General features: G+C 43.7%; 3 protein-coding genes and 1 non-coding gene across 8 annotated transcripts; 2 read left to right on the top strand and 2 right to left on the bottom strand.

Moving 5' to 3' along the window:
• Window positions 1-63778: 63778 nt before the first annotated feature.
• Window positions 63779-195935, bottom strand: LOC121443231 (E3 ubiquitin-protein ligase RNF144B-like). Of its 4 annotated transcripts, none has more exons than XM_041644908.1 (8): window positions 195776-195935; window positions 109926-110116; window positions 92299-92403; window positions 82545-82605; window positions 73247-73442; window positions 71481-71625; window positions 68702-68791; window positions 63779-67345 (listed from the first exon to the last, which is right to left on the bottom strand). In XM_041644908.1, exons 2-8 carry the CDS (start codon window positions 110088-110090, stop codon window positions 67205-67207), a joined length of 903 nt encoding a protein of 300 aa, XP_041500842.1. In that variant the 5' UTR covers window positions 110091-110116; window positions 195776-195935; the 3' UTR covers window positions 63779-67204. The 4 variants fall into 4 exon arrangements, with proteins under 4 accessions (XP_041500842.1, XP_041500843.1, XP_041500841.1 ...); XM_041644909.1 differs by lacking the exon at window positions 195776-195935 and adding an exon at window positions 132698-132762; XM_041644907.1 differs by lacking the exon at window positions 195776-195935 and adding an exon at window positions 123427-123667.
• Window positions 75577-75696, top strand: LOC121443278. Its single transcript, XR_005973646.1, has one exon. It is a non-coding gene; the product is annotated as a small nucleolar RNA SNORA26 (small nucleolar RNA).
• Window positions 195936-212175: 16240 nt separating the features above from the next.
• Dek (DEK proto-oncogene) lies at window positions 212176-240353 on the top strand. Of its 2 annotated transcripts, XM_041644971.1 has the most exons (11): window positions 212176-212303; window positions 212687-212849; window positions 217326-217427; window positions 217663-217772; window positions 222067-222161; window positions 222891-223011; window positions 224285-224473; window positions 235058-235196; window positions 235482-235630; window positions 238471-238539; window positions 238960-240353. In XM_041644971.1, the coding sequence occupies exons 2-11, from the start codon at window positions 212699-212701 to the stop codon at window positions 238969-238971; spliced, it is 1137 nt and encodes a 378-aa protein (XP_041500905.1). In that variant the 5' UTR covers window positions 212176-212303; window positions 212687-212698; the 3' UTR covers window positions 238972-240353. The 2 variants fall into 2 exon arrangements, with proteins under 2 accessions (XP_041500905.1, XP_041500904.1); XM_041644970.1 differs by lacking the exon at window positions 212176-212303 and having other exon boundaries at window positions 212513-212849.
• A 152-nt stretch (window positions 240354-240505) lies between these two features.
• On the bottom strand, window positions 240506-282437 carry Kdm1b (lysine demethylase 1B). Its single transcript, XM_041644985.1, has 21 exons — window positions 282326-282437; window positions 277290-277387; window positions 276135-276262; window positions 274667-274756; window positions 273513-273624; window positions 271598-271714; window positions 266880-266918; window positions 265814-266030; window positions 263985-264169; window positions 262291-262467; window positions 261900-261974; window positions 257725-257862; window positions 256681-256852; window positions 253069-253196; window positions 250769-250900; window positions 250347-250421; window positions 247749-247865; window positions 246576-246701; window positions 245568-245684; window positions 244139-244291; window positions 240506-242326 (listed from the first exon to the last, which is right to left on the bottom strand). The coding sequence occupies exons 2-21, from the start codon at window positions 277371-277373 to the stop codon at window positions 242243-242245; spliced, it is 2466 nt and encodes an 821-aa protein (XP_041500919.1). The 5' UTR covers window positions 277374-277387; window positions 282326-282437; the 3' UTR covers window positions 240506-242242.
• Window positions 282438-288358: the final 5921 nt, after the last annotated feature.

The following is a 288358-nucleotide window of genomic DNA, read 5'->3' as shown; positions in this document are numbered from 1 at the left end:
TCACAGTCCATACTTTTCTATATTTGAATTAAATAGCATGGCACATTGAAAAGTGGGTTCTTCTCCCACACAGGATGCTCGTTCTTTTGTTTTTATTTTTAATTGTTCTAGACTCTCTCTGAGTTGAAGACCAACTTAAGTGAAAATCTAAGGTCTTCTCGGGCCTTTTCTGATCCTTCATTCTTTCCCAGGAATGTGGGGTAAGTGTGTAATTTTATAAATTCTTCTACACATGTAGCTTTTAAAGAGAGAGCGGAAAGGTGATTATGCTCCTTAAAATCCCCTGGGAGTCATTTCAGTGAGGGGTTAGAGACCTGCAACAGTGTGGGTAGACACTGATTCCCACCATGATTCCTACCCTGATTCCCAGTGTGATTCCCACCATGATTCCCACCATGATTCCCACCATGATTCCCACCATGATTCCCACCGTGATTCTCATAAGAAGACTGAGCTGTCCCAGGAACAGTACACAACTGCCTATTAGAAGGTCACTGTGCCGAGAGCCGAAACTGAATAGAATTAACCACAATTTGCCTTATAAGCCTTTCACCGGATGCTGCAAGCCTGGGGTAGACATTAGCGCTCAAAACGGTTACATCAGAAAAATTCTGCCAGAGCAGAATCTCTGCGGCTTGGGTAGAAAGACAGATGACCAGTGCTCTCTACTCTGCCATCTTCTGATAATTCTCTCTGCCAAGTTATCTCTTTGTGTTAATATTGGTATGTTTTCCCAATATGAAAACTTTTTTTTTAAAGCTTTACCTTCAAAATATAGGCCCTATACAGGACAAAAAATGAACTGAAAGATTAAATCTTTTTTTAAAAAAATTTCTCAAGTTTAATTCACAATATTAAAAAGAAAACAAACAAGACAGTAGTTTGATACTTATGTTCCTAAAAGATTATGATAAATGGTTAAGCACAATAAGTGGAAAGCATTTTATAAAAGGGGGAGGTGGAAATTCCTGTCCAGACTTTAGAAATTAAAATTTGCTTCAGGGAGAAAACAGGTGCATAATGAGGGGCCACTGTTCCCGAAAGGTCTCTGGGATCTGGGTGCTGAGAAGACTTATCAGATCCATAAAACCACCAGACCAAGTCAGAGTGGCGAGTGCACTCAAGAAGGTTTGGAATAAAACCAAGAGATTCACTAGGATGCTAATGCCTTGCCCCACGCTAACTCTAATCTGTTGGTCAGCAAGACGAGCCAAAAGATCCAGAGGCTGATGCCAGCGAAGGCCTCGCAGTCATTGCTCTGCTTTACCCAATGAGATCAGCCATCGTAGTCTGGAGAACTGGGCTAAAATATTTTAGGTATTGAAGTACCATGTCAAACGGTAACTTGGCTGCTCCCAATGCATTTCCTTCTAGCCCACTGCCAACTGACTGAAAAGACTCAAGATTCAAAACTCTAATGTGCCCGACACCCCAGGGTGGGTAAGTCACTCTAAACAAAGAACATGCCAGTTCATCTTCGCCTAGCGCCAGGCACAGCTGGAGGGAAGAAAAGGAAACCCATTTTAAAGCATTTTAAATCTACTCTCTATTCCAGACTGTGAAGCCGCTCGGTTTAGGATCTGAAATATGCTTACTTTAACCCATCTTTGTTGACACAGCCACAAACTTCAGCAAATACTGAAGCCAGACTCAACCAGAGTTCTTATAAACTTTCATATGTGAGCAAAATCCCCCCTTCATTTTGCCTAATGTTCATCTGCTGTAATTTTTGCCAAGTTCTAAAAAGGAAATCTTCAAGCATTTTCTATTCTATATTTTACAGTTAAAAAAAAAGCCAATTGGACAGCACTCTCCCATTTCAAGCACTAGTAAATGTTGCCTCTTCCTTTTCTCAAAAGGCTTTTTTTCCAACAGTCATCATTTGTATTATATTTCACAGGCCTCCTCACCCACGGGACCTTCTCTGGCTACCAAAGTATTCATAATTATAGGACCTGCACCTGCAGAGGAAAAACAAACAGAAGCCAAAGCTTTAGGTTGTGGGACAAGGAAGATCATGTTTTTCAAAGAGCCCTATGTGTGTGCACACTCGGCTGTCCTTATATCAGGAGTCGCGCTCTTTGCTAGTATTCTAAGCCTTTTATTCCTCATACTATAATTGACCACATTTGGCTGATTTCTGGGAAATTCTTTGCATGTCAGCATCCTTGTCAGTCAATCTAGGTATTACCTCTCTCTACTGGAAAGCTTAGTAGTTGGCTCTTCCCTTCTTAGATGCAGCCTCCCTAACCATGTATTCAACACCCTACACAGCCTGGTCTCATGAGCCTAAGACCTATTCCCTCTCCACTCTCCTCTCCTAGTAGGGATATGGTCCTGACTGTTTATCCTCAAATATGCCCTCCTGTACTATATCAAATCTAACTCTCTCTCTCTCTCTCTCCCTCTGAGTCTGTCTGTCTGTCTGTCTATCTCTGTCTCTCTGTCTCTCTCTCACACACACACACATGTGTATACATATGATCATGTGAATATATGTGCATACACATGTGGAGGCCTGAGGTCAACACTGAGTGTCTTCAGCTGCTCTCTACCTTACATTTTGAGGCAGGATCTCTCACCAAACCTGGAGATTGCTGAATCTTCTATACTGGTTGTCCAATAAGCCTTAGGATTTTTCTTGTCTCCATCTCCCCAGAGCAGCAAACTCTACCATCTGAGCTACCTGCCCCACTCAAATCTAGCTTCTCTTTCTGGATCAATTTCTTTCCACCTGTAAAAGTCCTATCTAATGCCTGTGGTACCCAATCCATCAAGACTTCCCTGTGTGCTCCAGCACTAAATTCCTTCTTCTTCCTGTCTATGCCTTCCTCTTGGAACTTTTCACAACTCTGCAGTGTTAGAGCTACGATAATTATACACTGGAACCTTCTCTGTCAGATACAGAGAGAAATCTCAGGTGACTCGTATTTCTGTCTCTCCATCATCTCTACTCCCAGAGTCTCTGTTTTCAAAAGATGTTCATTATGCATTTCTTAGGTTAATAATAAAGGATATAAAAGTAACTCTGTTATGCTAATCTCTTTTCATATAAAAATGGCCATAGATAGGGTAGACATATTTACCAGCCAGTTTGAGATCATCTAAGGAAAAGAAGAAAGCAAATACTCATTGAGAAACTAGCAAGGCTACAGAGAAGTGTCTCTTCACACTGTGAGGCCGGATGAACCCTTCTTCCTTCCTTCCTAAGTGCTTTTGTAAGATATTTTTCACAGTGGTGAATGACACACTGTCAGCCCTCCTGGATAACTCGGAACACCTCTGCCTCCCTCTCCCTCTTCCGTGACCCTCTGCCTGGCATCATTTATTATTACAAGTGTTAATGAAAAAGTAAGAAGCCTAAGACCTCAGATGAAATGTCAGCTTTGAAGTCAGATAAAAAAAATAAATAAATGTACTTTCATTAGTCTCTTACAAGATTACCCTCCTACATAATAACAATGGTTGCTAGGGATATTCTCTGCCTTGTCAGAAAACAAACGCTTTTCATCTTAAAAACTCATGATGGCTTCTCAAGTTTCACAAACCAGTTTCCTTCCACATATGTAATAAAGCATCCAAGAAAGGGATCTGATTGGAGAAGCTGAATTTAATGTGCAGAGGACCATGGCACTCTCATGATCCCAGCCTGGGTCTCCCAGCCCACAGGGCCTTCTGTAACCTGGTCCTCAATACCCTCACATCTTTGGGAACCTGACACATGGGAACACTCAGCCACCTCTCAACACACTGGACATCTTTTCTGGACACATTTCTCAGGTCTGACCCTCTTCCCCCTTCTCTGTTAAATAAAGCCATTCAACATGGCGCTTCAGCAGTGTCCCCTCTGAGTCGTGACCAGAAGAGTCCTACATCTGCTCTCAGGGTACTTGGGTATCACATTGAACCTCTAGGACAAGTAGCACCCCTGACGAAGATTTATCCATCGCCTCTCCCTTGAAATTAACAGGGTACCCAACACATCCTTATTAGACTCAAGTCTGTCTTCTGGCCTCTGTGGTCTAGGATTGGCACCTTGAGGTGTCTATTCTAGCCAGAGATAAGAATTTCCAAAGCTCGCTTTCATGTAGGTGGGTTCATTGAGGCAGCTTTACCTACAATGTGTGAGCAGAAATGCTGTTTACCACTTTGAGCCCAGTTGCTTGAGAAATGGCTACGGTTTCTCGCCCTCTCCCTAATTTTGCACCGACTGGAAGCAGATGACTCTCAAGCCTGACCGCAGGATGCAAAAAGACTGAGTCCTTGAGCCGCTGTGTGGAAGAACACATCCCAGCAGCTGACTGTTGCCAGGGAAAGAGGAAAACTTCTGCTGGGTTACAGCGCTTTTTCATAGAAATTTTATCACAAATAATACATATTACCAGTATGCATCTTATTTAATTCTGAGTAGCAAACATGTTTTCATTTTGTCCCTCTAAGTTCTGGTCATAATGTGCGGACCATAGAGGAGAAAGAAAATAGACTAGGAAGGAAAATTAAAAGGAGAGGAAGGGATTAAGACACAGGCAATGAAGACATCTTGGGTATACTCTGCTCAGCCTCCCTGACAGCCCAGCATACTGTGACCAAGTCACTTCCCCATTTTGTCACCATGTCCATCATACCCTACAGCAGACATTCAGCAAATCTGGCTAACTTTCAGCAAATGGAATCATGGATAGTAGACCTTTGATTCCCCATAAAATAATCCTAAAACGTAACATTCCCTACACCTGGTATTTCAGTAAGTGGAAAACAATCTCTTTTTAGAAAGCAAGTTGGCTGAGTAAGACACAGGGTTGAACCATGTCTACCAGAATGCTTAGAAGAATGCTTGCTTTAAGTTAAGAGTGCAAAGAATAGAGCTCTTCGCTTGTTATTAAAGATCTGAGGTTTAATGGTCGGCTCTGTATGCTGTAAAAGGTGGCATTTTCCCCACTTATTATCTTAATCTTTGAAACTAGCCACTAGTTACAGCAAGAATATTTAGAAAAACCTTCGGAAAATAGTTTTAAAGAAGAAGGGAAGGAAGAATAAAGAAATATCTTTTTAAAAAATTAAACTTTCCAACCAAGCGAGGGGAGAGAAGACCACATGGAATACAGGGGCCAATTTAAGCCATAGCCAATAGTCCAATGGCCCAATTATCACAGTATATATATAATGCTAAATTTCTCCCGGTCCTGCTGATCAGACTGTCAGGGACCAGCCTCAACAGCAGCTCACTGCTTCTGTTTATCTCTAAGCCATTACCCAGTTGTACAGTAAATCTGCATTTCCAAGATGGTCCAAAATAGCAACCCATGCCGGCTAAATTTGTTTTGGGACATATCAGGCAACAGCTAGAAATTTTTAAATGACCAACTTGCATTCCACCAAGGCAGGCACTGAATGAATTGATTAGGAAAAAGCTAAAAATTGAGCAGCATTTTTTTTGGAGTAGGCTAAGGTTAGTGCTGCCAAGGAAAAATATGTAACTACCAAGAGAACGGCCATCAATTGCAGCTGATTTTCAAATGGAACAGTGGCACAAAAAAAAATGGTATTCAATGAGGAGTGATGACTTTATTTTTCCCCTCTAGATGCCCCCTTCTAGCCAGGCCAGTGGCAAAATTGAGGCATCAGCCACATACTCAAACATATGGCAGCAAAACTGCACTAGGGAATGGCGGCGTGTGCCACCAGCAGGGAGTTCCTTCTCCGTCCGGACCACCTTTGATTGGGAGGCCAGCATGGCACATGTACTGTGCAGAGGGCTCACATTCAGCGGACTGATAGTCGTGATTGATTGGTGTACAACTGTGTGTGTGGCTGCCTGTGTGAAGAGGGCTCTCCGGAGAGACAAGCCCAGCTATTGTTTGGCTGCTCTCATGTTAGCGGGTGCCCTGCGGTAACCCTCGTGCTCTGAAATACTCATATTGGTTATTTCAAAGTTGGGTGCAGAATTGTGCTTTCCCGTGTCTGTCACTAATGACTTGCAGCTGTTGCTAATCTGTGCCTCTGATTTCCTTTGATTACTATGTGTATTGATGCCTGTGGTAAATAGGCATCTGCCAGGTGCCAGCACAATCAGGGGAAAAATATAAAAAGTTCCCTGTTTCAAATTCAATGTGACATTGTGCAAGTTGAGAGGCAGCCATTTAACTATTCAGAGGAAACAGCTTCCTGGGGCACCTCCGGCCTCCTGGCCAGGGACATTCCTCCCATTCTCCCCCTCCACCCTCCTCTCCCAATGATGTTTTCTTCAGGATTTTTTTTTTCTTCAGTCATGAGAAGAGGGTTTCCATACCATGTGACATCAGCAGAGAGACATATCTAGCCGGGCAATTGTGATCAACCTAGAGAGAAAGTTTTTTTTGTTTTGTTTTGTTTTTTACCTCTATCAGTAGATTTAGGCTTTGGAAACTTCACCTGTCCCAAGGTTGCGAATGTCTTCCCACGACGGCAGCCATTTTATCTCTAGGGAATGCTCTCTGGACTGGCTATATGTCACATCGCTGAGACAAAAAAAAAAAACCTGGCAAAGACAATGTAAGGAAGGAAGGGATCATGTGGGGCTCCCAGTGCCATGTCTATCATAGCATCGAAGGGATGGGGGCAGGGCAGTGAGGTAATGGCACTGTGTCAACAGTCAAGAAGAGGGGAGACATGAATGCTGGCGCTCAGCTCATGCTCCCTTTTTGACTCAGTCTGGGACCCCAACCTGATACTGCTGCACTTCAAGTGGGTCTTCCCATCTCAGGTAACCTAATCGATATAATCCCTCACAGATATGAGCAGAACTATCTTCTACTTATAAACCCATCGTGTTGACAACCGAGGTTAACCATCAGGTTCAGGAGGCGCCCCTGAGCAGCATCACCTGCAGAAAAGTCAGGAGGGAGCCTGCAAGGAAACAAAGCAAGATGGAGACATTCCAGAAAAGATGCAAAGAGAAGCGGCAAACTCCGGCACCTGCAGGTGGGATGGAAAGACTGCTTCCCAGAGGTGTGTCTAAGAAAGCCAGAGGAAGCAGACTTGAACCATTTCCTACTCTTACGCAGCAATCAGAGTGCATTGGGGAAAGAGCTTCTGGTGTCCCCAGACAAGGTTCTTCTATTGCATGGGCATCTTATTCTTCTACCGTACCTTATGGAGACAACTCTGAATCCAAGCTTCAGCAGGCTCACTTCTGTTTCTTGCTTTAAACAGAAAGATCTTCAGAAGATGTACGCTCAATATCTTATCACTACTCATAAGTACCTCAAGAGGCAGATCAACTTTGGGAAGAATTGTTGGAGTGAAAGACTAAGCACCCCAAAGCATAGACTAAGCGCTGGTATGCTAAAAATCTAGAAAATCAGTACAGTACCCATGGTCTCCATATGTGGTCACGTTAAACAGACATTTGACTCTTACAGAAATTCTAAAAGGAAAATAAGAATCTGTTTGGTATTTTTTTAAAGCCCATCAAGGGCAATCTAAAATCTCACACCACTTGCAAGGGGAAAAAGTCACCACCACCGAGCCCAGGAAGAGTTTGTCATTTTGTATCAAGTCAGAAGAAAATGTCCACTCTGGACATGTAGTGCCTAAGACTTAAAAAAGTCACCCAGCAAGACGGCCCGCCCCAGCACCAGATGAGTCAGTGAAAACATAAATTTAAAAGACTTGCATGGGCCGGGCGGTGGTGGCGCACGCCTTTAATCCCAGCACTCGGGAGGCAGAGGCAGGAGGATCTCTGTGAGTTCGAGACCAGCCTGGTCTACAAGAGCTAGTTCCAGGACAGGCTCCAAAACCACAGAGAAACCCTGTCTCGAAAAACCAAAAAAAGAAAAAAAAAAAAAAGACTTGCATGTCTAGGTCCGAAGACAGGGTAGGAAGACATGAGTTCCGAAGCCCACTGCTCAAGGCATGGTTCCATCCTAATAGTCATCAGGGTCTTGAGGTGTGTCGACGGGGAAGCTCTGAGTGTGGTGAAACATGAGGTTAAGATTGGAACGATGCAGAGTGTGTATCAGTATCTCAGAAAGAGAACACAAGCTGAGCATTCCTTATCTGGAATGTTCAAAACTACAAGTGCTTTGGCTTTTAGATTTTTTTTGAAGATTTTGAAATATTTACATATACATGATATAGCTCCATTTATGAAAGAAAAAATCACTTCTGTTTCATCAACACGCCATACATCTACCTGAAGGCAGCTTCATCCAACGTTTCTAGTGAACCTGTCTTTTGACAGTGACCTGTCCCATGAGGTCAAGTGTGAAATTTTCTACTTGTGCTATCAAGGTTCAAAAAGTGCTGAATTCTGGGGCACTCCGAAGTTTGGATTTTCAAATGAAAGTGACTCATTCCTGGTTCCTCAGCCAACAAATAGGTCGGAACTGTTTCACGACATTACATTTTACTTAAACAGTAAAACAAACTTCCCAGGGCTCAACTAAAAACAAGGAACATCTGAGACAATGATGCTGATTTGATGAGATACAGACAATCCTGCCAATGGTCCTGGCTAAAGATAGAGACATCAAAGATACTTGACTCTACCTTCATGGAGTATACAGAAACACTGCTCTGCTCACTGATAACAGTAAAGAGGCGGGGTGGTACAGAAAGCACATAGGAAAAAGAATAGCTACATACTCAACCTGCTGAACCATCTCCTCCCATGCAAGAAGACACCTGGGGAAGGGGCTGGGCATGGGGTAAGCTCCTTTAAATCCATCACTCAAGAGGCTGAGGCAGAAGCAGATGGATCTCTGTGAGCTTGAGACTGCTCTACATACAGAGCTCCCAGCCAGCCAGGGTTATGCAGTCAGACCTTGTCTCAATTAAAACAACAAAATTAAAAAGCAGAGAAATCTTATCCTCCCATGTGATGTGGCTTTTTATAATAACGAGTAATCTAGCATCTACCTTTAAATTGTTGTCAGTGCATCTGAACACAGTGTATTCCAGAAGGGTTCAAAAGGGGACTGTCATCCTGGAGCTCTGTGTCAAGGGTCTGTATCAGGCTAAGGCCATGACATCACACAGAATCCTGCACTGGCAACAAGCACTAAGATCAGCCAAAGGAAGTACCCAGCTGGGTCTTTGGTCCAGCAGCATCCCTGGCCCATTCTCAACCAGACTCTTGCCCAATAATGGAGAAATCACTAAGGAAATCTTAAAATGAGGCCTTGGCGTGGTCAATCCTGGATGAAGCCTGGGTAATAAAAACTCAGAGACAGAAATCGGGTTTCAACCTGAAGGTCAGAAAAGCAAAACAGCCAGCCACTGTTTTGGTTGATCCTGCCAAAATGGTGATCCTGCCTTCAGGAATCTCAGAATGAGACTGAGACTGAGAGCTGTCTCCTCCCATTTTATAATCCTCTCAAATTCTGGGATTAAGGGTGTGCACCATGACCACCTGGTTTCTATGGCAAGCTAGTGTGATTACTGGGATTAAAGGTGCATGTCATTGCTGCCTGGTCTTTAAGGCTGGTCAGTGTAGCTGTTTTACTTTTCTGATTCTCATACAAACTTTATTTATTAAAATACAAACAAAATGTCACTACACCAGATTGTCCCTTCTATCACTGTGTGGTAGAATGTACATCCATATCTAATGCTTAGTGTGCCCAGTGCACAGTTTCTGTAGGTCACTGCAATGTTAAATGCTAAAACACGCACACACACACACACACACACACACACACACACACAATTTCATGCTGTACTTCCCAGAGTGGAGTTACTATGATATCATCTATAAAATGAAATACTTAGAAGTCAAGGACTTTGAAAATTGCTAAGTATTGTATATCACCTTTAAAGATTACTAAAGTATGTTAGGGAGTCCTACAAATCATTACGACTCAACATATTTCAATATAGAATTTTCTAAATATATTTGATGTAAAATCCATGTGTTAATATTTCAAACAGTAGAGACTTGGAAATCACTTTATTATATTTATTCATTTCTTTTCTATAGAAAACAGAACATGTGATTGTCTGAAAATTGTCAAATTTAGGGAGAACTTCAATGATAAATTGTCATCTATATAATTGGGTCATGATATTTAACTAGTAAACCTTGGTAATAACCGAGATGAGACAGGGGTACAATTTTGTTGAAATCCTATCCTATGGGGTCATTCGGGATCTTTATGTCTTCATTGCCAATTTAATGTTTTGTGAACTATTTCATTTGTGTTAATGAAACTGAGCACTGTTGTGGTTTTTAGGCAAAGAATGCTAGCTCAGGAAATTTCCACAAGTGTTCATAACGGCATCTGGATTCTCTGCTCCCAGCGCTCAAATCACTCTAAGTAGCCAGCTACTCGGCAGGCTTAAAGCTAACTCTCCAAATGGGCTGGAGACCTGCCTCAGTGGATAACAGCACACGTGCCGTTCTTCCCGAAGACACGAGTTTGGTTCCCAGCACTCATGCTGGGCAGTTCACACACGCCTATCACTCTAGCTCCAGGGACTAGGATGCCGTCTTCTTGCCTCCTCGGGTCCCTGTACTCACATGGACACAACCCAAATAAGCTTCAAAGTCAGATTTTGGAGAGATGACTTTCCTCCTGTAATGTAAGCCATGGAGCCTGAGGTCTCAGCTTGAGTATGTTGAATATGCTGATGAGGACAAGCACTGTGCTGTCCACACTGTAAGAGAAGAGGGCTAGCTAGCTGTTTTCAGAGCTGGGAACTGAAGTGTCTGCCTTCTAAGTCCTGATCAGTGTGTTGATCACCAGTTATATATATGAGGGAGGGAGAGAAAAGAGTATGGTGTGACTGGGAAACCATGAAATGAACTGGGAAATGATAAAGACAATCAATCACCTTTAGATTACTCACAGTTCTAGGAAATACCTCTGACTGCAAAACCAGTCTGCTAAGGAAGGGCCAGTGGAGACTTTTGAGAGAAGTACCCTGAAGAAGCTACACCCTGGGAGCAAGGAACTCTGGTAAGAGGCACGGTTGAGAGCGGTTGCCCTCGAGTGCAGTCCCCCACCGAGCAGCATCTGCAGCACCTGGAACACCTCAGAAATGAACCTTCGCAACCCCACCCCAGACTTACTGAACCAGAACCTCTGGAAAGGGCACTTTAGAATTGCTTGCTTCACCATGCCCTCCCAGGAATGCAGACACAGGCTGCTCTGAAGACAAGGAAATTGATTGCCTGATCGTTTTAATCACCGTGGTGGCTGATAACAAAAAGTTAATCCAGGTAAAATAATCATTGGAAAGAAAAGGAGCAACCTGGGGAGGGAACCAGCTGATTTTATCAGAAGATCAATGATCTGGGGAATAGGGATGTTCCGTTCTTTTCAAATTCTGACTCCAGGTTTTCCAGGCGGCTGACTAACATTCCCTGTACCTTGCCTTCCCTTCTTGTTTGTAAGGGAGCTAATGGGAGCACAGCTGAACAAGTTGTCAGGACTAACTAGATACAGGGATGAACAACAACAGAGGATTATTTTCTAAATTCAGGCTTTAAGTCTCAGAGGAGGGCAATTTAAAGACAACTTTAGCAAAGAAACAAATAAGTAAGAGGTGATGTGGTTAGAAAACACAGAGGGGCCACCTACTAGCATTTAACCACCTCATATATACGTGTGTGTGTGTGTGTGTGTGTGTGTGTGTGCACATTTCAGACTACAGATACTGTTTACTTACATACACCACAGATTATAGAAGATAGGGATTTGTAGAAACTTCAAAATTTTACTTTTTAGCATAAAAGTAAAAGTCTAATAAAAGTACAATTATATAGTAAGATAAAATAATAATTTTTTTAAAGAAAAGGAATGAGGGAGAGGAGAAAAGGAAGAAGGAAGTGGGAAGGGAGGGAGAGAAAGCAACAAGGTCCAAAAGCATAAGATGAAGCCATGGGTGAGCCAGAGGAGGCCATCATTTCAACTTAAAGCTTTCTATAATCACGACTAGGTCCACAAGAGTAGAATGAATCAGTGACTCAGAAAACAACAACAATGACATTCCTTCTTGACCCTGAGTCCAGGGAGAAATGGCCACCCAGGACCACTGTTTTACTGAGCATCCTTTTCGGTGTTGTCCTTTGAGACACCGATTTGGTTGCTGAAAGTCTCCTAAGCTGAGCCTGCTCTCAGGACAACGCAGTGACAATTTCCCGCAGCAACTGGAGGGTGGGATTTGAAGCTCAGAAAGCCAGGAATAAAACCTGTAGATGAGGAGCTGGAAAGAGGGCTCAACAGTTAAAAGACCTAGCGCCACCCCCAGAGGACCCGAGTTCAGTTCCCAGCATCCACAGTGGGCTGAGCCCTCTAGCATGGATCATTAATCAAGAAAATGCCCCTCCCCACAGACTTGCCTAACGCCCATCTTGTGGGATCATTCTCTCAATTGAAGTTTCCTATTCCCAGATGACCCTAGCTTGTGTCAAGCTGACAGAAGACAAACCAGCACAACTGACCACTGATCAACTTGCCACACAAATACTTCACTATTAAACCATAGCCTAGTCTCCTAAGTCTCATGTTTACTTCATAATATAAGGCATAATCCACTTTTAAATGTTCTTTAAATCCTTTAAAATACCGATGGTTTAAAAGTCTCAGATATTTCGAGTTTAAGTTCATATGAATACCAAAACAAGTCACATACATTCAACCTAGCAGTCCAAGAAGATGATCTTACTCCAAAAGAGAACGAACAAGGGACCAGCAGTGAATATTCACACCCCAGCGAAATCAAATCCAGCAAAGAAAACACTGAGTTTTACAATTCCAATGACCCCAGCACCTGAGACCTGGGATATACTATTCTGAGTGCCAAACCTGCCACATGGTACCAAGTCTCAGCTGCTCTCCGGGACCCTTTCATGCATTCAAAACCACCTGAGACACTCTTACACATTACCAAGTTGAACTTGCAACTTGAGAACAGCCTTGCCCCTCTGGGCACAGCCTAAAATCTGTGTGCTGACCTTAAGGAACCTCTGCCCACAATAGTCACCTCGATGGTGCTCATCTCCCATCCGCACCAGCTGAGTCTTTCACCCCGGCTGGTCAGAAACTATAAATTCTTAAGTCAAACATGTCACAGGAACAGCCATGGTGTGGTCGTCACAGGAACAGCCATGACATGGGTCTTTGAGAGACTCTCCAGCTTTCTTCTGAAATTTCACAAGCCAGGCCCTCACTACCTGCATTTGCTCTCAACATTCTCCCCCGGCTCCCCACGGAGCAGCGCCTGAAGTTCCAAGCATTCAACGGCCTCTCTAGCCCAAAGTTCCCAACACATTGTACAATTCTCCCAAAAACAACATGACCGAATCTGTCACAGCAATTACCTCTTGATCCTGCCCTTGTTTGCTTTCCTACTGCTGTGATAAACACCATGGCCAAAAGTAGCGTGAGGAGGAAGGGGTTGATTTGGCTCACAGTTCCACATGGCAGTCCATCCTTGAGAGAAGTCAGATAGGAACTGGAAGCAGGAACCTGGAGGCAGGAACCAAAGCAGAGACTATGGAGGGATGGCTTATTCTCCATGGCTTGCTCAGCTTGCTTGCTTACATAATCCAGGACCACCTGCCCAGGGGTGGTATCATCCTCAGTGGGCTGGGTCCTCCTACATCCTAAGGGTGGTATCACCCTCAGTGGGCTGGGTCCTCCTACATCCTAAGGGTGGTATCACCCTCAGTGGGCTGGGTCCTCCTACAACCATCATTAATCAAGAAAATACCCCATAGGCTTGCCTACAGGCCAATCTAATTGAAGACATTTTCTCATTGGACATTCCCTCTTCCCAGATGACCCTAGGCTTGTGTAAAATTGGCAAACACCAGGCAGCATAGAAAGTCTCCTCCTAGGTCATGATCCACTTGTTTCTATCAGAAATATACCAGGATCACTCTCCCCTCATTTTGTATTTCATGAACATTAAGATAAAAAGTATAGTGAATAAAGGATATTGTTAATCTTATGCTTGAAAGAAGTCCACACTGTTTTAAAATATTAATGCACCCCTAAACAATGTCAGTGTCAACAAAAAAAATAAATAAAACACAAAGGACAGGATGTACATAGTCTTCCTGTTCACATATAACACTGCTAAATCCCAAGCGCGATCAATGCGCTTAGGAACTAGGCTACACACAAAGTGCAATGTCTTAGGAACTATGCTATGCCCAGGGACCCTACGACTCTGGTGTAGTCAGAAAGAAAAATGGGACGACTCAAAGCACATGGAGTACATTATAACCAGTTACCCACATGTGGCCAGTAATCTGTAGGTGTGTGTATTAAGCAATGACATAGGTTCTTTACTGGTGGTGGTGGTTCGGGTGGAGGTTTTGTAAGACAGTGTTTCGGTGTATAAACAAAAGCAGCTGGAGCTCACTAGTAGCCCAGGCTGGTCTCTGTCTTGCAGCCATCCTCCCACACTAAAAAATACCGTAAGTGCCAGTGGAAGAAAGAGACAACACGGACTTGATCGGGGTTTGTTTTGTTTTGAGGTGCTGTGGGAGCCAGGGGTGCATGCCCACCGCTTCACACTGTTGCAGGAAATTGGGTTTTTCTTACCAAAGAAAGAATTTGCTAGGAACTAGACACAGTAAGGGGAAAGCTACTAATAAATACTAATAAAGTCAGACTGGAAATATCCAGAATGGGGGATATGAATATCAATTGAGATCCTGCGGGGCGACTTCTTTATTTAGATGCTGGACTACAAAGCCCTTCCAAAGGCAAACATCTATGGCGTTCAGCTGTGTGTAATGATAATGTACCACTGCCCTCTAGTGTGGAACCTGAGAAGATAGCGTCTCTGAGACGGAAAAAGAAAATGGCAAGCAGTGGACCAGATGATGGTTTTGCTTTGTTTTCTGAGTCAGGGTTTCACATAACCTAGGCTGGACCTGAACCCCCCAATCATTCTACCTCCTCACCTAGAGAAGGTTCTGGGATTTCAGCCCTGTGTCACCATGCCTAACCAAAAGTATTTTTATCTGCAAATTCTACCACTAACCACTCTCTCTCCAGGTGAATGAAAGGGGCCTAAAGAGAATAAAGTAGCCTGAAGTCACAGGACTCCAGAGCTGCAGGACTGGGGCCGGACCTTAGGCCACGGGAGAGCTAGCTCTCTGGATGAGGGTCCTTCCTAACACTGCGTTCTTGGTCCATGTCCTCATTTGGCAGCCCCCTTTGTTGCCTGGGTCTCTGCTTCTCTCCCTATAACTCCCTGCTCAAGTCCCTTTATCACTAGGAGTCCAGGGCATCCTCAATCACAAGTTCAAATCCTTACAATAGTTTAGCTGAAAAGAACAATGGTTAATGAGGCCTCATTGTCAAGAATAGGCTGCCATCAGCAAGCTAATGACCACTTAGGCCTGGCAGGGATGCCAGCCTACAATTAGGTCTACAGTGATGTACAAACAGAAAGGGACTCTGTGATCGTTAAACATGATCCTTTAGTCCAATTGTTCGTAGGAGGAAAAAAAAAATAAAACAAACCTTAAATCCCGCCCAAGAAAACCTAAAATTCATACCTTGGAATGCCAGCCCGTGGCCCTACTAACCCACACATCTAAACGTTTCTGAGCAAGCATGTGAGCATGTATTCTCTCAAAAATACTCTGCACTGAAGGGAGATTTCTCTTTCATGACACAAAGTACAGTGAATGGCTTTTTACTTCACTTCACTTATTGCTAGTTTCTAAACGAAGGGCCCACGTACTGTGTGGTGCTCCCCTCTGAACCCCGGATTAGGCACAGAACACACCCAAACACCGATTTCCTAACACAAATCGAAGACAAAGAGAGCTTCTAATAAGCAAGGCAGAGAAACAAGGTGGCTGAATCTGAACGGGGCGAGAAAACAGCAGCAAATAGCTTCGCAAGAGTTCATTTTAAGAGGGAAAAGGGAGGAATCCTGTGTTAGAATGAGCTAAGATGAGTTGCTAAGTTCTGGTTGGCTATGTTAATTAGGTTAGTAATGAATTTTGATTGCTGGGCCTTGATAGTTGGACCTTGGTGATCAGTCTCAGGAATGAGTCAATAACCAAACAAGGGAATGGACCTTAGTGACTAGCTTTAGGGGTGTGATCTAATAGTTTAGCAAAGGGGAGAAAAGTAAAAGGCAAAACCTCTTTGCCATGTCCAGCCTGTGCCTACCAAGGTCTGGCCTGCTGGAGCCCTTCACCAAAACCTTTTCCTCTAAACGTGGATTATCTGTGTCAGCATTAAAGTGTATTAGATCAGATTGAAAAGTATCTGAGTATTAAGTATTGGAATACAAAGAAGCATGAAGTTTTTACAAGTAAATGGCAGTGGTGTGCTCTATTGAGAAACAGTGTGGTGTTAAAGAGAGGATGGCTCACTGGGGATGAGGTAGAGTATTTGCTTTCCATGAACCAGGCCCTGGGTTAAAAAAAAAAAAAAAAAAGATAAGCCTAGGTTATAGGTTCTAGACCCACATGGACCAGAGTTAGCCTGGTCCCTGCTACACTTAAGCCTTTGAGACACCTTGCTGAGAGCAAAGTGCTATAGCTAAGTACTGAATGTCTTTAAGAAAGGGGTATCAGTTAGCTTGCTCATTGCTGGGACAAAAGGCCACATAAAAGCAACTCGAGGAAGGTTGAACTCCCACTTAGAGGCTGCAGTCCGTCATAGCAAGAAACCATGGCAGCAGGAGCTGGGGGTCGGTCACAGAGAGCCTCAGTCAGAAAGCAGAGAGCCGTGAGAACCAGGGCTCAGCTTCCACCTTAATTAAGGCAAGCGAGAAACTACTTCAGAGATGTGTCCCAGGATGATCTCTGAGGTGTTCTCCATCCTGTCAATCTGACAACTGATATTAACCTTCCCAGAAGTCGAACAATTTCATTTACTCAAAGGCCCTAGCAGATGAGGGGACAAGATGCAGACCTGATCTGCATGCTCCTCTCCCCACACTTGCCAGCATTGCGGGTTCCTTCTCCTCAGTGCCAAGAGAGCTGTCCTACTGAGAAAGGGATACCTGCTAAGAGCCTGGGGCTGCTGGGCAAAGGAGAAAGAATCCAGTCAAGAATATGAAGTGATAAAAAGGGGGAGCAGCACCTCCTAACCCTACCCACTCACCTTGGGTTCCAACTGCCCTTGCTCTGGAGTAAGCCTGACACACACGCCCCTCTACTGCTGCACGTTTGAAACATTTATTTATTTTAAGCGACCTCCAAAGTCTCTGACCATCAGACAAGGTGACAATAGGCTCCACAATTTTTCCCTTTTCATTAATCTTAATAAAGCTTGTGCTTTTGCAATAGGACAGATGATATTGTCTGCCTTAGGTGAACACTTTTTTTTTGTTTTTTAGACTTACTTGTCTTTGGTATATGTATTTTAATCATACATGTCCATGTCTTAGGCTCCTGGGAGGAAAAAGGATCAAATCTGTCTTTGACTGTCAACATCTGTAAGCAAAGGGGTTAAGGGAGAAAGTACCTCTGGGCTCTGTGTCGCTGAGCCACTTTTGTTGTAAAGAGAATTTATTTGTAATTAGATAATGTTTTGTGAAAATACGTGTTCCTAAGGCTACAATCTATTAATTAAAGGAATTTAGTATCACCAGGGTTGGAAATGCCCTTTTAAATTGGTCTAGAGTGTTTTTTAACAATTTTTAGCTGTATCAAATTTTAAATTTCTTAGCAAAGATGTCAAATCTAAGCATTTATAAGAAATGTCAAAGTTTTTAACATCTTACAGTGAACTAAAGCAGTTACAAACATTAACGAGTTAACACCATAATTTTAGAGTGGAAATTAACAATAAACAAACAATTTGTCAAATCACAACTTTCTTAAATCCATAGGGGTACATGCCACATTTCACATATATGCCTGTCGGAGGACAACTGCCCAAGTGAGTTCTCTCCGCTTTGTGGATCCTGTAGACCAAACTCCAGGCCACAGGCTTTAGCTGCAAGCACCTTTACCTGCTGAGCCATCTCCCTGGGCCCCTCCTGTACTTGTGAGTCACAGTCACTATTGTGCCCAAATCCACGAAGTCCCTGCAAAAGCCAACAAGGAGACCGAGTTCTGTATATAAAAACAAAGAGCCTTCATTTTAATCAAGTTTGAAAACTCCATCTCTCTGCATGTCCAAAGTATTGGAATAATCAGAGAGCCCCAGGCTCAGTTAGAATTGGGTTTTTATAGTAGTAAAGATGTGGGGGTGAGGGGTTTCTGAGGTTCAGGACTCCTGATTGGCTGACATTTGTCTAGGAGTGTCCTGGTGAGTGTGTTCTGGCAGGTGTTTCTATCTACAGCAGTTGCAATGCCAGGCATTTCCTTTAAATGTTTTGGGGTGGTGCTGGGTAATCTCAGTTTGTGATTCTTCCTGCCTCTATTAATTTTATCCATAGCTGAGTCCTACTCTGGCAGGTGATAATGGTTGGAAGAAAAGAACTTCCTTTGGGTGATCTGCCCATACTTAGCTTATCATGGCTGGCCCCCACAGTCACCAGCATCCTCTGGATGTACATGCCATGTTCTTACCTGTCCTTTCTATATGTCCATCTGTCTAAACACATTCTTGAATTTTTCTTTATACTTAAAATTCAATACTGCAAGCCATTATATTGTCATGTTCTCCTCTCTGGGTCATAGAAAGATAAAGCAGTGTGGAGAATCCGTAATTTACGAAAAGAAAACAACAATAACCGTGCTGGAAGGGCGTATAATTTCGTAGTGAAAGAATGACTAGTCCTCCACTGAAAACCATGGTGATCCATAAAAGACTGGGTGCAATTAAATCCTGAGCTGTATTGTCAGACTCTGAGCTCCCATAGCTGAGGGGAGGCAGGACTGGGAATCCCCAGTGGCATGATAGTTTAAGATGATGCTTTGCTGTGGAGACAGCACACAAACTCATGCAGGAGATTGATCCTCAACATCCTACGGTATGAAGAGGGCAGACACTGGGGCTGGGGAGATGGCTCACTTAGGAAAACGCTCAGTATGAGGACCCGAGTTCAGACCCTCAGGAGTCATACAAAAGCCAGGTACCACAGTACAAACCTGTAATATCCAAGCTGGAAGGGGAAACAGGAGGATACCTGGGGCTTTCAGACATGGTGAGCATCAGGGACAGTGAGAGGCCTGTTTCAAAAAAAGAAGGTAGAGTGTGATCAAGCAAGAAATCCAACACTAGCCTTTGACTTCCACATGTAGGTACACACAGGGACATATGTGTGCGCACACACCCGAAAGCATGTACCTAAACTGTTATGATCAGCTGCTCTGGTCTGTCACCTGGTACACTATCCCTTTAAGAGACAAGTCCCACCCTCTCCCAACCCCTCCCTTTCTGCCCAGGGAAGCGAATATCCCACCTCCTCCAGCCTGTGCTCTCTCTTCCTGTCTCTCTTTTGAAGAGGTAACTACTGACTCTCCTTCTCTCCCCCCCCCCACTTTTTTTTACCTCTCTCCCTCTTTCTGTTTCTCTTTCTCTCTCCCTCTCCCCTTTACCCTTCCCTTCATAACCCAATAAATAAACTATACCCACTTTCTCTGCATGGCGAGCCTATCAGTCTCTCACCCGCCATGGCTCCTCCTAGGACCAACTGCCCCGCCAGACGCCCCAAGGTCTCTCACTGCCTCCCACCCACCTGGGACCCACAGAGGCCTCAAGGTAGTAGGACTGGCTGCCCCTTGTGGCCCACTGCTTCCCCTTGGGGAAGGGCATCGTTTATCTAAACCATGACATAAACACACATATACTGACACACAAAAAATTACATTACAATTCAATTTTTAAAGAGGATAGAAACTTTAAGCAATCTTAAAATGGTGACTTTGTGAACAGGGACTTTTGGGTTAAATTCCACTCTCAGTATGGAGCCTCAATAGCTAACTCCTGTGGCTTTACCAAGAGGAGAGTCAGGTGTGGTGGGAAATGCCTACAATCCCACCCTCAAGAACTTGAAGTAAAAGGATCAGGAGTTCAAGGCCAGTCTAAGATATATAGAGAATTTAAAGTCAGCCTAAGCTACAGGAAACGGCCTCAAAAGAAAAGAAAAGGACAAAAGAAAGAAAAGAAAAAGTTATGAGAGAGGTCACGCAGAAATACATACTCCTCCATAACATGATGCAGCGAAGTGGGGCTCTCATCCAACATTTAAAACCTGAACTAAATAAAGTTTGATTTATTATGGAGCTTGCCTGAGGCATTTCTTTATGGTACTGGATGAAAAGTTGGTTGATGCACATGACTGTGGTCGACCAGTACATAGAAGGTGATAATCACTCAGTAAATGTTTATGATTTAAGGTGAAGTGTTTATCGTACACATTATCATAAGATCAACAGTCATCCCACCCAACTGACAACAACTCTTACTCGGTGGTTTTAAGCATATACTGTATGCTGGGTGTGGTGATACCTATCTGGAATACCAGTTCTCTGCAAGCAGAGGCAGAAGGATTGTGAGTTCAAGGCTATTCTCAACTGTGCAGTGAGTCAGAGACTAGCCTGGGCTACATGAGACCCTGTGTTGGAGGAGGGAGGCTGCTTGTTTTTCCCAGCTGCCCAGAACTGAAATAACCACACAGAAACTATATTAATTAAATCACTGCTTGGTCCATTAGCTCTAGCTTCCCATTGGCTAGCTCTTACATATTAATTTAACCCATCTCCATTTATTATCACTAATGTGGAAGTAGTTTACCAGGTAAAGTTCTGGCATCTGTCTCCAGTGGGGCTACATGACTTCTTCTCACTCCGCCTCCTTTCTCCCAGCATTCAGTTTAGTTTTCCTGGCCTAGCTCTGTTCCCCTATAGGCCCAAAGCAGTTCCTTTATTAACCAATGGTATTTACAGTATACAGAGGGGAATACCACATCAATCCTGTCTCAAAAAATCATGTTGTATTGTTTATTGTTTTATCAACCCTGAAACTAGGTATAACTTTTCATCTAGAATATCTCAGGGTATGTCACACACTAACCAGCGGTGCTTAATCTTTCCTGGTGGTCTACAAAATGACCATTACAAACTGGAGGTAATGTTACATGGGGAACTGCTTGCCCCTCAAACATGAGAACCTGAGATCAGATCCTTGGAATCCATGGGAAACCAGCACACGTGGTAGCACAAGTGTGTAATCCCAGAACTCCTGTGATGAGAGAAGACCTAGAGAGAGGAAAATCCCTAGGAGCTCAAGAACCAGGGAGCCTGGGGTAAACAGCAGCAAACTGCAACAGACTACACCTTAAATTGGATGGAAGGCAGAGACCGAATCCCCAAGCATTCCTATGACCTCCACGTGTGTGCTGTGGTGTTAGTACACAGGCACACACATACACACAATACACACACATAAACCCATACCCACACAAAAGAAGAGCTATCGATCCACACCTATACACTACATTCATATGATCCTGAAACTGCCGGAAGGATATAAAAATACATAAACCAAAGAAATACAGGCAGGATGTTTCTCGTGCATAGTGAGCAGAAATAACCCATCTATCAATGTCAGCTCAGTGACTCGAATTTGCAGCTCACCCCAACACACCCTAGTCCTTCAGACAGACTTGAGGACCCCTGCACTGTGATGAATAAACCTCTTTACAGCCACAGGTGGGGGGTGAGCAGGTGATTAGCGAGGCCTGTATACTCAGCCCTGGCTTGTTCCACTGGGGTCAATTACACAGCTGGTTACAAGCATGTGTTTGCACCTGTTCGAGCCTTCAAACGTGCTGATCCCATATTAATTAAACTACTCCTTAAAAGCAGGTTAGAAATGCATTAGACCCTGCCATCCCGGCTGCTCCCAGCCTTCCCTGGGTGGCTCTTCATCTGTAAGAGATCATCTATGGGGGAAGGAAGCAGTGTTTGTGATTGGGGAGGGGTGAGTCATGCCCCATCAATTATCGCCACCGCCACTTAGTGAAACAGTTGTTAGTACGGAGCACGTTAGTGATTAATTAATAAGGGTTGATTATTGATTAGCTAAGCTCCTTGCTTAAGAGGTAAAGCCCACAGCCACCACCTAGCGCACGGCCACTGAGTGGCAGTAATATCGACAGTGTAAAATGGAAGGCAGTCACTGTGAGCCTAAATCTTTTGTTGTTTGTTTGGTTTTTGGTTTTCGGTTTTTCGAGACAGGGTTTCTCTGTAACTTTGGCGCCTGTCCTGGAACTAACTCTTGTAGACCAGGCTGGACTCGAACTCACAGAGCTCCACCTCCCTCTGCCTCCCAAGTGCTGGGATTAAAGGCGTGCACCACCTCCGCCGGGCCAACATCTTTCCCAGTGGGCTAAGGGACAGCAGTGTGTAGGTATCCATACCATTTCCAAATGACTTGAGTTGTCAGGGAGGTCCAGTCCGTCACACTCAAAATCTTTGAAAAGGGGAGAAAACCATCCTAACATGGGAGTTTGCCGGGTTGGATGGGTAGAAAATTTGGTACCACATACATGTAGGATTCACCAAGCTCTTAGAGAACACATGACATGAATATTTACTTTCCATGCTTAAATCTCACTGTTGCTGCTCCAGTATCAGTCATCATCTCTTCATGAACCATCAAGTTTCGCAGGCTTGGAGGCACTCACCCCCGAACCTCATCACAGTCAAAAACACAGAGTTTGATGGATTGGGATCTAAACACCATGGACATCCAGCCTCCTGCTTCCACTGAGGATTTCTGAACTTTCAGGAGGCATGCCCAAACGAATTCCCAAATCTAAGCCTGGCATCACCAAGTCAATAGCCATGTGAACACCTAGGCGGGTAACACAGCCCACACCGACAATTTAGACAAAAACAAAGCTGTTAATTAACCAATAACAACACTAAGAGAGTGTGATGGTTCGTTTTAACTATCATTTTGACACAATCTAGAATCACCCAGGAAGAGACTCTCAGCAAGGGAGTGGCCAGATCAGGTTGGTTTGTGAACATGTCTGTGGGGAATTGCCTTGATTACTAATGCTACTTGATGTGGGGAAGATACAGCCCACTGCAGGTGGCACCATCCCCTAGGCAGAGGGTCCAGAACTGTTTAAGTGAGGAGAAACTGAGCTAAGCACAAGCAAACAGGCAAGTGAAAATTCTCTTGAACGTAAATGTGATATGATTTGTTGCTTCAAGCTTCTGCCCTGTTACTCCCCTACAGTGATAGGTTATAACCTGGGATTATGAGCTGAAATAAACCCTTTCTTCCCTAGGGTTCTCTATATCGGGACATTTTCTCACAGCAACAGAAATAAAACTGGGACAGTAATGAATGTACCCATTGAGTAGAGAGACGTGCTCGCATACGGTGGAGCACGGATACCCGCAGCAGTAAACCAAGGCCAAACAGCAAGAAAGTACGGGTCAGAGTGACCAACAGGAAGTTTCTCATTGAGTGCTAGCTATCCTCAAGGAGGGAGAACAGGAAACCAAGCCAGTGTCAGAGTTTCCAAACTGACTTTCTGAAGAGTGTGGGCTAAGCCAACTGGAAGAAACTGCCGGCCAGGATCTCAGCCACACCTCTCTGTGAGTCCTCCTGGACGTTCTTGAGCACCTCTGGAAGCCGCTTGAAGAATAAACAGGAGAAAACATCCAGACGCAAAATAGAATGAAGTTCTGTCTGTGTTGGCCACAGCGTGGTTAGAACCAAAGGATATTAGGTTAGGTGAAATAACCACAGTGCCAGAGTTTCCCTCATAGGCAGACGCTGAAATTTGGTCTCAGGAGAGCAGAGGACAGAATAGTGGGTCCTGGAGCCTGGAAGTGTCCAGAGAGGAAGTTGGGGAGCAGATGGCTAATGAGAGCAGGGGTGAAGTAGGGTGTGAGGAATCAGGCCTGTCTTATAGCACAGGGGATGGCAATAATTGGCAAGCAATAGAAGGTTTTAAACCCACTAATAGTAAGAATGTTCCTGCTGGGCAGTAGTGGTACACGCCTTTAATCTCAGCACTTGGGAGGCAGAGGCAGGTGGATCTCTGTGAGTTCCAGGCCAGTCCGGTCTACAAAGTAAGTTCCAGAACAGCCTGTTACACAGAGACCTGTTACATAGAAAAAGTCTGTCTCAAGAAACCAAAAACAGAACCAAAAAAAAGGAATGTTCCCACCCCAAGAGAACTTATACATGTTTAAGCATTATAAAGGACAAATATCTAATGCCATCTCTATGCAATACATACACATACTTAAATGTCACCCTGTACCACATAAATACGTGCAGTTGCTGTGTTTTCATTCAAAATCAAGGCACATTTTTATAAATTCAATTTTTAAATGGAAGAGGTTCATTAGACACCTTCCATACCTGAGAAAACCAATTTAAGGAGGGGAAATATACTTATTTAGGCTCCTGGTTTTAGGAGTTTTAGTCTGTGGCCTGCTAGTTCCTCTGTCTTCAGCCTGGGATTAGGCAGAAAGATGAGGCTGTTCCCCTCATGGCAGACCCTAAGCAAAGAGAAAGAAGGATGGTGAGAAGCTAATACATTCCCTTCAAGGATGAGACATGCCTTAAGTCTTGTCCTTGTTTTGTCCACGAGGTAGACCCCACCTTCTACTAACCCAGGAGGTGCAAACTCATGATGGACTAACGAAGTCAGTGTCCTCCTGATTGTTAATAGAGACATCTAGGGACAAGGTTCTTCTAAGGCATACTTCTTTTTATTATTTTATTTTTATGAATGTGCAACCTGGACCAGCGAGTCGTTCTTCAGCGGCAGGGTCCTGAGAAGGAGGACCAGGGAATGAGAACATACAGAAGACCAGAAAGCTTGAGCTCGGGAGGTCTGGCACGGCTGACGGCTCCCTTTAAACGAGCATGTCTCCTTCTAGGAATGGAACATTCAAAGCATTTCCATTCAGAGCATTAGTGGGACGATATAAATAGCATGCCGTTAAACTAATATTATTCTGTTTTAGTTTTTGCTACCTCTTCTTAATTTTCTGCAATGATTGTGTGATCAAAACAACACATTGTTCTGCAAACAAATTTGTGGTTAAGAGAATACTTTAAAAGGTCTTGAGGATATAGTGTCTTAAGTGTCAAATGCTTAACAAGAGTTGAATACAGAGAACAAATCCATGCCTGGATTTTTTTTAAGATGTATTCATTTAGTATGTATACAGTGTTCTGCCTGCATATGTCCCTGCAGGCCAGAAGAGAGCACCAGATCTCACTGCAGATGGTTGTGAGCCACCATGTGGTTGCTGGGAATTGAACTCAGGACCTCTGGAAGAAGCAATTGGTGCTCCTAACCTCTGAGCCATCTCTCCAGTCCCCCATGCCTGGATATTAAAATGAATATGTGGAAAGGGGGTCAGATAATCTTTGCTAGCAGAGAAAAAAAGAATGAAGGAGAGACAAAACATTCTTTGTCTGAAATAATGGTCTCAATTCAGTTGGATTTCATCTACAGTCTGTACCACAAGTCCCTGCAACAGAGAAGCCCCAAGCATCTGTGCAAGTGGAAGCACAGACCCTGCTGCGGTTTTTGTTATTTCCATACTAACCAGATGTCACTGCGGAGTGGAAAGGACAGTCTGACCTGAGCAGCAGTGACAGGAAGACTCTAAAAGCCAGCGCACCGATGCTGACAGCTCCGTGATGCATGTGAGCCCCGTTACTGACCTTTTAGAACAGCAGTCCCCTTTGGAGACAGCGCTGTCTTGTCTTGTACAATCTCACCACTGTTGCCTGCACAAGCTACAAACGTAATGACTCGGAATGCACTCACCTTTCAAGTAAGTTCTGATTCTGAGAGATGCCACAGGCCTACCACAGAGAGAAGACACTGTACAAAGGGTGTGTGACTGCCAGCTCTGGATAGATCCTACAGCAGCAGGGGTGTGGTGAGCTCTTCACAGTCCGGTGACTCCAAGGTTCACTCTCATTCAGACCTGTGTATTCCTGTTCTATCGCCATGCCAACGTGCTGGGTAGACATGGGGCGCTGTGGAATGATGAAGGTAGGAGATACAGGATTCTTTTCTTTTCCAAAGAAACACCCATGTTCAAATTAACCTCGCCCTCAACAAATCACTTCATTTTGTTTCTCTTATTTGTGTGTTTGTCTGTGCGTGCATGTGTGTATTCACATGATGGAACTAGGTACGGAGGTCAGAGGACAGCTTGTGGGAGTCAGGCCTTGCCTTCCATCACTTCTCTGCTGAGAATTACCCTCTGTTTCCTGGCTGCCCAGATCTGAATAATCACACAGGTACTATAATAATTACAGCACTGTTTGGCCAATAACTTAGGCATATTCCTAGTTAACTCTTCTATCTTAAATTAACCCATTTCTATTACTCTGCATACCGGCATCTCTCTCCTGCAGCAGCTACATGGTGTCTCCTTGACTCCACCTACTCTCTCTCTCTATCTCTATTTGGATTTCCCCCCTGGCTTTACTCTGCCAGTAACAGCTTTTTTTTTAATAACCAATGGCAATAAAACATATTCACAGCATACAGAGGGGAATCCCACATCGCACTCCGGCAGTCAGGAGTGGTGGCAAGCACCTTTACCCAGCGAGCCATCGCAGAGCCTCTCAGTACATTGCTTCTTCAAACCATTATTTGTCTCATGACTCCTCAAATTCCAGGGGCAAAATGACCACTTCAGAATATTAATTATCAGAGGGTCATATGCCCTCATAACTCACCATTTAAAACTATCAAAAATACTAACAAAATCCACAAACCTAGGCAAAAATAAGAATTTTCATTGATAGGAATTTCATTGATATGACTTCCATTCTGAGGGGAAGTGGCCTCTGGCTCATCTGGCAACAGAATTCTGCCTGTCTGGGGAGGTATTGTCTGGATGTGGGAATGGCTCTGGATAATTCTATAACTGCGAAAGCTAGCATGCATTAGCTACACCCGCCGGCTATCATCCTCTGCCTAGTGGACCTTTTCCACTCCCAATGGCGCCATCTTGTTTTATTTTCCAGAGAAATGGCCATCATCCAGGGCACTCAGCTGACAGCTGTGACACGGCCTGCCCATGTGCTTGCCCCAACAGGTATCTTGAGACCTAAGAAAAACAGAATACAGGAGACTTGGTCTTTCTTTAAAGTATCTCTAGGGACTGGAGAGCTGGCTCAGCAGTTGAGAACACTGACTGAGGACCTAGGTCCAACTCCCAGCACTCACATAGCAGCTCACAACCATATAGTTCCAAGGGATCTGACATCATCTTCTGACTTCCACAGGCACCAGGCACACACATCCATACATGCGGTTCACATCCATACATGCAGGCAAAATAGTCATATGCATAAAATAAATAATCTTCTAAAAAGTTAGCTCCATCTTGTAGGATGAGCAGAAGTCAATTCAGGCCAACTTGCTTCAAAAACACCAACTTTGGAGCCAGCAAGGTGGCCCAGAGGATAGGTATGCATGCTAACAAGCCAAACCCAACAACCTGAGTCCCAGTCCCTGGGAACCGTGTGCTATAAGGAGAGAACCGGCTCCTCCATGTTGTTCTCTAACCTCCACGTATGTACAATGGCTTGTGCGCACAGTACACAGGCACACGTGCGTGCGCGCACACACACACACACACAATTAACAAACACAATAATCCAACCTTAAAGGGCTGAGGATATGACTCATACATGACCAGGTGCTTCTCAGATTTGACCTTGCATGACAATCGTCCACCCAGAGGATGTGTTAAAGCTGTGATTACAACCTAACTCCCAGGACCTGATTCAAAGTTTCTGAAGGGTAGAGAGACAGGATCTGCATTTCTACCTCCCCAAGGGCCGCTGGCGCTGCTCAAGAGTCCACAGTAAGGGACCCGCAGCGTCCTTGGTGGCGCTCCTCTGTCCTACCCTGAGATGAAGAATCCGATACTCAGCAGCATTTCATCTCCAAGAAGCCCGTCCCCCAGGTGACCCCAGCGTCTGTGTGATGACTCACAGCTGCCTGCCAGCTGGGTACTGATTATGAAAAGCTCAGTTGCCATGGAATTTTATGGGATGGCACGCCAAGAAGCTCAGGTTAGGCCCTTCACTGGTATAAACATTTAAAAATGGAAACCTTTATGGTAAAGGTACTTGCGGCCAAGCCTGAGGCCCTCAGCTGCGTCACCAGGACCCACGTGGTAAAAAGAGAACCAACTCCTTTGAGTGCTCCACATAAAAACACAAATTAATAGTCTTGATTTAATTCGACTTTTACCTGGGACAAGAAAAGGAGCTGGATTTTTATTTTAAATACAATTTCTGAATTAAAATTCCTTTCCCAAACCACATATCACGTATGGGGATGGGAAACACATTACAAATGATTCTTCAAAAGGGACTAGATATTTAATGCTGGTCTTCATGTAATGTATCCAACTGTCAGTCAACACGACGACCCTATCATTCGTTTGTCTCCCCACAGGCCGATAATCCATTTATAAACTGGGCAATCTCTTTTCCACATGTATATTGCCCCCCAACCCCATTCCTCTACCTCATCTTGTAAATCTTCCCTGATAGACTACTATACCCACCCAGGAAAGTCTCTCTTCTTTTTTTTTTTTTTTTTCGCTCCCATCTGATGGGACTGATGGATCACCCTGATTCCATCTTATGTTTAGAAGCTATCTTTTTTTTTTTTTTTTTTTTTTTTGGTTTTTCGAGACAGGGTTTCTCTGTGGTTTTGGAGCCTGTCCTGGAACTGGCTCTTGTAGACCAGGCTGGTCTCGAACTCACAGAGATCCGCCTGCCTCTGCCTCCCGAGTGCTGGGATTAAAGGCGTGCGCCACCACCACCCGGCTAGAAGCTATCTTAATACAAATAAAATAAGCTCATTTCTGTCTTCTATGAAACTTAAATGTGACTAGGGGCTGGAGAGATGGCTCAGCGGTTAAGAGCATTGCGTGCTCTTCCAAAGGACCCGAGTTCGATTCCCAGAAACCACATGGTGGCTCACAACCATCTGTAATGAGGTCTGGTGTCCTCTTCTAGCAGGCATATATGCAAACAGAATATTGTATCCATAATAAATAAATAAAAATTTTAAAAAAAGAAACTTAAATGTGACTATATCTTGACCTGCTTTCTGGAATTTGATATGTTCCATATCCTACACCCTGACCTTCACCCTGATAAGATGTTCTGCCAAATAATTTTGAAATGTTCAGCAAATTCCTACATAGCCAAAAAAAAAAAAAAAAATACCACAATCCTCGGAAAACCCCAAGTCCTGCAGGGTTTTGGCAGGAGGGTTGTTTTGTTTTTTGAGACAGGGTTTCTGTAACAGTCCTGGCTGTCCTGGAACTCTGTAGACCAGGCTGTCCTCCAACTCCCTGAGACCCATCTGCCTCTACGGCCCAAGTGCTGGGATTAAAGGCGTGCACCACCACTGTCTCACTGCCCAGCAGGCTAAATATAATTTAAGATTCAATCCCTTTCACTTTTCCCTTTCTGGCCCAGAGAATTTAAACAGTACCTTCTTTTTAGTAAGATGTTCAAAATCACATTTCAGGTTGTCAGGTTCAACGGCGGTGCCTAAAAGAATTTTTTCCTCCTGGCAATGAATTCATTTTATCTGCTTGGTTGCTTTGGGGTGTTAAGATAGGGTCTCAAATATCACAGTATGAACTAAAGGGGACAGCCCTCCTTCAGAATTAACTGTAGCCCTTGTAACATGCAGCCCATTCATAGAGCATCGATAACACACCATACTGTGAGCCTATGCACCATTTTATTTCCAAGGTTGAGGAATTTGTGGGAGAGGATAATCTGTGAAGTGAAACATTTTTAGAGACTCCTCCCAATCACCACAGCTCCCCCACAGACTGCTGTTTGTGAAAATCTCAACACTTTCCCTCAGAAACTCACTAGGCCGCCTGATGGCCGCCAGGACTCCAATCAACCAGGAGGTGGCACCAAAAAACCATCCTATAAGAATCACCGCACAGGACCGCTTGCAGTCTGTCTGGGGGGGGGGGGGGGGAGTATTTCATAGACAGGGCCTCAGAAATACAGAGTGACTGGAAATAAAATGATAACCTAACGACATAATCACTGTCAAACATCTGATTCAACTCCAGGCAAAAGCCATGTCGCTTCAAGGCAACTTCCACAACTTCTCAAGTCTTTGACCTTAAGCAACTCATTTTCTCTAGGCTGCTAATGAGAGAATTTCATTTAGCTCCCCACCGCCACCCACCCCCAGGGGAACGTGTGGGAGCCAAATGCCATCCTGCATTCAAAAGGCTTGGGTAAGCTGTGGCAGGATGTTTGTTAATTGCCATTAGGACGTGTTTCCCCCTGCCATCAGAGAGCACGGGGAAGGAAGCCCTGTTCAGAGACACAAGATGCTGCCTGAGACTCTGCACTCCAACTCACTTTCCACCCCCAACAGCACAAGTGAAGGTCAGCTGTGCTCAGTCCAGATTCCAAGAATTCATCCTTCAGGCTCCCTGATTAGCTGACCAAGCCTGACTAGGTTGCAACCTCCTCCGGCAGATGTCCCAAGGGACACTTTCCCTTTCCCCTCAGGAATTCCCAGTGAAACAAACCAAAACAAGACGATGGAGAGTCTCCCGGCAGCCCAGACTTCTAACACTGAGTGCCTTGTAGGACCTAAAGAACAGAGCGATCTCGCCATGGAAATGCCTGCAGGGACACGGGGAAGTTGCGGGTGCTGTCAGCCCTGATGACGTGTTGAAGGACACAGGAAGGGAGATGGAATGGTTGTCTCCGTTCCTCAGTACTCGCTACTGGATGCTTTGAGAGGCACAACACAAGGGGCCCACATGCTGACTAAGACCCATTCTAACTTACCTCGGATCGAACCGTGGACCTTAAACAGCTGAAAAACCCTGAACAGAGGAAAGAAAGGAAGCTCTAGGGCGTGAAGAAATCTAGAGATCGACCCATGTTGTGTTTGTCTTTGTGTCTGGATTTTTGACACTGTCTTATTCTGGGGCTCAGGCTAGACTGAACTCACTATAGAGTCTGTGCTGCCTTCAAACTTAGAATAAGCCTCCTACTTTAGCTTCCAAAGTCTAAGTCACCACAGCCATCTCGAAACCTTGGTTTTCATGCCAGATGACTTAGCCCCCCGTCTGTGTAGCAGGTATAAAGTTGCTCTCCGTCCTCTTTTGTGGCTTACCACGCTTGTCCATGCTGGTTCCTCCACTTGGACTGCTCTTTGCCTCCCTCAAAGTACACCCGTCTCCCACAGTATGATCACAAGGCTAAAGGCGGTAGTCGGTGAGCAGTGCCTAGACAAGTCAGAGCTTCTTTCTGTGTCCGGAAGTTTTGGAACACAGCTCAGATCCCTGAACATAACACAACCCGAGTTTTGTTGACTTAAGAGGTTTTGATCCTATCCTGTTATCTAGGCTTTGTTTGTTATCTCCAGGTCTGCTACTGTATCTGTTAAAGATGGGAAGCCAAAGCCAACCCTACCTGTGGAACCATGAGCTTATCCAGTTCCCGGCACTTGATAAAATACTGGGTAATCTTCAAAAATAAAATAAAGTATGGTACACGTTTTAAAGACTTTCCACTTTCGAGTGGGGACAGTCAACAGCCCTCACTGGACCATGTAAGAAGCCCTGAACTACACCCGGGATTTCAGGCCACTGCCAAGAGACAGTGGGCCTTGCCTTCCTTATACAGGTATGGGATCACGAAGGTTGAACTAGACAATTACTGACATCCTTCCTGTAATTCCATTTGGCCATGCGGATATTCTCATAGACAGCCATATTGATATGACTTAGGTTGCTTCCACCCAGGCAGGTGCTTATGAAAGACTGTCCTGGAAAACAAACCACTGTAAGAAACTCAGTGTTGCCAAAAGAGCTTATCCTTGCTGTAGTTTTCCCAGTAGCTGTTTTACATGGAGGAAGGGCCTTGGAAGGCCAGTGGCCACCAGCTATTGCGGAAGCTGTGGGATTCTTTCTTTGCAGCCCAGGTAGCGTCTTGAGAGCAAGCACCCCAAGGAAGCACAGCTCCAAAGCTGACTCAGAAGGTACTCACCCTGTTTAAACTCCTACATTGTTTCCCTTGAAACATTATCTACAAAGCTTTAACCACAGCCCAGCCCTGCTTATCTTAGATGTCCGTTCCAAATCTTGTTTTTCCTGGTACAGAGGTGGAAAAATAAAGAAACCACTCACCGCTGCTGCTGCTGTGTGTCTTCCTGAGCAAGGGGAAAAAAATGACAGAGACAAGGGATGAAATAGGAGATGACATGATCAGCTTCCCATCCGCATAGCAAATACCCGGATAATTACAGAGACAGTGTTTGTTCCTGCTCATGAATCTGAAGGTTTCGGTCTGGGATCAGTAGGCTCTGCTCACTCTGGATTTGGGGATCTTAAGAGGTAGGGCATAGTGGGAGGTATTTTATGAGATGTGATCTCTTTTCTCTCATTCACTTCCCTGCCACCAAGTAAAGAGTGTTTCCCTGCAGGCCATTCTGCTTCATCCTAAGTCTATCAGCTCCCAATAGTGCCAAGCCAAGGATCGAACTGTTACCATAGGATCCACTGGGGAATGCTTAAAATTCAAATTATAACACATAAATAGATAGAAGACAATGGGGCGGGGGAACATCAACAAAGCGGTAGGTTGGATGGGAATTGAGACATGATCTCTCCACATCCCATGTTAGACTAGTTACAGTAGCCAATGGATCAGTCATGTGGTTTGCATAGCCTCCTATGCGCTCCTCAAACGTGTCCAAGAGGTTTTAAGCATGAACTCATAATGAGTGCACCCCAATTTTAAATTCAGAGCTTTTCTTTTAAGCAAGATGAAGATGTTGAAGTCAGCATGGCCTTAGAAGAGCTGAAAGACCAAACAATGAACTAGAGAGCCTGGGATATCATCTCCCCACAGAAAAGCTGAGGGAACGAATGCTGACGTGGCCTTGCCCTTTCATGACAGAATTAAAACCTTCCAAATGTTACAGGACCAGCCTTTGTGTCCCATCCCACCCCTCACCCCTATTCATATCTTAGAGTTCACATCCTGAGCCCCTAGTGTGATCGTGTTAGAAGTGGGGTCCTTTGGGCATGTTTGTGTGAGATCACGAAAACGCAACTGGTGTTCCTCTACTAGAAGAGTCCAAGCTCTCTTAGGCAGGTCATGTGAGCCCACAGTGAGAGAGCACTTATCTATATGTCTAGAGAAGAGGCCTGAAATGAAGCCTCCATTGTGGACCCCTTGAATTTGGATTTCCCAGACTCCAGAGGCAGAAGTAATAGCTTCCATTGTTTTAGCCATTTCATGAAGGCAGACTGAGAAAATCATGACGCCAGCAGAGATCACAGTCCGTCAGTGAAGATCTGTATGAGGCTCTTAGGTGGGTGCTAGAGCCTCTTAAGTGGATGCTAGAGCCTCTTGGGTGGATGCTAGCATCCCTTAGGTGGGTGCTAGAGACTCTTAGGTGGATGCTTTAGTGTAGAGAACATTGTGAGCTCCAGATTTAATCAGCCCCTGTTGTGCTCCTGGGGAAACATGAACTAACAACTATTTGCCCCAGAGAAGGCACTGACAATAGACCAAAGAAATGATCCCATCCTAGCTGGATAAACCAGTGAGTTTATTGAGGTCACTTAAAGCAGCATGGACAACTGTGTCACTGGGGTGAGTGCGTACAAGAGCTACATCCTTGGGGCTCTCTGACCAACTTGCCAGTAGCTGCACCAGGGCTTCCCCTCTCACCGCACCTGCATTGCTCACGTGGGAAGGGATCTGTGAGTCTCATACAGCAGCTTCCTGAACCCTGTATATTTGATTTACTTTCTGAGCCTTCTAGGTTTCATTTGCTTCATGAATCTTAAGACCTTCCCTCCTTTCTTCAAGGAAGAAGGCTTCAGTTCATTAGGAGGAAGTAGCTACTTGAGAGCACCACAAAGAAGTTAACTAAATCCCAAGACTTGTTATTAAATTGGATTTTCAAGATAAGCAGATCTCCACCGTTCTTCAAATGTTCTACATGGGCAGTCCCTCACAGATGACATCATGGTGAAGGAGAAAGGAAAAGTAAACCTTAAAATCAAATGTGACTACAAATTTATTTGGGAGATATTAGGTTACACAGGAATAAGAAACTCCACCTCTGCCCTGAGACAACAGAGCCAAAACTGTACTGGCTTCTGCTTTTGTAAATTTGTTTGCCCCTCCCTCTTTTCTGGAAAAGGGCATGGCTGACAGGTCTGTTTGATGAAGACAAAATTGTCTTAACCAGAAAGCGCAAATATCAGCCTCTGTAGAACTTGCTCAGCTTCAGAAAAAGCCTCTTTGGGGTGACCTTAAGAAGACCAGGGGTCACATAGACAGGGTTATGACAGTGCCTATTCCTATATAAACCATGAAACATTTCTGACTGGGGCTGGAACTCTTGAAGCAAGGGCTAGAGGCTGCAGCTCTGTGATGGTCAAAGAGATTTTCTCTCATCTCCGAAAGCTCAGAAGTTTTGTTGGAGAAGGGTCTAAGTCTCTCTGACTTTTGCAGCCATTTGATCCCACCCACCCCTGGTGGCACTAATCCACACATTGGCATAGATTTTCACCTGCTATTTCACCTCTGTTCTCCCCAGGGATCTGTTTTAAGCATGCCCCATTTGTTTTCAACCTGCACACATGCCTAGCATCGTATTTTATACAGTAGGGAATCCATAAACATTTGATTTGTTGGCCAATAAAGATCACCAAGCTTTGTGGACACGCAAGAGCGTTGACTTGCTGGTGATCACTTGTGTCGTGGGCAGAGTTCTAGGGGAAAATCTCTACACCCAACCTCACAAAACAGACATGATCCACTTCTTCATATTCATCCCTTCTCTCCATGGGCCAGAGCTAGGCTGAAGGCTTCTGTGGGTGGGAAGGTTCCAGAAGCAGAATATACTGTGGGTGTAACCTTATACTGCATCAGAGCTTGAGGCTCTAGGAGACTCATCCAGTTTTGCCCTTCATTGAGGAATAATAGAACTGAAAATCTTCAGTGTGGGACTCAAGGGAGACACTGAGACTAACTGTTCTTTCTACAAGAGATTTATGAGGGGAAATGTCAATGCCTAGGCAGGCAGACAACCATATGGGAAGCTGGGCACTGAGGAGAGACTAGACCTATGAGACAGAGTTGGGGGAGGTGTTCCTTCTATTGTTTTAACAGCAGGGAGGGGGATGGGAAGGAATTTGAAAAGTTTCTCTCTCTCTCTCTCTCTCTCTCTCTCTCTCTCTCTCTCTCAAGTCCTCTGTTGCTAGGGTAACCAACAAGTACTCAGTTAAAGAATGTCAGGTGACCAATCTTTCCTAACTGGCCATGACATGACATGGGGTTCACAGGTAAGGGAAAGATGGGAACCTAGAGAAACATGTTACTTTTTTCTTTCTAGGATCCAAATGACTGTAGTTTGGGGAATTGTCACAGTTCAACCAAAAATGGAGGAGCTTTACAAAATGCCATAGACGCTGGCTAGCAAGAACCAGGCAGTTTTTATGAAAAAAACAAACAAAAGGGCAATGTTAAGCCAAACCTCTCCCCTGACACAAATAATCCCAATCAAGCCAAATTAAAAGACACCCATGTTTAATAGATTACCTTACTCTCAGGTGGCCCCAGGGAAAGCACAGTGAGGGGAAGAGAGGGAAAAGGAGACCACGCAAAACTTGGAGACCACGTAAAACTTGGAGACCACGTGTTCATTCTCTCGGGGGCAGCTTAAATAGCCTGTGGGAGTGGTCCCGACCTTCCTTAGGGAGGGATTATCGTTTGGCAGACTTTCTTGACCCTTGCTGGGGAGGGGTCACCATTTGGTGGGTTTTCTCGGAGGCGGAGTTTGGATTAAGGCAACTCCCAGGGGAGGGGGCTTATGCTAGGAGCTGGGGTGAAGCCACCCCAGCCAAACAGGTAGCATAGTGTCTTTTGCCAGAGTGGGAGCATGGGGTAAGAATTTGACAGAAATCATTTGTCCAAAGCTCTAAGAACATTTCCACCTTGTTACTAAGAGTGCTAGCACTGCACATCCTACCCCAACCTGCAAGGTCTGCCCAGTTTCATAAAAACTAAACTAACAAAAGAAAATCATAGCGCTTATCTCTTCGGCAATGCAAGTACTGCTTCATGACGCCAGGACTTTATGTGTAGCACTGTGCTAGGTCTTCCTGTAAAACGTACCTGTTACTATAGGAATAAAGTTTTTAAAGTTTGGTCTTAGCAGCTGTTGGCCCTTTCTCCCTTGCTAGAATCGGTGCTTTGATAAAAACAGCAGCATTTGCGCTGCTCGCGCGGCTGTACAGGAGGGATTCTGGCCTGGGAATCATGGCTACCACAGGGTGGAGATCAGCCTCAGGGAGGGGCTAACCTCTCACAGTCTGGGTTCCGTCGCCGTCGCCGTGGTGCAGGAATCCTGCCCACGTCCTTAAGGACATCTCTAAGACTGCTAGTGTGGCAGGGAAATGGAGACTAGTGGAGAAAGCTCCATTAAGGTGAACATATGAAAGAAGCCAGCAGGAAAAAAAAAACAAAAACAAAAAAACTTGGTCCAGCAGCAGCTGGGATCTGTGTTGATGTCTGTGACCCATGTCACCATGTCACCTCAGGGGCCCATAAGAACCATGCATGATGAAATCAGCTAAGCAGACCCCACCATTCACTGGTCAGGGAAAGCTGACCCTGCCTTCCACTGGACCCCGCAGCAAGATTGCTTGAAGAGGTACATGTCAGAGGGGAAAATGTGAATAAAGGGAACCCACGCTAGCTCTTAATATGGTAAAATAATGGGTTCTTTATTAAAAGAGAACTCACAGATCACAACGAGGAACAGGGACAAGATGCAACATCCAGGTGTGGCAAGCAGAGAGCAAGAGGGGCCGTCCTGTGGGATTTTTGGTACCTAAAGCCACACCCAACCTGGTCCAGCGTCTCAAAGGCCATTGGCTGAAGGAGGTTCCCCACCAATTGCTGACCCGACCCTCACAGAAGAGTTGCCCCCCCCCCCCCCGCACTGGGGAGAGATGGTCCCAACCCTTATCACAGGCAAGTGTGAACTGACCCTGAGGGCATGGGCATAGGGGAGCGGACTCTGCCCCCTCAAATGAGGTGGGAAGCTCCAGTGTCCACACTGACCCAGTGTTAGGAAAAATCCTAAGACAGCCGCTCTGCAGGCACAAAGAAATCCAATCAGGTCAAATCAAACCAAATCAAAATACCCATGTTTTAATAAATACAGCACTCTCAAGTGGCCAAGAGCATGGCAGGGGAGACGGAAAACCCCGGGACCACATGTTCCTCCTCTGGGCACCCACTTAAATACCCTGTGGGAGGGGTCAGGACCTGGCATGCTGGGATTTGGAGTCCAGACCAATCCAACTCCCAGGCCAGGGCACCAGGATGGATGATGCCAGGGGCTGGGGTGACGCTCCCAACTTAACATCACAACCAGCTCAGCTACCAACCAGGCCCACAGCCTGGCCTTGCTTGGGCTGGCCCACCCTAACATCTACCCCATCTAGGCCCTACATCTTGCAGAGAATAGAAAGTTGACTGTCACACAGAGAGAAGCTTGAGGAAAGAGTTCTCAAAAACCTCCCCACAATGACACACTTCCTCCAACAAGGCCACACCAACTCCAACAAAGCCACACCCTCTAATAGTGCCACTCCTTTTGGGGGCCATTTTCTTTCAAACCACCACAATGGTGTACCAGAAACCAGAAGCCTTGAACCAGACCAGTGATTCATTGCAATGAATGAATATTTGTTATAACACAACAAGGCTCCCAATGCCACCAGGATGAAGAGGCAGGAAAGGAGAAATGAAACGAGGTTTTTCTGCAGGTGGCCTGGGATCCAAACCTGTGCCTAAAATACTAAGACATCACCAACACCATTCCTAGTACGATGCCTGAGGGATGATATTACCCCCCACCCCGCAAAAAAAAATCTACCTTTCTACCCTAGGCACACACTCTACCCAAGAACATCACCTTCAATGCAACTCACAGGATCTCACCTCTGCATTTCTTCATTTTGCTTAGGTGGGTTTTGTTGAACCGGAGTTTGCAAAGTGATACTCTAGCCAAGACAGATGAGTAAATCAAAGTCACCATTCAGAAATGCTGATCTCCAAAACCACAAGAAACAGAGGCCTACCAAAGCATTCTTCCCCATGGCTTGCACACTAAGAAAGGTAATTGGATAGGTGAATGTTTTCAGGGCTTTCAAGGTCTCTGAAAAACATCAAAGTGGAGGGAAGACCATAACTTAAAATATCATAAAAAGGACAGATACCCATTCAAGTCAAGTCCCTAAATCATCCCCAAAACAGAAAATCTACCACCTTTCTCCACCCACACTGCAGAATGGCATAGCCCAGCAGAATCAGTCACAACCCAGTATCATACATCTGCTTTCATTTGCATGATGAGAAATAGCAAGCACAGTGACTTGCCCGTCTGAACCGAACATCAGCCAATCAGGACAGCCCTTGCTTACATGGCAGAAATTGCACTACCAAAAATTGTTCCCGCTGTGCCTCATCCTTGTGGCTTATCACCATAGGCAAGTGGTTCTCCTGTTACTTCACAGAGTAAAGAATAATGTTGGTGTCACACAATGGAACATGAACAAAGAGAAAGTACTTCTGTAGGGCAGTTATTTTTGCAAAAAGGGTGCCCAAGACCCAAGCCCGGCAAGCCAGGATGCGAGGCCAAGACTTTCTTTTATCCCAGATGTCGGGGGTAACTGTCTCATCCCACAGGTGGGAGCACTTATCTGACACAGTTGACTAATCAGTGCAAAGGGGAAGGGGAAGGTTCTGGAAATGAGTGCTTGCCAGGCTAAATGCATTTGATATAAAAACAAAACCATCTCTCACACTTCCATGGCCCTGCTCTGTGTGTGTGTGCTAACTAAACTGTTTTCTTTTTCTTTTCTTTCTTTCTTTTTTTTTTTTTTTTGATTTTTTGAGACAGGGTTTCTCTGTAGCTTTTGGTTCTTGTCCTGGAACTAGCTCTTGTAGACCAGGCTGGCCTCGAACTCACAGAGATCCACCTGCCTCTGCCTCCCAAGTGCTGGGATTAAAGGCGTGCGCCACCACCGCCCGGTTAACTAAACTGTTTTCTTTCTACTCTGGCCTAAAGAGTGAATTCTTTCACCACCCAGATAACATCCCTGAGGACCATTTATTTCTTAACTGAACCAACAAAAACAACTCCTGTGCCTGCCCCGGCTGATGGCACATTCCTGCAATCGGGGGATTTCCAGGGTGCCTCATGAATACTGAGGAAGGAGCCCGGTAAACATCTTCTGCTCTTTCTGCTACTTAAGAGGCAAAGGTCAGGCCTTGGTGTTCAGTGCATTCCCGAGGAAATGATCCTCTCATCCTCTCTTCCACCTCCCAGGGAGGAACAGCCTGCTTCCTGCTTCATACTGGCCAGGTGCTACACTAGGAAAGATGCCTGTTCACTTAGAAACCCCAGAGGAGCAAGCCAGTCCTCAGTGAGTAACCTGGAAGACCTTGTGTGGGGCCATTTTTTCTAAGACTATCCAGACCTTTGCTGTGCCCCCATCACCACCTGCCGCTCTCTGACCAGATCAGGTCTTTCCTGGCCCCTCCCCACCTCTCCAGGCAGATATTTTTATTAGACTCCGTGTTTTATCTTTAACTTTGCTGCTCCTTGGGTAACCGATTTCTATAAGAATTAATTACTTTAGAAGCCGTTCATCTTCCCCTGTAGAATTCGAGCTGTGTCCTGTTAGGAAATGCCCTTCACGTGGCTGTCATCCATGCCAGGATGCCTGGCCCATAGGTAACATTCCACACAGACTATTAGAAAGGAATTCCCCCTGGCTAAGGGAGTTAGCTCAGTCTATAAGAGTTCAATCCTCGGAATTCATGATTTAAAAAGAAACAAACAAGAAGAAGGAGAAGGAGGAGAACGAGGAGAAGAAGAAGAAGAAGAAGAAGAAGAAGAAGAAGAAGAAGAAGAAGAAGAAGAAGAAGAAGGGGAAGGGAGGGAGGGAGGGAGGGAGGGAGGGAGGGAGGGAGGGAGGAAGGGAAAAAGGAAAAAAAGCAAGTGTGTTGGTACGCATTTGTCACTCACGCGTGCTACAGAGGAAGAGGTCCAAGGCTCCCTGGAGCATCACAGCCTGACCTACTCAGCCCAGGGTCCCAGTAAAGAACCCTGTAATCAAAAAACAGGGTGAGGGCTGGAAAGATGGCTCAGCAGTTACATCCACTAGCTGCTCTTGCCAAGGACACAGATTCTGCTCCCAGCACACCCAGCAGCTCACAGCCGTCTACAGCTCCAGTTGCAGGGAATCTGACCTCTACTGACCTGCCCTAAACAGCAGAAGGCAAGCACAGTCCTGATGCCCCTGCCCTCTATGTCCGTGGAGGACACTGAGGAGTGGCTCTAGGTAGCCAATGGAGGAAGTTCTCTGTCATTTTTTAAATCAATAACTCAAGTAAAATTTTATCCTTCTCAAAGGACTCTGATGCAGTTTGACAGCAGAGAGGTTTTGTCAGTTTAAAAGGACAACCTTACCAAACAAATTTCAGGATAACTTCTTAACATGTTCTAAATAAAAGGTGTTTTAAGATATACACCTGCAAGTTATTAAGGTGTGTACCTGCAAGTTATAAAAGTGTGAGGACAAACGCAAGTTATCAATTTTTTTCTCTCATGCTGCCTTTCATAGCCTTAACATTAACAATAAAATGCCGATTAGCTATTAATCCAACTCTGGCAGAGTACTACCATGACTCTCTTTGGTGGTTCTCTATAGATACTCTTCATTGTGCAAAAACATCTGTCACAGCCATTCTGACATAAATATGCAGCTGCTACTTATATAATGTATGTGTCTAAAACTTACGTTTTCACAAACTCAAAAAATTCTGTGAGTTCCAGGGAGCCAAATTGAAGGAGTCACCATAAACAGATCAGATCAGATACACCCCTCTCAATTCCCTGGTCCTGAAATTTTTTTTTCTTCCTAAACTTAACTTTGTCCTCTGCACTGTCAACACCTTGCCAGGTCCAAGAGACACTGAACAGTTCCATACTACAAATCCTGAACAGGAGTAAAGTGACCACCTACCCCAGGATGTGACCAACACCCAGCTTTCTCAAGTCCACCCCCAAAGAAGACTTTGATACCCACAAATAAGCAGGAAGCAGTCTTAAAAATCTGCCATCCCTGCCGGGCGATGGTGGCGCACGTCTTTAATCCCAGCACTCGGGAGGCAGAGACAGGCGGATCTCTGTGAGTTCGAGACCAGCCTGGTATACAGAGCTAGTTCCAGGACAGGCTCCAAAGCCACAGAGAAACCCTGTCTTGAAAAACCAAAAAAAAAAAAAAAAAAAAAAAAAATCTGCCATCCCAATACCCTCAGCCTGTCATGCCTAACTCCTTGCCTTTTTATGAAAAAGATAGGAATGTTGCAGTCTGCTGGCCTGGCCTGACACCCAGGTACCCTGCTTTTTTAAGAGACAAGCCCCATCCACTCTCAATCTTCTGCTGCTGAGGCAAGTGGATCTCCCACCTCCTCACCAGCCCACTCTCTCTCTCTCTCCATCCTTCTTCTTGAGAGGCAGCTTCTGCCTCTATCCTCTCTCCCTTCCCCTTCTCCCTTCCCCCACTTTCTCTTCTTTTCTTCCCCCTCCACAACCCACGAATAAACTCTGTACCCAAGCTCTGTCTGCATAATGTATCTGCCTGTCTCCCAGCTTCAGGCCACCTGCCAGGGGATCTGCCACCGCCAGTGGTGGGACTGGCCTCAGGTCACGCTGTATCATGGATGATAACAATCAGGGCTACACAGAAAAAACCCTGTCTCAAAACACCAAAATAAATAAATAAATAAATCTTTTTTTAATTAAAAAATTAAAACAAGGTGGAGATCTGGGAAACAGCTGGGTAGGTAAAGTGCTTCCTTATTCAAGCATGGGGACTCGCATTCAAATCCTCTGAATTCACTTAAAAACCCAGAGTCACAGATGTGCCTACGACCCTAATATTATACAGGGTGGAGACCGAGAGATCACAAGGGCATGACAGTCACCAGCCTAGCTCCAGGTTCTGTGAGAGATCCTGACTCAAGGGAATAAGGCCAAGAGTGATAGAGCCAGAGACTGGCTGTTCTCCTCCGGCCTCTGTGTGCAGGCTGGCGTGTGCTCCTGTTCGTGTGTCCATATTCCACACGTTCCTACACACAGAGAGAGGGAGAGAGCGTGCACATGGCTTCCAAGGAACAATACTTGAGGCTGACATTTGACTAACACACACGTGTGTGTACACACGCACACATGTGCACACTCACAGATGTACACACAAATACACAAGAATAATTTTCAATGTTTCACACAACACTGGGTATGAGATTGTAGATTGCACAATAATCCGTTAAATAGTTTATAAATAACCGGAGAAAGTAGCTTCCAAATAAAAATTTTAAGGACATGCAAGTGTCAATTTTCCTGATTTTATTGATACATATTGCATATGCATGTTGAAATATCACACTGTGCCCCTAAAAGTATGTATACTAATTAATGAACAAATTATCTTAATGAAAAAACTTGCGGTGTTTGATATGGAAAGATTAACTACATTAGTTGAGTATTACATACTGTATATATGTGCCGCCATATGGAACTGTGTAAATGTGTACAACTAAAATTATAATTTCATATACACAGAATAACCAATCTTCATTAAATCCTATGTTGGACTCAATTCCCAGTCACAATTCTCTCCCTTCAGGCCTGGAAAGTGCACTGAGCTGAGACCCTGCAGAGGGGGACAGTGTCCTACAAACCCATCAGTCCTGTGGCCCTTGGCAGGTCTCACCAGCTTCGTGTGTGATTCTAAGCAATGTTGGAGCCCCTTTTGCAGTGGCTGGGACAATACCCCTGGCTCTGCTTGTTCCCATGGTCAGAACAACAGCAAAGCTCCTCATGCCCCCACCCCTGGATTTGAAGAAGGTCCTTTGAGAGCTCTGAGACACAGAGGGACCTGAGGTGCTCAGTAACCTCACAGCAGAATGTGTGAAACATTTGCACATGGGGACAACCCTTTCTGACTCCACCCACAGAAGGGAGGCGTTCTTTATTCTCTTTCCGGCTCACTGTGGCTTTAATGCTTCAGGATTCTTGACCTTAGTGAGAAGAGCCAAAGAAGACTGCCCAAAGGGGCCGGTGTCTCTGCATGTGGGTTCTACCCAGTGAATCTGGGGTTGCTGAGCAGCCCAGGAGATCCAAGGCAGGAGCTAAGTCCCCTCCCCTCCCCCCAGGGCTCTTCTCACACACAGTCAGACCACCAGAGTAAATGGGTTAAAGATATTTACATAGATCCACCCTGACTAGAGCAACCAAGAGAGGGTCTGGGGTCTATCACCTCTACGTGGGCTCTCCTTATCCACATAGTTGGAAAGTGTGCACTAGGTAGCCTAGACTCCATGTACGTTCCCTGGAAAGCAAATACAGGGGTCAAGGTTTGTGAACCCAGCATGTGCTCCCTAGTGAAGCCCTTGAGTCACTCAAGCAGCAGGCTTTCCTCTGCCGGTGACTCATCCTAGCTGAGCGCCTCTTGCTCTTTTCCTCTTCACCCTCCATCTGTCTGTATAAGGCTCACTGCGTCCTGCCCTGCATCTCCCTCCACAAACCTACGGACGTAATTTTCTTCTCAGTTTTAAATCTCATCCCCACAGTGTTCAAACTTCTGCAGTGTTGCTCAGTTCAGCCAAGAAATAAAAATCAGACTCCCTGGGTGACTTCAGGACCTGTCTGTCCACCTTGACTCCCCCTTTGCCGCAATGCCAACTTGAACTGAAACACAAAACAAAACCAAACAAAAAAGTTGCCATGTGCTTGTGTCAGCTGGAACCGACTCACCTCTGTGCTGTCTCCCAAAGCAGCCTGAAGAGTTTCCTTAAACTTTCAAGGACATCAACTCAGTAATACTGGATCCATCACTTCAACAACACAGGAAAGAATTTCAAAGGAAAGATAGTATGAATCAGAGTTGGGGCTTATGAAAGAGAGAGAGAGAGAGAGAGAGAGAGAGAGAGAGAGAGAGAGTGATTTTATGGGAATCCCAGGACTTAAACTAGAGTTACCAAGCTTGCAAGTCAAGTGTCTACCCACTGAGCCATCGCAACGACTTTGTGTTAGAAGTCTTTTTTTTTTTTAAGATTTTTATTTACTTGTTTACAGTGTTCTGTCTGCATGTATGTCTGCAGGCCAGAAGGGGGCACCAGATCTCATTACAGATGGTTGTGAGCCACCATGTGGTTGCTGGGAATTGAACTCAGGACCTCTGGAAGAACAATCAGTGCTCTTAACCTCTGAGCCATCTCTCCAGCCCTGTGTTAGAAGTCTTAAGGATCGTGTGAGCAAGAAGCTTCCGCCAGTCTCTTGGGTGAGGCGCTCCTTTTCTTTCTCATGTCTGTGATACCCATGTTTTCCGAACCAGACTCATTGCTTGTCTGCAAAGATGTTCCTGTGGAGACCCAAAAATGTGAGCCTATTTCCAAGTTGATCAAAGGTCAGAGTTGGAACTTACCTCTATTCCTTCAAGGTTATCGTGTTTCTACCTCAAACAAAAGCCCCACCTAGATTTAGATAAGAGAGTTCTGCCTTCTCAAGGTTAAGTCAACAGGTGTGGCTAATAGCCAGCCCTTGTATTTCAGGAATAGAGAAATAGATATGTTCCTACTTCAAATAAAAGTCTAAGGATCCAACTAAGGTTCCCGTTCCTTTAAGGAGATAACATTGGATTCCACCCAGGGCAGAATGTTTTGGTCTAGGTGTGAGAGTGACTTGTTTTGTTCTAGCAACAGAATGTTTAACTATGGAAGTAGCCCCTGACCTTCAACTGTTCTGTTCATTTCTTTGTATCATGTTAATGTAATTTTTGTCTTACTCCTACCTTTTTGGGTCAGGGGTATTTTAAACAATTGAAAATTAAATGCAGGTGATTTCAGTATTCATTGGAATCTTCCTGATACTATTCTATGTTTTTCTGTCTTACTATTTTCGTGTCTTCCTATTCTTTATTAATATTTCTAAATCCCAATGCTCCTACCCTGGTAAGAGGTATTTTTGTCGAGGCTGATCCCCAGCATGTTCCTTTCTCTGTAATGTGCCCCTAGTTAAGAGGTTGAAATACTTGATTGACTGCTCTGATTTCACCTTGATCCTCCATCTCCACTAGGAGATGCCCATCATTCTCGTGTTCCCTACCCTACCACTCAAAAGCAAGAATACTTTATCGTGAGTTAGTTGCACAGGGTGGAGTCTGATAATGAAGGTAACTAAACAGTGTGCCAGCATAGAGGAAGTGGGGACAGAGTAACTTCAGGTGACTGAGTCAAACCTGCCCAAGGTCTATTTCAGATGCAGAGCTTCTAGCAGCCTGGATTTCAACCCTGTTTGAATTGATGTTTTCTTTTATTTTTAATTATGTGTGTGTGTGTTTCCTGCAGAGGTCAGGAAAAAGTGTTGGATCCCCTGGAGCTAATGTCACAGGCAGTTGTGAGTCACCTGACATAGATGCTGAGAATGGTGAACTCCAGTCCTCTGGAAGAGCAGCAGCTACTTTTAACCACAGAGTCAGCTCTCCAGAACTAAACTGGGTTTTCTGATACAACAGCAAACCTTATCAACACAGCAGAGATTAAGATTATTCTCTTTGAGCCAGGTGGTGGTGGTGCATGCCTCAATCCCAGCATTTGGGAGGCAGAGACAGGTGGATCTCTGTGAGTTTGAGGCCAACCTGGTCTGCAAAATGAGTTCCAGGACAACCCAAGACTGTTACACAGAGAAAACCTATCTCAACAAAACAACAAAAAAAATTCTCTTTGAAAGATACAGCTTCCCTTAGGACAAATGATTAAGTAGTATACATTTGTATGGACTTAAGGAGCTCAGAAAATAGCACACAAAGAAGTTAGGAAGCTTGACTTCTATGTGAAAATTTCCCTTCAGCCTCCTGGGATTCTTATTTCTTATGTGTGGTGGTTTGAATGAGAATGGCCCCCATAGGCTCATAGATTTGAATGTTTGGTCCCCAGTTGGTAGAACTGTTTCAGAAGGATTAGGAGGTGTGGCTTTATTGGAGCCTATTTCTCTCCTCCCCTCCCCCACCAATGCCTCAGTGCCATGTTTGTCTGCCTACTGCCTTGGTCCCTGCCATGGTAGTCATGGATTCTAATCCTCTGAATCTGTAAGCCTGAAATTAAACAATTTCATTTACAAGTTCCTTTGCCATGTGCTGGATCCTGTGTGTGGCTTGAGTCTCAGAATCACGAGGAGGGGCAGCAGCAGCAGCAAGGGAATGAAAAAAAGGACAGATGGACAGATTCACAGACAGTAAAGCTGGGATCGGGTGGATTCCTCTAATGCTATGCTGCAGTCTGGAACCTCATCATGTTTATTATGTACAGCACAGGAGAAGGGGGTAGTTGATATTGGTAGGAAGCCTCTGTCAGCAAGCAGAGTCAGATTGTAAAATCCAGCAGAAGAAAGCCTCGGCAATTAGTATTTGCACACACTAGCCAATGTTCATAAATATCCATGCTCGGGTCCCCAAGGAGAGCTTTGTCACCTGCCCCATTTAGTCTGGCCCATATGGGTAATGACTTTGCCAAGTTGTCCCATGGATCACTTGGCCTCGAGTCCTCGACAGGCCATATCCCTGTCAAAACACACATTCACTTGCTTGCTCTGTGTTTCTATAGTCATGGTGTCTTATCACAGTAATAGAAAAATAACTGAGACATTGTTTTATTCTTCTATGTACAAACTGAGAGTTTACACCTATCAGATCCTTTATTCATTTATGACACAATTGATAATAGTTGGGAAAGAATCTTTCTGCTTCTTTATATATGCATTTAGTCATTTAAAAATTAACAAGCACTTACTCTATGTTCAGCTATTGATAGCATATACATAGAAAACGCTGAGACATCCAGGCTAAGGTTTGCCAAACTACATGTACCAGCAATCTGGCCCCCTCCTGTTTATATAAATAAAGTTTTATTGGAACACAGCCATGCCCACTCATTTGCATACCATCTACATGTACTTTCACACTATGGTAACAGCCGTGTTGATTACTTTTCACCGAGACCATACGGCCCTAAGAGACTAAAATATTTATTATTTGACACTTCACAGAAAAACTTCACCAACTTCTGCTGCAGGCAGCTCTACACAGCTAGAAGTTCTGGTTATAATAAACATCCTCCCTCTTCCCTGAAGGGGTGGTTCAGAAGGGCACTTAACCCGTCTAGGTGGATATTGTCCCCACATGGCATAACACTCCCAGAAGACAAGCATGGGGATGAAGAAAAAAAATATAACACAGATGCAAATGCATTTCAAGTTTCTAGGATTAACTGATACCACAGTTGAGATTCAGGCCCCTTAAGCGCTGTTAGGGACTACGCTGAGAGATGTACATAACTCACTCAGCTGGTGCCAATGAAAGCCCACGCGGGACAAAGGGATGAATGCTCTTGTCTTCAATCCTGTTCTGGGGTGCAACGTGCTTCTTAGAGTACAACCCTTATTTCAAGAAGTAATATCCCCTGGGTACATTAAAACCAACAACAATTCCATTCTGAGGCAATTCATGCACAAGTTGAAATATAGACATTAGATTCCCTATCATAAGTTTTCATTATTCATCGATGCTACCTTGCAGGTAAGCTCCTAGTCCGAATAAAATACGATTTATTCCAATGCCACAGTGTGCTGGTAGTCCCCACAAATCTCCTTTATGATACTGGCGGAGTTAATTATTGTGTTATGCAATGGTAACGGTCCCGACTGCTGAACACAACAGATGCTGGCTTGAATTTGTGCCTTTAGAGCATGCTCAGTAGGGAAACATGCCTTTTTCTTCCAGAAACTGGACTATCCTCAGCAGTGCCCTACATCTAAGTCTCTGTTTTCCAGAGTTGGTAGAGAATTTACAGAAATTTTTGTTCTTTGAAATTATAATTACATAATTTCCCCCTTTCTTTTCCTATTTCTGACCCCTCCAATGCATCCTTCTTGCTCTCTCTCAAATTCATGATCTCTTTTTTTAAAATTATTGTTCTATGTGTGCATGCATGCATGCATGTATGTGCATAAATAGATAGCACCTGTTCAGTCCACATAATGTTTTCTGGATGTCTGTGATCTCAGGGCTGACCACTGGGTATTGAATAACCAGGGGTGGGGGGACTTTCCCTGGAGGAAAACCAATTTTTCTGCAAGAGACCGAATTTCTGTAGAAGGCAATGTCCTCTCCACTAGCTCAATGCCCAAGCCCAAGATTAAAGGTTACTAAAGTCTTCTGCTTCATGATGGACAGGCAGCTACAGGCAGTAGTAACTGTTTGTGGAAAGTTGGCCACCAGACCTGCTCTGGGTGTGTCTGATACATTTGCATCTAATTGGCAAGGCAGCTTTAGAACATCCAGAAAATATAGTGTCATACATGGCCCAGATCAAAGCCAAAGTAAGCTTCGCTGGCAGCCGTGGGTCCTGGACTGCCAAAACTAGGCATGTAGCCCTGGGTACTGTCTTAGACGCGGGCATACACCCATGAGGTTATTTAGGGAAAAACCTCTAAAAACAAAGCTTGATTTAACTACTTTGAATCCTAAACCTGAAGGAAAAATTGGAAACATTCAGAGTCGCTACAGTCTGGACCATTTATGTTCATCCTGTCTCTGAGTAAATAAGAAATTAGTAACTACTCTCTTAGTCTTCCATGAAGTGAGAGGACTCAGCTTTTCAGTAAGGTTTGGAAGTGTCAACTGTACCTGAAAACACAGTCTTAGGAGTAAATAAAATACATCCTTCTACTCAAAAGCAGCAAAAGCGATGGTTCGTTCTGATCCCAACCTCATACAAAAGTAAATGAGAAGTAATTTCATTAAACACTTAATCTTGAGACTAGCTTCTTAAAAATTATGTCTTTCCAGAAAAATACACATAATACTCTTCTGCATGCAGTTTTAGTTAATAGCTTTCGCAAAGGAAAAAGCTTTCCTATAGGCCTGTGTATGTATGGACTGTGTGCATGTGTTTCCTAGGATAAAGATTCCCTTATTAAATCTGTTAAATGAAGGGATAAAACTAGTCACTAAAAGGTGGTTTTCTATATAGGTCTGTCATCACTACTATATAATTCCAGCCAGGCAGAGCCAGTGACCCATGCTGCAGGACATCCCCACCGCCACTACCACCACCCATCCTCCCCCCATGCTCCCCTCACCAAAAATTGCTACTTGCACTTTGTATGTTTCCACTCTCAAAAATTCCTTAGAATGCTTTCTGTACAGAACTAGGAATGTACAGGCCAAACTCTTAAGGAATCCTAATATGAAAAAAAAATTTATTGAGGAGACCAGTGGAAGCGTCCAGACTTGGGCATCATTCCTTCTCTTGAGCATTTATTGAGCATCTCTTATGCTATGTCAAATGTGAGAAGCAACATGTTAACAAGGGACTTACAGAGCCACACCAAGGTTCAAAAGTCAGCTGTTTACCATGCCTTCATCAAAACTCATCAGAAAAAAAGATAATGATACTTACATGTTGGGGACTGTGAACCCCAGACCCTGAATTTCCTGTGACCCCCTGCCTGCCGGAGAGAGCAGCTTGTTTTCCTATGCTTGCAGCTGCTCTGAGCAAACAACTTGTTTTCCTGTGTTTAGCATGAGACCCTCAGGAGTTCCTGATGGCAGGGGAGTGGTTTCTGGTGGGCTTGCAGCTGAGAGCTAGGGATGGCCATTGGTCAAGGAGACCCTATATAAGCTGCCCTGGAACACAATAAAGTTGGCAGTCTTGTTTCGAGGATAACCCGTGTCTGTCTCTCTCTCTCTCTCTCTCTCTCTCTCTCTCTCTCTCTCTCTCGTGTGTGTGTGTGTGTGTGTGTTTCAATCTCCAGCCCCTTGCCTGACTCATGAATTGTACCGTAGTGCATAGAGCAGGCGTTGGGTTATACTTACACCTTATGAGTGAATGCAAAAATTGCTCTAAAAGCTGACACCGAAGTACCATAAACAATATCTAAATGTCACCTCTTACTATCCTATGATTGCTGCTGTGGGAAAATGCGATTGGTGACGCTGGAATCAGAACGGAGCATCCCTGTTGCTATTTTTAAGGAAAAGGGTGCAATTCATTTGCTACTCAGACTGTATTTTCGGGTACAGTTGGCATTTCCACACTCAGGGCTGGAACACAAACCTCTTGCTAGACACATCACCAGTGGAGTCTACTACAGTAGGCGACCTGAGAGCCAAGAGGGAGAAATAACAAGAACAAAGCCACAGGCTGTGAGCATCCTCGAATGTACCTGACTCTCTGTCACATTTTTTCTGCAGCCCCATTCTTTTTCCCCTCCCCATCTTAATATTACTGCCTAGTCATTCAAAATACCCAATCAAATCCTACATTATCAAATATGGGAGACAAAGAAGCCAAAAGTGTATAAAAGCTTCATCCCTGTAGTGTTTGGGGACCTAGCATTTAGATAGCATTTGGGGGACTAGCCTATAGATACTGTTTGAGGGGTCTAGCCTTTGGGATACCAATCCACGTGGAGCTTAGGCACATCATCAAGGAAAGCCTGGATGTCCTGTTCTCTGAGTGACCACAATCATACAAGCACCGGAAGAAACCCCAGAGGAGGTCTTGGTTCACGACTGCTGCAGTTCTGCCGGTCTGAGCTGAGGACCATTCTCAGAATGCGTGTCCATCACTGATCACCTAGCATCACGCTTCTCAGTTGGCACAGGCCTTGCAGTGTATATGTTACTGCTGCTATCTTCCCATTACCCCCAAAGCATCAAGGACTTGTCCTTTATATTCCTTTTTTTTTTTTTTTTTTTTTTTTTTTTTTTGAGGCAGGGTTTCTCCTGTTCCTGTCCTGGAACTAGCTCTGTAGACCTGGCTGGCCTCGAACTCACAGAGATCTGCCTGCCTCTGCCTCCCGAGTGCTAGGATTAAAGGCGTGCGCCACCACTGCCTGGCCCTTATATTCCTTGAATGTCCCTTTTTGGTCAAATTGCCAATCACAGATTCTGAATTTTGCCTTTTTATTTTTATTTTTTAAGCGGCTGTCAAAGGCATCAGGCTGGCACTAAATTTGCTGTTTAGCTGAGGGGAATGTTAACCTTCTGGTCCTCCTGCCTCCACCTCTCTCCTGCTGGGACTATAGTCTTCAAATACGCTTTGTCTGTGGCAGCAGTGACCACATCCAGGCTGTCATATATGTTAATTAAGTAAGCACTCTCTTGTTGATCTATGTTCTAAACCCCTGGACTGTCATCTTTGACTAACTGTGATCGTCATAAGGTAGCTGTCAACACTCAGTGACTCCATGTGATCCATGGTACCCGCTAAAGTTGCTAAAATCAAGAGTCAGAAAGCTTGTAGAACCACAAGGCCTGCGATCCAACAGGAATTATAAGCTATCACAATTATGGGACCTTTGTCTAAAGTCGTTATCATGCCAGGCATCTCACTGAGAACGTACTCCAGTCTATAACCTATATCTAAAGAATTACAACCAGTCTGCAGGGTTAAAAAGAAAAAAAAGAAATAACTACAGCTCCCACTAAGGAAGAATCTTGTTGAATTGGTAAGATTACTAAGGTTCAGTTGGCAAGATAGCTCAATCTGCGTGTGTAACCCTCCACTCCCTCACCTCACACAGTTTTGGCTCTGCCTCAAGGACCTGCCTGCTGGAAGGAGCCAATAGACTCCGGCAAGTTTACCTCCAAGACCTCTGATAGATTTAATATATAAAGAAGAAGAAGAAGAGGAGGAGGAGGAGGAGGAGGAGCCAGGTGGTGGGGGTGCATGCCATTAATCCCAATACTCTGGAGTGTTCTGGTGGAAGCTTCACCACAGCCCCTGGCATCCATATATCCAAAGAGTCTGGAATGTTAGGGTGGACACTCCATTCCAAGTACCTTCCCCACCTCTCTCCAAACCCCGCTGCCTCTCAGAAAGTCCACCAAATGATGACCCATCCTCTAGAGATGCTCAAGACCACGCCCACAGGGTATTTAAACTGACTCCCAGAAAACTTTCATTTGGTTTTCTGGTCTTCCTTTCCAGCCTCCTGTCTGGGGGACTGAGAAATCATCCAGGAGTATTGCATCCATTAAACCTGGCTTTTTTCTAATTCGGTTTGATTTGGTCTGATTTAGATTATTGCATTGGTGGAGAGGCTATTCAGGGTATAGAAACTTTTCAAGGACACAGAAACAGACAGATCTCTGTGAGTTTGAGACCAGCCTGGTCTACAGAGCTAGTTCCAACCAGGGCTACACAGAGAAACCCTGTCTCAAAAACCAACCAAACAAAAAAAACAAAAAAACTGGGGTGGGGAAAAAAGAAAAGAAAAAAAGAAGAAGACAAAACACTTATTGAGAACAAAGGGACCGGAGCTAAGGAGAAGGACCCACTGAGAGTTGACAAGCCAGCCAGGGCACCCTGAGCCATCCATTTTGTAACTAGAAAACTACGAATGCTTACTAATCTATTAAAGCAGAGACACAGCACTGAAAAGCCCAGCCCTGTTTCTGAATTTTACTCCTCGGGTGAAACATTGAAATGGAAATATTGAAAGTTTTCTGAGCAAATATTGAGAAACAGAAATCCAATAGACTGAGTGTAACCGAAGAGATGAACGTCACGGCAAAGCACTTGAGAGAAAAATGTCACTGGGACGTCCATAGGAGAACCTTTGACTTTGGGAGGGCAAAGGAAATAAAGGTGTAGAAATACCATCGGAGGGGTTGCTGTGAGAAAGAGGATCAACTTGACAGACTCTGAAGCCTGAACAACAGAGAACAAGAGCTGGATCTGAAATTGGGGATTTGATGAAGTTCCACAGAAGGGACAACCAAGCACAATCACCTGTCTCTCTTCCCCCATCCCATTTCCACCAGCAGAAGCTGGAAACAAGCATTTACTTAGCCCTAGACCAATGGTTCTCAACCTGTGGGTCGTGACCCCTTTAGGGGTCATATATCCTGTATATCTGGTGTTTAAATTAAGATTCATAACAGTAGTAAAATTTCAGTTATGCACTTGCAAACAAACCAAACAGTTGTGTGGCTGGGGGTCACCACAGCATGAGGAACTGTATTAAAGAATGCCGGCATTAGGAAGGTCGGGGACCACTGCTCTAGACAGACATAAGCCAATATTCTTGGGCTGGAGAGATGGCTCAGCTCCTAAGAACACTTGCTGTTCTCCAAAAGGACTTCAGTTCAGTTCCCGGTACCTATGCTGGTGGCTCACAACAAATCACCTTTAATTCTAGTTCAAGGAATTCAACACCCTCTTCTGGACTTTTTGGGTACCTGCACCCAATTGCACATACACACAAACATATACACATACATACAAATTAATTTAAAATAAAAAAATAAACCGATGGCCTTTAAATGGAAGTCAGTTGGATGTCTAAGGAAAACAGGGACAATGAGCATGAATGTTGTCACCTTGTAGAAAATCTTCCCTAATTGTGGCTCACAGGGTTGCATCGTAAGGATCCATCCATGTAGGGTCCATCAGAAACACATCAGTTATCAAGACTTAGTCTACTGCACACAGCCCTCAATCTTCCACTGCTTTGCCCTGAACAGATGTTTGAGAGAAGCTGGAATAGAACAAAATCAAACCACGAAGATCACTTTAAAAGTAAAAGTCTGGCCATTAGCCTTATAAAGATGAACACAGAAAGGAGAATCAGAAAACAGCAAAACGCTTCTCAAGGCTCAGAACACGATCACAACAACAGTCACACAGAAGGCTGAAAGGTGACAGCAGAGGAGAACTGAGGAAGACATGAAAAATATGGGAGACACCAGGCGGAGTGGCCATGCCCAGAAGCACAAGCTCTAGGGAAGCAGAAGCAGGAGAGGCAGCGTGTGTCATGCGTCAGCGTGGGTTACAGGGTGAGACCTTGTCTTGTAACAAATGACTTAAGCAGTGTTTAGTGAAAATTTAGGAAAAGAAATGCAGGCAAAGAAATAATAGAGAATCTCCAGGACTTAACAGAAGATTCCTTCAAACGGAAAAATTTACCAGCTACTGAAGATGCCAAGGGGCTGGGATGTGGTTCAGTTGGTGGAATACTTGTCTACCATTCACAAACCCTGGGTTCCGGCTCCTAGACATCATAAGCCAGGTGTGATGGTACAAGTCTGTAGCGCTCAGCAAGTAGAGGCAGGAGGATCAGAAGTTCAAGGTCATCCTTGGCTGAGTAGAGAATCTGAGGCCAGCCTGGGCCCTATGAGACCCCGTCTTTAAAAAAACAAATAAATAAAAATAGCCTAATTTCCCAAGCTTGTTATTGAGATGTACAGAGGCACCTCCTGGATAAGTCAAAACCCAAATGGAGAAAAACAGGCTGTCTGGGAGTCACAACTTGGGGAGGAAAGGGTTATTTGGCTTATGTACCCCGAATCACACAGTCCGTTGAGGGAAGCCAAGGCAGGAACTCAAACCTGGCAGGAACCTGCAGGCAGGAGTTGATGCAGTCCATAGACGAGTGCTTACTTACTGTCTTGGTCCTCACAACCTCGACAGCCTCCTTTATTTCTCATAGAAGCCAGGACTGTCAGCTCTGTGTCCCTGCCCACGACAGGCTGGGCCTCCCCCATCAATCATAAATTAAGAGAATGCCCTACAGGCTTGCCTACAGCCGGATCTTATGGAAGCATTTCTCAAATGAGATTCCCTCCTCTCAGATGATTTTAGCTTGTTGTGAGTTGCTATAAAACTATCCCGGTCACCATGCAGGAGTGAGGACCTGCATTTGGCTCCCCAGAACTCATGTGAGGCCTGACCAGTCATGCCTGTCTGTAATCCCAGTGCTCTTGGGGTACAATATGAGGAGGAGAGAGGAGACACCCCAGATGCTTGTCAACTAGTTAGCCTGCTGTACCCAGAATCAAACGAGAAGCCAGCAAAGAGGAAGGCAAGGTTGACCTATGACCTCTACCTCTCCTTCCCAATCCCCCTTCAGAGCGGTGTGTGTGTGTGTGTGTGTGTGTGTGTGTATGTGTGTGTGTGTGTGTGTGTTTAAAGATTAAAATTAAATGAATGAGTGGAGTAACGTATATTTCTAATCACAGGCTGAAGCAGAACCACAGCTTTGAGACTACCGGGGCTATGTACAGTCCTTATCTGAAAAATAATAAATAAAATACATAAAGTAAAATGTTTTTAAATCTAAGAGCTCATTGTTTGAAAAGACAAGCATTGAAATACAGAGGTAGACAAGTATCTGGCTATTAGGAAATGACTTCCAGGAAACCAGATAAAACAGGCTGAAATTCACAGATTTTTTTTTTCCAGAACAAAATACATGACTCAATTCTTTAAAACTTCACCTTAGATTCACCAGACTATTGGCAGAACAATGAAGAAACAGTTGCTGATAACAACATCTACAGAACAGCTCAGGAGAACAGCCTGTATCAAAGGGAGGGCATGACCTCTACCAGGTGTGGTTAAGGGGAACAGTTTTTACTGTAGGTCGGAGGGAGAGTACAGTGGAGGCATCTGGAAGACTCCAGAGCAGGGAGAGAAGGCAATAGACAGACCTAGCCTGGCCAGTAGACTGGACTTGATTGGGAGAAGGATGTGGGGTAGGAGTGGGGGGAACAGAGTGTGGGCAAAAGAGACCAAGAGAGACAGGCAAGAGAGAGGGGGCCAAGCGGGAAAGACAAAAGAGAGAGCGCATAGCCGACATGGTAGGGTTACAAAGGAATGAGAAGCCAGGGGAGGGAAGTCCATGAGCCTGAGAAGCCTGGGGTAGGGCAGGGTGAGAAGAGCTGAGAGAGCCAAGATGCCCCCTGGACTCTGTAACAGGGACTTGTGACGTGGGGGGGGGGGGGGGTATGCGTTAGGCACCACAGATGGCCTTTGTTCCTCTACAGTGACAAGGAAATGGCACCAGGTGTGGGGAGCATGGAGTTTCCTTTGGACCCAACATTGCCTGCACAGTCCTTGAAGCTTTTCTTCCCCCCCCACCCCCCAAGGCCGGCCTTGTAGCTTTCCTTCCTGCAGGGTCATACTGAGAGTCCTGTAAATTCCTGGTCCTAGCTAGCAGCTTTTCCTTTCTTGCCCCCACCTCCTAAAGTGACAATTGATAAACACGAAGCACATGTGGACCCAGTACTGCAGTGTCCTGCTCGCTCCTTCCTGATCCTGCTAAGCGGGGTGCCGACAGCTGCTGTCATGCACACAAATGGGCTCCATGGGCAGAGGGGCTGAAGAAGGTTCTTAAGGGCTAATCTGGGCAACTGGATCGTTAAGGTTACGTGGCTTCATTACATGCTTTAGTTCCCTGTGAAGATGGAAGAATGCTGCAGCCGTTTGTCTCACGAGCAGACAGACAGGCAGCCGCGGGGAAACACATTTTCAAAAGAAATTCCTTTCCAAGTAAATGAAAACAACACAGCCAATTAACTTCCTCAAAGCGTTTCCAGAATACAGCCCCATTTCCGGCGTTTGTTACGCTGGTTCTGTATCTCAGCACGCAGGGCTTTCTCCCCCAAGAGAAGGTGGATGGGTGGAAACCATTTCTTAAGACAAATTAATTCGTAAATAGGAGAGTCTCTCCTCTACTTTCCGAAGACTGAACTAAAACTATCAAACCAAGTAGGGACCCAGCTCCCACTCCGCTTGCTTGCATGTAGCGGGGCTGTTCCTCTGTCAGGAACAGTGTGGGTAATTTTATTTATTTTCTGCTTTGTTCCAGGGATGGTTTCAGGTTGAGTCCCATAAGGCTCAACTACAAAGCCTGCTCTAAACTGGCTCTGGAGAAGATGGATAGCAATCGCATGGAAGCTTTAAGAATGGAAACCGTAAAGGGACCAAGGCAGAAAGCAGTATAATGGGGCTGGGGAGGCAGCTCAGAGGGTAAGGGGCTTGCTGTGGAAGCAGCGAGAACAGAGCTCAGATCCCAGCATCACATAAAAGCTGGGATTGACGGAACGCAACTGTAACCCCAGCGCTGACTAGGGGAGGGGACGAGGACAGACAGGACTCTGGGATTCACTGGACAGCAAGTCTAGCCAAGACGGTGAGCGGGATATGTCACTAGAGATAAGGGGGAAAGGCAAAATCAGACAAGTGTACCCACACATGGTGTGCTCCTGTATATTCCTACCACACACACACACACACACACACACACACACACACACACACGAGAGGGGGAGGGAAAAGAGAAGAGAAGAGAAAAATACAATGAGAGACTTTTTTTTTTCTTAGACAGGGTTTCTCTGTGTAGGTTTGGCTGTCCTGGAACTCACTCTGTAGACCAGGCTAGTCTTGAACTCAGAGGTCCACCTGCCTCTGCTTCCCGAATGCTGGGATTAAAGCCATGTGCCACCACTGCCTGGTTTTAATGAAAAAGTTTTAAAGCACTGGTTCTGTTGATGACATAGTCACCCAAATGTTAAAATGTTTTTTCTTTGTCTTACACAGTTTTCCCCAGTCTATCTACTACTCTGGGCCAAGTCTTCATTGACAGTTGCCTGGGAAATGCAGTAGTACCCTAATGTTGGATGTATATGCTCTTTTGGGGAGCCCGCTACTCAGTTCCCAAATAAATCACACAGGAGCTTACTCTTACTTATAAATGCCCGATCTTGGCTTGGCTTGGCTCTTGCCAGCTTTTCCTTAACTTTAAATCATCCCACCTACCTTTTGTCTCTGGGCTTTTCCCATTCTCTTCTGCAAATCTTACTCGTTGGATTGCTGTGAGACTGGGTAGCTGGCACCTGATGTTCTCCTTCTTCTCTGGCTACTTCTCCCAGATTCTGCCTGCTAACCCTGCCTATCCTTGCTCCTGCCTCACTATTGGCCATGCAGAGCTTTATTAGACCACGAGGTGTTTTAGGCAGGCAAAGAATCACAGCTTCACAGAGTTAAACAAATGCAGCATTAAACAAAAGCAACACACCTTAAAACAATACTCCCCAATACCCTAACCTATGCTATTCCCAGCTTCCTTCCTTACAATGTAGGCGCACACTTTTGGCGATTCTGACACACTGTTGTAGGAATAACCTGCTAAAATGTGGCTTTCACACTATCCCCCTTCAACCTTAAACCCTCAGCCGATACAAATCATCAGTGCTCCGACATCCAAACGTCTCTCTCTTCTCATTCTTCTCTGCCCTATAATTGTTTTGTTTCAGTGTCTCTGCACTCAATGGCATCTCGTCCCGAGCCACCGTGTTTCCTCATGGCCACTCTGTAGTACGGCTGCTGTGCACAGTGCTAATGATCTTTCAGGTTGATCCAGCAGCACATCTGCCCAGCTGTAATGGGAACACTTCAGCTAGGTCCCCATCCTCGTCCACGGCACCTACCTTTGCATTCACATGATGTGAGCCTGCCTGGTTATTCCAGCTCTCTTTAGATCAGTGTATTGTTTCTGCTCTACCAACCTAAGTCACTTGAGAGTACTAAGTAACTTGTTTCTTTTACTAGAGAGAGTGCACTCAACTCAGGCTGAGTAACTTGAGTGGCGACCTAATAGACTTGCCTTCAGTGAGCTTAGCTTCTCTTGAGGTGCCTATACACCCCAGGGGTACACTGGGAATGCTGGAAATAAAAGATAAAGATGACAATGCATCTTTAAGAAGTTAATTTTACTTTAGGAACTCTAGACATTACCTTAAAAATAAAGTCAAAATAATGTGGAGTAGATTTGCATTTACAAGTGAATTTTTAAAATGATAAAATTCAAGCCAGGTTTAGTGATACACATTTGTAATCCCATCACTTGTGAGGCAGAGGCAGGAGGATGTGATGCTTACACACATTGGAGGATAACCTGGTTTTCAAAGTGAATCCTAGGCCAGGTGGGGCTGCATGGTAAAACTCTTGTTTCAAATGACCTCGAAGAAATAACAGAGGCTAGCAAGATGGCTCAGATGCAGTGGTTCTCAACCTTCCAATTCTGCGACCCTTTAATACAGTTCCTCTGTTGCAGTGACCCCCTAACCATAAATTAGTTCATTGCTACTTCATAACTATAATTTTGATACTATTATGAGCTATAATATAAATATCTGATATGCAGGATGTTCAACCCCTGCGAAAGGGTCATTCGACCCCAGAGGAGTCACAATCCACACATCAAGAACTGCTGGCTCAGAGGCTGTTTGCTGCATAAGCCTAAGGAACTGAATTCGAGTCCTAGAACCCATATCACTTTGGGAAAGAGAATGGATCTGCACAGCTGTCCCCTCACCTCCACACGCAGGTTATGGTGCAGGCGACCACACACCCACACCCCCCCCACACACACACCCCATACAAGCATCCATACAATAGTGAGAAACTACAGCAGCAAGGGAAAGAAGAGAGGGAGAAGGAGATCTAAGCAAACAAACCAGTACAATTTTAAAATTAAACGGGACTTATCAAATACATGTCTAGCTCTCAAAAGTTATTTTGAACACTTCCAGGTCATCTGTTCCTTCTAGAGATAAGTTTGAATTATTAAAAAAAAAAAACAACTTTATTTTATGTGCATTGGTGTGAAGGTGTCAGAGGCCCTGGAACTGAAGTTACAGACAGTCGTGAGATGCTGTGTGGGGGCTGGGAACTGAGCCCATGCCCTCTGGAAGAGCAGTCAGTGCTCTTAACCACTGAGCCATCTCTCCAGCCCCCGAGTTTAAACTTTTGTACCAGTGGTGAACATTTGCATAGCAATGTCTAAGAATTACTCCTGTGGATCCCAAATGAGAAATGGGTGGAAAGCGCAACTATCTCCTCCTTCATCTTTATTGATGCAATTGACAGCTCTTTCTGTTTCCATCATCACAGATTGCAGAAATTAACTCTGAAGCTTTTCTTCCAGGTCTTTGGCACCCTTTGCTATTGGATGTTTGTGGCATCAGCTGTAAACGCTGGCCATGAAGTTTAGTGTAAGCAGTCTCAAAATTACTCCGATATTTAGAAGCTTAAATGGAGATTTAAGCTCCCCAAAACGAGAGCCACCCTCAGCAAGGACAGCTTATTATGCTTTCAAACAATGTAAGGAGTAAAAATTAAAATAAATCTTAAAGCTTTAAATAATGCGGATTGGTGGTACACACCTTTAATCTCAGCCCTCGGGAGTCAGGCAGATCTTTATGAGTTCCAAAACAGTAGAGACTACACAGAGAAACCCTGTCTCAAACAAAAACAAAACAAAACAAAAAACATCTTTTCTGTGGAATGTGAACTGAGGTTTTGGCTTTTCCACTTACTTGCTAAATACCCTTGTGCTATGCCACTTCCCCTAAAGTCCCATCTCCATTCTGTAAAGTTGGGCAAGTTAATAACTACTTTCTGAAATAATAAATAATATAAAGAGTAAAAGAAAATGTTTTGAAGGCACCGTGTAGGGCTGGGGATGTGTCTTAGTTACTGCTCTATTGCTGTGAAGAGACATCACGACCAGGGCATCTCTTATAAAAGAAAACATTTAATTGAGGTGGCCTCAAGCATGGGAGGTTATGACATTGGGATATATGACTTCTGCTAAAGGAGCTCCCCTTGCAGGATGGACTGTTTCAATCTCAGAGGGAACTGTTACACAACACCAGCTCAGCACACACCCTCACCATACAGTGACATGTGCAGAGGCCATTGTGGCTTCTCACTCCTTTTGCCTCCCTGACAAACACCACTTAGAAGCACCTTGACACTGAGGATTCCACCCAGTCTTCCCAACCTGACTACATGACATGTACAATGAATAGTTGTCCCCAGACCACACCAGCAGTCCAGAGTGGAGCCAGAAACTGAAACCTTCTCGTTTCAAGTAGATTTATCAGTCCCAATCCGACATCTCTTGCGTTGGCAGAGGGCAGGGAAGACAAATATACTATGACATCATATTGCCCAGCCCTCTCCCAGTACTTGTTCACACGTCCCTGGTATGCCAAAGTCCTAGCGCCAAGCTGGAACTCAGAACGAACCAATCTGAAGCTAGCTAGGGCTCTGGGTGAACTTTAAAAATTTGTTTGCTCTTAAACAAATTGACTTAAGTCCATGCTAATCAATGATGGGTTTTATAACTCACCTCAAGGAAACCTAATGTTTATTCAAATGTGTGTGGTAGTATTAATGTCAGCCACCATTCACTCCCATCACCAAAGGAGGCGTGTACCCTTGAATCATGCCAGGCCAATACAGAGAAGGAAGATGGACTTAGTTTCTTCATCAAGGGCCTGGTATGACTTTAATTTTTTTTAATTATTAAACAAACAAAAAGGGGCACAGAGCGGTTTCATGGCTCTTGGGAAAGTATTATCCTTGTTTCTTTGGGTAAAAAGAAATAGCTGGAACTAATCAGACTGCCCCTAAGATCAATAATAGGAAAGTTGAACAAGAGAAGTGTCCCCTCTGCAAGGGGGCTGAAGAATTTCACCATGACAGGCCTGTGGCCATGACCACTGAGAGAATAATCAGCAATACAACAAGCTCATCCCAAAGCTGCCTTCCAGAGCTTAGCGAGAGAGATCACCAGGCAAGCAGAGGGTGGCCACTGGAGAGTATCTGGCATGTTTGTTTGACAACAGTCATCTGTGTGCCATGCGTGCCAAGACAGCCACCATTATGCCCAAGCTATCAGCTGGTTACCGGGCACGGAGAGAGAGTGCGCTTACGTGAAGGCATTCTTATGGCGTTTGGTAGCAGGTTCTATAAAATGCCCTTTTAATTCATAGCTTTTAGGGTAAGAAATTTCTTTATAGTAGGATGTGTTGAATTTAATTAAGTCCAATTTCCATTCAGGATGGATGTGAAAAGAGATTGCCCACAGTGATGTCGCGCTGGCTCAGGAGTGACAAGTTGCTGTACTCAGAAGGGATGAAGAATAGTTCTTGCTCCTTCCAATTCATGACTGTGTATGCTAATGACTTGTTGGGTAGATGTTAAGAATTGATAAACAAGGTAAACTGGTAAACAATTTATTGCAAGATCCTATTGCAGTAAAACTGGTAATAGCCTGGGTAATAAAAGCAAAGAATAAGAACCAGTACAGCACTGTTAAAATCGAAAGGCACCAGGGCAGAAAATGGAATACCAAGGACAATTTCACACACATCAGAAAACCGTTCTGTGGGTTCATTAGAACGTTTCTAGTATCTGAAACTGTTAGCTGGTTTGTCTGATAACCAGCCACGCATATTCATTGAAACACAAATTGGTAATGCTTCCAGGAGAGGATTTGGGTCTGCGTTAACCATCTGTCTGAGTCTGGCATATAAATATGGAAAAGGAACTATGGAAATGTGTTTGCAGGAGAGTGTATGTGGTCTTGGCGGGTGCTGCATTCTGTCATTTGCTAGTCAGATGCACGTGACCTTGTTATTTCTCTAACAAATCACCCTCCATCTCCTGATCTTCTCCAGGTGAGGCTCAGGGGTGATGGGATGGGGGATGGGCTTGATTTCATAGGCACTACTCTGAGAATGTTGTCACATAACAGAAACTTTGACTATACCTTCATATGTGTGTGTACATATATATAAATACATATATAAAATCATACCTCCATTGATAGTGTGTGAGCATATATATATTTGTGTATGTATGTGTGTGTGCGTATGTATACACACACAAAAAAAATCAGGCATGGAAAAAGTACTATAATCCTTTCAGGAGGGTCTGTACTATTTTTCTGGTTGTCATTCAATATCCGACCCTTGGGTTAACAAGAACACCAGCCCATTGCTTTCTCTAAGAAATGGGTATGGATCATCTCGTGGGATGATTCCTCAAGTTCTTTAAATAAGTCATGTAAAAAAAATATAAAAGATTGTAAATCTTTAAAGTTATAGATTGTAAGAAACACATTTTTAATCTAATCTAATCTAATCTAGAGTTGGGCGTGACTAGTGTTGGGCGTGATCTTTAGGGTTTAAAGCTAAAATAAATTCATTACCTTCCAAGTGGAAATGATTGAATTGCAGGAAACCCTCATCATAATTCTTCTCCAGACTCACTAGAAGCACAGTTTACACTGCGGCGAGTTTGCTGCTGAGGGCACTGATTAAACTCGTGGTTTATAAAATGGTTCTTTCAATATTTCCTTGGGAATGCAAACTGAAACTTAGAAAATAGCAAGCTTTGGAAATTCAATAAGGTTGGCATTCTAGGAGATGATTAAGAAAATTAAACAACTATAACCCCAAATGTTTTTACATGGTCTTACTGCTTTTTCCCCCACACACTGAATTCTTTACAAAATGAAATTTAAATAATCAGTTTATTGCAAATATTCGGGTATTACTGTAAGGGGAATATAACACCTAGCAAACAGGCAACATCAGTTCAAGAAAGTGAGTCTTCAGCCCTGTAGAGACACAAGGCCAAGTTGTTAACCAACTTCCGGACTCAACCTTAAGAGAATCATGCCCTGAATACTAATCAAATGGAAATGACCATGACCATAAGCTAACACTCTCATGTAATCCCTTTCTTTAAATTCATAGCTAGGAAAGCCATCCTCCTAAGAGGCTTTAAGAAGGTCAGAACTGATCTTGGCGTTTAGTCTAACCTCGTTTTGACTGAACTCCACGTTGACACAAAGCCATGGTTTTGTGGTGTGGCTGTTTAGTATGGCTAAAGATGGGATCTTGCTGATGTCTTCGCTGGTTGGAGACGACCCCTGTGTGCCGCTGATGTGAACCTGCCCACGCAACATGAAGTCCGCATGGAGTGATGGCGTCGCCCTGCCCCTGTTTCTTCAAGAAACACAACACCAAGCATCACCTAGACAGAAATTCTGGATGGTTTTTTTGTAAATTCTGAGTCTGGGATTCCATAGTGATCTAGTCAGTTCCTAGAGACCAGGACTGAAAGTTGGGCAGAACAAAGGCTCACACGCTTGGTTTCCCACTCATGTTTATTGAGGCTAAAGAGACCAAAACAGTTCATTTTCTTCCCAAAGAATTGAAAAAAATATATACAATACAACGGCAATTTAAGTAAGCACATGACGAAACTTTCCTGGCCCATGAACCAACATGAGATGCGATAGCCTGTAGATATCAATTGAGACAGCTTCACACAATGTCATTCTTCTCAGGCATTTCCGAACTGCTTCGCACAGCCGCACGTGTGTACACAGTTCCACATACATAAAGGCGTCTATCCGTGGACAGGGAGACATGTTATTAGGAGCACGGGGCACAGAAGGAGAAAGCAGCACACACTTGGTTATCGACTAATTCTGAAGAGGGTACTGGGCTTCCGAGAAAGAGTTTTGCACATCCAAAAATCAATGAGGAGTTTCCACTTGAATGAAGAGAATTGTTCGGTGATGCTGACTACGAGAAAACTCACATGGAATTATTTGCTTTCCAAAGGCCACTTTCAAAGTACAGATTTCAAATCCAGAGCAAATACCCATGGCACGAACAAATAGCATGGCTAAGAGTCTAACACTTGCTCCCAGGCTCCTGTCTTCTCTAACAGATTCTAACGAGGGAAACCCCAGAAGTGGCAAGGTCTGGATCATGGACGGTTGGATCCAGTGAGATTTCTGGAAGGTGCAGACCTGGTGGGCTTCTAAATCTGTTTCAAATGAACTAGACAATTTTTGGACAGTCAAACACTTCTTTTAAGAATCTTCTAAATCAGAAGGAGGAAGCTGAGGGGCAGAGGAAGTAAACTCCCCAGAGGCCAACAACTCAAAGTGAAAACACCAGCTGCCCCCATGACAGTTGCCACCTCGTGTCTCTGTAAACAAAGTTGAGTTAGGCTGGCGTTGTGCCCTGGGATATGCCAGAGATATATACACTCGGAGGTCTAGTTACCAAATTCTCGAGTGGATTCGGACACACTCTTTCTCACACGTCTCGCCCCATAAGGAAGAAGACACCATTATTCAGGCACTTCACAACACGGAAGAAAAAAAAATCCAGTTTGACAAACAATCCCCCTCCCAGCCGAAAAAATGAAACTAAAATAAAGTCAAAACTAAGGCTTTCATAAAACATTCTGGAAGGCAGTTTCCTTCAATTTTGCCAGGGAATTAGCACAGACATTCTTTTCCACCGCTACTCCAAACCTGCCAGCTCTTATTTCTGAGATAACAGCATTTCAGGTTACGTGAAATCTGCCCCAGTTAGAACCAAGCAAGCTCAGAGAATTAGCTAATGGTGGCTAGTGTTGTCACTGCTGATATTCTTGCTACAAAAATACAATTTCAGCTGAGTTCCTGTAATCCCCTGAGCTGTAACAAAAGCCCCTCACCTCAAGGGAGGCAGCTGTCTCTGTCTGTGCAAGTTAACCACTCAGATAGATGTGCATTTATATTTGCACTAATATGAAATACCCTTTCAGAAGAGAAGTTTTTCTGCTTTCTGAAGTGCTTAGACATTCAATGGAGAACCAAACAGGTTTATACAGAGAAATTTCTAATAAATGATCCAAATGATTTGGGCTTGTTGCCACTCCTAAGTTTTCCAGAGATCTATGTTTTATACAAACGGGAGAATAAAAAAGTACACAGCCAATGAACGTACTGTACATACATCAGATATTAATATATGTGCATGAACTAAAGATCCCTGAACATACACATCCCCCTTAGGATACATTCCACGGCAGAGGCAAGGCATCAGTCTTTGATAACAGATCCAAGATAGCAGCAATTTAACAATCTAGTCACCAAGTTAGTGTGGGAAACAGCCTAGGCCCTGACTAGTCTACTTGCTCTCAGAAATCTCCGTCAACACAGAACACACAGCGTTCTTAGGAAGCACCGGGCTGCATTGCTCAGGGCAGCTGTAAAATCCTGCCACTGGAGAGTATATGTTTGTCTTTTAAAAACCTATTTGCCGACGAATGGTATAATGGGCAGCATGAGTCACGGTGAGGTGACACAAACCCAAATGACTGAAGACACGTGAACAACTTCCATTTGGTTTCGTGTGGTCATTTTATCAGTTTCTCGAGGACACGGAAAGTACTCGGACTGTCTAAACAGCTCCCAGGAGAGCGATGCTAAATTAGGCCCGGCAAAGAGCTGCTCTCACTGGGTCTGAGGGTATGGGAATGACCTGATCATCACTTTACAGACAGCACAAGGTCACACGAGGCGTTGTTTTCAAAGATTTGTTTCTGAGTCTACCCTCCCGGGTAAGTTATGAACCTAACAACAAAAATTCACATGTGTACTAAGCAAAAGAAATATTACCTTTATTCTGACAGCTAAATACATTAGTCATAGAAGGAACAAGGTCTTTGAGCTAATCTTGCTTTGTGTCATCTGTTGGATACCCCCATGCATGCCTAGGGGGAGTCACGTGGATTCTATGTGGGTGGATGGATGGGGTGTAGAGTGTACTGCTGATGGGCACTTTCTGGTCCAACTCCTAATCTAGTGGGAATATGACCACAGAGCCCAAGAAAGGACCCTGCTGTCTCCGACAAAGGCTTTGAAACTTCCCCCCCCCACATCCCATATAAAATACTTTTATAGACCACAGCTGCGGACTGTGAGCGGCGAACTGGTTCCTTTAGAAGAAGAGTATCTGAATAACAGACACTAAATTAGGCCATGTTGTTTTACAGGTTACAACCTTTTCCCGGGAAGGGACAACTCCCTCTGAACAGCAGTTTCTCCTGCCTGAAGATGAGATCACACACAGAGAGAGCTATTATGTTTCTGCCAAGTCACTGTGGGAACACTGGAGAAGGGCTCGCAGTAGCCGGCACGGGCATGCCAGGCAGTGCGTCGACTCCTGAGATAAGCGGCCGGCCCTACTGCTCAGAACTTCTTCACCGTGCAGTCTCAACCTTCCCCTCTGACTCTGGGCGTCTGCCATGTGTCTCACGGCAGTGGAATCAACACAGACTTTTGCTCAGCTTGCAATGCCGCCAAACATAGCAATGCCATTACTACACTGGATATTCACCCAGGCTCCTTAGGTCTGGATGGAGGATGAGCAGCTTGGTGGGATCCTTTAGACAAGACGGTGATGTGTTCGAGTCTCCCAGGCAACAGCATGCTCCCAGCCTGCTCCACAGACACAGTCTGGACTGCGGGGCTGCTTCTCACTACACAGGAACACTTGCACCCGGGACTTGGCCTTTTCCAATACCAAATGTTAGCAGGCAAGTTCAGAGTCTGGACACAGAGGCACTTCCAAAGTTTGGCAAGGAGAAGGAGGCAAGGTCGCTAAGTGGGCTTTATCGCTGCACTGTCTCACATAACCCTGATGTCTGTGCAGGTAGCTTTAGGTTGTGGATGGATCGTGCTTTTTCTTCTTGCCTCGACAGGACTTGCAGACACAGCAGATAATGCATGGAGAGGCCAGGAGTAGCAGGGGTGAGGTCACCAAGGCAATGACGCCTAAGCCCACAAGGATGCCCACTACCTGGAAATGGAAGAGAAAACCCTATTTCAGCAGTTACATCATCTTAAATGTGTACCTGCCCCCAGGTGTAATGAATGGCCTTTGTGGTGTGAATGCTTGTATCCCCCTTCCAAATGCCCATATTGGAATTCTAATACTCGGTGTGACGGCATTCCGAGAGGGGAGCCCATAGCTGAGACAGAGCCTGGGTGATACTAGGGAGCTCAAGAGCTCACCTTCATTCTCAGCTTTCTCCCATGGGAGAACCCAGCAAGGAAACTATCATCTATGAGCCAGAAGGCATGCTGTGGAAGTATCTCCTCATTGCCAACATGTCTAGACTTAAAATCATCTAAGAGACACACTTATGGACAAGATTAACTGAGGAGGGAAGATATGTGACATCATCCCATGGGCTGGGCACTGGACTGAATAACAAAAAGGAAAAAAAGAAGAGAGCCTGACGCGTGCTAGTGCCCTCCTCTCCCTGATTCCTGCGCACATCATGGGGAGAGATGGAGTCCCAGCCTCAAGCTTCTTACCGCCATGAACTCTGCCGTGTCCTCCCCACCATGATGGACTATGTCCCCTCCAACCGTGAGCCAAACTGAACTCTTGCTCCTTTAAGTCCTGAGACAAAAATCTAATACAAGGACCCTCAGCAGAACCTGCCCGTGTTGATACCTGAACCTCAGATTTCCAGCATCCAGAAACAGGAAGAAGCAGTCTACAATCACCTGTTAGGTGAATGACTAGGACACTGTCTCAGACATGTTCGGCGACGTTCTAAACTGGACACAAACTACAAAGCTACAAAGGACTAAACTGAGGTTGAGAACAAACAAGGCTAACTCGGCTTAGCCGTTAACTCCAAACCCTGTACTGTGGGTGTTGGTTTGTTCTCTATCGGGGCTTCCCCACACATTAATAATGATCGTTAGGATATAAGCATTGGTTTCCTCAAAGGGACCATAGCCTTTGATAAATACAAAACACTATTAAAAAACAAAGCCCAGTTCCCTTTGAAGTGCCACATAAACACACAATGGCATGTACAGAGGGATCTGAGGCCTGGCAGGGGCCCACAGTATTGGAGAACTCTCTTCTGATGGCTGATATGTTCTAAGTGTGTGTAGGAAACTCCTCCCACGTTTTTGCAAGAGCAGAGAACACGGGTGTTCACGCGGCTGGTTGCTCTAACGCTCGGCTCTCTGGTGCCTCTGTCCCTCAATAATCATGCCCTTGAATTAACTGCAGGCAGCTGCTCCGTCGTTCTCGCTCTCTTTCCTTGTACCAGAACCTCCCAGGAGGGCATGAGAAAGCAAGGAAGCCACATTAATTCCAATGCATCTCATGTTTCCTTAAGGAGGAGGGTACCTGTGTTCGGTTCCACATTACCGATGCTCTCGAGTGGCCGAGCTTATTCCTGCATGGTCCTTTGTCATAATGCCTAAGGAATATGTCATTCTGAAAAGAAAAAAAGAAAAAGAGGAGTTTCAGTAATCACACAACATGAAGCTGAGAGGTAGATATGAAGTGCTATGAATGACTTCCTCTAGGAATGCCGAGCCCACCCTTTTCAGCAAGGCTTGCAGTTCTGTAACTCACCAAGGAGACAAATCATAATGAACTCCTAGCTGAAGCAACAGAAAAAGGGATGGCCCTGATCGACCATCTCCGACAGGTGACTGACAGCGAGCTCTAGCAGAGGTGTGCCATGGAGCACGAGAGCCATAAACCAGCAGCGTGCCTGCTGTGAGAAATGCCACCATCTGACAGATGACGGGGAAGGGAAGCCGGCCACAAGAGCCTGAGAAAGTAATGAGCTACATGATGAAGCAGGGAAACAGGATCCTGAATGAGGAGAAAGAAAACATGGCTTTGCCCAGAGAGAGAACTCTGAGATGGATTTGGGGGGTAAAGATGGACTATAGTTTGGACATACTGAACTTGACATCCAGGCAATACATCCAAAGGCAGCCCATTACTTATACCCTGGTCGTTGAAGGAGAGACATGGATGCTAATATACATAAAATAGGGGCCCCAGATAACAGAACTCAATGAGATTATCTAGAAGAGAAGCAGACTGAGAAGCAAGTTTGTTTAGAGAAAACACCCACAAATAGGTAAGGAGTCTAGAAAGGAAACTGAGGTACAGTCAGAGAGGCAAGGCCAAAAGAAATAGAAGAGGATCCGGGCAGTGGTGGCGCATGCCTTTAATCCCAGCACTTGGGAGGCAGAGGCAGGCGGAACTCTGTGAGTTCGAGACCAGCCTGGTCTACAAGAGCTAGTTTCAGGACAGGCTCCAAAACCACAGAGAAACCCTGTCTCGAAAAAAAAAAAAAAAAGAAAGAAATAAAAGAGGTGGCAACTTGCCAAGATGTCAAATCCAGCAGAGACCCTGGGAAAGCCAAGGATGTTGGATTTTACCAGTGAGAAATGTAAAACCTTGGAAAGAATGCAGTCATGATATGGCCACATGACCACATGGCCACTTGCGTGTCTTGGGCTGACTGGAGAAAGGTGGATGTCAGCTGCAAGACACGATTGGGCACTCTGGAAGTTTGGCTTCTGAACAGAGAGAAGACACAGTCAGCTTGAGGAGCTGGCTCATCTCTAAATAGCACACACAGACAGACTGAAATGGTATAGGAGTAGACGTTGAGGTCACAAGAAAGAGGAAAGAGAACTGAAGGGAACAGATTTGTGCAGCTCTGCCTCAGCCTCTGACATGGACCACATGAAGATGAAGGCAAAAGAAAACTTGGTGCCCAGCATGCACAGTGTCTGTTTGGTGGCTGTCTCAGACTTGGGCTTTAGAAAATCCTCCTTTGTCCCAGGTTTTCAACCTACCCACAAACACACCAACACTGTGCGGCATAACATACTGCCCTGCAGAAAAGCATGTCTACCACAAGCCAAGGCCCTCATCTAAAACAGAGAAAGCAAGATCCTGAGACACGGCGGCAGAAAAGCATGCTTTAACATCTGACGCCCATGTGTGCAGACATCTAACATCCGTCCCATGTCATCTCGGGGGCCACACAGCACAAGTGTCTGAAAACAGTGTTCTCCACAACGCCATCCCTCGCACACACTCTGGCCAAAGGATGGAGGTCTGCTGCACACACTGAGTCCCTTACATTCCTACTCAGCTCCTTGTGGATAGAAACCCAGTTTATGGACTGGGGACACCGAGGAGAGACCCCCTAGGATCTGTTTTTCGTGTGAAAACCATGTTAAATACCACACACACTTGTTATCTACAGGACTACGCAGAAGTGAAGTTACTCACAGTGGAAGGCACTTGTGAGCTGTTTAAAGTCTTTCATCTACCGCATCCACCCTCAAGGCTGCAATCTAATGCACTTCCTTAAAAAAGACAAAGCTCACTGGGGTGCTGGTGGCACATGCCATTAATCCCAGCACTCCGGAGGCAGAGACAGGTGGATCTCAGGGAGTTCGAGATCAGCCTGGTCTACAGAGTGAGTTCCAGGACAGCCAGGACAGGGCTACAGAGAAAAATCTTGTCTTGAACAACCAAAAAAAGAAAAAAGAAAGGAAAGAAGAAGAAAGGAAGGAAGGAAAAGAAAGAAAGAAAGAAAGAAAGAAAGAAAGGAAAAAAAAAGAGAAAAGAAGATCACAGAGATGTTTCCTCACAATGTCCCAAACAGCTTACCTAATTGTCAACTGAAGTGCCAGTAGGCATTCCATTAATGACACCTTCATTTCTGGTGCTGCTTAGGGACACCACAACACTGAATAAACAAACCACTAGCTGAATAAAACCCAACTGCAGAGCAAAACCAAGGACTGAGGAAAAGACACCAGCATACGTGTGTGCTGTTTTATGTCGCTTGATGCAAGCTACTCATCAGAGGAGGGAGTCCCAGTTGAGAAAAAAGCCTTCATAAGATCCAGCTATAAGCAAGCCTGTGGGGGGCACTTCCTTAATCAGTGATTGATAGGGGAAGGATCAATCCATTGTGCGTGGTGCCATCCCTGGGCTGGTGGTCCTGGGGTATATAAGCAAGCAGGCTGAACAAGCCATGAGGAGCAAGTCAGTAAGCAGCCCCCCTCCATGGCCTCTGCATCAGCTCCTGCATCCAGGTCCAGCAAAGGGAAATGCTCAGCCTCTTCCGAGGAGAACTTACATCCAGGTTCTGCAGACAGTACCAGCAAAATGTGTGCTTGCAGTTCTTGCACATCATCTGAGCGCAGCCCTCATTGCGTTCGATGTAAATACGGCAAACTGGGCATTGCTTAATAGGGGCATCTGCCTCCGTCCCAAAGAGCACCCTAAAACAAAACAGATGAGACGTGTTCAGTCAGTGGTCACCCACCCGATTTTCAGACTGTTAGAAGGATGGTTAATACATTCTGCTTGCTGTGTTTAATTCACTTCCAAAGAAAGGGGTGAGGGGGGGAAATGGGAGACATGTATTATTAGTTGTTCAGATAGCTCAATAAGAAAGAATTTATGCCAACCATTATTGAAAAGACCTCCTCCAAGTTGACAAAGAGGCCAGTGTGTGACCACAGCAGAAAGGGACACAGGACTTCAGTGGTTCAGGTTGAGCTATGAGGGTCAGAGTGTGGCATTACACTCCATTGACTGTGTATCAAAACCAACACCCAGCACCCAGAGACATCACAGTTTACAAAGTGTTGTCAAACCTATGGTGGACACAGTATCTCTATTTTAATATTCTCCTTTGGGCTGGTGAGACAGTTCTACGGGGAAAGGCACTTGCTGCTAAGCCTGATGACCTGAGTTCAATCCCTGGTACCCACATGGTAAAAGGGAAACTCTCACAAGTTGTCCTCTGACCTTCACACATGATGGCACAGGTCCACACATGTACACACACACACACACACACACACACACACACACACACACACACGGTAAATAAATGTAACAAAAAATTTAATGTCCCCTTTTCTTAATGGGGATACAGACTCATAAGAGACTGAGTGTCTTATATGAGGCCACCTGGATGCCACGAACAGTGTCAGAACTCAAGTCACTCTCCCCTCCTCTGAGCCCTTCAAGCTTACTCGGGGAGCTAACTACTATGGAAGGCACTGCTTTAAATCTGTTAGGGATGGCACACAGCAGTGCATGTATCAGAGTTCTCTTTCTTCTCTGCTTGATCTGCTATCCAAGCACAGCACCACAGCCAGGCAGCGTGACTCTTCCTGAAGACCGGTTCTGCACAGTCTGAGGGCACTGGGTGACTAAGCCAACTGGCTGGGAACACTGGTGTTTTGTTCTTGCTCGTGCAGAACAGCCATAGCCTCGAGCAGAGCATGGGATCCAACACAAAGGTCTCTCACTTGCGCCCGGCTGCTGCCATAAAAAACCCGCCATACAAAAAGGCACCCGCTGCTTGAATTGCTTCTCAACATAAAATCTGAGTCCTGACACCACCTTTATAGCATAAAGCATTAGGAACAAATTCTCTTCCTGTATTTTCTAAGCACTTAGGAAGACAGTCTATCTGTCTATGTGCTCTGTATGATCAGCGTACCCCATGAGATGGCCATTTAATCAGGTAAGATCATATCTCTCTCATTTGTAAACAGGAAGAATGGGCTACACCAGTGATGGATAAACATGGTTTTGTACAAAGCCCCAACTTTCTGCTGAAACCTACAGAGTGAGGAACCTCTCTACCCAAAGGGAGTGAACTCAAACAAATTTAACATGCCTGGAAGGTCCCCTTAGGCTAACAAGCTAGAATCCCTTTTAGACATACTGTTCCGGGTAGTGTCTGTTACCGCCTTACTAATTCTTCTCAGGATATTTCTTCAGTGAGTGTCTAAAAGCCATTGGGCTCAAATTCTTTCCCAAAGCCATTGATGTGGAGTTTGAAAAGAACACCAGGAATTATCCTGAAGATACTTCATCCCTTACCCATGCTCCGGCACAATAGGCTGATCTCTACAGGAGGACTCCCCGTGCCAAGCATCCTTGCAACATGAGCAGAATTTCAGGTGGCAAGAAGGACACTCCACCATCACAGGCTTCCCTGGGTCTCCTGCTGCAATGTGGCACACTGTCTGGCAGTCTGTAACAGGACACCATGTTCGGAGGGGGTCCATGTGAACCTCTGAAACATAAAGGAGGAAATTGTGATGGGCTAGCTCTGGTTCAAGCATTAAACTTTCTCCCCTTCACTTATCTTTTTAAATGAGCAGGATATATAGCATAGTATCAGCAAGGGAGTGGCCATGTCCATGACTGACAATCTTTATAATGGATCCAAGTCCACCACCCACCATCCAGAGCGCAGAGTCATCGCTGCCACATCCTCAAGGTAGGAATTAACAGAGCAAGTCACCATTTCCTTTATTAATAGTAATAGGTACACTATGGCCTTTAACCAAAAACTACAGCTCGCCTTTAAGCACTTAAAATGCACAAAACCTCAAGTCTCTTTTGGTGTGAAAAGTCCTTCTGTATATGTGTTGCTTTTATTGGTTAATAAAGAAGCTGCTTTTGGCCAACGACTTAACAGAATATACCAGGCTGGAAGAGATATATCTAGAGAGAGAGTAGGCGGAGTCAGAGAGAAGCCATGGAGCCACCCACAGGAGACAGACGCACCAATAGAAATGGGCTAATTTAAGATATAAGAGTTAGCTAGCAATATGTTTAAGTGATTGACCAAGTAGTGATTTAAATATAATATAGTTTCTGTGTGATTATTTCTAGTCAGGGCCATCAGGAAATGAACTAGTGGCCTCTATCAACACTTTCCTATAATGAACTAGGTACCAACCTTGAAGGAAAAGATGATGTGCAGAGCATCAGAGCAAGAGAACAAAGGTATTCTACATAAAAGAACGGTGTTTGGGGCTCTGAGATACAGCTCATACAGGAGGGAATTGGAACACAGGATTCAAATAGTTTAGGATCAAACAGTATCCAGTGTGGCTTAGCTCGGAAGTCAGATTTAAGCAGCTTGCTGTCTTACCAGTGGACAAATTAGGGACTATTTATGAAGTTCCCACAGGCTCTTAAAACAAACAGGACTTTCTCAGACTATAAAATGATAGTCAGTTATATGACAGTGGTTAGATCCATGAGACACACAGGAGAAAGGGTAAGAGTGGTGAGTGGATAGCCTGCATCTATTTAAGTATTTATAATTCTCTTTTGTTTTCCCATTTCTCGCTCATTAACAGAATCCATTTCTCTTCATGTAATATGTCTTATGACGAGACATATGAGGCTACTCGGAGGGAGCAGTAGCCTTTCTTTCTCTGAATGGATGTACTTTACAAATTTATTATTAATCATAATTCTCTCTTGAACCTCTGAGGTTAACTCTGCCCCATTATAATTACTTCAATCAGCGGTAACAATTGGAGAAGTCATGACATGTTCCTGTCAACTTACTGTTCCAGGCATCCAAAGTGGTACAATGAAAGCAGAAATGATAAATGAGAGATCAGTTACAGATTCTGATAAATTGCTACAAAGTAGCTTGGAACCCAGGGCCACTGCTGCCCCTGGTCCAACACAAACACCAGAAAAGTATCTGAGCCACAGAAAACAGAGATCTGGCTTTTCCACCATCATGACAGAACAAGAGGACCAGGTACAAAAGCATGGGAGTGGGGCAAGGATGGAGGCATTATGGCTCTCTCCAGGGATGCGTAGGAGATGCAGCCTTAGGTGAGTCTGCTGTATTAATACCATGGTGAACTCAGACCAGTAAAATGGCAAGACAATACTAGGTGGTACAACCTTCATGGGCCACCGTCATAGAGAAGTCCATTAGTGGCTGAGATGCTACCTGTGGTCATGTTTGTACTTCCTCCACTAGAAGTCCTGCTTGGGCATGTCTGGGTTGAATGACTTACTTGTTGGTTAGTCATGGGGATGAGACATACACTGAGCAGCAGCCAGCACTAAGCTATACCCCAGTCGTCTTAAGGATGCCTTAAAGAGCTTAACTATGACCAAAGGCAGATATCCGGAGATGGATCTCTAGCCAGTTCTCCCAGCTAACTCTCACAATCCCCTTGCAGCTTACAGAAACACCTGTCTGCCCAAATTCTTCTTATTTATGCCATAACTGAGGCTCAACCTTCTCCTTCATTTGACTTTGAGTCATCATCCCTCATCATTAAAAGACCTAAAGTTAGGCATGTTGAACTCACACTTAGTTCAACAAACGACTGATTTCAAGTACTTGTTAGGGACTGGGGCATATGAAATACAAAAATAAAGATTTCTTGCCCCTTTAAGGTTGCCGCGGTACTTTAAAAGGCTAACACAGAAGAGTAAAGGAACTCTCCATGAAACCCAGAGGAAAATGCACACTTCCTCTTTGGATACTATTTGGAGTCACAGATGAACAAAAAGAAAAATAAAGACTCCTGTGCTCAGAAATCTCACAGCATGAAGATCACTGTATGTAAGGAAAGAGATATTTAAAACAATATCGCATCTAAGAGCAAAAGGCTAGCAATGCAAACAATTGGGAGTACATCTCACAAGACAACAAAAATGAAATTGTTAATAAACACCTGGAGCAGGAGGGAGCATAGGGAACTTAGCAGCTACTTCCAGAGAGCCCTTTATGCTTTCTTTCTATATATCCAGACTATATTTCCACACATCCCTAATACAATTTCCTGTTTAATCAAGTCTAACATCAGAAGGCAAAACTGGTTTCTTTTAATCACAGACCAAGCAGATAGCACACGCTGAGATGAAACATGAGGAGATTAAGCCAGAAAGGGCAAGGGCACTATAGAAATACAGGGTTTTGAAAAAGAAGTCCCTTAGATAGGAAGGTGCAGCCAACCTGCGTGTGGAGACACAGGGGGGGATGTCTCTATCCAGATGTTAGGACTAAGCTTCTGTACTTAAAGGAAACACAGCCTCATGGGCTCTGGTAGCTCGCAAGCCAACGGCATCTCTCCGGAGGCAGATCCAGGGTGAGTGGTACCACACTGGCAGCTTGAAATCAACCATTGCACCTTGAAGCTGGCAAGCATGACCAGCTAGAGGGGCACAGAACGGAAGATAGGCTGAGATAAACACAGCGGCGCACAAAACCTGCGTCATTCAGCACAAAGTCGTGGAGCATTGAGCAGGAAGGTGAGGAGCAGAATTTGCATAGCATAAAAGGAAGAGAAGCCCGAAGCGCAACAGTGACGGGGCTCTTCAGCGCATCTTGTGGCCAATGGTTTCTACTTCCTGATCATCCTTGATACAGACAGACACGTTCACCTGTAATAAAATCCATACGTGCACACACCTCTCAGGTGGTGCTTGGTACATCTTCCTCGGCTCCTCAACCTCAGGGAAGCACTGGGTCCCCTGCCCTGCAGTCCAGACTGTTTCTTCCATTTAGGATGGAAGTACACCAAAAGGAGATGCTTCTGGAACCCCCTGAAGGGCTTCAAGCCCTCTCCTGCTCTCAGTCAGAGGGGTACACTCTGTGCACTCTGGTCGACCTCAGTAATCCAAGGCCTTTCCTCCACTACACACAGGTGGTCAGAAGAAAAGGGCAGAGATGAGACACCTGCAAATTCAGTCACTCCTGTGAGTCCCCACCTACCCCTCAGCACCCCTAACTAGGTGACATGACTAAAACCTAGAGGAATGTCCATCCACATAGCAGGGCACCTGAGGAACAAGACTGCACCATTTGTGCATAAGAGGACTGCTTCAAGGGACACTTTTCCCACACAGACACTTGAACAGGACCTAAGAGGCTTGTAAGCACCGCCCCGGCCATTCACTCTGCTTGCTAAAGAAGTGGTGGGGTCATCATCTTTCTAAACCATTGAAGGTCACATTAAAGAGTAATCTGGTAGAGAAAGAGCAATCTAGTCAGACTCCTGAAAGTCCTCCCACTTTTACTTCTGTGTTAAAGTAAAGTAGGGGTTAAGGAAGAGCGGAGCATCCAAGATAGGAAGTGGCTCCGGAACACAGAAATGGGACTAGACAGAGTTTTGTCTCTAGCAACCCAACAGCCATGCCCAGGACTTCTACAGGTGCACATGGAAGACATTTTGGAAGGACAAGAAAAAGCGGTTTGGTGTCTCTGGGTTGGGAAACCACAAAGGCCAGTTAAGCACGAGGTTTTTCTCCCCAGTCTCCAGTTTTAGTTCAGGGAAAGGCCCCGCAGCATGAGAGCCCATTTTCTGCTCTTTTAATGGGATAATTACTAGTTTGGTTAGAATTACTAGAGGGAAACTTTTGAGACTGCTACACTTGTAAGAACCATATGATATTGTCCACATTATTAGTCCTGCCTTCATCGTTATTTTTAACTGTACATTTTTAATAATCACATTTGAGCCCTTCTGGTTGGAATCATGAACAAGCCGCAAAACGGCAAGTGGTTTTGATCCACTTCTAAAGTTTACCTAAATGATGCGTATGAGAAGGTTTACCCACCCGAGGAATCAGCAGCCACACTCTACAAAACCAGAAGCCAGTCAGAATGGAAGGCGACTGAAGTTGGCTGGGGGGATCCAGAGGCACAAGAACACAGGGTCCCACCACTTAGGAAAGCAACTGTTTAACCCGACACTTCTCTTCCTTTACCATGAGATGGTCATGATTAACATCACTCTCCATAGCACAGTAAGCACACTGACTGCGCACAGCACGCTCTCCACAGCCAAAGTCAGATTCTTCAGTCACACCTCCCCTCTTCTGGATTTTGAGTAACACTGAATTCTTTGATGTGTACTTTTTACTGTGATGTTTTTCATGTAAGGGACTGAGATAGCCATTTAATGAGTTGTAAGCGTGCATGCGTGTGCATGAATACAAGCATTCCTCCAGGCACAGGTACCCAAACCATAAGAGGTTCAAGTTCTTTACATAAAATGGCATGGTATTTGCATGCTTTCAATCATCCTCAGCTTCCTTAAAACACTGACTGCTATGTAAATGCTATATGGATAATTGTTATATTACTTTGGGAATAATGAAAAATGGGTATACATATTTAGTGCAGAAGCAATTTTTAAAAAAATATTTTTGATCCAAAGTTAGTTAAATCTGTGGCTGGTTGTAAGATGTATTTCTTATTCTGGGTTACTGATAACTGGAAAAGTACAGTAACCTCCACAAGGCAGCTCCGCCATCATGTAAGTGATTTGCACCCATGTGAAACTGGAAGTCTATTTTGTAAGACTCACGTACAATATTCGCAAGGACACTTCACATGACATGAACTCCCTCCCTTGGCTTCTTCCCATCTGAGGTCCCTATCTCCCTGCTCAAGTTCAGCTGTGTGCCTTTCTTCTCCTTTCCCCTGTAAGAAAAGAGCATGTAGAAGAAACGGCCATGCATGTCAGTCAGCAAGCCTGCGTGTATCCTGTCTGAGCCTGCCTCTGGCAACCCGGGATAAGAAATAGATTTTAGAGTCAGCCCTCCATAGCTGCAGGCTCTGCGTGCATAGATTCAGCTACCCAGCATCCTGCAGTGAGCACTACTGCTCATATTCCCGAGGATTTCATGCGTACAATTGTGGCCTTCTCCTACATCAGCCCTCTCTCTTCAAACTTAAGACCACAGGAAAGATGGTTCATTGGGCAAACTTGCTATGCAGTGCCTGATGTCCTGAATCTAATCCCTGGAACCCACGGACGGGAGAAGGCGTTTACCTCTGACTTCCAAGGCATGTATGTTTTTCCCCTCATACCATACATATACAACACAATAAATACATGAATTGAAAAGACATGCAAATAGGAGGGAGGTTGGTGGGGAAAGGGGGCCCAGTGGAGAAATGAGTGGTTAAGAGAGGACAATGGGGACATTATCAAATTCTGTTATATAAATTATGGAATTGTAAACAAATAATCTTTTAAGTTTATAAACCTAGAATATAACAATTTAGACAAAAGCAGCCCAGCCCAATGGTGACCTTGAAACACCCTGGAGAGCAAGACCTCAGATTTAAAAGGGTTTAATTACGACATACTTCATCGGAGAGGCAAATTTACAGACTCTGAACTTCAATTTACTTCCTCATAAGAGAGCTGGTGACTGAAGTAAAGACCCATGGCTATTTATCTGAAGACTGCTTGTCCCTACAGTTGTCCAAAGCAAGAAATGCTACTTCAAACTTCTCTGCTTCTGTATTCGGACAATTATTAGGAAATCGAAACAGCCTGGGAAGTGAAAACTGCCACGAGATCTAAGAACCGTATGTATCTGACCCGGACGACTATTTTCAGTTCTCAAAACCCAAACCCAATCAAGCTCAGCGCTGGGGGAGGAAGTGAAAGGGGAAGAGAAAAAAACAAAACAAAACAAAACTGAATCTTCAACCCTTGTTTCTCCTCCATGACAACCAGTGGCACTTCACAGGTGGCGTATACAATTTGCTTTTATTCTGCTATCACTTGCTCAACCAACAAGAGTGGTTTTCCTGTCATCCTCTGCCACAGAGTCTACTCTAAAAGAGACAGCACAGGAATTATTATTATTGTGGGAAACACCACGCACCCAATTTAATTTAATAATCAGTTGGAATAAATCAAGCCATATTAATTTCAGTGACCCGATGCATTTTTAATTATGCTGAAGTTAATTTGTCTGTGATATCCTAAAGAAGAGGAGTCTTCTGCAGGTAGTTAAAATGCCATTAAACTAAAGTAATCAGAATTAGCATCTGCTATAGTCAATAATGGTCCACATAGAAAGAGTAGCCACCATCAAACTGACTGCTCTCAAGAGAGTTGGAAGGACTCAAAGATTTTCAAATTTGGAATAACATCGAAAGTCATTTATTCTAACACTACTATAAGACCCACAAAGTTTGCATAACTCAAGTTTGGTGAGTTTCAGATGAGCCCCTAAGTTACAGCTGGCTAGCCAAAAGAAATCACAATATTAGATATATGTAATTGCTGCTTGTCTCTTTAATATGACCATGTTGGACACCCTACCACAGTGAGCCATGATCCCCTGGGACATGGTTAGAGAAAGCAGGATTCATACCTGGAATAAGGGGACCATGTATTATAAGAGATGGTTAGAGTGTGTTGTATGAATTTGCACAGAGTGCCACGTTCCTAAATGGCACCATAGAACCCAGGGAACTAAGGGTGGAACCCTTTAGTAAAGGATGCAGTTTAAGATGAAGGGGTGATGTTGTGGTGACGTAACAGGCAAGGCAGGAGGGAAGTCTGCCTGTCCAGAATGTTGGGAAGGATACAGCAGGTAATCATTGTCCAAAAAGATGGACTCAGGCTAGAAGAAGTGCCCGGAACTGTAAAACATTATATAATTCAAGGGTTTTTTTTTTATAGGAAAACCTCAATTTCCTGAGTTTGTCCTATAGTAGGACACCTACCTAGACTTTGTAAGTACAGAAAAATAAATTGCATGTAAAAATGAAACTATTTGATTGACTTATCATGGATGAAAGCAGAGACATGTACCAGACAATGGTAGTACACGCCTTTAATCCCAGAACTTGGGAGGCAGAGGCAGGTGGATCTCTCTGAGTTCGAGACCAGCCTGGTCTACAAGAGCTAGCTCTAGGATAGGCTCCAAAGCTACACAGAGAAACCCTGTCTTGAAAACAACCGCCCCTCAAAAAATACTCTGTTTGCAAAGCCTGCCTAAATTTTTTAAAGTAGACAGACCACAGTACCACATGTCATGAAGGTGTAAGCCAATCATAAAAAACATTGAACACTGACTCAAAAGTCCCACAAAGCAAGACACCATTTTGGGAAAGAGCATGAAGATGTCTGTTGAGGTTTTCTTTCCCCCATGTGCACCTCACTCACAAGATTAATAACCCCACTTGGATGCAAAGACTTATTTGGCCTGCTAACTAAAAACTGCTCTGTTTCCATTAACAATGTGTCAATCATTACACCCACGGTAATATGAAGAAGTTCCCTAAAGACTGTTATGATGCTCTCGATTAGGGAAAGGAGACACAGGAGGAAGAGTGTGGAATGTAAAGGTGGTTAGTTCTTATTATCAACAACTGTTGATATTTCGAACAACAAGACATAGGCAACAGTCATAGGACATGGTGTATGGGTATTAATATCAACCTTGTTACACTCGAGGTCTCGGCCACCATGTTTAACATCAACCAAAACCTTATGTTCATCCATGAGAACCACAGAAAGTTTTAACTTTGGGAGCCATTAGCACTTGTCTAAGGTTATTATTCCCCATATGTAAGCAATAAGACGTCAGCCTGCTGCTGAGGGCTAGGTAGTGAGGATGATTCAAGAGAGAGGGAATGTTATTGTGTAGGCCACAAGAAAAAACAATCGGCTCGAAATATCAGCCTTGGGTTTAACTGGGTGATCCGCCCGTGATGGAAGAACAAAGCAGCCCAGAGCTCATAGACCACAGGGTCAAGCGAGACTTCAGCTGAAGAAAGAGAATGGCATCCTGACAGTTCCAGACCAAGCCGCTGACCCTCAGAAACTTTGCTCATACTGTATGAGGGTTGGTGATCGACTTAGTGAGACAATACTGAAGCCTATGCAGGAAACATCTTCCTCCGACTTCTCAAATACTAAAAAGAGGGACCATCCAGTTCAAGACTGGCTTAAGGGTGGTAGGAGGGATTGAGCTCCTTCAAAAGATCTGTTCGAACCAACGGTTATAAAAACACACACCCTACAGACAAATGTAAGGAAAAAGGCTGTGAAAATTGCTCCAAGGCCAAAGTTAGAACACATCAGCCTAGCACTTTGTAAATGCTATTAGAATAACACACACCCACATTCTTAGGTATCGCCATGACTGCAAAAGTAGTACCAAAAGGATGGACAAAGGCCACTTTCTCATGAGGACCAATAACAATGTTTCAACTGGTTATTGTCCTAAGATGATCTTCAAGAGTGAGAAAAACAGTGAGAAGACTATTTTAAGAGAAATTTTCCTTCGTGTTGTTATTATGAAACCATTTTACTTTTGCAATACCTTTCTGGACACAGCCCAAATCAAAAACACAAAATAACCAACACAACGAAAATTCCATTTCCTGCTAGTCTGAATTTTTGTTGGCTTTTTTTTTTCTCCTGGCTGTGAGAGTTGAAATTGCATGTGGCGATTACTGCTTTACACCTTTTGTAGCCTGTTGTGGTTCTGTTGACAGACCACAGGTGCTTTAATCTTGCAGGCAAGCTCCTATAAAGAAGATCTGGGTAAAAACCACATCCCCCACTAGGATAAGCAGAAGAATATGTACCTCGTTCAAACTTTAACCTCTGGTAAAGTTGATACTCGGCCACGGGCACCAAACAGGCAATCTGAAATCAGAGACGTTGGAGAGAGATGAGATTTCAGTCAGTGGAGGGTCCTACATCCCCAGCCCTTTCTGATACATTTCTCTGACTTTGCCTCTATACCCCCTCTCCCAGCTGCCTGGAAACCATTTTCCCTACTTGTTCATCAGGAAGTAACACAAGCAGCAATTCACAAACCATCCCCATCCTCTTGCCAAGGTTAGGCGCCACCGCTCAAGCCGTGAGGAATAAAACTCCCTGGATGCCTCCATTCCTTGCCTTGGTTGGCAGCTACCAACCAAGGTTTGTTATCTGGGGCTTTCTCGTTGTTTGTGGACAGATATGAAAGAAGCTCTTTCCTTCTTTACATTTACTGTAAAAGAGACTTTCCAAAGACCATAGATGTATCTTTGGATCTTTAAACACTAAGGTTAAGTAGACAGCACCTCAGTAAATACGCAAACTTTGTACATAGAAATGATATGCTCTGAATGATACAAGCTTTTCTACTGGCAAAATTCCCTTCGCTTATACCACACTGACATATTGTGCAATGGCAACAAGGCAATGTCTTATGACATTGCTTGTGACTAGACTCCCATTTCTACTTTGGACAGTAGAATGAACCAAGGACTTCCTAGTAAACAACGATGATTCATACTGACAGCGACACTGTTAAACACATTAAACATCTTAAAATTACATTCCAAAGTCAGGAAAAGCTAACTGCTCATATAAACTGGAATCCTAAAAATATTAGCTATATTGATGGCAATGTATAACCATGTTGATGTTGCCAAATTACAAATGAGAAACAGAAGGATTTGAGATCAGCCTCCCAGGAATTTAACAAGTTAATCATGGGCCCCTACTCTTAGCTTGATAACTCTAGCATTAAACTATGAAGCTACTATATGTATGAATTATTATATATACATCATGCATATATGAACTATAGCTATGATTTTGTTACAAAATACACTTAAAACATTTTTACAATTGACAAAACAAAGGGCCTGCTTCGAGAAAACTACAATAAGATGATGATGCAAATATAATTGTATTTAATAATACAATATATTTTAAAAGTACATTTATAATAAAATTATGTACCTCAAAAGTAGTCTCGGTCTGTTTATTTCACAATCAGACCAAATTAACAGAAATGAATTAAAGATCACAAAATAAACAAGTTCAGTCTTCAGCATACCTAACTCAGTACAATAAAATTGGTCCATTCTGAAAAACATTTCCCTTCAAACTTTCTTTTACCAAATTTGGGGGGGATGAGTTTTCACCTGGTACCTTAAAGAAAAGTCCCTTAACAAACCTTGTGAGAAAAAAATAGGTCCAATTTCATGATATATGCATTTTGCTATAGTTCTGTTAAAAGTATAATTGGACTTTAGTAATATGGAAAGTTAGATTTGTTAATTTGCTATAGTACCACCCAAAAAAACTCCCCTAAAAGTCAAAGGCATCATGAATAAATTCAGAGTTGAAGAAAGAAAGTCCAGGCATCAGGCATTAGAAGATGGAGCTCATTGCTTGACTTTGTTACTGGTCGCCATAAGTGGAGGGCAAATGATCTAAGGCTACTTCCACCTTGGACTCAAGCTGACTTGGGGTAGGCCTCATCTGGGTTTGTATTCCATAATCCTATTTTTACCTTCCTCTTCTCAAATGCTGCCGAGATCACTGATTCTATGCAAAAGTCATCACCCTCAACTAAAATGATTTGCATCAGATTGATACAGACCTTCTTTGAATCCATCAAAGAAGCTCCAAATAATATTATTTTTCCAGTGATGAACAAGTCATATAATAGTTAATCCACATAATATTTATGGGAGACAAGAAAATAGGAGAGAAAGTGTTTTTAGAGACAGATTCTATGTTAATGAGAAAAAAGACAGAGAGTGGCACGGTAAAAGCTACTAACAATAGGGCTGGGTGTTTATTTTAAATTAGAAAGGCAGATTCCATCAGACCAATACTTTAAGGCCAAGAGGAACGGCATAAATCTCTAACATTTTATGTGTTGACCTAGTTTGATTTTCCCACTTACTATTTCATAAAGTCAAATATTTATTTAGAATTCGGCTTTAGCAAAGTAAGTTAACTTGTGCCCTGAAGTTTGTAGTCACCAAGAGTCACCAGTGCTCAGTCTGATCCTTGCAGAATACAGATAAGGCCTAGAGCACACTCATCTCCCTACCAGCTCTGCGCTTCGGGAGCACACCTTCTCAGTACGCTTGCTGACAGCCTACCACAGGACATCTGGGCAAGACATCTGGGCTACGTTCAAGATGTGCTCACAGAATGAAATCACTCAGAACAACACACACACTTAAGAGTCAAAATGAAGCCAGGTGGTGGTGGTGGCACATGCCTTTAATCCCAGCACTCAGGAGGAAGAGACAGGAGGATCTCTGTGAGTTTGAGGCCAGCCTGGTCTACAAGAGCTAGTTCCCGGACACGCTCCAAAGCTACAGAGAAACCCTGTCTCGAAAAGCCAAGAAAAAAAAAAGAGTCAAAATGAAGCTTCTCCCTGATTTTGCCACCTCTTATATTTTGTCGTTTAAAACTCATGTCCTCTCACAGTGTAAGTTTTAGATGAGAGAGAGCTGGACCTGGTTTAAAACACACATACACATATGCATGGATGCGCGCGCGCACACACACATACACACACACACACCCACACACACACAGTATCCAAAGTATTAATTCTTGGTTTCACTGTCATTTTAGAGCTAAGTTAGAGCTGTTTAAGGCTTCCATTTGTACAATTATAAAATTTAAGTAACTGTTACGATGAGTTCTGGAAGGGTCTGTAAGGCTGCAGGTGAAAGGGCTGCAGCAGGTGTTTGCAGATGCTCACGAGAGCCCAAAAACTGCCAGGCAGCCAAACTGGCAATGCCAGGAGAAGATCAATGAGATTCTACAGAGCTATTTTACATCTACCTTTATCCTCTTATTTTTAAAAAACCGGCAGAGATATTCAAAATGGTCCAAAATCACACTGTAATGCTCTTTTGAAACTTTTCATTCCCAAATAAATTTCAGACTCACAACATGTCATAAAGGTTGAATAAAAAGACTTCCCAAGTGTTACCCTCTCAACTTCTCCTAAAGAGAACCTTAGGTAAAAACTGCCGTTAAGCCAGGCAGTGGTGGCACACGCCTTTAATCCCAGCACTCGGGAGACACAGGCAGGCCGATCACTGTGAGTTCAAGGCCAGCCTGGTCTACAAGAGCTAGTTCCAGGACAGGAACCAAAAGCTACGGAGAAACCCTGTCTCGAAAAATCCAAAAAAAAAAAAAACAACAAAAAAAAACTGCCGTTAATTATTAAAAGAATACAATTCAAATTGGTATGATACAACTAAATGATTGCCAGGACTTATTAAAATTTCACACATTCTCCCACTAATGTCCTTTTCCAGTCTGGTACGCACTCCAAGCTACAGCCCTGTATCTAGCTGCAGCGTCTCCTGGGCCTTCTGTGGCCCTTTTTAGTTTATCTTTTCCTCTCCTGCTCTCCACATGTTTGAAACATACAGGCCAGCTGTCTGCATGCTGCTCTTCAACTGTGGTTGCCCTGATGCCTTCTCGTGATCATATGTGACTTGGGGACCGTCAGGAGGCACGTGGGGACCACAGTATTAGCGATATTAGCCGGAAAGGGGGTGCAGCGGTTAACTGTTCTTGCAGAGGACCTAGTTGTGGTTCCCAGCATGCTCGTGTCAGCTCACAACCATCGATGACTCCAGTTCCAGGGTATCCAACACCCTCTTCTAACTCCCATGGATACCAGGCAGGCACGAGGTACACATACATACATGCAGACACAACACACATATATAAAATAAATCTTAAAAGAATTTTCTAAGAGGCCACGGCCTGGATCAACCACTAAAACTCCTCAGTTTAGTTATTGCTTTTCCGCATCTCCTTTAAAATTTGTGTTAATTCACTCCGACCCAAGCATAAAATATACTTTTCTTCTTCGTCTTCCCAGACATTCTTTTGAAAAATTAAAGAAAAAGAAATAACCTGAAAAGAATGTGAGAAAAGATATCAGACATTAAAAACAAAGAGCTTTGCTCTGATCTCTTGTTATCTGGTAGGAATGAACCCAGGGATGCTTACTAGCTACCCAGGTGCAATTGTGCTAAGTCTTCTCTATTCTATCCGCAGCACAGCAGAACCAGGAAGTCAGTGTTCACCTGCACATGGGAGCCCAGATAGCTACACACATGGGAGCTGGGACAGCTACACACACGGGAGCCGGGACAGCTACACACACGAGAGCCGGGACAGCTACACACACGGGAGCCGGGACAGCTACACACACGGGAGCTGGGACAGCTACACACGGGAGCCAGGACAGCTACACACAACAGCTGACTGGGTATCTCAGCTGACTGAGAAGAAGCTTTGAAAAGTGAGGCACAGCTTTGAGTTTGAACCACTGTTTGCTGGAACCATCATATGGAAGCAAGCCGCCACCCATATTAACACTAACCCACGAAAAAGAAAAAAGAAAGGGAGGAGAGAGACGAAGAGGGGAGAGTGGAGCCTGCCCATCACAAATATTGATGCCGAAAGTGATAGGTGGCCCCGGAAGAAATGTGGATCTTGCTGCAAACACTCTTTCGAAAGAGAACACTAAAATGAAGTGTTCTCATTAAGTGTTCTAAATTAAGGACAGGCTTTAGGACGTACAGCCTATTGGTTTATAAAACCAAACCAATAGGAAAGAGAAGTCAAGGTTTTATTCAGGTTTGACCCTTTAAATCAGCTGCTTAAAGGAAAAAAAGTAAAGAAACAGGTTGAATGGTGAACTGCGACGGATGAGTGCAATTGGCCATGAAGAGATTGTTATGACCCGCCAAGCAAGGTCTGGGCATTTCCGAGGTGCCATGACTTGCAAAAATGGAAGCAGGAAAAACCACTTGTATGAAGTTAATGCAGAAACTTAGCAATATCTTCTGTCTCATCCCAACACACAGGCAGCCCCGTCCAGCAGAGCAGAAAGGAGTGCATCCACCCATAGTCTAAGTACAACACCTAGATCCTGAATGGAAAGAGCCAGAGGGCATCACAGCCGGAGGGGGCGGGGCTGAGTGGGGGCATCCTGGAACGAGGATCCAGATCACGTCACAGGTTCTTTCCTCCCGTTGCAAATCTAGGAGTTAAAAGAACACACCCGTGTGTGTAACAGTGGAGGCAGATTCAACTAAACGGCTGCTTAGCTTTCCAGCACAGCTTCAAAGAATCTCAGATATTTTATTTCCCACTTACATGAGGCTTTAAATACATCTCAAAATGAAAATCTAAACACGTTCAAAAAATAAATTTCAGCTGGAAACCTCAAAAATATCTCTTCACTCTGGTTTGGCAGATCCCTTTGTCCTCTCTCACCTCCAAAATTTAGCTTTTCTCCAGCTGGCACCCATCACAATGGATGGTCATTAGAGACACAGTCAGTCCCTTTCCATCTGTACCCTGACGTCACAAGCAGGGAAAGAGGCTCACTAGCTAGGGCATCTTCATCTTTCTGCCCCCACTGCCCACCACGGGAATGGGACGGAATGTTGTTAACAGAGAGATGCCAAGGGCAGCTGTGAAGAATATCTGGTTCCTATAGCTCCAGCTGCCTCCCCCAAAGCCACCTTAAATAAACACATCGGAGGAAAAACTGTATTTTGCACATGTAAACCTCAGATTTCCTTAGCCCTTCTTCTCCTTCTCTTCCCCTGGGCCTCTGAGCACTACACTCTAAATCCTTTCCTACAGAAATTCTGAGCTCCTCTTCCTGGCAAGGACAACTGTACCCACCCTTCCTCTGGTGCATCCTGGGAGTAAAAGGCAGGCTGGCCCCAGGACTTGAAAAGAGGCCTGGTGTGTGAGAGGCTGGTGAGAGGTGGTGCATTCCTGCCTCCCCTACCAGCTGCCAGTCAGGAAAAGTCCAGTTCCGCTGGCCATGCAGTGACAGGCACTGTTCAAATGGCTTTATGTGCCTGTCACGTTAATGTCACATGGCACAGGCTCTCCCGGCAGGGGCAGGCCATTTCTCCAACACTGCAGGGAACTGCTGAGATTAAACATCACCTTTCAATACAGGGCTTTATTTAAAGTAAAGCGGACAGAAATAGCAATCTGTGTGTCCTGTGTTCATAATTCCAGGTTGGACAGGTTCCTGGGTTCCAGTACATGGGAAAACCCTGTGGTGCACTAGGCGAAAGTACCAGATGATGCAATGGAGGAAAACTTGACTTTCCCCTGGCTCCCAGAAAGGTCACCTCTAAGCCACGAGTCACTGTCGATCACCAGCTTCTGGGGCACTGAGGGGGACGCCGCCACATTCTCCTGTCTCCCGCATAAGCAAACAGGGCTTGAACCAGCATTCGAATGCTTTACTAATGAGGTTATTCTTGACAGATAAACATGAAGAGGCAGAGCCACAGCTGAGCCAATTTAGAGGATTCAGGAAGACAGACAGGGAGCCCAGCCAAGTGAGCAAGCTGGACCCAGGGAGGAAAGCACACACACGAAGAGCTTAGCCGGCTGTACCCAGAACCATTTCCAGCAAGGATATTTATGTGTTACCTGCACGATTAAATCTGTTTCTCAAGTGTAAGGAGGAAAATCGTCATGGTGGAATTCAGTTAAGTGTCACACGAATGGGCCCCACTGTGATACAGTAACAACAGCAGAGACTACAGGCGTAGAGTAGCATAAGGATTATACATAATGAAGTCCGTAGGTTAGGAAGGGGGGGTGGCACAGCCCCCCAGTTCATCTGTGTGCAGCACTACTTTGAAAGGAAGAGTCCCGAATAAACAGATAAAGCTAATCAGATCTCCAATATAATCTCAGTTCAATTCAAACTTCTGAATGAGAACAAGCCCCACCGCCATTACACGGTTTTACCACGGTGACTGCAAGTCGTAGCAGGTTGGTTAAGTACTGGGGCTGGAGAGATGGCTCAGAGGTTAAGAGCACTGACTGCTCTTCCAGAGGTCCTGAGTTCAATTCCCAGCAACCACATAGTGGCTCACAACCATCTGTAATGAGATCTGGTGCCCTCTTCTGGCCAGCAAGCAGACAGACAGAACATTGTATATGTAATAAATAAATAAATAAATAAATCTTAAAAAAAAAAAAAAGAACTTGACTACTGTATCTGAATGCGCCTCATGAGTTGGGCTCTCTGTAAAGCCAGTGAGAACAGAAATGGTCCACGGATGCCCTAGAGAGTCTTTCTGTCCATCTAATGAGAAAAAGATGTGGCAAATGTTAAATTAGCTTAGTATGGCATAGTCTTGTTCTGTTTCCCCAAATATACTTTGAAATTTTTATGAATTTTGAGAAGTATTATGGGATTGTTTGGTTTTAATATAGCCTTAAAGTAAAATTGCGTTGGGCAGAGAAACATAATACAGCTAATAGCAGCTAGGAAGGAGAGACTGTGTAGCATTGGGAAAGAATGGGCAGAATGCTACCAGGAAATGGGTATGCAAGGACAACCAGAAGACCTCTGGGAGAGGCCTGGGCTAAACTCCCCATGTGTTCAAACACACTGGCCTGGCAATCAACTTCCAAGATGTTGCATAAATAGGGTAGTGCTTCCGTGTGAAGTCCAGGATAACTGGGCCACTAGGCTCTCCGCAGTGACAGAGATTCTCTGCTCTGAGCTGTCAATCTGGTAGCCATTAGCCATGAATGGCTATGAACAATTCAAAGCAATTATCAAGCGGCACATCAGAAGAGCTAAGTTTCTTTATAGAGTTTTAATAAAACTACAACTAAATATCCACACCTGAATGGCAGTTGCCAGACTGGGTCTAGATTAATTTCATAAGCTTTGTCTTGAAACCTCACCAAACTGTTCCTTTATGTTTAATAGATTTTCCATATAGGAATTAAATACGATTTCACCCAATTTACAGACTACTCCATGTCTCATGTATTTCACTGTTTTTGTTTTGTTTTGTTCGAGTCTGGATTAATCTGTAGCTTTGGAACTCTGTAGACCAGGCTGGCCTCGAACTCACAGAGATCCATCTGTCTCTGCCTCCTGAGTGCTGGGAGTAAAGGAATGAGTCCCCACCAGCATTTCACTGTTACGATTCTCTGGCTCATTCTACGTTTATGGCCCCTCTGCCAGGTCAGATGCTCCTCCAGGATGGTGTGGGGCTGCCTTGGCCTCCACTTGGTCCCTACACGCAGGGTGGTACTTGCACCTTGTGCTCTCTGTTTAATCCCTGGACTAGGTAACACATCAGAGAAACAAGCTGGAAAGGCCAGCGCCAAGACCAATACTCTGGGATATTCGGGCCTCGCTCCTTCATAGTGAGCAGTATGGCGGGCAGCTAGTTTCTCTCCTTCAGTCTCCCCGTCCCATTACTCAAGGCAAAAGCAAGCAGTGATCTTTGCGGGCAGGATGTAAGCTTTCAATCCTTTTTACAAAACTTTGGCTTCATTATTTTCTTAAAATGAGTCAACTCTACACCATTAGGTATTCCTTTATGCATCCTTTAAAGGCACTTCTAAAAAAAAAATTAATCCCTTATACCAGTGTTCATAAACCGCACACGGGACAGACTAAGTCAGGGTAGGAGCAGCTGTAGCATGTCTCCCTGCTTTTCTAATAAAGCAAAGGATATGTTTTAAAATAAGTGTATTCAGAAAGACGTATATGTACATGTACACACAGATATCTAACTATATACATATTTGTGTCTACCCACACACCATGAGCCCCTAATGTTCAAGTCCTTTGCTGCACATTTGTTCTGCCTGCTTTCTTCCCCCTAATGCTACGGAGGTCACGGGAACTGGATGAGAATTCTAGCTTTTTCTAGACAGGTTTCTTGAGGCAAGTCACTGACCGTCTCTGGACTTCAGTTTCTACATCTAAAGAAAACACCCGACTTCACGAGGTTTGAGGGAAGGATTAGTTAGTACACAGATCAAAGAAGGAACAGGAAGAATGCCTGGTGCTAAGCGGGTTCTCTGTGCTTATCTAATGGACAGTCTATTTCATGAGTTTCTGGGGGGCGGTACTTTTGGAGGGTTACACATTCTCTTAGACAAGAGTTCATTATATTCAGGTGAACAGAGCCTGAAGGTCCAGAGGCAAATTTCAGGCCAGTCAATTGGGGAGGGGCTGTCAACCAAACAAAAGGATGGGATGAAGTGCAATCTGGAGAGATAGGAACACTTGCTCCAGGGAACGGCCTATCTGATGCTAGGGAAAGGCCTCTCTCCCTGCTCTTGGAAATGTTTCAACCTCCAGCTACCTCTGCAGAAGGCCACAAACAAACTAGTGTAGACCTGTCATCATGACGTACCGCATAACTCCCTCACTTGCGGTCTATCTGCCTTCGACGTTTTGGGGCTCATGAGACCATCCGTTCGGCATCCTCCTAAGCCTCACTCCTGCTGAGTTTGGTTTCTAGCCTCTCTGCCCGTTTGAAGAGGGGCTACAGCACGTGAGATGGCATACATAAACAGAACTGAGATAAACGGCACACTCCTCTCAGCTTGTATAAAGATTCCAGCACCGTGGGGCAATAAAACACTCCTTGAAAGTGTTAACCTCTGTATTTTGTCACTAGCTCCCTAGTAGGCAATACTTAAGAGTCAAGATCCTAAGAAATAAGTCAGCAGGGAAGACGGGAAGGCCACGGCAGGCATTCATACCTCAGTTTCCTGCAAGGTCCCGTGGTTTAGGCACACCATGTCAGGACAAGTGATGGGAGACCCGCATCCTTCTCGGATTGACAGCATCATATACTGTTTCAGACACTATAAGAAGAGAAAAAAAAAGCAGATATTTTAAACATCACATCCACTACAGTAGTGCAAAGGTTACATAAGAGGGCATGCACAGCCTCTTCCTAAATTGGTTGTCCTGGGATTCCTGTACTCAGGAAACGTAAGTTATCACAAGTGTGGGTACTAAAGAGCCATGACTTTGGAAAGAATGCAGAGCCAGGCAGTTAATTACAGATGACTTCATTTTAAGAGTTTCCTTGGGTCAGATTCCCGTGTGCTCGCTCAGTCAGTCCACCACAGACAGGGACGGAAGAACCGCTTTGCGCTCACAGCAGACACCGCCCCCCCATCTTCTTTTCAAACTGGATTTGATTTCCCAATTCTCATTGGCTTGCATGCTTTCTCATTCTCGGATGTATCTGTTTATTTTCTATGTCTAAGTGTTTTTCCTGCATTGCACCATGCGTGTCACAGAGGTCAGAAGGGGGCACCAGATCCTCTGGAGCTGGAGGTATGAATGGTGATGGACCACTGTGTGGGTGCTCACACCTGACCCCAGTCCTCTGCAAGCACAAGCACTCTTAACCACCATCCCCATCTCTCTAGCACCCCCAGTTCTGTTTTTAATCTAGTGGACCTCTCTTGTAAGTTTGCCTGAAAGTAGAATGACCTCGCTCTTGGGTCCTGGAACTAAGCTACCCAAACAGAATCAAAATCCTAGTAAGAACTGAGTTGTGTAGGAACAAGTCAGGTGGCTTCCTTCTGGCTGGGGATCTCAAAGACAATTTGGGAGATTAGGCCATTCCAAAGACAGAAGCCTTGGTGGATGCCATGCTGAGAAGGATTTTGATGTGCTTTGTATTGTTGCTGCGTTTTGTTTTGTTTTTGACGTAGGGTTTCACTATGCAGCCCAGGCTGACCTAGAACTTTCAATCTGCCTGCCTCGGCCTTTCAAACTGGGTGACCACCAGGTCTTCCTTGAGGAGCTTTGGACAGGAAAATAAAAGAAACACTGGGCAACCTGGGGAAGGGGAGCTTCTCCCAAAAGGAATGGTTATGAATAAGAACGCCACCCACAAACTTGATACTTCTTGATTGTTACACCCGAACCTTGGGCAGTGGGCGCAAGGAGCGTGGGAGAGGGACTGGCCATACCATGTAGACCTCCAATGACTTCCTTATCCTAACTCAACTCCACATGCGCATAGGGCAAAAAAAGGCAGGTGTTGACCAAATCCAGCTTGAAAATGTTCAGAACCAAGTGTTAGGTTGGGGCGTGCATCGTGTAGTTAGGTCTGCAGGGGCCACACACAGACTTCTTCCTTGTCATTATTTTCTTAACAATGACTCTTATAACCCAGAGGTGATTTAAGTCACATTATAAGCTATGTGTAGATTATACACCAATGGTATGCAAGTCATTTTATATCTAAGACATTTGCATGCTTGCATGCTCGCAGGTTTGAGTATCTTAGGAGGAATATTGGAGCCACTTCCTAGCAGACACCAATGCACTACTATAATTCCAAAATTATAAATCCAAAACCTGACTATTCAATTTCTGCTAATTAAATCTTATAATTAGAATTGTGAGCCTTCGTCTATTTTCATGACCATTAAAAAAAAAAAACCCAAGTTCAAATGTTTGAGGGGTATACTCAAACACAATCTAGTAATGAAGCAATGACTTAAAAATGATCATTTATAACTGAGTTTAGATTTTTAAAAATTTATACACTTATTTATCAATCCTTTACATTAAAAGCAGTGCCCACTGGGAATGGTGGCGCACATCTTCAGTCCCAGTGCTCAGGAGACAGAGGCAGGCGGATCTCTACGAGTTCAAGGCCAGCCTGGTCTATAAAGTGAATTCTGGGACAGTCAGGCCTCTGCTGTACAGAGAAACCCTGATTCACAAAAACAAAACAAACAGAAAAGCAGTGCCATGCACTATTGCTAAACCAATAAACGAAAGTCTGTGGTCAGACGTTTAGCACGGAATTGTGAAATCTGTGACTTTTCCTGACCTCTTAAAATGAATTTTCTTCATATGAAGATGAAACCCAAGCATCGCTATTATATTTCATTTAAAAGCGTGTATTTTTCTAATTGAAGTGACTGACGAATCAAGAAGCGTGGGTAACAATGCCAGACAGATTTGCCCCTTTGGGGACTTAGCAGTCCCTTTCTGCATCAAGTCAATTTCTCCCACCACAGCAAGACCCAGAAACCAGCTTAAATATGCATCATGGCCTAATCAAATAAACTTTACAAAATCATGAAAACGATGTTCAGATGGCAGTTAGAAGGCATGAGAACATGTATACAACAGAGAATAGGTATCGGGGAGCAAACATCCACTCCAATCACTCCTAGCCTATGCGTGGCCTCATTGTAGATACTAAATATTAACTTTTACTTTCTTGTTCGAAAAATGGGTGACAACAGCTCCTAGCTCTGAGATGTGCGGTGGCAAACACGGTTTGGTCCCAGGAGCTGTGGCCTGTGGGAGAAAGCGGCATCAAGACAATATAGGGATAATCCCCTACAGGCAAAACTCTAGAGGAACTGCCCAAGCTGGCCACTGGCTCACATAAAGGGTGTTATCCCAAGGACCCTGCCTGCTGCCTACCATGCTGCTTCTAGAGACTTCCCTGTCTCTAGCCACATATGGTTCCAGTATTACTGCCTTCACCCTCTCCTGCCAGCTGCCACTCACAGAAACTGAGGTAATCAGGTTCTAAACATATATGTTGTCCAGACTCAAGGGGAAAGTACATGAGCAAAACAAAGTATTACTGTAACGAACTTCAGAGCATAGCAGCTGAGGTGTACACACACTGACAGAGGCAAATGACGCTACCTAGGACCCGGATGCCTGTCCTCATCATTTTTAAACTAGGAAAGATAATGTCTGTTTAGTTATAGGGTTTCGTGCATACATACACACACACCTAAAATGAGGTCTTTGTAAGTTTCTGAATTGTTTAATCTTAGACCGCTCCACCCTTTGGAGTTCTGACATCTCCTTTCCAGGCTCTCTGCAAAAAAAAACCAGTTAAACCACCCGGGGCAGAGAAGCTGCCCAGACAGAAAAGCTGTGTGAGCCAGAACATTCTATCAGCCCACAGACAAGCTTCTCCTCAAGACTCTTTGAAGGGTACAGAAAAGGCTTAATGCTATACAGTGACTAGAGAGATATCACATGAGTCTTTATGGGCAAGAATAATTATTCAAACTTATATTGCAAATTAGTACAGTTGAAATATCAAGGTTCCCCATTGGCTTATTAGCAGATGTTCCATTTGCTAGTGCAAGGTCCGTAAGTGTTTTGTAAACCATAATACACCCACTAATGAATTAAGATGCTTTCCACACAAGTACTCCCATGTCTACAAAAAATATGGTGTCTGTGACTTTTTTTTTATTTTTTTTTGGATTTTTTTCAAGACAGGGTTTCTCCGTAGCTTTTGGTTCCTGTCCTGGAACTAGCTCTTATAGACCAGGCTGGCCTCAAACTCACAGAGATCCGCCTACCTCTGCCTCCCGAGTGCTGGGATTAAAGGCGTGAGCCACCACCGCCTGGCATGGTGTCTGTGACTTTAGGAGCTAAGTTGGAACTGTGTACGACCCATGGGCATTGAGTGTGCACACCTTTCTTTTATTCTACGAGACACAAGTTTGAGATGCAGGTGCCTTAGCGTCGGCTGTTAAGCAGCCGGGAGCTCAGACCCACAACACAGCCATCAGTGTGGGTGTGCACCCATCCAGTGTGAGCATGCACTTCACCCAAAAGCAGAGGAAGAACGGCTAGTCCCAGCCACGGCTCCTTACTACGTGTTTCAAGTGCCTCGTGTTCACGTTCTCCATTAGCTCTCACTGAAAACTGCCATCTCAGACCCTCTCTCCATCACCCCAGCCAGCTAAAGAAGCACAAAAGCAAAACCATTTTACAAGAACCAAACAAGCCAACCATGGGTAAACAATTACGATTCTGGAGAAAAAAAAAAATCTGGTCCCTAGCTTAAACACAGAGATGCACAAAACTACCACTGTTTGTTATGCTTAGCAATTGCACGCCTTTAAACCTGAGCGGGGTACAGATCTCACCGTTTTCTGGATGGCTGACAAAGTCTAAGGGGATGTTTCGAAAACATTTCAAAAGCCCAGATGACGAATGAAGGGAAGAATTGGTCCTTTTGTGTAGCTAGCTACCTTTCACTTAAATGGCTTGATGGAGCGTAGACAAATGCTTTGAGACCGTAAGGGTCATAAATTACCAGACTCTCTCCCAGCCTACAAGGATTCCCATGAGATGTAGCCAAGCATTCAACACCGAACACATGGTGATCCAGGTGATTCGGATTGTTCCTCCCCACTCAGCCCATGACTGACGTCCACGGAACTTTTCAAGGAAGGGTTTTTTTTCAAGGTTTTGTTCACACTATGTCAAAGGACATGGAGTTCTTCATAAAGTGTTCCCATCTGCCATACAGACACGATGAAAAGCTTGCAATGCACCCATCTAGTAACAAACTATGGGCATACACAATACAGTTATAGATAGGTAGACGACAGTTAGCAAGATGGAGGACAGATAATTGATAGATGATACATAGATAATTGAGAGATGATAGAGCACTGATACATGATTAATGGATTATAAATGATAGGTAGATGATGATGATGATAGATAGATAGATGATAGATAGATAGATAGATAGATAGATAGATAGATAGAGATAGGTGATAGATAATAGATGGATGGTAGGTAGAGAGTGGATAGGTAGATGATTGATAGATTTCTGGTTTTGTGTGTTCTTTATTATACTACTTGTTTCGCCCAGAGCATCCATCTATAGTTTGTCAGAAAGGCCTTCCTTGCCAGCTAAAAGCAGTTTCCTACTCTCTGGGTCTCTTTACATGGTGTACTTACTTCCTCATCTACCTGCCCTGCTAGAACTTTATCTTGTTTTCTGAAGAGTCCTAGAAAACCAGAATGTCATTACAATACACGTCACTCAAACACTTACATATCCACTGACCTCTGAATTCTCTTCCCATGAGAGCATCGCCCTGCTTTTTTTGTTTGTTTCTATTGTTTTTCAAGACAGGGTTTCTCTGTGTAAGCAGCCCTGGCTGTCCTGGAACTTGCTTTGTAGACCAGGCTGGCCTCAAACTCACAGAAATCCGCCTTCCTCTGCCTTCCGAGCACTGGAATTAAAGGTGTGCGCCACTGTGCCCAGCTGGCCCTGCTTTGATTATTGTAGCTCTGTATTGAGTTCTGTAATCAAGAGGTGAGTTCTCTGGCTTTTTTCAAGATGATTTGGACTGTTTTAGATTTTTCATTTGTAACACGTGGCCACATGACCAGTAACGAGTGCTCCAATCAAGTGTCTTTCCATTTATTTAGCCTCTCTTACCAATAATGTGTATTTTTTCAGAGTATGCACTTTTAGATATTTTCATTAAATCTATTTCTCAGTCTTTTAATCCTTTTAAGCTGATTATAAATGAAATTGTTCTTCACAACCCCATTGTGTGATCCCTTGATAAAACAGAGAAATACTGTTGACTTTTGTACACTGGTCTTGTCTTCCGCCACCTCGTTAAACTGGTTCCTGAGATTTTAAACCTGGAGAGATTGCGATGGGCAGCCATGTCTGAGAAGGCGTTCCACCCCATCCCCCGACCCCAGTGTTACTCTGGGAGACACAGTTATGTCTTTCATTGCTGCTGCATCGCTTCATAAGGTGACTGCAATGAATCTCAGAGAGAGGCAGAGAGATTGAGTCCTCTCCATCAACGTCCACAACAAAATAGGATGCATCTAGTTCCAGGCAAAGGAGTGAAGGAAACCTAATGGGGAAAATGCATAACAACCTTTAAATAGCTTTCATTTAGAGAAACTTTAAATGCTTTAGAAGGGTTCTGCTGCTCTTTCTGGAAAAGGCACAAAGGTCCGTCCTGTAAATCTGAGAACAATACAGGAGATTAAATCTGGGCGCCAATCAAAAGTGCCTCCAGTCCCACCAACAGAGAGCAATCAGCAACTTCTATCTTTATCTCAAGTGATCAAACACCTAAATTAAGGCATTTGGTGACAGGAATAACTGTGAGGAGAAATTTGATGAAAAAGCTGTGATCTGGTTCAGTCCTCACAGCAGAGCAGAGAGATCTGGAAACTGGATGAACATTCCCCGAGAGGAGTGAACAAGGGCTCGTGGCAGAGACATCTGCTTCCAACAGGAGGAACTCAAGAACTCTCTCAGGGACCTCGAAGACTTTTTCATTTTACCCTATCTGGGCTTCCTTTCTTACCAAATCTGACTGTTGTCCAAGAGACCCATCTGGCCCAGTCGCTCCCTATGACACAGTACCCTCAGAAAAGCCACCATGACTCAAGAAGAAATAAAATAAAAAGGCCTGCCAAGTTTACAACCTTTCATTCCTCCAAAGAACCATCACCCTCCGAACCTCAGCCCTCAGCTGAGACCTGGCTATGAGATAAGCATGCCCCGATTTACGTGGCCACTGAGCTAATCAGTCTCCATCCCCTCCCCCCTCCCGTGAGAGTTCTGACTTGAACTCGCACACAGCACCGCTCAGCCTCTCAGATGTGAATCCAGTCTCAGTTGTCAGAAGGGGAACGAAACTCAAACTGATAAAGGGTCAGAAAACCTCCGATCATGAGGTAGGGTTTTGGTGATGCAACCATCCAACCTCATCTATGAAAACACAGTGAGCACGACCTTCTACTGGAGAATTTAGCATGGGAGTTCGGATCACGCAGCAAACAAAGACCAGTGAGTAAATGGAAGGAGCTGTTCAGTGAGGCAGGAGGCTGCCGTGGTCTGAAGGAGCGTGGCCCCTTCAGAACTCACATCGAATTGAATGGCCAGCGTCACAGTAAAGCAAGGACCAATCTTGGAGACTCAACTAAGTCTCGTGGCTCCACCCAGCAGCATTCAGGGTTGAGTGACTCCCGAGGGGGCTCTGGGGCCCTGTTCCCTTCCGCTTTTGTTTGTTGTTCCCCTGACCAGGAGGTGAGAGTGGCTTCCTCTGCCGAGCACCTCTGCCACCTGTGCTGACGGAACCACAGGCCAACCGCAGGCAGAAAGCACCCGAACCAGCTGCAGCCTAGGCAGCCCTTCTCCAGCATACGTTTGACAAGCATACTAGACATTCGGAGAAACCTGACCACTCTTTCACAGAAACTCCGGAAACTGATCTTAGCCCATTTCACGTGAACCACATGAGTAATTCAGCCTCAGTTCTCATGACTAAAAATTACAGATTTTGAGGTTTAAACCAACATCTAAGTGGGACTCTGTTCTTTCTATGTCTTCCTACTGTATTTCCTGATTTCATGGTTGTTAGAACAAAAGGATGAGAAAATACTAGACTCTCTGTAACTTGAAACCAGCTCTTGGGGGCTGGAGAGACGGCTAAACGGTGAAGAGCACTGGCCGCTCTCCAGAGGACCCACGTTCAGGCCCCAGCACCCACACTGGATGGTTCAAAGCTGCCTGCATTCCAGCGCCTGCAGATGAGATAGCCTCTTCTTGTCTCGGCAAGCATCCGTATACATGTCACAAACATGCGCACAGAAAAAATAAGTTAGGAAAAACTTTAAGAAAACTGTTTTGCTTTTCTCTCTGATGATTACCAAGTGCCACCAAGCTAGCCCAGTAAGTATGCCACGTGCCACTGAGACTGATGGCCCACACGATGGAAGGAAGGAGCTGACTCACCAAGTTGTCCTCTGACTTCTGCCATGGGCCACTCCCCACAAAATAAATAAATAGAAACATAATAATGAAATAATACTACCAGTATAATAGAACACAAGACTACTAAAGATTAGACAAGGACCCTATAAAACAGCCTGCCACTAACATAGCAGCCAGGAAAAGCAGGCCCTGCAGTCACAAAGTACTTTTTCCAGCTGTGGTAACGGCCTCTGATCTCTGCAAGCATCTATAGGCCGCACATAGCAAACAGGAGTTACCTGGAAACAACTATTCCTGGGCGCACCAGCAAGCAATGCTCTGCTCCTAAACTCCACGTGTGGAGGGAGCGGGGAGGTCTAAGGCCTTCTGCTCTGAGTGTTCTCAACATCAGCAGCTACCGTGCCCAGTGGCCGGGAGCTCTTCAGACAAGCAAACCAGACCGCTTCGCCCACAGGCTTGCTGTACTCAAGGAGCTTGCCTGAAGTCACACTGTTGACAGTTCAATCCCACGGCCATCATTGTGCTGAGATTACATGTTCACTCTCTGTTCTCTAGAGTGAGTTACTCTCTGCTTCTGTTTTCCACCAAGTTGGCCTATACAGAAGAACAGGCTGTCTGGTTTGCATTATATGGGCCAGTCTTCGAAATCAAGAACTACAATGTAACTCTAGAAAGCTGGTTATGGATAAACCCATATTATTGTGTGCTTTTACAGAACTACTTCTTGTTTCATCCAAACGACATTACAATCCAGGAATCAAGACTACGAATCTAGGGGGTTGGAGAGAAATCTCAGAGGTTAACAGCATTGGCGGCTCTTGCAGATGACCTGGGTTCAAATTCCCAGCACCCACACAATACCTCTCAGCTGCCTATAACTCTTTCTCTGGCCTCCGCAGGGACCAGGCATAATTGGCAAACAGACATACATGCAAGACAAAGCATTCATATAATAAAATTTTTAAAAGGTACAAAAAAAAAAAAAAGACTATGGATCTAAAGCAAGTTACCTAACTGCATTGGTTTCCTTAGGAGAGTGCTGGGTGGAAATGAAAAAATAAACAAAACAAAAATAGCAACCTTGCCCAGCACAGACACACAGCAGATACCGAACATCTTTGCTCTTTGTCTTTCCCTGATTCCACTTTACAGATGAATAATCTGAAGGTCAGAGAGACCGAGCCAACACCGTAAATTCACGTGGTAAGTAAGCCACAGGCTTTCCAGAAGGTCAAACCCAAAAGACCTGACCTGGACTCTGGAAGTGACTTAGTGCCTTCGGTTAACACACAGCTATTTCTTCCCATGGAAACGGGTGCTGATTTTGTCTTACCTGATTCGAAAGGGAATGGTGGCCTATCTGGAACCCACTATGGGGGTATACATGTGGATGAAATGCCAAAAAAAAAAAATCTCGATTTGTAGCTTTCTAGTTCACCCACTTTCGTTTTCGGCTTCAATTTACCTAACATCCTTTCTCTTTTGGTCACATCTTAGCACTGCGTCTGACAACGCATGACAACAAAGCACCTTCTGCTGCTGCAGAAGCGCTATAACCACATTGTGCTTTCTTTCTTACATACACCCTTCGCAGCATTGTTTTAGATTATAGCCCAATTTTAAAAGCATGATAATACTGTATGAAGTCAGACAAGACTACACCGGCACAGGGACACTGGAGGTGTTTTTAAGGGTAGACTCAAGAGCTAAGTTTCTTTTCTTGCAACTGACTTCCTCTTGCGGAGGCCGTGTTGACGAGACAGATGTGCTCTTCTTACATATGGACTGGAGAGGGTGGAAAGGTTGAAAAAAACCCAGAGAGTCACAACATGGGATATCACTATATTGGGAAGGTCATCTGGCCTTGACTCAAAAGGTTCATAGCTTTCAAATCTCCTTCTAGAACTTTCTATATTTATAAGTTCAAGAATCTCCATCTGGCCGGGCGGTGGTGGCGCACGCCTTTAATCCCAGCACTCGGGAGGCAGAGGCAGGCCAGCCTGGTCTACAAGAGCTAGTTCCAGGACAGGCTCCAAAACCACAGAGAAACCCTGTCTCGAAAAACCAAAAAAAAAAAAAAAAAAAAAAAAGAATCTCCATCTGCAATAGTAGAAACTTACAATGCTAAATTCTATTATTACAAGAGGGGCCTAGTTAACAAATGATTCATTTATTATATAAATATGATGTGTGTGTGTGTAAAGGGAGAGCGTGTTCATGCCACGGCACACACTTGAAGGTCAGACGACAGCTTGCAGGGGTCAGCCATCTCTTTCCACCTTTATGTGGGGTCAGGAGGTCAAATTCAGGTCATCTGGCTTGTGAGGAAAGTATATTTATCTGCCAAGCCTTCTCACCAACTCTGAATCCTTTTTTTTCTTCAGTGTGACACAGCCACACCATAGGACGGTATGCAACACTTTGTTGTAGGTAGGTCTCTATATTCGTATATGGACATGCCCATGGTATCCTAAATTATACGCATAAAACTCAAGCTAACTGGTATGTGCAGATAACATACCCATATCTGTGTATGTCGGTTTATATGCTAGAGAAAATCCTCAAAGGAATACAGAGGAATTATTCGTATACTCAACAATTTTTTAAGTTTCTGTGTCACTTCATTTTAATGTCAGCATATCACAATTAGATTTAAAAGTTAGCCGCTCTGATGTAAAGAGACAGTGAGGAAAATGGGTTACTGCGGTCCTGTGGTATTTCTAGGTAGCTCCCCTGTCTCACACAGGTACTAAAAGCTCTATATTGAGCTGGAGTCTCTGGCCCTGAAGCCACTCTGAGTTGGCAGTGAGGGAAGGCGAGCATCCATCCGGGCAGTCTCTCCTGCAGGCTCTGCTCTCAGGGCTGTCCTACGCCCGCTGTCTTCCTGGCTGCACAAAAAGATCCCAGCAGGGGAGCCAATATCTGCCTGTTCTGTCCCTAAATCACCACAAAATCTGCAGAAGTAGTCAGAATTACCTGGAGTCTGGTGACAAAAACAAAGGACCTGCCTGTCTCAAATACTGTCAGAAATTGGCAGCTAGGCAGAGGATTTGCTGGAAATGGCTGAGTAGGCCTCAGAACATGGATACAGAGATCCAAACTACCATTACTTCAGTGTGGGAGCCACCGTCATATATCAGCGCCATGTTCTTGACAATGGGATATTTTTAATGCCAGACTGGAGTCACAATAAGGACGTGGTGGGTTGAGGAAGGAATGGAGTTCCTCAACCAGGCGCCAGGTGGTACACAGCATCACTAGGAGTCAAGCTGGAGGAATAAGAAAGGAAGGAAGCCAGAGAGCTCTGGTAGAAAATCGCCGAGGGGTCAGCTGACTCCTATTAAGGTGAAGAAGCACGTGATCGGCATAGGCACTCCCAGCCGTGAATAAAGGAACCTGGTGGGCGGCACAAGGGACGTAACGCAAGCAGGAGCACAAGTGTTTCTATGTTGGTGACTTGGTAAGAAGAGCTAACACTTAAAGAACTCTGACATCACTGTCCCAATGGGTAACAGAGAGGAGAAGCTGGGGACACACTATATACTCCAGGCCACAAAGTTGGGGCTGTGATACCACAGAAGCTGAGAGGCCTGTTGCTCCGCGAGCCTCCTCCCAGCCTGCTGCCCTCCTTGCCCTCCTCCAGCAGGCTTACTTTCTGCTCATTTACCACCCCATCCCAAACCCATCCTCGCCACCCTCCTCACAGAAAGCCGCAGCAGCTCTGTCTTTCCTTTGGGACTGTCTTCATGACCACTGTTTAGTGTCTGCCTGTCTCTCTAGGCTCATGCCCAGGCACAGGCCCACTGCCAATCAGACATTCCAGAATGATCTTTCACTTTACTTTCTTTGTAGCCTACTCTTCCCTCATGTGGCGCCCTCATACAAGGCTGAACCTCCTTCTTGGGACCCACAGGATCCCACCAACACCATCATCAGGTAATCTCCTACATTATCTCTCAGTCTCTGCCACTGCTCTGTCCTCTTCCTTGTGGTTTGGCTGGGCCTCCACACGTGCCTACAGTCTGCCTCTTTTTGAGGGTCTGTCCCCCAAAGCAGCACTGGTGACCTCTGATGCCTGCCTTTTGCACTCTATTTACCACTGCACCATGGCAACGGCAGCATCTGGGTAGAATCTGGGCTAAGATGAGAATAGGCTTAGGAGAATTGGAAAGGGACACGATTTCAAAGGGAGCAATAAGTCAACCTTTGTGGCTTGGTGAGAAGTTCTGTACACACCTCTGACTGTGGCGTTCATGCCTGGACTGCTATCACACTCTGATATGGGACATGAAGAGTTAAAACAGAAGCAACGCCAGGCTTTGGGGAACTTGAAAGTTGAGTGGGAAGAATCTGGGAGGACTTGGAGGAGAGTAAAGAATGTGATCAAAATATATTGCATGAAAACAAGCTTAAAAAGTACGCTTTGGAAATAAAAGAACAATCTACAGAGTAGCCATTCATTTTCACCACCTACTACCTCTCTGTGACTTCCTGTGAAAAGGAACTGAAGCTCTGATCCACATCACAGCACGACTTCCTGACCCTGGTTTTCTCAGGCAGAGAAAGACCTGAAGTACTTGTTCAGCTCCCGACCAAGCCAAGATAGTGTAGATTTGGTACCTGTTTCAAAAGAACTGAGGTGGGAGGGAAGAAGTACGACTTGGTAATTACCGAGAAGGCTAGTCTGTCCCGAGTGTTGGAAAATTGTGTGACTACACTAATAAAGCAATAAAGAACGCCTGAATTATTAGGCGTTATTAATCTAGACAACAGGAGGAGAGAAGGTTATGTTAAGATTGCGAGTTGCTCATTTGAAAAGAAGAGAAAACGCAGTTCCAGATTACAGATTTTATGGGCGCTCTCTGAGATGAAGAAGAATTTCAAGACTCCGTCTTCAACTGGGTTGACTAGAGATGGGATCTGATGGCCAGGGGAGATGCTTCAGTGGACAAAGAGCTTGCTGCTCAAGTGTGAGGACCTGAGTTTGGATTTCCAGAAGCCATGTGAAAACCACACAGGCTTCCAGGAAAAGGGCTTCTTCCTTGGGGTGAGGGACCCGGCAACCAAAGCTATCTTCCAAACCTAGGCCAGTAAGAGGCTTCTCTTCTTCTCTTGACACATTATTTACTACTTGCCTTGAATTAGTGAGTAGTGAGCACAGGGCCTGGATGAGATCATGGGTCCAGGAAGCCAGCGCCTTCTTGAGTCATCTCTAACCTATTTCTCATGCTGCTCCTATTCATTCTCATCCCTCGGGTGCCACCTGACTTGGCAGGAGCCCAGTTGTCAGTAGGAAAACAGCACCAAAACTGACATTTTAGGCCAGTGATTTAACTGGTGGATACAAAAGCCACCACACAACCAATAAAAGAGATACAAACAGAGAGTGCACTGAGGTCATTTTACAAGACAAAGTTAAAGTCTTTTGACTGATGGCTGACTGCTCAGAAGGCAAGCCAGGAAACAGCATAAACAAAGCCTTGTCACCTCATATATCCTAGACTCAGAGGCTACAGAAAAATAGAGTGACAGAAAGCATCTGTCCATCCAACATCAATCAAAGCTATGGGAACCAGGATAGGAGGACAACTCCAACGCCTCAGGGAAAAGCTGCAGGGAATGTGACTGGAAGACAAGACAGAAAAGGGCTCGGGGACACCGTCCTGAAATAAGATGCCTCCTTGATTTCTGCAGCTCCCGCAAGGTCTAGGTAAAAGTGACTTCAAACGACTGTGCCCTTTCACCATCAAAAACCAAAACAACAAACAAACAAAACCCTGCGGACTAACAAACCATGGCAGCTTGGGAAAATTCCATCTGAATCGTGTAGATCTATCTGCCAAAGGTGTGGGCATGGGTCCACCTTTAGAGTTGTCGTCTCAACCTTACAGTCATTTTTAGAATCGTTGTACTCAATGCGAATAACATTTTTTTTTTACCTTTTCCAAACCAAGTGCCTGCTTTGCAAATCTCTGTATATTGCCTATATTCTGTATACACTGTAACACTGCAGTGACCTATTAGCTTGTTTGGTATGAGAAAAGTATTTGATTTTTTGTTGACCTGATTCCTTAATCATTTAAAAAAAAAAAGTCTAAACTTTTTTTCTTAAATCTTTAAGATGGCCTTTATTCATAAAGTTGCAGTTAGGAGGGATGGACAGGGGAAAAAACTAATCTTGAGTGTCTTTAGATAGAAACATGAGGTTAAGATTTGTTTTTATTTTTCCTCATTAAAATATCTTACTATATTTTATTTTACTGCCATTCCCTTAAAAAAAAAAAAGGGGTTGGTTCTTTGTTTTGTTTTACTTTGTTGGTGACTCCTGATCTACTTTTGGGATTTGGGTTTAAAAATAGTCATAAGTCACAGTACACATTTCTCCACTTTCTGGTAAATGGCTAATGAGGAAGAGGAAGACATCAAACTCACATCTTTACCAGCATCCCTTGCTCGGGGACAGTTTTAAAAGATGGAGAGGCTCCACGCAGAGTGGACTGTGGGGAAGGAGCAATAGTGATAAAGTGATGCTAGCTCAGTCCAGAGTTGGAAGTGAGCAAGTCTTTTTACTGGGGTTCTCAACCGATGAACTTCTACCCCAAGACGGGCATTGTCAACTCCTCTGAAGCCGAAGATAAATGGCTTACCCGTGCCTCAAATCTTAGACCACTGGAGAGCAAAGCCTGACTGCATCTGACTCCTCCTGCATCTGGGCTCTTCACCACAGCTCTGCTGTGTGTATCTCAAGGGAGGTGGGGTTGGAAAATGTCTTCACTTTCCTGATAAAGGTACCATTTAGAACCCGAGAAAAAAAAGAACTGCAGGTTCTCGGCTTCACTTCAGTTACTAACTGTGTGTGCACATATGAACACACACATAGGCAGTTCTTCCTGAACTATAAATGTCTCCCAGAGCATATGGGGGCTTTTCTTAAAGGTCACCCAACAGGCCCTGAAGGAAAGAAGTGCTTGATTTTTAAAAAGTCTTGCTTCTTCTCACTTTTTAAACATTGGAAAAACCATTTGGCTGCAAGAAATGAATAGTAAAAGAATTCTAGCTACACGGAGCCAAGGACGGGTAATGGAAAAGGGCAGGAATATGGTTGGACTCTATTTTCTTTTCGTACAACACATCCTGTCTTTAATCTGGAAGGTAAATAGGCCATGCCCAACATACCAACTCTTTCCAGGTGAAATTATCTAGGTTATAAAAACAAGCAGCCACTGTGCTCTCATTATCTTCCATTCATGGCAGGCAGAAGCCGTGTCCAAGGCAAACCAGAGGCGAAGCAAGGCGATGCCTGCCCGCGAGAGGGCAAACCCACGATTTTCACCACTTTGAAAACCTACTCTTGTCATTTTTTTCCCTTGACTTCAATGGTCCAGAATGATCTGAAAGAACAAGCTGCGGGAGCTAGCAGTGGGTCAGGTGTGACAGCTGAGGCTGCACTTAGTCCTTGGGAGGCTGAGGCGGGAAGACTGTTCAAGAGCAACCTGGGATTTACACCAAGTGTTTGTTATGCTACCCAAGGCTACACAGCAAGGCCCTGCCTCAAAAAAGGAAAGAAGAGATCCAGAGAAGGTGTGGTGGTTTGAACGATAATGACCCCCAAAGACTCATAGGGAGTGGCACTATTAGGAAGTGTAGACTTGTGGGAGTCGGGGTGGCCTTGTTGGAGGAAGTGAGTCCTCAAGGGTGGGCTCTGAGGTTTCAGAAGCTCGAGCCAAGCCCAGGGTCACTGTTCCTGCTGCCTGCTGATCTGGATGTAGAACTCTCAGTTCCTTCTCCAGCCCTGTCTGCCTGTGTGCTCCACACCGTGATAATGGACTAAACCTCTGAACTGTGAGAAAACCTCAGTTAAATCCTTCCCTTTATAAGAGTTGCTGTGGTCATAGTGTCTCTTCACAGCAACAGAAATCCCAAACAAGACAGAAGGGAAGCTTGAATTTTCATGTTTCCATTATTTGCACTGACAAATGAAAAGGAAAAGAAAAAAGGAGATAAAATCTCTGCGTTCTGCCTATTATTGATTTACATACAGCCTTCCTGAGATATTTAGCCTTCAAGGCACCAGAAATAATTACACCGTTTCTCTCACTATAATCCCAATATATCTACCCCTCTGACACCATAACTCCACAGTGTACCTAAAGCCTTCATCCAGATGAGTGAGGACTGTGCCCACATCTGTATCCTCAACTTCCCTTGCTTTCTGCTACACTTTCTTCTCCACATTAAAGCCAAGCATGGAGTTCAACCGAGGAAACCATCTCCACAAGTAGACCACCAAGGGGTGGTTTAGTGGCAGCGATGTGCGCTGCACTCCAGTCTCTGAAGTCATTTAGAGCCAGAATTACCTACATTGGAGAGTCTAAGGAGTCTACAAAGCACCTGTTGTAGGCAAATGAATAAGTTAAAATGTGTCAAAGGCTAGAGAGAGGACTCCGTGGTTAAGAGCACTGGCTGCTCTTCCTGAGGACCCTGGTTCAAGTCCCAGCACCCACATGGCAACTCATAACTGTCTGTCACTCCAGTTCCAGGGAATTTGATACCCTCTTCTGACAGCCATGAGCACTGCATGCACATGTGCTACACAGATATACATGAAGGAAAAACACTCATACACATAAACTTTAAAACGTGGCAAAGGCTGGGAACTGAACTCGAGTCCTTTGCAAAAAGCAGCAAGGGCTTTTAACCACTGAGTCATCTCGCCAGCCTCTCGACAAACTTTTTTTTAAATCACATTTTGGATAAAACGAGGAATAAATCTGTTTAAAAAAAAAGGTTCAAGTAGTACTCCAGGCAAGTCTGACTCTAACTGCAGATTCACAGACACTGATGCCTTCCCACGTGCTCAGCTTACTGCTTTAAAAGACCACAGGCAATGAGAGAGCAGTGAAGGTTAATGTTGACAGGCACAAAACAACGTCCAGAAACTGGAGAGTACCAAAAATATCAAGCCATTTGACTTTCTGCTCCTGAGCCCTCTGTAACAATAAGGAAGTATGAATCTAGTTGACAGAGTAATGTAATTGTTCAAATGCCAACTCCCAAATCGCTGAAGAAACGAGAAACAGTGGCGCTGGTTTTAATTAGAAGCTAGAATCTATTGAAACAACAACGTGTCAACATTAGCTTCTTGTAAAGATGAAATGCAGCCTTTGGCTCCATATTCTTTCCCCAGCATTCACACACAAGCTTGAATTCTGCACTATGAACTCTCACAGCAAAAACTGAATCTCTGCTCTTAAACACCAGGCATCCTCAGAGGAAAACTTCCATCCTGGTTTGCACTAAATGTTGCTTCCGATTCACGGTTTCCAAGGAGTGGGAAGAGACCAAAGCATGCAAGACAGACGCCATTAATTCCAACAGATGGGTTCAGAATCCAAGCAAGACCAAAGGAAAATGGTCACTCTGAGATGGTGAGACCAGTGTGACTCCTAACCCCCTAAAACCCAGTGTCTTCCCTAGACCCATCCCCCCTCTACTGGACTCTGCTTTCCTTCCAAGACCTGTCTCCCTGTCTTCCATAACTCTCCTGTTTACTCTGCTTGGTGCTAGTTTTGTGACCCTTTCCGAAGGGTTACAGCAGCCATTCTCAGTCTTCCTAACGCTGTGAGCCTTTAATAGTTTCTCATGTTGTGGTGACCCCCAACCATGAAGTTATTTTCATTACTACTTCATGACTATAACTTTGCCACTGTTAGGAATCATAAGGCACATATGCCACAGAAATGTATCCTGTAGCTTTCATAATTTTTCCCATAATTTTTCGTGGACTTTTCTATGGCGAGAACATTAAGGAAAACTTACAGATGTACAGAAGATGCATTGGCATTCTTGGAGCATGGTCACTTTGTCCAGAGGCTGTTCGCACAAGCAGAGCTTGCAAGTGACAATGGGGACAGGAGTCAGGTCTCCGGAAGTAGGGTTTTCAGCAGTCATGGTTAGACACTGGAGGCCGTCGATGGAGTCCATCAGCCTGTCTTCAGTCTTCTCTATCCCTAGAGAAAAGCCCAAAGTAAGAAGTGTTATCGCCACCCGTACAGCTAATGTTAAACACATGTTTTTGTGGGTCGGGTTGAGCAAATCCTCATTCCTCATCCTCGGTGATTTCTAAAAGTATAGTTGATGCATTTCTGAGAACCGTGGGACGGAGTACTCCTGACCTTGGCAAGGACTTCCCCAAGCCCTGATATTTAAGCTGACCTCACTTCTCTGTCTTGATTCATATCATGTAAGCTAGCTGTGGGAGTTGAGTGATAACTAGACAGGAGGAGAAGGGATGCGGGGATGCTGGTTGAGTGCACATTTCCATGTGGACAGGATGAGTAAGTTTTGGAGAACAATAGGGCAACACAGTGACTCCAGCTAATTATAACACTGGCATTTTGCACTTGGCAATTCCTGAGAGCAGATTTTAAATGAGTCTCACCAGGATAACAGAAATAAGCATGAGAGGTGAGGATCACATTAATGATCTTGATTTACCCCTTGTGTGTGTGTGAATACAATACTATCTTAAAATATCACACTGTGCATCATTAATAAGCTGGGGTAGAAGATAGAATATTAGTACTATAAGCAAACACGTCACTTGGGAGGCACATGCGGTGATTTGAGTGAGAAATGTCCCCCATAGACTCATGTATCTCAACGCCTGGTCCCCAGTTGGTGGCCCTGTTTAAGGAAGTTATGAAACCTTTAGGAGGTGGGGCCTTGTGGGAGAAAGTGTAGGCATTGAGAGTTGATAGCCCCACCCCATTTCTAGTTCTCTCTTTCCTGGGGTGTCAAGGAATTGTGAGCTGCAAGCTTCCTGCTCTGGCAACCTGCAGCCATGTCATTCTGGCCATTATGAACTCTAACCCTCCAGAACCATTAGCCAAAATAAAATCTCTCTTCCCTAAGCTGCTTCTGGCCATGGTATTCTATCATAGTAACAGAAGTAACTAATATGGTGCATCACTACAAACACTACAGTCAATTCAACTGGCTCCCAAAATACTTACAAATCGGATATCTCTCAAAAAAAAAAAAAGTTCAAGAATTATCAAATAGGTTGAGCTGTAGCTCCGTGGCACAGCACTTGTCTAGGATGTATAAGGCCCTGGGTTCCATCATCAAAAACACTAGGAAGAAATTATCATGTGATCCAGCAATTCCATTTTGGGGTAGGTGTTCCCAAAAGATCTGCAATCGAGATCTTAAAGAGATATTTCTACCTCTCTGCATTATTAATACTATTCACAGAGGTATTAGTCATGACTGCCAGAAGGGAAATCAAGCCAAGCACACATCAACAGATGAATGAACAGTGTGTACCAAACAGAAGAAGAACAATCCAATTGAGAAACACAATGAATATAGCAAATGTGAGGCTGCTACTAACCCAGACTGTCTTGTAGAAACAAAAACAAAAGATTTACATGCCAGAAGCACATACTAAAATACTAATAAAAGATATAGTGGGATAAATACATAAGCTATTAACATAGTTTCTTGTTATCATTAATCAATCATTTTTCACTATGAGTAATTGTATATGCTGTTTATGATTGCTAATGCTATAGGTTTATACCAGTGTCACACAAATATGGGGAATGCATTAAGTTACAATATTATAAGAGCTATAGATATCACTGTGGGATGGGAATTTTCAACTATATTAACATTTTATGGGACCATCACTATATATATGGTTCTTCATTGATGGAACCATCAGGATGAGCTTCATGAATTATATAAAAATACAAGAACACTAAAACAAGAATAATGAAAAAATTGGAGGTGATAGGAAAGTGAGAAGCCAATAAGATCTTTGCTCACCAACCAGAAAGAGTCAACAGTTGCTAAACCTAATAAACTGAGTAGCAATGACTTTCAAAATAAAGAGGAAACTAACCAATGATTAGTTTCCAATATAGAAGGCATGCTGCTCCTGGTCAAAGGCCCAATAAAGTTCAAGACTCGGTGTTCTCATTCCACTAACAATTTCTATCATCCAAGAGCAAATTAAAATCAATTAATGCATAAACAAGTTTGGGACATTGAGATGTGAGACTTCCCCTTAGCATCATGTAGGAAAGAAAAAAAAAAAAGAATGATGTCACCTCTTTCCAGTCTATGGCTAGATAATCACTTGGTCATCGGACTAAGACTTTCCGGTGCACCACTCTCAGAGTCCCACCAATTTTCCCCCAGATGCGTCTTCTTCTCACCTGAATGCTCAGTAAACACATGCTGAGTAAAGCAACAGGAACTGCCGCAACTCAGAACCACCCCAGATCTCAACTATCAACTACCCTTCAGAGTCAACTGGAGCCAGTCATGGTGGCACACATCTGTGATCCCAGAACTCAGGCAGAGACAGTAGCATCTTTAGTTCAAAGTCAGCCTGGGCTATATAGTGAGATCACATGTCAAAACAAATGGAATAGATAAGAATTTAAGATGCCAGCAAGAGGATGCTACGGTGAAGAATCAACGCTGTTCTTCACATCTGGCCATTGCTCACTTTCTTGTGCCCTTGCCTGATGTTGGGGGGAATTTAAAAATGATTATTTTTACGATCAGTGTGCATGTGTGAAGTATGTGTATGTGAATGTGGACATGTGTATGCCATGGCGCACTTCTGGAGGTTAGAGGGCAACTTGAGGGAGTTGGTTCTCTCCTTCCAAAGCAAGTTTCAGGGATTGAGCTGTGAGTTCTAGGAACTAACCCATGTTGTAAGACCTGCACTGGAAGTGCTTCTAACCGCCGAGCCATCTCACTGGCTCTAGGGACAAATTGTTAACATATTCCTCGGTATCTAAGATATACTTGTGGTTTGTTTTTGTTTAAGATACAGTCTCTCTATATAGCCTTGACTGTCTTGAAACTCTATGTAGACCAGGCTGGCCTCAAATTCACAGAGATCCACCTGCCTCTGCCTCCCAAGTGCTGGGATTAAAGGTATACACCACTATATTTCTATTGTTATGAATATTCATGTTGTTAAAGCAGAACATATTCATATTGTTAGCTCATATTCATGTCGTCAAGGCCGAACTATCAAGTGTATTAAACAAGATCTACTGAAATCTAATCATGCCTAGTCCTAGCCATGACTTTACGCCTTAGGTTGTGAGTTACATGCCTACAGGCAATGAAACCAAAGTTATAAAAGGATCCAAAAGTAAAAGATATTTATATATAAAATATTTAAAATATAGAACTCTTTCATATTTCAGAGACACATTTTTTTAAAGAATACTAAGTATTCCAAAAGGCACACTTGTGACTGGGTGGGACAAAGAGAGGAAGCGACACATTGTATTCCTTGGAGGCCTGAATTAATCCAAAGCAATTCTTCAGGAAGAGGGGATTATTTTCCTTTGTACAATTAACACCAATTCCCTAAAGTGACAGATTTTAAACATTTTCAAGCAGCAATAGAATTTTTTTTTTTTTTTTGATTTTCGAGACAGGGTTTCTCCGTAGCTTTTTGGTTCCTGTCCTGGAACTAGCTCTACTAGACCAGGCTGGCCTCGAACTCACAAGGATCCGCCTGCCTCTGCCTCCTGAGTGCTGGGATTAAAGGCATGCGCCACCACTGCCCGGCAAGCAATAGAATTTAATAAAAACAAAATGACAACCTACCACTGCAGAAGAGAGAATAGAGAAGTTAGAGCTTGTCCCTGGAGGGAGATCCAGGGCCAGTCCTTCCTTGATCTCTCCCAGCCTCCCAGGCTCTATCACAGAAGCCTAAGATTACTCCAGAGACAGACTGATAACCTGCCTTTAGCTTTTGTCTTTGGGTAAAACCAACAATGAATGTTTTTAAAACTGAATGACACAGAGCATGAGATAGATAGATAGATAGATAGATAGATAGATAGATAGATAGATAGGCAGGCAGGAAGGCAGACAGACAGACCGATCTCAAATGAGATATACTCCCATCATTAATTTGTTGGAAATTGAATTTTTAAAACAGTAAATAGGACCTTAACATGAATCCTCTGGTGGGATCCCCACCCTAGAGAGACTACGAATGCCTACAAAGTTTGCTAGTGTTTCTTGCATCTAGAGATTCACCCTCCTTTATCACATGAAACCACTGGCAGAACCTCAGCCTCCCCACCCTAACTACCTAGCAAGTCACGGGAAGCTTGGAGGGAAGACCCACAAGAGAACTGAGGACACCGTCTGTCCTAGCTCACTCTGTCAGCTTGACACATGCTAGATTCATCTGAGGAGAAGGAACCTCAATTTAGAAAGTGTCCTCACCAGACTGGCCTATGGGCAATCTTGTGGGGCATTTTCTTGATTAATGATTGGTGTGGGAGTACCCAGCCCACTGTGGGCAGTGCCACCCCTGGTTCTGGGTTCTATAAGAAAGCAGACTGAACAAGCTATGGCAAGAAAGTCAGCAAGCAGCACCCCTCCAGGGCCTCTGCATCAGTCCCATCCCTCAGTGATGGTGTGATCTGAGAGAGGTAAAGAGAAATAAACCCTCTCCTCTCCCGCTGCTTTTGGTCATAGTGTTTAGCTATAGAAACCCTCCCAGTTCCCCCCATCCCCCCCTCATCTACCAGTCCTGTGTAGGCCCATTGGCAATTCACCCCGTCCCTTTCAGGGTTTAAGCCTTCCCTCCAGAGAGAGCCGCCAGCTCCCTGGGATGGGCCTCCTCCTGGCTTGTGTGGCTTGTTTTGTCTCATACCTCACACACTTAATCTCAGATAAGAAAGCGACTTGATTTACCCACCCTACCACTTGCAAGGTAACAATTATAATTACTTTTACAGTTATCCCAAACGTAACTGTGCCTCTCATTGGGTGTCCAGAACTCTTGAGAAAGAATTTTGGCAGAGAGTACTAGGGCATGTTGAAAAGAAGAGAATTCTGGCAGCTGCCTTCAGGTTTCAACTTTCAAAGGCTTATAGCAGGTTCCACTTGTTTACATATACCTAGCTCAGCGTCCTGATCCTGAGAGGAAGGAAGGCTGCTGTGGCCACTCTGTTTTGTACAGAATTCCCTGGAACAGAGAATCCTCTATCTGCTCCAACTGACTCTTGCACCATAAAACGTTTGTTATGAGAAGCAAGTGCTGTCTGATAGGGAAGGGCAGGAAAGTCGCTTCCCTCGCGTGTTTTCATTAGGCTTGCCAAAGAAAGGAATACTTGAGAAGCTGGGCTAGAAGCACGGGATGCATAAGGAATTTCCATATTCTGCTGGAGGCCTGAAAAAGCAATCTGCTTCTGCTCCCAAAACCCGAGGGTGGTGAGAGCCAACATTCAGAGTATTTTTAACTGGCGGAGCATGTGCCTGTTTGACTACCCAGAATCAAAGTAGTTATCGTGCGTGTGTGTGTGTGTGTGTGTGTATCTCTATGTGTGTGTCTCTGTGTGTGTGTCTGTATGCAAGATAATCTAATTGTAAGGAAAAGCATTTGACTAAGGTACTAATATAGTCATTTGGGAATTTCTCCATATTGTCTTAGCACCTTGCAAAACATTTAGAGAAAATGGACAGAGCACAGTTAAAGAGACTGAGCAAAGCGAACCAGCTGGGTATTGCTGACGAACCAGAATTTCAGTAAAGGTCCAGTGTATCTCAATTCCTAGCTCTGCTACAGTGACCTGAGGACAAAGACCAAGCAGAAGAGGAGGACTGCTCTCACGGTGTTGACATGACCTTGAAAGACTACACGCCTTTCACAGGGGGCTGGAGACACAGCTCCACAAGGGAGCTCCCGAAGGAAGGCCTTAGGAAGGGCAGACCACGAGGCAGTGCAGTTCAAGTGCCATCTGTGTAAAGGAAAGAGACTCGGGCTGTCTCTACCCTGGTAGAGCCAGTAGAATGGAGAACAGCGACAACCCCAAGTTGCCTCTGCCTTATTAAGAAGTCTCTTCCAATACTGGCTAAGCACAAGAGTGAAAATTCGTGTGGCTGTCCTTTGGTACTCACTTGGTTCAGAACACCCTCTCCTCAGATGCCAAAACTCATAGGTGATCCTGTCCCTTATATAAAACAGCGTGATAGTGCACTTGACCAGGGTATATACTCCTGAATGCCTTACATAGTATCTAATACAATAGGAAGGGCATATGGATAACCATTCATTATATTGTACCGTTTAGGAAATATTGACAAGAAAAAAATCTGTATAAGCTCAGTACACGTGCAACTATTTTCTGAGTTGCCTTTTTTTTTTTTTAGATTTATTTCTCAAGGGAAGGAGAGGACAGGCATGCCGCAGTGCGCACGTGAAGCTAGAGGGCAACTCACAGGTGGTAGCATTTTCCACCATGTAGGCCCCAGGGATCACACTCATGCGGCCAGGCTTGGCAGTAGTACTAGTCTTTATCAGCTGAGCCATTTTGCAGGCCCATTCTGAACACCTTTTCAAAGCTGTTTCATCTTCTCATTCTTAGGAGTGCATATGGGTGTATGGGTATCATGTGTGTGGAGGTGCCCATCGGATCCCTTGGAGCTAGAGTTATAGGGGGTCTTCCTAATTTAGATGCTGGGAACCGAACTCTGGTGCTCTGCAAGAGCAATGACTGCTGTGTGTGTGTGTGTGTGTGTGTGTGTGTGTGTGTGTGTGTGTGTGTGTGTAGGTAGGTAGACAGGGTTTCTCTGTGTAGCCCTAGCTGTCCTGGAACTCGCTCCGTAGACCAGGCTAGCCTTGAACTCACAGAGATCCTCCTGCCTCTGCCCCACTTTCTGAGTCAAAAGCTCCACTTTTGATTCATGGTCAAATCCACAGATCTGGACACTGAGGATACTGAGGTTAACTGTACTCTGTTGACCTTTGCGCTGCTGCCCAGTGAGGTGGTTTATTTGGTTACTGGCTCATGTTTTTAATAGGGCCTGTTGGTGGGATCAATGGTACTGGCTAAGGCTAGCAAACTGTTGCCATTAGCCATTTGCTGAAGCTGTCCTCTAAATCCAGGGGTGAATGGTAGGCAGGTGCATTTCCCGGGGGTGGGGCTAGAGTAACAGCAAAGGCAGTGAAGGAGCTCAGGGAGGAAGGGCTCCTGGCAGCCCTCCACTGGCAGCCCTCCACAGTAGCCAGCATGCTTCTCTTTCCTACTTGGCTCTCTGACCAGTGTTCTGATCATTCAGGGACAAGACGGACCCGTGCCTATCAGTCTCATCAGTAACAGTCCTCCTGCATGCCCTGTGACAACAAGAACAGATGGACCACAAGCAGACCCACTAGCACTCGGAGAAACACAACTTCTGGAGCCTAGTTCATATCTTTGCAACTGCCTCTAAGGGAACAGTGCTCAAGGCCAGGGAGTGCAAACAAAGTGTCCTTCATAATGGACTTTGTCGTCATTGATGACAGGGATTGGAGAATCTTCACTGGAATCAGCAAGTCCAAGAAATATTTAGTTCTTAGGTGTGGTGGGACTAATACCCATCCCCTCAGCCTCGAGGCAGAAGTGTTGAGAAGTGTGGTTTGTCGCTGTGCCATGAACAGGGGGCTTCTCTCCTCTCCCCAATCTCATGGCTTCATCCAGAGAAATTGAGAGACAAAGACCAGACACCTAAGTCCACAGCTCCTTGGTCTGAAGACCTTTGTCTCAACAGTTTCGAGGCTAGAAATAAGATCACCACTCTGTGGCTTGCAGACCACAAACTTCTGGGAATCGCACCTCTGTGTGAGCGCAGTCATGCATTGCTTAACAACCAGAGAGATATGGTCACTGTGTGAGCACCACAGAACACGTCACAAACCTAGAGGATGTGGGTCAGTCACTCAGCCGGGCCTCTTGCTGTAATAAGAGATATGGTGAATGCAAGATGAGAGATGCTACTACCTGTGAAATGCGGCCTGATGCCTCACAGAGGGTGTGGTAATAGACTCAAATAAGAAGAAAACAAAATACAATACAGATCGATAACATTGTTGCATAGTATCATCAACTATGGCACATTGTATATAACTGTATTCCAGCGTCTTTGTTTACACAAGAATTGTCACAATACATAAGGAACTTACTGGGCAAGAGGAATAAGCTCGCTTCATTATAATCAATGGGACCACCATGACATGCACAGTAAGTAGGCCATGGATAGAAATGTTATTAGCTATCTATGGCTGTCATATTTTTGTGTGGGTGGAAAGGAAGAAAAAAAGGCAAAGAAGGAGGAAAGGGAGCATCTTTGGGGAGGGAGCAGGGTCACACAGAGCCCAGGATGGTCTTGAACTTTATCTTTCTACTTCATTTACCTCCTGAGTGCAAGGATTATATGCAAACACCACCATGCCTGGTTTCATGTGGTGCTGAGGACTGAACCAGGGATTCATGCAACTAGGCTAGCGCTCCACCCACTGAGCTACATCCCCAGTCCCAGGAAGGGTGTCTTAAATCTCAGCAAGGACTATTTAAAAAAAAAAAAAGAATATGCAAGAATATGCTTGCTGTTTAAAATTCACTTATGAATAAAGTCCAGGAAACTATTTTAATGAAATCTAACTTTAAAAATGTTCTCTCTACAAAATAAATACTGGAAGAGATATATGAACATGACCAAAAAGAATTTATCATGAGATGCTAACTCTGAAAGCTCCCTGAGAATAGTGCGTCTGGGATGTCTAGTTTTATCCTTTACAGAATGCTGTTCCCTTTTCTAAAAAACTCAGTTCCTTTTTCTTCTCTTTGCTCCATGTCCTCTTTATACTGCAGGGTGATGCCCAAGAAGTAGAAACCCATTCCAGCTTTCCTAACAATGCAAACTTATCAAAGAAGGTAGGAGTGGAGAAGAGTCCCGCAGCTCGCTGTTCTCTGCACCAGGATTCTGCATTCGCCAGGGCAGCTCCCTCCTCGCTGCCACCATGTCCTCCCCACCCCTTTCTTTAATCATTACTTCTCTCACCTCCCACAATTATTCGTCCCACCCCACTCGATAATTTTCTTCCTGTCGCTTGGCATAACAACAAAGCCCTAAAGCAGGAAGAAATGCCTCTGACAGGCGGGTTGGATAATAATGTATTCAATGGATCGAGACTAGTGTGCAGAAAGCCCTTTTGGACAAGACTCAGGAGGACTTCTAGGACCAGAACATTACCAGGAAACAACAGCCACCAAAGTATGAACACCTAAACCAAAATACTTCTCTCCAAATGAATAAAAGCATATGTAAATATTATCTCCTCCTGTAAAAGTTGTGAGCTTCCACAGACATTTTAATTAGAAACAAATTCTCAGGAGACCAGCTTGGAAGTGTATTTGCTTACCTCATCCACAGAAGAAGGCACAGGGCATGTATTTTTGCATGCCTTTCCCAAATAATCTTGTAACCAGGACCCATAATGCCATAAAGAACCACATGACATACCTGTTAGGCGTTGGGAAGTTAAGGTGACAAAACCCAGACCCTACGTATAGAAGGGGGCTAGTTGGGGAGGGTCTCAGCAGATGACGTCACATAATTACATATAAAAAATCTTGTGGGTTTGTGGTCACAGCCACAAGTCCCTGGAAGAGAGGCGTGAATTATCTTCCTGGTTTCCCAAGGAACAAGTTGACTGAGGGGCCAATTCAAACTCATGACTTCAGGGACATCAACCTTCCAAAGCATGTTCCTAATCAATGTGACCGGCCATGGGACCTCCTGCTCCGAACATGCTTGATTTGACTGGTTTCCACTTAAGGGAACCAGTGGCCAGAGAGATGGCTCAGCAGTTACAAGTCCTTACTGCTCTTGCAAAGGACCCTGGATCAGTTCCCAGAATCCACAGTAGGTGACTCACAGCTGTCTGTAACTCCAGCTCCAGGGTATCTGATACCCCCTGCCCTCTAGGGGCACCTGCACATACATGGTGCACCCCAACTCACATAGGCCTATGTCCATCAAATAGATTAGGTATTTTAATAAGAAGAAAGGAAGAAAAAATCCAATTACACACAAGAAGCTGTCCATCCCATGCTGGAGGAGCGCTGGTTCCTTTTACTCTCTGAAGTGTAGTTTTCTGCTGTGTTTGCTTTGTTTTTCAGACTTATTTATTTTATTATGTAGGTGTGTATGCCACATGCATGACTGATGCCCACAGAAGCCAAAAGATGGCGTCAGATCCGCAAACTGGAGTTGCAGACCACGTGTGAGCTGCCATGTGGGTACCAGGGACCAAGCCTGGGTCCTACATCTTCTTAGCCATTCAGCCATCTTTCCCATCCCCGCTTCCCCAAGTTTTCTGTGTTTAGTAACTAGTGCAGTGTGATACATTAGCTTTAGAACTACTCCATGACTAGTTAATAGCAAATGCTAAATTCAGTTGGAAAAAAAATTGTAGTCCAAAACCAACATTCACCAAAAGGTGAAAATAAATTAAAACGTTTATAAAATAGGCCAGTGAGAGAACTTGGCTGTAAAGACACTTACTGGGAATTCTGGCTATGGGAGTTCGATCCCCAGAAGCCACGAGGTGAAAGGTCCTGAAAGCTGTCCTTTGACCTCCACACACACAGTCCACCAATCAATGTAATGCATCATTTAAAAAAAAAGTTTTAAATAAATGCTCAAGGCTGTGGGTGTAGCTCAGGGGTAGAGAACCGAACTATCAAGTATGAGGCCTTGGGTTTCAACCTCTGCACAGCAAAAGTCAGGCCAAGTGAGATAAACAAATGCAGGCACAATCATAGCTCTCTCCTTACACAACACTCAATGACACCAGGAAAACAGTATCAAAAAACAAACAACAAAGAGCATGTGACCCAAGTGAAAAACATCAAAATGGCTTCCACACTCTAGCGAAACAACATAAATTAAACTCACTCCCAAACTCACTTCCAAGGTAACAACGATTCCTTCAGGACAAAGGCCACCCCACCTTACACATCTTTTAAGTCCCCAGCGTCTCCCAGAGAACCTTGGAAAGAGTCACTCAACAGCAAACAAATTTTATGGCTATATATTAAAGGCCTGCTTCTCACCCACATTCACTTCTAATGAATCCAAAGCAAAGATACTGGTCATTTAGCATAACTAAGGAGCATCTTCCTACACATTAAGGCAGAAATCTCTAGAAGAAACTTCTCTAGACTGAAGAGCAACAGCTTCAGATAACCACGCCTTAAAGTGCCAGACGTGACTTGTGTGACAGCCTGGTCCCCTCGACACCCAGAATAACCGGCTGCACAGACAAGAGTCAGTTCCCCAGAACAGTTTGGACTTTGCTCTTGCACCAGCCTCTGAGGGTGGCATGATTCCCGACTGCTGTCTCAAACTGGAGATGCTAAACACTGAGGATCTCACCTAAGGGGGCACGATGCCATGTCAAAGCCAGGGGAGACACAGGCAGCTGGACTGTCAGGAACTTTAGAAAAACAATTCCCAGAGCATCTAAATGTCCCTAGGCTTCTCAAATATTGAAATAATTTTTTCCAGAAAGAAATTTCAAATACATTTTTTTTCTGATTAAAAGCATTCACACTGTTGAAAAAGAAAGCTGTTTTCCAGGAAGCTAAATCATCTTGCTGGGCAGATAAAATAAACTCGTTTCTTTCTAGAGAGAGCATACTTTCCCCTGTGCTTGTACAATTTGGCCACAAGAAAAAAAAAAGTTTTATAATCTGAGATCCCGAAACTGATTATTTTAAGAAGACATGTCTTACACTGACCTAGTTTATAAATCTGGATGATGGCTTTAAAACTGCCAGTGAACTGAGACCCATTCATGAGAATGGGGCTTTTGAATGCTGAGAATATTCTTCTCTTCGGGGCTCAGCACAAAGATATTTGGCATCAATGACTGTAAATATTTGTCAAACCCTGGGTAAATGGTTGGTGTTTGACCACACTCAAGCCTGCCTTCCAGCATGATAGTGCAGGCCTGAGTTATCTCGGGTGACTGGCCTGGGAGATTTTAGGTCAAATTTTCTTACTGTTTATTTTAAATAAAAAGCCAATTCTGTGACTTGACATATTTTTCACATCCACCATGCATGTTAATCTTGTTATTTTTCACTCATCCAGACAGGCTCTTAGAAGGTACTTTGGAAACAGAGTACCCTCTCCCTCTCCCTTTCCTTTCTCCCCTCTCTCTTATTCTCCTCTCTCTCTTCTCTTCCCCCTCCCTCCACCACTTCCAACTCATTGCCCCTTCCAAACCAGAAAATGCTAACCCAAGGTACCCAAGGACAGGAGGCAGATGAACTAAAAGCCTTGGACTTCTCAGTACAGCTATCTGCAAGTGTCTTTGTGGACCTGCTTTGGACTTCTTCCCTTTTCTCTCCCTCTCTTTCTCTTCAAGGTAGTTTGAGAAATACTTAAGGGTCTGATGCCCATGGGAAAAGAGTGAGGTTTACAAAGACCGGGTGAGGAGGAGGGAGCCAGCAAGGAATCAGACGTGAATGGAAGCAGAGACCAAAAGGTTCACTCGGAGAAAGCTACAGCCGATATTTTAACTGCCAGCAACCCAGTGAAGACTGGCTGGGCTCCTCCTGCCTGTCACCCACACCCTAAAACCTGAGTCATCTCAAAGTTCATTTATTTTGCTTCTGGGCAGAGACACCCCTCATCCACTGCTTCGGAAATGCTGAGGACATTATTCTTCAGTTCACACCTCCCCATGTTCAAATCAACAGTCAGAAACGCCTAAGCAGGACCCTGAGAGTCATGTTAAGACTTCCAGCTCACATTCTGTAAGGTACCTGGCGCAGAAAGCAAGAAGAAAGTGACCGACCCCGTTGGAAACATAGAGAGAACCGTACTCTGAGAAACTGGAGTGTAATGGGGAGGTGCATTGTGAGGGTTGACAGCGAACCCCTGAAACTAATCAGAAAAGGGGCTCTGGAAGGGGCTGGCCAAGACACCTTTCCTCTGTGAAAACAGGCTCGATTTCATTTTAACACCAACTTAAAAACACCACAGAGCCTCTCTCTTTTATCAGCAATTATCTGACAAAAATAATCACTCTAATGTATAGCCCAGACTCCGCCGTTAACGTGACATTATTCATAGCTCTGTGTGTCAACATACTCCCGTGCATTTCCAAATAACAGAAGGCAGACAGCCAAGGCAATGCCAACTGTCAGTCTCTACTCAAAACACACGAGAAGACTGGTCCAATATGCAATTTATGGTATATTCTGTAAAGACCATTTTATTAGAAATGAAACTAATTTGTTTTGACCTTTTCAAAGGCACTTTTTTTTTTAAGTTAACAGGTGTTTGAGACGCTCGGAATGCATGCAGTTCTGCAGGGCTTAAGAATCTAGCAAAAACCGCCTAGTAACCTCGGTCCCGTCCCTCTTAAGGTAGCAGCCTCCCTGGCTTGCACCGCCTGCATCCTGCTCGCAGGCACCCCTTCTAGACATACCTGGCTGGGGCTGAGGTCTTCGGGCTGCTGGATTCTCTCTAGCAGATCCAGCCTGGGCCAGCCGGGGCAGCTGGCACACCGAGAAGGAGGGGCTCTCTCATTCTCTCCCCTCTCCCTGCGTGCTCCGCCTGGCTGACAGCTTTACACTTTTGCAGGATTGCCACAGGACTCCACGCCCAGACCTACAGCTCGGGAAGAGGAGGAGTCCCTCTCCGCCTCCTTGTCTTGACAGGCAGGAACCTTGCAGAACCAGCCAGCAGCTTGGGGCGCAGCAGCCAGAGCGTTTATTTATACAGGAAGCTCGGCGCCGCACTTCCTACTTCCCATCTGGGTCGCACTTCGACTGCAGGTGATGGCCTTAACCCTGTCCGATCCCAGGCAGGCAATGGCTCTCGGGTTGGGACCTGGTGCTGTGGCGGGAATCCCGAACTGGGAGCGGGCAACAGCCCCCACGGCGCTCCCTCCTGCCCACCGGCAAGCTGCACCCTGGCCTTCAGCACTTGCTGTCTCTCTGTATAGATCGTCACAGGCCACCTTTCCTCTTCTACTTTTAACAACCCTGTTTGCCTTCTCACCTCCCCGCAAACCCTTCCCCTGTACATCTCCAAACGCAGTGTGGACCTCGGCTGTCCATGTGCGCCTGACATGGGCAAATCAAGTCAGGAGAGGTCTCAGTTTACTTACAGTGATTTCACTTCAAGTGCTTTGTCAACAGCAAATGATGTGGAAACACAAGCCAGTAACGTAACTACTTGTATTCTCGGCTAATGACAATCTAACACCTAATCCAGAGACAGGAGTAGTGCCCCATGACTGTGGACACTTAATTAGCACAGTGTTTTTAATGGATGCCTTGCCTCCTTTCTCTCCCTGCCAGCTCCCATAGGTCACAAGAACGGGCTGAACCTGTTGAACATTGCAGTTTTAAAAGACCCCTCCTCTAGCACAGCAGTTTGTGTGAAATCTTACTCGACTTTAGCAGCTGAGGTCAGGGTGGGCTCACAGATGCTTTCTGGGACAGGTAGATGTGTGTGTGTGTGTGTGTGTGTGTGTGTGTGTGTGTGTGGTGTGTGTGTGTTATCTTAGCCACAGAAGTCTACCTCTCAGACCCGTGACAGCCAAGTGCAGAAGATTGTGTGTGTGTGTGTGTGTGTGTGTGAGAGAGAGAGAGAGAGAGAGAGAGAGAGAGAGGGAGAAAGAGAGAGAGAAAAAAAGAGAGAAGAAAGAGAAAGGAAGAGGGAGATGCTAGGGGCGGGCAGGGTGGACTGGAGATCAGAATACACAATAGGTAGGTGAATGAATACCCAATAGGGACCTAAAATCATACAACCGAAGAACAACATTTGAGCTTGCAAAGTCCTAGTAAGCCGAACAAACTTAAAGACTATGTCTAGGGAGACTTCAGTGACTGGCTCAGGTGAGACCACAGCAGTAATAAGATCAGATCCATGCTAGTGAAAAAGAAACATTAGTGAAAACTACAAGGAAGAATAACTGCCTTCAGATTGAGTGCTAGCGTAGGGTCCCAAATAACCCCCAGAAAGTGGCCATTCCTGATGGACAAGAGGCAGAAAAGAGAAGCAGAGCCCCTCCTGCCAGGCCAGTTCATTCCTGAGTGTTGATGCCAGTCTTCTGAGCCTCAAGCCAAAGTCCAACACAGAGTCCACTTTTGACATCACCATGCAATTAAGGTGCCGGCTCTTATCAACAGAAGGGAAGACACCCTCTGCCAACATGGATGGAAATGCAGATTAGGCAATAACTGTCCTGCCTTTGGACACAAAGCTGATTTTTTTTTTAAAGAACTGATTCACATCTCCATGGATTATTTTCAACCATGCAAATTTATAAAAATTGCAGTAAAAATTTAACACTGAACACTCTGTTACAGTAATAAGCAAAAGACTCTTTCAGATCTGCCTAAAGAGTATGTGGATTAATATCTGTCCCTTCCTTTGTCTATGGATCTCTCAGAGAAGCTGCCTGCGGCTAGGAAGATAAAGGTAAGTGAGACAGCAACCCTGTCCCCAAAGACCTCTCCACTCAGTGAGACACACACACCGCATTACAGGACATCGCGACCGCATCGCGGCCATATGACATACTTGAAGACCATGGAAACACAGAGAAGCATCATCTCACAGAAGGAAGGGCATGCTGGAGAGACTCAAGGAATATTTCTCTCAAGTCATGGTTCCAAACTGGGTCTTGAACTGGCTTAGAGGGAGCTGTGGGGAAGACTGAGCCAGGCTAGTGGGGTTAAATTAGATTTAGATGAGAGATCTTAGAGGCGCTTTTTTTTTTTTTTTTTTTTTTTTTTGGTTTTTCGAGACAGGGTTTCTCTGTAGTTTTGGAGCCTGTCCTGGAACTAGCTCTTGTAGACCAGGCTGGTCTCGAACTCACAGAGATTAGAGGTGCTTTTCATAATGTAGACGGGGCCAGAGCGCTTAGGATGAAAGAAGGACTGAGGCGCAAATGGAGAGAGACTTCAGAAAGAGAATCTGTGGAATTTAGACTCTAGTTGGATGTAGGGGATGAGAGCTCGCAGAGAGGGCTGCTGGTGTAGCTGGGGGTGATTAAGAGGAGGAGAGGGAAGGGAGGAGATGAAGTTGCAAATTCAATTCTGCAGAATCTCAGAAGCCTCTAGGCCAAGCACAGGGACCATTGAGTGGGCCTTCCAAAGAGGGTTGACTGAATAGAAAGAAAGCCAGTTAGGAACTGTGTTCTTTTAGGCGGTGACTACAGTTGAAATTACAAAGAAGTAAGGTTACCCACAAAAGTCAGCACACTATAAGGGAAATGCAGGCTTTCTGACACACACACTCTCCCACTGACTTTTAATAGCCATGTGACCTCCCACAAGCTATCTAAAATAATCCAGTTTTTATATCTATCAAACAGAAGGATGAGAGGCTGAAAAGATGGTTCAGTGGTTAAGAGCACTGGTTGCCCTTTCAGAGGACCAGTCTCAATGCCCAGCACCCACACGGCAACTCCAACTGTCTACAACTCCAGTACCAAGGGGATCAGAGCCCCTCTTCTGGCTGCCAAGGGCACTGCATTCATGCCATACTCGGATATGCATGCGAGCAGAGCATTCACGCACATCAAACAAAGCATCACCTGGGAGTATGGAGTACAGTTTAGAGGTGGCCGTGAAAGCAATGTGAGGTCTGTAAAACCGCTAGCACAGTGCCCCACCACCACGAAACAGAAACTCTCCAGAGCCTGGGAAGGGGAACAGAATGTCAGCCTCTGTCTGGGACAGTGCAGTGGTCTGCTGGACGCTATGGTACTGGCTGATACAAAATAGAAACAGAGTCAACGATATACATCAAGAGGGGGAAAAGAAAAAGGGGAAGGAACAAAGGGGGTAGAAAAAAGAACCCAGAGATACCTTGCTTGCCTGAGAAAGAATTGCCTCATTCAGACTAGAACAATAAATAGCCCACTGATGTCTCAGAAGCAAATATAAACATTATAATCGGAAAGTATGTCTATCTTTCTGAGTGAGAACATGGTTTATAAGTCGCTCGCCAGTCGAATCCTACTGACCAACATCTTAATAAAGCATCCTTTCTTAGTCTGAATTTCATATCTTCTCAAAGAAAAGCCATAGCAAAATCTTGATAAATGATAACTAAAATATATTAAGTCAGAACGTATTCACAGCCATAGAAAAGCAATATCCAATTGAATTCAAGGCAAATTTAAAGCTTTCCAAGCAGATAACTGTGATGCCTGCACTTAGGAGGCTGAGGCAGGAGGATTGCCGCATGTTTGAAGCTAGCTTGGGTTACATAATAACACCTCTCTTTTAAAAGGAAAAAAAATAAACTAAAAAGGAAAAACAGAAAAATTTTCCCTGAACCTGAGACCAATAAATTGACTATTATTATCAGTTTCTGTATGTATAAAACAATAATAATATATTTCATATTATATAATAGATAATGTTATAAAGCCATTGCAAGCTGCAATAAGCCTGAATGCCTGTTGAGAGGCTCAGCAGTAAAGGTACCTGTTGCCAAGCCTGTGTTTGATCCCTGGAACCCACGAGGCTGAAAGAGAGAACACTGACTCCCACAGTCTTCCTCTGACCTCTACATCCACACCCTCCCCCAGATACATTCAAGATTATTATTTTTATTTCAATTAAGTCTGATAGATATGGTGGTAGGCATCCATAAACCCAGCACTCAAATGGCTGAGGCAAGAACATCACACTCAAGTCCAGGTTGGGCTCCACAAAAATAAAATGTATCTGTCAATGTGTTGTAAACGTTTAAGTCAAACTGAATACAATTCACAACAACATTAAGAAAGGCTTTCCTAACAGCTCTGCTGGAGCCATCTATAGCAACAGCGATCATCTCATTGTTCATACATGTGTAAAGAAAGTATCACATTCAAAATGGGCAAAATAGATTCAGAGAATTCAGTGGAAGTCAAAGCATGAAACAACCACAGGAGGAAATAGACGCATTCCTGCAGCGTACAGGTTCACACTGTCCTGCTGGGGGCAAAGGATTCTTTTTTTAGTTTGCTTTTTTGTTTGTTTGTTTTTCAAGACCGGGTTTCTCTGTGTAGCCCTGGCTGTCCTGGAGCCTGGTAATCTGTTCTCCTGCCTCTGCCTCCCAAGTGCTAGGATTAAAGACATGCTAGGGCAAAGGATTCTTAAGAGAGTTACAGACTTCAGAGGTTTATATTGATGCTGCTTGGGTTTGAAAATTACACATCCATTACCACTTTGTGGGAAAAAAATGAAATTTGATCGTGACATTTTCATGTGACGTGCACCATTTTAGCCCATTTTCTGCAGAAGGGATCCTTTCAAAAATGATTTCTAAAGTGGTAAACTCATATAAATCACAGAGTTAGAGCACACAGAAACAGCAAAACCACTGTGCCAAGACCATGGAGACTTATTTTTTCACGTGATCTCCCTGGCAGGCAGCCTGGCAGCTTCCTGCCACCACGCGATGGAATGAATGAGTTGTACTTAGCCACCAAGGGAGCAGCATTTTTTATTTTCCCACCGAGTACCTTACATGCTGGTTTTAAAGGCAGATTTAAAAAAAATAACTAATATATGCCAACCAACACATAAAGAAAGATGGAACAGAACAAAGAGAGACAGAGAGGATGGCATTAGCTCACCTATATTTGGAAAGAACTGGGGGAAATCGGGGTCACACTCGTTATGTCTCAAATTTAAGTATGAGTGGAAAGCACTTGGGAGCACCAGATCCTAACGCACTGTTGGATGTGCGCAGTGAAAGACTGCCTTCCCACCCTGTACCAACGCGTTGCTAAGCTTCTTTCTAAGATAGATAAATAAATATAAATAAGTAAATAAAGAAAGAAAGTGAATATCAGGTGAGCCCAGTGGTGGCACATGCCTTTAATCCCAACAGTTGGGAAGCAGGAGCAGGCAGATCTCTGAGTTCAAGGCCAGCCTGGTCAACAGAGTGGGTTCCAGAATAGCCAGAGCTACACAGAGAAAACAAAACAAATAAAATAATAATAAAAATAATATCAAAAATCAAATGGCTCCCAGAAAGAAGCAGTGTGGGGACTTCTGTAGTAACTGACCCATTGGAATTCTCTGCTTCAGCTAGTTGGAGCCATTTATACCTCACTTAGAAAAGAACCATTTCTTCCATATTTTCAAATTAGTTTTTATTGAGTTTGGTACCAGCTATCTACAGATCTAATTCTTATTCTACCTTCCCTGAGACCTGCAGATGCGGTTGCGTCTATCGTTCCTAATCTCTGATATTTCTACTCTGTCTTTTTGCATGATTTTGTCATTTCTACGCCTTATATATTTTTCTTCTGTTCCATTAACTCTAACTTATCAGCTCGCTTTCCTGTCCATATGTGTGTGCAGGCATTATTTTGAAAGGATTTTCTCTGAGGGAGCAGGTGTACCATCTGGCCTTTATTTCATGAATAAAAACATTCACTGTAACAGAATTTTCCTTTAGTGCAGTTTTGAGTATATTAAAATGCTCTACAGAGTCAAGAGTTCCCTTTTCTGTGGCTCTCTAAAAAGCCAATTATTCTTCTTTGGAGGAATATTTCCTCATTTAGAGTAGTTAGGTTTGGATGCGTGTACTTAGCACTGATTCCTCCTGGGATGGATTCTGATGTGGGGCTATAGCCTCCAAAATCCCCACTTTGTATGTTAGCTACCGTTTTACCTTGGGCCAAGTCAATAACAAAGTCTACTGTTGAACCGCTCTCTTAAATGTCTCATGGTCATGTGATCCGACCCCTGGTCCTGCCCTTCTCAAGAATAAGTCTAGAGCTAAAGTTGTTAATTAGAGCACTTGTCTAGCTTGTGAGACTCTAGTTTCCATCCTCAGTACCAGAAAAAAAAAACTAAAAATAATAAATAAACCAGCTGAACCCAATGTGATACCACTGTGCTGGAAGCAGAGCCAGGAGGATTGCCATAAGTATGAAACAAGACTAGGCTACTACATAGGGAGTTTCATATCAGCCTGGGCTACAGTGTGAGACCCTGTCTTAAGGAGGGAAGGGAGGGAGGGAGAGAGGGAAGAAGGGAGGAAGGGAGGGATGATCACAGCAATAATTGTTCATGTTTCATCCCATCACGAATGCATTCTAACTTGCCAATCCAGAACCATCGCACCTCTAGATAAAAACAAGGCAGCTAATTATTTTAATAGTCGGATGATTGTATCGTCTTGGAATTTAAGCAAAACAAATCACGGGCACCCAAGAGCCTCTCTTGTGCCTGACAGAAACCTGCCTTAAATGTTCCCTTTCAGATCCTTCAACCCCCCTCAGCTTGGCTTCAGGCAAACCCATTGCCCACCTGTGGTACAAGAGAAATACCTGTGCCTTGCATATCAAGAAGGCCTCAGCATGAAGCCCCGAAGCCTCGGGTAAAGCGGACCCCAGCTATTTTTAAAGGAAGTAACCGCTGAAATGCACCTCATTTTAGGACTCCAGGCAACCCACCCACTGCACCTTCATCATTTGATAAAGGAGTACTGTAAATGCATCCTGAAGTCACAACGAAAAGCGACTGGTACAGGCAGCCATTAGAAACCAGGGCCCAAGGCACCTAAGTTCCACTATAGCACCCCCACTTCCCAAAATAAAATTACGGGTAAAATCAAGCTCCCCTTTTCTCCTGTCAGCACCTTTTAGGAGCAGGGAGGTTGACAAAAATAGAAGGCTGATAAAACTTTTCATTTCATAAAAAAACAAAACAAAAAAAAAACCAAAAACAAAAAACAAAAACATTGACTTGGGGCAAAAGGCCAGGTGTTCTGCCAAAGCAAATTAGGCAATGTTGCCATATTAGCAGAATTCCAACCTTGACAAGGAAGAGCGATATAAAACCTCCAGTGGAGGCCAGCAACTCCAATGCTGGACTAATTGAATTCTCAGTGCTGGCCCTCTGCGAGAAGAAAGAGGCAAGTCTCCCACATGAGCGAAGAGAGTGTGACTCAAAGACTATTTCAGTACAAGATCCTATTTCAACCTCTTGTCCATCTGTTTGCTGGGAACGTAAAGTTGCCTGGTTCCAAGCTAGAAAGGGGGATGAGATCATCAGCTAAAGCTGCAATAAGCAAAAGCCTTGAAAAGGCCCACAGATACGTAGTACAGCCACGGAGTAAGAGGTCGGGTCACACCTGTTTATCTGGCTTGACCTACATAAGGTCCTAATCTCATCCCAGGCAGGTGAGTTCAAGGAGCCAGATAAACAAAGACTGCTAGGAAATTCCTCCTTTTTAATACTAGTAAATGGAGGAGAAAAATGGTTCAAAGAAGGGCATCTTTCGGGGGCTGGAGAGATGGCTCAGCGGTTAAGGGCATTGCCTGCTCTTCCAAAGGTCCTGAGTTCAATTCCCAGCAACCACATGGTGGCTGACAACCATCTGTAATGAGGTCTGGTGCCCTCTTCTGACCTGAAGGCATACATGTAGATATAATATTGTATATATAATAAATAAATTTAAAAAAAAAAAGAAGGGCATCTTACAAGACGAGGAATTCAAACCCATCGTCCACTTGCACATCACTGAGGTGGCTCCCTACCTACTCTAGAATACAGAAACATTCCAGGGAGCACCAGACAGGGCCACTTAGGGGAACGGATATGCAGAAAGCTGCTGTGTTCAGGGCTATTGGCAAGAGCTCAGAATCTAATTTTAAGGGCAAAGAAAATTCCAAGGTCACAATTATAATTTCATCTATGTTTTTTAGGCCAAATGATCCTTTATCGTTTGGCGAGAAACGTAAACCGCAGGGACAGCAATATTTGTGTGATGTCAAGTGACCTGCAAAGAAACAAGTTAAGGCCACTATGAAAAACAAGTCACCACCCCTACCCTTTGAGTTTCCTTTTCTTGACAGCTGCAGGAGAAAATAGGAAGCATACTGACTGTTGAGATCTGATGTCTTTCCTTAGGGGCCGCTTTGTCTGAGAGGAGAATGGATGCCCACATCTACTCCTAAGAGCCCTGAGTAAACTGCGCCCAATGCAAGCAATGGTATTCATTCATTTGTGGGGAAGCAGGTCTTGCTGGGAAAGGATGCTCAATGCTAGAAAGAAACAGAGCAGTAGGTTGGGGTTGGGGGGTGGGGAGTATTCATTTCCTGTGGACAAAAAGAGCCTGGAGAATTGCTACTACAGCCCAAGAGAAAAGTCAGACAAACTCCCATGGAGGGTGGTGTCTTCTGAATAAGGGTGTGTGCGTGCGTGTGTGTGTGTGTGTGTGTGTGTGTGTGTGTGCACGCATGACATACACTTCTGCAAGTGTCTGCAGACAGTTGGGTGATAAGGAATGACTTGGAAGAACAATATATACCAAAAGAGGAATCTCGTTGTTACAGTATGTTTGGTCAATCCTGTTTTCAAAGAACTACAGTCACAGGGGCAAATGTAGAGAGACAGTCTTAGATTTCTTCTCATGTCCCAGAATACCCAGAAAGGGAGGCAGTCAAGTCATACAAACAAAAGGGGAAGAGACAGGCTTTCTTTGCCACAAGTGGAAAGTGCCCCAAAGGTATAGCACACCCCTGTGATTTCCATACCCAGGACGCAGAAGCATGAAGCTTGCAAGTTAAAATCTACCCCAGCCTTCTCGAAATGAATGAAAAAGTAAATAAATAAAGCATACCCAACCTAGCATGTGCTAAGCCTCGGTGTGACCTCCAGCACTACCCTATCCCCTCCACCCCCAAAACAAGTAATAGATTATCCATTAGTATATTACCCATGTAGTACCTTCAAATCTCACGGAAGCCACGCTTGAATGATGTCATCTTTTGGCCTCTCTGCTAAAGCTCACTGGCCCCAGCCTGGGTGCCTGTCTGAGGCATTTGTATTTAGGGACAGTTAATCTCTGCGCATGGTGGAAACGGTGCAGCAGCTATATTTCCATCCTCTGCTGGTCCACAGACTCAGCTGAGAGGCAAAGAGCAGCGAAGCAGATGTGCAAGGGAGGAGGTGAGCCTGTGAGAGCCATTACCGCTTTCTGGTTCTTGGTTCCAGTTCCTTCTGGAAGCCATCTGCATTCCTTTCAGTTCCCCAAGAAACTCTGTCCTTGTAATAAATTGTCCTTTTTTTTGTTAAAGTCAGATTAAATTTATTTCAGTTATTTGAAAATGGAAACACCTGGTGTAAACCATATAACCATAAAATAAATCAGAATTAGGCCGTGAAAAGAACACAGACTCCTGATTCTGGTAGATCCAAGCTAGTCTCCCTGAAGATGGGCTGTCTAGTCCATTATCCTAGGCTGTTTGGGCCTTGTTCCATGTCTGTCAAATGGCGTGTATAGGAGTGGCTATTAAGAAGGCATGTACAGGGTCCCTGGCACATTGCAAGCTTGAGTCAGAATTTCTAGAACTGAGAGCAGGGGTCAGAGGGGTCACAGTGGTGGAGGTGCACAGCAAGAATGCCGGCAGATTCAAGGTGTTTCCTCCGTATTGGTAGAATACTTCTCCCAAAGGACTCGAGCCTGTAGCCAGCAAGAATTCATGAGAAAGTGCTTCTGTCTAGAGTACTTCAAGCCCACATTTCTCCTGCTTCCATCGAAAACGCCATTTAGTCATTGGCAGGTAAGTTTAATGTGACTCCCACCTAGTCCTTTATATATTCTCTGGGAGCCTGTCGCTCCCCCTCTCTCTATGCTAGACTTCTCATTCCTGACTGACTTTTCAAATTCCCGTCTTACGTGACCCCTGAAGTTCAGTGGGTCACTGCCCGACTCACTGCATCACCCTCATATCAGAAGATCCAGGGCTGCCCATGGTGGGCAAGATGGCAGACATCAACTAGGTACCAGGAAGCTATAGGGGCTTCCCTATAGCTTCAGCATTAACAAGTTTCCCATGTGAGGGGCTCTCTGTTCACAGGTTGAGCAGCTGGGCACTAAGCCAATGTGATGCCAGGTGGACAAGTTATTCCATGGTAGATACACTAAGCTCATGTATCCAGCTCCTCTTTGTTTCCTGTTCGGGCAAGGCTGCTTGCTGCCTGGTTCAGTGCTGGAATTCCAGCGTGTTGCTATAGACATCTTGACAAGATGAAAATTGAAACTTAGGAATCCAGAAACATGTTTCTTTTAAGTTCTTTTTATGGTGAATGATCTTCTTTATTAAGTATTTTATTTAATATTCGTGTGTGTGTGTATGTGTGTGTGTGTGTATCTAATCCACTTCCCATTCCCTCTCTAAATCTTCCCCATCATCCTCCCTATTTTTCCTTCTCAATTCCACATGCTTTTTAAAAAATTTAATACCTACTGAGTCAATTCAGCGCTGTCTGTATGTACACAAGTTTGAGAACATCTATTGGAGAATAGGCAACCTCCTGAATAGGCCCACATCCCTGAAGAACACTGACTCTCCCTCCCCAGTTAGCCATCAAAGCCAATAACTTCTCAGATAGGAGTGGGATTTCATGAGCCTCTCCCCAGTCCATGTTGGAATTTTAGATGTTTGATCTTGTGCATGCAATCCCAGCTATTGCGAGTTTGTGTGTGTGGCTCTGCTATCACATCCAGAAAACATTGTTTACTACAGACATCCCACTCCAGCTGGCCAGTTCATCTTTCTGCCTCTTCTTCCATGATGATGCCTCAGTGATGCCTCACCCTTGGCGGGAAGGGGTGTGGTACAGATGTCTCATTTTGAGGTACACATGCCACTGTCTCCTATTCTCTGTCCATTAACTGGTTGTTGGCCTCTAAAGGAATTACCAACCACTGCAAAAAGGGAGCTTCTCTGATGGGATGGAGACACACACTAATCTGTGAGTATAAAGATATGAACTTGAGAGTAGTTTATTATGTCTGTTTAGCAGAGTAACAGTACTAGGCGCTATGCCCCAGGTAGCCATGAGTAAAAGTCCAGTTTACAGTACCAGGCGTGGGGTCCATCTTGTCAAATGGGCTTTAAACACAACAAGGAAGTGATCAATTATTCTTATAATGCCCCTGCCACTATCGTTGTTCTTCACAAAACTAAAACTCTTTATTGAGTTTCCCTAGCATATGTTAAGTATTGTTTGACCTTAACATATTTTTAAAGTACCATTGGCCGCAGATTACTTCTATATTCATGGGGGGGGGGGGGGAGTAACTAGAGAAATCTCAGTTTTACTGTAGGCTCAGTATCACTTCTTTATCATTTTTTTTTTGCTCCTCCTTCAATTTACACAGCACAGGACATAAGAGAACAATGAACTCACTTCAGAAGTTCTAAACACGTAAATATGGGACTTTGCACACTTTCTGACACACATCTTCCTACTGTATCTCATCCGTGAGTCCTAGACACTCAACTGGTCTGATGAAGTTCATGGCATTCCTTCCAGTTCTGTCTGAGGATCTGCCCTGAGGTACGGGCAACAGATAACCTGCAACCCAGCCCATGCTCTGTGCTGAAGAACACAACCCAACATGTCTCCACTTGTCTACAAGGAACGCTGGGTCTGCTATTGTGTCAGCTTAGTCTGGTTTCTGTTGCCCAAACAGAATTCCCAGGATTGGGTAGTCTGTAGAGAACAGAGGTTTGCTTGGACTCAAGGTCTAGATGCTGGAAGTCCAAAACCAAACACTTGTCTGTGGTGAGGGCCTCACGCTGCCTCAATTCATGTCACAAGACAAAAGAGCAAGCAGGTGTGCAGAAAATGTGAGGGGTGGGCTTGTTTCAAACTCCCCACGCTTGCAGTGACTAACCCAGGCTCCCGAGTGTGAAAGCCCAGGGCCAATAAGACGGCTCAGTGGGAAAGGCACTTGGCATCAAGTCTGACCAACTACAGTGGATCCCTGGAACCCAAGCTCCTGCAAGGTGTCCTCTAACTTCCATACCCAGGCAACGGTATACACCACACCCCAATAATTATATAAACGTAGATAACACTAAATTAAAATTTGGAGAGGACTCATGCTGCAGGAAGGTATTAGTCCTCAAGCACTTCTTAAAGGTCCACCTCCCAACAGAGCCAAGCAGTAATCAGTCTTCAGCGTAGGTTTTGGAGGCGACAAACCAAATTCAAATTATACAACTACTTCATCTACTATGTTTTAATTACTGACTGCTTGCAGATTTCCCACAGTGAACTAAAAAGGAGGGCAGAAAATGAGTCTATCATTTCTACAATTGTGTTCTTATGGAAAACATTCAATAAATGACAAGTAGATATGCGTGTATTTTGTGAACATAATCTATAATCTCTACTGGTCCCTCACTCAAGAAATAAAACCTTTTAGATGGCATACAAACATTAAAGGGGCTTTTGCATTTGGCTGTTGGTTGGCTTGCAGTGTTGGAGACAGAATCAAGGGCCTAGAAAATGCTGAACTAAACCCCTAGCCCAATAAAAAGGTTTTGATCTACTTCAGAATACCCTCTCCCACCAAAAGTAACTAATCCACAACAACATTACCAGGGCTAACGGTCAGTTCTAAAGAATTAAATATATCGGCAATAAAGAGACACACAATGCATGCTTTCTAGTCTTCTTTGCCTTTCTTCTACTCTAAGATCTTCCATGGCATCTCATGCCTGTATCCCAACACTCAGGAAGCCAAAACCAGACCATGAACTAAAGGCCACCACAAGCTACATAGTGAGCTCCATGGCAATCCAAACTTCAACCTAAGTCCCTCCCTAGAAAAGTAAATAAATAAGGGAAAGTAAATTGACCTTTCCAAAATAGAGACTACCACATATGCAAGCATGGAAGTGTGCGTGTGCACACACACACACATGCCCACAACTAAGTCAGCTTTTCATGAGACTTTTCTTCCCATCAGCCAGAATACATGCACGTGCTCTTCTATGTGTATGTTTCAAGTACTGGTGCAGCAGATTGAAGTACAGGAACACCTCAGAGACATTCATCACTTTTAAATGAATAATGAATATAAATCAAGATCAAGACCTATCAGGCCAAGCAGTTTCTTTATTAATTAACCAATGAAAACAACAGATTGATATATGACACTCCCACATCAGGGAAATGGGCAAGTGAAAATGTCTATTAGGTTCCGTGACAACCGGTCCGTGAAAACACTCATTTAGAGAGTGTCCTGCTAGCATGGCTATTAGACAGAAGCCATGGGTATGAGGGGTCTAACCTACAGAATGGTGTAAGTTTGGGGTAAGAAAGCACAGAGCTGGAGCTCTTAGGAACACTAATAAACAGAGCTAGCAGAAAAACAGTAATGACCAGAGCAGTAGAAAAAAAGCCAAGGGACCAAGGGAATGGAATGCATGAGAAAGAAGGGGAAAGGAAGCTCTGAGAAGCAGATAGGGGACTCCAGAATTGAGTGATAATGAAAGTCAAACAAGGCAAAGAGCAAAAGGGCTCAAGGGACCGGTGACAGTAAAAGTCAATATTGACTTCATCTAAAAAGTTCAGGCGCAGGGGTGCACACTCTTAATCTCAGTGCTGGAGAGGCGAACACTCGGCCCTAGCCTAGCCTACTCAGCAAGTTCCAAGCCAATGAGAGGGTTTGTCTTTTTAAAAAGAAAAGAATGAAGCTTTCAGAGCCATGCACGTCCTGGGCCCAGGCTGAAGATGCATCATCTAGAAAGAATTCATAGATGCCAGTTTATGGAAGTCCAGGTCTGAAACCTTGCCCCTGAGAACAGTCACCAACACCTCAGGATGCTCATCCTTGGGTATGCAGAACCACGGTGTCTGGATTCAGAGTCTGGCAGCAGACCTCAAGACAGAGTTTTCCCAAAGCATCCTGCCTCACCTCCAACAGCACCCTATTGTTTGATCTCCGAGAGCAGAGGTGGCAAGGCAGAGGGCATGGCGGGCTGGAGCAGCTGCAGCCCACACTTAATAATGCCCATGAGGTCTTCACTGAATTTCCCTGCAGCCTGTTTCAGGGCAGCATCAGCTGGGACCTTGTGGAGACATCCCAGGGCTTCGGCTACCAGCTGGCCCTGTATCCAGACCAGTGTGGTTTGACTCTCTCCTTGGACCAGCTGAACCACTTTTCGATTGATGTCATATTCCTTGAGGACATTGCCTGCTGGATCAGGAACGGTGACTTTAAATTAACTTACAACAATCCCACTCTGAGACAGCCCTGGCTCCTATTCTGAAGACCCAGCTTGTGGTACAGAAGTTCTTCAGATCGTGACTCCTGAGGGACCCTTTAGGGTCAATGGGGCTTTGAAAGAGAACGGCCCCCAGAGGTTCCTATATTTGAAGCAGTTGGTACAACTGCTTGGGAAAGATTGGAAAGTATGGCCCTACTGTCAGAGGTGTGGTCTTGTAGGAGGAGGTGTGTCACTGAAGGTGGTCTTTGAGGCTTCAAAAGCCCATGCCTTTCCTAGTTCGCTCGCTCTCTGCCTCTAGCTTATAGATCAGACGTAAGCTCCCGACTCCGGCTCTACCTCCATGCCAGCATGCCTGCTACTATGCTTTCCACCATGATGGTCATGAACTCTAACCCTCTGGAAATGTGAGCCCCCCCAAATTAAAGTTTTCTTTTCTTTTTTTTTAAATATTTATTTATTTATTTATTATGTATACAATATTCTGTCTGTATGCCTGAAGGCCAGAAGAGGGTGCCAGACCTCTTTACAGATGGTTGTGAGCCACCATGTGGTTGCTGGGGATTGAACTCAGGACCTTTGGAAGAGCAGGCAATGCTCTTAACCACTGAGCCATCTCTCCAGCCCTAAAGTTTTCTTTTATAAGTTGCCTCGGCCATGACATCTCTTCTTAGCAATAGAAACGTAACTAAGACAGATTCCCAGTTCAGACACCTACCTGAGCTCCAGCCAACTCTTCTCCCTACCCCATGGCTTCAATATTACAGAATACTTGAACTCCACCCCATCCCACGTTCCTTTCCTATCAGCTAGGCCCTCTTAATTGGAGTAAGAGTGTCTTATAATTAGCATTAATTATCAACTCAACAGGCTACAGACATGAGAGGAAAGCCTCAGTTAAGGGGTTGCTTTGATCAGATTGGCCTGTGGTCCTGTTGATGCAGGAATGCCCACCGTGGGTGGCACCATCCCTACGCAAGTAGCCCTGGGATGTATGGGAAAGCTAACTAAGCATCAGCCAGAGAGTGACACAATGAACAAGCTTCCTCCATTGTTCCCACCTGAGGATTCCTGCCATCAGTTCCTGCCTTGATTTCCCTCAGTGATGGACTGTGACCACAGAGAAGAAAACGGAAATGAACCCCTTCCTCCTCCACAATGCTTTCAATCAGAGTGCTCCATTACAACCACAGAAAAGTCTAGAGCAAAATGCCTTCTGAATTAAGCTCAATGTGAGGTGGCAAGGCAGATAGAGCCCGCTCCCCTCCCACCCATTGGCCAACACAAGCCTGTCACAGGCATTCATAGTGATGGAGTTCAGTGCAGTTTGCCTTTCTCTAGCAAGGAAAGGAGAAAACAGGTAGTTTGTACTGGGCTGAGTCTATCAGAGTGAGTCTATACTCGCAGTGCGGGGGGGGGGGGGATTGTGACTCAGTTCTTCCCAATGAACTTCAAGAGACAAACAGCTGGAGACATAGTGGAGAGTCTTGTTCAGAATGAGGCAGAGAAAGAATGGCATATGATCATTCTGTGTTTCTGCCTCTGGCCAGGAAAGAGGGAAATCGCTGCCAAATTGGTGTAATGGATGCTTGAGAAATTAAACTGGGTTGATTTATCGCGGAGACTCCTCAGCACTTAACTGACTTTGTAGAAATAAGAACCTAGCGAGTGGGGCTAGAGAGATGGCTCAGTGGTTAAGAGCATTGCCTGCTCTTCCAAAGGTTCTGAGTTCAATTCCCAGCAACCACATGGTGGCTCACAACCATCTGTAATGAGGTCTGGTGCCCTCTTCTGGCCTGCAGACATACACACAGACAGAATATTGTATACATAATAAATAAATAAATATTTATTTAAAAAAAAAAAAAAGAGCCTAGCGAGCCGGCCTTGTCCCCTTCACGTAGCTTGGCTGTTAAAGACAAATGATAGCCGTGCTACATGAACGAGACATGGTCTCTGTGACCATGTGACACAAGAGTATCGGAAAAGCCCTTCCTCACAGCGAGCAGTCACTAAAGATGACAGTGAAAACCAGGCGCCCACCTTCTCAGTGCAGTGGCCAGTGTGCCGGTCAGTCTCACAATCTGGAGGTCCTGAGTTCGAACCTCAGAGGAGGCAGCCATAACCTCTTATTCTTGGACTGGAAATGGCTCAGAGTCAGGAGGCCTTTTGAAGCTAAGAATAGAGACAAAGATCCTTCTCTGACACACTGTCTGGCAGGTAGGTAAAGAAGCAGTTACCCTTGAAATAATCACCCAATTTGAGTTGGGGATAAACTCACTTGTAGAGTGTTTGTCCAGCACATTTGATGCTCTGGCTTTCGTCCCCAGCTTTACAAAAAATAAAGAAGCAAATAAATCACTGAGTTTTCTTCCCCGTATTTAGTACTGAGATCATTCTTACAGATTCTGGGGACCATCAAGCAGTTAAAGGCAAAGCTTTTCAATAACAGCCGAAGCATCTCACACAGAAAGCACCTTGTCACGTGTGTCCTAGTTAATGTCCCACACCTCGCATACACAGCTCGCCTTCAAGTTCTCTTGGTTTTTCTGAACACATTTAGGAAACATGGTATCATTACAGCCACAGCAGAGGGTCCTCGGTCACAGCATTCCCACTGCGAAGCAGCTGATTTCCAAATCTCCACCCTCGGCCGCGGTAGGGGAGGTACACTCTTGCCTCACGGCAGCATGAGTATTTACAAGGCAAGTCACAAAACATAGCCCATGTCACTCCTCGTTAATGCTTGACAAAAATGATTATGTCCTCAAGAGGCCTTTAAGAAATAGCCTGAACTGAATGATGTCCCTCTGAAATTCCCGTTCTAGCCCCAGCTCCGCAGCACTGCAGAACTTGGCCGTATTTCAAAAAAGATAATAGGTTGAAGCGAGAGGATGGAAGTGTGTTTTCTTTTCTTCTCCTTCTTCTTATTCTTTCACTTATTTATTTAAAAAAGAAAACAAACGATCTTTTTTTCATTTTACATACCAATCCCAGTTCCCGCTCCTTCCCCTCCTCCCATTCCCCATCTAGCCCCTTCTACCCCCATCCACTCCTCAGAGAGGGTAAGGCACATTGCTTTGGGGAAGAATCAAGGCCATCTAGGCTGAGTAAGGCATCCATCCAAAGATTCTAGGTTCCCAAAAAGCCAGTACCAGCACTAGGGATAAATCCTGGTGCCACTGCCAGTGACCCTGCAGTCTGCCCCAGCCCTACAGTTGTCACCCACATTCAGGGGGACTAGTTTGGACCTATGCCATTTCCTTTCCTGTCTAGCTGGAGATGGGGAAGTGTGTTTTCATCCGGTCTCACGCATGTCTTTGTAAGAAATGGACATTAAGATACAGACACACACAGAGGACGACACAGAGAACAGGCTGCCATCTAGAGCCGAGAGAAACTGGTACTTTGAGCCAATTCCTGAAGATGGCGTCACTGTGAGAAATAACCCTGTCGGTTCATCCCATCAGTCTGTGCTTGCTCTGGCGACCCCAGAAAACTGACCTCTGGAGTGAGCATTTCACACAGGACACATCAATTAGGACTGGGGGCGAATGGCCCTTGAATCCTAGCAATTAACCTCTCCTTTGCCAGCAGGCAGATCTGGAACCATTCAAAAGCAAAAGTCCTTCTACATCTCCCTGACACCAAAAACATGAAGAAAATGATAACTTCACCAACAAAATTAAGCAGTATTAAATTATAGCCTAAAGCATGCAGTCAATATTCATATGGCAAACTGATATAAATAAGTAACTGAAGAGATGTGAGTAGAAAATTGACCCAGCATTCATATGGAAAATTTTCAGACAGTTAATACATATTGAGACTCAACTCTTAAGGAAGTGGAGTGTAGACACACATTCCTTACACGCACACAATGACTTCCTTCTACGAGTACCAGAAGGGAAGAAGTGAAAAGTCGCTTTCCAAGTGGAAAAACCCAACCACCACTGACTCAGCTAACGTCCACACGGTAAGTCATCTCCATAATCCGAGACCAAGATATGAGGGCTAAGAGCCTGCTTTGGGAGTCTTTCCCCCTAAGAACTGGTGAGCCTGATCTGAGCTTGAGAAAAACACCAGACAAATCCCCAATCCCAGCTGAAGAACAACCTAAAAATACATCTCAAAACTGCCAAGGTCATCAAAAACAAGGGAAGGCCGAGAAGCCTAGCCAAGAGCAGCTACGAAGAGATGACTAAAACTACCGTGGTGTCCTGGATGGGGTCCCGGAACAGGAAACGGATATTGGGTAAGCGCTCAGGAAGTCTGAATTAAGTGTGGATGTTAGTTAATTTAAAAGGTGATAAATATACCACACCTAATGGGGGATGTTGATAATGGGGAGGTTGCTGGTGTGTGGAAGGAAACATGTAGGATGCTTTTGTGCCTTCCTCAGTTTTCCTGTGACCCTAATTTTTTTCTAAATATTTATAAAATGAAAAAATGCTAATACTCTATAGACAGACGTGCTCCGCAGAAGTGCTGTGTGTGTGTGTGTGTGTGTGTGAGCACATGCGCGTGCACATTTTACAATAGTCCCATACAGCCCGGGCTGTTCCACATCTCACTCTGAAACTAAGCATGTCCAAGTTCTGGGATTACAGGCATGCAACCACCATTCCTGGTTATTCATAGAATTTCAAGAAATCTTTCTTCACCATTGGCAAAGGCCCCAAAGGTGGCTGGAGGGCAGGCTCTCGCCGCCGGAGAGTTCACTGGTGTGCCAAAACTGAAATAAGCCCCACCGGAGTAATTCGCAGGGACACGTGGTAGCTCCACGGGTATGAAATTCTAGAGGCCCAGACAAGGAAGTTCTCTTGATAGATTCGCCTATGTCCAGAGCTAGCTCTGCACCTCCCAGGCTCAACAATGGTTTTCTTAGCATCTTAAGACCGAATGGGTCTTACGGATGCTGACTCACACCAGCAGAAGTCAGCGGCTATCATACAACAAAACAGGGTGCCAGGCAGCCGGGCAAACCCAACAGGCTGAGCCAGACGGGGTGAGGCCTGAGAGTGTATATTCTAGCCAGGGATCCGATGCTGTTGCTCCGACGGTACTGGAAGTACTGGACGTCCAATGGTCAACTTTAGTTGTTTTTCAATCCTAGCTCACATTAGAACTAGCTGAGAGGAGGAAAAAGTTGGGTGGAAAGAATCCTTATAAATGCCCCCGGCCCCTCGTACCAATCAGATTAGAACATCAGTGGGTGAGACTCAAGCAGAAATCCTTGCTGGAGCTTTACATGTCTCCAGGTGCTATTACTTTTCCGGGTTGTTAGGCATCAAGAGTCTAATATCCCAGGATATTCAGATTTAGGTCCGGGGCAAGGCCCTAGACTCTGTGTCCGTCAAATGCTGAGTGACCCTTAGCTGGTGTTTGAGAAATGTACAAGTCTTACCTTGCTGACTCAGAAACTGATCCTCAGAAGAAAGACTGGCATTGCTTTTACCTTACTCCAACCCAACACTCCCCATCCTGTTTTGGAGAATCCATGGTTCAAGGGAATGTGTTACCTAAGGTTGTGCATCAATACAAACCAATGCTTTTTTACGGTCGAGCTTCCACAGCCCCACGCTTACAGTTAGTGCAACAAAATAGTTCCCTTGTATTTAAATACTGCTGTTAGCCATGCAGCATTACGTCAGACAAGTATTTCATAAGCAATTAGTAGAATAATTTAAGGTCCACGGTGCGCTAAATAGGAATCACATGAGACACTAGCTCTGTAGACAGGGAAACTGAGGCACAAAGGTGACAACAAAGTCACCTGAAGAATGAATTTAACCCCACCAGGGAAGGATAGAGTCTTTATCTTACCCTAGCACCATAACCCTTTGAGGGAGCAGGAGTTAAAGAGTTTGTCATGTGTTACTTCCTGTCTGAAAAGCAAGCACAGAAAAGATTAAGAAAGCTAACATTTGTTCTATCAAGTGCTTGGCTCCAACTTTTATTTTTTTCACCTAATCGGAGTCATACATATCCCTATTGTGGACACACAATATCATCTTACACAATGGCAGAAAGAACCACATCGCTGGATGTCACTGTTTAAAGGAGGGAGCGGGAGGCAGGGAACAAACCAGCATCGTCTTCCAAGTGGATTTGGAAGACTAGAAACTGAAGAAAGCTGGTTATGAGGACACGTCAGGGTGAGAAGAGACTGAGCAAGGGCTGGGGTGGCTAAGGGAAGAGTCTTGGAAGGGAAGTCATAGGTGTCAATGAACCTGGAAGTCATAGGCTGTGTTCAGTTACCCAATCCCATAAGCCAATTAAAAGAGCCAAATTAATCATGGAAATGTGGTCTCCTGGGGAACAGAGACAAAGAGATCCAGCAGGACCCCCAAGTCTATTGTTGGGAGTCCTAATGTAAGACTGAAGTTTAAATAGAGGGCCAAGGATGTGCACATCTGGACAGTCCTGGTCTAGTGTGGTCCTGCCCACCACCAACCCATTCTGTTCTGGGCTTCAGTCTCATCCCCTAAGATGGTCTGAGAACTTATCAGAACTGTGTGAAATCTCTTCCCAGGAAACAACGTTCCTGCTCTGGTGTCATCTTTCCCTTCTTTCTCCCAGTATGAGACTCCTGGGAAATTCTCATTTCTTTCGGGTCTAATGCTTCAACGGTCTGTTAGCCAGATTGAGGGAGACACGTGTCTCCTGAAGAACACCTCCATTTCAGCAAGGCCAGGTGAAGGAGATCTCTGATTCACAAAGAGTGGAGCTGCCCAAGTTCTGAGAATGTGATAAGTATTTCGTCCAGATATACCCACTTCTCGGGGCAAATCTCAACAAGTCAGGGCACATAGATGAGGTCTGTCCACTTTCAGGGATGACAAAACCTGGAGTTGCCTTTGGAGGAAATCTCACATCCTCCAACTCATGTAGGGAAACAGAATGACCATCGCTTTGCTCCGTGCCTGCCTGATCTTTTCTTCCGGGGCAGTGAATGGTACAGGATGAAGAAGGAGATACAAACTCAAGTCTTTAATGCCAAAGTACTTTAAATATCTGGCCAAGAGCCCGGAGCTACTGCCTATGTCTTCAGGGAAAACACTGATAAGAGGTAGCTGAAAACTACCTTATCCCAATCTCCATCTGATGAAGGCCATCAAAAGCCCCTCAAACTAAGAGAAGCTACACCGCAGATCTGCCTTAAAGACACCTGCCTGTCTTCCAACACTCCTAAGGTTGAACACTATTTGTCAGATATGACGGTTACTCTCAACTGCCAACTTGATGAGATTAAGACTCACTTGGCTGCTGGGCATGGATTTGAGGGGTTGTCTTGATCCGGGTTCATTGAAGTGGGAAGATGGACCTACTGTGGGTGGAGCCATTCCCTGAGCTGGGATCCTGGAGCGGAGAAGTGGGAGAAAGAGAGCTGAGTACAAATGCCCACCACTCCCTGCTTCTTGACTGTGGCTGTGATGTAACCAGCAGCCTCGTATCCCTCCTGCCTTGATCTCCCTGCTTGACAGACTTGAACTGTGAGCCGCCGTAAAGTTGCTCTTAGTACGGTAACAAGAAAAGTAAATGTGTCAGGCAATCAAGGGGCAGTGAGGCCTTAGGAAGTCTAGACCTCTAGGTTCGTTAGGTAAACAGAAAGGATCTGAAAGAACCGAGAAGAAGCTGCACAAAGACAGGTTTCAGAGAGGATGAGAAAGGGGCGTGTCTCAGCTCACTGGGATGCTGTGACATGCTGTCCTAAACTGGGGAGCTCATGAGTTTATTTCTCACAGTTCTGGAGGCTGGGAGTCAAGACCAAGGCCCATGGTATATATAAAGTGCCACCTCCTAGTTAATAGGTCACCGTTCTCTCAAGGTAGTCTCACACAGCCAAAGGGCCGGGGGGGACGCTCTGACCACTTCTGTCCCCAGGACCAAAACACCTCCTGAAGTCCCCATTTCCTAATGCCTAATTCCTAACCTTGGAGTTAGGGTTGTTATGAAGTGGATGAAAACTTGTTTCCCGAGGGATGGCACTGTTTTGGGAGGTTATAAAACCTTAAGGGGGAGGGACATTGCTGGAGGAATAAGAATGGGTCATTGAAAGTAATCAGTGGACTTGGGATGGTCTGTTTCCTACTCTGTCTTGTTTTCTTGGTCCACTGAACAAGCTGTCCCATTCTGCCAATGCCATTGCTGTAAGCCATTCTAGTCACCCGTGTCTTTCCCACACTCTCAAACAAGGAGCCAAAGTGAATTCTCCCTGTCCCCCACCCTTAAACTGCCACATGTCAGGCGTTTCGTCTCCACACTGAGAAAAGTAATGAAAATAAGATTTCAACAGTACTAGCTCTGGGGGCACACACACCCTGACACCACAAGCTGACGAGAAGCCTGCTTCAGCAGCGAGAGCGTCGAAAGAGCACGGCTCTCATCTCAGAATGAGCTGTTCGGGTTCTTCCTGTGGGCTTGGACAGCTCTGGGCCCACAGGCATCAACCGGGAGGTGGACAAAACTAAGCAGGAAATGTCCCACCCTTAACTGAGTGGGATGGAGATGCTCTACATTCTATGAGACACACTTTCCCTAACAGGGGCAGGTGAGTTAGGCAAGTGTGAGTGGCAGGATTGCCAGCGAGAGGAAGCAGGCAATGATGGCCGTGGCTAAAAGGAAGCCCCGTGCATAAATGGAAACACGTGGGGGGGTTTCAGTGATGGCAATGCCTGAGCAAAGATATTACAGTGTTCTATATTTCAATCCCTTTTTATTGCATTCCTACCATGATCTATTTGAAAATGTGCAGTTATTATTTAAAAAAGAAAACTCATGAGCTGACTGAAGTTGGCTGATTGAAAAGTATACTATTTTCCAAACCTAATACTGTGTGTTTTATTTCCCTAAGGCATGTAGCTGGGTAGATCACGTGCACCAGACAGATCAGAATTAATGGTTCAAGGTTTGCTTGTTTCTTCCTTCATCCATGAAATAATAGCTGAAGCACTTATAACTTATTGCTTCCAGGCAGACTGTGCTGCTATTTCCCACCTTGGGTACAATGGGATGGTACAACCCATGCCCATTTTTATTTCTTCACGGACTGTAAAGTCATAATACCTTGTGTGTGCCCCATAGGAGCATCTCAGCTGGCAAGTGGTACAGGATCTGCCTACTGCAGACCCTTCAAAACAAGCAACAGCACCAAACGCTTAGCACATTCTCGGGCTCAACAGTTGCAGAACGAGCCTATCGTTCCCAAGAACTGCTTGACGTATATCCGTGAACAAGAAATTTGGGGAATTCTTTTTTTAAAAAATTAACTTAGTTTAAGGAAATTATCCTTTCTGCTTTTTAGAGAAACCTCCATGAAAGCAAATACTGCATGGTATGTTAATACTTGAATATCAATTTTTCCACATCTCTTGCCACTGTGACCATTGGAGAGATGGGGGCTCTGTCTAGTATTTCTCACCACTGTGAAAACAGTCTCCATGGAACATAACCCTCAAGACACAGCTGCGCAAAGGAAGGACTTGCTGAAGTGAAAATGAGCCTTGTAAGCCTTCGCGAAACATCTTTAACGAAAGCCATTAAACACAGAAGGAATATGATAAGCCTCTGCAATAATCACACGCCTCTTTGCATTATGTTCCTGAGCATGTATATACTTTACTTCATTTAAAAGAACAGCACAGGAGAGGGCTATCTCATTACCCCTCATCTGAGAAGCTCAGGAGGGTGGTAATGGGGGCACCCAGGTAGGGCTGTGCTGTCACCTGCTGGCCACTGCTTCCTGGGGAACTGCTGGCCTTTCTTTTCCTTGTTTAATTCTTTGTTCTGTATGTGTATGTGTTGCATCTGTGTGTATGCATGTTTCTTGTGTATAAGCACACATGTTTATACATGCATGCATGCGTGTGCAGGTAAAGGCCTACCAGCTACCTCTCGACCTTTCGAAGACTCATTTTCATTATCTGTATAGTGGGGTTAGCATGAAAGTTTCCTATAAGCAATTCATGATAGCTAACATGATAGCAAGATTTATTATATACTAAAAATTGGATAGATAATTCAAATTTCATACTATTTCATGTAAAGAATCTTATTTAATCCTTGTAGCAATTCAGTGATGACTTGCTCCTGGTGATGAAGAAGTGGGGGCATTGAGATGCACGGCTGCCTGCTAAGGTCCACACGCAAGGGAAAGAGCAAGCCCAGGATGGACACAACACACACATCTTCTGTACCTCCCGCCGCTATGCTGAGTGTGCATCTGGACATCTGGATTGTCTGCAGGCACAGAAGAGAGGGGTGGTGGTGCTGCCTCCCAAGAGAGGAGCTGAGTGCCTAGGGCACTTCATCAACACTTTGAATCTAAACATCCTCAGAGCTTTATAAAAATGGCCAGCTCCAAAAAATAATAAACCATCAAGGGTCTGTGGAAACCAAAATTCCTCTAAGTGTTGACAAAAATGAGCACAGCCGCCCTTATGCAGACAGGGTAGGAATACCACTTGCACTGCTCAACACTATATGATCTTGGAATCACACGAAAGCCCATGTAGGCACTCAGGCACTACTGCCAAATCAGTGCCTTTAGCTGCTGCAGAAGTCCTGTCTTTGGCTCTTATGCCAGCACAGTCCCGACCTCAGGGGTTTGGCACATGCTGCCTCTCTCCAAGGAGCCTCCGTCTCGCAGTCTACCCAAGCCATCCTTCACTTATTGCCTTTTAATATAAACGCCACAATGCCATTTTCTCCCTCATAATCCTTAAAACCACAATGTCTTTTTTTCTCAACATCATGTATCACCAGTGGCTGACACGCTATATATGTTGCTGGTTTGTGTTTCCCCAGGCTCAGGCCCTCAGGAGGTCAGCTTCATGAGGGCGGAGTCTCCACCACTCCCCTTCACTGCTATGCCTGCAGTGCCCAGAGGAGTGAACCCTCATTTAATTGCCAAATGGATGAAACTCTTGTGATCTCTGGGACTGACCATATTTAACAATCTTCCTTTTAAAATGCATTGTACTTATTTCACAAAAACCAACACTGTCCAAAGAAAAGGATGACACGCATTGTAGTTGAAGAAAAAGAAATTCTGTGTCCCCAAAATGCTACAGTCAATATCTTTCTATTGCCACAAACGTCATTCTTGGGGACTCTTCCCTAAAACCTTTGACTACCAAAGGGAACACATGCTAACAAGTGTTCCTGTTGATCTGAACTGAGGTAAACACATCACAGAGATAGCATTAAGGCCCCAGGTTTCCAGGCTAATGTGCCCAACAAGTTACCTGTGCTTCCTACACCTCAGCCTCCGCTCTATAAAAAGATGATTATAGCAGTGCTTAGCCCATAAACCTGACGCACAAGTTTGGTTGGTTTAGCTGAGAATTAAGTGAGATTCAGCATGAAGAAGGTACTTTTAAAGTATCGGAGAGGGACATTCCTGTGGACTTAATGCAAACCCCTGGGAGGAGTAAGGTGGTTTCCTGAAGTTCCCCCTAAAATACCTTGTAAAGTTAAGGAAGTTTAAAGCAGAGGGGAGGCAGTAAAATCTTATGGAAGAACTGAGCTCAAACACCTCAATGCTGAGCTACCCAAGCTTTGTCTCTTTCAATTTTATTGAGCAAATCTGTAACAATACCTTTAGAGAACAGGGCATTGGCAGCATGGCTGCCAGGGAGTCAATTTAAAGCCCCACAGACGGAGGCAAAGGTTTTAACATGGTGTACGCTACGCTATTTGATCAGAGTACAATAACACAAGAGCCAAACCCTAAGCCTAGCCCTCGGCGGCGGTTTCAGTAGAATGGCTCCCAAAGGCTCAGATATTTGAATACTTAGTTACCGGGGAGCTGCACTGATCGAAGGGACTAGAAGCTTGAGGGGTGTGGCCTTGTTGGAGGAAGTGTGATGTTGGGAATAGGCTTTGGGGTTTCAAAAGTCCACGCCAAGGCCAGAGTCCCTCTTTCAGCCTGCAGATCAGGGTCAACTCTCAGCTACTGCTTCAGCCAGCACGCCACCCTGCTCGCTGCCATGATGATAATGGACTACACCTCTGAAATTTTAAGTGAACCGCCCCAATTAAATGTTTTCTCTTACAAGAGTTGCCTTGGTCGTGGTGTCTCTTCATAGCAATAGAACAATGACAAGGACACCCTAACACATAGTGAAACTCAACACGGACATCTCTTTAACTGCAGTGCAGAAGCAATGCCTTGCTGATTAATAATGGGGAAGGTGCTTGTTGCTTGCTACTCTCTTGGCCTCCATTCAGAAAGCTTTAAATGAATTTTCTCTTCAAATATTAAAAGTATGCAATCTGGCAGAGCCCAGACAAACTTCCTTTGAAGGATACGGAATGACTGACAGATGTTCCACAGTCATTCAGCACTCCTGGTTTCTGCTATAATTGGAGCCCGTGAGGGCAGGAGAGGTCTGCATGCCTGTCCACCTTTCTGCAAGCTGACAATTAAAGCTCTTCCCAGCTCTCAGCCATTCATTTAAAACAGATACCAGAGGCAGTTTTGTTCAGCAAGGAAGTTAAGGAAAAAAATATTAATTTCCTCCTTAACCCAAAGGAATAATTACATTGGATTAATAAGTTAAAGAGCCCAGATCACCTCCTCAGGATCCTTGCACAGGTTTTCAAGGTTTTGTAACATTTCAACTGGGCTTTCTGGGGTCCAGGAAAAAAAAAATAGCTTTCATTTCCCTCCAAGATGAAAACCTGGAGGCTCATCATTTTCGGATATATAGTGTTTAAGACGTAAACTTTCAGAAAAAGCTCCTGCCTCCAATCACACACATTGTCCTTTAGCGTCCCAATTGCACTGTGACCAGCATCCCACATACTCAAGGAGAAGACACCAACAAAGCAAAGGAAAATGGTTTCAGAACAATGTAACAACCTGTGTGAAGTATATATGAAACCACCATTTAGATTTACATTGCAAGTGTTACTATTCCCAGCTGTCGGGAGTCTTCCTGTTAACTCCAAGGAAGGCCAGTGCATTGTATCAACTGTACAGGCAGTAACTCAGAGGACTGGGAGGCTGTGTGCTCAGAGGCGATTAAGTGGTTATAAATAGGGCTAGCATCCCCGCCCATTAACACAGCCTACAAAGCACGGTGGGCGTTCCATTACCGATTACATCACTTAGTCCCAGACAACCCTGGCCACTAGAATTGTTGTCTCCATTTTTGAGGTGAGAAAACTGAGCCAAAAAATAATCAGTCCGTTGCCAGACTCACAATTACAGGAGGTGAGGTCTTGCTAATGCCAATGTCAGAATTCTTTCTCCAGAAACATCTCTCACCTTTCCCCTACTCACCTGAAGCTCACACCACTACCTGCCCACTTTAAATGCCTTTGCTTAACGTAAGACACTGACACTGTTCAACCAAGCACATAAGATTAACGCTCACCCATCAGGCAAGGACTCTGTGGGAAGAGACCAAAGGAACAGAGTATTCAGCGTGCCCAGGAAAGGAAACAGTTGAGGGTGGTTGACGGGTACCTAGCTGACCTATGACAGTATGACAGTACTAACCAAAGGGTGACTTACCCTGTCCACCACGGGTGTCAGGAGGTTGAACGGAAAAGAAGCTATCCCTAAGCGATTCTATTAAAAGAAAATACGTGAGGGGGATCTGCAGGTGAATGCAGGGCACGTACTCAAGCCTGTGGGGCCGGAAGGGTGTCAAGAAGTTGATATTTTTCCTAGGATTAGTCTGAGGGGCACTGACGCATTCAGGCTTGGTCTTTAAGAGCGAGTCAGGGCACTCATTCCCTGTATTTATCTTGGGTTTTTGCTCCATTACTAACTCTTTTTTTCCTCAGGAGGAGAAGGGGGTGTTCAGAAAGGGAAAGGCCACAGCTGCTCTCTATCACGATGACTGAGATCTAACCTCACGATCCTCCTGCTCCTGAATCCGATCCCAGGACCTACACGGGGGAAGGAGAAGGATGACTGCCACAAGTTGTCCTCCGACCTCCACGTGAGCACTGTAGCCTGTGCCCACCTCCGTGCCCCCACACAAAGCAAGTAAATATCAAACTGCAATAGATGTTTTAAAAAGAAAGTGAATACATGTACAAGTTCAAAAGGATGTATGTTCTAAGTCTGATTTCCAAAGACCAGGGTTACATGCAGTTTTTTTTCCAGGGATTTGTTTGTACAAAGCCAGACTGAGCTTACTAACGAGAGCTGTGGAAGGGACGCTGGGGCAGATGGGGGATTTGTGCAGAAGAGACACTGTTGGAGAAAGTACCCAGCAAAGCTGACCCGGAGAGGAAAAAATCAATTTTTAAGCTTCTTTATATAGCAAAATTAATTTTAGCTGGAAATCTGAAAGATACAAATAATAGCGGTGGCTAGAAAAGCATACACCGGGACATTTTTATCTTACTGAACTCAGCAGAAATGATTATGCAAAAAATTCTACTGTCATGGGAAAGTTATAGACTATTAATAACCTATTTTTTTAATATTTATTTACTTATTTATTATGTATATAATATTCTGTCTGTGTATATGCCTAAAGGCCAAAAGAGGGCGCCAGACCTCTTTACAGATGGTTTTGAGCCACCATGTGGTTGCTGGGAATTGAACTCAGGACCTTTGGAAGAGCAGGCAATACTCTTAACCACTGAGCCATCTCTCCAGCCCCCAATAACCTATTTTTAAAATAGAAGAAAACACACATATGTCTCTCTATGGATAATTTATGTGAACTAGCTAATTTCTAATACCAATATTACAATAATTAAGTGAATTTTAATAATGTGCAATAGGTAAGTTTACAGTGTGGGTCACTGCTAACTCATACTAAGGTAATATTGCATGTCCATTATTCCTTATCCTAACATAAGAATTTTCTAAGGACATTTTTCATCTGAAAGATTTCACCCAAATTCAGTAAACCATCCAGTGTGACACAGAAGATGCACTTGACAGAGAGACATCTTCCGGGGTTCGCTGTTTCACATTTTAAACACAAACTGAGCATTCCAAGTGATCACAGTCACGGAATCATTATACACATGGTCTCTGCCTGTCCCATCAGCGTGCCTATATCCTTTACTTCTGTAGCTTAAACTCACATGGGCACAGTGCCACAGGGTCAGAGACCCCAGCTACCCCAAAGTGAACTTAAACAACTCTCACCTTTTAGGACTTACTTCTTTTTTTTTTTTTTTTTTTTTAAGTTTTTCGAGACAGGGTTTCTCTGTGGTTTTGGAGCCTGTTTTGGAACTAGCTCTTGTAGCCCAGGCTGGTCTCGAACTCACAAAGATCCGCCTGCCTCTGCCTCCCAAGTGCTGGGATTAAAAGCGTGCGCCACCACCGATTAGGACTTACTTCTTAAATAAAGATGCCCGGGTCACACACTTTGGGGGAAGCTAGCTGCTACTGCTGCTAGGAACATCCCAAGAACAACTGGCCAGAAACTGGCAAATTAAAAATTGTTCTGCAAGGTAGTCTTCCTAGCCCAGGCCAGTGCGAGGAGACTGCATCCTGAAACATCCCAGAGCTGCTGCCCCGGTGTGCTTCCTCACCACATAGCCTGACAAACCTGTGCCAGAACCTTACCCGCAGGGCACTCTCAGACTTCCTAACCCCTCCAATTATGTGAGTTAATAAATGTTCGTTTCCTTTAAGAAAAAAAATAGGGGATGGAGAGATGACTCAGCGGTTAAGAGCACTGGCTGACCTTCCAAAGGTCCTGAGTTCAATTCCCAGCAACCACATGGTGGCTCACAACCATCTGTAATGAGATCTGGTGCCCTCTTCTGGCCTGCAGGCATACATGCAGGCAGAACACTATATACTACATAATAAATAAAACTTTTTTTTCAAAGAAAAAAGAAAAAAAATAGTATGTGCAGCCTGATATATAATATATTGCATTATGTAGTTACTATATATTATAATAGAATATGTATAATTATATATGAATATAGAGAGTATTTGGGGTCCACGCACATACATGTGTGTGTATGTATGTGTGTGTGTGTGTGTGTGTATAATAATCCTTCTGTACACTGTGAATATATTACTCTCATTGGTTAATAAATGAGGTAGCTAGGTAGGAATTATAGGTGGGATAACCAAAGTTGTCCTAGTGAGAAAAGGTACCAAGCTACATGGCAGAACATAGATAAGAAATATGGGTTAATTTAAATGTAAGAGTTAGCTTGTAACAAGCCTGAGTTATTGACCAAGCATTTATAATTAGCATAAGCCTCAGTGTGTTTACTTGTGAGCTGCTGCCAGGACAGAAACTTTCATCTACACATTTATATATAATATAGAGAACAGGAGACAGAGAGAAATCATGAACCAACTACTTAAGTAGGAATTTTCTGGCTTCCATTAAAACAAGGTCTGGGCAAAAGCAGGAGGCACTGTGTCTGGCCACAGGATGGTAGGAAGTCCCTGGGAAAGCCTAGCCATAATCAAGATGTAGACAGGAAGTTAAGGTTTTCAGGCTGAAGAAAAAGGATGGAAGAAGCTATGTACCCTGCAGTACCATGGCCCAAACTTATAACCCAGCATTCGGGACACTGAGGAAGGAGGAGGAAGTTAGCTCTGTAATTGTAAAGAACTGTTGCTTGTCTTACATTTAAGACTAACCCTTAAGCTGGGGCCACAGACCTGTGGTAGAGCTTCCCGAGGATACATGAAGCACTAGGCTCAATTTCCAGACCACAAAATAAAATAAACTTGATTAAGAGAGGAAGGGAGGGAGGGAGAGAGGGACGGAAAAAGGAAGAGAGGGAAGAAGACTTGAGTACTCTAATTTAATTTCTGCAGAGAAATAACACTTGTTAAAGAATAATACAAAATACTGAGGAATACATTGAATTTTGTAGATTAAATGTATACATTAAAACTCAACAGTAACCACTGCACTCATTTAGAGTTGAAGCCAATGCGCTCTCTTCAGGAAAGAGTGTTTCACAGATGAGGTTTGTGTAGAGTAAGGAGGGCACGCTGAGAAAAAGCTGCAGATTGGTCTCAGCTGGGTTTATTATTGCTGCAAAATTATATACTCACTGCACCCCTAATTGTGTCTACTCGGGGCAGTCACCTCTACCTTCCCACCTTTGGTGGGCCATGGCTAATAAAGGGTGTTGAGGAAATTCCAGAATAAAATAAACACAGACTCGCTGGAAGGAAAGCAAAGAACCACAGCAGACAGAAGCATGTGCATCTGAAATAATGTCCCTCTCCACATTAGCAACCAAAGAAACCTCCTCTTCAAATATAATCGAATGAACAGCTGCAGCGACTATATAAAAAAAATGTGACTATAAAAATCAGTTCCTAGAACTGGGCTTGGTGGTGCATGTCTGTAATCCCAGCAGGTAGGAGGTACAGGCAGGAGGACTTTAAGGCCATCCTTGGCAATACAGCCAACCTGAGGTCAGCCTGAACTATAGGAGATACTGTTTCAAAAAATAACACCAAAAAAGCAGACCATAAATCTATTTTCCCTGCTATAGTATCACTGTTACTTGACTCACTACTGACGGGAAAATGTAGTCTGATTTCTCAAAAAAGATACTGACAGTCACCAAAGAAAATCTACCAATGGCTGGAAAGATGCAACAGTGCAACTTGCTGCTCTTGCAGATGATCAGAGTCCCATTTCCAGCATCCCCGGCAGTCAGCTGGCTCACAGCAAACTACAAGCCTGGCCCCAGGCCATCCAACCCCCTCTGCTGGCCTCCAAGGGCATCAGGCACACACATGGTACCCAAACATACAGGCAGGCCAACACTCATTTCACAGAAAACAAAATTAATTGGTTTTTTCGAAAATCAAATCTACTCATTAATAGAGACTAAAAATAAAGAGAGCCTCTTATCGACAGGCTAATGACAAGTCTCAGTCTCTCGCAGGGGAACCCAGGATACCAAGTATGACTCCTCAACTAATGTTTGACTTCCCCTTCCCTAGCATTGCACAGAAGAAGAACCACAGGGCCATTCATGTCCCAGAGAACAGTAGTTCCAATGGAAGCCTATGGGAAACTGAGATTTGCTAGCAAGTGACGCCACCTTGTCTGTCTGCAGTGACAGGAGCCAAGACAAGGCTTTTTTGTGTAATAGCTCTGGCCTCCCTGGAACTTGCTTTGTAAACCAAACTGGCCCTAAACTCACGGAGATCAACCTGCCTCTGCCTCCCAAGTGCTGGGATTAAAGGCATGTGCCACACTGCCCGGGGAAGAGTTCTATCTTAATTAATCACTACCCCAGGTCTCTTTTTCATAAATCATCTATGTAGACCAGACTTTCCTTGGTCTATTATTTGTCTTCTTTGTCTTACTTTTCCATTTTTTAAAATTTTTATTTAGTTGTATGTTTTTCTTTTGAAATGGGGTTTCAGGTAACCCAGGCTAGCCTCATGCATACTCTGTAGCTCAGGCTGGCCTTGAACTCTTGATTCTGCTGTGTCCACCTTCCAAGTGCTAGGATTACAGCGGTGCATTGCCTTACCTGGCTCTTGTTTGTCTGTTTAACAAAACTTTGTGTATTGGCATAACTACATTCCGTCTCGGTTGTGCTAAATTTCCTTCTCACAGCTGCTTAGACCAGAACACCCACACCAACAAGCTTTTGCCAAATCCTAAGGCAATGGTTGGAGACATTCAGGAAAGTGTGTGTGGAGGGGGAGAGAGGAGTGTTTGGTTTGCAGGACTTGAATCTCCAGTAGAGCTGCGTGTGGTCTGGGGAGTCCCAGCTTCCCAGGCTCTCGATTTCTCATGTAGACAAAGGAAGTTAACTCTACAGCTGGGAGACAAAGGAATGGAAGAGAATTTAACACGTGTGCATACTTCATTCTGCTCCAGGAACTTCTGATGGACACACAGCGGAGTTAAATGCACTCGATGGACCGAACCCAAACAAAATGCCTTTCCAAAGCTCAGAGGGCATCCAAGTATTAGCACATTAACAAAATACGTTTGTATGAAACAAAAATGGGAAGGAAACGGGGGAGCGGAAAAGAACTGCATGAAAACAAAGACACAACGAACCGCTGAGGTCAAGGACGGCCAGCTCAGCCCTGGCTTCTCCTGCCTGGTTTCTCACCCACTTCTCACAAAAAGGAATATCGTACAGTGGTCACCTAATTTCCCCCCACCATCAGTACCAGCCCTAAGCCACTGACTGCCATCTGGAAGGCTCCTAGAGCTGCTTTGACCCCAGAGCCCCGACTCCAAACTCACGCCCCTCCCTCCCACTATCAGGTTACCACCCGTTTGCAAAATCTGTTGAGGTACAGATCTTGAACTGACCGCCAAGGAAAATATCCAAAAGGCTTGCCCTCTCCATCCAGAAAAGGAGTGAGGTAGCCCTCACCAGAAGCAATAGGATAGGGATCACCACAGATTGGAGGCCAGCGAGTTCTAGGCCAGTCAGGGATACATGAGGAGATCCTGTATTTCAAACAAGAATCGTGGCCTCAGCAGGCAGAGGCATTTGCTGTCAAGCCTGCTGACCTAAATCCAATCCCCAGGACCCACATCACAGAAGGAAAACTGACTCCTACAAGTTTCCTCTAGCCTGCACACCTGGGCCATGATGGCCAGATAAGCACACACAAATAAATAATGTCATCAAACAAACCAAGCAAGAAAAGCTGAGCGTGACAAGCAGCTCAGGTCTATAACCCCAGCATTTAGGCAGCAGGGGTAGGAGGATTAGAAGCCAAGGTCATAAGATTGGCTGCTTAGCAAATTCAAGGCCAGCCTAGACAATGTGAGACCCTGTCTAAAAAATAAATAAATAAATAATTTTAAAAAATTACAAAAGATGGCTCTCTCAGAGACTATTTTTCTCTGTCAGCACTTAAATTTAATAAGCAAATAAATAAAAACTGTCTTAAATCTATCTGGTGTTCAGATCCGCTTCTCCCCGGGGAAAAGACCAATGAGCCTGCCTCACGGTCACACAGCACATGCTCTGTCCTTTGCTGCAGGCGGCTGTGAGTTATAAGGTGGCCACAGACACACGAAGGAAGAAACTAGACTATATTCTTCTGTAGTTTAGCCAAGCTGCGAATAAGCCCATTTTCCTTCATCGCGGGGAAACTGTGCAGCAGTTTTTAATGAGTCTAAGTGCCTGGCAACAATCTCTGAGCATGGCACAATTTTCTTGCTTTTAAAGAGAGCTCTGTCAAATTGTGTTTGTAGGGGGAAAGAGAAGGTGGCTACGCAGTCATTTATTAAAAGTTCCGAACAGACTAAATTATTGTTTTGGACACACCAGGAGAAGAACCTTTGTTTTCACCTGAGTTTAAAAAGGGATCGGTGGAAGGTACCGCCACAATGATGAGCTCAGAGAAACTGACTCCTGTTAAGGGCTGAGACCAAAACATAAATTACTTTCTCCATTATCCACTGAAGTCTTTTTCTATTTAAGAAAGGAAAAGGAAGTAAAAAATTTTATATTTGCACATTTCTTAAAATTATAATATTCCTTATATCTTCTTTTGTAAAAGAAACAGTACCGGGAACAAAGGCCATTTCTTTAATAGTTTCCAAACCAACCAAGTGTGGTGGTGGATCTCCGGGAGTTTGAGGCCAGCCTGAGCTACATTATAACTTCCAGGACTGCCAGAGATACATAATGAATCCCTGTCTAATATCAATAATGACAATCCTAAGTGTGTTTATTTACATTTAATGAGTTCCAAACACACACACACACACAGTCAAAATCACACCCACAATTCCTTGTAACAGTGAGGGCTAAACAGCCAAGGCAATTTTGCTTTTGGGCTGGAGACGCATACTTAACTACCCCAGGAAATCGATGAAGGTATAGATTTTAGCAGCACACTAAACATTAAGTGGCGACAGCAACAGCGCTACTCCTTAAAGCCTTGAGAAAGCACAGTGACCCATCAATGATACACTAGACCAGGATGCTTCTAAAACCAACAGTGATACCGCCACTCACCTAGGAAGCCGACAACCACACCCTGCTGGAAGAGTGAATTTTCAAGTGTGCGCACAACGTGGGGGAGGACTGGAAGTTGAGATACGGGGGGAAAAAATGTAAGCAGTGAAGGTAATCCACTCATCAGACTGGGATTTAAAAACCCATCAAGTCATTTGATGAAAGCAGTGCAGAATTAGGTCAGCTGCACTGAAAATGTAACCCAGAATCAGGTCGACAGCCTGGACCGAGAAACCTGCTTCCCTTCTCCTGACTCCACAGAATCTCCTCAGTGCTTGCTTTCTCCCCCACCAGCCCACTGCTAACGAGCTAGAGAAGCGCTGCATCCAGATGCCCGAGGCCCTTTGGCCGCGAAAGTTAAATAACTGGAAATCCAGCCCGCAGACATTTAGAGCCCCAGCCACAGCCATTCCCAGCCCAGCGGAGCATAAACTGCACGAAGTCGGTGTGTCTCTCTGTGCTCAGTTCTTGGAAACTTCTTCTAGGTCTGCGAAAGAGAAGCTGTGTGAAACCTAGCTGGCACCATTCCCTTCCAAACCCCAGGTGGGCTAGGGACAGCTTCTGGGTGGTCCCACCTGGTGCTCACTCCTTTGCCTTCCCTTTCTTAGGTCCTGGGGCTCGAGTGACATCTGTGCCAGCCCTGTCTGGGCTCCAGCATCCTCCTGTCCCCGCCCCTCCTCCAATGCCTTGTTTACCTCCTTCCTGTCAGTACCAACCCTGGAACCTAGGCTTCACCCAGGGTGGGGTAGCATTCTACCACTGAACTGTGTCTCCAGCTCATCTGTTCTTTACTCTCCACTCCAGCTCCACGATTCCTACTTCCTTAACTCTGCTGCTGTGGGGCTGGAAGAGCTGAACGTTCTAATCCACACTCAGGTGCAAATAATCTCTCTGGACCCCCACCCCTTGTGCTCCCACTGCTAAATTATACCTATCTCCATTCTGCATTTCTGAGCACTATGGGATGGGGGAGGGTTCTAGGTTTGGGTTGGAGGGCTGTCTTCCTGTTGCCCCATCACCTTGCTGACCTGCAGAGGAAGTAGTAATCAAATGTGGAACCTTTGTCCCAAGGAACGTCGAGGAATGGCTCAATCGCTGAGATGGCTCAGGGGGTAAAGATGCTCATGATTTACGTAAACCCGGCAACCTGAGTCCAGTCCCTGGAGCTGACATAAACAAGAATGGACAGAATGCCACATAATTGCCCTCTGACTTCTACACACTTGGTGGGACACCCACACACCCACATTCATACAACACACACACACACACACACACACACACATATAACCATAGGTAAAATTTTATAAGGAGAAGGCTACAAGGAAGCTTAGTTGGTTTTGTTTTTAATTTTTAATCTATTGCTGCGATAACACCCCTACCTATTGCAAATGAGGTAAGGGGCCTAGAAAGAGAGGCTGTGGCATCCTTTGGACCTCCTGCCCAGCCTGTCCTGCCTCAGTTCTCATTGAACTCCTGCTGCTTTGAGCCCCCAAATTCTACTTGACTAGTGTTCATAGTCTGAACCCTGGGGCTCCCGTGGCCAGGATTTATGACTTTAGACTGGTTCCACTCAACTGTTTCACCCACGAGTTCTTAAAGAAACTTTCACGTTCCACCCACCGCTACAGCACCTGGCACAGACGAGGTCCTCAGGACAGGGCTGAGGAACAGAGGGACTGGCTCTTCATTTGGGATTCCTCTCTGTTCTCTACGTGCTCCGGGACCAGTTTTCAATCATCCTGACCCATCAGGCTCACTGCTGGGTCAGCCACATTCCCCCACTACTCTACCCTTCCCGGCTTCTCTCAAGGCTCAGTTCACACAATCCCCCTTTATAGTTTTGTGATCGACACACAAATCTAAATACACCCGCTTCACTCCATACATACTACAATATAGTCTTAAATCTAGGTTCTATATACAATAGAAATTACAGTATTTAAGGCAGGAGTTATAAAACTCCATTGACCCATGAATTTTTGCTGGCAATTTCTTTTTCTCATGTAAAGGCCACACACTCAACAAAAAACGTTTACTTCAGAGGTTGACCCAGTCAAGCGCACCAACGCATTCTTCAGGGATTACGAACTGCATAGCAACAATAGTCTACCAAACACCAGACCACGGAAGTCTGGCCTCAATTATACGAGAGCAGACGGGGTCTAAAATCTATTATGGAAATGTTTGCCTCGGATGTTCTGGTACTGTCAGGATAGCCTGGTGAGACTTAATTTCAGATCTGGACTAATTAGGGCCTCTCTTTTGAAAAAAATCTGAGGTTGGGCAGCAGTGTCTATATGAATATTTTCCAAGCTGTTGGCCAAAAGGTATCTACTTCTAGTGTAAAATAACAACAGACCCAGCTTCCCAGACTTCTTGGAGATCTTTTCTATATGTGGCACCTACTGAGGACTAAGAAAAAGGAAAAATCAACAGTACAGAATCTCTGGCCTAAAGAAAATTCAATATTCTCTAACCACTTTGCTAAGAAACAGACCCAGGAAGGTGATAAGTTTTGCCCAAGTCCCAGAGGCTCCACACGGCCAGCGCCACACAATTTCCTAAAGATGAATTAGCTCCCGTAACAACTTATATGTTTATCACCTTACAATGAGCAAAACACGGTCCCACCTGGGCTTGGGGCAGTATCAATGTGTTAATCGCCAGTTCAAATTGTATTAAACCTCCGCCATGCAACAAACAACAAACACACCAGCTAATGAAGACAGACCACAGCCTTGTCTAACCTCAGGCACTCCTGAAGATTAAACATACACAAAGTGAAGAGGCAGTAGGATTACAGCTTCCACTCAGTGTGAGAGGAAGAGGACACCACGACGTTTGCTTTGAATTTGTTGTGTGCTAGACATATCAAAGCTACTCAATTTGGACTTAAGAAACTTCTGTAAACAACGTAGAAGGGCAACAGTCACCTGGCACAGTAAGCGCTCGCTGCAGTATGTAAAAGCCAAGAAGGATTCTTAACTATAGTCTACATCGCCCTCTAGTGTTCCTGTGTAAAAAAAGCTCACAAGGATGTCATCCTTGACTAGGGTTTTGGGGGGGCCTGGAGAATCCTCGTGTGTGTGTGTGTGTGTGTGTGTGTGTGTGTGTGTGTGTGTGTTACTTTAATGGAAAATCACTACTAAGAGTTGCAGAAAGTAAGCCTGGGTTCATTTACTAGCCTTCTCCTTTATATTTTGATTCCATCTTGGATCTGTGTAGCATTGTGTGGGACACAGGAGCAGTGAGCAGAGATGTCCCTTTAGCACGGAAATAAATCTGAAAAGTGATAATAATAACCGGTTCTACTTTCCCTAACCGTTCACACACAGTGGAAGTAATATTTTAAGGACATCAAGCCACTCGCTCACCAGGAAGGAAGGGAGGGAAGGATGGAAGGAGGTGAACAGTCATACATGGGATTCCAAGGCCTGTACCAAGTCCAGAGACAACGCCGGTGGCAGGGAGAGTGTGCCTCGTGCCTGCTACCCCCATCACTGACATTTAGCAGCTAATGCATGGCGTGGTCTATGCTTAACCTGACACGGTACACAGAACCTCCGAGGCAGCACTGGAGGCTGGCAGGGTCCTTGGGAAGTCACAGAAAGTTCCGATATATCCATGGGAAGAGATTGAGAATGCTTTCTTGGAGAATATGGACACCAATCTACATACCTGTTAGATTTGAATGAGAAGGTTACCAAAAGGCTCATGTGCTAAAGGCGTGGTTGGGTCACATGGCATAGAATAAAACCTCCCCCTTCCTCTGAAACCAACGGGATCCCTTTGCTTAGCCCCTTCCATACTGACGTCTTTCCGCTCGTCTATAGGGTTAACAGTTCTAATAAATTTCTTAACCCACCCCCCCCCCCCGCCTTCCACAAATAAAATCCTTCTCAGTGTCCACAGTAACCTCAAACCCCAAATCTTTCAGTTCTGGGATCATTTGGAGACGATATGTATTCTGCAATAAATCTTCTCAGTAGCAATGAGTTCAAACGTGAAGTACATCCTAGTTCAAACACTAAGATCAGAACTTCTGACTCACAACAACGTTGATGCCGAACGTGAAAAGGCACAATGTGTCAGTATTTGCAACCCACCCCAGACCCGTAGCCATAGGCAGGCGGGCAGATAAAGGGCCATCAATAGCCACATGAGAGCTCAGAACCACAGATATGCTGAAGGAGCATGATCATTCACATAAACAAATGAGTCCCTATTTTGAGAATCCCGTTCTTGAAGTCTGCGGCTGCTAGCGTGCAGCTGCAAGCGTGTGCTTACACAACGCTCAGACCCACTTGGTGGGCCTTCGGCTACGACTTTTCCAATCTCTTGTTTCAAGGTATTGTGCTTACATAAAAAATAAAAATAAAAAAAATGGAGCAAATGCTAATATGCTTGCAGTAAAATCAGAAGACATGTATAAACAGTTTGCTGTTCCCAGTGTGCTCGATACATTATCAAAGCTTCATCTGGAGATCAATTAATTCCAACAATGAGTTGAGGCTTCTCTTCTCATTCACAAATCATGGTGATGTTTTTGGAAGTCAAGTTCATTTAAGATGAAACACCTGAGGGTGTGGTAAATCAGCTTTAGTGCAGTAGTTCAACTTTGGAGGAGGTTGCTTTGTTTTCTGTGGGTTGTTTGTTTGTTTGTGATGGGATCTTACTAAACAGCCATGCTGGACTCAATCTCTCTTTCATCCGGGATCAGCTTCCAGTGTGCTAGAATTATAAACACATGCCACCATGCCTGGCTCAGTTCAAACCTATAAAGTATTTGCTCATGCAATGAAAAATAACTGTTTGGGAAACATGAAAAAAAAATCGTAGAACAGGTGTCTAAAATAAAGATGCTATCTTATTAAATTAATGTGTTTAATCATGCTTTATTTATTTTATTTGTTTTAAGATTATCTTATTTAATTATGTGTTTGTGTAACCGTAGGAGCCTGTGGGAGGCCAGAGCCACGAACCTGTTAGCCAACAAAATGAACTGCGGTCAAAGGTCAGCCATGAGAAGCTTGGAAGCTGGGTCAGCCAAGAAAAACAGCTTTTATTTTATTGATTATTACTTATTTATTTTATCTTTTGTTTAGTTGTTTGAGACAGGGTCTTTCTATATAGCCCTGGTTGTCCTGGAACTCACTTTGTAAACCAGGTTGTCCTTGAACTCACAGAGATCTGAATGTCTCTGCCTTGGGGGTGTTGGGATTAGATTCCCAGAAGACAACTTATTATTACGTCAAAAGTACGATGTAAAGACTTGAATACAATTTAAGTTTTGGGCTGGAATTGATTTTGAAGAAATCCATGAAATTGGCCCAATTAAACTCTAACAAGGACTTCTGAGTCTAGAGTGATTATCAAACAGCGTGGTTGTTTATTCATCAGCTCAAAGGGCACAGAAACAGCTAGAAACAGGGGTCAGCTGTGCACATCAGCTATTCAAGGCAGTGAAGAATTCACTCACAGCCCAAATGTTTGCCTTTCTAAACAGAGAAAATGCAAGGGTTTCCACTGGATTTTTGTTGTTGTTCTTGGCTGGTAGTAATTTTCAGGCTCTACAAGAGTGCAATAGTCATAAATATACACCTATATAGGATTGTAAAAAAAACTATCAAGAAGCTGGGCGGTGGTGGCGCAAGCCTTTAATTCCAGCACTCCGGGGGCGGTGAGTTCAAGGCCAACCTGGTCTACAGAGTGAGTTCCAGGACAGCCAGCGCAACACAAAGAAACCCTGTCTCAGAAAAACAACAACAAAAGTATATACACACACGTACATACACACACGTACACACACGTACATACACACACGTACACACGCACACATCTATACGCATGAAATGCAAACACATATGCATGCACCCACACTTGCCTGACTGTTTTAGAAGCATGCTGCTATTGCTTGACCATCCACAGCCCTGTCTGCAGCTGCATTCTGCACCCCAAAGTCAGGCAGATGAGCGGTCAAGGAGCGGCTGGAAGGCACGCTTCCCTCTAGGTATCACGATCTGTTAACAATCTGAAGAAGAATTTCTCACCTAGTCTTTACTTACCAACCCTAAAGCCCTCCCTGCCCCTTCCCCTGACAAAAATGAAAAGCATCCCCAGGGGCACATCCTGGGTGGATCTTCATAAGCCTTAGAAACAGCAAGTGCAGCTGTTAGCTTCCCCAGATGCCCCCTCTGCAACGCTGGCAATCAAAGACAAGAATGACAGTTACTTACTTCTACCAGAGATAAATGCGGACTGTGCCGGGGAGGGTCAGCTTAGCACAAAATCAGGGAAGACTAGTCAACGCCAGTAGGTGAAGCCTCTCAGAGATGCAGACTCCACTCATCAAAGGCCTTTGGAGGGAGCAGCCACTTTTTACGTTTGGAAAAGACAAATACTGCTCTCAACTGCTTTTTAAAATGAGAGTCAGCTTTCAAAACTCTTCAGTGAGTTCCATGAATAATAAAACAGTCCAGTCTCACCCTGTCTTAAAAGAATAGCCATTTGGGCTGGAGAGATGGCTCAGAGGTTAGGAGCACTGGCTGCTCTTCCAGAGGTCCCGAGTTCAATTCCCAGCAACCACATGGTGGCTCACAACCATCTGTAATGAGACCTGGTGCCTTCCTTGCCAGCAGTACATTGTATGCTTAATAAATAAATAAATAAATCTTTAAAAAAAAAAAGATGCTGTAGAAGTGGAACGAAGAGGATAAAGAAAGGGAAAAAAAAAAACTCAAGATACCAGTGTGTGGCAAAATGGAAAGACGTCAGCCAGAAGGACTGGTATGTGATAATCTAGGCGTAAGCCGCACTTGTCTTTAGTATAAACTTTGTGTGGTTTCATAGTTTTCCTACACTGAAAAACTTGAGCAAGGAACAAGTGATAGCGGCTGCTAAGGGAGAGAAAAAGATGCTCTGGGATGGTATTGCGCCTGAGTGACCATACATAACAGTTGTATTCGCCATGCCTCAAAGAGCTGTGAAGAAACCATCGGTGGAGGATGGGGAGATGGCTCAGAGGGTAAGAACACTTCCTGCTCTTATAGAGGACCTGGGTTCAGCTCCCAGCACCCACATCAGGCAACTCTTGACTACTCATGACTCCAGTTCCAGGGGACACAATGCCCTTTCCTGGCCTCCCCAGGCACCTCCACGCATGTGCGCATACACATATACAGACACAAACACATAGATAAAAATTAAATAAATCGTTAAAAAAAGAAATGATAAATGACCAAGTCCATATTTAGCCTGATTTAAAAATAATACATACTCTATTAAACAACCATATAGTACCCCATTGTTATATATGATTTTTGTGATTGTGTCAGCAAAATAGCTTGTTAGTTCTAACTTTCTCTGGGTTGTAGAGCTCCTGTGGTCTTTATTTTCTTCCTCATACTCTGAAGTATTGCTTTGTTGGCTTAGACATGCTGCTTAATAATCAGAAGTTATGTAAGAAATATTACTTTGAATAAATAAATAAACTAAGGAAGGCGTAGAGCAAAAGTATGAGAAGAGGGGAAGGGGGACTATCTTCTCATTTATTCGTTCTTTCTTTCTTTTTGATCAGTGACAATATGTGAGTATACTAACTAATGACTATGGAGGTAGTTAAGACAACAGAACTCTAGGTAAAGTGCTCAGAAAAAAAGCCTGTCTGGAAAAGTAGTTAAAGATAAACTCACACAGAATTAAACACAACCCTCTGAAAAAGAGGGAGAGGCAGCATCTGCCCTTCACATATACACTTAGTGATGTCGAGTTCCCCAGTGTGACCAGTGGTGAGTGTTTGGGTTAAGGCTTCACCCCAGTCCCTGGCATACATATACCCAAAGAGTCTGGAATGTTTGGGTGGCAGTTCCATTCCAAGCCCCGTCCCCTGGGAGTTGTCCAGTCCAGACTCCACCCCTGAGAAAGCCCACCAAACGAACACCCCTCCCCAGAGATGCTCAAGACCACTCCCACAAGGGTATTTAAACTTCCCCCTCAGAGGAAAAAAAACACGTGATTTTTTTTTGTTGTTGTTGTTCTTCCTTCCCCGTCTACTGTCTGGGAGGCTGGAAGGCCTCCTGGGAGCGTTGGTATCCATTAAACCTGGGCTTTTTCTAACATGGCTTGATTTGGTCTGATTTGGATTATTGCGTCGGCGAAGAGACTTATCGGGGTGCGGAAACTTTTCAGTGGGGTGCAACAGAGGGTAAGGGAATTAGAGAGATGAGCAAGAATCCGATTCCTTCAAAAGCATGAGAGTCAATGACAAGGGACTGTAGTTTAATTTCAAAACTGGACTGCAGAGCAAGTACAAGGTCAGGCTGGGCAACTTATCGAGAGGATCTGTCTACTTGCACCAGGCCCTGGGCTCTATTAGGGTGAGTGTGTGGTGCGTGTTTGAACTAGCGATATATCTTATCCTTGTAATCCACAAGATGGAAAGAAAGAATCAGTGGCTGCGATTAACTTCATACCTCCACATGTGTGCATGTGACTGTTCTCTCTCTCTCTCTCTCTCTCACACACACACACACACACACACACGCATGCACGCACGCACTCACGCACATACACAAGTGCTCTCCCTCCTTCCATCTCTCTTACACACATATACCCACAGGTACTTTCTCTCTCTCTCTCTCTCTCTCTCTCTCTCGCTCTCTCTCTCTCTCTCTCTCTCTCTCTCTCTCACACAGACACACACACACACACACATACAAGTGCTCTCTCTCCCTCCCTCTGCCTCTCTTACACACATACACACACGAGTGCTCTCTCTCTCTCTCCTCTCTCTCTTTCACACACACACACATACACACGCGCGCGCGCACACACACAACATGTATACCAAATAAGTTTAAAAGCAAATTTTGCATTTATTTGCTCCATTTGCATTTGGGAACTCCAATTTCAGGGGCTCCATCACCCTCCTCTGACCTCTGAGGGCACCAGGCATACAAATGGTGTCCACCACCCATGCAGACAAAATACAAATGCACCTAAAATTAAACCAAATACTTTGACAAAAGCAACTTAGAGGAAAGGGTGATAATTACAGTTATCGTCCACCATGGTGGGCAGAAGAACCCTAACGTGGCTCTTCATGTTGCATCATGATCCGAATCAAAGAGCAGCACTTGTGCACAGTTCCCTGTCCCCATTATTACAGTCCTGGATCCCAGTCATGGAGGGGTTCTACCCATAGCTGGAGAGTCTTTCCACCTTTTTTTAAAGCATGGGTAGCCTGTATATGGTGGTTCTGTTGAACTTGTCCATATTGGGCTTCATGGTCTAAGTTGATGAGGATGACCAACCAGGTCTCTTCCTCCACCTCCACTAGACACCTCAATTAAACAAGCAAGATAACCCCACCCCTGCCCACAGGCCAACCTAATCAGAGGCTTTCTTTCCAGATGGTTTTAGATGGAGTCAAATTAATGAATAAAATAAACTGTCGCAGCTAGCTAGATGACTTGGTTGGCAATACCACCTACCACCAAACCTAATAGCCTGAGAAGTGACCCGCAAAAGTTATCCTCCTCCACAGGCACACTATGGTAGGCACCGGTACGTGGACTCACACACAAATAAACGCAACCTTCCGTTATTATTAAGATATTTGAACCATATACAAATTGGATTGTTTTAAGTGTGTTTTAAAATCACATTCGAGGTTTCAGTTTCACATCCAATATGGAAAATGCTCCTATGTGACAAAATTCCATCTTCTTTCCCCACTGCTCAGGATGCGGAAGAGAATGCTGCCTCTGAGTACATATATTTGGGCATGCTATAATTAGTCCTATTTTTGTTCTGAAAATGGAAAGGGATCAGGGGCTCCACATGAGTGACACTTAGCAGCAGCTGGAAGAAGTGGCTTGCCCCTGCCCTCCAAGCTTGGCAGAGAAGAGTTAATAGCACACTTAGGGAAGAATAGCTGTTCCCTTGCTCTTAAATTGACTTTTACTTTGATGTGCTCTTTTTCTCCCCTCCCAAATGTCAAACCTATTGTCAACAACCTCTCAGGGTGTGTTAGACAGCCACTTAAGTGTGTTGTGGACACCCCCGTGTGTGAACGGAAAACATCTGCACCTCCTTTAAATGCTAAGGATTGTCAGGTAGAACTTGGGGCCGGGTGCTGTGCTGGGCGCTGAGCATCAGGCTCTAAGGGTGCTGGCTGAAAGACAACCGCTATTTGAACTTTCTCAATAGTATCATCTGTTGTAGAAGACGATTACAACAATAATCAAGAGAACAATAGTACTTATTTCAAAAGCCACATAGCAAAGACTGTCGGATAGCATGGGTTCTACTGAGGATGATCATGAAAAGTGTACACATCACTCATACTGCCAGATCATACATTTGGGGGAGACCCCCCCTCTCTGACTGCAGCTGGCTGTTTTCACACTCAGCAATTAAGCCACCCAAGTAGTGACATGTAGATGCTGGCTGGGCCCTGTTGAATGCTGCAAGCCTGGTGGCACAGAGGACTCAGTAAAATCCCTCACCCCACATGCTTCTCATGACTCTCTAGGGAGACCCCACCCCTGGGTTGTGGTTCACAAGCAGACAGAGGGCTCTCAGTGCATTGCCTGCTCCCTGGGGCTGGTGCATTCCACAGAGTCACTGAAACCTGGAGACACAGAATCACCTTTGCCAGCACGGCCCTACACTGGACTGGCCGAGCACTACAGTCAGGAAGGATGGGCAGTCAGAAGCCCTGTGACGGCGCTAAGGTCACTGCTCCCAGATTCTCAAGACACTGAACACGGAGCACTTCTGTCTGTGGGGCTTTATACTCAGTAAGGATTCTTGTGACTGAATACTGTTTATGCTCATAGTAGGTAATATTTATTCCTTGGGATAAGTGCACTGAAACTATCATTACCGTTAAGTTTCAGATGAAAGTGAAAAATTGAAACTATCTCAGCGATGTAAAATGAGTAACACTACTCACATCTCTGCTTCCTTAAAACTTATGTCTGGGCTGGAGAGATGGCTCAGCAGTTAAGAGCTCCGGCTGTTCTTCGAGAGTACACGGCACCCACATGGCAGCTCAAAACTGTCTGTAACTCCAGTTCTAGGGGATCTGAACTCATGCAGATGTATACAGGCAAAACACCAGTGTATATTAAATAAGTAAATCTTTTTTTAAAAAAACAAAAACCTACATTTACTTTTACTTCCCTTTGAAATAAAACAAAGTACAACAACTCAGTATAACTGAGTAGATTTCTGTTTTCAGGCTTCTTAGAATGTAAAAATGTTTACACATACACACAAACACACACATATATAATTTGTTTGTTTTTTGAGACAAGGTGTCTCTATGTAGCCTTGGATGTCTGGAACTCCCTCTATAGTCCACACTGTCCTCAAACTCATAGAGATCTTCCTGCCTCTGCCTTCCAAGTGCTGGGATTAAAGTCATGCACTTTTAAACACCGAGCTTCCAACTGTTCTTTATTCAAGCAAGGGAAGCAGCTTGGATCCAGTTCTCCACTTAGCCACGCCCCCTTACATCTGTCTTCCTAGAGTCCACACAATGATGGAAGGACTAGAGATGCGGGTTTACATTTACAGGACTTCCTTTTGTGCCTAGACACCAGAGCTAGGCAGACGCAAGCGTCTAGAGAGCCACCTCTCAAGCTTGCCCTTCCCAGAACGTTCCCGGTGCACACACCGTCTCCCAGCCCACAGCCTCACTCTGAGGAGTTGACTAGAAAATCAACCAGATGCTAAAGCAGAAAGGCCTCCACAATGGACCCCAGAGAAAGAGCTCACCAGGAAGTGCTCCTCCCACCTTCACTGAGCAGGACATCTTTTCCTGCCCTGCAAAGACAACGACCAATGACCGGCCTGAGCTGTGTGGCAACTACAGCAGCAGATACATGCTGGTCAGCAGACAGCACTTGGGGCCCCACTATGCTATTGTGGGAGTCTCACAACCCAGAGGGCGTGTGTCAAACAGAAAGTGCGCTGTTCTCCAGACTACCTGGGTTTAAGTCTTCATTCCCAAGAGGGTTCTCTGAGCCCTTAAAGGTTAAGACAGAAATTGTTCTGAGCTATTTGGTCACCATCAGTCACCTGTCATAAAGCCAAGCAGACAAACACATGTCTGAGTTAGCTGTTTGCCTTTAGAGAGTCTTCCAAAGAAGCAGCTCCATCAAAAAGAAAACCACACTGACAGCCCGAAGTTCCCGGGGCCAGAATGTCGGATAAAGCCAGTTTCTGGAGTCTCTGAGAGAGATGAGGTAGGAAAACCCAGCTAACAAAATACTGAAGACCCCCACCCCCAGTCCCAACAAAGACAGAGCAGGGCAAGTGTACCTAGCTCCAAAATGAATGAATTATCAGAAGGCAATTGTCCCAGGAATGCAAGTTTCTCTTTGGAGCTAACCTTGACCTTACATCTTCCACTGCTTCTAGTTCTGGGGGACCGTGCTGACTTTTCAGTCCTTGACAGGAAGTGGCTTGGGAGGCCTCGGGCAAGCTCCTGTCAGAGAGAGGGCTGCAGAGTGAAGCTTTGCCCTCCTGTCTGGTCCATCGGATCTCTGCATCTTCCCTTCCATCAAGGGTCAGGATGAAAACCCGGAGTGGTAAAACTGTGGAAATGAAAGCCATCACGAGTGCTGTGGCACAGCTTCAAGGTCCCTGAACACGCTATTTTTGACTCTAACAAGACAGAAGTCAAAAAGTCAAAGAGAGAAACCGGTGACGCCATTTGCACTATTAGGGCACATTGGAGTCTAACGGCTTTGCCACCTGACCCTTCCTTCCAAGCTGACTGCAGATGACGCATCCTAAAGCATTTGCTGGTGCAAAAAAACCATCAGTGAAGCCACGCGCTTCCATCAATAGGGAAGAATGCAGGGTGTGTTGTGTTTTCCCCAAGGTCTTGGAAATCAGGGTAAGTAAGGCACATTTAGACAATGATAACAAATCTCATGGGAAGGTGGTTTAAAAAAAATGGAGATAGTAAATAAAAAAGAGAGAGAGGTACAGTCCTTAGGCATCCCTTGGAAACTATTTGTCTCAGTGCTAAAAAAGAAAAAAGTTCATAAATAGAAAGAAAACTCATCTGGCTTCCTCTGTTATATTCAGTACAGGACCGCAGCCTGTGGGGGCAGTACATCATATTCTGAGCAGGTTTCTTTCTTCAATCTTCTCTGGCATGACCCTCACAGACATACCCAAAGGTATGCCTAATTAATGACCCACGCATTTTTAACCCATCACGTTGGCAATTAGAATTAACCACCACAAAAAACACATGTGTACGTACTAGCTAATATATGTTAAAAGTTTGTTTAAAAATCCCTGTCTCAGAGACTGGGCATTATAGCACACGCCTGTAATCCAGGCACACGCCTTTAATCCCAGCACTAGGGAGGCACAGGCAGGTGGATCTCTGAATTCAAGGCCAGCCTCAACTACAGAGTGAGATCCTGTCTCAAAAACAAAACAACCAAAAATCACACCAAAGGATGGAGCATGTATAAGGCCCTAGATTCAAACCCCAGTACCAGAGAGACAGAAAGAGAGGGGAGAGAGAGAGAGAGAAGAAAACGATCTCTCCAAATAGCCAGCAGCAGTAGCATGCTACTCTGGTTTCCTAGAATGAGATCTGCAGAGCGAGAGAAACATTCAGGAAGAGTCGTTTCAGCTCCTATTTATAGATGAATGCTCTGAGACCCACACACACTGAAGGTCACACAGTGGCACGAGTTAAAAATTAGGAGCGGGCCAGGCGGTGGTGGCGCACGCCTTTAATCCCAGCACTCGGGAGGCAGAGGCAGGCGGATCTCTGTGAGTTCGAGACCAGCCTGGTCTATAAGAGCTAGTTCCAGAACAGGCTCCAAAACCACAGAGAAACCCTGTCTCGAAAAACCAAAAAAAAAAAAAAATTAGGAGTGGATTCCATGACTGTCTGTTTTTTTTCCATGATTCCAGGTTATGATTTTGTTTTGTTTGGTGGTTTGTTTTTTTTGTTTTTTTACTTTTTTCTAGACAGGGTTTCTCTGTAGCTTTTGGAGTCTGTCCTGGAACTAGCTCTTGTAGAGCAGGCGGGCCTTGAACTCACAGAGATCCACCTGCCTCCGCCTCCCAAGTGATGGGATTAAAGGCGTGCGCCACCACCGCCCAGCTAAGGTTATAATTTTAAAATGACAGCAGTCAAGACAATTTCTGAACAATTTATCTACAAATCATTCTGTGCTAGCTTGCTATCAGAGGTGATTTTTTTTTAGTAGTGAGTCATGATAATAATATAGAAATTTAATTCCTCCTGAAAACCTAATAGTGACAACCATAATTATCCATATGGATGTATTATATGCATATAAAATTACATTTTGCCCTACAATATGTTGCCTAGATTCATTTACCCTTCTACACTAAAACCTAAATTAAAAGCAGCTTCTGTCTTTTAAGAAAACACACTTTGGAAAGTTTGCAGCCAGTGACTACAAGCAACCCCTAGAGAGAGAGATTCAGTCTCACATTCACACCACAGAGCAAACGCTCCACTCAGAGCAGGCTAACACACTGGATTCGGCCATTCTGAAACGTACCTATGTCAAACATCGTATGACTGTCCTGGTTGCACAAACCTGTGGTCACAGCACCTGCGAAGGGGTCCAGATCATCCTCTGTCCAACGTGTAACCAGATTGGGCTGTGAGAAGACCCTACCTCAGGGCTGGAGAGATAGTCTAGTTGTTAAGAGCACTGACTGCTGTAACATGAAGTGGCCTGTTCGTTTGTTGGGGTTTTCTGTCCCACCCAGTACCCCGCAACTGTTTAGCCCCAAAGAAAATCACACATAGGTCTCCATAAATTATAAGCTGATTGGCCCATTAGCTCTAGCCTCTCACTGGGTAACTCACACATCTTGATTAACCCATTTTTCTGATCTATGTTAGCCATGTGGCTCAGTACCTTTTTCAGTGAGGCAGATCACATCCTGATGCTTCGGTGGTCTGGGCAGGAGTGGGAGGAATCAGTTTCCTCCTTCCCAGAATTTTCCTGTTCTCATTACATCATTTCTACTTCCTGTCTGGTTTTCCCACCTATATTTCCTACCTGGCCAATCAGCATTTATTTATAACATGATTGACAGAATACAGACAATTCTCCCGCACCAGACTGCTCTTCCAGAGGACCTGGGTTTAATGCCCAGCACCCACATGGCAGCTCTCAACTGTCTGTAACTCCAACTCCAGGGGGGATGCTGACGCACATAAAATAAAATTAAATAAAAAATTTTTAAAAAGAGAGAAAGAACCTCCCTCAAAATGATGAAGGTGGTGGTGGTGGTAAGCCTTGTATGTCATCATATGCATATAGTTCCAGTTACTCGAGGGCCGACTGAGATAAGATCACTAGAGCTCATGGCCAGTGTGGACAACATAGTGAGATCCAATAGCACTAAAAGAGAGGAAAAGGGGGAAAGGAGATGGAGGAGGGGAAGAAAGGTAATGTACACCATACACACACAGGCATCTTTTAAACTATTTTTAAGATTTATTTTATGTAGATGTGTGTATGTGTATATATACATAATGTATGTACTGCCTACAGAGGCCAGAAGATCCCCTAGAACTGTAGTTACTGAATTTGGTTGTGATCCTTCATATGAGTGTTGGGAATCAAATCCAAGATCCTCTGCAAAAGCAGCAAGTGCTTAATCTTAACTGCTGAGCCATCTCTACAGCCCTGACCTATAGCTTGAATTCTAATTGGTCTTAATAATAAAAACTCAGAGTTAGCTATCAGAGGGTGAAAGGCTAAGGATCAGAGAAAGTCGAGCAGCTAGACACTAGAGTTTTTACCTCTACCAATTCTCAGACTAAAGGAGTGATCTCCTGTTCCTGTGAATCTTTAGATTGCATCTCAGACTCTACGAATCCTCAGACTTCCCTGAGCTCCTTTCTCCTCCTGCCTTATATTCCTCTCTCCACCTAGTCATAACACTCCTGTCTCTACCTCCTTTAGTGCTAGGATTAAAGGTATATGTGCTGGGATTATCTTTGTGTGAGCCATTTCTCTTTTAGACTAGATCAATTTTGTGTGGCCCAGGGTGGCCTTGAACTAACAGAGTTCAGCCTGCCTCTGTCTCCTCAATGCTGGAATTAAGGGAATGTTCCATCACTGCATGGCTGCCTGGCCTCTATGGTGAACTAGTGGCTTAGTTCTGCGCCCTGATCTTCAGGTAAATTTCTTAAACAAAATACCACCACACAGACTTTTGTTGTTGCTGTTGTTGTTGTTGTTAAAAAAGGAAACACTACACAGAAGTGACATCGAATTTTACTTGCAAATAATTGGTTCAGCTGGTCACAGATCAGCAAATGCAATAACAGAGAAAAAAAAGCCAGAAACAGAAAATAAAATAAACAATAACTAACTATACCTTTCCTGACTGAATTCACAACAGATAATAAAGTACCAAAATTTAATCCTAATATGAACAAGGGTAAAGAAACTGTTGCAAGACGCAAGTACCAGCTTGGAGTCTCCTTGCTGTGGAACACTCACCTGGCATGTGATCCCCAAGGACACACACACAAAATTAAGAACACCTTTGGGGCCTGGAGAGATGGATCAGAGTTTAGAGCATTTGCTGCTCTTGCAGAAGACCTTAATTTGGTTCTCAGCACCCATGTCATTCAGCTCACAACCACCTATATATAACTCGAGCTCCAGGGGAGCTGATGCCTTCTCCTGGCCTCCTAGGGCACCTGCATTTACATACACACAAATAAAAATAAAGTAAACCTTTGTGGGAAATCTAATAAAGGCTTTGCTCAATGGATGACCACAGCAGCTCCCATAAGTCTCATTTATAAATAGTTTTCACATTTATAAAATAATGGAAAGAGTCCAGATAACTTCTGATTTTTTTTTAATTTTTAGATAAATACTCAGGATTTGTAAGCTGGCCTGGATGAACTATGTACTTGAAGATGACCTTGAACCCTCATCATCCTGAGTGCTAGACTCATAGGCACATGCCACCATGCCCAGATTATACATGCGGTGCTGAAAATCAAGCTCAAGGCATGGTGCTTGAGTTATACCCCCAGTTCAACGTCTGAGATTCCTTCTGTGGTGTGGGATTCCCATCTGTATACAGTGAATATGTTTTATAACCAGTAGTTAATAAAGAAGTTGGTTTGTCCTACAGCAGGGCAGAATAAAGCTAGATAGGAAAACTAAACTGAATGCCAGGAAAAAGAAGACAGAGTCAGGAAGATGCCATGTAGCTGCTGAAAGGGAAAAATGCCAGAACTGTACCGGTAGGCCACAGCCTCGTGGTGATATATAAATTAATAGAAATGGGTTAATTTAAGATATAAGAGCTAGCTAAGACTATGACTAAGCCATTGGCCAAACAGTGTTGTAATTAATATAGTTTCTGTGTGATTATTTGGGTCTTGGCAGCCAGGAAACCAACGTGCAGTCTGTTTACAAATGGTGCCCACCATTGGGCATGGATCCACACAAGACCTAAGAGTGGGCTTCTAGACCCACAAAAATGGGAGCCAAATACAGCTTCTTAGTAGCTACATATTTTCAGATAAATTCTGTTTGCTGGAAGGCTGGTGAGCTTTGAAGAAATTCATTATGGAATTTGCCTTTAATGTGGTAAGTATAGCCATTTGAGCAAGAAACTGTTCTTGCCTGGACTGCTTGGTGGTATGCTCCATAAAATGGACATGCAGGACCCAAAGAAAAGTGATTGCTGAACTTGCCTAAAGATGGTGAGACAGTCCTTCAGCATTCCTGCTTTTTTTGTTTCATAAAAGAGTGTGCTAGACATTCTGCAAGACACAGAAGAAAGTGACTGGCAAACTCCCAATATAAACAAATCAGTCTTTCAAATTTCCTGCTCCATGGAAAAGTCTACCAGATACTATGGGCCTGTAGGTTAAAGATGGATGCCCCAATGTTAGAGAAGAACTTTGGGTGACTGTCCAGGCAGTGAAATGTCTCTGTCAATTCTAGAGTTTTGGAAGTTGTTTACAATGCACTTCATGTTGACTTAGGTAATATAATGTCCTTCTGGAGTCTTTGATGGAGTCGAAGACAGATAGTTATAATTTTCCTTAGTTATGATAAAAGATAAATTAGATATGAAACTTTAGACTCACAGAGAAATATTGTAACTGTAATTCTTTCTTGATACCTGTTTTGTTGTGTGTAATTTTACTATACTGAAGTTAAAACCTTCCTTTTTATTTAGACAGAAAAGGGGAGATGATGCAGGATTCCCTTCTGTAGGCTGTGAATACCATTGGCTAATAAAGAAGCTGCTTTGGTCTATGGCAGGGCAAAATAGAGATAGGCTGGAAAACTAAACTGAATGCTGGGAAAATGAAGGCAGAGTCAGGGAGACTCCATGTAGCTGTCAAAGGAGAAAGATGCTGGAATCTTACCAGCAGGCCACAGCCTCATGGTGATAAATAAGATTAATAAAAATTGGTTAATTTAAGATATAAGAGCTAGTTAAGACTATGCCAAGCCGGGCGGTGGTGGCGTACGCCTTTAATCCCAGCACTCGGGAGGCAGAGGCAGGCGGATCTCTGTGAGTTCGAGACCAGCCTGGTCTACAGAGCTAGTTCCAGGACAGGCTCTAAAGCCACAGAGAAACCCTGTCTCGAAAAACAAAAAAAAAAACAAACAAACAAAAAAAAAAAAAGACTATGCCTAAGTCTTGAGCATTGGACTTGACTCTGTTATACTGAGTGGTGTTTCTGTCCTCCTCAAACTGTACATTTTGTATTTTTCCTTGCTCAGCTTACCCCTTTTCATTATAAATCTTATAAAGAGTATCCACTAATAACCATATGACTGTGTCAATACCAGGCTGTTTTGAGATTTTTCTCTGCCAAAACTATTAATCCATAAACTCTTCAATTTAGCTTCAGGCAAATTTTCTGGACAGAGGCATAAAGCAGCCACATTCTTCACCAAAATATCACAAGAATGATCTCTAGGCCACTTAATTAATGTTCTCCTCTGAAACTTCTTGAGTCAGACCAACATAATCTACAATGCTCTCAGCAGCACTGTCTTCCCTACTTCTACTAGTATGGCCCATTAAGCCCCACTTAGAACATTCTTAATCCAAAGTCCCAAATCCACCCACATTCTGCCAACAAGAAGCGTGGTCAGGCCTGTCACAGCAATACTCAAGTCCCTGTTACCAATTTCTGTCTTAGTCAGTGTTCTATTGCTGTAAAGAGACAGCATGACCACAGCAAGTCTTATAAAGGAAAGTATTTACTCAGGACTTGCTTACAGTTTCAGAGGTTTAGTCCAGAATCAGCATGGCAGGAAGCATGGCATTGCATAGGCAGAGAAGGAGTTGAGAGTTCTACTTCTGGATCCACAGACAGCAAGACAAGACAGACACTGGGCCTGGCTTGAGCCTTTTGAAACTCCAAAGCCCACCCCAGTGTCACACATCCAAAAAAGCCACACCTACTCCAACAAAGCCACACCCACTGATTTCTCTGGAGCAGCACTACTCCCTCATGACCAAGCATTCAAATATATGAGTCTATGGGGCCATTTCTATTCAAACCACCACACCATAGCCCTAGCTTCTCAAGTTAGGACTGAGTACAAGAGGATTCTACATTGGTTACATTCACAATACTAAAATTGAGATTTTTTTTCCCTCTTAAAATATAGAACAACAATAATATTTGCAATATTCAAATAGAGAAGTGTTAATTTGAAAACACTTTACGAAAGGAGTGACTCTTGGCTGTAGAGTTTTTGCTTTGATTTATTTTAATTATGTTTAAGAGTCACCAAAGCAGAAACTCTCCCTTTGTTCAAGGTACTATAGTGTACAGCTTGCCCAAGATTTGATCCAAGACTTTTACTTTAATTAGTGAAGTGCTTCCATGCAGCAGAAGAAACATACTCAAGCATTTCCAACAGATGGAAGTACTTCACTAATTAAAGAGAAAGATTTCCCCTCATTCTGGATCTGTCTATTCATTACTAAGTGTTGGGGTTTGAATGTGATATCCCCATAGGTTAATGTGTTTGAATACCTGGTGACCAGATGGTGACACTGTTTTTGGAAGGTTGTAGAACCTTTAGAAGGTAGAGTCTCACTGGAGGCAGTCACCACAGGTGACTTGATGTTTTATAGCCTGGCCCTATGGCTGTTCTCTGCTTCTTGACTGTAGATACAATGTAACCAGCTTTAGCACACACTCCTGCCACCATGCCCCTCTCCTCCATAATGGACTGTGTTCTCTCAAACCCTGAGCCACAATAAACCTTCCATACCTGCTTCTTGTCAGGAATTTACTCATAGCCATGAGAAAAGTAACTAACACACTACATTTAAATGGACAAACTTCTTATTCATTTCTCTCTTTTCATATTGGTCCCATCTATTGTGGCATCAGATAACAAGTTCTGCAAGGTAATGGCAGAGAATTATCCCTTTTCCTTACAAAAGTGAGTGTATAGCATCTAACCCCAAATAAGGTCATTCTTACTAATTAATTGAGATAGGAAACTCAAATACTCCCAATCATTCAGACTTAATAGGAAGCATTTTTTGTGTGTTTTATTTATTATTATTATTATTATTATTATTATTATTATTATTATTATTATTAATTTGGTAGGGGGAGCATTTCCAGGCAGGGTTTCTCTGTGTAACAGTCCTAGCTGTCCTGGAACTTGCTTTGTAGACCAGGCTGACCTCAAACTCACAGAGATTCATTTGCCCTTGTCTCCCAATTGCTGGGATTAAAGGTGTGTACCACCATGCCTGGATTTTTTTTGTGTGTTTTATATAACATGGGAAATAGTAACTTTTCCTCTTTGAGAATAGAAAATGTTCGAAACATGATTCCCAGCCGGGCGATGGTGGTGCACGCCTTTAATCCCAGCACTCAGGAGGCAGAGGCAGGCGGATCTCTGTAAGTTCGAGACCAGCCTAGACTACAGAACTAGTTCCAGGACAGGCTCCAAAGCCACAGAGAAACCCTGTCTCAAAAAAAAAAAAAACAAAAAAAAAAAAAACAAAAAAAACATGATTCCCTAGCTATGCATGTAGCTCGGTGATTAGAGTGCTGCCCTAGCATGGAGGAGTCTCTGAGTTTGGTCCCCAGTTCTATAAAGTAAAATATAAGAAAATAAATAAAAATTTAAAAGCTTTCTTTCCCTTTACCTTTTGACAAAAGGAAAATCTTGTAGCAAATCACATGGGCCCAAAATACTTTATATTTAAATTCCACCAATTGTGCTGTCAGAAAACCTAAATTTGAGGCCTGATGAATAAAAAAGAGTCCTGATTAGTTGAGGGTCAACTGAGGTAGACAGTGGAATGCATACCAGGTACCTAAGTTCCTTTCGCCTCCATAAGTGATGCCTGTCTCTTCTTCCACTTAAAGTAAAGAAAGGAGGGACTGGAGAGATGGCTCAGTGGTTAAGAGGTCCTGAGTTCAATTCCCAGCAACCACATCGTGGCTCATAACAACCTACAAAGAAGATCCGGTACCTTCTTCTGGCATGCAGGCAAAACATTGCATATACAATAAATAAATATTTTTTTAAAAAAAAATAATAAAGTAAGGAAAGGACACTCTTGCTTTTCTTTGTCTGCAGAGCCCACTTTAAAAGGCCATGTAAAAAAGTAAGCCTTTATATTTGCATATCCCTGAGGTTTACCAACTGTGTTGCAAAGCTCTAACTTTAAAAGTCATTAAACCCATTCAGGGCGGAAGATGATGCCAAGCCATAAATTACACATACTGTTCATTATTTCAGAAAACGTGCACATAATGTGGTGTGTCTTTGTAAATTATTTTTCTGCTTGTCTACGTCTTTTTCCCAGCACTGGGCTCAGAGACTTTCCTGACTATTGCTGTTTGCAGCTAACTTGAACCATTAGAACTGAAAAGGCCTCTCCCATGATCTAAACCCAAAGCACAGTGTAGGACATTGTCCATTCATCCACATTATAGAAAAGCAGGGATTTGTTTTGCAAATAAAGGTCTACATAAAACCCCAAGTCATTAAGTCAGAAACTAAATTACAGTGGTGAAATAGGAGCTTCGAAAGAACGGGAGAAATGGGATCATTAAGGCTTAAGTTTTCTAACTACCTATGTTAACCAAGGTAACCTTAAATTAGAAGCATTTTTCTTCCTTCCAGGAAAACTGTCTCATCCATACAATTAAAGGGTTGGACTACAAAAGGAATCCCAACCAGAAGAGCATGTCAGATTACCCAGTAGACTTTGCCAAACGCGCATAACCAATCGTATGGCATGTCTACGAAACCAGAAGACTTCAGAAGTATTTTGAAAATATTCCACAGAGGGTTTCTGAGGCTTCTAAAATCACTTTAATCTCTAAGTACCCATAGTAATTAATGGACCCAACGAGGAAGGAGATCTGTAGCATTGAATAAATAATGTCCTGAAAACAATAATAATGTATTGGCTACATGGTGGTCTTGTAGTAAGAAAGAGCCACATGTGGTCTCCATCTTGGTATCCAGCTGCTAGGAAAGCCTCAGTGTGTATTTCACAAATAGTCCTGTATAGGAAAGAGAATGGGGCCTGGCCAGTTCCCACTGATGCTTCTACAAGGCTTCCCAACATCTCTCTGTGAGTGAGCTGTCTCTTACCCTTACTCAATCAAGGCCGCCCAGCTCACATAGGATCTGCTGCCTAAAGCCAGCTGGCAACAGACCAGAACTGCTCAGGGTTCCACAATGTCTTTCCCTCAACCAATATTTTTAGACAATGTGACTCGAGCATGCAGAAACACAAAGAGCAGTCTAGTTCAGTGGTCCTCAGCCTCCCTAATGTTGCAACCCTTTAGTTCAGTTCCTCATGTTGTGGTGATCCCAAACCATAAAATTATTTTGTTGCTACTTCCATAACTGGAATTTTGCTACTGTTATGAGTCATAAGATAAATATCTGATATGCAGGATATTGGGCATGAAACCCCCAAAGGGGTCTTGACCCACAGTTGAGAACCACTGATCTTCTAGCTCGTTGATTTATTAGTCTTTCCCATATCTACTTGTTTCAGTAATTTTATTGCATGTGCACTTTAGGTGGTAATTTTGGTAAAGACATAGTTTAAATTTCTGAACTATTATTGATACTAATAAATGAAAATATTAAACTTAATTACCCATACTACTCAGCAGTAAAAAAAACAAGGACTTCTTGAATTTTGCATACAAATGGATGGAAATAGAAAACACTATCCTGAGTGAGGTAAGCCAGACCCAAAAAGAGGAACATGGGATGTACTCACTCATATTTGGTTTCTAGCCATAAACAAAGGACATTGAACCTATAATTAGTGATCCTAGAGAAGCTAAATAGAAGAACCCAAAGAAAAACATATAGGCATCCTCCTGAATATTAACCTTCATCAGGCGATGAAAGGAGACAGAGACAGAGACTCAATTTGGAGCACCGGACAGAAATCTCAAGGTCCAAATCAGGAGCCGAAGGAGAGAGAGTACGAGCAAGGAACTCAGGACTGCGAGGGGTGCACCCACACACTGAGACAATGGAAATGTTCTATCGGGAACTCACCAAGGCCAGCTGGCCTGGGTCTGAAAAAACCTGGGATAAAACTGGACTCGCTGAACATAGCGGACAATGAGGACTACTGAGAACTTAAGAACAATGGCAGTGGGTTTTTGATCTTACTGCACGTACTGGCTTTGTAGGAGCCTAGGCTGTTTGGATGCTCACCTTACTAGACCTGGATGGAGGTGGGTGGTCCTTGGACTTCCCACTGGGCAGGGAACCCTGATAGCTCTATGGGCTGACAAGGGAGGGGAACTTGATTGGGGGAGGGGGAGGGAAATGGGAGGAGGTGGCGGGGAAGAGACAGAAATCTTTAATAAATAAATAAATGGAGAAAAAAACTTAATTACCCAATAAGGTTATTGTTTTATAGTAGACAAATGAGTTAAATAAAAATCCATTGAACAAAGCTAAAACTATAATGACTAGATCATTCACTCATGGTAATTAGCAAGCCAAGAACGTGCTAGAATAAGGTGTAATAAAACTTGGAACTAAATTTAGATGTAAGCAATATCTTTTAGCTGCATAATTTCAGTAGGCTATTTTTAAAAATGTATTTATGGTAAGATATATGATATTCACAGTCAGTAGGACTCCGTAACTTAAATATGCAAGCTTGCTCTGTGACAACGAATTCCAGTTGTCAGCTTAACTGTGAGGGTGTTTCCAGACAGGATGGGAAGTGAGAGGCTAAGGCTTCCCTGTATGTGGGTGATATCACCTCACGAAGAGGAAAGTAAGCGGGACACAGGCGTGAATCTCTGCTTTCGGATCCAGCTTGATGTGAACAGGTAGCCTTCCACTGCCAAGGGCAGAGCTGTCCCCTGAGACGTCAAAATTTTTTTTTTCCTCCTTTAAGTTCCTTCTTGTCAGGCATTTGGGCAAACCAAGGGGGAAAGCAACCAATACACCCTCCAAAGTTAATCTAGAGAGTCAATATAGTCCAAATAAAAGCAAAGCGTCATGACCTTATTCAAAGACTTGGAGGAAGTGAATCATATTGCGCTGTGAGATGCCTACTCAGGCCCATCTCAAACCTACCTCTACGAATATAACTAATTAAGCCCTGGATAGAATACAAGTAAAAGCTTTTCATGAAAAGCAGGATAGAAAGCTAGGCAGGGGACTTCCCCCAGAAAGAAAGAAGAATTTCAAAACCTACAATGCTGATTAGGAACTGAAGCCCAGTAGACACACAGTGCTAGGATGTTGACATGGGTGTAGGATTTATCTGCCACATGAACCTAGAATTAAGCCCTACATATAAAATACATAGGAGGGGACAAGGACTAAAAACCTTTCTCTGTTAAAAGAAGCCACATAAAACAGCCAACTTACCCCCAACTAGAACGACTGGTTAGAAATTAGAGATTTAAGGCTGTTCAGAGTACAAGAAAGACTTCAAATGGACTCTCAATTATAAGGCTGAAAACTAGGAAACCATATAAGTCTTGACAAATATAATAAAATGTGAGACTGTACCATAAGAATGCACACAGCCTCTCTAGCACAAGATACAAGAGCTCCCCGGGAAAAAGAGAATTACTGGGTAAGACAAGAAGGAGAATCAACACCACTGAAAATAGTTGCTATGGCACTGACAATGCTTTTAGAACTCAGTGGTGTGAGCCTAGAATCTCAGTGCTGGTGGCAGGTCAGGGAACAGCAAGAGCCCAAGTCTGGGGATAGCCTGGGTTATGTAGTAAGATTCTGTCTCAGAAAACAAAACAGCCAGGCGGTAGTAGCACACACCTTTAATCCCAGCACTCAGGAGGCAGAGGCAGGTGGATCTCTGCGAGTTCAAGGCCAGCCTGGTCTACAAGAGCTAGTTCCAGGACACGCTTCAAAGCTACAGAGAAACCCTGTCTCAACAAACCAAAACCAAAAACAAGAAAAGAAAGAAAAAAAAGAAAACCTGTCTCGAAAAGCAAAACCAAAGCTGAGCACGGTGGCTGTCTTAGTTAGGGTTACTATTGTGATGAGACATCATGACCATGTGTGTGAAACGGTTTCATTCACTCACAGTTCCATCATCAAAAGCAATAAAGGCAGGAACTCATGTAGAGCAGGAACCTGAAGGCAGGAGCTGATGCAGAGCCCATGAAGGGTGCTGTTTACTGCATGGCTTGTTCATCATGGCTTTCTATATAACTTAGGACCAGGAGCCCAGGGATAGCACCATCCACAATGGGCGGGGCCTTCCTACATCAATCACTAAAAAATGCTCTACAGCTGTTATCTTATGGCGTCATTTTCTCATCCGAGGTTTCCTCCTCTCTGATGACTCTAGCATGTGTCAAGCTGACATAAAATTAGCCAACACAGTGGCTCGTGTCATTAATCTCAGCACTTAGGAGGCAGAAGGAAACCACTCTCTGTGAAATCAAGGCCAGCCTGGTCTACATAGCAAGTGCCAAGGCAGTCAGAGCTGCACAGTAAGACCCTGTGTCTCAAGAAAAAAATAAAAGCAAAAACAAAAAACCCAGAAGACAAGGCCAAGATCAACAGGGAAAGGTACTTGCTTGCAGGATATGTAATTCCAGCATTTAGGAGAGGAAGACAGGGGATCCCCAGAATAAGCTGGGTGCTTTGACTAGCTGGGGCTGCAAGCTCAGGGTCCACTCAGAGATGCTTCAGGGCAGAAGGCGGGCAGCAATAGAGGAAGACTCTGGATGTCAACTTCCACATACACCTGTACATGTGCACACCTACACACATGTGCTTACAACACACAAATACACACCCATGTCACATACATATGTATATAAGAAAGAAAGGCACATTTGTCACAGGTGTTTGGTGCCTAAAGTCTTAAGTACTTTCTATCCACCCCCTTCCAACACTCTTCTTACCTTCACTAAAGGGGCTGCACAAAGCACTTAAAAGGGTACTATAGCAAATGGCGCTGGTCTCAGGAGTCTAAGGACACAGCAAGAGCTTTCTCTAGAACCAGAAAACACTGATTCAGGCCTCCATGTCAAGCTAAAGCCTCTCTTTCATCCTTAAATGACTCTAATCTCCTACTGCGTCCAAAAATTCTCCTTCCATGGAGTAAATCGTTGTATTGGTTCTCTGTCGTTGTAAATACTTTTGTGTGCAACACACATACATTTTTCAAGTTGTAGGAACACATTGGGATTGCTGTTTGGATGGTCCCCTTGTTGCTCACTTACTATTAAAGGACTTGGATTGGATAGTATTGCAAATTCTGCAAAGGGAATCTGGAAGCTAAGCATTTAAAGACATTTCAAAATCCCCAGATGCCGAAAAGAGATATCCATTAGTGTTTGCTCTCGAGTTTGTTGGCTATGAGCACCATCCCTATTGTTTTACAGGAACGCACGCTTATTTTCCCCCTAAAATGGATCAGTGGCAAGAACAGAAATGGCAAACCATTTATCTCAGCCTTGCGTTGCTTCTGTGATTCTCTGGAAGCAGAAGAAGGGAAGTGTCTTACGTGCTTATGACACAGAGGCAATATGTCAGATCATTTCCCCAGCTGTGGAACAGATTGCAACGCTCATTTTAAAATTACCTAATGCATATTTAAACTGATTAATTAAAATGCTCCTAGCACTATTTTAAAGAAACAAAAACAGTGATCTTAGTGGCATTTCTATGGCTAAGTTTAGTTCATATAACAGTCACTTCTGCCTTTCTTTCTATTCTCTTCTCAGTTATACATCACTGAAAAGCCATTTCTGATTATTATAATAAACAAGCAGTACTCTTGTAGTACAATCAAAAAATTATCAGTTTTCTCTGCTCCTGCTGCTGCTGCTTAAAGATGGTTAATTTTATGTGTCAATCTGACTGGATGAAGGGATACCAGGTTGCTGATAAAACATGCTGGATGTGTCTATGAAGGGTTTCTAGATGTTAGCATGAGAATTTGTACAGCGAATAAAAAGCATCCAGAACGAAGCACCATCCACATGCTGCAGGCTTCAACTAAAGAAAAAGACCAACAACAGCAAATCCCCCTCCTTCTGCTCAAACACCCATCTTCCCCTAACTCAGACACTGGAGGACCTGGGGACTGGGCCTTTAGACTGGACCTGTATTACACTATTGGCTTCCTGGTCCTCCAGTTGCTGCCATAGATCAGGGGCCTTCTCAGCACCAATAACCGTGCGAATCATTTCCCACAATAAATCTCCCGACACATATGACCATGAGTATCCCATTGGCTCTGTTTCTCTCAAAAGCTCCAATTATGTATGGTTTGTTCTTTTCTTGTCTTTGGATTAGATTCAGGACAGTTGTCATGACTTTTCTAGTCACCAGAGACTCTTCAAGTCAGTCCAAATCAAAATGTCAATCACAGTTCTGTTGCCAATGTGCCCAATCTAAGGCAGCTCTTCCAACTTGATGTAAAAGATAACGTCTGCCCTCCTTCAGTCACAGCCTACTGTACACTGAAGCACAATTAATAAAAATTCAGAGAGAGAAATTGGAGTTTAACATGAAGATCCAAAAAGCAAACCAGCCAGCCGCTGGCTCTTACCTCAACCTCAGTTCAAAATGGTGATCCTGCCTCCAAGAATCTCAAAATTAAACTGTGTCTGAGAGCTGTCTCCTTCTGTTTTATAATCCTCTCTAGTTCTGGGATTAAAGGCATATATCACTACCACCTGGTTTCTATGGCAAGTTAGTGAGTATAGGCAGAGACTGCTCATTCATTTCCCAGTCTCCCAGACCTGAAATAACCATACAGAAACTGTATTAATTAAAACACTGCTTGACCTATTAGCATATTTCTAGCTAGCTCTTATATCTTAAATTAACCTGTCTCTATTAATCTGTACATCACCACAAGGTCATGGCCTACCAGCAAAGTTCCAGCAGGCTCTTATGGGCATCTTTCTCCTTCAGCAGCTATGTGGCTTCTCAACTCTGCCTAATCTCTCCTCCTCTATCTGCTTGAAATTCCTACCTATTCTGCACTGCAATAGGCCCAAAGCAGCTTCTTTATTAACCAATACATACAGAGGGGAATCCCACATCAAGTGTGTCTACTGGGATTAAAGGTGTTATTGCTGCTTGATCTACAAGGCTGGCCAGTGTGGCTGTTTTACTTTTCTGATCCTCAGGCAAGTTTTATATATTAAAATACAATTGAAATGTCATTACACCACACTACTTCCTGCATCAGAGAAGGTGGGCATAGAAAGGCTTCTCTCTCCACATTGCTCATCTGTCAGAGACCAGCCTTGACAAAACTACTTTTCTCCAGAGTATAGGCATGGGAATTTAGAAATACAGTAAAGAATACAAAGACGCAAACAAAAAATAACAAAATGGGCTACGGAGAAACCCTGTCTCCAAAAATCAAAAAAAAAAATAAAAATGGAGAAACATAGAATAGTATCGAGAGTAAATTCCAGTGAGTACTGAAATTCACCCATGTTTAATTTCCCTGTGCTTAAAATACCTCTGACCCCAAAAGGTAGGAGTAAGACAAAAGACTGCATTAGCACAATACAAAAAAAAATGAACATACCAATTGAAGGTCATGGGCTGCGTCCATAGATAAACATTCTGTGGCTAGAATAAATCAAGTCACACTCACACACTAGACCAAAACATTATGTGGACAAACCACTCCCTGGGTGGAATCTAAAGCTATCTCCATAAAGGGAGCTGGAACTTAGTTGGATCCTTAGATTTTTTTTTTTTTTTTTTTTGAGGTAGGAACAGAGAGATCTACTTCTCTATTCCTGGAGTACAAGGTCTGGCAATTAGTCGCACCTGTTGACAATAACCTTGAGAGAGCAGAACTCTCTGGTCAACTTGTAGGTGGGACCTTTGTTTGAGGTAGAAACACAATAACCTTGTAGGAAGTAGGCTTCCAACTCTCTGACCTTTGATCAATATGGGAAATTATGAGCTTCCACAATTCCTCCCTTTTTATTAATTTTAATAAAGCCTGTGCTTCTGCAACAGGACAGATGACTGCATCTGCCTTAAGTTGAACACTTTCCCATTTCCCAGACTTACCTGTCTTCAGAACATGCATTCCAACTACGCACTTTTCTTAGGAGTTCAGTTGGAATCACAGAAGAGCAGAATTCATAGAGTCAGAATCCCCCACCACACAGAAGTCCAGTTCTCATCCTCCCAGCCAGGATCCCCATGTTATACGACAACACAGTTATGAAGAGTTATCTTGGGTTCCTCTTCTCTGTCACCTGTCATATCCAGTCCCATTAACTTTATTTCTACATCTCTCCAACCAGCCCCTCCTCCCATACCCTCTGCTTTCGCTCTCATTCACCACTAATTATAACCCATGCCTTTTTAAGGTAGGAAAGTGGAGTATTCCTAAACCCAGGGAGAAACTTTCCATCAGCAGAGGATCACAGGTGGAAATGTGGGAGAGGGAAGACAAGCCATGAGGCAGAATGACAGAAGAGAAGATGGGAACATAGGGGAAAGGAGACGGTTCTCTGAAGGAGAAGTAAAACGCCATCTGAGATTCCTGTTTAGTAGTTTGCACAACTTGCTAATATCAAATTTCCCTTCTTTGTGAAACAGACAAATGTTAGGTGGTGATGTTTGGACCTCCTTAGTTGGCAACCTTAACTTTTCTTTGAAACAGATTTGAGATTATATCCCAAAGTGGATCTTACACTCACTGTTTTCTACTTTGTTCATCTTTACATCCATCCATCCACCCATCCATTCATCATCCACCCATCACCCATCCATCATCCATCCATCATCCATCCACCATCCATCCATCATCCATCCACCATCCATCCATCATCCATCCACCGTCCATCCACCATCCATCCATCCATCATCCATCCACCATCTATCCATCATCCATCCACCATCCATCCACCATCCATCCATCATCCATCCACCATCCATCCATCATCCATCCATCATCCATCCACCATCCATCCATCATCCATCCACCATCCATCCATCATCCATCCACCATCCATCCACCATCCATCTACCATCCATCCACCATCCATCCACCATCCATCATCCATCCACCATCCATCCATCATCCACCCATCATCCATCCATCATCCATCCATCATCCATCCACCATCCATCATCCATCCACCATCCATCATCCATCCATCATCCATCATCCATTCACCATCCATCATCCATCCACCATCCATCATCCATCCACCATCCATCATCCATCCACGATCCATCCATCATCCATCCACCATCCATCCACCATCCATCATCCATCCACCATCCATCCATCATCCATCCATCATCCATCCATCATCCATCCATCATCCATCCACCATCCATCCATCATCCATCCACCATCCATCCATCATCCATCCACCATCCATCCACCCATCATCCATCCACCATCCATCCATCATCCATCCACCATCCATCCACCCATCATCCATCCACCATCCACCCATCATCCATCCATCATCTATCCATCATCCATCCACCATCCATCCATCATCCATCCATCATCCATCCATCATCCATCCACCATCCATCCACCCATCCATCCATCATCCATCCATCATCCATCCACCATCCATCCACCATCCATTCACCATCCATCATCCATCCACCCACCCATACATACATACATCATCCATCCATCCAATCTCTTTCCCTCCCTCCTTCCTTCTTCCGCACTTCCCTCCCTTTCTCTTTTTCTCCTTCCTCCTCTTTCCTCTCTTCCTGATAATAGTCCAACTGTATTAAACATTGCCACACTGTCACATTGTCACACTGTCACATGGCTTCTGTAGTTAAGAGGCAGGAGGATGAATGCTGTTGCCCAGTCAATTTCTCCTTTCTTCTCTTTTTCTTTAATCCAGGACTCTAGTGTGTGGGATGATACTGCCACCCACATTTACAACACAGACATCTGCACACATGCACAGACACACCTGGAGGTATATCTCCCGGGTGCTTCCAAATCCAGTCACAGTAACAATGAAGACGAACCATTGCATTGTGTTCTAATCTGTAACTGCTCTTGCAGAGCAACATTAAAAAACAAGAAAGCTTCTGAGCCCTGAAGGAGACATTAAACACTAGAGCAGTGGTTCTCAACCACTCATGACCCTTTCGGAATCAAACGACCTTTTTACAGGGGTCGCCGAAGAACATCAGAAGATAGATTTTTATTACGATTTGCTAGAGTTGTGAAGTAGCAATGAAAATAATTTTATGGTTGGTGGCCATCATGATATGAGGAACTGTATTAAAGATTAGCAGCATTAGGAAGGTTGAGAACCACTACCATAGAGATTTGTGTTTAGGGAGCAGTGAAGAGTATGTCAATTAGTCATCAATAGGTGTCTAGCAAATCCTCAAATTTCTAAAATTATAAAGAAAAAAATTTTGTGCACATCTTGATTACTTGGGTCCACTTTATTCTTGGAAACACATTAAATGTTGTGGTTGTGTCTAAGTATTAAATCAATGCCAGGTGGTTAAGTTTCATGCCTTGACTGCATCTAAGATGAAATGTACAAACATATGAAGACCTTATAAAGTCTTTTCATAATTAGGAAATATCTCAGAAGCCCCAAATGTGCACCGCACCATCATGAAGAATCTTGTACTCTTAGGGAAGCAGTGTGACACATTGCGAGAGGTGTGTGTCCTTGATGAGGGTGCTAACTTCTCTGGATGACAGCTCACACACACTCTGTGAATAAGTATTCTGCCTGAATATACCACATGCATGCCTAGTGCTCACAGAGACCAGAAGAGGGCATCAGATCCCCTGGAACTGGAGTTTTAGATGATTGTGAGCTGCCGTGTGGGTGCTGGGAATCAAACTTGGGTCCTCTGGAGGAGCAACTAGCGCTCTTAACTGCTATTTCTCCAGCACCTGAAGATATTTCTTTCTTTTTTTTTTTTTTTTTTTTTTTTTTTTTTGGTTTTTCGAGACAGGGTTTCTCTGTGGCTTTGGAGCCTGTCCTGGAACTAGCTCTGTAGACCAGGCTGGTCTCGAACTCACAGAGACCCGCCTGCCTCTGCCTCCCGAGTGCTGGGATTAAAGGCGTGCGCCACCGTCACTCAGCCTCTTAATGCATATAAAGTACCTCAATAAATAGTAAATAATTGTGCTATGCCAAGAATATTTATCTAAGCCAGGTGGTGATGGTATACACCTTTAATCCCAACAGAGATAGGCAGATTTCTGTGAGTTCTAGGCCAGCCTGGTCTACAAGAGTGAATACCAGGACAGGCTCCAAAGCTACACAGAGAGACCCTGTCTCAAAACAAACAAACAAACAAATAAACAAGGAAAAAATATTTATCTAAGTTTTCTGTGACCTCTCAAGGTTGAATTCAGTCCTTTTAATGCCACATATCAGAATAAAGCATTTTTATAACTAGTAAGAAAATACTAAACATCAACACTTTAGGTCCATTTACTATCCTATTGAATACATATATAAATTCATTTCATGTGAACAAAATCTTGAAGATAAAGATTTTGAAGGAGAGGGGCTGGAGAGATGGCTCAGTGGTTAAGAGCATTGCCTGCTCTTCCAAAGGTCCTGAGTTCAATTCCCGGCAACCACATGGTGGCTCACAACCATCTGTAATGAGGTCTGGTGCCCTCTTCTGGCCTGCAGACACACACACAGACAGAATATTGTATACATAATAAATAAATAAATATTTAAAAAAAAAAAAAAAAAAAAAAAAAGATTTTGAAGGAGAGAAATATTAAGGAATGGACTTCTAAAGGACAAGTTCCAAGGAAATAGAGATCCAAAGGCAAGAAACAAGGATTAGTTTTATATCAGACAGAAAACCCTGTCCTAACAGGAATCATTATCGTCTTTACTTTATATAGAGCTGTGATTCGGAGAAGTCAGCATTCCATCAAGGAAGCACAGCACTTCCTAACGAGTACAGGGTGCTGAATGATCTCTAGACGACTGTTGCACACATTCGGGGCCATCTGAGCTAGAGCGTACTTCTGAAAAGTCATTAGGAAGTCTCCATATGTTTTTATAACTCAGCTTACATGCATTGAATGCGTGGAACTCAACTGTCCAACATTGATGTAAGATAGAAGGGAGCTACAAGAGACCAGGCTGTGGTGGCGCACGCCTTTAATCCCAGCACTCGGGCAGGCGGGCAGGCGGGCAGGCGGCTCTCCGTGCGTTCAAGACCAGGCTGGTCTACAAGAGCTAGTTCCAGGGCAGGCTCCAAAGCTACAGAGAATCCTTGTCTCAAAAAAGCAAAAACAAAATACCATATTTCAAGGGACCTGAAGAGGCTGAAGGCTATCTATCCACTCTTGAGTGATGCTTGGATTCACCAAGCCTCCTCTTCCTACATCCTGCCTTGCTCTTTCATCCATCTATATTCATCCGCCTTGAGGTACCGTTTGTCTTATGCCAGCCAATCCAAGCAGTCCCCACCCAATATAATGAAAGTCCTAGGGTGTTAGTTTCAAGTCGCTTGCTGCCTTTGTAAATGATCTACATTATCTTTAATGCTGCGTTGAGTTTCATTGGAAATCTAGCCGAGATTTGCAACCTACTTGGCAGCCATTGCCACCCGATCGAATGCATATGTAAATTCATCTCAGGTATTCAGAAATCCTCATTACTTTGAGAACTGGAAAGATGTAAAACTTAATGCCTATTCTCAAAGATTGGATTACGGCAATGAGCACTTGGGTATTCATCTGTAGAAAAGAATGATTAAAACTGAGATGAATTCGGAGGTGCCCTTCCAACTTTAATACCCTGTGGCTCTATTCTTTCTACACCCTGGCATCATTGAGAAATTCACATGGCCCCACGAAACAAGGCAAGCGATGCAGCCAGCCTGCGGAGGGCTGGGCTCTCCATGGCCAAAGGTATTTCTTAGGATACTGAGCTAACACTGCAACTGTGTTTTGCAACCTATACAAATGTGTTCTAGTTGATGGGAGGGAAGAAAAATTCAATCCAAAGTGCCAGCCATTCCTCTGTGAGCTAGTGCGGCAGAAAGAGAATTTGTGGGGGTCACTGAAGCATCAAGTTACAGACTAAATTAAAGGTCTGCAGAAGAGTGGTAGGGTCTAATCATCCACAGGCTGAGGCTTCCAGAATGGGATTCCACCACCGTTCCTCTCTAGGCTCACAGCAGGCCGGGAACTTCCAGCAGCTTTTTCTTGATTTTTTTTTAAAGGACTTCTAGTTCCATATAGATCTTGGATTATTGTCTTGAAGCCCTTACTTCTGTCATATTAAAATTTCCATGAAAAGTGATCAAAACCTAAAGCTTAAATGTCTCACCACAGAGAAAAATATTGTGGTTTTTGGTTCGTATGAAAAACATGTGTTACGTATATAATTATAGAAGTCTCAGATCTAAAGCGCACACCATACACAAAACCTTTGGGAAATAACTTTTGCCTCGCCAATAGAATTTGTAGCATGATACTGTGTTCTGTCTATAACCATGCCATCAAAGGAGCACTTTGCCAAGGCCAGCTAGCAACAGGGCGTTTCTTCACGGGCTGTGATCAGACCTCAAACAAGGGTCTACGGGAATAAAGTGAGGTCAGTTTTAACACGTACAGCATTCTCAGGACTGGTTGGGCTGAAGCGTGTGCATCTGCACTAGTTTTCCTTAGGGAAGGTTAATTTTAGAAAGAAGAAAAATTTTTGCCAGGAAGACAATCACATTGGCTCAATAACTAGTCAGCGTCTTTTCTCAAATGTTCAAATGCCTTTCTGGCTTCCCCGTGTCTAGCTTGTCCTTAATATTCTTGAAAGGAGGTACCATGTATCACCCCTATTTCAACACATCTCATTCCATAAAAAGAAATAGATGTATGAGTAGTTAATATATGTTAACCTAGCCACTTTTCAGGAGACACAAATAATCTGTCTTCCCTGACAGCCTCTGATGGCTTCACGGGTACTTAAACCGGTCCAGGAACACATAAAGATGCATAAAACTAGTAGATACACAACAAGAAGCTTACAGGACAGTCAGAGAAGACCTGGGCTCACACAATTGGGAGCATTAGCAGAATTTGGGTTAATTTACATGATCCTTTCTTCTTTTGTTGCCTGGAGATGGGTCTGTCTGAATCTTTTGCCTTTAAGCAAGCAACAAGTGAACCAGCCAAAGGCCTGCATTCCATCATTGACAAAAATCAAGGGGCAGTCAAGAGGAAGACGTCCAATTACCAGCAGGATAAGCCTCCACCCTTTCCAGTCACGGAATATTTATGAGGAAAAACTTTAAAACGTGACCTTTTAATCTGGCCTCTTAGAAGCGTTGCATTTTCCCCTATTCCTATAGCTGAGTTTCAAAATAACACTAACCCTCCCTTCCCCAAACTGCTGTGTAAGAAGCAAGAAGCAAGGCACCGCAACAAAACAAACCGTCAGCTCCGGAGACAGAGGCTTTCTCCCACGTGGATCTTAAACATTCAAGAGGAAAACTGCTGAGGAGGAGCGCACTCCTGGCAGAATTTTTAGACATAAAGCACATACACATACACAGCCTTCCTCTTCCTCTCTCCCTCTACTTCTTCCCCTCTCCCTCCAGGTCTGAATCTCAAGATTTTAGAATGGGGCCTGAGGGTTCCGTTTGTTTGTTTGTTTGTTTGTTTGTTTGAAGCTCCAGGATAAGAGATACTGCTTCAAGGTCGAATAAACACGTAGCGGTTGCTGTAGCCTTGAAAAGGCTGTAAACTTCTCCACCTTTTAAACTGGGAAAGGGGGTAGAGTAGAGGCTGCAGAATCCCAACTTGCTGTTCAGTGGGGACACAAAGTTAAGGTGGTATATTGCAATGACCTCATTCAAGAGCTGATATTCTTTCCAAAGTCAGGACAATGATGCAAGGTGAGCGTAAGTTCTGGAAGATGGGGAATTGCAGCATTTCAGACGCCAACTTATTTCCAGACCTCAGGGGCAATTAGTGCAACTGTGTGTCGCACACCTGGCGAGGGTGGAAGATCTTATGCCACCAACTCGCCCTCAGCACCCAGCGTCTGCGCGCCGGATTCCTGGAGCGGTCTTGGGAAAGAAGTGAAAGTGAGGGGTGGATGGTGGAGAGGAGGTAAAGGTCCCACGGGCCGCAGAGCAGAAACCCAGAAGGCGCAGGGGAGCTCTTGCCCGTCACCCAGGATAGGGCTTCAGCTTGGCGCCGAGGACCCGGAGAAGGGCAAAGGAAAAAGGTGAAGAGGTGGCAGCTCCGGGAAGGTAGGAATGCACCCGGCACGGCGGGTGTCGCAGCTCCTGGGCTTCACCGAGCCACTCCTTACCTTAAGGTCCAAGTCGCAGCCTGAGACTCCCGGAGGGGCAGGGCTCGGTTGTCAGTGTCTCCAGCCAGCGGCTTCTGGCATCAAAGGCTTTCGAATCTTCTAGCTACCATCCTGGGGCTCGCTTCTGTGGCCTGCGGCCCTTGCACCTCGCTCCCCTGGCCACCGGCGTCCGCCGAGCCGCTCCCTCGCTGTTTATTCCGGGAGTCAGGCCCCTCTCCTCCGGCTCCCCGCCTCCAGCGCGCGCGCACACCTCCCCGGGAGGCGCACTCCTTATCTAGCAGGCAGCGCGAGTGCGCCAGGAAAACCGGACGCTGGGCTACTTAGAAAATCTGTTTAAAATCTTTCATATGCGCGACGAGGTTCAAAGAACTATTCACCTCCACCTCCCGCCTCCACTGAGTGTCTTCACCCCACTTCCCAACGCCTGGTATTCTCGTGAGCACCGTTCTGAGACTCTTCTGCCAGGCATCTATCTACACCTTTTCTAAAATAAACCTATCCTTGGTTTTAAAATGTAGATATCCCCCCTCTCTTTAAACCTAGGGTGCTGGGAGTACCACTGATCTCGGGAGGGATATATTCAGCTGCACAAGTCAGGGCAAGTGTCCTTAGTCAGTACTATAGATGTGTGCCACCTGTCAGGGCCGGAGCGCAGGATGGAGCCCTTAATTATTCTCTGGTTTTGGCTACTGAGTCTGTCCCATCTTCCTCTGCCCCAGGAAAGACCCAGTTCTGAGGCTCCAATTCCAGGGAGAAGCAGAGGGCTATGTTCAAGGAAGAGCGTTCTAATGGAGGACGAACTCGCAAATGTGTACAGCCTACTTAATAATACTGCAGAGGAGAAAGAATGGGGAACAGTCCAGGAAACATCACCTCTCACTAACGTGAGGGAGCCGAAAGTGATGTAATCCCAACGGGATTGTGGAAGGCGAGCTGTCAAGTGGTAGCCTAGTCATTTATTCACCTATGAGTATAATGCATATTTATGGAATAAGTTATTTACGGTCATGTCATAACTCAAGGGCTGACCAGAATTAACTTGGTAACCAGTTTATAACAACGCCCTGGAAAATACAGATATCCACTGAAGAGACTGCACATTAATCCCTTATCATTTCTAAATTTATCAAATAGCTTTCTAATCTTAGGGCTTTAAAAGGAGGCAGTTGCTAGAACTGTCAGATTTCTGTATTGAGCATGAGGTGGATTAGTGGGAGATGAAATCATCAAACATGTCACTGCAATTAGTTCTGGAGACTGAAGAGCTTGGGAAGTATCTTTGCGGACAAGACATGAAGGTGACCGTAGGACGAGTCGATCTGCTCTTCGACGCAGGTGCTATGACGGGGGATGCCCACAGGGGGCAGTATGGATGAGACAGAAGGGTCAGCGCAATCTGGCTGCAACAGTAGATGGATAAAGTCTTCCAGAAGGGAAAGTAACAGGGAGAGAAAGTCAAAAGGAAAAAACCGCTTGGCAATTCAAAGAACTTACAGTTCATCTCCTGGGGGTAAGACTGCAGATGGTTGAGAAGAGTGGACTCAAGGCTAGAAGCGAGCGGCAGAGAGCAGGTCGGGCAGCATCTCTGGGCCAACCATGCTTTTAAAGACTGCACTTTATTTCACAGATGAGGAGATGCGGGCATTTTAGCACAGAGGTGTGATATCAGATTTTTATTTGAGAAAAACTACTGGCTGAGGCAGAGCAGAGCAGTGGTGGAGTACAGAAAGAATCCCGAAGAGTACTACAAAGGACATTTAAAGCAGCAAACATCGACAAATCCAATTTCAGTCCCATGAAACATCCTCAAAGGGATAAGCCTTTCCTGGAGAAAGGGAGAAGGTTCAGGGTGGTAACGAATCGCGAAAAGACAAAGGTAAAAAGAAATAAGAGAGAACACAGGCTTTTAACCCTGCCTTATTTATGTAGTGATTATCTCACTAATTCGGGGATAGGAAGGGATGTTAGTGAGGACCAGAAAATAGCTCGACAGGTCAATGTGCTTACACTCAAGTTTGTTAAGCCTGATTATGATTCCCCAGCCCCACATTAGGAAAAGAATGCTCCTGCAAGTTTTCCATGACTGCCCTATCCTAGCATACATGTGCACATACACAGTAAATAAAATGTAATCATCTTCTGGGGCTGGAGAGATGGCTCAGTGGTTAAGAGCATTGCCTACTCTTCCAAAGGTCCTGAGTTCAATTCCCAGCAACCACACGGTGGCTCACAACCATCTGTAATGAGATCTGGCGCCCTCTTCTGGCCTGCAGGCATACAGACAGAACATTGTATACATAATAAATAAATATTAAAAAAAAAGAAAATCAAAAAGATTAATAAATATTTTTAAAAAAAAGAAAAAATCATCTTCTAAAAGGTTGATTTGTAACTGAACAGTGGAATAAATTACAGGGAAATTTGACACATAGAGTAACTTTGCAGTTATATGTCTAGATATACATATGTATGTATGTATATGAACTGTAGTGATTTTAAGGAAAATGGTCCCCAAAGGGAGTGGCACTTTTAGGAGGTGTGGCCTTGCTGAAGTAAATGTGGCCTTGTTAGAAGAAATGTGTTACCGTGGGGGTGGGTTTTGAGGTCTCCTTTGCTCAAGCTACACCAGTAAGGAAAACAGTACACTTCCTGTTGTCTGTGGATCAAGCTTCTTCTCCAGCACCACGTCTGCCTGCATGCTGCCGTGTCTCACTGTGATACTGAACCTCTGAAACTGTAAACCACTCAACAAAATGTTTTCCTTTATAAGAGTATCTGTGGTCATGGTGTTTCTTCACAGCAATAGAAACATTAACTAAGACACGGACTATATATGTATATAAATGGAATATCTTACTATATATGGAATATGAGTATCTCAGTATCTTGGGGGTGTTTAGGATCCCTAGAATTAAGTATGTGGCTTCAGTTCTTTTCATAAAATGGTTACAGTATTTGCATATAACTGATTCGCCTCCAATCCTATACTTTTTTTTTTTTTTGCTGTTGTTTGTTTGTTTGGGGGACAAGGTCTAGCTATGTAGGAACTGCTGATCCTCCTGCCTCCATATCCCAAATGACAAGGTGGCACATATGTACCACCATGTCTGGTTTCAACCCCACCTTTAAATCACCTCTAAGTGACCTATCCCATCTGACTTAAGGTAAACTGCAGCTACACTCAGTTATTTAGAGAATAATAAGACATGTTGGATACAAATGCCACCATCATAGCTTAAGCACATTTTTTAAAATTTTGTGTGTGTGTGTGTATGTGTATGTATGTGAACATGTCACAGCATGAGTGTGGAGATCTGAAGACAAGTTGTGGAAATTAATTCTTTTATTTCACCATGTGGGGTCTGGGAATCAAACTCAGGTCATAAGTTCATGGGAGCAAGTGCCTTAACCTGCTGAGCTACCTCCCCAGCCCTAACTACATTTTTAGTTCATGGTTGGTTGAATCCCTGAAGATAAAACCTGTAGGTATAGAATCCACGCATGTGTAGAGACAACTGTTTATGCACGTACATACACACACATGCACATGTGTATGGTACATGTATGGAAGGATAGTGAGAAAGGTATGGTACGCTCACTGAAAAAGATGGACTCATATGATACTGGATGCTGAGGAGTCTCACAGTTCACTATCTCCCAAGTTGAAAACCCAAGAAAACTTGATACACTTCAAAGACCTGAGAACCAGAAAGGATGGCAAAACATCTAGGAATCAGAACTCCTAAGGATGGAAGATTGGTGTTTCAGTTTACAGTGTGACCACAACCTTACTTCACCTTTTTATTCTGTCCAGGCCCTTAGTGGATTGGTATCTATGTATCCACTGAAGAGGACTATCTGCTTTCCAATTAAAATATCAGTGTCTGTTTGAAGCACTTGCACCAACATACCTAGAAGCAATGTTTATTTTACTTTGTCTCTGAGCGCCTCATGAAATTAACGATCATTGCCTTATCTTGACGATCTTTCATTTTTCCTTCCTGCAGTCTAGGATTTCTCTACTTAATGATAGAAAACATGCCCTACACCCCCAAATTTGTGTTACAGATGCTATGATAAGTAGACTCAGCATGTGTCTCTATTTTGATTTTTCAAAGAAACGAAGGAACCTAACCAAAGTCAGAGTCAATATAAAGCTGTCTACAAACTTCTTCTTCTACCCATACTGGAGAGTAGACGTGGGTCTGGAATAAAGACAGAAGGTGCTGTTTGGAAAATGTTCCCCCAAAGGCCCACGTGGTATGTGTTTGGCCACCTTTCTTTGGCACTGTTGGAAACTGGTGGTACTATAGGAAATGGGACCTAGTGGAAGAAAGTTGAGTCACTGGGTGCATGCCCTTGAAGGAGCTATATAGACCGCAGCCTCTCTTCTTCCTGAGTACCATGAGGCGAGTGCTTCTTTTTCTCCATATCCCTGCTCTGATGTCCTGCTTCACCTCAGGTCTAAAAAAAAAATGTATAAAACCTTACAAAACTGTGAGAAAAATAAGCCTTTTTTCCCCTCATTTTTCGAGACAGGGTTTCTCTGTAGCTTTGGACCTGTTCTGGAACTAGCTCTGTAGACCAGGCTGGCCTTGAACTCACAGAGATCCACCTGACTCTGCCTCCCTGGGATTAAAGGCCTGCACCACCACGCTAAACATAAGCCTTTTAAAAACTCATTTATTGCTGGGCATAGTGACACGACCTTTAACCCCAACACTGGGGAAGCAGAAGCAAGCAGATCTCTATGATTTCAAGGCCAGTCTGGTCTACAAAGAGTTCCAGGACAGCCAGAGCTGTTACACAGAGAAACCCTGTCTCTAAAGCCTCATTGGTCGCTGGTGTTTGTCAGTCAGAAAGCTGACCCCCACAGAGAAGTATCTGAGGAGGTTGAGGGCATGAGGCAATTTTTCCACGAAGGGTACTCTAGAAAGACAACTCATTAGACGCTTACAATAAAGATAAGGATGCAAATGATTAAATGTAAGTTCATAAGGAATAATAAAAATATGGAGATGCTAGATGAGCACAGTGTAGGCAGGAAGGGAAGGAGTTCTGGCTACAGAGTCTTGAAGGATGCGTCACTAGGAGAAATAATGCTTGGGTCTTAGAAATAAAGCTAGTCTGAGAGACTGACAAGATGATTACTTATTTGGTGGGCTCACTTTTTGGTAATTCAGAGAAAGGATAAAGCTTCAGGGAGAGAGCCCAGTGAACAGTTTGAAATCTATGATACAGCCAGAAAGAAAATAGATTGGATGGAAGAGTTATTTCGAGATGTGGAATCCAAATGACCCAAGGAGTTGAAAACAGAGAAAGGTCAAGTGTGAGCAGCATGGGAGACAACAGCGAGACTAAATGAGCCAGTAAAAAAAAGGAGAGATTTGCTAGAGAACAGGGTTTCTGCCCCCTAATGTTGAACTTCAAATTCTGATGAGATCCAGAGTGAAGGCAGCCAAGAGGCAATTGAAAATATGTTGTATGTTAGTATGATACCAGAACAGAGTAAGTTGCTATGGTGGTTTGAGAGAAAATGGTCCTCAAAGGGAGTGGCACTATTAGGAGTTGTGGCCTTGTTGGAGGAAGTGTGTTACTGTGGAGGTGGGCTCTGAGGTCTCTTTTGCTCAAGATTCCCTCAGTATGACTGTCAGTCAACTTCCTGCAAGATGTCGGACCCTCCGTTATCTCTCCAGCACCAGGTCTACCTGCACACTACTGTGCCACAATGATAACGGACTGAATTTCTGAAACTGTAAGCCGCACCTTGATTAAACATTTTCCTTTATGGGAGTTGTCATGGCCATGGTGTCTTTCCACAGTGATAGTAAACCCTAACTTGGCCAGTTGCTAGTGATTTAGACTTTAAAACTCTAGAGTCCATCGTTATTACAGGCACGATAAAATAAGCCAAGAGTATCACATATTGGGAAAGAACTAAGTGCCTATGTTGGATGCCTGAATAACACTGAGTGGTCACCAAGTTAAGAAGTTGGATACCGCCTTTAATCCCAGCACTTGGGAGGCAGAGGCAGGCGGATCTCTGTGAGTTCGAGACCAGCCTGGTCTACAGAGCTAGTTCCAGGACAGGCTCCAAAGCCACAGAGAAACCCTGTCTCGAAAAACCAAAAAAAAAAAAAAAAAAAAAAAAAAAAAGAAGTTGGATACCTAAATAACAACACTGAGTGGTCACCAAGCTAAGAATAGCTAGCCAAGGAAAAGAGCCAATAGAAACCAATATTATGTAGAAGAAAAACAAATTATATAGAGAGGTGATAAACAGTGTCAAAGCTGCACAGAAACTCAGAAATGTGCCAGCCTTGGTAGTCACACCTTTAATTCCAGCCCCGGGGGAGCTGAGCAAGTAGAGTCAAGCGCTAAGGCCAGCCCAGGCTATAGAGTAAGATTGCCTCAAAGAAAAAAAAAGTAACACACAGTAGCTCTTTTCCTACTTAAAAAGAAGGGAAGGGGACTGGAGAGATGGCTTAAAGGTTAAGAGCACTGACTGCTCTTCCAGAGGTCCTGAGTTCGATTCCCAGCAACCACATGGTGGCTCACAGCCATCTATAATGAGATCTTGTGCCCTCTTCTGGCATGCAAGCATACATGGAAGGAATGTTGTATACATAACAAATAAATAAATCTTAAAAAAAAAAAAGAAGAAGAAGAAGAAGGAAAGGGAAGGGGAAACCAAGTTATATTCCAGAACTAAAAGTGAGGGCTCTTGAATGGGTTTGGAGCTTGTTATCATTGGAAGGAGCAATCTTGGGGAAGCAGTAGGATTCCATTTTCAGCACTCGGCATTTTTATAACAGGTATATCTGCTGTCTGGGGATGTTCTGGCAATGCATGTTTAACAGTGTTCTTGTTCTAATCTCACTAGATAGCAATAGCACCTCTCCCCAGTTCTGAAAGCCAAAACTCCTCCCCTCTTCCTTCTGTCCTTTCCCTGATGGCCACGTGGCAAGCAGTTTTGAACACTTGTTCCCAATGTGATATGTTGCTCGACTACAGGCCTTAAAACAGCAGGGAAGCCAGCTAACCATGGACTTGGTACCCGTACAGCCCTGAGCCCAAACAAGCCTTTTCCTCTTTACAAGCTGACAATGTCAACTATGTACTACAGTGAGAAAACACTGACAAGCAGACAAGCAGATGGGAGAGAGACAGGATAAACTTATTTTTCAAAATCATATTGGGAGGTACTAACACCTAATTGTTTATTTTTCTTTTCAACATTTGAAGATATTAGTTTATTTGTTAAAATGTCTTTGGGACAGGTACTCACTGAAATCTTTAGTTCTAAAGAATAAATTAAAACTAGAAATGCTTCATTTTTAGAAGTAGAGATTCAAAATAATATCTATAGGCCTGTCTAAGCGTCACACATACTGGTAGATAGCCTGTGGTAATATCTAATTAGCTTATATTGGGAAGCATTTTTCTTACTTTGATGTTATCACTTGGCCTTCAGTAATGACATTCATAGCACTGGCTGTCAATCCACAGATAGAAAAGCCCTCTCCTATAAAGATGATCTTTTTTTTATATTTTTATTTATTTTATGTATGAATGTTTTTTCTGCCTGTTTATCTGTTTACCACATGTATGCCTGGTTCTTGCGGGGGTCAGAAGAGAGCATCGGATCCCCTGGAACTGGAGTTACAGGTGGTTGCTGTGAGCCACCATGTTGCTGCTGGGAATTGAACCTTGGTCCTCTGCTAGAGCAGCCAGTGCTCTTAACCAACGAACCATCTCTCCAGCCCAAAAGTTGATCTGGTTTTTATGCCAAACAAACAAAATGCATTAAAGCTCTGTGTTTCTCTATTCCTTCAGTTTTATTTTACTAACTGCTGGTTCTGACACAGTGATTAAAAAACAAAACAAATGAACAAAACCCTGACAAAAGAAAGTACAAAAAGGAAGGCTTTAATCATGGCTCAAATCCAAAGTTATCGCGCATCACAGAGGACAGGCTGCCGCCATGTGGAAAGTCTTGGTGCCAGCGGTTTAAGGAAGCTCGTCACAATGTCTCCACAGCCAAGAATGATGAATGCTGGTGTTTGACTCAACTTTCTCCCTTTTTTTAGTCTGGGACCTCAGCCCATGGAATGGTGCCACTTAGGTTAAGGTGTCTTTCCACCACTTCAATTAGCCTAATGTAAAAAACTGCTTAGAGGCTAACTAATAATCCAGATAATTCCTCACAGGCATGCGAGAGGTGACCCAAGAGTCTGACAAGTTGACAATCAGTATACCCCTTGTCATCCTGACACCCAAGCATAACCTCCTACCCCGTGTCCCCCTCAGACTCATAGCCATCTCATAATGCAAAATGCATTTCATCCAACTTCAAAAATCTCCAGTCTTTAACAATTCCAGTATTGTGTAATGATCTGTCCTGTCCCTTTAAGAGACAAGCCCTGTCCACTCCCTCCCCCATCCACTGAGGCAGGCAGATCTTCCTTCTTGCTTGTAGCCTGAGTCTTTTCCCTTTTCCGTCTCACTCTCGAAGAGGTAGCTTCTGTCTCTCCCCACTTCTCTCCTTCCTCCCCTTCTGTTTCTCTCTCTTCTCTTCTCTTCTCTTCTCTTCTCCTCTTCTCACCTGCTCTCCTTTCCCCTCCATAACCCACTAAATAAATATCCAACTTCACTCTGCATGGCAGGCCTATCCATGTCTCTGTCTCTTGTCACCACGTGGCTCCCTGCCTGATGTTAAGAAAAAATTTACAAAGCTGGCTCCGCCAGCGCAAGAAATCCAATTGGGTCCAATCAAATCAAATAAAAAATGCCCATCGTTTTATTAAGCACAGTGCTCTTGCGTGGCCTAGCGCATGGCTGGGAGACAGGACAGCAGGGAGCATACGCAAACCGGGAACCATGTGTTTTTCCTCTGGGAGCCCACTTAAATACCCTGTGGGAGTGGTACTGACCCCCTAGAGAGGGGTCTGGACCTGGCATGCTGGGATTTGGAGTCCAGACCAAAGCAACTCCCAGGTCAGGGAGGCTGGGATGCATGCCAGGGGCTGGAGGCCACACTCCACTTAACACCTGGGACCAGCCACCTTCAGAGACCTGCGTCGGGTCTCATGGCATGCCCATCTGTCTGTCTCTCCTCATGGGGACCTGCCTGCTGCCACATGGCCCACTGCTGCCACTCGGGGACCTGCAGCATTTTACTTAATCCATTACAGTTTGAACGTCTTAGTCTTAAATTTCAGCCAGGTGGTGGTGGCACACGCCTTTAATCCCAGCACTTGGGAGGCAGAGGCAGGTGGATCTCTGTGAGTTCAAGACCAGCCTGGTCTACAAGTGCTAGGTCCAGGACAGGCTCCAAAAGCTACACAGAGAAACCCCATCTCAAGAAACCAAACCAAAACAAACAAACAAAAAAAAGCCAATAAGAAAAAGGAAAGAAAGAAAGTCTTAAGTTCCAGAAGCAATAGAGATACACAGCACTCTTTTAACTGTGAATGTCTATTTTTAAAGTTACATACTTTCAATATGGAACAGTACATAGTAAACATTCTCATCCCAAAAAGGGAGGAAAAGAAGAAGAGCAACGAAAGAATGAACCAAAGCAAGACCAGAGGGCAAGCATCAAATCCTGAAATTCCATGGCCTGGGTTTATGATAGAATCTGGGCTCTGCAGAGCTTGGATAGCCCTTCCTGCTCAGCCGCCTGCAGCAGTCATAGCCTTTCTCTTGGGCCAGAATAAAAAAATGGATGAAATTTATGCCTTGGCAATGCTGAAGCAAGTATGGGCAGCCCATAAATGGTGGTTCTGTTGAACTTGTCCATATTGGGTTTCATGATCTCAATTGATGAGGACGACTGATCAGGTTTCTTCCTTGAGTCTCTTGGGCCAATACCTGCAAATTTCCTCAATGGATATCCCAAAGTTCTAGTGTCTCCAACACACTGCAGCTTAGGATTCATCTTCAAGTAGTATCCTGTCTGTCATGGCCTTCTTGGAAGACTCCAACCATGCCACATATTGCCTGGTCTCCGTAGCTCTCTGAAATCATGGTGCAAGACTCCACAAACTTTCAATCTTGTATCTTTCTTGCCTGCAAAACCAGGGCCATGTGGACAACATTGACAAGTTTTGCTGCCAGGCTCTCACTGAATGAACCACAATTAACAAAACTCACTGTGTGCTTACCTAAGGTAAACACATCACCAGACAGTAGCTTTCCTAGACCAATGTACACCTGCATTCAAGCTGAAACTTTTGATGGGTGGAGTCTAGCCCTCAGGGGTCCTTTCCTGTTGGCCCATTGTGAAGCTGCTGGTTTTTCTTTAACAATTATAGTCATGGGGCTGGAGAGATGGCTCAGAGGTTAGGAGCACTGGCTGCTCTTCCAGAGGTCCTGAGTTCAATTCCCAGCACCCACATGGTGGCTCACAACCATCCATAATGAGATCTGGTGCCTCCTTCTAGCCTGCAGGTGTAAGTGCACACAGAACACTGTATACATAATAAATATATAAATCTTTAAATAAAAACAATGATAATCACATCCCATTTCTAGTACAGGTCTTGGCTGCAACTTTAAACTTATTTAGCCCCCTTTCTTGACAAACTACACATTTTTTAAGATGTTTGCCTGTTGCTCTTGTAGACCTGTTGAGAGTAGTTAAAACCCATGTCACAGATTGAATGCTGTACTGTCATGACATTTTCTCTGCCAAACACATTATCTATTACTTTTAAATTCAGTTTCCCTCAAGTTTTCAAGACCTAGGCAGAATGCAGTCATAGTTTTGCCATAATATAGCTGGGGTGTCTTCTAGCCCAGTTTCTCATAAGAATCCGTTTCTTTCTGAGACCTCCTAAGCCAGGCCTCGGCAGTCTTCATTTCTCTCAGCTTTCTGCAGTCCCATCAGAATGGTCCACTAAGCTGTGCTTACAGCATTTGAAGGCTTTTCTAGTCCCAAGTTCCAACCCTTTGACATTCTTCTTGCAACCAGTTCTAAATGACTATGAAATGCATGGTCAGGTTCATCACGGCTAAGCCACACTTCTCAGTACCAACTGTCTGTATTAATCATGTGTCTCGGGGCTGTAACAAAACACCTCAGGAAAGCAACTTAAGAAAACACGCTTTATTGTGGTTCATAGTCCAAGGTACAGTTCACCAGGGTAGGGAAATCTGGGCCACAGCGATAGGAGGCACCTGGTTACATTAGATACACAACTAAGAAGCAGAGAACAATGAATTTCTAGCCACTTTCTCCATTAGTCAGTCTCAGACCGCAGTCCGTGGAATGGTGCTGCGCGCAGTTAATGGTGGGTCTTCCCACCTCAGTCACCCTAACCTAGAAGCCTCATAGGCATGCCCAGAGGCTAACTTAATCTACATAATAGCCCACAGGCCTGAGGCGTACCTTCTGGTGATTGATTCTAGAAAGATAGTATCAACAGTCACCCGTGGGAAAACAGCCAATATATTAATAAACAAAACTCAGCGTGGTGGCACATTCCTGTAATGCCAGCATTTGGGAGGCAGGGGCTGGAGGATTTCAAGTTCAAAAGTTTGAAACCCAGTTTAAAAACAAATCAAGATATATTAATGGCATGTGTTTTAAATGATACACTTGATTACTAGGAACAAAAGCTTAGCAGCACCCATTCACTGCCCCCCAAGAGGTCTTGGTCTCACTACCATTTCTCTTCTCTAATTAACTGCTTACCTTGAGTCATCCTCACGGGCCACTGGCAAGCTAGAACAGCCAGGTATCATCAACCAGCAGGAGACTGCCGCATCCACAGTCTAAACCCTCACCTTCAATTACGAGGACGTGAATTTTGACTAACTCTTTCTATAAAAATAGAGTAGGATATCTTGTTTTTAGAAGAAACAAATGTGTCACTATATTTACATTTCTGACCGGGTTTTAAAAAGAACTGGTCATCAGTTTGTTCAAAGCATGCTAACCCAGTGAGTCAATTTTGTTGAGCCATCTTTAAATAGCATCCAGACAACAGACTTGAGCCACTGTCTAAGAACTAAAATGGGGTATAACGTAGTAATTAAGTATCCTCAAACTATCAGGTCCCCACGCCAACACAGGGAGGATAAAAGCATGGGCATGATCTCTGCCTACAAAGCTTGCAATGTAGACAGATGTGTGCGTGCAAGTCTGATAAATGCCTGAGAAGCATCGATATGGATATGTAATGGATGTTAAGACTTATCAAAGGCAAAATGAAAACTTAAGAACATTTTAACAACTGCCCAAATAAAGATAACAGACATATTCAACTACATGTTCTGTTCATCTCAATGGTAATTATGGCAATTATTAAAAAAAATTATGGCAATTATTGTCCCTAAGGCAGACGAAGTACACCTGGAGCTGGGTATAATCTTGTGACTGACCTCCAACCAGGCTTACAAAGGAGCAGCAGGTGTAACTTCTCTTGCTCTTCCCTTACTATTTTAAACATAAAGGAGTCACGCTGGGATGGCAGGTCTTGAAGGTTAAATAGACTGCCTCTGCCTCCTAAGTACCGGGATTAAAGGTGTACGCCGTCCCTGCTCAACTGGGAGCAACATTTTAAAGAAAAAGACAGTGAAACTAAATCTGCAGGTGCTGAGAAACAATACCACTGAAGAAAAAGAGAGATCTCACTAATCCTGCCCCCTTCTGAGTTTATCCTCTGGTCCTTACTTCTCTTCCTACCGAGTCCACCTACCTTTATCCTTCTGTAGAAAAATTCCAATCTACTTAAGTGTTTTCTGTCCCTTTCTCTCTCCATTCCTTCCTACCACCTTTATAACTACTGCTAGGTATCCAGACACAGGAGGAACAATAAAGCTGAAGTCATTGATTTCAGCAATTGAGCCACGAATCTCAATGGCTCCTTGTAGCTGCCTGGCAAAGCTACCTGCTTAATCCTATCATCTTCCATTAGCCTACACAACTAGTTGAATTTCCAAGCTCCTCAAATGTCCAGAAGCCTTCTCGGCAACTCAGTGACTATATCAGTTACTACACTTAAATTTATCAAGAAACGTTTAGGAATCAGAACTTCTAAAACTCGCCGGGCGATGGTGGTGCACGCCTTTAATCCCAGCACTCGGGAGGCAGAGGCAGGCGGATCTCTGTGAGTTTGAGACCAACCTGGTCTACAGAGCTAGTTCCAGGACAGGCTCCAAAGCCACAGAGAAACCCTGTCTCGAAAAAAACCAAAAAAAAAGAACTTCTAAAACTCTCATTGTATCTGCCACCCTAAATTTGAAAGCATGCATAGCTTCTGAGTTCCTCGTTATTCGGTTGCTATGGTGTGAATGTGTTGTAAACATATTAGGGTTGGAAAAAGCTTTAAGAGAGATCTGATCTAGCACACCTGTGCTCGCTCTCTCCGCCCCCATAGGATGTACTGGGCTGTACTAACCCAGCAGTGAGACCTTTATTAGTTTGCTGGCACCATGCTTTTGGACTTCTCAGCCTTCAAAACCATAAACTAAATAAGCCTCTATTGTTTATCAAAGACCTAGTCCCCAGCATTTCAGAGAAGAAAGCATAAGGAATATTACAACTCTTCTACTTGTGTGCTAGATCCGAAGTCCTCTTATCTTCTGCGGCAGAGTTGGACTGGGGCCACTCAGATCCTTTCCCAGCTCTCACCTCCTTCAGGATCTATAAAGTTGTTGTCATTCCTGAACTCATGCCCTTCCTGGAGTAGCCTGTATGCAAGGACTGAGCAATTTTGGGGGCCAGCATTCAGGAACCTTGTACTGGAGAGCAGTGCTCAACTCCAGGGGTGGCTGACGATTTGCGGGCTCAGCTCCATTCTTCCTCTGCCCCATCTTGCTTTCTTCATTCCTCTCACAGGTCTTGACGACTTAAAAAAATATTTAGTGCTCCAATTCTGCCTCTGCCCATACAGAACCCAACCTGACAAACGTACGTTAGTGGTTGCAGCTGCTGGCCCTCTCTCCACTGCATCATCAATTTTAATGTCTATCAATTCAGTCCCAGCACAACACAGTCACATTTTCCTCTTAAAAAAAGAGTCCCTTTGAATTCCTGCTCTCCTGGACCCACTGCAAAATCAAATTCCTTCGAAGTGTCTCAATTCCTTTTTGTTCACTTGGCTCTTTATTTCCACTCCCGATACCTTTATACCCACTACCTAAGGGAGACAGCTCTGCAGGGTCATTGAGGATGTTGTTTTATTTAAGTCAATTCTCTGTTCACATTTCACCTCTGTTCACATGTTCACAAGGTCACTCTTTCCTTGGAAGACAGCTTGTGAAGAAGTCACTTGGCTTCTGGGACCCAGCTTTCGATTCTCCTCTACCACTGGCTACTGTTGCTCAGCTGCTTAGCCAGCTTGCCATCCTCTATTGAACCCATAAACCCTGGAGCATTCAGAGGTTGTCTTGAAACTATCTCTCCTTGCTACTTCTATTAATTTCTCATCGCTACTTTTATTAATCTTGTTTGTGACATCAACTACATGTTGACAACTGCTAAATTTACTATCCTGAGCTATGGCTTCTTCCTTTGAATGCTAGATACTCATATCCAACTGTTTATTGGCATTTTCCATTTTGATGACCATAAATCTCAATCCTAACATATCTCAAATAAAGTAAATCCAGACCTCCCACAAATTCCTTCCTAAAAAAAATTACAAAGTTTGCCCATCTCATTTCCTGAAGTCTTCCCTCATGCCAATAGATCCTCTGTTGTTTCAGTTGTCTGAACCACACTCAGTAATCATTGAGTTTTTATTCTCATTTCCCACATCCAGTAATTTAGACAATTCTTTAGAGCAAACCCCATCTCTCTGCTTTCATTCGGAGTTCTTTTTCCAAATGTCATTTTATTAACCAAACATCCCTTAATCATTGACAGTTTAAAAGAAGAGTTCACCTGCCCTGCATGTACTCCATTTCTCCTTAATTGTTACATCACCACCACACAATATATGCGCGTGTTTGCTCACTGTCTCAACTACAGTCTACTTCAAGATGGCAGCCCTTCTCCAGCCTCTACGTGGACAGAGGGTTTAATACTTATAAATGAACGAATGAGAATGGTGTCAAAACAGTGATGGTCTGAGGGATGAAAATTACTTGAGCAGAAATAAGTGATGGGAAGGAGCAAGCTAACTGAGGATTAACCGGAAAGTTTTACAGTGGAAAGCCCAGATGGTGTGTATGAATGAGTCTTGCGTGACTAAATGGCCAACTATGTCAGAGAGCTGGCAGACAGAGGTCAGCAGCTGGGCTATGTAGCATCTTACACATTGCGAGAAGTTTGGAGGTTATTCCAAGTATGATGGGGTCATCAGAGGTTTTAAGGAAGAGTGTCAAATTAAACAGAATCGCTTTGGCTGGAGTGTGACTAGTATTTGGAATGTTAGTATTTGGAAGGCTGTGCTGCTGTCCAAACTGTCTCAGAGGAGAGTGCGTGGGATGTGAGCGGAATCAGCAGCATGGTGACCGACCTAAGGTCTGATTGAAAGCAGAAATAACAGGACTTTGCTTCACTAAAATGCGACACAAGAGGAAAAAAAAGTCTGAATTTTGTCCTGCAACTTGGACTCCATTGCCACAAATGTAACTAATCATATTTTCATCAAGTCTGGTGGATTAAAAAAAAAATCAGTTTGGGCAGCTAGTGTTCTCGGGTAGAGAGAAAATGAAGCTGCACACGTAGTAGAGCACGTGACTTGCTGAGTTTTTGAAGCGAGGAATCTAAAAGGCGGGCGGGGTTTCCCTAGAATTCTGGACAAGAGGGTGTGATGAACTGGACCGATACCCTGTTTGCATTACAGAAAGGAGAAGCCTAAGGGGAGAGAAGGGGAAGAGTGACTGTCCCTTACAGGCACGTGTACGAAACCTGTTTACGTCGTTGGTGGTGTGAGCACTTAACCTAGAGGGTCCATGACACGGGGCCGCGTACAGGCCAGGCGAATCCTCACAAGTAGGTCACATTTGGAAGCCTTCCTCCAGAACGACCTCTAAGAGGCAAACGAGATGGCTCCCGGTGCAAGCCCCTCCACGTCTGTAAAAGGAGACTTTTGCGGATCCCGTCAACTTTGTCATCTCCAGCCGCCACCCGTCCCTCGGCGGCCCAGGACGGTCATCTTCTCCGGGAGGACCCGGGGGCGACGGGCAGCTCGCAGGCCCCCTAGCGCCCGTCCGAGCAGTGCGGAAGCCCCCGCTCGCACCCGCTAAGCCGAACGCCCATCGAACCCGCGACGCGGTCGGGTCCTCCAGCCGCCCGAAGCCCCTCGCGGCCCCGCCCCGGCCTCCCCCCCCCCCGGCCTCCCCCCCCCCGCCCCGGGAGACGCCGCCCCGCCCCGCCGTCCCGCCCCGCCCGCCCGCGCGCGCCAACTCCCAGCTCCGCGCGCTGATTGGCCGGAGCATTCCCGCTCTGCTTCCCGAACCGCCATTTTGAAAATCTTGTTGATTCTGAGGAGCTGAGGGAGCTTGCGGCGGCGCGAGAACCTCGGCCCGCGCGCCTTCTCACTCGGCGGCGGCCTCCTCGTGCGCACCCGCGGTGAGGGCGGCAGCGGGGAGCGGCGTGGCGGCTTTGCCCCCGCGGCGGCGAGGAGGTGGGGGGAGGGGGACGACGCGGCCATCCGCCCGGCGGCCCGACGCGGGGGAGGGGACGCGCGGCGCGCACGGCGAGGCTCGCCTTGGCCGGACTGGCCTGGCCCGGCCCGGGGCGGCGCGGCGCAGGCCGGGCGGGAGCGCGCGCGCCGGCGGCGGGAGGGCGGTGCGATTTCCCGCCTCGGGCATCCCCGGGGAGGCAGGCGGAGTGGCTGAGCCTCCGGAGTGGGCGCCTCTGGAAGCAGCTGCCGCCGAGCGCTCGCCGCGGTCCTGCCGGTGAGAGCGAGCGAGCGAGCGAACCGGAGCGTGCGGCTTCCTCTCCGCCCGCAGGTCCCCAGCAGCATGTCGGCGGCGGCGGCCCCCGCTGCGGAGGCAGACGACGGCCCAGCGCAGCCCGCGTCCGAGAAGGAGCCCGAAATGCCGGGCCCCAGGGACGAGAGTGAAGAGGAGGAGGAGGAGGAGGAGGAAGAGGACGACGAGGAGGAAGAGAAAGGTGGGCAGGGACGCGCATCCCTCACGGGTGGAATTTTCACATCAAAAGTTTTTTTCCTTTCCCTCCCTTGGGAAGCGGTGCTCTGGGTTTTTGGCGCTGGGAGGCAGCAGGTCGGAGTGGTTGGTTCAGGCGCATGGTGTGTATATTTGCCAACCGTCAGTGGCAGAGAATTGGGATTTTTTTTTTCCCCCTTTGAGCGTTTGCCAGGGTTGCGATGGCGAGTGTAGCTGAGTTTTCGCGCCGTGCCATCTGAACACTTGGTCCCCCGGCAGGAAGTTTGTAAGTCTGAGATCTGTCTTCCACGCCACTGCTATGTGGGTGGGTACGCGAGTGTTTTCATTGCGCTAATTTCATTCTGCTGTATTTGCCTTTTGAAGTTCCCCTAAGGTCCGCGCTGTAACCTAACACCACAGGTATGCTAGCTCATCCTGGTAATGGTTCCCTGCTTCCAGCCCTCTGTGGCTGCTGATTTTTGAGGAAGGGTTCTTGTGGGCGCGTTTTTCTTTGCCTAGGAATCACCCGTGAAAGCTGCTGCTGTTGGAGAAAGTAGTTTCAAAACGAAAAAAAAAAAAACTGAACTGAAAGTTAGACTGTGAACCCACAGCGGTCTCGGTTTTGGAGCTAATACTGTTCAAAGATTGGTGGTGCTGACCACCTCTGTGTGGGGAAGCCCGCTTAGAGACGCGCAGAGGCTTGTCAGTTGTTCTGGATGCTTATGCTGTCCCTCCACAGGTACAAGACTTTTCCCGAGACATTCTCATATTGGAAAACCCCAGATACAGCTCTTCACATATTCCGGTGCTAGTCGGGTCCAGTTTTGACTGCAAATGGCCAGAGCAGGTCTCAGGGTTCAAGCGCTCGTCCCAACCTGTCATTTCTTTTTGTAAATATAATATGGGCTAGGGGAACAAGGGATACTTTTTATTTGAAGTGGAATGTGCCCTAAGACCTTATGGGAGTGTGTCATTTAAGTACAGCACTTGCTTTAATTATAAATTTTAATACGAATTGTTTAAATTACCTTGAAGATTACTTGCAATCAAATAATTGAAAGTTGGCTGTCTTGTCAGTATTGTTAAGACTTTCTTAGCACGTGGACCTCTGATATTTTACTAGTTTTTGTCTTCCTAGGGAGGCAAAGTTGAAGTATTAGAGGTAGTGAGTTTCCTTGGGCAGAAAGAAATTGAGAAGTTATGTAAACATACTATAAAAGGCCAAAACATGTTTTAGAGGCTAAAAATAATTTACAGAATCCTGGAGTTGGTTGAATATAAGTCAATTATTTTTAAAAACTTTCTTTGTAGGTTTAGTCCTTAATATTTTCAAAACTAATTCATTGTTACTCATTTTTTCTCTTCAGCTGTTTTATTTATTTTTTAAATATTTACTTATTTATTATGTATACAATATTCTGTCTGTGTATATGCCTGAAGGCCAGAAGAGGGCGCCAGACCTCTTTACAGATGGTTTTGAGCCACCGTGTGGTTGCTGGGAATTGAACTCAGGACCTTTGGAAGAGCAGGCAATGCTCTTAACCACTGAGCCATCTCTCCAGCCCCTCTTCAGCTGTTTTAGATGCTGGAATTGTCAGTTTTTAATTCTTCTTAGCCCAGAATATACCTTCAGTATAATGATAGAAAGATACATGATGATGAAGTTACTGAAGTCTAGGAAGTAAGGCATTGTTAGCAAAACTTGGAAGTGATTTGTGGAAGATGAGACAGACTGAACTGGAGCAGTGACTCTTAGCTTTTGTCTATAGGGTTTGGGTGATGGTGTTATTCTCCAGAAAAACAAATACAGCTTGCTTGGAGAGGATTATAAGGTCTTGGATGTGTTGTTTGGGTTCCTGTAGGACATAGAGGAGTTGTTCAGGTTATAGCCAGCCTACATTAATTTGAAAACTGTACTCCAGGGTTGGACTAAGTAATTGTTAGTTTGTAGATCCTGATCCAAAGCAAGTGAATAAAGTTACCAAGAAGAGGAAATTGAGTGATAAGAGGAGCTGTTAATGCTAGCTTTCTGCATTCATTCTTTGCAGCTCCTTACATAGCCCCAAATCTGAACTGTCTTGTAAAACCTACACTAATGTTTTGATCCTTTTTCCTCCCTGACCGTAAAATAATTCCTCTTCAATTCACAAAACGGTTTTTTTTGGGGGGGGGTTATTTATTCTTTATTAAGCTTTATTAATGCCGAATCCAATTTTTTATGGACTTCATTCAGTATCATCATGAATGAGACAGTTTAATTCAATAATTTATCTCATCTAGGGCCAGGCGGTGGTGGCAGAGGCAGGCGGATCTTTGGGAGCTCGAGGCCAGCCTGGTCTACAAGAGCTAGTTCTGGGACAGGCACCAAAGCTTTAGAGAAACCCTGTCTCGAAAGACAAAAACAAAAAATTATCTCATCTATCTCACTTTTAAAGAAATTAGAAAAAAATCAACATATCAAGGTCTATTTTGTGTTTAAAATTTATTTATTTTTTCCCCATATTTATTGAGCTCTACATTTTTCTCTGCTCTCCTCCCTGCGTCTTCCCTCCCCCCTTCAACTCTCCCCCAAGGTCCCCATGCTCCCAATTTACTCAGGAGATCTTGTCTTTTTTTACTTTATACTCCCATGTAGATTAGATCTATGTAAGTCTTTCTTAGTGTCCGTATTGTTGTCTAAGTTCTCTGGGATTGTGGTTTGTAGTCTGGCTTTCTTTGCTTTATGTTTAAAAACCACCAATGAGTGAGTACATGTGATAATTGCCTGGGTTACCTCACTCAAAATAATGTTTTTTAGTTTCATCCATCTTCCTGCAAAATTGAAGCTGTTGTTATTTTTTTCTGCTGTGTAGTACCCCATTGTGTAAATGTACCACTTTTTTTTTTTTTTTAATCCATTCTTCGACCAAGGGGCATTTAGGTTGTTGCCAGGTTCTGGCTATGACAAACAATGCTGCTATGAACATAGTTGAGCACATGTCCTTGTGGCACTATTGAGCATCCTTTGGGTATATACCTACAAGTGGTATTAGTGGGTCTTGAGGAACGTTGGACAAAACGTTTTTTAAAAATATTTTTATTTCTGTGTATGGGTGTTTTGCTTGCATGTATGTATGTATGCCCAGTATGTGGCCTGGTTCCCTCAGAGGTCAGAAGGTATCTGATCACCCCGGAAAATGGAGTTAGAGATGGTGTGAGCTTCCATGTGGTGAGTATCAAACCCTGGTCCTCTGATAGAGCAGTGAGTGCTCCCTAACCACTGAGCCGCTTCTCCAGTCCCTCACAAAACATTTTGTAGCTTTCCCTTGTTTTGTGTGGCAGGAGTGGTGCATGTGAAGGTCAAAAGACAACTTGAGGGAATCTTCCACCATATTCATTCTGTCTGGGCTTAGGCCTCTGGGGTATTGGATTTGAGTCACCAGTTTTAGACATTCTATAATCGATCTGTACCCTTATCCCTTATTTGTATCTCTCTTAAAGATCTTTTATTGTCTTTCACATTAAGTACAGTTTTTATTTTCCTAGTGGAAATTAAAAAAAATGCTTAATAACACCATTTTGATTACTAGGTACATTTTTGGACATAATAGGCATTCACTTGAATGCAAAGAGGACCGACCACAAAATATAGTTTATTTGACTAGGTTTCAAACAATAAGTAGTTTTTGATAAATATGACCATATTTTAAGCTTTATATATTACATATTTCCTGGGTTTTTCTCAGAAGTCTCGACTAAACAGTAGTTAACTTTGTTAGAGTGACTTATGGCTGTCAGGAACATAATTATCATACTACAAAATAATATCCAGCCGGGCGGTGGTGGCGCACGCCTTTAATCCCAGCACTTGGGAGGCAGAGGCAGGCGGATCTCTGTGAGTTCGAGACCAGCCTGGTCTACAAGAGCTAGTTCCGGGACTGGCTCCAAAACCACAGAGAAACCCTATCTCAAAAAACCAAAAAAAAAAAAAATATATATATATATATATATATATATATATAACATCCAGCCAGCTATCTTAAAACAGGTGCCAAAGTATAGTCAGAGAGGGAAATATGCGCTAGTGTTTATAACACAGTAGTATGGCTGCTTAGTTTAAGATATTTTATTATATGTTTGTAGAAGAGTTCAAAGGCCCACAAACAATGAAATAATGAGATTGAAATACTAATCTTGCTTAGTCCATGTTAAATACATTTCTCTTGTGTGTCAAAAAGGTGAGAAACTAATTTTTTTCAAGAGTCAAGTGACTAGATTTTAATGTAATTGGATAAGAATTTTTGTTATTTTAGACTGGGTGGTTGACAAACTTGAGTAAATAAAATCTTCCACAGTGTTTCATGTCATTTGCTTCTTAAAACATGCGTAGGGGAAAGTGTGGTATTGGTTTTGGGCGCTCTTTTCCCCACCTGTGTATAAAGCTGACACATTATTTTAGCTTTTTGTTATTTAAGAATTTAAAAGTTATTCATTTAATTCCTAGAAAAGAGTCTCATTGTGGAAGGCAAGAGAGAAAAGAAGAAAGTAGAAAGATTGACAATGCAAGTGTCTTCCTTACAAAGAGAGCCATTTACAATTGCACAAGGTAAGTTTATTCTATATTTCTTTTACAGTGAAAATGCCCAGTTAGGCAGGAAAGTGATTAGCAAATACTTGGTAATAGCATACTTAGTGTTTAGGAAATAGTGATCTATTTTGGGATAATTTTAATTTTCCCTATTAACATAAAGTAATACAAACTGTGCTGTGGTTATAATTTTCATTAAGGTAACCAAATATTAATAAGGTCTGGGTACTTAATTATGATTTTTTTTTTCCAGGGAAGGGTCAGAAACTTTGTGAAATTGAAAGGATACATTTCTTTCTGAGTAAGAAAAAAACAGATGAACTTAGAAATCTACACAAACTGCTTTACAACAGACCAGGCACAGTAAGACGTTTGAAAACATCTTTCCTATGTTTTTTGATACTTAGTATATTAAGATGCTTCACTACAGAGCCATAGTTTTAATCCTGTAAGACTAGTGATCCGATACCAGTAAGTAAATTCAGACACAGACTTTTTGTAGTATGAGTAGCTTGTTATCTTTTCCTTTTATTTTTATTTATTTTTTTGTTTTTGTTTGTTTTGGGTAGGTGGGGTTTCCAGACAGGGTTTCTCTGTAGCTTTAGAGCCTGTCCTGGAACTAGCTCTTATTGTAGACCAGGCTGACCTCGAGAACTCAGATCTGCCTGCCTGTCTCTCCAGTGTTGGGATTAATGGTGTGCATCACCACCTAGCAAGTAGCTGGTTATTAACAAGACAGTACCTAGGGCTTTCTCATGTTTTTCATCCCAACCTGGGATAGATGAGTAGTTCAGAGGTAGATTGCTTATCTGCTATGCCCAGGGCCCTAAGTTGGGTTTCTAACACCATAACCACCAAAACAAAAATGCTCCAAACTGAAAATCTAAATTATATAATACAATCTGTTGTGATTTTAGTGATTTAAAAAAAAAAAACGGTATTAGAATAAATTGACCCGGGCGATGGTTGTGCACGCCTTTAATCCCAGCACTCGGGAAGCAGAGGCAGGTGGCTCTCTGTGAGTTCGAGACCAGCCTGGTCTACAAGAGCTAGTTCCAGGACAGGCTCCAAAGCCACGGAGAAACCCTGTCTCGACAAACCAAAAAATAAAATAAAATAAATTGGTTTTCAATGTTCTGACTACTCACAATAAATACTCCCTTGTAATTGTAATACTCATAAAAGTGGGTGACAGTTGTTTGCCAAATGATATGTTAATTGCTCTATATATAACTACTTGAAAAGAAGGGGATTGTTTTATTTGTATAGGTGTTTTACCTAGTGTCTGTCTGTTGCGTGCTTGCTACCTGAGGGGGTGTTTGGATTCCCTGGGCTGAAGTTACAGATGGTTGTGAGCCAGCCACCATATAGGTGCTGGGAATGGAACCTGGGTCCTCTGGAAGAACAGCCAGTTGTCTTAACCACTGAACCATTTCTTTTCTTTTCTTTTTTTTTTTTTGGATTTTTCGAGACAGGATTTCTCCGTAACTTTTGGCTCCTGTCCTGGAACTAGCTCTTGTAGACCAGGCTGGTCTCGAACTCACAGAGATCCGCCTGCCTCTGCATCCCGAGTGCTGGGATTAAAGGTGTGCGCCACCACTGCCCGGCGATACAGCTTATGTCACTGACTGTATTTGAAATAAGAAACTTTGCTTTAGGTTGTGTAAAACAAGTTAGATGTTATTAAGGCTGTGTGAAGCACGGTCTAGTTTATTTTAACATGTGCTAACCTCAGTTTGCACAATCTAATTTACACATGTCTCATAACTAGTAAATGGAATTAACTTTTTGGAGTACTTACAATTATTTGCCTTTTTATTTATTTATTTTTTTTTAAATTTATTTATTTATTAAAGATTTCTGTCTCTTCCCAGCCACCGCCTCCCATTTCCCTCCCCCTCCCCCCAATTAAGCCCCCCCCCCTCAGCCCGAAAAGCAGTCAGGGTTCCCTGTCCTGTGGGAAGTCCAAGGAACCCCCCACCTCCACCCAGGTCTAGTAAGTTGAGCATCCAAACTGCCTAGGCTCCCACAAAGCCAGTACGTGCAGTAGGATCAGAAACCCATTGCCATTGTTCTTGAGTTCTCAGTAGTCCTCATTGTCCGTTATGTACAGAGAGTCCGGTTTTATCCCAGGCTTTTCCAGACCCAGGCCAGCTGGTCTTGGTGAGTTCCCAGTAGAACATACCCATTGTCTCAGTGTGTGGGTGCACCCCTCACGGTCCTGAGTTCCTTGCTCGTACTCTCTCTCCTTCTGCTCCTGATTTGGACCTTGAGAATTCAGTCCTGTGCTCCAATGTGGGTCTCTGTCTCTGTCTCCTTTCATCGCCTGATGAAGGTTAATATTCAGGAGGATGCCTATATGTTTTTCTTTGGGTTCTCCTTATTTAGCTTCTCTAGGATCACTAATTATAGGCTCAATGTCCTTGGTTTATGGCTAGAAACCAAATATGAGTGAGTACATCCCATGTTCCTCTTTTTGGGTCTGGCTTACCTCACTCAGGATAGTGTTTTCTATTTCCATCCATTTGTATGCAAAATTCAAGAAGTCCTTGTTTCTTACTGCTGAGTAATACTCTAATATGTATATATTCCATACTTTCTTCATCCATTCTTCCATTGAAGGGCATCTAGGTTGTTTCCAGGTTCTGGCTATGACAAACAATGCTGCTATGAACATAGTAGAGCATATACTTTTGTTGTATAAGGCCTCTCTTGGGTATATTCCCAAGAGTGGTATTGCGGAGTCCAGGGGTAAGTTGATCCCGAATTTCCTGAGAAACCGCCATACTGCTTTCCATAGTGGTTGCACAAGTTTGCATTCCCACCAGCAATGGATGAGTGTACCCCTTTCTCCACAACCTCTCCAACAAAGGCTATCATTGGTGTTTTTGATTTTCGCCATTCTGACAGGTGTAAGATGGTATCTTAAAGTTGTCTTGATTTGCATTTCCCTGATCGCTAAGGAAGTTGAGCATGACCTTAAGTGTCGTTTGGCCATTTGAACTTCTTCTGTTGAGAATTCTCTGTTCAACTCAATGCCCCATTTTATAATTGGGTTTGTTAGCCTTTTACGGTCTAGTTTCTTGAGTTCTTTATGTATTTTGGAGATCAGACCTTTGTCAGTTGTGGGGTTGGTGAAGATCTTCTCCCAGTTAGTGGGTTGCCTTTGTGTCTTAGCGACAGTGTCCTTTGCTTTACAGAAGCTTCTCAGTCTCAGGAGGTCCCATTTATTCAATGAGGTCCTTAATATCTGTGCTGCTGGGGTTCTGTAAGAAGTGGTCTCCTGTGCCCATGTGTTGTAGAGTACTTCCCACTTTCTCTTCTATCAGGTTCAGTGTGTTCAGACTGATATTGAGGTCTTTAATCCATTTGGACTTGAGTTTTGTGCATGGTGATAGATATGGATCTATTTTCATTCTTCTACAGGTTGACATCCAGTTTTGCCAGCACAATTTGTTGAAGATGCTCTCTTTTTTCCATTGTATACTTTTAGCTCCTTTATCGAAAATCAGGTGTTCATAGGTTTGTGGGTTAATGTCAGGGTCTTCTATTCGATTCCATTGGTCGACTTCTCTGTTTTTATGCCAATACCAAGCTGTTTTCAATACTGTAGCTCTGTAGTAGAGTTTGAAGTCAGGGATGGTAATGCCTCCAGATGCTCCTTTGTTGTATAAGATTGTTTTGGCTATCCTGGGTTTTTTGTTTTTCCATATAAAGTTGATTATTGTCTTCTCCAGATATGTGAAGAATTTTGATGGGATTTTGATGGGGATTGCATTGAATCTATAGATTGCTTTTGGTAGAATTGCCATTTTTACTATGTTGATCCTCCCAATCCAGGAGCAAGGAAGATCTTTCCATTTTCTGGTGTCCTCTTCAATTTCTTTCTTCAAAGACTTAAAGTTCTTGTCAAATAGATCTTTCACATCCTTGGTCAGAGTTACCCCAAGATATTTTATGCTATTTGTGGCTATCGTGAAAGGTGATGCTTCTCTAATATCCCTCTCTGTTTCTTTATCCTTAGTGTATAGGAAGGCCACTGATTTTTTGGAGTTGATCTTGTATCCTGCCACATTACTAAAGGTGTTTATCAGCTGTAGGAGTTCTTTGGTAGAGTTTTTGGGGTCGCTTATGTATACTATCATATCATCTGCAAATAACGAGAGCTTAACTTCTTCTTTTCCGATAGGAATCCCCTTGATCCCTTTATGTTGTCTTATTGCTATTGCTAGAACTTCAAGCACTATATTGAAGAGGTATGGAGAGAGTGGACATCCTTGTCGTGTTCCTGATTTTAGTGGGATGGCTTTGAGTTTTTCTCCGTTTAATTTAATGTTAGCTGATGGCTTGCTGTAAATAGCTTTTATTATATTTAGGTATTTTAAAAATACTCATTGACTAGTAACTTTCTACACCTACGTAAGAAACAATTCTGGTAACTTGCTAGGTGAAAATACATTCAGATTCAAACTTTTCAAAGAATTAATTCAGTTTGTAGAATTTTTGTAATGTTAATATGTCAGTACCACATACTTTTCAGTTTTGTTCAGTAAATTAACTTGGGTGATGGCTCTGAAAATAGACACTATCTTTGAGGTTTTTTTTTTATTTGTGCATTACTGGATAGTAGCATTAACAATATCAAAAATACTTTCAGGTGTCCTCATTAAAGAAGAATGTGGGTCAGTTTAGTGGCTTTCCATTTGAAAAAGGCAGTACCCAGTATAAAAAGAAGGAAGAAATGCTGAAAAAGTAAGTTATTTTTATAAATATTGTTATTGGTTGATAATGCTATATTCCATTTAAAAATGAATGCCTGCTCATTTTTAGTAGATTGCTAACTTTAAGTTAGTACTTGACAAGTCTATCATAGCATCACCTTGGGTTATCTGTTATGTTCCGGAAAATAATGACTTAAAATTATTGAAAACCCTTAAAATTTCATTTTCTAGAAGATACAGGTAATCTGAGAGTTCAAAGCTCATATAGTCTGAAGGAAATGTAATGAAATGTATTTCTGTCCCCTGCTGTTACTATTTCTTCTTAGTGTTTTAAACTTGCCTTGAACATAATTGCTTTGATGAGGAATTGTCATTTTCCATAATGCTAGCAAAATGACAAACCTTAGAAGTTTTGGTTACTAAATGCCTGTAGATAAAAAATTTAAATAAAAATTAGGTCTTCATTGAGACACTGTAATGCTGAATTACTAATTTAAACAATTTTTAAGTCCATGAATTTTGTAGTATTGGAAATTTAGGTAATTTTTCAGTGAGTTTACTTCAATTGTTGGTAAATAGTCATTTTCTAATGGTTGTGCCCTGTGGTCAGGTAATTAATAAGAGTAACCTACAGGGAAATACTTATAACTGTTACGGAAACAAAGCAGACCAATTTTTCTGGCTCTTTCTTCTTTATATTATGAAGATTACTTATGAACTCGTGTGTAGTCACCTTCTTTTCCCCTGCTTTCTGTTTCAGGTTTAGAAACGCCATGCTAAAGAGCATCTGTGAGGTTCTTGATTTAGAGAGATCAGGCGTGAACAGCAAACTCGTGAAGAGGATCTTGAATTTCTTAATGCATCCAAAGCCTTCTGGCAAAGTAAGGATCTGTTTTTTACCATCTCAGTAAAATGGTTATTAACAGCCTTTCCTTTCTCTTACTGGAATGGTAATTTAGCCACAGAATTGTATTGATAGTCAGTGTTGTCATCTGCATTTAAAATATATGCCTTTCATGAACAGAACTGCAATATTTTCATAATATAAAATAGCATATTTTCCTTCAAATCAGGTGTGAGTAGTACAAGATTAGGAAAAGTAGTCTGGTGGTGGCAGCACACAGCTTTAATCCCAGTGCTTAGGAGGCAGAGGCAGGCGGAACTCCAGGAGGTCCAGTACAGCAAGGGCTTGTTACACAGAGAACCCCGGTCTTGAAAAATCTAGAAAGAAAAGTGACTATGCACATCTTTGATCCCACTTTAATCCTAGCAGCGGGGTCTCTAGTTAGTGGTCAGCTTGGTCTACAGAGCAAGTTCCAGTGTCCTAAGGCTGCCCAGAGAAACCCTGCTTCAAACAGATAAAAAGGTAAAAGTACCTACATGTCACAAAGATATAAACCAGGGCTCCAGGGTTTTCTGTCTGGAAGGCATTGGAATAAGGGAAATACATTGAGGAAATGGTTATGTGGGACTGATACACAGTGTTTTAGAATTTAGCAAATACTCCTAAGAAAGCATTGAAAAATAAATTCATTGACTGATCAAATAGTTTTTCTCATGTGATTAGAAATGGATACGGTTTAACTGAAGGCATATATAACATATTAACCTATTTCATGCCTGTTATTACTTTCATAATTAACTTACTCAACATTTATTCCACACTGAAAGATGTTGCTGAGAACTTGGCATTACTGAAAGAGGTAGTATAAATTGAGGATATATGATTGCTAATTAAGCTTTATTTTCTCTGATAGTTGTTTCTACTCCTTTGATTAATTAAAGCAAGAAACTCCTAGTAATGGTATCTTTAGTGCTTAAAAAAATGAAATACATTAAGTCTAGTTTCAGTTATTGTCTTGATCAAATGTAGACACTACCTGAACTCATTACGGTGCATAATTGTAGTCCTGTTTCAGAACCAACGATAGATACCCTTTGCAGATGGTTATGCCAGATGTTTACAAGACAATTGAGAATAGTGGTAATGCACTTTTAGGTAGCCTGACACATTTAAAGATGATTTCTCTGCTAATCCTTTAAATGCTTTCTGACAGAATTTGAGTTGAATAATTATCAAAACGAGTTGATTGACTTAGAAATACCCTTATTGATGATACTGTTAAAAAGTTTTTTCTTTTTCTCTATATAAAGCCATTGCCAAAATCCAAAAAATCTTCAAGCAAAGGTAGTAAAAAGGAACGGAACAGTTCTGGAACAACAAGGAAGTCAAAGCAAACCAAATGTCCTGAAATTCTGTCAGATGAATCCAGTAGTGACGAAGATGAGAAGAAAAATAAGGAAGAGTCTTCAGAAGATGACGAGAAAGAAAGTGAAGAGGAGGTAAGATATTTTTTAACTATTGTTTTCTCTATTTTCTATCAGATAAATATTCTTGCTACATAAACAAGCAAATAGTTTGATGTCATTTCTTTGTGTTCTGTCTGTTTTTTAAGACAGGGTTTCACTGTGAACTCACTCTGTTAGACTAGGTTTGCCTCAGACGCAGAGATCCACCTGTTTCTGCCCAGTGATGGGATTAAAGGTGTATGCCACCACCCACCAGCAATGTTGGTTCCTTTTCATGAAAGCTATGTAAATAATTGAGCAGGCTTATATAACCCCCATATCAAATATTAAAGTTTCAGAACAGCTGAGTTTGTGACCTAGATTTGAAGTGTGCCTTGAACTATTCAGAGAGAAATGGGAAAGGAAGCAGCAAAGCTAAACAAACACAGAGGGGTGTATTCTTTCTCTTTTAGTATTTTATGTATGGGTCTTTTGTCCACAAGCATGTCTTTGCACTACATGCATTCCTGCTGTCTGCAGCAGCCAGAAGGGCACATCAGAATCCTCTGAAACTGGAGTTATGTGTGACTGTGAGCCCCCCCCCCCCATGTGGGGGCTAGGAATTGAATATGGAACCTCTGGAAGAACAGCCTTTGCTCTTAACTACTGAGCCATCTCTCCAGCCCATGGGAGCACATTCTTAGGAGGCTTTTATCAATATTTTTTAGTTGACCTGAATTGATGTAATTTGATGCAAAAAGTAAGGTGTTAAAGGTTGTAATTTTCCTTCAACCTTTTGGGAATTATTTAATGAGTGTGACAGCATTTGAAGTTTTTGTCACCTAGAAATGGGACATTTTCTGTTTGCACATATTTGTGAAATTCTTCCATAGTGCATATGAGGTAGGAGGAAAAGTGTTTAGCTTTTGCTGTATCTGTCCTCAGTTAAGGTCAGGGAAAGTAGGTACAGCAGGTGAGTTCCTGTTTGTTTTTACTGATGTTTAGTATGCCATGTTTTATTTTTTCATTTTCTTTAGGGGTTAGAACTTATTCTATAAATTTATTCTATAGGTTTGATTAATCCTGGATTGATATTGTAGTCTAGATATTTCCTTGAGGGAAGCCCACACAGTTGTACTAGCCAGAAATATCTTTGAACACTAACAAATGTACTTTATGTAGTCAGGAAGGGTGCTTTTTATCTACTGAACACCACAGAATTAGATGAATAAGGTAAATTATGAGGCTGGAACGTGGCTAAGTTGTTTAAGAGCTTATACTACCTGTGCAGAAAAACAGTTCCTGGTACCCAGGTTGAACTGCCTGTAACTCCAACTCTAGAGGTTATAATGCCCTCTTCTGGTTTCTGCAGAAACCTAAACTCATCTATACATTCTCACACAAATACACATGCATACTTATAATTAAAAATAAAATCTTTTTTGAGAAGATATGTAATATATTTGTTTTATTTGAATATGTTATTAGTATATATATTTGACCTGAGATATTTAAATTTCTTTCTTGTTTTAATGTCTGTTGCCTACAGAGGCCAGAAGAGGGCATTAGGTCCCCAGGAATTGGAGTTATACATGGTTGTGAGCTGCCATATGGGTGCTGGGAATTAAATCCAGCTCCCTTGGAAGAAGAGCTCAGCCATCTCTCCCGCTCCTAATGTTAGATTATTAAAGGTGCCTCTGAATCTGAGTATGAGCTATTTTCATAATGTAAGAATTTTTTTTAAAAATCTTACATGTACTTCATACATTTAACAGTTTTTTAGTTATGTGCATATGCATGTCTGTGTGTATGAGTACAATACCTTCTGAGGCCAGAAGAGGGCATCAGGTCCCCTGAAGCTGGAGTTGGAGGTGACTATAAGACATCTGGCATGGTTGCTGGGAATTAAACTGGGTCTCCTAAAGGAACAAAGGCTCTTAACCTCCTCTGCTATCCTTCCAGCCTCTACTGTATTTTGGTGTGGAGGGAAGATGAATACTCTGAACTCTGATTTTTATGGTTTGATAGCTGAGAGGAAAACATTGTTTATATGTACATATATTATTGTGACAGATTTGTGTATGTGGATGCCAGCTGTTGAGCCATTGCTCCCAAGCCCTCCATTTTTTGAGATAGGATCTCAGTATATAGAACTGACTAGCCTAGATCTTATTATATAGATCACACTGGCCTTGAATTTATAGAGATAGCCTGCCTTTGTCCTTCTAGTGGTGAAATTAAAGGCATCTATCACCATACCCTGCCTCTATCAACCTGTTTTGAGAAAAGGTCTTTCACTGGGACCTGGATTAGGTTAGGTTGGACTGGCTGTCAAGGAAGCCATAGGATTCTCCTATTCCCTAGCATTAAAATTACAGCCATTGCATCCCTCTGCCTGGCTTTTTATGTGGGTGATAGAAGTTGAATTCAAGTCTTTATGCTTATGTGGCATGAACTACCTCACTAACCTCCATGATTTTTTTTTTTTAATTTTTTTTTTTTTTGGTTTTTCGAGACAGGGTTTCTCTGTGGTTTTGGAGCCTGTCCTGGAACTAGCTCTTGTAGACCAGGCTGGTCTCGAATTCACAGAGATCCGCCTGCCAACCTCCATGATTTTAAACTAATTATTTTCCTTGTCCAATATTTTGCTCATTTACCATATGTCCTTAATGGTTTCTAACACTTTAAGGACAAATCATGAGAAGTTAAATTATTAAAGTTACTCGAGTATATAAATTTTGTTGTTTGTTTTGTCTTCATAAAACAAAATAGGTTTGGGAACTGGGTTCAAATCTTTGGTTTTTCACTATATGACTTTGTACAAATTACTTAATTTCTGTACTCAATCTCCCATTAGTAAAATTGGAAGCAACCTCATAGGGCCATATTAAATGGCTTCAAAAGTGCCTGGCTACATATATTTTGTATTCATTGATACTGTTAGAATCTTTAGTCAGGCATGGCGGCCAATTGCCAGAGGCCAGGTCTACAGAATGAGTTCCAGGACAGCCAGAACTACAGAGAGACAACCTGTCTCAAAGGTCTCTTTTTCCCCAAAGAAGACATTTTATTCTGAGTACCATTTCTACATCCAGTCTTGTTGCCAAGATAAAGTTTAGGAAGAGGTACAAATGAGCTGTCCAATGTAAATTCGTTTTTTCCTTCTCCTGTGATATAAACTAGGAAACCTAGGTCTAATGGTGGAAATCCATAGGGGGAAAGAAGACAGTGATTTGCAGACATATCTCACCATATAAAAATGTAATTTTTTTAAAACTTTATTTAACTTTATTTCATGCACATTGGTATAATGTCAGATTCTCTGGAACTGGAGTTACAGACAGCTGCAAGCTGCCATGTGGGTGCTGGGAATTGAACACAGGTCCTCTGGAGGAGCAGTCAGTGCTTTTAACCACTTAGCTATCTCGCTAGCCCCCAAAAATGTAATTTTTTTTCCTGCATGAGTTTACCCTGTCAGGCTTTATAAGATACAATTCCGATAAAGTCTATAGAGAGATACCTTTTTTTTTTTCTTAGTAAATTTCCCTCTAGTAAGATTAATTTTATATTGCTCTAAAAGACCTTTAAATTTAGAACTACATACATACTTCATGGCCGGTTTAGTTTCTGAAAGTTCTAATTGACTTAGAAAGGTAAACCCTGGTAAAAGGAATAGTATTTTGTGACACTTTGTTTTCTCTGTTTTTTGATTGGGATTTGGAGACAAGGTTTCTCTGTGTAGCTCTGGTTAGCTTGGAACTTTGTAGAGCAGGCTGAATGCCAGAAATCCACCTGCCTCTGCTTCCCTGATTGCTTGGATTAAAGGTGTGCACCACCACCACCGGGCTATTTCTTTTTTTTAAAAATAAACTTGTATTATACTTTTTAACACCCCTCATTACCCTCTGGTATCCCTCTTTCCTTCTGAATCCTCTTCCCAATGGTTAGATTAAAAAATGACTCCTCCAGTGACCATTAATAGTCATCAGCTCCTAAGGAAGGCCCTATCCATGATGAAAAGTTGGGCCAATCTTGTATGTAGCTGCTGTATGTTTGTGGTTGCTATGGTAGTGTCTTGTCTGGATGGCATGACAATCATCCCCATCCTTCAGCTCTTGAATTCATTCTGTTCCCTCTTCTGTCATGCTCCCTGGGCCTTGGGTAGGAGTTGATATAGATGTCCCATTTAAGGATGGGTATTCATCATTTTTTCTGTGCTTTGACCAGATAGGTTTCATTGTATTAACTGTTATCCTCTGTAAAAAGGTGCTTTTCTGCCCTAGTATGAGAGCTACCCTAATCTGGATATAAACAAAATACCTAGAATGCGATCTGACTACATAGTCATGTAGGTGAACATTAGTAATATGTTCCTTCTGTGGGTCCCTATCCTCAGCCATAGGCTCTTGACCAGATTTTTACAGTATCCAGGTGTATGTATATATTTCTTCCTGTGTTATAGGTCACATCAGATTGGTTCATCTGGAAAATAATTTTATTTTGCCACTATTACATTAGTATCTTGCCTGATGAACTGGTATTGTAGCACATATGTGTTCTGTAGCAGAGTAATAATGAATGTGTTTTCTCCCAGTAGCCTTCATATTCGTATCTTTTATTTTTTTCCCCCATATCTTTATCTTCTGGCAGTAAACATTAGCTTACAGAGAGGGAGGGAGTTTCCAGGTCAGTTCCATCTTGATTTCTCTCTGCGTCCTCATCAGAGTTAATCATACGATCGCAGGGTAATGGTTTATGTCCAGATAGTCATCCATGTTACAAACAAAGAAGAGCAAGCTGTTAACAGGCTGTCTTAACAGTGTTTCTCTTTATCCCTTTGAAGGGATAACTTCAACCATAGGCTCTATTTGACCTGTGTGACATTGACCACAATGTTCTCCGTTTAGCTGTGAGGGACAATGAAGACATCCAGGTGTTAGTACTTTACTTCTAGTGGCTGCTGCACTGCAAATCTGATGTGGATTTACTTTTTTTTGGAAGCCATGTTATGTTTCCTGACTTCATAGGAAAAAGAATCAAAAGTGGGGTTGTTCACTTAGATATTCTACAATTCAGAGAAACCTGCAATTGGAATTTTTTGTTAAATTGCCTTTTTAGTTGAAAAAATTTCAGCTGGGCACGCCTTTAATCCCAGCACTCGGGAGGCGCAGAGGCAGGCGGATCTCTGTGAGTTCGAGACCAGCCTGGTCTACAAGAGCTAGTTCCAGGCTCCAAAACCACAGAGAAACCCTGCCTCGAAAAACCAAAAAAAAAAAAAAAAAAAAAAAAGAAGAAAGAAAAAATTTCTTGATAGTGGTGGGATGTGGACATACATGTTTTGCTATTTCTTAATATTTCATAATATGAATGAAGGAAATTATAGAACTAAATAATCTTATTTTTTATTGGAAATTACAGTTGAAAGATCACCTTGATAAAAATCCATTTACGCTGGGGCGATGGTAGCGCACGCCTTTCATCCCAGCACTTGGGAGGCAGAGGCAGGCGGATCTCTGTGAGTTCGAGACCAGCCTGGTCTACAGAGCTAGTTCCAGGACAGGCTCCAAAGCCACAGAGAAACCCTGTCTCGACAAACAAAAACAAAAAACGAAACAAAAATCCATTTACACTTCATCATTTTGTGAACTCAAACTAGAATTACATATTTCTTTTTTCTTGTCATTCTGGGTTTTCTCAACCAACTTAGAAGAATCATGTATTTTAAGCTAATTTTTTATTTTGTTCATCTATTCTCCCAGTACAACCTTTCTGCTGTGAGGACAGAATTCTGGCTCTGTGACAGGCATCTTTTTTGGTGACCCTCCTCCAAGAGCCCTGCTGCCTATAACAGATAGGTAAGCTTTGTTCTCACAAGATTTTTGGCAAAAAAATGCTTATGCCATTTCTTGATTATACATGGAAAATCCTCTTCAAATTTTTGAAGATTTATGTTAATCCTTTGGGTTGGAGAGACGGTTCAGCCATTAAAGAGCATTCCAGAGAACTCAAGTTTAGACCCCAACACATATGTCAGACGGCTGTAACTCCAGCTCTAAGGGATCAGATCTTGTCTTCTGGCCTCCTTGGGTACCCAGTAGTCAGACAGACAGACAGACACACACACACACACATCTTTAGGAGAAAGTTACAGTTTGGGAACTAGCTTTTTCTGTATTTTTATCCATTGAAACTTAATTTATTTTCCACATTCATTTTGTAAAAGACCAGTCTTACCATCTGTTTGATTAAATAACAAAGGTGTCTATTAAAAATCTTTCACAGCTTGGTGTGGTGGTGCAGGCCTTTAATCCTAGCACCCAGGAAGCAGAGGCAGGCATGTCATTGTGAGTTTGAGGTCAGCCTGGTCTACTGAAGGAGTTCCAGGACAGACACTACACAGAGAAACCCTGTCTCCGAACAAACAACAAAAAAGAATCTTTCACATTTTAAATTTAATTAATTCTTATTCTCGTTTGTCTTTGCAGGAATAAGATATGCACTTTTATTTATATAGTTTAAGCATTATTATGATTCATTTTATTTTTTCTTAAGTGTTTTATTTCTTGTTGGCCTTGTAATTCTATTGCTTCAGCCTCCCTAGTTTCAAGGGTGGCTAGAGTACTCTTGATGGTTTGATACAGTGGTCTTTTTTTCCCTTTCCTCTTTCTCAGATACAGTCTATACATGTAAATTACACCAGGAGATAGTTTTGTTACAAATCCATGTATGGCTTTTGCAAGATGACTAACAAAGGAACTTGGGGCAGTTTTTAAAGTGTATCTAGTCCTCAAGTATCACTTCCCACTTTAATAATTGCTTAGTAGTTACTGAGCACTGGTTTTGAGCTCTGTAGTAGAGATCAAGACATTAATAACAGTCTTTAGCTGTAGATATCCTCATATATTAGTGAATGGGAGGGTTGGCCATATAGGATTAGGAAAAAGGGTTTAGTCAAATGCAAAACATCCATTATTAGTACTGTTTTCTAATAGAAAAAGATCTGTATTCAGCATATAGCAAATAGGCTGCGGTATACAACTTAAATTTATTGTTTCATCCCTAGCTTAAAGGAACACATAGCTGGCTGATTTTTGTGGGGTGTTTTACTCTTGACTTTTTGGGGAGCCTACCCCCCAGCTCCCAAATAAATCACACATAGAAGCTTATTCTTAGTTATGAATGCCTGGTATTAGCTTGGCTTATTTCTTGTCAACTTTCCTTATCTTAAATTATCCTGACTACCTTTTGCCTTTGGGCTTTTTATCTTTCTTAATTCTTTGGCTGGCCTGATGTCCTTCTTTTCTTGTTCTTTTGCTATTCATTCTCTCCTTGTTTCTCCCTCTATTTATACTCTGCCTGCCAGCCTCACCTATACTTGCTCCTACGTCACTATTGGCCATTCAGCTCTTTATTAGGACCATCAGTAGTTTTAGACAGGCAGAGTAACACAGCTTCAGAGTTAAACAAATGCAGGGTAAACAAAAGTAGCACACCTGAAAATAATATTCTCCAACAGGTTCTTACTCTTCCAAGAACTAATAATATAGGACATATTTGCTTGTTTTTTTTGTCTTTTGTTTTTCCAAGACAGGGTTTCTCTGTAGGTTTGGAGCCTGTCATGGAACTAGCTCTTGTAGACCAGGCTGGCCCCAAACTCACAAAGATCCACCTGCCTCTGCCTGAGTGCTGAGATTACACGTATGCCCCATCACCACCCAGCTTTTGGGGCCGTTCTTATATGCATTTTTACTCACCAGGAAAAGAGTACTGGAAAGGGTAAGTAATCTGCCTGAGAATGCAGAATTAATAGTGAAGTCAATTTAAAGCAAAGCTTGATTGTAAGCGCATGTTCTTACTCACTTCTGTACTGTATCTTTCACAAGGTTAAGATTAATGATTTATAGCCCAAGTATTGTGGGATTATGAAGTAATCAAATTGGTAACATTGTGAGATATTGAGGGTTGATCCTTTAGCTGACTTTAGATTCTTAAGATTTTGATAAAGATTGGAAGTGTAAAATTTAAATGGGTGTGGTTAACTTGTCTTCTTAGCGCCCATCATTTATACCTCTAAATACCAGTGATCTTTATTTGCCTTAACTGCTGAAACTGTGTCCATTTCCCAAAACTAAGATGTTGTTTGGATGATCTGTACCTAATAACTTCATCTTCAGGGTAGGTGAAAGTGATTCTTAATATTTGTAGAGCTAAAGACAAGATGTGAGTTCAGCTATTTTCTGTGCACAGGATGTTGGGTCCCATGTAAGTCTGAGCTTGTTGGTTTACTGTTCAGTCTTCACTATTTCCTAAGTCATCAAGTCTAAGTCAGTTTCTGCCTTAAGTGTGTCACGAAAAATTTACAACTGATTAATGAAAATGAGTGAAATCCGGTATAAATTTATGGAAATTAATGTTTGTGAGTCGAGTTGTATCTACCAGTGTGATTAAGTATGATGTATCATGGTTAGTGAGGTGTCATTTTTATAATTGTCATTCTGTAGTAGCTACCTTGTTTTTAAAAAGACATTTTACAATATCACATTTATGGGGAAATTGTTTTGCATATTGGAGGAATTTCTCAATCACAAAATGAGCACTTTGTAGATGATACTTTAATGATGGCAGTATTTTCACAAGTTGTACATTAACCCTCATAAAGACTTAGATTAGTTCCTTTATTTGCTAATTGGGGAAAGTAGGGCCTGGTGATGAATTGAGGCTGGAATTTGAAAGCAACTTACCTCAAGACCCTGTTACTCTGAACTATAATTAACCTTGTTCTATAGTACTTGTGTGGTCTGATTGCACTCTTAGAAATTTTGGTAAACAATAGGCTAGCTGTCTTTTTTAAAAGTCATGGTGTTAAATATAGAAAGATGTATATATTTGTTCAGAAGCAACATTTTATTTAACAATGGCTTCATTTCCTCCCCTACCCTTTTATCACCACAGATGTTTATACTTTGTCAAACCACTAATTTGTACCAGTTAATAGGTTTAAAATTAATCAAATTGTGTATGTCTACTAAAAGTTTAATTGTAACCTTAGATGGCCCTGGAAATATTTTAATTACCTAATTCAAATTACCTAATGTAATGAGATTGAGTAGCAGTGAAGTAGTATGTTGTTTTATTGCTCACTTCTCACAACTCTTTGGGTAGTATAACTTAGTTTCTTAAACTCAAGTCCAGGTTTTATTAGCCTTTGACTGAAGAGTGAAAATGAATATTTGATTCTGTGTAATAAGAGTATTGTAATAACAGCTGAACCTTTATTATTTACTTTAAGTGCCTACTGGAGTTTATTTGAAGTAGGGGGTATTAATTAAAAAATATTCATTTAAGTTAGTCCTGAGAAAACTAATTCTATTGATGCTGCTTGGTAACACTCCCATATTTTATCAGCTTCCTAATACCACTTATATACTGTTAGTAGCAGCCAAAATAGCCTGCTAGTTAGTGCCCAGCCAAGAGAAACCCTGTCTCGAAAAACCAAAAAAAAAAAGAATATTACTGAGTGAGTATTACAGGGTATGTCTAGGTTCATGTAGATGTGTGCAATGGTAATGTAACAGAAAAAGACACAGTAAAAACTGAATTAATTCCACTTACATATAATAGTCTAAGTCCACCTAGATTTTTGAAACAATTTCATCTGAAGAACAGATTGAGCACAGTATTTGTCTTTGAAGGGGTTAAGTGAGGTATAACATACCAGTAATATAAGGCTCTAGTAACAGAAAGATCCTTCAAGACCAGTTTCAGTATATATTGCAGCCGTATCTCACAGACTACAAAAAGCTGATATGGTATAACTTGAAAACCAGGAGTGTAGAACATTCTCCATCTAGCTATTTGTGGTGGTTATGATGTATAAAGATGAGAATTTATCTGAGGTTCCTTCCCCCCCCGCCCCCCCCCCCCCCCCCCGAGACAGGGTTTCTCTGGTTTTGGAGCCTGTCCTGGAACTAGCTCTTGTAGACCAGGCTGGTCTCGAACTCAGAAATCTGCCTGCCTCTGCCTCCCAAGTGCTGGGATTAAAGGCGTGCGCCCCCCCCCCCCCCCCCCGGTTTATCTGAGGTTCTTTAGTTATGTTGAATAAGTTTCAGAGACTTTAGTTGGAACAAAGTGCTTATAAGCTAGAATTTGTGCACTGTAATTTGTCCAAATGTTCAGCATTTAGCTTTTGTTGAATTTGTGGATTGGTGTTTAAGAGCACGTGTTCTGGAATCGGGTCTATGTTCAAGACATAGCTTATATTGATGTGATTAGGAACAAGATGACTTCATTGAATCTGTTTCTTCATATTCACAAATTTTTACTGAACAACTGCTGTATGCCAGGAACTAATTTTAGAAGTTAAGGGTTTATTAGTGAACACAAGGGATACAAAGCTTGTCTCCTTGTAGCTTGGATTCTATTTGGGGAAGAGAGTAGAAGATTTTGAGTTCTATTTCAGCCCCAATTAAGTGGAATAATGTAGATGACTTACTTACATTGAAATCAATAGTGTTAGGATACAGTTATTCTCAACAGTTAACAATTTACGTTTAAGCAGCCATAGCTAGTATTTACAGTGAGAAAGGAGAGGGCGAAATAGTAGTGACTCATCTATGTATGCTTTTCTTTCCCTTCTAGCAACCACCAAAAAAGACAGCTAAAAAAGAAAAAGCAAAACAAAAAGCTGCTGCTAAAAGTAACAAGTCTGTAAAAAGTGCTAATGTTAAGAAGGCAGATAGCAGCACTACCAAGAAGAATCAAAACAGTTCCAAAAAAGGTACGTTAGAAATGATGACAGCAACTCTGGGTACACCATATGCATGTACATGTTTAGTGTGTGTGTAAGACAGCTGCAAAGAACATTGTTGAGACATAGCATGCCAGTTTTCAAATCTAAAAAAAAAATTTCAGTGCAAGCTTTGTAATTTTAAGGTAGAGATTTTTTATTTTAAAATTAAAACTAAATGATTTATAATTGGGAGGGCTTATGTTCTCTTAAACTTCCTTGTCTTACACCTTCAAATGCAAAAAAGTTACTCACACTTGGTATCTTACCTTTTAGAATCTGAATCTGAAGATAGTTCTGATGATGAACCATTAATTAAAAAATTGAAAAAACCACCTACAGATGAAGAATTAAAGGAAACAGTGAAGAAATTATTGGCTGATGCTAACTTGGAAGAAGTCACAATGAAGCAGATTTGCAAAGAGGTAATTGGCACACATATTCTAGTTATTCTCCTTTGACTTGGAAGTCACTTAATTTGAAACTATTAGTGCATGTTTTTTATGTATCCATTCAGAGAGTATTGAACTACTATTTCAGGCCCTCTTGAGGGTACCGGGTACTATAGTAATCATAAAACAATCAAACATCTCTAAACATTTTTATGAATAGTCAATAAATTAAAATGATGTGCTTCAATACAGACTTTTCCTGGTGTGAAAACTTAGTGGTGCATTATTGGCTTACATTGATTTAAAGAGCATCTCAGAAGTCACCTTACTTCTTAGTGTACAAATGACTGTCACTAACTTAAACTTCCCTGGAATTCTTTTAATACTTTTCAGGAAATGTTATTCTTGAATGAGTCATTGTCCATATTATAGATAGAGTTGGAGGTTGAAAAATCTAGTTTCTTATGAATAAATGAAGTTGCATATGAAATACACCAAACGTTAAATGACCTGTACTTTTATTGAATTTATTATTTATTTATTATGTGTGCAGCATTCCTTCCATGTGTGCCTGCAGGCCAGAAGGGGGCGCAAGGTCTCATTACAGATGGTTGTGAGCCACCATGTGGTTGCTGGGAACTGAACTCAGGTCCTCTGGAAGTGCTCTTAACCACTGAGCCATTTCTCCAGTCCCTTTATTTTTAAATTATTAGACATTCGGTTGAGCCTTTACTACATGCCAAGGTAAGACTAGGTGTGAAGAGATAAAGCAGAGAAGTTATTACTTGTCTTTAAATATGCGGGCAGTGTGCAAACTGAACACTTTCGGGAGGAGTGCAGCACCACAGAGCATATATTCCTACCTGGGATGAGATGGGGGCCAGGGCTTAAAGAGTATGCAAGAGCATCTAGAATTATTCACTGAGTCCCAGAATAGTAGAGTAATAAGCAAACAGAATAATAATAAAATAGTAAACCCTTTATAGCAGTGTTTTTCAACCTTCTTCATGATTTGACCCTTTTTTTACTTCATCCTGTTGTGGTGCCCCCCAGCCATAAAATTATTTTTGTCGCTACTTCATAACTTAAAATTTTGCTATTATGAATCATAATGTAAATATATGTTTCTGATGGTCTTAGGTAACTCCTGTCAACTCCCAGGTTAAAAGCCACTGCTTTATTGTCGAAGAACAATGGCATACTCATTTGCATGTTAATTTTATTTTCAATGTTATCTCTTTGATATATTTAACTATAAGTATGCCAGTACCACATAATCTAATGACTGTAAGAAATAGTAATTTGTCTCAAAACTAGGATGACAAGGAAGTCTTTACTGAAGTAAGGAGAGAACTAGGTTTGAAAGTCTGTAAATGCCTTGGGACTAACTTTCTTGAAACTAAGGTATTTGAGAATCTGGATAGAATATTGAGATTGTCATAATAGTTACTTTTGTTTGTTTTGAGATAGGGTCTCTGTAAACTAGGGTGGCCTCTAGCTCATAGTTTAATGCTGGGATTAAAAGAATGTTTTACTCCAGACTCAATATTTACATTTAAATTTACCCAACAAACATCAAAAAAGGTGATTTGACAAAAGACTGGTATGTGACTGGGGGTGCTTGGTGGCTCCATGATAGAGTACTCACTACTAACATGCATGGGACACAAGTCACACTACTGCCTTAACCTGTCAGAAATAAGAGCCTATTCAAAGGCTGCTCCGTTGTAGGTACTATCAATCACATGGAACAGTAATCACATTTTGAGACTAGAACAGACAGGATAGTTTAAAAGGTGCTTCATTTTAGATTCTTTGAGATCAAATTTTTGAAACATGGTAATGGACACTGGTTCTACACTTTAGGAGAGACTTGTAGACACTGAAGGGGCCTTTCATCAGGTACAGAAATTACAAGGAAATAATAGTATTTGCACTATAGAGATTGACAGTTTTCATTAGTAGTAAATGCAGAAAATCACGTACTATTTGTATTTTGAGTTGTAACAGCTTTTTGAAATTTAGAGGGCACATACTCTTTAACCCAGCAATTCCATTTCAAGGCCTCTCATTAAAAAAAATTCATTCACCTTTGTCTATAAATACTGAAAAATCACAAGTTGTGTAAATGACCATCAATAAGGAAATTAGTACAACTTACTAAATATATTAAGGGTTGTAGTTTTATTGCCAAAAAAGGGATAGCTGTTTGCAAAGTCAGGCCAACTATAGGCCATGGGCTAAGTCATCCAATATTACCACATTTTGTACAATGAAGCTACACTTACTATTTGTTGTATACCCACTACATCTGTTTCATACATCTGAACAGTTGTATAGTTGTAACAAACTCTGCCTAACAAGGCTCCAAGCATTTTGTTGCTTGTCTATTTATAGCAAAAGTTTTATAGGCCCTAAATGAGGGCAGGAGTTCAGCTTCAGGGTACTTGTATGTAGGCTTGTGAGTTCACACTAGAAATTAAGCAGTAGATTTGAGACTAAGAAAGTTGGGGACAGATTAGTCTAAATTCTAGGAGTAAAGCACTTAAGAGACCATTTGAATTTTCATGATTTAATTAAGAGAATTGCATATATAGAGAGTAGAGGTTGAAGTTCAAACTGTAGAATCCTAAACAGAATATTGGGTGCTATGCAGACTAGGACCTCTAAAAAGATACTCCACAGATAGCCTTCCAATCCCTGTGGTTTTCATTCACTACTATGAAGTTATAAAAGCACTGGGAATGTCACTTGACTTTATTACTGTTTGCAGGTACAAGTCTATTGTGAACCAGAGAACACTTACAATCTACTTGTTTATTAATCCAAAAAACAGTATTATGGACTTTTAAATTTGCGTTTAATGTTTTTAGGTATATGAAAACTATCCTGCTTACGATTTAACTGAGAGGAAAGATTTCATTAAAACAACTGTAAAAGAGGTAAATATTTCCTCATTTTTCCTTCTTTGATCATTTGGCATAGAAACCAAAAGTATCAAATTATTGCATTTCTTGATTATTAATGACAATGAAAAATTCACATCTGAGACAGCAGAGTTGTTGATAAGCATAGATGAAGAAATACATTTAGTAAGTTTGAGCAGTTTTTTGATAAAGCCTTAGCCTAGATTAAGATAGGTTCATAGTGCACATAGTAGCTTTGTTTCTGAGGTGGTACTCACTAGCTTCACGACACGACAGCTCACTCCAAGGCATGACAAGGTCAGCAGTAACCACTGCTTCATATTTAGCCCACCTGATTTTCCAAGGTTACATTAATCTTATGAGTAAGATTTTATGATATATGCATAATTGATTTTGTGTTGGGTGTGGTAAAGTGATTTCCTTTTTTTGTTGCAGCTAATCTCTTAAACCAGAGGACAGATGGCTTGCTCTCAGATTTGGAAATAAGATTTATACCAGCAAAGAGAATGTATTTTCTTTAAGTCTATTGTTGGTAGAACTCGCTGCTGACCCCTTGAGTGTTAAATATATTTGAGCTTGCTGTTTTAAATTGCATTTCCTTGCAGTTTTCAGTTTAAGTCTTGCATGGCAATAATTGTTTCTTGCTTTTAGAGTTGTACATTTTGGATTTCTTTATTGTAAGGTCATAGATTTCTAAACTGTTGTGGATTTTAGTGCACTTAATATTAGCTTAAGACACTTTTAATCAAAGCAAAAACTATTATAACCAGCATTTATACGTGCAGAGACTATTGCAGTATTTAGTATATGAAATATTTTGAATACACCTTCTGTCAGTGTGAATGTAGTGGCAGTTTGTTCATCATATTAGAGCACAGCTGTTCAGATACCGAGTTGGAACTCTTTCTGCATGCATATATGTCAAGTTGTCAGCATGACAGAAGTGACAGATGTTATTTTTGTATTTTTAAAAACCAATTTGTTGTATATAATTTTTTTAATTTCTTTTGTGCAGATCAATTTTTAAACTCATGTAGGTAGGTATCTTTACACTTGTAACTAAAGAACATCAGTGTTCAGCAGGCAGCATGACAGTAGTGAGTTCAGTGGTGGCAGCATTGGAGGGGACTGTCCAGTTCTGCTTTGCTCTGAAAGTGTCATCAATTTGTGGTGTGTTAAGTGTCATAGAAATTTTATATTGAGGATAAACCAAAATCAACACATCAGAGTTTCAAAAAAGTGGGAAAGGGTGAGCACACTTGGTTTATATATAAGTGAATTGATAGTAGTAACTGGTAACTAAACTTCTTTGACCATTACAATAATTATGATTAAAGTATCAGATGTAATGCCAGAAGATTTGGTATACAAACAGTGTACGGTAACTCTTATTAAAGTATCAGATAGTAATGCTGGCAATGTAGGTATCTTTGAAAGTATTTCTCAAAAACCATACAGTAAATTTCTTTGATGTATTATAGAAATGAAGGCTGTTTGATTTTTAAAGTTTGGTCAATCAAGTAAATATGGTCTGCCCCTGAATTTAAATTTTGTCTTTTGACTGTCCTAATTACCTATTTGTGAATTATATAAATAAGCTGCTTTGACAAGAGTGACAATTGATGTACCAACTGAGTGTTTAATTTCTGCATCATAAATCAGATATTAATGTTGAGCATTAACAGGTATTTTCACACATTTGACTTTAGTATGCATAGAGTGAAATGGAACAAGTAACTAAATGGGGACTAAAAATTGGCCTTTACTTTTAAATAATTTGTTATAAATCTTGGCAATAAAGAATAAATCGATGTTTTAAATGTCTTGTATTTAGGCTTTCAATTTATTTGCTTTTTGTCATTTTCTGGGGTGTGGGAGGATTTATCCCCTAATCCTATGACTTAGATTTCTTCTGTAATAAAGGACCATTTTTGAAGTGATTGTTTGAAAAGACTGGAAACAAAGTTGACAGTGATGCTAAAACCTTTTATTAAGGGTATTTGCAAAAGTTCTTAAGCAGTTTTACATAACCAATCATTCATGATGTGTAGTTAAATCACTGTAAGTATACTTCTGCTCTGTAACTTTTTTTTATTATTTTTTATGACAGGGTTTCTCTGTATAGCCCTGGCTGTCCTGGAACTCACTGTGTAGACCAGAGGCTGCCTTTGAACTCAGAGATTCCCCTGTCTCTGTCTCTCGAGTGCTGTGAGTAAAGGTGTGCAACACCACCGCCCGGCTCTCTAACAAAAATCTTAAAGAGGTTGAAAAACATAGCAACTCAAAAGTACCAAAGTTCCTGTAGAACAACATAGGAAATTAAGTATGTCACTTAAAACTAAAATTTAAATACACATTTATATGAAATGGCATAATACAAGCTCAAGTGCCTAGAAACTAAATAACTTAGACTGAAATTTTAACATTTTGCATTTATCACTTCACACACACTAAACATTTTTAATTACTTACACTTTAAAGCAGAATACTTCCCTTATCAGTACCAATGAGTCTTAACAAATAACCTCTAAGTACAGTGAATGATTAACTTTTAAATATGTAGTCATTGGCTTGTATCATGCCTTGACAGGGAGGGTTTATATCTAGACTGTCTAGAGCTCACTTCACTGTTAACAAGCTAATTTTGAATTTCAGAAATACCTAATTTCAAAAAGTGGCTTTAAAGTCCTTTGTAGCCCCCTTTTAAAAGCAGATCAATAATTCAAAGAACTGTTCAATGACTTTTTAAAACAAAAGCATATTTTTAGTTTGTCAACTGATGTCTCTTGGCAGAATAGGCATCTAAAAGACCCTGAAACCTATGTTTATTAAACAAACTTTAAATGGAAAAGTTTTGCCATATTCGACTTTAACATATGGCTTATAAAGTATGTGCTATGTACCAAGATAATTTTTTCTGCAGTTTTCCAGTGGACCTGCCTATGGGAAACTTAGTAAACTATATAAAATATTAGAACTATAAAGTACTTTAAAAATAAGAGGGGCTTTTAAATTATTCTGACAAGATTTTTGCCAAATTTTAAGTATACTGCACACCCAAAAATGGTTTGTTTTATAGTGTGAAAACATTCTGTACCCATTGAGAATGTAACATACTCTCTTGTGTTGCTGATGAGTGCACAGACCTAAAATATCAAAATATACCTGAATCTTAAGTTTTGAATACCCAATGAAAAGAAATATGTAGTATAAAATAGCCTAGCTTAATGTCATACCTTCAAATTGTATCAAAAAAGAATTGAAAATTTTAAGAAAAGCCCAAAGATTGGAGCTGTGTAGAAATATTAAGGCTCATTGGTAAAGGGACTGAAAAATTGTCACAGAACACATGGCTTTCTAAGTTTCCTAGTGACTCCTGCTGGATGATGTGACTCATAATATAGGAAAAGAAATCTGCCAATGGGAATGGTCCAGTCTAAAGGGATCCATAAGTTCTCAATTTTAGGCTATACTGTGCTGCCTTCTGAAAACCACAGGACTTAGCACTAACTGGGCCTATGGAAAGATAAAATTCACTCTAAGTGCCTAGAAGGATTTTGAAAGTCAGTGATTTCAGAAGAGTGAAATGGGTTTGCATTTTCTTATCACCACAGAAACATTTCAATCTTACTATACAGTCTCCTCTCTTTTAACTTGTGTTTCAAACTTTTCTATTTGGGACACAGAAGAAAGGTAGGTCCATCCATACATGTTCTATTTAAAAGGCTGCAATCTTGCTTGCTTCTCGAACGCCACTCAAATATGCCCCTGTAACAGTTTGTGGGAAATGTCTGTTGGTTGCCTGTTGGGGGGAAAAGAAACTGTTTCAGACTGTGCATAAAGAATTGATGACATCAACAACAGGTCATAAGACTTTGTAGTTTTTTTTGGTCTACCTAAAAATGATTTATGTGTTCATGACAGAGCCTTGAACCTTGGCTTTAACAGACTTGTCCAGCATGCCAAGTACTGTGGCATTCATGGAAATACTATCTAGGACAGTAAAAGTAAGTACTGGGCTGGAAAGTCCAGATCACATAAGCCTCAGCAATGGGCGTTCAGAGAATGGGAATAACTACCCAGGGGAAGCAAAAAAGTCTAAATAAATCCTATCTTAGCCTCTAAAAAACTTACACCTCTAGAAGCAGATGGCAAATGCTGCCTTGTATGGCCATTATATACAATTTCCACAGCTGGCTTAAGATGTCTTAAGATAAAGCCCGATTTGTAATCCCACATTACAATATGAAAAGTCTGACTGGTGGTAGACTTGTAATAGAGCTTCCTTTATGATGGGACAGAGGGCAGGAACTAACAAAAGGCAAACCAATCCAATAAGAATCTTTGGGGCTTGAAGCATAGCGCAAACAACACCTGGTTTCCAAAGGTGACAGATGCTGCTGTGCCTCCTCTGGTTGATAAAGTAATTCAAACACAAGGATCTACATGTTTATGAAACTTGATGTAGTGGCATGTTCTTGTACTCAATTCTAGGAAGGTGGATCTCTAGGGTATGTTTTCTGCCCAGCAAGCATAATCCACTTGGTAACTCCAGCCTATGAAACCCTGTCTCCAAAACAACAGTAACAATACACCAAGGTGGACAGCTCCAGGGCGATGGCACACATTTCCCCACAAACATGCCCCTCTTCTCATAAAAACAGGCATCATGTTAAATAAAAAGCAAAGTTACTACCAAAAGGAAAGGTTCCCAGGCAGTGATGCCACTGCTGGAGCTGGGAAGGTGTCTCAAATGTGCTTTACAACCAGCAAGAGAAACAGGAAACATTTTTCAAAAGCCTAAATAACCAGTGATGGTGTCAGAATGGGGTGGCAACAAAAATTCTGGCAAGAAAATACTCATTCCAAGGTGAAAAGATTACCAAAGATCTCTCCCAAAGTTGAATAAAGAAATAAGAAAGGTTGGTAGTTCAAGAGTTTGAAGGACAGGAGATCTAAGGATAAAGAAAATGGGAGAATGTACTATACTATAGTACTGTACTATAATCTCATGTCAGTGAATAGTGCAAAGACTCTAGGGTTTCAGATAATAAGCGAGCTAGGAGGGAGTATACTGTGAATTGGAGATGACTAAAGGCTAGGGGAGACAGGCACCAAAATAGCTATCAAAACAGCAGGAAACTGTTTAATAATGGAACCCATGAACACCTTGGCTCAGCAATAAACATTACAATGCACACGACAGTTCACATACCAAGTGCGTTGGCTCACATCTGCAATCTCCAGAGTATGGGGCAGGAGGATTGCTGCAATCCAGCCTGGACTACAGTGTGAGACCTGCTCTCAAAAGAGCACGGATACCAACTAAGTAAAATAGCTGCATTAAAAGAATGATGCATGGAGACTATGTAAGTCCTATTTTAACATAGCGAAGTAAGTCAGTCTAATATTAAATCATACAATGTCAATATAAGTACTTTAAGACAGAAAGATACATCTAAAGAATGATGTGTTCACAGGAAAACTAGACAGTTAAAAATGGCTGCTGGCAGAAATAGAAGACAGACTTTCAGAATGGAGACTTTCAACATGCTTGACTTGAGTTTTAAGATTGAGCCACTTTAACTGAAAATACTGATGTCAAGATATGTACCTCACCAGCAAAAAAGACAGATCCTTGTATTTCTTCAGCAATGATGTCATAGGCCTCACCACTTCCAAATGTCTTGACAAAACTATATGCCATCTGGATCCATGGCTCTGTGCTCCATCGTGTGACAAAATACTTGGTGGGATCTGGGACCTCCTTGATGTGCAAAGAAAAAATTATTTTAACAAAATGATTAAAAAGGAACTTGGATACACTACAACCCAGTTAGAAATAAACTTTTCCCTTCTAGGCCTCAGTTTACTGTGGCAGCCTAAGCAGCAGTGTCTCCTCCCTTCCTGTACACACTCTCTTCTCCAGCCACACTTGATCCCTTCACGTCTATGCTTCACCTGCCAAAGACACTCTGTACAACGAGCTGCTACAGTGGCTGTAAACTAGATTTTGTCCACTGGCCTTGGACAAGTTTAACATGCAAAACACTTCCCTATAAACTACAGTTCCAAATAACTAAAAATACAGGTGAAATAACTAAATTCCAAATAGCTAAAAACCCAAGCTGAGAATGACTGGCAGGATTGTATGACTAGTTAGATCTTTTCTTTTACAAAGAGCTGGTGACAGCTGAGTTCCCCTCAATTTAAATTCTGAGTCACTCCACTTCTGTGGAGGCAATGGGGAAGGTACCTGGAGCTCCTTGGAGAGAGTTGCTTATTGGTGCACTAGGAAATTTTAGAAAATGCCCAGTGGATAAGGGCAGTTCTGCCAAAGCATGAGGACCTAAGTGATCTCCAAGAACTTACATAGTGGAAGGAAGCTGTCCTCTGACCTACACATATGGGTAATAGTATGCACATTTAAATATAGTTATTTTTTTAAAAAAAGAATGATAGTCAAAGCTGTTACATGGGAACTATAAAAAAATGGCCTTTTACAGTCTTAGGAAAGGCAGGTAAGTATAAATGATGTGATGAGAAAAAAGACTGCAGCTGTATAGCCCTGACAGATCCAAGTTTAATTACTAAGGCCATCTGAATGGAACTGGAAGTGTGAATCTTTACTGGGTAACTGGATTACAGAAGACACGTTAGAGAAGGCCTAATTCAGTACAGAAAGAAAAGTATTTGAGGATACCAAGGAAAACATCTGTAAGCCATGAAGAGTCTACAGAGACCAACCCAGTTAGACATCTTCATCCTGGGCCTGAGCTTGTAGAACTATAAAAGAATCTTCATCCTGGGCCTGAGCTTGTACAACTATAAAAGAATAAGTCTCGGCACCATGCTCTGACATTTTGCTATGGCAGCCTTGATACTCAGCTGGGTACTCAGGTGGAGATGGTAACTGCAAGGAAAACCAATCTGGCCTGTTTTGATCCCTTGGTATTCAGTGACACTGACTGGCTTCCAGTTCCACCTGCTCACATCCCTTCCACAATAAGCACGTTTATCCTATCAAGGAGGGTTTTTCTCACCTGCTCCTTAAACAGCTCCCGAAGGATGCCCATGCACTGCTGCAACACCTGCTTGTCATCCATGGTCCTGAGGGATGCTACTGCCTCCCCTGTGATCACGGACATCAGTACACTCTGCTGCTTTTGCAGGCACACAGGGAAAAGCACAGGGCACTTGCTGTAAAGGCTCAGTTCCACATACAATATCACTGTGTCCCATTGCCCTTTCTCTTCAGTCCCCATCCATTCTCATGCACACTACTCACCGCCCCACGAGCATAAACACTCATGAAATAATACAAAGGTCAAATTCAAGGTTCCCTTGGCTGTTTATGAAATTTTGTTGGAGAAGCAGCAGAAAGACTGAGAAAGAAATCTGCAGGAATAACTAAATAAGGGATTATAGGCTTCTACCTGAAACCCTTTAAAGCATTTCCCCAAAATGGGGGGAAGCAGGAAACAGTGGCGAGGCTCCTTTTTTACAGCACAGTTGCCACAAGCTTTCTACTCATCTGTTCTCATACAGCCCTCACACGGACCTCCCCTACCTAACCTAGCTCAGCGTTGGTCCACTGACTTACTGTGGTGTCACCGACCTTTCGTGAGGAATTCACTTTCAACCTGAAATAAGCTTTCATGATCATTGACTCAAGCCCCACAGAGCAGAACTGATACTTTTTTTTTTAATATTTATTTATTATGTATACAATGTTCTGTCTGTGTGTATTCCTAAAGGCCAGAAGAGGGCACCAGACCTCATTCCAGATGGTTGTGAGCCACCATGTGGTTGCTGGGAATTGAACTCAGGACCTTTGGAAGAGCAGGCAATGCTCTTAACCACTGAGCCATCTCTTACAGGGCAAGGATTGGGACTCCTTTCCCAAAGAAAATGTCCCAATCAGTGCATCCTCTCTAGAATATAAACACATACCACAGATCTACACAACCATCACTCATTCCTGCTCATGGCACATAATGCATAAACCCTAACATTCAAGAAGGAACTCAAACCACACCACAACATTTTACCTGGGGGTCCATGTCATAGTATACAGCAAAGAGCCCTCGTTGGCTGGCACTGGGAGGAACATGACCAAAAAAGTCAGCCCCTTGAACTTTACTGTCCCAAAATCTATATGGAAACTGCAAGGCAATCTGGAAAGCAAGCAGGGAGAATAAGTCCACCCTGTGTCAATCATTGGCCATCTTGACATGTGTTGGGGACTGCAGACCCTCAGACCCTGAATTTTCTGTGACCTTTTGCCTGCCGGAGTAAACAACTTGTTTTCCTATGTTTGCAGCTGCTCTGAGCACAAGACCATCATGAGTTAGTTCCTGATGGCAAGGGAGTGGTTTCTGGTGGGCTTGCAGCTAAAAAGTCCCTAGAGCTAGGGTGTGGCCATCAGTCAAGGAGAGCCCTATATAAGCTGCCCTGTAATACAGTAAAAAGGGCATTCTTGTTTCAAGGATGACCCATGTCTGTGTGAGTGTGTGTGTGTGTGTGTGTGTGTGTGTGTTTCAATCTCCAGCCCCTTGCCCGACTCGCAAACCATCCCATGGTAGACAGGTGGTATGGTACAGACACAACCTAGAAGTCTACTCACAGACAATTGCACTAGATTCAAAACTGCCCACCTATTTAATCCTGAGCTCCATAAGCTACACACCACTCAAAAGGCCTTCTAGTATCTGCAGCATGGCCTTTACTACTAAGGGAGCCCACAACATGGACATGAGAAACAAAACAAATTAAGAGCTGCTTATAGCAAAGTCAAACTCAGATGACTAGACTCATTTCTCAGCTGGGCTTGGTAGGCAGGGGGATAATCTCAGCACTTGATAGGTGGAGGCAGGAAATCAAGGCTTCAAATCTACCCCTAGCTACACAGTTTGAAGGCAGTCTAGACTACATGAAACCTCATCTAGGGGTTCAAGAGAACTAAAAGTCAAAATGGAATTCAGCTGGCCTTTTTTATCCAAATTATATCAGAAATTTTTAAATAAGGCTAAACTTTTTTAAAAATCTTTCCTGCCCCCATTTTTTAACTGATTAAAATTAGTTGTTTGACATACATGTATATAGTACATTCTGTTTACTCTTACTCCCTTTTGTTTGCCTAACTGTACAAAAGGTTATTATCCAAACAAAACCATCAGCCGGCACTGGTCTTGGAGTTCTGAGGCTAAGGTAATTTAGGTCACCTTTTCAATGATGCCTGCACCCAAGCTATTGATCGCCTTCATCTTCTTCTCTGACAATGGAGGATTAAACTGGATGGCACCTCTCTGTAGAATGGCTAGTGGCACCGTGACCAGTACCTGTGGGAAACAATTAACATAGCATCTGAAACCACCCACACTTCTCCGTGCTCATACCAACCAACACCTGAACATTCCTCTCTGCTCTACTTCCAGCTGTAAAACTGCCAGTATCCCACTTTATGTTCTAAGAATGGGGTGGTATGTGAGTTCACATAGGTTGTTCATTACACAAGAGTGCCTAGCTGAGCAGAAGTGGCAGTCACACAGGAGTGTACACAAGAACCTTCTCGATGGCTAATGGTAAGCTGGGTCGGGAGGGTAGCAGACTTCATCTCTGAAAAGCAGCACTATTTATGGAAGTGGCCCAAGCATGATGGTAAACACTTGTAATCCCAGCACTCTGGAGATAAAGACCAAGATGATCAAAGCCATCTTGTTGTTATATCTGGACTATATAACAAATTGAAGGCCAACTGGATAACAAAAATAAAACAAAAGATTTCAAGTAATTTTAAAGGTCAAATTGAACTCTCAGCTGGGTATGGTAGCACAACAATCCTAGCACTTACAAGGTTAAGGCCAACCAAGGCTACATACCAAGGACCTATTGGGGAAAAAATGGGATCCTCGAAGCCACATAATAAAAACAAACCATCAAGAATAACTGCTGTCTCAACTTACCATTCAGAAAGTTCTGGTTCCAGAATCAACCAAGAAGTCATCACTACTACCAGCACCAGAATCACCCTACATAGAGAAAGACCTGCACCAGCAAAACAGGTGTCCTCTGCGCCGTCTTTTGGCTTCATGGGACCTCTGCTACCCCTGCTACAGCAGAACCAAGCACTTTAACCACTGTGCTGGCAGCAGAGGCAGCAACAGTGAAGCAAAGCCAGACAGGCTGCACCTCCCAGATGTGTATGCGACTGGTTGGATGTCACAAGGAGAACCTTAGAGGCAAGGGAGTCTGCATAAGAGGAAGGGAAGGAACTACAGCTGCCTTTCAATACCTGCAGGACTAGATGAAACAAGAATGCACTGGAATCTCAACAGCCTCAAACCCTCCACGTACTTGGTTTAACCGCTGGTTCTGGGATCAGAGTAAGTGCAGAGTTGTTCTGAGTTCTATTCATGTGCACTAGCATCCACACGACCAACAAAACAGTCAGTGCCAAACAGCAGCTGACACGACTGCTAAAAATAAGTTCTCCAAGTCTTACTAACAAAACTTTCCAAAGTATAAACGCTCGAGCAAGCCGCTAGTGATATAAACTCCCGCTGGTAGGACAGTGAGCTTCATTATCTGTGAAAGCAACCTAGACAGTCACAGTCTCTCCAGCTGGGCTGCACAGCAGGAAGACTCCCAATACAAACGGTGATGAGTATTAGCCGTATAATAAGAATATCTGCTTTAAACATTTTAAAGTGTGGTTTGCACCTATGTTGACTCGTCTGGAAGTCCTAAAAACATAGGCTCAGGAGTGCATGTCTAGCCAACATCAGCAGAGGGAGAGGGTGACCAGGCAGGGAAATACCAAGTAGCATGTTATCCTTGACACTAAAATGCAGACACACAGAATTCCCTCCCTTGAATTGAGCTGAGTTGTAATTTAAAAAGCCCATACTTAAAATGCTAGCCTTTGGAGGAAGTTACATAGTAGGAGCTTACAGTGGACACGACTGCCCAGTGGCTCCCAGCAAGCTACACAGAGAATCAGAGGCTTGAAAAACAAGAATCCTTACAGGGCCCTGAGAAGCACTGCATGGTCTCCCAGCCAGCTGATGACACTTCCAACCCATTGTATCTCTAGGCCCCATCCTCCCTGTGTGAGATGCACTCCTTTGATTCTGTATGAATATTCAGGACCATGAAAGCTGTCAGATGACAGAGAGAAAGCAAAGCTAGTCTGCCAGCAGGTGACAGGGTCCATCCGTGAGATCTCTTCATCATCATTTCAACTCCAGAAATAACCAAGCTTTCAGGGTAGCTGCCTTCATTTTCCAGTACCACGCTTCACATCGGGATGTCAGCAACTAGACTCAGCATCTTGCACTATCCACCTATTGAAGCTCGCTATCAAGAGTCCAAACTACACTGAAGTACTTAAGCTCCAGGAAAATACAGTTTCAAGACAAGAACTTGAATTTGAAAAGGGTTCCAGCATCCCTTTCAATCCTAAGGGTGCTGTGCTATATAACTTCCCAAACTCATATGATCAAGGCATTTTCAGGAGGAAGAACTGGGGACAACATGCAGGTCCTCACACTGGAACTCAATCGCCAGCCCTGGGAATTTTCTTATTAAATTATTCGGCCCAGTGGACTACAGAACCCACTTTAAGGAACACAGAACTCCATTTCCATGTGTTTAGACAGTATTTGAATATTTCAGATTTGTAAGCTACTCACGACTTGTGAGTAGACCTGCTTCATTAGAAACCAACAAGTCTCTAGGCAGACTCCAAGGACAAACTGCTTGATGGCAAAGATGGCCCTTGGTAGTATGGTGCTCTATCCTAGTGGGACCCCAGCACCTACCTTTTGTGCAGAATACCCTATACCATCTGTCGTGGTAACTTGCACTTCATCTCCAGTATAATCTATACTTTGCACCTGTTCAAGACAAACATTTAGCAACATTGTGAGGGTCAGGACCTTTCCCACAGTGTGTGTATGTTACAGCTCAGGCTATGCAGAGGAGGGTGTACTGGGCATGCAGCATTCTTGAGTGGTTACAGCTGAACTCAGTTAAAGTTTATAAACATGGCAAGATAATAGAAAATGCTTTATTATAGCACAAAGTAAGGCAGATCATTTCTGAAACTATGAAGATATGAGGTGAAGAACTTAGTGTTGAATTAGGGCTAGCGAGGTCATGAGCTACGAAACCCTGTATTCTTAAAAACTACATCCTCCCAAAACTTCACATCCTCCCCAGTCTCCCACCCATCCAAACTCACTGGAGATTTGAGGCGAATGTCGAGTCCTTCAGCCAGTTTTTCAATGATAGCAGAGTATCCAGGAGTTAGAAGAGTATGGTCACCAGCAAACTGGGCAAAGAATTCATTGTGGTCCCAGGAGCGAGCAGACACCTAGGAAACAATACAGTATGTTAGGAAGCCATACTGTAAACCTACAAGCTGCTCCTGAGGACATCAGGGGGAAAAAAAAAGTTCCAGGTGGAGAAAACCACCCCAGGCAGGAGAAGAGTACCAATCACAGAGGAAATGAGGACAACCAACCAGCCCCAGGGTACACCAGTGCCTGGGGAAGGCAAACTATGTGACAAACAGAAAAGCTTACATTAGAACAAATGATCTAAACAGACATGGCAGCTCATGCCTCTAGTTCTAGCACCTAGAAAACTGAGGTATTGCCCTAACTTCCAGGTCAGTTAGTCTACAGAGTAAGACTTTGTCTCAAAATAAATACAAGTGGACAGCACCTGAGGAACAGTACCTGAGATTGTCTTCTGGTCTACACATGCACGTACTCACCCACACACGTGACAAATGGGAGAAGGTTTAATTATTTCAGAATAGGTACCACTTATTGATTAAAGAAAAAAATGTTTACTTGAAGCATCAGATGAAGGGGGCTCCTGCACAGCGGGGGCTCCCTCCCAGACCCCAGATTAGGCACAAAGCACACCCAAACACACCTGCTCACAGAGAACCTTTATTTAGCAGGCAAGAAAAGTTAAAGTGGCTGCTCTGACTCTGGCAGAAAAGCAGCTGCAAATGACCTCATAGGTGTAAGTTTTAAGAGAAGAGAAGGGAGGCCTGCATTAGAATGGGCTGGGATGCTGTGGTAAAGGAGACAGGTACAGGGGAGATATGGGGAAGGAACAAGAGAAAGGGGGCAGGGGTGTGTTCCAGAGGGACAAAGGACTGCCTCTGAATAGAGAGCGACAGACATAGCACATAGACAAATGGCAGTTTAAAAAAGTAAAGAGGGAGACCTCGTGTTAGGAAGAGATATTTCATTTTAATTGGGCATATGAATTAGGTGAGCCCAACGGGCCTTCAGATTGCTGGACTTCAATTCTTCAATAGCTGGACGCTGGGAGTCAGCCTTAGGAGGTGGAAGTGGGTATAAACCTCGGTAGCTAGCATTAGGAATGTAAGCTAACAGTTTTTACAAGGCAGAGGGAACAGGAGAAGGGCAAGGCCTGCCAGGGCCACGTGCTAGAGGAGGCAAAGTCCGTTCATCAGCAACTCTGGTGAAGGCAAATCCATGGAGGTCAAACTGCACGCATTTTTTCCAACTCCACAGGAATATCCGCCAAATTTCTATCCTCAACACGGGTAGGAGTTCCATAAAGGCAAAGACCCAGCACATTTGGGGGAAATGGTTCAATCCAAACTGTAATGCAGAGTAGCATGGAGACGGCGGTGTTCTCAAGACTGCTTCCTAGCAGGGGAGTGGACTGTTGATCGCAGCTGGCTGAGTTAGGCCAGCTTGAAATTCACTTCTGCAGACCAACAGGACAGAAGTGCAATGCTACAACTTTAGTTTCTTGGAGCAGTGTTTGTAAACAGTATGTCCCCACTAAAATGACTCTCAGGGCCCCTGCACAGGGTTAAGAGCAGCAAAGGAAAGGCTCTTGGTCCTTTTCAGGTCCAGCGCAGCATCCCTCCCTTCTTGGAGTGTACAGACTGAACTTCTTCACAGGCAATATGGTGGTAGATGTCTATAACACTATCACCTGGGAGGCTGAGGGATGAGAAACCTGAGTTCGGGTCCAGTTGGTGCTACCAAGCAATATTTAACTTTACAATCAGATAAACTACCAGCCAAGTGGCGGTATGTGCCTGTATCCCCAGCAACATGGGAGGTGGTGAAAAGAAGAGCTGGCGCTATATGGCCAGTTCAAACCCAGCCTGGGTTACACAAACGGCCAGGAAGATGGCTCTCTGGTTCAAAGTGCTTGCTGCATAAGCCTAGGAGCAGAATTTAGTCAGAGTTTTTACAGTGAAGGCGCAGAACCAGCTCTGGAGGGCTGGCCTCTAACCAGTGTATACATGCAGCGGCACTCAAGCAACTGTACAGACACATACGGGACAGGGAGATGCAAAGCTCACTGACCAGCAAGCCTCCTCTCTGCCTCCTCAACACTGAGATCATAAGCACACACATCTGGTTTTCTCAGGGATCCTGGGGATCCGAACTCAGATCCACACACTTATACAGCAGCACTTTACTGAATGAGCCCTCTCCCCAGCTGCACACCAGAGTATCTGAGGACCCACGGGCTTACCTGGTGCAGGCTGCTGCCACAGGCGTACTCCAGGTTGCTCAGGTGGAACTGCAGCACCTGTCCTTCCAGCTCACTGAACTGGATGCCAGATTCCTTCACAAAAGCTTGGTAGATCTCCTCTATCTTCTCTGTGGTGAGAACGGATCAGAACAAAATAATCAGCTGCTGAGCAATTTCCTGTCCAATTCCTGATCCTGCTTTCCCCAAAAGAGCCCAAAACTTCCAGTCTTACCCAAGTAAACTCAGGAATAAATAGAATGCAATATATTCTTAATGGGGCCAACTCCTCAGCAAGCAAACACTTTTTTTTTTTTCCAAGACAGGGTTTCTCTGTTGCTTTGGAGCCTATCCTAGAACTAGCTCTTGTCGACCAGGCTGGCCTCGAACTCACAGAGATCCGCCTGCCTGCCTGCCTGCCTCTGAGTGCTGGGATTAAAGGCATACACCACCACCATCCAGCTGCAAATGCTTAATCTTGATGGAAACGAAAGTTGGCCATTAAAACACGTTAAGCGCCTGCTTAGTTGAGAAGCTGTCTCCTCTGCTCCAGAGGTGGAAAAAATCCCCTTGCACATGCAGACAGGATCACCAATGCCTTTTCTGCTCTGACTGCTGTGGCCTTGAAGCTCCTATATCATCTCCCCTCAACCAACGGAAATATGGAAGACGGCTCAAGTGCAGTCTCTCCTGTGGCCTTTTGCTGCATCAGCAATCTTTCTCAACACCACTAATGAACACACAGTTAAGTTCCAAAAGCTGACTGAGCAGGGTGGGCCTGCTGGCTTCACCCAAGTAGCAACTATGACCTACTCACTTTGAGGCTTGGCCACACAGCTCTCAAATCCATTCAGGGTAAATTCTAGCCCTGCTAGACTTACTTCTCCTGCTGTTGAGTTTAAGTACAGCCTCCAGTGCCTGGGTCTTCCATGCCTTACAGTCTGCCTCAGCCTCCCCAGTGCCGTATTACAGGTGTGTACAGGATTTATCTATCTCATTCAAATGGAATTTTAACTATAGATATTCCTGTGAAATTGTTCTGATTGGCGTAACTAAACGATAATGGGGGGTTGCACACTTGGCATCTGAGGGCTCTGGTCTAATTCCAAGCATCTTAGTCCACTTTGGTAACTGTTTAGTGACGACAATCATCCACATACGTCACAGACTCCAGGTTTCTATGAAGTGCTGTGCACCTACCTGACTAGAACCACCAGTGAGCATCTGTTGTTGTTTTCAGAGCTGGAAAATGGACTCAGCACCTTGGGCAGGGTAGACAAACGGTTTCTTACTAAGCACTAGCCTGAGCCCTCAGCTTTCTGAGACAAGGTACGTTATGTATTAACAGTATGTAGCCGGTGTATATGTGTGTGTGAGAGTGAGAGAGAGAGTGAGTGAGAGAGAGAGAGTGAGAGAGTGAGAGTGAGAGAGAGAGAGAGAGAGCGCGCGCCAGTGTGTGTAACTCTAGATCCCAACTCAGCCTCAATTCCAAATTCTCACTAAAATGTTGTAATTCTTAACTAATTTGTCATATCGAGATACCCAGATTTCTGCCCTGGTGTCTTGAGCTCTGTCACTTTCAGAGCCCTTTGCAGCAGCCCCATTCCTGCCTGCTGATAGTCTCTACATTCCTGTCACTTAGTGAAAAAGAGAGACACCATTCTCACAGCCCAGCATAAAATCAAGCACAAGCAGACTAAAAGGGGCTTCAACCTAATAACCTAATTGTCACATAAGTAGTATCTTATAATTTTAGTACATATTCCTTGTGAAATGACCTGTAGCCCCAAAGCCTCCCTCTCTCTCTCTCTCCTGCTATACCGAGACTGCAGACAACTGATAGGCAGAATATAACCATAACTTCATACAGATATATGCATGCATTATCAAAACTTGTTAAATAGAATACTAAGCTTAAGCAATTATTTATAAATTATTCTTAGGCCTCCTTTAATGTTTTAAAACAAGGTCAGGAGAAAAGCTGTAACAAGGCGAGTAACTAAGAAAGAGATGTGAAGAGAATCGGCCATTGAGAAGAGAGCGGGCGTGACGATGAGACCACCTGAAATCCCAGTACTCTGGAGGCTGAGGCAGGAGGACGCAAAAAGAAAAGAAAAATGTAAAATTTGGAGACTTCAAGTGGGCCTAGTAATTTTAGTTTCAAGAGATTAACAACTGGTCAATTGGTCTGGACACTACACATCTTATTCAATGGTCCGGCTGCCTAGAGGGCATTCCTGAGAATTCTGTCAGGGTTCGTCTGCCAACACTCTTTTCCAACAATGATCTGACTGTGAGTCAGGTCTCTCAAAGGCGGCAGAGGGGGAGGGAGAGACATGCCCTGTGTGCCCATTAATTTAAATTGTCAACTTGATACAAAGTAGCATCTCTTGGGAATGAAAGAAATTCAGTGGGGGATTACACATATCAGGCTGTCTGTGAGGGACTGTCTCAGCTGCCTTAACGGATGTGGGAAAACAAAACCTCAAAGTGGGCAGCGCCACTCCTGGGCTTTGGGACTGGGCTGTTGTTAAAGCACAGAAACCACGCTGAGCAGAATGCACGCATGCGGTCTTTTCCTGCTCTGGGTGGCGGATGTGATAGGACTTGCCCACTGTGATGACTATAACTTAAGCTAAACGACCCCTTTCTTTCCTACGCTGCTTTCTGTCAGAGTATATCCCAGTAACAGAGAGGAAACCAAAACACCTAGCTACTGCAATAAAGTACAATATCAGTTGAAGAACTGAGAACACGCTTGTCAAAATACACGGTTAAAGAGATTAACATATTAAAGAGTTAAAACAATCACACTTCAAAAAAAATCATGCTTCCAAGAACTACAAATGAAAAATGCAGATCACAAAATTGCGAGTTACATAAACAGAAATGTAAGGGGCAGTACACAATGCCCCAGCTGGTACCTTCATGGAAATGGGTCGCCATAAGAAGTCAAGGGTTGGGGCTGGAGAGATGGCTCAGAGGTTAAGAGCACTGGCTGCTCTTCCAGAGGTCCTGAGTTCAATTCCCAGCAACCACATGGTGGCTCACAACCATCTGTACTGAGATCTGGCACCCTCCTCTGGCGTGCAAGAATACATTGAGGCAGAATGTTGTATACATAATAAATAAAATAAATCTTTAAAAAAAAAAGTCAAGGGTTTAAGAGCTGTGATTATTATTGCCCATTTAAGTACCACAGTCAAAGTTCTGATTTTATACGCTTACTTTAAAATATGCATTAAGCAAAACATATTTAAAAAAACAATCTATTATAGCTGAAGTCAAAGAAAGGAAAGAAATACTGATATTCAGAGACCTTCAGAAGGCATATATGGGCTAACAACCGTAACCACATACATGGAGGGCTTATCACAGGTTTAAAGTAAGTTTCTCTGGGAGACTGAAATAAATGTTTAGATAATTTTGTTAAACAATACGCCACTCAAAGTAAGATGTGTTTCTGTGTGTATGCGTGCACACACGTGAACTTCCCCAGGGAAGTTCTGCCCATCTCTGAGAAAATCTGCAGCATTCAGTGAGAGTAATGTATGTCAAGACTGGCCCTCCTGCAGATACTACGAGGGAACCATCACACCACCGTTCTCCCCATACCTCCTAAAGGGACATCTTGGAGCAGAGTCTTATCCTTCCTCCACTCAGAGACAACATCCAAGAGAGCATTAAAATGAAAATCCATGCGCTTGTCAATAGTGGGGTCAGTTATCCGTCCACCTTCCTGAATTAAGTCACATCTTTCTCCCAACTTATGCATGCTGATGCCAAGCTTCAAAATAACAAGAAGAACAGGGTGAAAGTCTTTCCTGGAAAAAAATACCTACAAGTTCTAAACTGACGTTAGGCAGCGCTCTCATGAAAAGAGTCTAAGAACTCAAAACAGCAGCTGTGTGCTCGCTGGGGGACAGCCAAGTGAGGAAGCAGAAATAGAATGAAGTCAGGAACACCCCACTCTATGGGACATGAGGGTAACAACAGCAGTTTCCAGGCAATGCACTCTAAATTCTCAGCTCATGTTTCAGGTGCTGTGGGCTGCCTGTCCTTACTAAGCACTCTATCGCTGCTTCAGATCTTCATGCAAATGATCACATACACTCAGAGAAGCAGAAACCTTCAGGGGAAAACAATCACCTTAGACCTAGCAGGTCGGCAAGATAACAGACAGGGTGCTAGAAGACACCTGCAGAGAAATACTCTACTTTGTAAGTATTAACTGTGCCCAAATGTTGCATGTAAACTAGCTCATGAATATTTGGGGCATACTTACACTAAAAAATTTACTTGTTTGAAAGACAAACCTACCTAAGAATCCTAAATTTTCACCTGATACACCTAGCAACCCTGGGCTTGATTATGAACCAACTAAGTGGCTTGAAAATGATCCAGAAATAAAAAATAAAGATCTTGGGGAAAGTCTTTTAAATGCCTAACGGGAAAGGCATCCATGTAACCATTATTACATACTTTGCAGAGGGTATGAAGGAAATTGTGTATGCTGTCTACTCTGGAAACATATTAATGTACTTAGTGCACCCCAGCACTGAGGATGGAACTAGGCAGGTGCTTTACCACGGGGCCGTTACCCCCAGTCCATACTAACGCTCTATGCAAGCAGAGCCCACAAGTCTTCAGGACACTCACTTGCTCACACATCAGTGCTACTGGGTTGTTAATACAGCCATTGACAATCTGGGGTCCTCTTCCCACCACGACACCTTTAAAAGACTTGTCATCCCAGACTCGGCCTCCAATTCGACCTTTGGCTTCCAGTACAGTCACCTAGAAAGACAATTGGGATCGAAACAGAACAGTCATACCAGATGCAGAATTACAAAAACAGAGTGACAGTGTTAAACAACCCCATGCTCAGAGATTCAGTTCCACAGAAACAACTACAGCAAGTATGACGAGAACCAGGTACACATTTAGGCCAGCCTAGCTTCAGCAAGGAGTGGGTGGGTGGTCTTACACCACTCCTCTCACATCAGGTAAGATTCAGTGACTGAGAGCACTCTGGGGTTCGAGGCAGGACGACTGCCATGAATTCAAGGCCACTCTGGGCTACATAGTGAGCTCTAGGCCAGCACTGGCTACAGAGTGAGACCCTATCTCAAATACATCATAAAACAAGAGAAAGATCTGATGAATGAGTAAATCCATCACTGAATTTTAAACAGCATTCTACAAGTTATTTTTTTACTTAATGTTATGTGTTTTGTGGAAATACACACGTCTGTACCACATGTCATGCAGTGCCTTTAGAGGTCAGAAGAGGGCATCAGATCCCCTTGTAACTGGAGTTACAGCCTGTTGGGAGCCAGGACATCAGCGCTAGGAATCAAAGCCAGGTGCTCTGGAAGAGCAGCAGTGCTCTTAACCACTGACTCAACTCTCCAGCCCCGCGTCAGTTTGTTTTTCCAACTTTAACTTGTGTGGCAGTGGGCATATTTATGTGTGTGCATGTGTATACAGGTGTACTTGACTGTATATTCTGAGACAGGCTACCTCTCGCTGAACCTGGAGCTCCACTTTACCTAGGCTGGCTGGGTAGCAATCTCCTAGATCCACTTGTCTCTTCTCTCCCAGACTGTTGGGATAATAGACACACTCTGCCACCTCTAGCATTTCTGTGAAAGCAGGGAATCTGAACTCAAGGCTTCATGCTTTTACAGCACACAATTTGTCTACAAAGCCATCTCCCAAGACCCTAGAAATCACATTAAAATCTAGTCTAAGTTATGAATGTAAACCCAGCATTTAGGGGGTTGAGACAGAATGCTCAAGCGTAAGGCCATTTTGTATTACTTGGGAATTCCTGGTCTCAAACAAAGCAAACAAAAACTATGTTCAAGCCGGGTGGTGGTGGCGCACGCCTTTAATCCCAGCACTCAGGGGGCAGAGGCAGGCGGATCTCTGTGAGTTCGTGACCAGCCTGGTCTACAAGAGCTAGTTCCAGGACAGGCTCCAAAACCATAGAGAAACCCTGTACCAAAACAAAACAAAACAAAACAAAACAAAACAAAAAAACTATGTTCAAGAGCTGAATTTTCCACCAAATACCTGTTCTTCAGTGTTGCTAGGACATTTTCAACTATGGAAGTATGACCGTAACACAGTTGGCTGAATCCAGAGAGTCCACACCCATCTCCAAGTGTCTAATGCCAGTGAGATGCAAAACTGCTCTCTGGCAGCAGGCAAGGTTTCTGCATGACCCCAGGATTCCAAGTGCCCTTGCCCTGGGGGTTGCAGTAGGTTGCAACTTGAGTGCTCCTTGCTGCAGTATCAGTCATACCTCTGGAAGCGCTACTCTGAATTGCCCTCTCCAGTTAACTGCTGCCCAGGTTACCCAGAACACTCTGCTGTCTAACCTTAAGGGGACGGATGGTCTCCTAGGCTATCACAATCACTTGAGAGAGTAATGAGTCCTCTGGGACCTCCCCCGCCAACATAACTAGGAGGGCTACAGCTGTGGTTCTACCTTCCTATCCTCTTTCTCTAATTTCTTTTCGTTTCTCTCTCTTTTTAGTATACAAGGGCTGAACATTAAAGGCAGTCTCCCAGACTTTGGATATTACCTATAATATAATCTAGGCTTCCTAAGTAAAAAACAAACAAAAGACACTGAGCCTGATATCTACTACTGAAATAACACACACACACACACTTTCTATAGCTCACAGAAGGGGTTTCCTACCACAAACACTTCCTCTTAACCCAACTGACTTTCCTGTTTTGCTAGTATGACGCAGTCCACAATTTGAGTCCTCTATCTACCCAGGAGAAAAATCTTTTAGGCACAGTTATTAAATACTTTTGACAATCTGAAACGTGACTTTTGAACACCTTGCCAAAAATTTACACTCTCTGGGCCAGATAGGGAAAAGTGAAAGGTCTGAATCTTAAATTATACTTAACTTGCCTGGCAATGGTGGCGTACACCTTTAATCCCAAGCAGAGGCAGGTGGATCTCTGCGAGTTCAAGGCCAGCTTGTTCTACTAAGAGTTCCAGGATAGTTAAGGCTATACAAAGAAACCCTATCTCAAAACAACAACAACAAAAAAATTATATTTAACTTTGCCTTCAATGAAAATCAAAGTCTTTGAAAAGTTTTAAGAAGAATGTACTCAATTGATGTGAGAGTCTTCTGTTTTGTGTTAATTTTATTGGTTAAATAAAGAGACTGCCTTGGCCCTTTAATAGGACATAAAATTAGGTAGGCGGAGTAAGCAGAACAGAATGCTGGGAGAAAGAAGCTGAGTCAAGGAGTCGCCATGGTTCTCCCACTCCAGACAGACGCAGGTTAAGATCTTCACTGGTAAGCCACCTCGTGGGCTACACAGATTATGAGAAATGGGTTAGTCGAGGTGCGAGAGTTAGCCGAGAAGAGGCTGGAACTAATGGGCCAAACAGTGTTTAAAAGAATACAGTTTCCATGTAATTATTTCGGGGCATAAGCTAGCCATGTGGGCGGCCGGGTGCCGGGGACGCAGCCCCTCCACTCATATTTCAACACTCAATTTAGAAAATCAGAGAAAGCTAGGGGAAGGTTCCTGATTTGATACCAGATTCTTAGAGAGTCTCACTATGTAGTGCTGACTGGCCTAGAACGAGGATAGCCTCCAAGTCAGATCTGCCTGCCTGTCTCCTTGGTGCTGGGATGAAGACGTGCACTTCTGGGCCCAGCTGAACCATACCACCCCACCCCCTAGCAGCCTCTATCCTGGCTAGCTGTGAGCTGGAGTAAGGCATTTGCCAGCAACTGGCATATTGTTCTGCCCTCCCAAGGTGCTAAGGAGTCAGAATTCTAGCTCAGCCATGTGATCATTCATTCCATTCTGCTTTCGAAAGCCAGGGCTTATGTTTTCCTGAATAAGATCCCAAGGGTGACTGGTCTGCATAAAGAAATCCGAGGGCTAGAGCAGAGTGCTTGCCTGGCATAACACAAGCCCTGGGTTTCATCCTCAGTACTGGGGGGCAGGGAAGCTAACTGAAAACTTCCCCAACAGACAGTGAATTTCTGTGCTTCCATCTGTTGTCCCAAACTATCCTATCATCGCCACTGGTTAACAATAACCTGCCAAGATCTTCTGTGGACTCAGGCTAGAATGTCTGAGTTCCTTCCTATAGTCTAGTACTCTCCAAGTTCTACCTGCTCTGACCGACTCAGTCCAATCCAAAGCTTTTCTAGGACCTGCTGTAAAAGATGTGTTCTTTACGCTATCAATCAAGAGGCAGACACCTGACCCCAGTTCTAGGTGAGCTTCTCTCATAAACAAACAAACAAACAAAGTGTGTATATCATTTTTTGATGGAGGAAGGTCATTGGTTAATTAAATAAAGAAACTGCTTGCCCTGATAGGTTAGAACATAGGTGGGTGGAGTAAACAGAACAGAATGTTGGGAAGAAGAGGAAGTGAGCTCAGAGACACCATGCTCCCCTCTCCCGGGCAGACGCAATAGCTCTGCTCTCTGAGGCAGAGGCATGAAGCTCAGACCCAGGATGGACGTAGGCTAGAATCTTTCCCGGTAAGACTGATGCTACACAGATTATTAGAGATGGGTTGATCGGGATATGAGAATTAGCCTGTAAGGGCTAGAGTTAATGGGCCAAGCAGTGTTTAAAAGAATACAATTTGTGTGTTGTTATTTCGGATAAAGCTAGCCGGTGGTGGGAGCTGGGTGGCGGAACACAGCCCGCAGCTCCAATTACTACAATTTTTCACGAGATTTACGAACTGGCCTGTAAGTCTTACAAAATTTGGAGCAAAGGAGCAGCGAACCACCTGTCCCCACCCCCAGTTCCCCAGTGTCTCACCTTCATACCAAAGTTATGTAGTTGCCTAGCAGCTGCTAAGCCTGCTGGACCAGCCCCAACAACCAGAACCGATTTCTTCAAAAAAAGAAAAACAAAAAACAAAACACAAAGAAACTCTAGTTAGAACAGTGGTAACAAAGGTTGTTACAGTTGCTCTGGCAGGTTCCAGCTGCCAGGCAGGGTTAGTCTGTATTTCTCTGGTGTTACTAAGCTCTGTTTTCCTAGAGTACAGGACAGCACCTGTCTTAAGTAACCTCTTTTTCCCTATGCCCTGGAGAAACTGTGCTTCTAGTCTCCTCCTGGGAAAAGGTCTTCACAAGGCTTCCTTTTGGTTTCTGTTATATTATAGCTTACCACGACCAAAGCTGAGTTGCTGCAGCCAGTTGCTTACATTGTGGTAATGTTTAGGAAGAAGATGCTGGCCGGCTCCCACGGTAAGAACTCCTGTGTTGATGAGGCCTTTTCTTGTCATGAAGTAAAGAATCCTCTCTACTTCCTGGACGCATCGAATGCGCACAAGGCCTCGGACGATGATGTGGGGAATGCACTTCTGAGGAGTGAGAGCTTCCTGTGTTTACAGGGAAAGCAAAACCAACAGAAAGAAAGTCATCCAATTTAAAAACAAACAGAATATAAAATACAAAAACTAGGGCTAAAAGTTTATTTTTACATTTTGTTGTTGAGAGAGGTTCTCACTTTGCAGCTCTAGCTGTCCTGGAGCTCAAAAAGCTCTGCTACCCTCTGCCTCCTGAGCACTGGGAGGAGGAGGTGTAGACCACCATGGCCTCTGCCTCCTGAGCACTGGGAGGAAAGTGTGGACGACCATGGCCTCTGCCTCCTGAGCACTGGGAGGAGGTGTAGACCACCATGGCCTCTGCCTCCTGAGCACTGGGAGGAAGGTGTAGACCACCATGGCCTCTGCCTCCTGAGCACTGGGAGGAAAGTGTGGACCACCATGGCCTCTGCCTCCTGAGCACTGGGAGGAAGGTGTGGATGGATCACCATGGCCTCTGCCTCCTGAGCACTGGGAGGAGGTGTAGACCACCATGGCCTCTGCCTCCTGAGCACTGGGAGGAAGGTGTGGATGGATCACCATGGCCTCTGCCTCCTGAGCACTGGGAGGAAAGTGTGGACCACCATGGCCTCTGCCTCCTGAGCACTGGGAGGAAGGTGTGGATGGATCACCATGGCCTCTGCCTCCTGAGCACTGGGAGGAAGGTGTGGATGGATCACCATGGCCTCTGCCTCCTGAGCACTGGGAGGAAGGTGTGGATAGATCACCATGGCTGGCTAGACTGCTCTCCTACTAGCACTCCTACTCCCCTGCTTCCAGGTCTCCTTCAGTCTTTCAAGTGGATGCTATCTTGACGCCCCAAATATTTATGCAGTCCTACAGAGTTAAAATCACTGGTCTCGCTTGGCTAGGGATAGAGCTGAACAAAAACGCTTACTCAAGGGCTTATAACCCCCTTTTTGATTGCTTTCTGCCTTCCCGGCAACACCCCATATGGCTCTTTGAACCAAGCCTGCACCTTCTCATGCCCTGTAGCATTCTGACTCCATATGGTCCAAAGGTGTTCTTAACAGGGCTGACCCTCTCTCTACCTGAAAATGCCTAGACTCAGACAGATGAGATCTCTAATTAGAAAACATGAGATCTGAAATGTTCCAAATCCTGACTGCCAACAGAACACTTACGTTTCAGATTTCATAGCACTGGAAAGCTTTTGGGATTGGGATGCACACCTGGAGAAGTCTATTCAAATATTCTACATTTTTTTGAAATTCTAAAAGCTGAAGACACTACTGGTCCCAAGTATTTCAGATAAGAAGATGTTAACATGTATTCAGTTGTCTCAACATAGAAGTGGTACTAGAGTCTCCAGAGCAGAGGCCAGGGAAAATAGCAAATATACTACTGTGTATATAGAACAGCCTTCCTGTACCCTTGAGTCATGTGCCCCAAAAGGCAACACTGTCACTCTGGAAAACCCTTGGCCTCCAGGTTCTACCCCCACACCAAGCACTCCTTTCCTTCATTGCCGTCCTCTACCCCATGCCACTGTCTGGCATGTCCTCACTTACTTTGCAGTTTGTGTACCACAGAGCGAGGATGAGGTTTCTCAAAGCTAGGTACATGGTGGGGTCTCGAGAATACTCTGGAAACTCATAGAGCTCATCCAGCTCCATCACATCGGGCCTCACACACAGAGCTTTGCCACACTCATTGGGCTGGTAGAATGGCTGGAAGTAGCGGTTCATGCCTAGAACTGACAGGGGACAAAACAGCAGCTTCTGTAAGATGTAACTTTCACACCTTAGAGAAGTACATCACAAGTACATCACATGTACACACACACAAAGGGGCTGGTAATATGGCTCAGGGAGTAAAGATTTCTGCCACCACGCCTGATGACCTTGGTTCCAGCTCCACAGGGAATGGGAATGAGAGAGTCACCATTCCTGTAGCTGTCCCCTGACCACCCATATGTGCTGTGGCACACACATAAATGTAATTTTTAGAATTAAAAAGAAACAAAAAGTTCACTCTTTGGCACTTACTGACTACAAAGTGGAATCCCTAAGCCCTGATTATGTCCCATGCTAGGCTATGTTCCAGGATCCAAAGTGTCCTATCATTACATACTAGATGCTAGATTTTATAAAGCTGGGCAAACGAAGGTGTTGTTGTCAAATCTACTTCTAAATAGTTTCCCATGTCATTAAATCTAACTACAGTGGCTCTGTGTCTCAGTCAACCATCCCCTCTCCTCGGTATTTAGATCACACCTCTCACACTCAATTCTAACCAGCAACCAAAGCACCTTTCTTTGCACATGCAGTTCTGAACGGATTGACTTTAGGATGACATCTTGGAAATGCTTGCTAGTTCACAGTCCATTGTAAGGTCTTTGCTACACACTGCCAAATTGTCTTCACAAATGTGCACTCTTTAGTACTTGAATGCCCAACGCAGTGCACCCTCAAAACACTGGGAGCTACCACAGCAGTCTCAGTGTGGAGCTCCCCACATTTCCACTGTTAGGGGCCGTCCAGTATTGGGCCTTGAATAGGAAAAAAAAAATCTAGCTTCATATTCAAAAATATGTGTTGTTCATGTACAGATGTGGGGTTGTTAGAATTCCTTTGAAGCCACTGACATTCTGCCTGACACGAAATTCTGAATCTTTTAGAGTGGATCTCTACTGGTGTCAATAGAGACAGAAAGACGGAGGAGGAAAAAAAATACTAAAAATCAGTGCTCACACAGCCTAAAACTTCCTTCTGATAAGGCAGAGTTTGTGAAAATCAGTAAATGGCACAGCTATTCAACTTTGCAATAGACACTCATCAAATTCTATAAATAATAACAGGAGTTTTAGGTTTTACAAAGTAAGGTATACACTGTATACAATGGTACAATAGATCCAGTGCCTCCTCCTTCAGCATCCTCAGGGAATTAGTTCTAGGAACCCCTACCCACACAAGTCTAACAAAGGCACACATGGTCAAGTCCCTTATTTAGATGGTACAGTATTTGCATAGGCCCATCTCTAGATGACTTTTAAGACCTAATACAATGTAAATGCTATGGAAATAGCTGTTAATGATCAGAAACCCTCTCTTCTAACCTCCACGGTCATAATCAATCTCTCTCTCTCTCTCTCTCTCTCTCTCTCTCTCTCTCACACACACACACACACGATAAAAATCTATAATATGGAAGCTGTAATAATGAATACAGACAGAACCTTTCCCCCAGGTTGGCTGAATCTGTGATGCACAGCCAAGCACGTGCAACAGTGGGTGCTTTGTATCATGTCACATTCAAGAGTCTTCTGCAGTCTGCTTACCCTTAAGTTTCCAAGGAGGGGAAAGGGATGTGAGGAAGGGGAAACCAGAACATCTCTCACCAAGTGGAGAGGAGGTTGCCTTGGAGGGCTCCATCTTCCCTGGGCTGGCACTGCTGGTGGTGGTGGCCACGGCACGGTTTGTGCTGGTGCAGGAGGGGCTCATGCCAACACAGTCAGGGTAGTAGGCAGAGAGCAGTGGTGCAGCCACGCTGTCTTTTAGCAAAGGAGGCTGGATAAGCATGGAGTACCACCAGTGGTTGGAAACTTCCAGTACTCTCTGTGATGTACCAGGGAGAGAGAAAGGGGAAATGCACATGCTGATGGTAGATACTCGTTATCCACAGTCCTCCTGTTCCACCCACATCCAGACTCAACAAAAGTCTCAGAGTTTCATACAAAGATCAAGACACCCTGAGACAGTCTTTCTTAGGTAAAATTCTTCCCCCATATAGAAAGCCCCCTGAACTAAACCCCCACTAACACTAAAACAGAACAACTCCTTCAAAGAAGAGAATGGATTCACAGTGGATCTAACATATGACCCTTCTCCGTTTGTCTGAAAAATCTGTTGTGGGCCAAGAACTTGAGACACCGAGAACAAGCTCAAACAAACCAAGTCCCAAATCATGGAAGATCAGGACTTGAGAGTTTAGAAATTTAGAATATTTGAAATCATTTTAAACCAGATCTGGTTACATGACAAGTGGAGTTTGCCAACTAACGAGAAAAATTTGCCAGAAACATCTGGCTTGTGCCAGGGCTAGACCCAATTCTGTATGTGAGCAGGGTCAGGACAGAGTGGCTACCCTGCGGTCAGAAAGCACCAGAGTCCTCCCCATTGCCAAGTCCAGGCCAAGACAGCCAAACCATGGCCATCCTGCTCTTTGTCTTGGAAGGACTCTATGGCGTCCTCAACAAACAAGATTATGAAGGCGGATCCCTGCAGCAAGGCAGAAACATCTTCCCTTGAGTGTAAAGCAATATAACTTCAAATTCTTCTAACTATTGTGGCATTTTCTCAATGCAGTCAGGTTAGAGTCAAAAGGCTTTGATGTACATCCACACAGTGTGAGTCACTTACTTAGTGAACTTATTAAAGATCCAGAACATGAAGAAAACTACTCACTAGATCCTCAGGCAGAGAACAATGATCAGGGGTGTCAGTCTGCAAAAGAAAACCAACTCTGATTGAGTGTTTCCGTAACATATAGTCCTACGTGTTCATTTTCTTTCAACATCACAAAGAAAAATGTTTGGCATGTCACTAGAATGAGAGTGTGGGAAGATGTGTACTTTTGTCAGGATGTTCCCCCATGAAAACAAAGGACTGTACCTGTGGCAGAGAGGGCTCTGACAAGAAACACACATCAGGAATACACAGAGGCCTGGCATTATCTCACAGAACTAAAGCTGTGTATCAGACAGACATACCCAGCAATTCCCCCTTGGTGTATTTCCTAGAGACCAAGCAATGTACTACAGGAAAGATCAAAGGCTGGGGATACGGCTCCTAGAGTGTGTTTGTCTAGCAGGCCAGAAGCCCTGGGTTCCGTCCTAGCACTCTACCAAAAAGGAAATGTTCAAGCCAGGCTCACCACTGTAATCTCAGCACTTCGGAGGAAGAGGCAGAAGAATGACAGTTCAAACCTGCAGTACAAAGCTAGCCTGGATGATTCACAGACTCCAAACCCAGCTTGAGGCTACATAGCAAAACTCAAAGGATTGAAAAGGCAGATAAAACAAAATTCAATGCATATATTTCTGAAATTCAAGTAAATTTTCTTTGTGACAGAAGAAAGCTAAATACAAACCAAAGTCCGTCGGCAGCAGAAGAGGTAAGCTGAAGTACACTGTCCTGTCACAGCAGTGGAAGGACAAACGGCCTACATGCCCCACGGATGGGCTGCACCAGCGGTTCTGAAACAGCACACTGCATGATTCCATTTATGTGAGGTGCAAAACCAAGCAAAGCCAATTCCACAACAGTGTAATCCAGAGAAGTGAGCAGGCAATTTACTCTGGGGGAGCAAGGTTGGACACTTACTGGCAGGGTCGCCGGGCACCTGCCACGTATTCCATTTCTGTATTGGGAGCCAGATAAGCAGGTACTTGTGAAAATTTACTGCGCTGGGCATTTTGATTTGTGCAACTTCTGTTTCAACATAAAAACATTGCCTACCTGAAGGTCTGGAGAGCACATTGCCTAGCAGCTCTAATCTCCAGGACACATTCCAAAGAAACTCTTACATTAATAGAGACTTGAGCAAGCTGGGACAACAACACACCAGAAAACACAGCAGAGACAGACAAGATTTGGAAACAAACGTCACTCTTCTTGAACAGGAAGCAGACGCTGTGCAGTAGATGCACTGCATTCTGACAGTACTCAGACTACACCAGAGCTGTAGAATCAAACAGCTCCATATTGAGTGAGAAGAGCAGAGGAAGAAAAACGTGGTATGCCACATACAAACTGTTCTCACTGACTGAAACACACCTTAGGTGCCTCCCTAGACTCTGTTCCCACTAGTGCAGCCAAGTCAATCTGAGGGGGACTTGCCCACTTTCTTTCCGAGGCCCTAGTACTTGTTTTCTTCTTCTACCATCCAGAGGCCTACCTGGAAGGTGAAACTAAGAATCAACCATGGTCTTCAAAATCCCTAAGTCAATTATAAGTGTTCTCATAAACGGTAATGCACACTAACCCAAATGAACCATTCTAAAGTGGACACATTCCAGGACATACGTGTAAATATACTTAAGTTGTCAATTAGAATTCATCAACCTGGGCTACACAGTGAAAGGCTGCTTGGAACAGTAACAAACAGTTGAAAACTCTTGGCAGGTGATAAGGGCACCCCGGAATCCCAGGACTCAGAGGGTGAGGCATCAGGACCCTGCAGCTCAAAAGCTTTTTCAATACTGCCATTATTCTGCCTTGTGTAAGAAAATGGAAAGGTGAATATAGACTTGGAAAATACTCAAAATGTATGTGTATCTAGATTATGTAGATCAGTCAGGAAGACTACTCAATACCCAACAACTGAATGAGCACAAGCACAGCAGAGAAACACCAGAGACACCACCGTTTGTCCGAGCACAGCCGCCAGCTAGTAACTCCTTCAGAATCAAACCTAATTCTGCCACGTGAAGAGTCTACTACCGACTCGCCCACACAAATGGAGCACAAGACACTCGCACAGAATCACTACTACTTTCACTCACACGGCAACATTTACAACACAGATGTCCTTCCACATGCCAGTGTGGAAACAAACTGGCATGCACCTAGACGATGCAACACTACCGAGAAGTCTAAGCAGAACACTGAACAGGCTGGGCTTGCACAACACCAAGGCAGGAGGACAGCATACTGATGGTCTGGTTGGAATGTAGAGTGAACTCAAGGTTAGTCTGGGCAACTTAGGGAGACCCTACCTCCAAGAAAGGCAAAAGCAGGGCTAATTATACAGTTTGGTGGTTTAGTGCTTGCCTAGCACTTATGAGGCCCTTGGTTCAGTGTCCAGTACTGTAAGCAATACAGTCAAAACAAAATGCCCTATTGATCACTATCCATGTGATGTCAACGATCAGCTTGTTTCATTTTTGTTGTTTTTATTATTTATGTGCATTGGTGTTTTGCCCTGGGTGTTGGGTCCCCTGAAACTGGAGTTACAGATAGGTGTGAGTTGCCATGTGGGTGCTGGGAATTGAACCCAGGTCCTCTGGAAGAACAGTCAGTGCTCTTAACTGCTGAACCATTCCTCCAGTCCCTTTTGTTTTGTTTTAAAAGTATTTTATATAATGAAAGACACCAAACACTGAAAGGGCATACACTGAATGATTCCAGTTTTGTGAAGTTTGAAATAGAAAAATAAATCTATGGGAAAGAATTAGACAGCTGACTCTAGACATGAGAGTTTCCAGGATGAAGGAAATACTGCCTCTTAGACTAGCATTCTGGCTGTGCACTGTAGGCATTTCCTAAAACTCAACAAGACCCCATGTTCCGTGAATAAAACTATAGTAGAAAATTATCTCTCAGAAATGAAAATGAGATGCACATTCCCATATATTAAAAATAGCTCCAATATGCTTAGGGGTTGGGGTTGAGCTCCACAGTAGAGCATGTGCAAAGCTACAGGTTCAATTCCCCATACCTCAAAACCCAAAAGTACTACCTCTCAATGTGGGTGGTTTTTAGACCGTCACTCTGTCTCAGACTTTTTCTTTCCTTTCCCCTCTCAAGACACAGACTAGTGATTTTCATAGCCCAGGTTGGCCTCCAACTTGTGATGTAGGGAAGACCTGGTCCTCCTGCCTCTATCTCCCAAGGGCTGGGATCATAGGCAGTAGCCACCACACCCCACTGAGCCTATTTTTTCCCCTCCAAAGTCTTAAAAAAGCAGTTTGGATATGCTTATTTAAAGCCTTAAAAATGAGCCTCTACCAAATGTATGTTTAAAGTTGGAGAGATGAATGAATCATTAGGACTACCCACCCCAGCCTCTGCTAAAGTTTATTCTCAGGGCCCTATGTATGCTGGGCAAGCACTCTAACCACCGAGCCATATTGTTCATCCAAGAGTTTACTTCTGAAAACATAAACAAGATGGCTCAGAAGGAGTTTATCTGGATGTGCATATATTCATAAACACAATCTGCTCTTCGTAAATCCTAAGGTCATAGCCTTGTAACATTTACATGCAATATACTATGTGGAAACATACAATCTGACCTGTGAATATTTGTATCTTTGTCACTTCACCTTGCAAAAGACTGCGAGGCAAGCACTCATCACTGGTCTCTACCCATAGGCCTCATCATTGTTTTTATACAGTAAGTATGGCCACTTTGATTTTACACACGGGAGGGAGGGGGTGCTTTTCCCTTTGCAGATCAAACCCAGGGCCACTCTAAGGCTAAGCAAATGCTGTGTCACTGAGCTACATCCTGAACCCAATAATATTTGTAATTTGAATCCTAAGTTAAAAAACAAAAACAAAAACAAAAACCAAAGCTTTGATCCTAAACCTCACAAAACCTTGCACTTACTGTTTAGAATGAAGGCATTTAAAGCGCAGGTCCCTTTGCTGGCAACAGCTGTGTGATTATACCACAGACCCCTGAAAGCACTGAAACCTCACACTTCACAATCTGCCAGGACCCTCCAGTTAGAAAAACCAAAAGAACAAAATACTATTTTGATTCTGGGATTTGATAGCTAATACTCTTTAATACTTAAAGTATGAGACATTTGGGAGGATCAATATGCCTAACACATTTTAAAATACAAGCTGCCAAGTTTCAGCAAAGGCACATTCTATCAACTACGGCCAATTCCTAACTGCCAATCACATCCACTCATCCTGTCCTCCTTACTGACAAAGCTCTGCATTGTCTGGCATTATAACACACAGAGTGAAGCTTTTTCTTCCTTTGTCCTCATGCAGTCTAGCCAACGACACGAGGAAAACTCTAATAGGTGAGCTGTTACCCAACAGAGAGGGACAAATCCCAGCTAGCACACCATGCATATCCTTTGCACTTTCCCTCTCTTCTGCTTTGAACTCCGACACAGTGGATGGTGATACAGCAACCACCTTGTCACTTGAGAATAGAAGATAAAGATGGACCAGACATGAGACAGTGTTCTTGGATAACTAAACCAACCCTTAACAGCCCATTACCAAATTCCTTATAGTAAAAGAAAAGTCAAATTAACTTATTGTTGTTGAACTTCTGTTTACATACAGACCAACACAAGGATTAACACACAAAATGAAAAAGACAGGCTACAATTACAAATAGATTGGCACATAAAAGGTCACCATAAAAATCATACCTTGGGGATAGTATTTAGCTTTATGCCACAGCGGTAAGTTCTTGCCATGTGTGGAGTGAGCTGGATTTCCTTGGTAAGCTGCCTCCACTTTCCACACTCTGGTTTTGTGCACTGAACCTACAGGGGAAGTTAAGGCGAGATCAATAAAGCGCCTGCTCTTGAACTACCACATGATGCCCCACTCACTCTACTGCCGTCCCCACATGATCTGGCCCATGTTTTGACCCTAGGAACTGTATGGTGGGAAACTGTTCTAGCACTGAGTTATACCTCCAGACCCCTTATCTCGCATTTCTTTCCGATGATGTGATCAGGGTAATTTCTGATTCAATGCTAGCTCAGGCAACAGAATAATGATATAAGTTTTGAAAACTTATCAGGAAGATTTTCCAGCTCAAGCCCAAGGAGATAATGTGTTAAGCTCAGATACTATTACTCAAAAAGTATGCCATGAAACGCAAATTGTGATGTCCTGGATCAGGTTCTAGGTCACTGAAAGGACGAGAAATCAATTAAAATTCAAATCAAGTCAGGCAATGCAGTTCTTCACACTGTACCCATGCTAACTTCTCAGTCTGACAAACAGCCACGGTATGTGTCTAAGAGCGAGCACACGGCTTTTAGTGGCATCTCTGTAAGCTCCTTTTCCAAAATAGAAAATTCTGCATATCCGAGTGTGAATGAATGAAGTTGTATCTGGCTTCCCACATACCAGGAAATTAAAATGGATTAATGACCTAGATGTGAAATCTAAAACAGTGAAATTCTATGAAAGCACAGAGATGGGTCTTTATATGTCCTCAGATTTGGCAATGAGTTCCCAGCAGGGACCAAAGACATGAAGAAAATATAAACTGAAATTTATCAGACTAAATTAAATGATTCATGCAAAGGAAAAACCACTCAATGAAAAAATACCTGCCAATCACAGAATTGATGAGGGTTTGTATCCAGAATATGTAAGTAATTCTTACAAGAAGAAAAAGCCTAACTTGAGAATGAGCAGAGTTGCACATTTGCAAATGGCCAAACAGCACCAGCATTGAGGAACTATAAGAAGCAAAACCACAATGAGTCACCTCGTCACCATCCAGACAGCCAGCATTATAAAACACAAGAGCTGATAAGGATGAAGGCAGGAAGATCATGAGTTCAAAGTCACCATTAACTACTTAGCAAGTGTGAGAATAGTCTACTCTACATGACATCCATCTCAAAAAAGGCAAAAATATTGAGATGTGGTGGCGCACGCCTTTAATCCCAGCACTCGGGAGGCAGAGGCAGGCGTTCTCTGAGTTTGAGAAAAGTCTTCCTCTATATAATGAGCTTCAGGCCAGCCAAGGCTACATAGTGAGACACCTGTCCCTGTCTCCAACAACAAAAAGAAAAAACCAAAAAGAACTGGGGATGTGGTATGACAAGATCTGACCCCATGCACGGCAGAGCACAACAGAGACACAGGGAGCTAATGCTCAGCTTCTCAGGAGCACGGCAAGAGCCAGGCCTCGAGGGCAACTTAGCAAGCCCTGGCTCAAAATAAAAAGTAGGAGGGGGACCAGGAGTGTACATTAGTAGTGCAGTAGCAAGCACCAAAAACTAACCAACCATGAATGACCTATGGCCCATCCCCTACATATACATGTCTGAAGAACTGTCAAAAGGAATCCAATTATGTGTAACCCTGTTCATACTAGCTGAAAGATGAAACCACCCAAGTGTCCATCAAAAGATGGGTGGATAAACACGAGGCAGTGTGTGACATTACTTTCTTCCTTAGACTATTCTGAGTTAGCAAAGATTTCTGCACAAGTTTAAAGACTCTGCTTTAACAAGCCTAGAAATGACCACGAGAAGACTTCCCACAAGGCAGCATCATTGCTCCTTGGTGTGCTGCGACAGCAGCGTCCCTCCTTACCCAGTAGGGCAGCTGCTGGTCTGCCATGAAGGCCTTGGGGCTGGGCTCTGTCTTGCCATTGCTGGTCCACACTCTTTTCCACGCCATGTATTTGTCATAGCCATCTTTGTGGCTGGAAACCATGCAGAGGAAAAAAGTCAACCTACAGGTTAAGTTGTAGTTTTCACACTCAACTCTGATCACATTTACATCAAAGACTTCACTATTCTTAGGCACACAGAGGGATGTTAACAACGGCACGCCCAAAGTAGGCTAGCAGGAGGAGCATGCTGTGGGCAGTGTACATCTGTAACAAGTAAGGGCAGAGTTCTAGATGGGGGAAAACGTTCTCAAGTTCAGGGTAAATCCTACAGCAACTGTAAAATTTTATCAGGGGATGGAATAACGTAATAAAATACTCAACTAAAATCAGAAGAAAAAGAGTGAATACAGAAATCCACTAGTAAAAGCCAAAGCAAGGCTGAGTGGCACGAGCCTGTAATCCCAGGCAATCAGTGGAGACACAAGCTCAAGGCCTGCTTAGGATGGCTGCCCAGTGCTCTGCCAGCTCCTCCCAGTTCTGTACCCTATCCCCGTGCACTGTGAGAGAACAGCGGAGCGCTGGAGCTCTCGAGACCTTATACACACTGAACACATCATGGCAGACACATAAGCCTGCACACATGCCACCCATTTTCTATCTTAAGTTTCATACATACACTGTATGTTGATTACAATCCGTTTTTCCTTTTCCTTCATCAGTCCCTAAACAGTTTTGCTTCTATGTTTATCTCAAACGTACCTATGTGGTTTTGTTACCTATATAAAATCTAGGGACCAGAAATGAGAAAATGCGTTTAATATCTGATAATTATCTTTAAGAATCTGCCTTAATTCAATCAATATGAGTATCTCCAGTTACATTCATTTTCCTATAAATAACATGACTTCACTCTGTATGTATGTATTTTCCCAGGCATTCATTCCTGTTTCTGGATACCCAGGTTCAGTCACTGTATGCAGTGCTTACAGCACTGACTTTCTGGTCACACTTCAGGTCATCATAGGCATTGGATGACTCAGTAACTCAGTAAGCCCAGCAAGTTTTAGCTTTGTGACCATCGTCCCCGGACCCTGCCACATCCCCTCGACCACAGAGACGTCAGTGAACAAACCTTCTGTAGTAGTGGTCAAAGCATTCATTACAGAAGTGTTCCCCACAGGAAAGGTGATACCATCGGGAGGTGTAGCCGTTTTTGGCACATCTGAAAAGAGCAGAATCAGGCAGCATTGGTAATGAAGACTAATTCTCACTCATGTTCATTTAACCAGCCCATTTTGCAGTATCTCCACTTCTATCAGCCAGGGACTAACAAGGGAAGCTGGAATAGGTTGAAAGGTCATACTGGCTGAGAGTCCCTGCTCTGAAATGCTTGGGATCAAAACTGTTTTAAATTTCAGTTGTTCTATGGGTTTTAGAATATCTGCACCACACACGTGAGGGGGAGGGGACCCATTATAAAGGTTACTGACAGTCAAAAGTTTTAGAGTTTAAGCACTTTGGATGTCGGATTGCAGGCATGCTTACTACCCTCAGGTACAGTGACAACACAGGGAGGACTCAGGTCAGCCAGATGTAACCTTCATGGCTGCCTGAGGCACTGAAGTCCAACCCAGACTGGGAGCATGACTGGGATTTTCTGAGGCTGCATGTGTGCGATAAGGCTATAATACCATCCAACTGGCTGCACCCTCGACAGCAGACAAGCTGTCCAAAACGACCGGCCAGGCCGCTGATGACACAGCACAAGAGTGAGAAGTCATGTGGTCATTGACATGGCCAACTCTGTGTGCAGAGCCAAACGGGGTTTCATTTGTTCAGATTTTATTCAATCTTAAGCCATTACTGAAGATTTTCCTATGGAGTTAAAAAGAAGTTCTAACTATGCCACAACAAACAAAAATAGTGAGTCTACATACAGCTGGCACCATAGGTTTTAGGGTTTTGTTTTTGTTTTGAGGCACGGTCTCCTGCACCCTGGGCAGGCACAGAGTTTGCTGTGTGGTTGAGGAAGACTTTGAATTAACTATTGGTTCTCCTGCCCCCATTTCCCCAGTGTTAGGATTACCAGGCATGTGCTGGCATGTCCACTTTCCAGAGCACTGGGATGGAACCCAGTTCCTGGTACATGCTAGGCACGTACATGTACTACAACTGAGCTACCTTTTCCCAGCTCTGCCGCTTTTGAGACCTGTATAAGGATATGGAAGAAGTAGGCATGCTACATGAAGTACACACACACACACAAAAATAACAAAAAGCAAACACACGTGGGTTCCTACTGGAAGCCTGGATCTGTGATGTCCTATGCCCTGACCCTCAAGCCCAAGGGCTGACACAGCGATGGCTAGGTGCATTTGAGGACACTGTCTGGCACAGCTGATCTGGATGTGATTTCTCTCACTAGGCTAGATACAAGCAGAGTGTCAAGGAAGCTGCGGTGTGTGGTGACTGTCTAAGCAGTCAGAATTGGCAGGTTACAGTTCCTGCATTTGTTTTTATGGAGAGTAGCATGAAGCGTGCCATACAAAACAACACGCTCACAGGCAGACGCACAGGCCAAGGGAGCCCTTCACACAGACCTTTCAGAAGCACTTGCAAAGCACACAGGATACATTGCCGTACAGCCAGCCTTTTCACATTTCCTGTACTTCTTTTCCGACGAACCATCTTCGTCCTCATCTGTGGTCTCTGCTGCTTTCTTCTTTGCCTACAGGAGAATCAGCCGAGGTCAAGATTTCACAGGTAGAGAAAGGGTGACCACAGCAGAAGGTTTGTTGCTGAGGTCACTGAGTTGGAAATTCTAAATGTCATTATGTTTGCAGCATTAGGGACCAAAACATACATGGCAGGCAGACACTACCAACTGAGCTACATCCACAGCTCCGGAAATCCTAAATGTGAAGGTCAACAGCATCCTGGCAATAGGACAGGGTTGGCCAGTACAACGGCTTGTATAAATAACTTATTACTAGAGAATCTAGAAACAGCACCTTCATGATAGGTAGGTCCAGAACTAGCATCCACATGAGCTTTTCTTAAGGGAAAACCTGACAGTCAAGATAAACAAGTCATTCTTGGGGACTGAAGAGATGGCTCAGCAGTTAAGAGCACTTACCGCTCTTATAGAAAGAAAACCCAAGTTTGGTTCCCAGCACCCACATGGCAGCTTATAACTGTTTGTAGCTCCCCTACCAGAAGACAGAATACCCTCTCTTGACTTCTGCAGATGCACACATATGTATATATACATGCACGCAGGCAAAATGTGCATACACATACGACAAAAATAAATCCTTTTACAAAGTTATTTATAAACTAAGAATTATTTTCCCTCTCTTAAAACAGTTAAATATTTCAGTATGGAAGATTTAAAAGCTAGACAAACAAAGAATTAGAGCACTCGACTTTTATTAAATACTTCACTACAAGCAAATCCACCATCACTCAAGGAACAACAAGCTCAGGACCAAATCCCCTTGAATGGCATCCAAGCCAGGCATGATCTGGCCTCAGTGTCCCATTCTGGAAGCAGCCACCCCCAGCTGTGATTCTCCCATCACCCCCCCCCCCCCCCCCGTGATCCACAGTCTCCTCATCCTCCACTCCCTGCTGCACACTCCACACACTGCACCATGGGCTCCTCCACAGACACCCAGGCAAGGACTAGGGCTGTGTCAGTGCAGCTCCAACTCTCCACTCCCCATCAGCCATCCTCCAGGGCATAGCTAGAGTACCTGCCTCCCGGAGCTCCTCAAAGGCAGGCTATCGGAAACCTCGAAAGCACCTCTCCTCTTTGACCTCCCTCGAGGTGTTGCCATTGTTTTTGGAAAATCTGGAGGGGGAGGAATAAACCATTAAATTATTAGCATGTGCTGATATTTCAAGCCATTGTCACGAGCAGGCTGAGGATAAAACCCCCACTTCCAAGTTGTTTAACCTCCTGATGTCTGTGCTGTCGTGTATAAAAGGAGAACAAGCCAAGCCTGCTGATGTGCACCTGTCAGCCTTGAAATTGGGAGGCAGAAGCAGGAGGACCAGAAGTTTCAGGTCAACCTCTGATACACAACAAATCCAGGCCAGCCAGGATTGCATGGGTTACCTTGTCAGTTTTTGCTATGGCCCCTCCACCTAACTGTCCTGTTAGGGTTTCCTCGATCTAAATGTCTTAGTATAAAACTTACTTATTTCTCCTGAGTACAAGTTAAGAAATACCAGGCACTGTACAGGAATACTCCTACATAGAATACGAGAATCTGGATTAGATAAAAGCACTATTATCTTCTACTAGACAAATCTTAATTTCCATACTAGTCTGTTAACAGCATGGCTAAACAAGCATTGAGAGCAAACATCTAGCTGGGTGTGGCCACTCATGCCTGCAGTTCCAGTGGAGGAGGAGATGGTGGCAGAACTGGGAATTCACAGCCAGTTTCAGCTGCACAGTGAGTTCAAGGCCAGTCTGGACGTGAGCCACTGTCTCAAAACCAAACATCTATGAATTAGGCATTGAACCCATGAAAGAGTATGAGCTATTAGAAAATATTCAATAAGATAAGAAAACGCTTAGAGTAAACAATGACCTATTAATCTATAGTTATTCGGCCTTTCCTGCCATGCCATCGCTCACACACCAAATGGAGGAAGGAAGAGTAAGGAGGACATCTGTGTGGGTAACGTGGGGGCAGCAGAGCGGCACCACAGAGGGCAGGAACTGACGCCACGCCTGTTAATCTTGGAGAAAAGTCTGAAGACCTTGTATACTCAGTTTCCACTTGTAAGTTGCATTCATGTCCGCAAGTCCAGTTCTCATAAATCATTAACAACACATGCAAACTCTCACATCCACACTAAGAATCACAACATCAATACTGTGGGTGGTTCAACTTTTCATGACTTTCTGCAAGCCAGCAGAATGCTAGCTACAACACAGTAAGACTACATTTTCTAAGATGCAGAAGATGACTTTTTTTAAGAGGCATTTTTTCCTTTATGTTTATGTACGGGGGGGGGGGAGCACATACCATAGCACAAATGTGGAGGTCAGAGGTCAACCTCTGGGAGGAACCAATTCTCTCCTTCTCCCATGTGTGTTCCAGGGATCAAACTCGGGTTATTAGGTTTGGCAGCAAAAGCCCTTCACCTGCTGTTCCATCTCTGTGTCTCACTGGCCCCCAATGGGGACTAGAGGGTGCTAGGAGTTTAGTTCAGTGATAAAAGACAAGCCTGGTGTGCATGAGGCCCTGAACTAAGTCCCCAACACATAAAATAAAATCAGTGCTACGGATTCCACTACGCTGGTACAGTGCTAATAGTAGAAATACAATCTACCTTCAATTCTTGTTAAATAAAGACTTTCTGAGTCTGGCGGTGGTGGTGCATGCCTTTAATTCCAGCACTCAGGAGACGAAGCAGGTGAGTTTCCTAGTTCAAGGCCAGCCTGGTCCACAGAGAAAATTCTAGGACAGTCAGAGCTACACAGAGAACCTATCCGAAAACAACAACAACAATGAACTTTCCAGATTCCAGTCGCACTTTTTAAAATTAACTTATTTTATGTTGTGCTGTAGGCAAGCATTCTACCACTGAACTACGTCTCATGCCTCATGTATACTTTCAAAAAGGGTGTCCAATTTAACCATTCACCTAAGTATTTTCACATACATAAAAATACATAAATTTCTTTACATGTAAAACATGTATTCTGCATTCACAAGATGGGCCACAAATAGAATACGTAAATATTCTGTGTTCACGAAGCCTAGTTAGTACACATAAGAACTGTAGCAAGAGCACTTGATGCTCAATGTGCGGTTCAGGAACACGAGAAATTAGCCTGGATTTATGCAACACTGAACATAAGCCAGAAACGCATGGCTCCTAAAACCAAGCATGGTTTCCAGACATTTCACATTTTTACACAAGAACTATCTGCAGAAATGAGAACACTGTAGGAGCTATCAGATCTGAAAGTTTTCGAGGCAGTGCATCTTCACCTGTAAGAATCCAATCAGCAAACAGCTTTCACTCTCTAACGCACTAATGTAATTCATCAGCGTTTCCACTGTTGCTCAGTCCCTGGGTCCTCATTAAAATGAAGGGGAAATGATTTGAGCTGAAGTTGGCAAACTTCTGTTTGAAAATCTACTCTTCGAAATAAAGGGTCATTAAAACAAACAAGTATGCTGACTGCTTTCCCACCTGGTTTTCTTGTTAGCTCAGGGTTTTATATGTAGCCCTGGCTACTCTAACTCTTGGCAATCTCCTTTCTGTCTCCAGAATGATGGGATTAGAGGAGAGAAGCACCACACACAGCTGCTCCCTCCCACCTGATTCTTCAGTAAAGATATCAACAGTCAAGAAAAGACACGAGGCAACAGGGAATTCACAACTCCATTACTGGGCTGGGTACTCAATGTTAAATTAAATCACTGGGTCCGTATTTCTGAAACTCATGGGAATATGAAGCGCCCAGCTTGCCTTATTTTAAGTGATGACACAGTATAAAATTTGCTTCATGGTCAATATTTTTTTTAAATACTTATTTATTTATTTATTATAATATTCTGTCTGCATGTGTGCCTGAAGGCCAGAAGAGGGCACCAGACCTCATTACAGATGGTTGTGAGCCACCATGTGGTTGCTGGGAATTGAACTCAGGACCTTTGGAAGAGCAGGCAATGCTCTTAACCACTGAGCCATCTCTCCAGCCCCCATGGTCAATATTTTATAAGCCTATTTCTTCCTAATTTTAAATGCAGAGTTTTGATTTTCTTTTGATTAAAAGATTAAGATACAAGTGAATTGAGCAATATTTAGAATTATGTTTAAAATAACTCCCAGGCGTTCTGAATGTAGCTTATTCAAACTACTTAAACTATTTAAACAACAACTGTTGTTCCTTTGCAAAACTACAGCTCCCAGCGTTCCGCTGGACTACAAATGCCAGTGCATGCAAGCGCAGGACACATTTCCCAGAAGCCTTTGCATTCCCCGTTAAAAAGCAAAGGCCGCCACGAGTACCCCCTTCTCTCTTCCCGCCTTTCCCATCGTGTCCACACACCTTTTACCTGCCTGTTACCCCTCCCCCATTAAAAGTGCACCCACGTGGGACCCCCGCCGTGTCTGTGTCTTCTTCCTCGCGTAAAGTCTTTACCCTCTAACCCGCAGACAAGAAAGCCAGCCAGGAATTAAGAACAACACCAACTATAAAATTTATAAAAACATGAATCAAAAAGAATCCAAAATAGAACAAAAATTCACAGTAGAGGCAGTGCTAGTTGTAAGAAAAGAGCAAACTACCAGAAACTTCGCTAGCAAATTGAAATCCCCTTGGGTCACTTAAAATAAGACAAACTGGGCACCTCATATTCCCATGCCAATCTGAGTTTCAGAAAGACAAACCCAGTGCTATAATTTAATATTGAATACCAACCCAACAATTCAATTCTGAATTCCCTATTGCCCCTTGTCTTTTCTTGACGGTTCCCTGTATGGAAGACAATTATTAATGGGAATTGTCTCATGTACCCTCAGAAGAAAACCTCAAAGGCTTTCACCACAATGTATTTTGTAAACATTCAAAGCAGATGTGGTGGCTCTGTATTCCAGCAGAGAGATCAAGGCAGGAGGACTGCTGTGAGTTGGGGGCGGGGGTGGGGAGAGGAACTAGCCAAAGCCAGAGTTGTGCCTGTGCCTGTGTTTACTGGGGGACTCTCCAAACAACAGACGTGGTCTCTGGCGAGCTCAAGGACTTGGGCCTCTGTGGTTGACTTCCAGATCACTCAACCCCAACTTTCTGCAGCTGGGCATGCTTCTTCCCTGCTCTCACGTGCCAGCTGCGCAGACTAACAGCCACCAGAGACCAAACCTGGCGGTGTGCAATCCCCAGGGGAGGCATCCCGGGAGTAATCAGGGCAGCTGCGCTGGGGTTACCCGCTACATCTGCAAACCCGACGGCGCCTCACTGCCCCAGGTGAGGAGCCTGGCGTGGGGTCTCTCCTCCTGGCCGCGGGGCTCCCCATAGACCCCCGATGAGAGCCCAGCGTGGGAAGAAAAGCCTGAGACCCCTCCTCCTGCTGTGGGGAACCCCCGACGCCTTGGGTAGGAGGGCAGTCTGGAGTTCCTCCTCCTGGCTGCGGGGTTCCCTGGGCCCAGGCTGGGAGCACAGCTACCAGTCCCGGCTACAGAGTTCCCCCACGGCCGCGACTGGGAGCGCAGCCTGGACTCTCTTCGCGGCTGGGGGGTTCCCACAGCCCCGAGTGGGAGCCCAGCGTGTGGTCCCTGTTCCAGGCTAAGGGGTTCCTACAACCCGGGTGGGAGCAAAGAATGGGGTCCCGCCTCCATGCTGAAGGGTCCGACGGCCCTGGGTGGGTTCCCAGCGTGAGGGCCCTCCTCCGGGTTGCGGGGTTCCTAGAGCCCCGGGTGGAAACCCAGCCTGTGGTCCCCTTCGCCCGGTTTGGGGCTGGAGACGGCGCCAGCGTGCCAGGTGAAGCCGCCACCCCAACTCACCTCTGGCCGGCCGAGCCGCAAGAGGCTCCGGGCAGGCTTTGGAGACAGCGGCGAATGGGAAAACCCGCAGCCCAGAGCGGGAAGCCCCGGCTCGCACAGGGTCCCCCGCGCCAATCCTTCCAGACGCAGGACGCCGGGGAGCCCCGGGGGACGCGCGCGCCTCCCGCCTGGGCTCGCCCCACAGCCGGCCGCTTTGTGCGGCTCCGTCACCCGAAACCGGACGCTCTCCCCAGGGCGCGTCCGCGGAGCCGCTAGTCCCTACCTCAGAGCGCTGGCCAGGAGGCAGCGCTGCCCCGGGCTGCACAGGACGGCAGGATCCGCACCAGCAGCTGCAGCACCTCCGCCGCCGCCGCTTCCGCCCCTATCGCGGCGTGACCCGGAGTGGGAGGAGCTCGTAGGCCCAGGGAGTGGGAGGGTCCGGGCGCTCGCCCCGCCTCGGCCATTTCCGCCGCTGCGCAAACTCCGCACCTGCGAAGGGCGGGACCTACGGGCTCTGGGCGGAGCCCTTTTGCCAGCGCGGGGGCGAGGCCTTGGTTGGGGGGCGGAGTCCTTGTGCCAGAGAGGGGGGGGTCAATATGACGTAGGAGGGGCCTGAGAGTCTTGGGCGTGGCCTGGCGAGCGTAGGCGTCAGTTCGTTCTGGGCGGGGTTTTCACGCCCGGGTAGGACCTATAGGACAGGAGCCCGGGCGTTTTCTCCGGGGCGGGGCCTGTCTGTATGGGGCGGGGCCTACGCGTCATGGCACCAGTCGAGTGGTTTCAGACTCAGGGACTCCCTAGGGTCAGAGGAAGGCAGCAGTGCGCAGCCAAGGTAAGTTCCCCGCCGGTGAGAAAGGCAGTGCTTTTGCTAAGACTGTTACAGCTTTCTTCAAAGGGAGTATGTGAAAAGCACGGATGACCAGCTACCCGCATCCGGAAAAGGGGCTTCGGGAACCGCCGCAAAACCTGGGAAGAGGTCAGAATGCAGAGGCCGTGCTTAATGGCGTGTTTCACGTGTTTTACACGTGTCCAAATGTAAAATACTTCCCATTCCATCTTCGTACTCTAGATGTGTGTACTTTAATGAAGTTACTTTTTAACGAAATTTAGGAATAAAGCTAAAGCAGACGTCAGGCGTTATGGTGCAGGCCTGTAACCCAGCTCGAGAGTGCTGAGGCAGAAGGAACTCAGTGAGTTAGAGTCAGTCCCTACTACGTGGTGAATTCCAGAAAGACCCTCTGTTAAAAAATTTAATCCTAAAGCAGAAACAAGTGTTTTTTTAGGGCTTGGACCAATGAGCATACTGGAAGTGAACATTTATGAGAGGAAACTATTGTGGGTTTTTCTTTTCTTATCGTCGTACTTTGTACTATTATTTTGTTCAGAATTTTATTTCTCCAGAAATGAACAGTGAAAACCACATTGAGGCCCTGTTACTACAGCTAAGTGATTGCATTTATGACGGCTTCGGTGAGAGGGATAGAGCTGGGCAGGGTAAAGATGATTCTAAGTTCAGAAGAGCACTTCTTTCTGAGGGCAACTTTTGGAGCCACAGTTTCTGATGATAGGAAATCCAGATAGGAGGAGAGTAATTCTCTTGCTTTTCTATATCCACAATAATCCCGTAGTTGCTACTGATCTTTCAGAATTCTAGGCTTTGCCCCCTGACATCAGGACCTGGAAAAAAGCCTTTAGTTAATAAACACTTGCTGTGAGGTGCATCTTTCTTCCCAGAGTTAAGAATGGTGTCCTTTAATCCTAAGTACGGACTCTAAATCATGTTCTAGTGCACATGGGAGCAGGGCTATAGCTCAGAGGCATACTGCTTGCCTGGAACACACGAACCCATAGGTTCAATTTGCAGTACCCTTCCAAAAGCTATGAGAACGTTATTTGACAATACAATCTTTCAATGATGTAGCAGTAATATATTGAACCCACGTATCTAAATTCTTCACCCTCCTGAAGCCCCACCAAATGTCGGGACTTTTAAATGCATCAGCCATTCATGAAGGAAGCAGAGGACTGCTGGGTAAGCACTCCACGGGTTCAACAGGTTGAACTCTGATCTGGCCATGGGGCCAGCCAATGGATGATCTAGGCAGTACAGAATCCCGAACTTTCCTGTCTTAACAGTACTAGTTCCAGAAATGGGAGTGGGAGTGGAACTAGGGCAATGGTCGGCTGAATTTCTGGTTTTAAAAAGGCTAAAATCACAAACTTCTTTCGTCAACTTCTTACAGCCAGGTTTCCACTCCTTGTTACATCTGTAGGTTTGTAGGGTGGGGTGCAGGTTATTCTCTGAAGTCAACTTTCCTAACATAGAACAGTGAAGTGTTCTTAGTCCTAGACTCACTGAAATGTAATTTTTGGTATAACTTACTGGATGTTGAAACTTGGATTTTGTTGTTTGGTTCGTTTTGGTGTTTGTTTCTTTTGATTCAAGGTCTCACTGTAGCCCTGACTGGCCTGGAACTCACAGAGAGCCTCTTGCCTCTGCCTCCCTAGTGCTGGGCTTAGAGGCATATGCCACCATGCCTGTCTTGTTCGTTTTTGAGAAAGGGCCCTGCTATGAAGCCTTGGCTGGCCTGGAACTGGCAACAACCCTCTTGTCTCCCAAGGACTGAGGACATGTGATACCATTCCTGGCTTTGATGTTGACATTTTTTTAGATTTATTTATATATTATGTATACAGTGTTCAGTCTGCATGTGTGCCTGAAGGCCAGAAGAGGGCATCAGATCTCATTACAGATGATTGTGAGCCACCATATGGTTGCTGAGACTTGAACTCAGGACCTCTGGAAGAGCAGTCAGTGCTCTTAACCACTGAGCCATCTATTTTTAAGAAGCTATTGTCAGGGGGTTTTGATAGTTCATCAACAGAATCACAGGTCCTGATGTCATTGCAGATATTTTTCCATTTAGGCACTGGAGATACCATCCTCTGAGACAAAAATTGTCTTCAAACTATGGCTGATGCCACCTCACTCCGTGTGAAAGAGCTCCCCAATGCTGAAGTGCAGAAGAACCGCGTACTAACCCTGGAAGAATGGCAGGATAGGTGGGTGACCTGTAACAACGGATTTCATCAGGAACAAGGGCATTGGTAAGACGTGTTTGGTCTCTGACAGAGAAATTGACTGGAGTAAGGTGGGGTGGGGAGGTAGTGTGTGCCTCAGTTGGCAGAGAGCCATGCAGGACACTTGGTGTGATCCACAGCACTGAACAAAACTGGGCAAGATGGCATATGCCTATAATAACAATTGAGAAATGGGAGCAAGAAGGATCAGAAGTTGAAGCTGCATAAGTGAGTTTGAGGCCAGTGCTTAGCTCTATGAAACTTTACCTCTGAAAGAAAAGAAAGGGGGAAAAAAAAGCAAAAAGCAGCTTGATGTGGGAGTATTGTCAATATTCTGTCAATCATGTTTTAAATAAACTCTGATTGACCAGGCAGGAAGTATAGGCAGGTCAACCAGACAGGAAGTAGAAGCAGGGTGATGAGAACAGGAGAATTCTGGGAAGAAGGAAGCTCTTCCCCAAGTCCTGCCCAGATCACTGAAGAAGCAGGTGTGACCTGCCCAGCTGAAAAAGGTACTGAGCCATGTGGCTAACATAGATAAAAAATAATGGGTTAATATAAGCTACAAGAGCTAATACAAAGACTAAGCTATTGGGCCAATCAGTTTTATAACTTATGGAGATCTCTGTGATTTTCTCTGGGACTAAATGGCTGGGGGACCAGGCAGGACAGAAACCCCAACAAGCCCGGCCCTCATGTTATAGTGGCTGACTTTAAAAGTAATATTCAAATACAATTTTGGATTTATTTTTATTGTAATCATCTCATATTATGCAGCCTATCAGATATCAGAAAGTATCCATAGCCAGCCATACTTTAAATTAGCAGTGTGTGTTTTCTTTCATTGTATAATGATATGACTTACAGACGATGACATTTTAGATTTATGAAATGCATTTTCTTTTTTAAAACCACCCATACTTTGGTCATGGTACGTATGCATGCAGCAAAATGCTGAAGTAAGATTTAAGCTTCACCAGTAACCTGGCTCTGCTCAGGAAGGCACTGCCACCAACCCCAACAGTCTGCCTTTCATCCCTAAGCCCCACAGGATGAACTAACTGACTCTTGGAAGTTGTCTTCTGACCCCCAGACATGTGCCACGACAGATGTGTACACACACACACACACACCACCACCACCACCACCACCACCACCACCACCATCATCATCATAAATTAATTTAATTAAAGTTTAAAAAGAGTTAAGCTCATTGAGAAGCTATTCCATATTGAAAGGATTGAAATGTAGATAGGTCTATAGAACACTTAACACCACTTAGGTCACAACAGAAATCAAAGTGTAAATGTGGTAATTAGGACAGACTTTTCCAGATGTATCACTCATGGAAGCAGAAGTTATTTTACAGTCATGAAAACTCAGGATGTTAGTCATATTTAACACTAAGTAGCTATGTAATGAAGCAAGTTCCTTAGCTGCCCTGTTTAAGTTTAAACTGGGGGTTGTAATAATTTACATTATTTTCTTGTTCCATTGTTGGGAGCTTGGGAAGTTCTTAGTGTCATTAATTCTATTCCCTTCTCCTGTGCATTGGGCTAGTTAAAGCAAGCACTGTTGTAACTTTGTTTTACTCCCCAGACTATTAAAGAAGCATTTGGATACATTCCTTAAAGGCCAGAGTGGACTGAGAGTGTTTTTCCCTCTCTGTGGAAAAGCAGTTGAGATGAAATGCTAACCATTAACTAGTTTTTGTGGAGTAATACTTGGGGTGAATATTTAACAAGATATGTGTATGTTAAAAAAAAAAGTGAGGTGGGGGGAGCAGAAGAAGGGTAGGGAGTGGGAACTGGGATTGGTATGTAAAATTAGAAAAGATTGTTTAAAAAATTTAAAAAACCAGAGACGCGGCGGAGAGGCGCGGCGTCCAGACACGGCAGAGAGGCTCGGCAATCAGGAATAGGCTTTGGGGGACCGGTGTGGCAGCAGATGCAAGCGGCGGGGATGGGCGCACAATAACGAGAGCAAATCGCCCCACTACAATTAAATCAAAGAGGTAGGCCTTTTGTTGGCGAGGTCACTGGCAAACGGGGAGCCTGGTCCTGTCCTGAAGACCCTTCGGAGGGGTGAGAAGGTTCTTGGCCTGTGGCAGGAACCAGGAAACAGAGCAAGGGCATTTTGTAAGTGGAGCCCTTGGCCAGCAGGGAAACCTGATCTGGTTTTAAAAGACCCATTAGATAGGATCAATAGGAGGAGATGGGCAGGCACCAAGGCAAGAATTTACCCAATAATCTGAAAAACAGCATGAAAACACCAGAATCCAATGATCTTACAACAGAAGTATTTGAACACCCTAACACAGAAGAAGTGGAAAAAATTGACTTTATGAAAGCAATAGAGTCCCTTAAACAACATGTAAAAAACGCCCTTAAAGAAATGGATGAGAAGTATAATAAAAAGTTTGAAGAAATGAGTAAATGCGTACATGATACCCTGGGAAACCAAGAAAAAAACAATCAAACAGGTAATGGAAACAGTTCAAGAATTGAAAACTGAAATGAAGGCAAGGAAGAAAATACAAACTGAGGACCAGCTGAATATGGAAAATCTAGGTCAACGAGCAGAGTCTACAGAAACAAGCATAATCAATAGAATACAATAGATAGAAGAAAGAATCTCAGATTCTGAGGACACCATAGAGAAAATAAACGCACAGGTCAAAGAAAACAGCAAAGCCAACAAATTCTCAACACAAAACTTTCAGGAAATATGGGACACAATAAAAAGACCAAACCTAAGAATAATAGGAATAGAAGAAGGAGAAGAGTCACAGCTCAAAGGCCCAGAAAATATTTTTAACAAAATTATGGAAGAAAACTTTCCCAACATAAAGAAAGATGTTCATTTAAATATTCAAGAAGCATACAGAACACCAAACAGACTGGATCAAAGAAAAACATCTCCTCGTCATATAATAATCAAAACACAAAATATACATGTTAAAGAAAGAATATTAAGAGCTGCAAAGGAAAAAGGCCAAGTAACTTATGAAGGTAAACCGATCAGACTTACACCTGACTTCTCTATGGAAACCATGAAAACCAGAAGGTCCTGGATAGATTTACTGCAAAGCTAAGAGACTATGGATGTAAACCCAAACTACTATACCCAGCCAAGCTATCGTTCACTATCAATGGAGAAAACAAGACATTCCAGGATAAGAACAAATTTAAACAATACGTAGCCACAAATCCAGCCCTACAGAAAGTAATAGCAGGAA

This window comes from Microtus oregoni, unplaced genomic scaffold (assembly GCF_018167655.1).
Source record: "Microtus oregoni isolate MIOR12 unplaced genomic scaffold, Mior012 000103F_ref0000194, whole genome shotgun sequence".
NCBI lineage: Eukaryota > Metazoa > Chordata > Mammalia > Rodentia > Cricetidae > Microtus > Microtus oregoni.
Note: the sequence above shows the minus strand (reverse complement) of the source record. Positions and strands in the feature narration are given on the sequence as shown.

Excerpts from the sequence above, each read along its gene's own strand:
- Kdm1b (XM_041644985.1), bottom strand. The coding sequence starts at position 277,373 with ATGGCAACACCTCGAGGGAGGTCAAAGAGGAGAGGTGCTTTCGAGGTT. Across the intron at positions 276,263-277,289 it reads TGAGGAGCTCCGGGAGGCAG|GCAAAGAAGAAAGCAGCAGA; the intron begins GTACTCTAGCTA and ends ATTCTCCTGTAG. Across the intron at positions 242,327-244,138 it reads CTGTCTTTTTTGCTGGTGAG|GCAACCAACAGACATTTCCC; the intron begins GTACATATCTTG and ends TCCCCCCAACAG.
- LOC121443231 (XM_041644908.1), bottom strand. The coding sequence starts at position 110,090 with ATGGACTCCATCGACGGCCTCCAGTGTCTAACCATGACTGCTGAAAAC. Across the intron at positions 73,443-82,544 it reads GAGGTTAAAGTTTGAACGAG|AGGTTCACATGGACCCCCTC; the intron begins GTACATATTCTT and ends TTTATGTTTCAG. Across the intron at positions 68,792-71,480 it reads ACTGTCTGCAGAACCTGGAT|AATGACATATTCCTTAGGCA; the intron begins GTAAGTTCTCCT and ends TTTTCTTTTCAG.
- Dek (XM_041644971.1), top strand. The coding sequence starts at position 212,699 with ATGTCGGCGGCGGCGGCCCCCGCTGCGGAGGCAGACGACGGCCCAGCG. Across the intron at positions 212,850-217,325 it reads CGACGAGGAGGAAGAGAAAG|AAAAGAGTCTCATTGTGGAA; the intron begins GTGGGCAGGGAC and ends TTTAATTCCTAG. Across the intron at positions 217,773-222,066 it reads TTTACAACAGACCAGGCACA|GTGTCCTCATTAAAGAAGAA; the intron begins GTAAGACGTTTG and ends AAATACTTTCAG.